Here is a 288,358-nt window from a genome sequence, read left to right on the forward strand (position 1 = left end):
TGATCCTTCATGGACACATACAAAGCCAGAACATTACAGAAGAAGCCACTCCCGAAGCAGCTCATGTTCCACTAACACCCTTATTTTCAGACGGATTGACTATTTGAAAAGTGAGTGATGGAAAAGAACATTGTTTTTGTCTTGGTTTTGTTTCTTTTATGTCAATAAATGTTCTTTAATACTGTATGTAGAAATACGTGTTTTGGCACAGGCAACCTTCTGCATTGCTGCAGTCTCCCCTGTGCCATGTCAGGTGGATCTGTTCCCATCCAAGAGTTTAACTGACATCTCAGCCTTTAGACTGTATCATTAAAGATCTCCTGGGATTTAGCTTGTCCTTCCTTGAGTGCACCATGTGTGCATGCTGGCTCCAAGGCAGAGTGAGAGGTTTTGATCTGCACTGTCTCTATTTATGATTGACTAGCAGAGATTGCATGGCCTCCCCAGGCAATCTGCTTTGTTGGATTAGACAAATAGGTATTTGGTCTAGGTTGAGTTAATCCCACCCTAAGGCAGGAAGGTGGACTACTTGACCACCTGACATCCTTTTTAGTCCTATTTTTTCCTACAGTTTTCTGATTCTTTCCTGAGAAGTAGGCTGCTGGGCTCTTCAGAAGGTTAGGCACTGGAAAAACATAAGGATGAAAGGCTGAATCCATAAATATATACGCAAGCTTAAACTTCACTTATTTCTGTGGAAACTGAGATCCTAAAGACTGCTCTAGATCAGAGACCAGGCCTAAAATTATCACTGCATCCTGAATAAAAAAATAATAACATAAAAAAAAGAGATGTCATAACTTGCAAATGGATGCAGAAAACTCAATTATCTTAGATAAGGCTGGGTCATAATCTTTCCTGAACAGCCCTTGCAGCCTTTGACCTCTGAATATTCCAGCTTCATTTTCAGGTGTACATGATAATCTACCCAGCAGAGTTATGTCTGGCAGTAAGCTACCCATATGATGATATTTCTGCAGAATATATCAAAGGAATGACAATGCACTGACTTTCCTTAGCTGTTGTTTCAGAAATAGGGAACGTTTCCTGATGGATTGATGTCAGATTGAGCTCCATCTTGACAATGAATTTAACCATACTTTGGACTGCTGCCAGACCTTGAATTGGGTGCTCCCAAGGTCAGCTCACACCCACAGTCACCTGGCATGGGAAGAGACCTACATCATAGGTTCTAAGCTTCAATGCTCTGTAAATAAGATCCTTACCAAAGAAGATATAACATCTAAAAAAAAAAAAAAAAAGGATTTTTTTTTTACTACCAAGATCTAATCTTTTAGAGAGATTTATGTAAACGTTCTATATAATATTTAAACTATTGAAGTTCTCTAAGTCAGAAATGGTAATTCAAGTGTTCAGAAAAGGTACAGTGCCATTTTACTGCATATTTACAAAAAAAGAGAAACCCTTAAAGTCTCCATGGCTGTCTACCTTTGAGCATTTTATCCTGTGAACTGTTCCTGCAAAATATAACAATTTATAAAATATAACTTAATTCAAAGTATATATACATATAATAGTCATATGTATACATGTCTTGGAAAAGTATTTATTACGAGATCTGTGTTGGTACAGTAGACTATTCCATTCCATATCAAATATAGTTTACAGGAGATTGTACTGTTGTGCTGAATAATGAGCAAAATTACAGATATGGTGTAGCAGCTAATCATGAGTGCTGCAAAAAAACCCAAGTTAGTGAAAAAAACATGAAATGCACTGTCTTTCAATGTGTTTCATCAGTAAATGTCAAAAGAATTTTTGCTTCTCTTCAGAAATATGCACTTCGACTATTGTAGTTTAAGGGCATTTCAGAACTTTTACTCTCCTCTTCAAAGATTATGTGCTAGTATTGCTACTTTGTAGCATATAGGAGAAAATATTAATAACCACAGACATGTTAACATTAGGCCTCTGATATTAGCGATGATTTCAGGTTCCCTGTTGTATATTGCTCAGCACTGATACAGGGCAATTCAGTCTCATGTCTCCAATGTTCCCATTTTCAGGATAGAAAGGATGCTCTTTTAGAAGTGTCTGTCTGTTTTCATCCCTGTGCTGCACCTGACCTACTCACTCAGGCTTTTCTTGTAGGAAATGGAGACGGAGATGCTTTCAGAGCTTTATTCATCTTCTAAAGTAGATATCCACGGTAGGTCAGATGAATTGCAAATTAAAGCAGCTTTTCTTTCCACTGATAACAAAAGGAGCGTGGACTGATGAGCACAGAAGAACCTTTGCTGCAGGCATCTGAAGTCAGGTATAATGAGCCATTTCCCTTCATCCAAATTCCCAGCTATCCTGGGGAGTGCACTCACTTGAAGGAGATTGATGGTTTTTGTGAAGTATACAGCAAGAAAAGCTCCAAAGAATATTTCTTCTTTCCTTCTTTCCTGGGTCTTGTCTGATTTTCAGGGCTGAGGTAAAGGAGTGGAGTCATTAGATGGGAGAGTAACCAGCCCTTCCTTTCTTTTCCCTGCAAGTCCAGCTTCACTTGGAAGGACAGATCTCAAAACTGTTCTGTAGCTGGGAGTTCAGGTAATTGAGAGGAACATTTTAAGTCCTCTTTGATAGTCAAAAAGTCTAAGATCCATCTCCAGTATTTCTGGAGAAAGTGCTCTAATCACTAATTTATTTGTATGTACCAGCTGATTTACCTCTTCCTTAAAACAAACAGACCATAAAGACTCAAAATCTTCATGGCAAGAAGATGTCACTGTCTTATTCAGACATTTTACATAAACCCAGTAACAACAATAAAATCACAGTGGATTGTCTGTGATCACTGATACTTTATTTTGGAGAGAGATCTGCAGGGATTCAGTTGTCTGTGTATATATTTTGTTGGTTTTTTTTTTTTCAGCAGATATCATACTCATCCTTTATTTTCTTTCAGACTGTTTGTTTTAGTTATTGCTTCTGCTGCTTTACAATATTCTGGACTGCCTGGTTTAAGATCTGAGAAAGAAACATTTGCTTCTCAGCTAAAAACTTCATCACTGAGAAGTCCTGTTGTAGTTATGGAAAAACAGATATATAAGAAAATTCTCAGTTACAGACTTGAGAAATTTAAGTAAAAGTGATGGAAGAAATTTAACTTCCACAAATCCAAAATATTTTATTAGACAAAACAATGTAAACTTTTTCAGGCATTTAAATGGGTTCTGAACTAGGAATAACTGCTCAGGGCAACATCATGTTGTATTCACTACTGACCTCTAACCAGTCTACAGTAAGAGGCAGAAAAGTAAATCTAAACCTAGACATATTATGAAAGGTATAACATTACAGTGATTAAGTTTTTTACATAAATGAATGGCCTGGAATACTGCACAGAGAAATGTCAACTTGCTTTGTGAGAATTTTGGTTAATTCAAATGCTTTCATAGATGAGAAACCCGGGGAGGGAGGATTCTCCTATGGATATATATTATGTGTTAAGTGCTGATTGGGACCTTCAGCGTGGGATTAAATCCATAATGGGCACAGAACAGATGGGGGAAAAAAAAAGAAAAGAAAAAAAAGAAGTAGTTTCTTAAAGCCGAAGTGCACAATACTAAATACCAAGGGCTTAAAAATTAATGGGGAAAACTGCCATGTCTGGCAATGATGCAAAGATACAAAGGTGCTTGTTTGGGTGCAGGGCAATCACAAGGCTATAGGTCAAGCACACATCTCCCATAAAGTCCCAACACCCTTTATAGAGATTCAGTGAGCATAAAAGGCCTGATGGTGATGCAGTTCAAAAATACTCTGTGAACAGTGGATCTATCATGTGTACCAACCACATACACCTCACCTTCCGGCTGAGAGTTTTTCAAATAAAGCTGCCAATTTTACTTCCCCAAATATGGTTGGAAATAGCCTAAACACTGCAAATACTAAGGTTATCTGACTGCAAATACTTATTTAGCTGTCTAAGGCAATTGGCAGTGCTGTTGCGTAGCCCCTGCTGGAGTTCTTGGTTTAGCTGCTCAGCTGCAGGTTTACATGTTGCAGCAAGAGTAAAGTTTATGGTGGGTAAGATACTGGTGGCCTCTGACCCTCATTATTTGGTGAGTGTATGTTTGCTAATTGGCCTTTTTTAAAAAAGAAAATAAGTTTTATAGATAATTGCTTTTAAAACTGGCAAAGGAAGCTGTTGTGTGTTCAGTCATTCAGCATGCAGGAAGCTCTTACTGCAAAAGCCTACCTGCTCTCTCTATTTTGTGCCATTTGGCTAAATATGTTCCCATTGCACTTATCGGAGATTAAACTTGGTAAACTTGGTTTACCAAGTTGTGTTATACAAGTGCATCCAAAAAAATTTTTTTTTTAATAATTTAAAAATAGGAGTCCTGGAGGCAACAGGCTTAGAGCTTCTGAATCTCTCATAATGTGGAGTGGCCTTTTTCACATTTAATTTCCCAAATTTAGGATTTAAGCACCTAGTCTAAGCCAGGAACATAAACTTTCAATAGAAGGGATGGAAAGAAATGAGCACTTTTCAAGCACCTTTCACAGCATGAGACACCTCTAACCCCCACCTCAGTTCACTTATTATAGGAGGAGTGGTGTCTGACAGCTGTCAAAATTTCTTAATTTCTAATATAAAGGCAGCAATAAGTGATTCAAATCTCTTCCTATCAGGAGGTTGATAAACCCTGGTTCAACAAATTATCAATAGAGGAAGTTAGGTGCAAGGTCTAAGTCAGACATCCAAAATGGCCTGAATGCAGTCTGTCTATGTCCAAAGGGGTGAGGAATGACACATCTCATACACGATTATTCAAGGCACATTTGCAAGACTGTCTCCTTACTACAATGCTATAAACTCATTTAACTACAAAATTCCAGTTTAAAAAGGGGCATGTACCAAAGGATGGTTCAGCTTAGACAGCCACATTCTGCCTCTCACACTCAACACATACATAATTGAGATGGGAAATCTGAAACTGCTATGCCCAAGTTTTTGGGTTGTTAGGGCTCTGGTTAAGGGCAGCCAGTTGCATATTCCCAGCTCTGTGGTGAGCACTTTCTCTGAGAGACCTGTACCTCTCAAATATCATTCTCCGAACACAGATCCCAGCTGTTCTTTGGCTTCCAGTTAATGTCTATGTTGCTTGAAATTAGGCACTTAGTACTTGTCCATGCCTTCAAAAATCTTCCCTCTAAAATGCAGTGTAATCTGCAACTGGGATTCTTAGTGGCTAGCCAATATTTTTTCTGTGATGAACACCTGCAAACCTAGCAAGGCAAAATCAGTTTAATCTACTGGTTCAATGGCTGTTGCTCCAGAATAGTTTCTATTTCATAGTAAATGTTAACATAAATTGATGGTTCATTTGAAAGACCTGGAGAACTGGTTTGAAACCCTTCTACAGAAAAGTCTGAAATTAACTTGCAACATCACAAAATGCCAATTTTTAATAGGTATCCAGGTGAACAGACACCTACATCCATTTGACTTGTATATTAATAAAATCCTCATCTATCATATTTTAAACTGAGTGAGATTCTTACCTTGGCAAAACTCACTGATGACAATATGAGGCTTATTTGAATAGAAGACACAGTATCAGACCCAAAAGTTTAAGATGTATTTATTCCAGTTGTGTGTAAAATGGGAGTAAAGTTAACATTGGCTAACTTAGGGAAATCTCTGTGGAGAAAGGAAACACAGTAAGTGGTTGATATCACTACCTGGATATGAAGAGGGAGGGGGATGCTGGTTCCTGTCCTCTTCACAATCTTAAGGCTTAGTTCTCATTTACTTTCCAGCCTGTGGCTGTCTAGCATAAGGAGCAGTAGTTTATAGTCACAGGAAAATGTATATATGGCAGTGATACTGTTTGAACTATAATACAGTGAAACTGCCTGTGTGGGGTGGTTTGTTATGACAGCCAAAGCTACAAAGATTAGGTAAAATTTTTTTAGAAAGCAGAACAGAAAAAATTACAGTGAAGGGAATCTTAAGTGGTTAAACTGCAATTTCTTCAGCCTTTGATATGCAATTTTAATAGTTATCCAAGGTCAACTCAGAGATGGCAGGATCATTCTTCAATAGAGTTTTGTTACATTTTATAACAAATAACATAGCATCCTGAATTATTAAAAGCATTGAATTTGGGGATACCTGACAGCTTGTTTGACTGAAGTTCTGGACCTAGTTTAACAGTTAGTCACGGAACATGACTGCATACAATATAGAATGTGCACTATGTCATGTTTATAGTATAGGTGTGTATAAAAAATATTTAGTTGATAGAAAAGAGTTCTATTAATAGGCAAAAATCAACATCTTGGCTCAGATAAATTAAAATAATTCTAAATATTTTTACTAAACACAATCCTCTGTCAGCTGCAGAATCACTGCACTACTTTCATCAATTAACTCACCCACAGACAAATTCACCTCCTTCCATAAAAACAGCAGACATCCAAAATATGTGTGAAAGATAGTAACATTCATCTAGGTATTGCTACAATTATTTTGATAGCATATCATGCTTGTTATAAAAGCCTCACAACCACTGAGACCACTACTCTAAAGAAAACCTTAACATGATGTGAGCACTTGGTACAACACAGTCTCCCCTCACCACTGATCTTTCAGCTCAACATGAAACATACAGAAAATAATTAATCATGGGAACCCATGATGGAGGAAGATTCTTTTCTGAACTAAATTTCGGCATGCACAGCTTCATTCTACAGGAACTGCTGGATTTCTCTCTCAAACTACTTCACAAATTTACCCTAAAAAAAATTAATTTGGGGCAAATATTCCTAATGCTCTGTTTCTAGGATGGGCCAGAAGAAAAGACAGGCTAATGTGGTCAAAATCTTTTCTATTTTTTGCATAGCAACCTCTGTTAAACCTATTAAAGAGTATTACTTTTATGTACAAATCTTCCCTTGCTTATTTTAAGGGCCTAAACCTAAAATCATAAACTTAACACTGAACTGAATATTGCCATTAGCAAAGATATTAAACTGTAGTCAGCTTGTACTCCAAAAAGTTTCACCTCAACTTCATTTAACATCTGTGCTAGAATGAAATGTTTTGCCAATAATTCCTTGTTGATAACACAATTTCAGTTATAATTATAATTTATACAAATATAACTAACACTATACATAACCACAAAAAAGTGCCTATTCTGGATTGTACATTGAGATTAAATTGTAATAATTGTAATCCTGTCACTGGTGACAGGACTTGGTCACTTCCTATCAACAACACTTCCAACCCCTCACCAATTCTATCCAAGAGCAATCTGAGAGAGATTCTAGGTCTTAAGGTCTTTAAATATTTTTTGGAAACACTATGTTGCTTATAGTGTCTTTGTACCTGCCTTCATTACACATCAAAGAGCATGCATGTGTGTGTCAGTGTACATTTAAAAATAATGCTACACATTCCATAATCACAGTAAAAAAACTTCAAAGTCCAAACAGAAGACATAAACTATAGGTAATGGAACAACTTATTTAGTCTAGTAAATTACTGTCTTTCCCCTTTGTTCACAGATCATGAAGTTGTATTTTGGCTTTGAAACAAAAAGTGTAAGAGTGATCAAAAGGCATAGGAAAAAAACATTAAGGAAAATACATTGCTTCTGATGAGATCTAAAGTGGGTAGGAGCTTGAAGAAGGCTGACTTGAAAAGTATGTTTTCAAAGAGCCAAGGCTGAAGTAAAAAGAGAAACATGGAGGTTGCCCAGGACAGGTGGGCAGAGCACCAGTGCCAGACAGGTGAAAACAATTCCTGGGACAGCAGCAGAAGAAACATCATGAGCTAATACAACAAAAATCTAATAAGAACTTTAGAAAGCTGGAGGGTGATTTTGGATTGGGTTTTGGAGTCAGTGTTGGTTAGGCCATGTGGTCACATTTACTGAAGTACATGAAATGTACAAACCAACACAATACTCATCCCAGCATCAAACCAAAACAATTTTGAGAACAGCCTGTGTAAGTTTCACTAGTCAAGGAATGCAACCTTATTCTGACAGAAACCAGTTACACTTCTTCATACCAGAAGGCAATGGGATGCCACATTAACTATGGATGCCACTTTAAGTGGTGCTGGACTTTGCACGACCATCTCTGCTGCATGGCAACAGATATTTGGACTGAAACATAAGTCATGAAAGAAATGGAGAACAGGTTCAAGACAATGCCTCATTTATAGAATGTGAAGGTAAAGAAGACATTTTGGGGAGGACTCTACAGGCAGCTCTCTGCCTCTAGAGATACCTGACAGGAAAAGGATGACTGAAAGTTACAGCTTAGCAAGACTCTTCAATAAACCCAGGAAAAAACCCATGCATGAAAATTCATGAATAGCCCCTTGTGTAATAATTCATTAATGAAATAAGAGAACAAAAAGAGTATGGAAGCAACAGAAAAGTTGTTGGTTAAATACAGCAACACACAGGCAACTAAAGCACTCTCTCAATTAGCTGTTTCAAAATTTCCCAATTCTTACTATGTTTCAGCAGACTATTTTGATCATTGGTCTTTGAACACCAAATTACTTGACATACTGGAAATTATTGACATTTGCTCTGAGACACAGTAGATACTGCACACCTTGCTTCTACATGGCCTTCAGAGTTGAATTGTAAGAGCAAAATTACTTACCCAACCAATTAAGTATCCAAATACTCCCATGAATCCCACTTGCTGTTCCCATTCTCTTCCCCTGCTCTCCTAATTTTCTTAGCCAGATAGAAAATACACTTTGACAAGAGATGGCAAATCTTTTTGCACTTGAAAGTTATTAAATACTCACATTGCTGGAAAATATTAAAAAATGCTGACATTTGTATGTCATCTTTTGCCTCCTTTACCAGTATTTAGGAACTAAAATTAATTCATTTTTATTAACTTATTTGAAGAGCGTGTCTGGAAATTTTACATTGTTTAGTGCAAAATAGCTACAAAAAGCAATATAATATTAAAAATCAGGCATTGCTACTGTTTAGAAATTAAGATTATGCCTTATCAACAGAGGGCAGTCTTTGATAACTATACATTTGAATGAAGACTTGGACAGCAGTAAACTTCTGTTTGTTTTACATAGGATTGTGAGTTGTGTTGGTTTCAAGTAACGAATATACACTGTGAAATAAACAAATGCCTTAAAATATTTATTTATTAATGCTGTGTTAAATGAGGAGGTCTTCTGTGCTCTAAATTTTTGTTTCTATTTAGACTTGGAAAAAAAGTTTAGTAATATAGCAAAACTGCAAGCTTTCATGCAAAGATATGTATTTTTTTTCCCCATGTCAAATACCAGTTCCTTTATTCACTAAAAAATTATTTTAAAAGATCAATGGACTTGTTATTAGGCCCAATTCTGATTTGCTAGGCTAACTTCAGGGACAATTTGTAGGAAAACAGTTTGGATTTACACCTATGTTATTAGATCAAAACTTAACCAAGATGAATTTTCTTAAGGTACAATTTGAACGTAAGTGTTGGCACAAGCCAAGGAAAATACTTTCAAAATGCTCATCTATTCTATAATCTGGAATTTTTATGTTGTCCTATGAAAAGAAAAAGAAATAAAGCAAGTCTTGCACTTTGTACTTGGACTGTGGCACATGAGCTCACTGGCTTGTTTGACAAGACAGCAACTTTTAAAAATAAAGGACTTTTGCTGTTTGTACATGGAGATTTACTACTTGGTGATGGAGATAACAGAGGTCAAAGAAGCAGAGCCTATATCTATGGAAAATAAGAGATTTCTGTGTAAGACATGGTGCAACTCCATCCCTTTACTATTTGTTTTTCTTTTCAGAAGCAGCAGAATACCTCAAAAAAATTAATATTTGGAATGCCTTGGTCATTGATGCCTGGGACTCAATTGAAATATCTTCCTTTGAATCTTACAAATAAGAAATTAATTGCTGAAATCCATGGTGAATGTCTCATAAGGATAGACAAACAGTGTTGCTTAACTTAGAGGATATCTAACTACCAGAACTACCACCCCCTGCAGCAGCATCCAAAGCCATGAGTCTATTGCATAGGTTTATTTAATAAAATAGCTTTCAGCAGTCTTCCACAGGTATGCCAGTAGTAGAATATAAAAACATACCACAAATTACAATAATCCAGTGTTGTTGAACTGAATGTGGATGTCTACTGATGTCCCCCCCCACCCCAAACCAAGCTGAATGATTTATTAGAAAGAATACTTAAATGTGAATGTAGCTGTGCCCACACTGCAAAATTCAAATTCCAAACTCGAGTTTTGCCATATAGAAAGCAAGATCACGTGCCATAATATTGCTCCACCACTGAAGGATACTGTAAGAGATCATTTTAAAAGAAGGAATAAAAATATTACACAAATGTCGAAACAGCCTGGTGCTGTCTTTGAATCTGTCTCTTTAGTGGTGTTTTTCACTTTCTTAGAAACCTTTCCTAAACCAGCGTGCGGATCACATTTCATAAACAATGAGGAATCTTAGCAACTGAGACACGCTGAATCGAAACTCAGAGCCTCGGGCGTTTTAAAAGACAAGGAACTCCAAGTTTGGGCTCTCATTAATGTGCTTTTAACTGCAGGCACAAGGCGGCAGAGGTACCGTGAGGCTTTCATTCCCGCCGCCTCCGAGGAGTGACACTGGGCACTAACTGGTGCCAGCTGATGCGCTTGGCGCCCGAGACCTATCCAATACTCTTTGTGGCGCAGAGAACCTTGGTGCCGGCAGGCAGCTCCGCCGCAGCCCTGGGCCGCTTGCCCTCGTGTGACCCGTCCCGTTCTCCTTCAGGCACTTCTGTGTTCCCCCCGTTCCCCGTCACGCGGACCCGGCTCTCGGGCAACCCCGCTCCTGCCGCCGCTGGAAGCCGGGCGGCACCGCCGCCACCCCGCGGGGAACGGAAAGCCCGAGCACTGCCCGGCGGCGAGCCGGGAAGAGCCCGGCTTTAGTTCTGCCTCCGGGGGCCAGGCGGGAGCGGGGAAGCTCAGCGCAGGAGGCGGCGGTGCGCTCCCGGCGGAGGTGAGCTCCCACGGCTCCGGGAAAGCCGCGCCGTCCTCCCCCCAACTGGAGGGCTCCCTTCCCGCGGCGGATCGCGCCAGCAGAGCAATCTGCTCCACCACCTCCCCGCTCCCACCGCTCTCCCAACTCCGTCCCCTCCGCAACCTGCTGGGCGGCCGCGGGAACGAGGGAGGGGGAGCCCCGACCCTCTCGTAACTTGCATGATTGGCACTCAGCTCTGCCCAATTGCGCATGGCGGCTTCTCCCCCCCGCGGGTGCCCATTGGCTGCTCTGAGGCGCGGGGCAGGGCTTGCCGGGCCGCGGGGCTCCCCTCCGGAGCGGAGCGCGGGGCGCCCAGAGCGCAGAGTGTGCGCGCAGTGAGTGGCGCCGCGCCGGCGGCGGAACTGGGGCCGCGATTCAGCCACTGCCGGAGGTTCCCGACACTTCTCTCCGCCGGCAAGGACGATGCAGCCTCTCCCCGCCGGGCCGCGGCGGCTGCTGGCCGGCTTGCTGCTGCTGCTAGCCGGCTGCGCCTGGGCTGGGGCGGCGGAGCCGCCGCCAGGCAGCAGCGCCGCGGTCTCCTCGTCGTGGTCGCCGGAGGCGGACCCCGTAGTGGTGGCCAACCGCGGGCTGCGGGTGCCCCTGGGCCGCTCCGCCTGGCTGGACCCCACGCGGGACCTGGTGCTGCAGGTGCAGCCGGGGGACCGCTGCCACCTCACCGTGCTAGACGAGGACCCGCTGTGGCAGCGCCCGGGCCGCCTGAGCCCCCGGCGCTTCCCCTGCGACTTCGGAGCCCGCGAGGTGCAGTACTCGCACCTGGGCGGCCGCAGCCCCGCCCGGGACCGCGTCCGCCTGCAGCTGCGCTACGACTCGCCGAGCCGCGCCCTGGTGCTGCCCCTGGTGCTGGAGGTGGAGGTGCTCTTCACCCAGCTGGAGATCGTCACCCGCAACCTGCCCCTCACCGTGGAGCGCCTGCGAGGCACCAGCAACCCGCTGGACGCCCGCAGCCTGGAGTTCGCCTTCGAGCCGGGCCGGCAGCGCTGCCGGGTGGGGCTGCTGCCGCTGCTGGCCGGGCTGCCCCGCTACGGAGAGATCCTCAACTACCCGCCGGCGGCGGGGGGCGGGGGCGGGGAGGCGGTAGAGGGCGGCCCGATGCCGTCCTCGATGTGGGACTGCGAGGAGTTCCTGCGCCTGGGGCTGCGCTACCGGCACACGGCTGCCGGCGGCTCCCCGAACCGCGACCTGGTGCCGCTGGTGGCCGAGCTGCGGGAGGCGGCGGGCGGCGGGGCACTGCTGAAGCGAGAGTACTTCCAGGTGCTGGTGCGGATCCGCGCTGGGAGTGAGAACGTGGCCCCCAAACCCAGCTTCTTGGCCATGCTTATGATGGAGGTGGACCAGTTTGTGCTCACCGCCCTCACGCCTGACATGCTGTCAGCTGAGGATGCAGAGTCGCCACCCGATCTACTGCTCTTCAACATCACCTCTCCCTTTGGTCCTGGCCAAGGCCACATGGTCAGCACGGACGACCGGAGCTTGCCTGTCACCTCTTTCAGCCAGCGGGATGTGCGGGAGCTGCGCATTGCCTATCAGCCACCCATGGAGGACTCTGATCGGGAGAGGCTCTTTGAGCTTGAACTGGAAGTATTGGACCCAGAGGGTGCTGCCTCAGAGCCCTTTGCCTTCGTGATTGTGGTGAAGCCCATGAACACCCTGGCACCCGTGGTTACCCGCAACACTGGTCTCGTGCTCTATGAGGGGCAGTCAAGGCCTCTCTCGGGCCCAGGTCCCAGCCCCAACCTGGTGGTCAGTGATGAGGATGACCTTGAGCAGGTGCGGGTGAGTGTGGTGGCAGGGTTGAGGCACGGCCACCTCACTCTCCTGGAGGACACCCCAGGACCTGCTACCCCTCGTAAACACTTTACAGTGGCTGAGCTGGCAGCAGGCCGAGTCATTTACCAGCATGACGGCAGCGAGTCCCCACTCAGTGACAACCTTGTGCTGCGGCTGGAAGATGGTGGCTCTCGCCACCGTGTTGAGTTCCTTTTCCCCATTACCCTGGTGCCCACTGATGACCAGCCACCCCTGCTTAATGCTAACACAGGGCTTGCCATGGCTGAGGGTGAAACAGTGCCCATCACCACCCGTGCTCTTAGTGCCACTGACATTGACTCGCAGGACGCCATCCTGCTCTTCACAGTGGAGTCTGGCCCCACAGCTGGGCAGCTCCTGCTCCGTCAGGCGCAGCCACCTCCTGGCTGGGAAGAGGAGGAAGAAGAGGAGGGCTTTTCTTGGAGGAAGGTGCCAGGTGTAGCAGGGAGTTCCCTCATCTATGAAAAGCCAGTGAGAGAGTGGCTGCAACAGGACATTGTGGAAGGGCGTCTCTTTTACCACCACTTTGGGGCTCACAGCCCTGGCCCTCGGGTTGTGTTGGACCAGTTCATCTTTAGAGTCCAGGATGACAATGACCCACCCAACCGTTCTGGACCACAGACTTTTGTGATCAGGGTGCATCCAGTAGACAGGTTAGCCCCAGAGCTCCATAGTAGCAGCAGCCTGCATTTAATCGTTGCAGAGCAGCAGGTGACCCCCCTGCGCAGGAAGCACTTGTGTTACACAGACCAGGACTCAGGGGACCGTGAGCTTCGCTACACAGTAATCCAGCCCCCCACTGACACTGACTCCAACCACCCTCCCAAGGCTTACGGAGCACGCCTTGGATCCCTCGTGCTGACCGAGGATCACTCTGTGGAAGTTACGCATTTCACCCAAGCCCAGATCAACCATCACAAGATCTCGTACCGTCCCCCACAGGAGGAGCTAGGGGTGGCCCCTCATTTGATTCAGTTTCAGTATCAAGTGCAAGATGCAGCTGGGAATGCAGCCAAAGGGACATTCACTATCTACCTGCAGCCTGTGGATAACCAACCTCCCGAAATCACTAATACTGGCTTCACTTTGCCTGAGGGAGGCAGCCATGTCCTTAGTCCAACTGAGCTGGATGCCAGTGATACGGACACTGAACTTGCCCGTCTCAGATTTATCCTGATCCAGGCTCCTCGGTATGGTCAGTTGCAGCTCTCTGGGTACAGTCTGGTTCCAGGAGGCATCTTTGGCCTGGAGGATATCAGACAAGGGAGGGTGGTGTATGTGCACAGTGGAGCTGAGACCAACAGTGATACCTGCAGACTTGATGTGAGTGATGGGGTTCATTTTGTGCCCATCACACTGAAAATGAGTGTGCACCCAGTTGATGATGAAGTTCCTACACTGCGATTGCCCCCAGGCACTCTAGGTTCCTACCTCGATGTGCTGGAGAATGGTGCTGCTGAAATCACTGCTAATGTCATCCAGGGCACGGATGAGGATACAGATGACTTTATGTTGACCTTCATTGTAGAGGATCCTCCTCAGCAAGGGAGCATCCTGGTTCAAGGGGTGCCTGCAGAGAGATTTTCCCAGAGAGATCTGCTGGATGGTGCTGTGGTATATGCTCACACCGGTGGCGAAATAGGCCTTCTGCCCAAAGAGGATGCTTTCAATCTTACCTTGTCTGACCTCTCTGAGAAGTGGCGTGTCAGGGGCAATGTTGTTCAAGGAGTTTCAGTCTTGGTGACCATTCTTCCTGTTGACAGTCAAGCTCCAGAAATTTTTGTGGGGGAGGAGCAGTTCATGGTCACGGAAGGTGACAAACAGGTCATTACTCTTGCTCACCTCAGGGCTGAAGATGTCGATTCTCCTAGTGATGATATACTATGCACAATTGTTGCTCAGCCCACATCTGGGTATGTAGAGAACATCTCTCCTGCCCCTGGATCTGAAAAATCCAGGGCAGGTGTAGCTATAAGTGCTTTTACCTTGAAGGACCTCCGTCAGGGGCACATTTTTTATGTCCAGAGTATACATAAGGGTGTAGAGCCTGTTGAAGACCGATTTGCTTTGCGCTGTTCTGATGGCATTAACTTTTCCCAGAGGCGCTTCTTCCCCATTTTTGTTTTGCCGATCAATGACGAAGAGCCTGAAATCTTCCTGCGAGAGTTTGTTGTGATGGAAGGCATGAGCCTGGTGATTGATACCCCCATCCTCAATGCAGTTGACGCGGATGTCCCTGCTGATGAGTTAACGTTCACAATCACCAGGCTTCCCAGGCACGGCCACATCGTGAACCAGCTGGTCAATGGAACTGTCCTAGTGGAGAGCTTCACCTTGGATCAGATAACAGAGAGCTCCAGCATTCTCTACGAACATGATGACTCTGAGACCAGGGCGGACAGTTTTGAGGTGCAACTCTCAGATGGTAAACACGCCGTTAGGAAAATGGTACCCATCATGGTTATACCTGTAGATGATGAGACGCCCAGAATGGCCATCAATGATGGTTTGGAGATTGAAATAGGGGAAACTAGAACTATTAATAACAGAATATTGAAGGCTACTGATCTTGATTCTGAAGACAAAACCTTGACATATGTTATAACTTACGGCCCAGGACAAGGCCTCTTACAGAGAATAAAGCCTTCAGGTGGAGTTGAAAATATCACCCGGGGAATGAACTTCACCCAAGATGAAGTGGATAGAAATTTGATTCGATATGTGCATTTTGGCCAACAAGGAGTTCGTGATCTTATCAAGTTTGATGTGACAGATGGAATAAATCCTCTCATTGACCGCTACTTTTATGTGACAATAGGCAGCATTGATATTGTCTTCCCAGATGTCATCAGCAAAGGAGTTTCTCTAAAGGAAGGAGGGAAGGTGACCCTTACTACTGATTTGCTTAGTACCAGTGACCTGAACAGTCCAGATGAGAACTTAGTTTTCACCATTACTAGACCACCTGTTCGTGGTCATCTTGAATGCACAGATCAGCCTGGGGTACCCATCTCCACTTTCACTCAGCTCCTGTTAGCAGGCAATAAAATCTATTACATTCATACTTCAGAAGATGAGGTGAAAATGGACAGCTTTGAGTTTGAGGTGACTGATGGCTATAACCCTGTGTTTCGTACTTTCAGAATTTCTATTAGTGATGTGGACAATAAGAAACCCGTTGTCACAATCCATAACCTGGTGGTGAGTGAAAATGAATACAAGCTGATAACCCCATTTGAACTGACTGCAGAAGACAGAGATACACCTGATGCACTGCTAAAATTTATCATCACTCAAATACCAGTTCATGGCCAGATCATGTTCAATAACTCCAAACCAGTCACCACCTTCACTAAACAAGATCTGAATGAAAATCTAATCAGCTACAAACATGATGGCTCGGAATCAGTTGAGGACAGTTTCTCTTTCACTGTTACAGATGGCACTCATACTGATTTCTATGTTTTCCCCAACACTGTGTTTGAAACAAGGAAACCTCAGACTATGAAGATTCGAATAATGGCTGTGGACAACAGTGTACCTCAAGTTGTAATAAATAAGGGTGCTCAGACTCTCCGTGTTCTGGCCGCAGGTCACATCGGGTTTCTGATTACCAACAAAGTGCTCAAAGTGGAAGACAGGGACAGTTCACATGTTACTCTTAAGATCAGAATCACAGAGGGTCCACGCCATGGCTTCCTGATTCACCTGGGGAAAGGCAACCATAGCATCAGCCAGTTCACCCAAGGTACAACAATACTTCATGTGCTTTCTTTAAATCACTGAAAACATTATTGTTCATGCTAAACTCTATAGTAATTGATGGAAGAACGTTCCAACAAAGAGCTTATTTAAAATGGCTTCATAATTTTTTACATCTGTTTATTTTTTATTACATCTGTGACAGCTTTAAACAGGAAATGTGGTCCGCTGGGTAAACACTGATTAAAGGAGCTTCATTTCTTTGGAGAGCTTAGTCCAAATAAAAGGGATTTGCACTTTCTGTCAGTCACAGTGATAAAAGTTTGGATAACAGAATTGTGCTGTACATCTTAAGAGACACTGCTGCTTTAACCAGTTTTATTTAGAAAATGCTATGAGAGTGGCCAAGCTGTTATTAACTAATGGCTAGGGTATTATTGGTTGCTGTACAGTCTGAGCACACTTAACTGTAAAAGCAAAATCCTTTCCCCACCAGTGGGAAATAATATATTATGAGTGCATTTGTTGCCTTAATTACACAAATCTTTACCACAAGATGTTTGTGGTAAATTAAAAGGTAATGTAAACATTTTAAAATTATGTTAGCGGTACTTACTTTTTACGTGGAACTAAAACATTTGGTGATATAAATAGGGCAAAAGCCACATGTGTCATATATTCTGAAATAAGGCCTCAACCCAAGGCTGTGAAGTAACTTTAATTAAAATGGGAGCATTAGCTATTTTCTGGAGTATTTTCCATGTTACTTTACAATGACTTAATGGCTAATTAATTAAAAATGAAATAGCTTTTTTTGCAGCCTTCTGCAGCTGTGGAATGAGCAAACAGCACCAACAGCATGGACACTCAGAGTTTAATGGGCCCAGCCAGGCTGGGCTGTGTAGGTGGAAGGGCTTGAGGTGAACACTTGCTGAGTGTCGTTTCACAGAACCCGTACTGGTACATATCTATATTACAGTCTTGGCTGTAGCAATGTTCTTGTCAGATATACCAAATCTTTCAAATAGGCCTGATGAACTTTGCAATGGCTGAAGTATCTTAAGTTTTGCGGTGCTAGTGCAAAAAAGAGGATGAGAAGAGATCAAACTGTCCAAGCTTTGGGGACCACCACAGTTCCTTAAATGGCTTCAGCAGTGAACTGTGAGTAATATTGAGAGTGTTGTCAGAATAAGTGAGAAACAAGAGACAAAGGGAGTGAGCAAATAAAGAGATTATCACTTATTTTAGTGGGTTTTATCTTACATTGAAGAATGTGTAATTATTGAACAGGTGTTCTTTGAAAGCAGAGGAACAGTGATATCCCTTTTTTTTTTTTTTTTTTTTTGGGGATGTGCAGCACTTGGGAGAAGTACATATTCCATTTCCTCCTGTGCCATGTGGCCAGGCGTACATTTGTCTGATGACCAAAATGAAGTTGCTGCTTGGCTTTGAACCGAATTGGCTGTCCAACCATATGGCCTGAAGGCTGTCTTAATATCCTGGGGCTGCCCAAGCTGAGTAAGAAGCATGCAGCCCTTAGGAAAGGTTGGTTTTAAAGCTAGTGAGGATCCCCAAAAAATGGTGTAACTTCAGAGTTGCACACACAGCATAAGCACTCTTATTTTGTATTGGATTGAAGAGTGTTTTTAAGAAATACACATTTCTTCAATAATACTGGCCTTTGAGACAGTCATGCTTATGCTACATTGAAACAAATCATTGTCTAATGTTCAGGGCAGAAATAAACAAGACCCTCTTTTGTGATATTCATTATGATCCCAGTGTAAGCACAAATTTTGCAAAGGACTTTGGGAAGCCTCTGCCTTGACTATTGGACCTGTTTTATGCTTTCTTTTTATGTTTTGATCTTCTCCTCTCTTTAGGCCTCTTATCCTGTCATGTGCCACCTCTTTCAAAATGCTGAGTAGTTCCAATTTCATCAACGCATATGGGTTCTTATGGGGCTTATGTAAAACCTTATTAGAGTCTTCCAGTTTATGTTGGAAGGGACTTCTCAAGGTCATTTGATTCTATCTCTACTCAAAACTGGAACAACTTTGAAGACAAATGAAGCTCTTCAGGACATCACGCAAAAAAATTTTGAAAGCTGCTTGCTAGTTTGTGAAGTCCATACTCAAACTCCCATTTCTTGGATTTGTTCCTGTGGTTGTATGAACAGGCAGCCTGACCTCTTTGAGTAGTGTAACAAGATTCATTGTGTGTAAGCAGTGGGAGCAGTCTGGTTTTTCAGATTCCTGTAACTGAAAGAGAGGACAGAGCAATTGTTTAGAACGTGGCTTTCTGATATTGGGGATAATTATATTTTTTGAACTAAAAAATTATGCTTGATGCATTTCAAAATTATGTTGGAGAATTCCAGTATAAAATTAATTTTTCAGGCACTGTGGTTACACAATTATGAATTGTGCTTATAACTAGGCAAATTTTGATATAGCTAGCATAACCTAATCAGTTGTGGAAGGAAAGCATAGACTTGCTCAAGTGACTCCAAACATGTTGGTAAGGAACAGAAAACAGGTCATTCTTTGCAATTATTTTGACAAAATTAAGATCTTTGCACGGCAAGTGGCCTTTTTTCCCTGAGGTGGTCCCTGGTCCTTCAAGCACCAGTTCAAGTGCTTATCTTTATGTATGCTGGAACCATGGATTTTGATAAGGCTACCCACATGAGCAGAGCTGAGTACTTGTGTGTTTGCCGGATGAAAGATTTATGTGCTCCACTGGCACGAAGAAGTATTTGTTTGCATCCTCTTTACAGCCCCATGAATTTTTGATCTTTAACTTTCAAACATTTATGGAAGAGATTCTTCAGTTACATATATTTGCTGATAATGCTCTTAGCTTGTTTGCAGTCAAAGATGTCTGGTTACTTTTGGAACTGAAGATTTTGTGAAGCTCTAACAAAAGTGCTTTTTTTTTTTTTTTTTTCTCGTGCATCCACCCTAACATCAGAGAAGAACTTGGGTGGTACTTGAGCTCCACTTTAATGCAATTAATTTCTAACACTTTTTCTTGAAAAAAGTATCAGACTTGGGTTTTTACCATCAGCAGTCCTTCAAAGAAAGTGAAAAAAATTAGTTTTTATTTATATACATGTTTCTCATCACTACTCAAGGAAACCAGAAAAAAACAATATTAACAAGTATTTGTTTATCTTTCACATACTTTATGGTAACTACAGGTTCTACATCAGGTTTTTTCCTTACTGAAGGAATTTCTGATTACTTTAATTGTATCTATTTGGGTTCTTAAAACAGCCAATCACTGTAACTGTCCTCTACAGTACTTTGCAGGTTGAAGAATGACAGAATCAATATCCTTGTGGAGATACACCTCTGTTTAAGAAAAGGAACAACTAAAAATATGAAGTGGTTCTAACTGTCAAGCCCATGTTTTTAAATTTCATTTCAGTTATTTTTGTAAATACAGCTTAAAAGAAAGAGAGCCCTGGGGAGGAGGAAGTAAAGGGAGAGAGAATGAATGATATCTGTAAAACTTCAACATGTTAATACTGAAATTCCTCAGTTCTGCTGTGGGACCTTGACCTCCCTCTTGTTGAAGCTAAACTATTTAATGCATGTCAAATTTTTCTAAAAAAGTTTTCCTATCTTCATAATTTAAAATAAAGTCTTTTTTTCCTCTTTCCAGCTGATATTGATGATATGAAGATATGCTATGTTTTACGAGGGAGTGACAATGCCACCAATGACATTTTTCATTTTTTGGTTGAAGACAGTGGTGAGTACTCCTAAAATCTCAGTTTTTCTTGTTATTTAAAGACAAAGAATTCAAGTATGCTTTGGGAGTTCAAGAACATGGAATTTAATTGAGGGAAGTCTGTGTTATCTCCTGGAATGTGATTGATTTTATGGCTTTCCTATATTTTGAACTATTTTCTGATGATTACAAAAAGAGGTGTTGATAAAATGGTCATTGCACCTAATGAGAAAACCTCAAACTACTCTAGCAACAAAGTGAAATTCTGTAAGTCTACTCAGATACCTTCTATATTCAGATACTACTTTCTGTAGTTTTACCTTTTTATTCCCTATCCAGGTTCTTCACACATGAATTCTCCTATGTCTTTATCTTGAGAAACTTTTCATTTGCGGTTATTGGTGTCTATCTTTTTAAAGGTTCCAGTTCTAAGACTCTTCCTATCAAAACATGTACCTGTTGTGTAGAGTTCAAGTTTTTATCCTATGTACTTAAAAGAATCCTCAATGGCTTGTCAAAGGTCTTTGTCAGGCCACTGGTGTGAATTCTTCTGGCTAATACTATTTTCTGGGATTGTGGGGGATGCAAAAGAAAATTATTTGAAAAAAATTGAGAATACTGGCATGTACTCATTTGAGGGAGAACTGTGTTAGGTTTTTTTGTTTGTTTTAAGAACACAAAGAAAGAACAGTTTAAAGGGTAAGCAAAATACATCAACAGGCATTTTTTTCCCCCTCCAAAGTCTGACTTAGTGTGGATATTCCTAAATGTAGGTATTCCTCTGTGTGGTAACAGGTGGCTAGATTATGTTACTTTAATGCCTTTTTAAATACGTGATACATAGCTCTATGAGTGATTGGCGATGAATTTTATTTGTTGATTTAATAATATACTTCTTATAAAGAATGCTTCAAGTTGGCTGATTGTCAGCTCATGTACACAGCTTGTGTTACTGCTTCACAAGAAACATAGCCAATTAAGGGTATTAGGATCAGTGAACAGGGATTTGTCCTGTCTGTCACAGACTGGACAGTTTTGTCACCATCTACCATTGCTGGAGTGGGATATTAAAACATGTTTTACTGTTTATTGGGCTGGACAAGCACAGAGGCAACACCACCTTTCCGGACTTTTGGAAATGTCTTTGCAAATCTTTGTGACATTAGAGAGCAGGTAGTGACATAAGAGTTTGCACCACGCAACTTATTTTCCAGAAATGTTTTCTTTTCACTGAGATATAGGTTAGAGAAGCTCAAAGGTATGTAAAATGGAATGTGAGATGTTGTCTTTTCATAGTAATACTTTTCTATAACAGGTGTCACCAGAAGGTGACATTGTTCATGATTCTTGAGTTATTCTTTTAGTAGGTGAACAAATATTCAGTCTTGAGCTCGTTTCAAGGTTTTGTGTGATGGGAGTAATTAAAGCTGATGAAAGTTTGCTCTCAGTGAGCTGTTAAACATCAATTCTTAAAACTGAGTTGCCCCTCAAGAGGCCAGCATTTGTGGGACTTGTCTCTGTGCTATTTAACACTTCATAGTGGCAAATACGTAGTCAAAGTAAATTGCACCTAATATATAAATTTTTTTTTTCATTGGAAAGCTTACCTGTCACATCTGCTTCTATTTAGCAGAGTTGTAACAGCCTGTCAATTGTAACAGCATGCTATTTTACAGAATACAAAGAATCATGATAACAAGGTGCTTGCTGATTTTTTAGAGCCTTTGGAAGTTGTGACATTACTGTCACAGACACTACTTAGCTAGATGGCAAAATGGTTTTGCTATCCTGAGGCTATTTGTTGACAGAAAAATGAGCTGTGTTGCATTTCAGAGTATTTCTGATTTTCAAGATGGTAAAGACACATTTAAAGTTGAGGAAGTTGTGATCAAAACATTAGCAGCTGTCTGTCTGAAATATCTCAAATTTATTAGCAATGTCTTTAGAATCTGTAACAGATGAAAAATCCAGCAATTTAATCTACTTCTATTTCCACCCTTCTCAGAAAGACTTCAAAGCCAGTGTTTTGCAATTCAGATGTATTTTGGCAGACTTTCAGTTGTACCAAGGCTATTGTTAAGGATTTTTTTTGATTTTAAGCCAAATCATATTAAGAGACTCCACTCAAGAGCTGAGTGAAAGATGGAGCACAGGTGATCAACATCCATTGTAGAAAGCCGCACTTCAGACTTCCATCTCCCATATCAAGATTTTTGCAGTAGTAACAGGTTTGTGCTACCCTGCAGTACCTACTGCTATAAATCAAATAAGTGGGCCTTCACTTAAACTGAATTGTGTGATTGTCCCTGAGTGATCTGGTTCAAATCAAGAAGCATTTCAAAATATAATTCAGTGAATGGATATACATTTGTATAATTCAGATTATATAATTTCAAATAATTTAAAAACCCTAAAATAAGTGGTATATTGCAACCCAAGTCTTCTAGGCTTTCATGCCTCAGCAAGGGGATCATACAACAGCACTTCCTGCTCTTTTCATGTGACATGAATTAGAATGTTATTTTTGCCCCACACCTGTAGTGTTGCCTGTAGAATACTTTTCTACGCGTCCTGTGATATTTGTTCAAATAGGAGAAGAGCATGACTTCCTCTAGGTCTGTCTTTTGGTGGCTGATCTGCCATGCTCTTTATACCATGACTTTTAAAAAGAAATGCAGAAGCTCTTTTGTCAGCCTCTTAAATGATGAAAGTCTGACTGGGGCCTGAGGCTGTTATTTCATGCAATTGCCTGGAGACCAAGTACAAGGAGTCATCAAACTGCTCTGGTGTGAGCTTTGTTGTGGATTTGGAATTTTGTTTATCTTCTCACATGCAGTAGTATTTATGGTAAGCAAGTTAGGGCAACAGCAGACTGGGTGGGTAGGTGAGGGGGAAAGGGCCAAGTCAGCCCTCTGCCAGCTCTTGGCCCCTTGCCTGCTCCCCTTCTCCCAGTGGGAGTGAAGTGAGTGCCATGCTGCATACCAAAGCATGACCTGGGACCTGAAAGTATGAAATATGGCACTGGAACAAGGTTGTTTGCTTAGTGACCAGCAGAGAAAACTGAAGTACAGATGAATGAAGAGTAGCTTGGGGATTATGGCTAGCTCATAATAAACTTTGTGATGCTAACTAAAGAGAACAGACATGGGCTCAATTTGAAGAGAAAGGAAATCCATTTAAAAGGAGAGTATCTACTTAGGACTATAATTAACAAGCAAGAGCATAGGCCTGCTGTATTCAAACCAAAATTAGAGGTTTCACCAGGAAGAGCTGGTTCAGGTTTAAAGCTCTGAAGGAGCCTTATTGTCAGCATCAATTACCTATAAATGTATGGCTGTAGAGATTTTCTGGCTTTAAATGGCATTTTTAATAAGAGTAATTAAAAAGTAAAATAAACTGAACACAATTCCCCTATTTATCAACACTAATGTTTTTTAAAGGTAGAAAGCATTGTTGTGCTTCCTGTGTAGGGATTTAGCCTCAATATGATCTGCTATAAAGTGGGTGAGCCCATGCTGTTGCACTTAGAATAAGACTCTCTAGTGTATCAGATGCTGCTGAGTTAGCTGTGACATTTTAGTTAGTTAGTTACTGTGACATTTTCAAAGAAACTACTGTGGTTCATATTAGAATTTACTTTCCATTTTGTTTTGAATTCTAATCTTAAAATAATCATGTGGAGATCTTTTGATGCTGAAAAAGTGTTATGAGTCCATTTCTGTGAAACTTTGAAAGAAGTGTGGAATTTTCTTTTTCACAAAGGTTGCAAAACAGTCTCAGTTCAATCACATTCCTCAAGAGTGGCCTCTACATTCCAGTAAGAAGGTGGAGAAAAATCCCTTCTCAGCAAGTGCAAGCATGTGACAGTGGTGAATCCTGATGTTTACATTATAGAAATTCTTAATTCAATGATTAATAAAAGAATGAATGCTACCAGAACGCAGGGAAAGCAGGATTTTTATTTCTCATGGGGAGGTAAAATGCAAATCTAGACTGATAGCTGAACTCCTGCATGTATTTCTGGTATGTGAGTTTCAACACTATTGAGAGACTCACTAGACTGAAAAAAAAAAAGAACCAGTTGAAAATGCTTCAGTCTTTTAATAAATGAAAAACATACTCATAGGCTAACTTATATCTGGTAATTTTAAGGAGAAGCTGCATTTTCTGCAGCAAGTTCATATTACTGGTAGCTTGGGAAAATTATGTGTGTAGGGCACAGCATAGAGTTGGTGCTTCAGATGTGCAAAATGGCATTAATCTGTATAGAATGAAAGTTGACACAGAAATTAGCTCCAGTTGAGCTAATGTTGAGCTCTGATGCCTGTTTCAGAAAACTGCATGCTACAATTTCATGCTACATCCCTTATCAGTTGTCTGAGGCATTTTTACTCCTTATGTGAACTGGGCGTGGAAAATGCAGTTAAAACTGAAGTCTGTGGTTTACCTTCTCTTTATTTTTGCTCATCTGAGATTCATTTTTGTCACTGCAGTAAATTTTAATAATTGACTAAGAATATGGGTTTAATGCCCAACTTCTGTGGAAGATATTTTCTCATGAAAGGTGCTGTTTCAAATAATCTGAAACTGGCTGAACTGGTTTAAGGCAGTTTTTTCGCCAATTCTGCTGATTGTGTAGTGTAAAACAAACATACCCCAAAACTGACTGTAAACTCAAACCCCAGCAGAACCTCCATGCCTCCAGAGGCAGTATCAAGATGAAATACATTCCCCTGCCCAGCAGTGGGTGTCCAGGGTAGCAGCACTACTATGGCAGCATGTGGACTGCCTGTTAGAGAGCAGCTATTGTATTCTTCTTTTGATTCCCATAAGAAAAATTCTTTATTCTATTTAGGTTTTGTAGATAACTCTGAAATGTTCAAGATCAGGTCATGTAAAGTCAGTGAAGGAATGTTCATCTCTTTTAAATAGTGGTCTGTTCCCAGATATTTTTAAAAGAAGACCTTGTTCTTGGCCTGCTTGTTGCTTGACTAGTGCTCTCATCGCAGTAGTTTGCTGTGTTTGTTCTCCCTCCTCGCCTGTCTGTCTTCTGAAGCTTGGGAAACTGTCAACCAGGATTGCAGCAGCCATGGAAGAAATTTCTGTGTTCAGCCGCAGTATTTTTTGTTGCAAGAGGCCAGTGCCACACTAGTAATAATGCAATATTAATAGTAATATTACTAGTGTGGCATTAGTCAGTTCTGTTACATTTTCCTGTTTAAGGTAACAAAATGAGATAACCCTGATGTGGGCTTTTTGGTCTGGAGCATTCTAAAAAAAAACCCTGATTGTGTGAGGGGAAAACCCATTTCCTATTCAGCTTTTATTTGAACCATAATCTGCCTGTCCCTTACCTAACTTCATTCTCTGCTCAGTGCTTGAGTCCTCCAAACTGCTTCTTTAGGACTGCTATGATATCTTGCAACAACTTGCCTCAAGGGCAGAATGGTTTCAAAGGAGAAGTAATGACAGTTTCTCATAGCTGGTTTAGGAATGTCAGGATCACTAGGGAAACAAGAATTGTTTCATTTCAGGCTCTTTGGGCAGCTTTTCTGACTTAAAGCCAAGGCATTGCAAAGCCATGGCTCTCTAAAACTGGTGATTTGCATCATTAGCTAAATCTTACTTAAACTTTTTGCTACAGATCCCTAAATGCCTTAACACAGCGCTGCATTTTGCTATACTAACATTTGGCTAAATCCCTACTGAAGCAAGAATCTTTCAAAAAGAATTCCCTGAAATTAGACTTTAAGCCAAATTTATGGGAAAATTTAATAAACTTTTCCCAAATATGTTTATGCAAGAAATAAAGAATCACGTTCCACTGGCTAGAGAAAACTCTCCATTAAGTTAGTGAAATACAGTTATTGCATCTGTCATTCTTTGTTTTGCTAACAAATAATATTTTTTTTTAGGAATTTCACTATTCAGGTATGCTTTATTAATTTATGAGGGAGTAATATTTAACTTTAATAATTAAACTATAACAGTTGTCAGTGCTATTTTTCAGAGCTAAAATGCCAATGTTTTTTCCTGGGTGAGCTGTAATAATAGTAATAGTGTGATATCAGACCTTTTGGACTGAATATCTGACCGTTCCTAAAGTAGCAAATTGGTAAAATAGGATTGGGAATTATTTGCAGCATCCTTGCTTGACCTCACTTACGGCATTTGGGCATACCAGTCTTGGCAAGACACATCAACTACATTTATCTTTGGCTTAAAAATGAGGACATCACATGTTTGTGGTTTATTTGCCATCATTTGCCAAGTACTGTATCGGATTCTGGTCCATTGCCAGGCTTGTTGCTGAAGTTTTAATATACTCTAGGATGGTGCCCAAGCAATTTTCCACATGTCACACTTGTTACTGTAAGTATTATCAGGGGATTTAAATAGTTAGCTTGACACTACAGTTTATATATTAAAAAAAAAAATCAAAATAAACTTTACTGTAAATAAAAGATGAGTTCATGGGGATGTTATTTTGAATGTGGTTGCAAGGTGTCAGCAAAATTAGGTATCTGAAAATATACAGGATTAAGAGGTGCTTATATGGAGCATATAGAAAGTCTGGTACAAGCCTTACTAACCTCAGTGGAAAGATTTTCATTGTCTTCTGTACTAGTTATTATATTGGTCTCCTTGTCCTGGCATTTTGGACTGAGTCATGGGAATTACTGAATTTTCCATTTCTAACCTGAATATCACCTTATCCTCCAAATATGGACATAGAAAAGACCTGCTTTGTCTAGTTGAAACAAGATGTATGTTTGAGACAAATTAGGGTAACTGTGTGATTTAGCAAGAGAATTTTTGTTTGGTTTTGATCATTTGAGTTCAAATGGTGATTTTATCCAAAAAACAAAGCTTTCCCTCTGCTCCCCATCCTGTATTTTTAATAATTTTCTTTAAAAAGCAAAGCAGTGTATTTGAAGGGGTGGGTTTAGATATTGCCTTGGATTAGTAAAGGAGAGTCAATTATGGTTTTAATTGTCTTTTATACAGAACTTAGGGCACTTTGTCCAAACATAGAAGTCTCAGATGAAATTCCTTCTTTCATTTGAGAGGCTTTTTAACCCACACTTCCACTTATGTGCCTTCGCTTACATTCTGGCCTGTTTTGTATTGATTTTCTGTTTGCTTCCCAAGTATATGACTTCTTAATTACTCTTTTGAATATTGGCTGCACTTGAATGTTCCACTTTCAACTAAGTATTGTTACCATGAAGCCAACAAATTCTCTTTTTTTTTTTTTTTTTTTGGTGTGTTCTTTCCTCTTCTCCTTTTTCCTTATATTTCTCCTTTGCTGGTGATACTGCTATTTTCCACAGAATGAAATGGCTTAGGATCAGTGCCTTCCAGAGTAACCCTTAAGTTGGTGGTTTAGATCAGGGTTTAGAGCAGGCAGATACTGATTCTGTTCCAGTTCTCCTTGAGTCAGGGCCAGTGGTCTTTTCTTCCATAAAGAATGAGTGCCTGGACTGTTGGGCTGGTTGAATAGAAAGGAAATGTCTCCAACACCAATACCTGTTGGTAGTATTTTTAAAGTTTCCACCTGAGATCACTTGCTGAGTAATCACACTTTCAAAGAACAGATACAGTTGCAACAAAGTTTGCCAGTTCAGCCCTTGAAGCTCAATCCCTCCTGTTTTCCCGAGCTGAATAGTACCATTGATTTCATTTGACCTGGTCAGATGAGAGACAAGGAAGGTATAAGGTAGCCCTATAAGTACTTAACAGGCTTCTTACTTAAAAATAATCCACAATTTAGCTTTTATATTCTTGTGATAAAGAGGAAGGCCCAGACAGCAGCAAAAGAAGCATGACAATGAGCAGTAAAATTAGGTCAAAATGCAAGAATTAAAGGGATTAAGAAGACACACTAGGCTTAAGTAGAAGAATTGAGAACTCTCAGCAGTAACACTGATTGCCAGTGACATGAGAACCTGCAGAAAGACGCTAATTCCTAAAGTGAGCTATAATAAGCTTGTGAAATTATCTTGGTAGTCAGTTGGAAATATTTTTGATTTGGGTATTCTGAAGAGCTCTAGAGAAGGGACACTGGCTGCTGTCAAGAAATCCTGCTAACAGTTTGTTTATTTTCCCAATTCATTTTAATCAAGGGATTCTAAACAGCCCTCAAGATAAGTTTAGCTTATATCACTTCACTGGCCAGTTAACTGTGTAGAGTCATCTAGAGTTCCCATACAGGTCCATTTGATAGTAAAAAAATGTATGCAGGAAGTTTATAGATTTCTTTAAAAATCAGGTTGATATTTTGTCAAAGAGCGATAAGCATCTCTGAAACAAACAACAGATACATGAAAAACAGTATTCCAACAAAAAAGGTTAGTGAGTATTAATTAGTAAGTAGTAATCTATGGAAAGATGCTAAGAATCAAATTAAATTAAAAATGGAGAAAATATAATGATAGCATGTTTTATCATCAAAGTTTCACAATTTGTGCATCTTAATTTGCAACATTCTCACTGGTGCTAGGTTCTTTTTGCCTTGATAGATATTATAAGGACAATTCTTGCCTCGTCAGCCTCTGTGTTTTTTCTGGAAAAATGAAGACAATTATTTTTTGTTTCATAAGCCCAAATTTTGCTTGGATGCTGTTCAAATTTTTCCTGAAATTATATTACTTGTTCTTTATAATTTGCATCAAAGTAAGTTAGGGAGTGCTTTGGTTGGCTGGAGCTTAACGATGGGGGCAGTAGTGTGTTTAGGGGTAGGAATCAAGGAAAAACCAGCACGATAGATCGCTTGGTGAGAGTCTGTTATAGAGCACCCGGCCAGGATGAAATGGCAGATGAAATACTCTATAAGCAGCTGTGAGAAGGCTCACATTCACTAGGTCTTGCTCTCTCGGGGGACTTCAGCTTGTAGCATGCCTGCTGTAGGTCCAGGACAGCAAGGAGGAGGCAGTCTAAGGAGGTTCCTGGAATGTATGGGAGACAACTTCCTGACACAGCTGGTCAGTGAATCAACCAAGGTGCCAGCTGGACCTGCTGTTTGTGAGCAGGGAAGGACTTGTGGGAGGTGTGGTGATTGGAGGCTCTTTTGGGCACAGCTATCACAAAATTAATGAGTTTAAAGGAAGAGCACTGGTGAGGGCACACCCTGCATCCTGTGTTCAGTTTTGGGCCCCTCCCTACAAGAAGGACACTGAGGTGCTGGAATGTCCAGAGAAGGGCAATGGAGCTGGTGAAGTGTCTGGAGCACAAGTCCTGTGAGGGGCGAATGAGGCAGCTGGGAGTTTTTACCCTGGAGAAAAGGAGGCTCAGGTGAGACCCCACTGCTCACCACCTACTGCCTGAAAGGAAGGTGTAGTGAGATGGGGGTTTGGCCTCTTCTCCCAGGTGACAAGTGACAGGACAAGGGGAAATGGACTCAAGTTGCACCAGGGAAGGTTTAGATTGTATATTCGAAATATTTTTCATGGAAAATCTCATGAGGCATTGAAACAGGCTTCCTAGGAATGTGGTTGAATCCCCATCCCTGGAAGTATTTAAAAGACATATGGATGTCATGATTTAGTGGTGAACTCAGTAGTGTTGGGTTTGTGGTTGGACTCAATGATCTTAAAGGCCTTTTCCAACCCAGATGATTATATGATTCTATGAAATTTAAAGCCAGGAATGGTGCAAGCAGAGTGAAAATCCTATTAGAGTAAATTAATTCATTTGACTTGTCTTGATTATTCTTTGGGTTTAGTCTAGATGAAAATATCTTAGAGTGGTATAGTGTGCCTTGTTTTCTCTAGGGTTTCCTTCAGTGAATTTTTCTTTAACAGATTCAACTAATTAGGTTTTGGTTTTATTACTAGAAAAGATTTCATTTAGCAGTCGGCCCTTAGGAAGCTCTTTGAAAAGACAAAAAAATATTTTCACCTTCCTGAAGAAGGATTTTGACTTGTTGAAGTTCAAGTCATTAGTAAAACATTAATTCAGTCAGCTTGATACGCCGTTGCCCTGAATGTTTGCCAGGATTCCAATCTCAGTAACTCTTAAGTACCAGCATTGCACTTCTCTCACTGATGTATAATGCACATTTACGTCAAGACTGTAGGAATGCTGTTACCACACACTTTGCTACTGCCTGTCTAAAGCTTTGCACTTAGGGAATAACATAATAATTAGAGAGGGAATTGTAAGGATACGTTTTAAGAAACATTTGAAGCCTAATTCAAAGCCCAGTGCCCTCAGTGAGACTCTTTGTGCCTCAAGGTTTTTGGTTTGAGCCTCCATCACTGAAATTGGTGAGAAATTTTTTTTCATTCACTTCTGTGGTGTTCAAGAGCACATTGTGCAAGATAAGATTGTCAAAGCTAAAAGGTTATTCAGCTGTCCCTAAAACTCTTTTGCCCTAGAAGTTTTTACGGCCTTCGAAGTATTTCATTTCTTATTCTGTTGTCTGCTTTTTAGGCAGAACTCGTGAACTCAAGAGCCTGAGACACTGTAGCCAGTTAAAAAAGCCCACTGAGGTACTCTGTGCATTATTTCAAGACTTTCCTGGGCTTTGTGCTGAATTCAGTCAATGTCTATGCCATTAAACTGGCTCATCATGGCTGTAGAGCATTTGTAGTACTGTGTGCTCAGATACATCCCTCCTGAGAGAATTGCACTGAGAGCGTTTTGGGTAGAGATAAAAGATTCTAGTGAAGAGGAAACTATTCAATACCTTTTTCTTTTCCTGTCAGATACCCAGTGCATCACACTCAGCTTCTTCTTTAGGGATAGATGATGCAATGTTATACATTTAAGATCCAAATGACAGAGCTTCTCTAGTGGGTATTTTGGGTGGGATTTTGTCCTGGATTAATCCTAATCAAGTGGAGGTCCTTGAAGTGCTGTATTAATAGCCATAATAAATTTAGGTTTTGTTCATAACCTTGAGGATGAGTAGATTTAGATGTGGCATAGTAACAATTGCTCTGAATTCTAATTCAGTTTTGCCCATATTTTCCTTTTAATGTGTACTTAGAATTGCATAAATCATGTATTAAAAAGAGCGGTGTTCTGCACTGGCAAGGTGTACATTTTAGTTGGTGAAGTGGAAATTTTCAAGCTTGTTGGCTGATTTGGGTATTACACTAAACATAGGAAAGGACCTGAGATTGCCAGTGTCTTGCTTTTACTCATTAAATCCTTTCATATTGTACGGGTTGCAGATATTTGAGACTTGTGCTCAGTTTTCTGTGCTGCCTGAGGAATCTTAAATAGATATTTCCTATAAAACTGCTGTTACCTTTAGGCTGTAGGAAATGTGAGTTAGCCTGTGCTCCTGCAGAATCCTGTTTTTTGTACACCAGTGGCAAGTGGGAATGAGATAAAGCAAAGTATTGCTTTTGTTACTGTTTTGTTTTGTTTTGCCACCACTGAAAAAATACAGCCAAGAAGAGGAAAGAGTAGCTGGAATAGGCAGACTTTATGCATTAAATCAAAGTTTGATGACTGCAGTGGTTGAAGGGGCCTAAAAATGAAGGATTTCATTGTGATTCATCAGCCAGCCCATGAGCTCAAATACTTTCATCTAGCCCTCCTTTCCTCTCCCCTCCCCTCCCTCCCACTTAAAGATAGGCAGAAGGTAATTTAGTAGTATGTCCTGCAAGTACTGTAGCAATAGCATGGCAGAGTCCTGTGGGTCTGTTTAAGCTTACTGTAGGCTTTTTTCTTATTTTAAAATGTACTACTTCCCACCTGTTTAAGGATCTCAACTGGGCTAGATTCAAATAAGCAGAATAATTTTCACCAGTGTTGTTCTGCCCTGAATCATATAATGCATAATTCTTGAGTTTCAGATTATGAAGAATGGAGGAACAGATCACAATAGAAAAATGTTTTATTCAGTCACTTGTTTATTTAAGGGAAAATAACTATTTAAATGAAGAAGTACTAATGCACTTCTAGCATGTAAAGTATCTTATTTTTTGTGTTCCTATTCCCCATTCAACATACACAACCCAACCACCCATATCTCTACACCAAGGTAGTGAGCTTGCAGTGATTCCTGTATCATGTCTCTACCAACCCAAATTAGGCTGCTGTTTAAACTCCTTCACTGAATTGTTAGGTTCATAGCACAAGTAAATTCGAGATTATATGATTCATTTTGACCAGCTCATGAAAATATATTGGCACCATATTCCAGTTAATGCCTTGCAAATGTTTACTAAATCTTTAGGAAAGAGGATGAGACAGGGAAGAGAAATATTTTTTATGAGGTCGGTCTTTTTTTCTCTTTGAGTTTTCTCACTGTATCCCCCAAAACAGCCTTTAACTAATTCCCTTTTTCTGTCATTCAAGAGAACTGTTTCTGAGAAAATGCATTTTGCTACTCTTAGCGTGTTTGAAAATTGAAAGAAGCCTCAAAAGAAGCTAGACCTGAGAAATGCAAACCCATTGAATGCAATGTTAGTCTTAAAGTTGTAAAACTTTCAACATATTTATTGATTGCTCTGTGCTAGAGATGACTGCTGGGGATATTTCTCCTCAGAGACACCTTTAGCTCGCAGGCAGTTACAGCCAGGCACTCAGAATGAGCCCATGCAAAGTAGAAACTCAGTTTACCTCTAGTGGAAAAAGTTCAGGCGATGGTGAAGAGAAAGAGAGCGGGTTCTGCCAGAGAGTTAAATCCAGAGTTTATTCCAAGGTAACACAGTTCTGAATCTCAGTACAGCTCCAACAGACCCCAACCACATGGCCTCAACACCTTTTAAGCTCACCGGGAGGTGGGAGGGAGAGGATAGGTAAGCCACCAACCAGGTGGGAGGGGGAGGGTTTCAGGGGACAATGACACCTGGACAGGCCAATGACCCCAGGTCTGAAAAGCATCTTTTGAACTCCTGCCAATCACATGATGTCCTTGCTGGAATGTGGAACTGGACGGACAGCCATTAGGAAGAGGGCAGGGGGGAAACAAGGAGAAAGCAGAGCTTCACACCACAACACATATTGAGTAATAAGCAAATGTAGTTTTAGACTGTTAGTCTCTTTGTAGTTACTGCTGCTATTTCTAGTAGTTTGATAATTATCAGTCATAGGAACTCTGCTTGAAATCATATGATAAAATTATGTCCTTCCCTGAAATGTAACTGTAACCACCTATTAAGGCAAATAACTTAAGTATGCAACTTGTGATTTTTCATGGTTCTTTTAACTTCCCTTAATTACACATATGAACCAGGCCTTATTCATTGTTTTGAGGTCCCAGATTCATCTAAACCTCTGAGGAGGAGACATTCCTGGATCAATATCTGGTTATTGAGATACTGAGATCTCAGGTGACTGCTTTACTTTCTGATGCTCTCTGCTTCTAGGGAAACTTCATTTAACTGGGGCACCTAAGAGATTCCTCTTGTGTGTGGTGAATGTGTTTGTTATTGAACAGACTTCCCCTGGCTTCCACAGCTAAAAGAGAATAAATCTAAATCCTCTGTGGACTTGCCATCTATTTTTAGTAGGACTGTCTGCAAGGTCTTTGGGATGGAGCTGCTTTTCCTAGCTGGGACATACTTTGGCAAATGCAGACGGAACCTGATTTGACAATGCATGGCTTTGCTTGATTAGTCCCTCATCAACAGGAAATGTGCTATTTAGGTAAAGAAATAGCTTCTATACTGTTTTTTCCTGCTCTTCATCAATTTTGTGCTTGGAATAGAATATATGGACATTGGAGCAAAAATATGTTGTAAAACATCTATATATTCTTTGTTTAAATCTTGTGGTTTTCATATCTTTTGAGTACTTTTGAAACATAATAGTTTTTGTGTAGATTTTTTCTTTCAAGTATTAATTTTGACTTGTGAAGGGGTTTTTTTGTTTTTTTGTTTGTTTGTTTTCAGGTTGGGTTTTTTGTGGGATTTTTTTTGTTTGTTTGTTTGTTTGTTGAGGGGCTTTTTTGGGTTTTTTTTTTTTGATGGTTTTTTTTTTTTTTTTTTTTTTTTTTTGTTATGTTTGATGACTCCAAAAAGATTGAGTGGTAAGATTGAGTATTAGGTATGCAGATAACTATTAAGAGTTAATACAGACTTTTTTTCTACAGCATTTGACACAGCAATGAGTTAAAAAATCATCTTAAACATTTAGGAAATGCTGAGCTTCATAAAGTTGACAGTTTGGACAGTTTATAATGTTTTGTTTGAAGGATTGTGGAACTTGTCAAGTTTCCCAAAAGCTGGGAAGTATAATTTCCTGAGAAGCCTTGTTTCATGAAACATAACAGTAATGGTGATTTTGCTAAACAAAGAGGCTAAGCTGCTTCTGGTCTGCTGGGAATTTTTGAATGCTTGATTTCTATGTTTCACCCATGTTAGGAAGTGGCATCACAAGGATCAGTGTTTGGAATTAGAATGCAGAACAATTCAGCTTAGAGATAGGAATGTGGTTTTTAAGAGCAGGTGATCTTAACTGGTAACAGGTTTCCAAGGCAAGTGGTGAATTCTGATGTCTTCAAGAACAGATATCTATCTTACAGAAAAAACCCCACCTGTGAAACTACATCCAAGACAAAGTTATTGAGTGGACTACTAGGTTCTCTCAATGTAGAAGATCAAGCTAAATCATTACAAATGCCTCTTTTGGCCTTGAAATTAATAGAGCAGGAATTTGTAGAAACTCTCAACTATTACTGATTTTGCCTGTATCTAGAGACAGCAGAAAATCTCTCCTGGAAACTTAGAAAAAACTGAAAAGAGAATATATCATTTGAGAAAATTCTTACTAGTTCTTTTCTTCCAAATTGTATATATAAGAAACAGTCCTTACTCCTCCTTGACCCTCCTCCAAGATCCTTAAGGAAATTAAGAAGTGCTGTTCTGAAAGTCATAGAAGTACCTTTAAATCACATAGCTGAGAAGCCAAGAATTCAAGGAAGATAAAATAAAACCTGAATGGTACAGAACTCAAAACCTGTGGATTGTTATAACTTTTCATATAGTCAGTAGTTATTATTTGTTTAGTATTTCAACATACAGTCTTATCCCTCTCCCACCTACACACATTCTTGTAAAGTATATCTTTCTAATCTTAATGTTATCTTAACATTTTTCACCTCAGGGAAGTTTTCACAAAGAATTCTATAAGTAAGCAGCACTTGGAAAAAACCAACCAAAAGGAACACGGAATCCTAACAAATTTGACCAAATTGATTTTTAAAACCTTTTATATTTAACAGTTAAAAAACCCTTAAATTTGCCAATTTTTTTTTTATCTTAAAAAACCCATAATGTGCCAGATACTCTTAAAATACTATTCTATATAAATGTAGGGACAATATTTTTATAGAATTCCATTGTTTATCCTGTTATTAGCTAGATCAGGGTTATTCTGACATAATCAAGTGAAATAACTCCATCCTCATATAAATGAATGTGGAACCAGACTAGGCAGATTTCTACCCCCTTCTCAACAAAATTATTCCCACAGAGGTTATCCAACATGTGTCCTGCCTGGTTAGTGTCTTGCTTGGAGGACTTCAGCAGGTCAGAGGGAGATGTCATGTTCATCACGCTGCTGGCTTCCCTGTGGATGTGCTGTCACATGATCCCCAAATGGGGGGATATGGGTGGCTTTCTGCTCTGATTATGGGATGTCTGTCTTTCCTGCTTCACTCCTTTTTTTCCCCCTCATATAACACTGAGGTTGCTTTGGTGAGTAGCATGGCTCAGAGTTGAGTCTTAACTTTTGGATTCTTGACATGCCTCAACTGGCTTTCCACCTGAAGAAAAGCAGGTATTCCTCCTTCAGTGCTTAGCTTTGCATAAACAGTTCCTGACCCTGACCAGTGCACATGGACACATGTTATCCAGTCAGCCACACTGAGGGGAGACTGAGAGCATACTGTTTCAAGCAGCAGTCACTTTTAAAAATATTTAAAATATTTTTATTTTATAAAAATATATGAAAATATATTTTAAATTGAACATATTCTTTTTATTAATGCAAAAATAGGTTTTAATATATTAGGATATATTAAAATATATTTAAAATATATATTTTATATAATATAAAAATATTTTTTCTTCTGCATCAGAAAGACTACAATTTTTGATGAAAAATAGTTATTTGGAGGGGAAAGATGGTCAAGAGACATTTTTACACTTCTACAGAATGCTTTGTAGGTCAACTTTTAGTTCTCACTGATCACAGTACCTGAAACTACAACTTTCAGGCCCAACCCACCTTTCCAGTGTAGCGCTGATAAGAGATTGTCAAGAAGTTGATAAACACAAGGTTAAGGATTAAGGGTAAAATAAAGTGTATGTGGTGGACTTTCAGTGCAATGTGGTGTCCATGAGTAAATGCAGATTTTCTTCCTTTTTTTGTTTTAATATCTCTTTCTCTGGGCTTCTTTTAAAACCCTTCTCTTACTTACACAGTTTAGTAGTCCTTGCCTTACTTCTTGCTAAGATCAAAAAAAAGAAAAAAATTACTTTCCCCTCCACAAACACATTACCTCCGAGAATTCCCCTTTGGGCAGTGTTGTTCAGCTTCATTCCAAAATTCAAAGTTGTGTGCTAAATGACATAGAATAGGATACACAGGAGGAACAAAGGCATGATTAATTGCCTGTGCTAGAATATTTGTTTTACTTCAAGCTAGCTGCATATCTTAGAGCAGCAGAAGCCACAGCATGAATTCTAACATATGTTTGTCCAGGCACAAACTTTCTGAGCATTGAGGTTATACATGCTAAATAAATAACAAGCATTGTTAAAACCCACATTTCAATCCCTTAATTGCTAATGTTTGGGTGCTAGCTAGATCAAGCCAGCACAGGTACACTGTCCTGTACTCTCATTAGTTTCTTAATTTTTCTCAAGATTTAACTAGCTTTGGAGGCAGCTTGTAGCATACTTCCCTGGCAAATTTTAGTTTTTGAGGTTTTAAATGCAAGATCTGAAGAGTCATTTATTTTTGTAGTCTGCTCATTTATTACATTATAACAAAAAATATTCTTAATCTACAGACAAATGTTGCTCTTTTAAATTCAGAAGGAAAATAAAAAGGATGGGAGTCATATGTTTTAACAAAAATGTCCAAATGTATGGTTGCAAATCTAATGGTAATTTTGGGATCCCTTTGTAGTTAATGGAGGTTAAATAAGAGTGATTCATTTCAGTCTCAGAAACAAGCTAATAGATGAGTTGAATTGCTCTCCTGAGGTGCTCATTTCTCCATTTATGTCATGGTACATCTTGGCTATTAGTGGAACTCAGAAAAAAAGAAAATGTTGCATCTACGTACATAGTTCTGTAACTCCCACATAGGTGGGAAAATGTAGTTATGAATCATATTAAAAACAATTATGCAGTAATTTCAGTGCATTTGTTTAATGTTTACCTATGTATTGCTCAGAAAACGTAAATTCAAGTTCTGTTTTTTGCCTTTCTGGGAGCTTGGAGATGGTTCATGGTTTTACTTTATTTCTTTATATGCTTAATTACTGCAAAATATGCAGTAGATACTGAGAACAACTTTAATGAGTTAAGGAAATTAATAAAAGTAAGATTATGTTATCTTTTTCTTCAGTGTAAATTTGGCAAGCCCCTTTCATTTGCAGTGGCTATTCCTTTTATCTAAATAGTTGGGAAAGAATACAGAGATAATTTTTGATGAAATGAAATACCAAGAAGTTGTGATTCAGATAAAAAAATGCTTAGAAGTGCAAGGAAAAATTTTATCTTATATCTATAATCCTTTAATACATTAAATGATTAGAGCAAATAGGGAGTTGAGCACTGGACTACAAAATTGAAAGCAAAATACTGCAAACATTTCTTTATGAACCTTTATATGCATTTTTCTAAATACTTATGTGGGTATAGAGTGTCCTGATCACGCATGTTTATATGCATGTCCGTACACAAAATGCAATGAAAATGTTAGCTGTGAAGTTAAAGAAAGACATATTGAATATTCTGAATATTCTCAGCTTTTAGGAGTATAATAAATAATATGAATAGAAAAAAATCTGTTACTTTCCAGTTCTATTTGTGTCTCTAAGTGGAGAAAGGATGGCTTTGAAATGAAGTTACTGAAATAGATTTTATTCCTAATTTTTCACATTTGGTATGTGACTTCATGCAAGCCATAGATTCATGGATTAACAAAGTGCTGGGCCCATTTCTGGAGACCCTGGGGTCTGATACCCCTGTGCAGAGCAGCATCAATTAGAGCAGATTGTCCAGGAATGAATCCACTCAGGTTGGAAGTATCTCCAGGGCTGGAAACTTCCACTCCCTCTCTGAACAATCTGATTAAAAGCTTGGACACCTTTAGAATAAAGTGTTATTGTCATGTCTGAATGCACCTTGTAATTCAGTTTGTCCCGTGTTTCTTGTCCTGTCTCTGGGCACCTCCGAGAAGAGCCTGTCTCTCTCTCATTACACCTACCCATCAGGTACTTTCAAGTGCTGTTAAGTTTCCCACCTGAGCCTTCTCTTCCCCGGGCTGAATATCAACTCTCTCAATTTCTCCTCAAAAGTCTGGGGCTCCAGTCCCTTATCACCTTTGTGGCTTTTCTAGCTCCAGTATGTCCTTGTCCCTTGTGTGCTGGTCTCAGTACTGGGCCCAACACAGCACGTGTGTCTCTTCATGAGTAGAAAGGAAGGATCAAATACTTCATCCTGCTTGCTGGTCACCCTAATGCAGCCCAGAATGCTGATTATGTTCATGCTATCATGGATTAAACTAGGTAAGTCCAGGGCTCATATTGGGGCAGTAAGAAAAGTATCTATTCCCTGTGACTTCATACATGTGGAGAAGCAAAACTCTAGTATTCAAGCATGCAAACTACCACAAATGTGAGTGGCTTACAGATTTTATATGCAAGAAGCATTTCCAAATTAGTGTGAATCACTGATAGCTGAGACAGGGCTAGAGAGTGTTTTCCATGTTCCACATGGAAATGGAGCATGGTTAGAACTGTAAGTCTGTCTCATTGTAGGATTCTGGGGAAATCTCATAAAAGCCTTTGTCAGTTGCTCACAAAATCTAATTTATTACCTTGGCTCATGGCAAAACAGCTGCAAGCTGTTTCTTTCTCTCTTCCTGCTCTGTATGACAATTATAGGCTGGAACATAGAGATTCATATCCATAATGGCTGGTAAAATTAGAAGAATCAGAGTTGGAAGACAAATTCAAGATTTTAAAATTTTTGTTTTAATTTAACTATCTAAAATTAGGGGACTAAAATAATAATGTAAGAAAGAGGTATGAAAGGATATTCTTAAAGTGCCTGAACTATGATAAAAGTGTACCGCTTTATAGCTGGAAATAAATCCAACCCTAATTTTTAATTTAGATTCATGAATGAGATGCTGTTTGGGTGCGAGAAGTAGGAGGGGGAGAGGGAATCCAAAATCATTGCCACCTGGTTGTTAAAACTAACTGTGATGCTTCCAGAGTTTTACTGAGGAAATGTAGGTACCTGTAGAGGACATTGTAGCTCTTATGCAGGCCAAATAGCCATCTGGAGTTTGTTAATTCTCTCCATCTCTGTTTACAGAGTTCACAGTGGTTGGGTTCCCCCTTAAAATGTGGTTCAATGATACAATCAAATTTTACTTGATGACTTACTGCTGCCAAGGAAGCAAGATCCCTCTCTCCCTCCCTCATCCTTTCTTATCTCATCTCACACCAGTTTATAAAGTGTTAGTTTGATTCAACTAACTGTTCTGGCAGAAAGCCAGCGGGGTTTTAGGCTAAGTGAGTGGTACGGTGCAGAACTGGTTTACCAGACAGGCAGGGATGAGCAGCACGAAGACCAGGCATTTAGGAATGCAAGGACTAGAGGAGGTGGGAGAGAAATGGAGTCTCCCCAGTTGAGGGCCTGAGGTGCTGTATTGGTTCAGGTGAGTTGTCCAGCTGCGCTGCTTCCCACTCAGTTCAGATGGGCCTTCTCTGGCTGCTTGAGGCAACAGGAAGTTGTGCTGCCCACCACAGGGGAAGTCCCACCTCCTCATTTCATCTGGCTGTTACCTGTTCTCTCTGTGCAAGCACAAGTGATGGTGCAACCATGTGCAAAAGCATGGATTCCCCCTATATACAGCATCCTATAATTAATCACTCTGAAACCATCTTAAAACTGCATTCTTGGCTCCTCAGGCTAAGAAGATTTGATTGATGAATGAACAAACAGCTTTCCAGCTACTGTTTTAAAAATAATAATGACACAAATTTTGCTGACTGGTGGCTTAGCAACAGAGAAAAGGTAGTTCATAAAACGAGTCAGTTTAATTTGTACAATGGCATTCCAGTGTGACATCTCCATTAGCACTTAGGCAGATTTTTATTGGAGGTGTGAATATGCTGAAAGAGACTGTACATTTTGTGATAGTCCTCTAAACATTAAAAAGAAGAAAATAATAAAAAAATAATGTGAAAAGTTATATACATATCTCTGCTACTTAGGAGAAAAATATATAAATCTGTAAATGAGAAAAAACCATAGGTATAGGATTACACACATTATAAAATAAAGTTTTATTTCTTCTAATTAGCAATATTATAATAATTTTATTAAATGTTTAAATAATTTAAATTGTTTAATAAGGGAAGTTCTCCCATTTAATTTAGTATGTTGCACTAGTGTTAGTGATTGATTTAGTTTGGAATTGGGGTAACAAGTAATGAAAACATAGCTTAATTGCTCTTGTGGAAGGAACATTGTGCTGCAAGTTGATTATCACTATATCAAAAGTGGATTAAACATTTTAAGTACTTTACACAAGATGGTGGTTTGCATGTGGTAGGAGATGTGCAGTTAGATCATTGAAATCATGGTTTGAGCACCTATATTGGGATTACAATCCTGTAAAACTTGTGCAGTGGAGAGATCCAGCTGGCTACAGTTCATGTTCTGCCATAATAAATGGCATCCCTTACATCACATATTTGATTAACAAGTTAAATGTGGCATTCATGCAATGATTACACCATCAAAACAATCTTCCTTTGAGATGGCAAGGCGTGCAAGGAATGGTGAACCAAGTCATTAGGCAAATGCTTTAGTGCTTCATCAAACCACAGAACCATCAAGGTTGGAACAGAATTTTAATATCATTAAGTCCACCTGTCAACCCAGCAGTACCACTGAAACCCCTAAAGCACTAAACCCTATCACCCAGAATTGAGTAAAGGCTAATGGAGAACCACAGAATGACAGGATTTTTCAGAAGTAGGCTGTTTTTCTTTCTTTTTAAAAAAACAAAATCAATCAAACAAACAAAACCCCCACAATGTGCATCCTCTTAATTTTAAAGGAAAAAGCCAAATGGTTTCTGGAATTCATACATGTTCCCTGTTGCTTTGTGTGAGTAGTGGTTGGTGGTATACATGTCAAGGCAAGGTGATCTCCCATGTTGTACTGAGTCGGTGGGTGGCTTTGTGGTGCTGGGGATGAAGGCAGGATGCTCACAGACCTATACCCAGGAGAGAAAGGCTTCTTCAGACATCAGCTGAGAGTACTCAGCTTTTTCATTGAGTTTGCACTGAAGAGGCCTTTCTCTCCTTTCAAGGATTTCAGGGGGAGCTGGGGAGGCAGGTCCAGACAATGGCCAGAGATACTGCTCTAATAAAACGAGAAATTGCAGCATGTTTGTTCAGACTTGCAGTGTCTGTAGAGATGCCAGCTATCCCCTTTGCGTAACAAAGGCAAGGCTGCCTCCAGTGATTTCTTTCTGAAGGCATCTCTGTTTAGAGACAGTACATGCACATGCATGCCATATTTCCTTCTTGTGTTTGTGCCTGGTTGCATTTTTTTAAAACTAACATAATGTTATACTGTACATCAAATCACTGTACTTTATATTTTCATATGCAGCCATGATGAAGTGTTTCAAATTTTCCATACCGTGTAATAAGAAGCTATTTTACAGCTTAATAGACATGATTTGGTTGGAACAGAGTATCCAAAAATATTATATTAGTGTTGCAGGTAACCAGGTTGGTTTTGCATGAAAATAAAATGTAATCTTTTTGTACTTCTAGAGAAGGTGATCTGGTTACCTGACTTCTGAAGCTATTTTGAATATTGGTAATGATTTTGATTTGTCAAAGCACACCAAAATCCTCTATTCTTGATGGATGCTGAGTGTCAATCACAGCAGACTAATGCTAAGACAGAATAATGACTGTAGAGAGGAACCTGAGCAGAATATATCATCTCAATAAGGTACCAATGAGACTGCAGCTGCAACAGTTGGGAGTCAGATTGATCTGCTGGAACACTCTGCAGTTGTTCATCCTCAGTTTTGCATTGCCACTGCCAGATAAGTTTTTAAACCAGCCAGTTTAAAGCTAGGTGCCTTGTATCTGTATGTGCTGCAGTTGATTATTTGGATGCTCAGAGGCAATGTGTGGTAACAAAAACTGGGAGCTGTTGATGGTTAGAGCTCCCTTTCTCTGTGCTGAAGGTAGGGTATGATATAGAAATTGCTGTTCCTCCACAGCATGGGAGCATTCTCCTCCAGTGAACTCACTGGGATATTGGCAAAGCAAAGGAGCCCATGTGAGGACTAGGGTCTGAACATACCTTCTTTTCCAGTGGAAAACCATGACATTTTTTCCTTTAAATGAACGTATCTAAGCTTGCTGACTCCACTTGTCACAAGTTTTGTCCCTAAACTCTTCTTGAAGATGGTCATAGTAATGGCCACATTTGAAAAAACGAGTTCTGACGGTCGTTTACCGAGGAAACAGGTGTGTTGGTTTAATATGTTCCTAAATGCCCTTTTCCAGAGGTATCTGCCTCTTTACAGAGTCAGCAGAGTGGTATGCATATGTTAATAAGTCCAGAGTTAGTCCAGCTCTGTAGCAGTGCAAGATTAAGATGCTGAACTATGGGTGTTTTAGGGCAGGGATGCACACTGTGTTTCACTAATGCTGCTAGAGGTCTGCCAGTGATACAGGAGGGGTGAACAGCTGTGGAGGGTATGGTCTTAGAGATGCTTTAGCAAAATTTACCAGGGCTTTCCTGTCTGATATGGTCATGAGATCAAGATTTGCATCAGAAGGTACAGTATCATGCAACTCATTAAGAGCTTTTATTCACCATTCATTTGAATTATATGTTGGTTTGTCTGGCCTGTCCAAGTTAGTATAACTTTCTAGGCATATATATATGCCTAGAAACCTGTCCTGACTTCACACAGATTTAAAACACCACAGTCTAGTTATCATTGAATCCACCACCCTCTTAATTACACTGTTTCTGATTTTTTCATTGCAGTTTTGGACATTTGCATGTTGGTAAGATACAGGACATAAAAACGATATTATGAGGAGCAATCCTGTTTTTTAATGAGCATATAGAGGCAAATTCAGTCTTAAAATTTGATTTAAAAATATGTTGTTTTAGCAACGTAAAGTAAGTTCAGGTTCACCTGTGAAGGGGTTGTTTTCAAGTCAGCAATCTTTGGTCTCTGGGCATGACATGGATGCAATCAGACTTTCACACTTTAAAAAAATAGTTCTTATAAATAGTGCTTCATATTTAAAGAAATAGGACAATATCATGAGCATTACAGTGCCTGCAATTCTTCTTACCACAGAAATATTTGTACTGCCTGTACCTGTCATATCAAATGAAGGATATATTAGAATGTATTTATATCTCATATGCTAACATGTACTTAATGGTGGAATGCTCTGTTGAGGGGGGATTGAAGTTTGGACGTAGTGATTGCCAAGTAGAATTGTGGATATGAATATCAGATGCAATAGGGAGTAACATGCAGCATAACATCAGAAAAATAAGAATAAAAATTAGAAAATTATGATTTGGAGGAAATGGGCAGATGTGTTGGTGAAGATGCAACTACATGAGAAAAAGATTGACTTTCAGATTTGAACAGTTATTGGGAAAGAACAAAGAGAAGATTATTAGCAGAGAAATAAAGAGAGACTGAACACAAGTGCTGTATATCCAGCAACAAAATGGAAAAAAATGGGAGTTTATTTTGTTAGAAAATTAATTTAAGTAATAGAAGGAATTTTCCCTTGAGTAATATGAAATTAAGGTGCTTTCTGTGATACAGCAGGATAAAAAGGTAATGATTTATGGAGACTGCAGAATTACAGTAATCAAAATGTGATTTCCATGTAATTTTTCTTTCTGTGCTGCCCTTTCTTTGCCAGCTGGAGGTTTAAGGTATGCATACACATATCTCTTCATAATCTACAATGTAAACTAAACTGGGATTGTTTTTTAATTTATTTTTTAAATAGGTGCTTAGTTTGTAATATCTAGGTTAAATGTCAGTCTTTTCAATTTGCTTACTTTTTATATGTCTTTTGTTTATGTGTTTAATGAGAGACCTATCATCCTAGGCAGAAATGTGTTCTTGACAGTTTTGCTTTAAAAGGGAAAAGGTCTTTCTTTGGGATCTTTGAAGCAGATATTTTTAAATGTGTGACTGAGAATATTCTTTGCCTTCTACTTTCATCATCAGAAATATGTCACTCTTTGTAAGACATATTACTAGAATCTAGAATTATGTGTGTGTTTAATCGAGTCCTTTATTAGATGAAATGGTGGGGTTTCCATGAAGTAGATTGGAAGATTTACCAGAGTGCAGGCTGGCCATTGGAACTCTATGAAGATGTGTTTCTCTGCACTGTCACCTGGGTCCTGGAGGAGATTTTGGCCTGCAAGTGATCCAGGTCTGCTTGTGAGTGTTCATGTTGCAGGGCTGGTATCAATTCACATCATGTAGCCATCTATCCCTGCCAAGACTTCTAGTGCTGAGCTTGTTGAAGCACCAGAATGGGCTCTTATGGCCTCATTGAGCTGAGCTGCTCTGGGATGTTTGTTTTCCGAAGTTGTGAGAGTCTCTGGACACACTGGTGTTCAAGTGGTGTTCTTGGCTTTCACGGAAGTGTCCTGCTCTGTCTGTCCATTCCATCTGTTCCAGCATCCAGAGCAGTCCAGTGGCTGATTTAGCCAGGAAGATCTAGAAACTCAGTGGTACAGGAGCCTCAGAAGGTGGGATAAGTTTTAGCAAGATGATCGCATAGTTTGGGTGCAGATGTGGCAAGGTAGAGACAGACACTGGATGAAGCAGTGGCTGCAGGTTCTCCACATGAGGAGCTGAGCTTCTAGTGCAAATTGCAATATTAGTATTCTGACCAATCTCACAGTGCATCTGTTCATGACTATTCTTGTTCAGTCAAATGCCTCTTTTTGAAGAGATTTTAACTTTAGAAGTAATCAGATGGATGACTGCTTAACCAGAGTAGTTCCCTCAGACTTTGTGTTCTGCCAAGTGATTACAGTTTTAGGTATCCCTGAAACAAATGAAGCATGATATTTAGAAATTGTACATATGGATGTAGAGCTCACTGAAGCTTTTTGATAATCTGCCATGAATGCTGATGTGCATTAGGCTGACAAGAGCTGTGGCTGTGGCTGATCAGGTTGTTATCATCAAGTAAAACAGAGATGTTCTGTGTGCAGTTGGAGGCTTAGGAGGTGTTTTCTCTTTGGCTGCCATATTCTTTGGCATATGCTGCGGACACTGAGCATGAGGCCTAGAGCTTTTGTTAGTCAATTGCAAGGCAATTTCACACTGTTTTCTATGGCCACTACAGAGGGTGAGGAAAGTACTGTTGTCATCATGTAGGCTGCTTCCAAGGGAGCAGCCAACATGAGGAATACTTTTTGTGCTTTCACATCCCTGCATGGAGGAGGAAGGGGAACCATTTCAATGGAAATTTGTGATGCTGTTAAACCCTTGTCCACTTAGGTTCTTTTGGTTTTATGAGAAAAATAATGATCATTCATGAACATTTAGAAGGAAATCTTGTTTTCTTTCCCATGTTCTTATGGGGAGCAATTCAAGGGAAGAAATCACTCAGCGAGTTTTGTCAGCAAATAAAGTGTTAAAATTAGAAATTAGACCTAACCTCTGGGAATAGTGCAACCCCTTGCAAGACAGGTAGAGTTCTTCATTATCCTAGAAAGGTAAATTATTTTATTGTCTTCATGATGATTAAATTCTGCCACTGAAGCAGTCAAATCTGCTGGGCTTGTCACCTCAGAGCCTCGAGAAGTAGAACTGATACCTTGCTGTGTAGCTGGTGATCTTGGTGCTGTTTTACTAGTCCCTTTGCACTGGACATGAGTATGAAGTTTCACCAAAAGTTAGTGGCTTCTGAGTCACTTAGATGTTCTTGAAAATTTTATCTGGTAAAGAACTTCAGAGAGGAATTCAGGATTAATTATATAAGCAAACTCACAGTTTTTTGTGAGCTCAACATATTGCTTCCACTCTGGGCTGAACTTGACCTGATGCCCTACAGAGTTGATTGTCTATATGCACATCATCCTCCCCAGCATGTATCATAATTCCCTTGTTATTATTTTTTCCATTTTCTGAGTTTTCCCAGGCCCCTTAACCTGAACCTTGAATAATACAGATTGAAGTGTAATTCTGTATTACTGGAACAGCACTTCAAAATTTACAAGAAAGAATAGAATGTTGGTTATACCCACTCCTAAGTCTTAAAATTTTATGCCATCTGATTTTTCTTGTGGTGAGAGAAATGTCAGCAGACTGGTCTTTTGTCACAAGAGTGTATACAGTTACATGTGTCCTTTGTGTGATAGGATTTTTTCAGTGTCCTGATTAAGGAGGCTTTTAAAATGCATTTTTCATTTTAATAGAAAACTGATCCTACTTTAAATAATTGAAACAAAAATAACTCAAACTGAGTCCCTTCAGTGTGATCACAGAGACACATTTACAAATATTTTTTTCCTAAACCTATCTTCCCATCTCAGTCTGTCTTCACTTCAGAAGATCTTTATCTGTTGCGCTTAAGGAGAAAATAGGGGGTTGGAGAAAGGCACCAGACCAGGCTGAGATTAAAATCTCTGTTCAGTTTTTCAGTGATGTTTGACCTGGCTGGTAATCTTGGGTAGTACCCTTAGTTCCTCTGTTGCAGTTCCCATTGGTAGAAATTCTCCTTTTCATTGTCCTTGTTTAGCCTACAACGTCTTTAAACTGTCTTTAAAGGAAAGGATTTATTTCATCTAACTTAGATTTAGTTTAGATACATGTTTTGGGATGAGATGAATCCCATCTTTTCCGTCTGTTGACAAAAGACACACCTTAAAGGAGCTGAAGTGTGATGTTTATACTGACTCTACTGCATTTTCAGTGTCATGGAATTTTATTAAACATTTGTATACATAACAAATACGGAGTTGCAAATTTGGATATGGTCTACAGAAATAAAAACCAGAAGTGATCTGTTATGATGGGCTGCAGACTGCACAGCATCAGTTTGTTAGCCAGCAGGTGAAACAGCAGTGGCCACTACAAAGAGATGGGCTACACAGAGGGGTTTGGAGAGGATGGCCAAGATGGGGTGAGCAGTGTGCAGGGAATCTGCAGAACAGTGGTTTTACTGGAGCACAGGTGGTAGAGAGCCAGGGAAACCTCACCTTTGTACTCCTGCACAGGACTGCCCCAAGGAAATGTGTCGGAAATACGCGTTTGATGTGTTCAGTGGAACTCTTAACTGCACTGCCATGAACACGTTTGTGCTGTTTATTATTGGCAAGCCTTGCAAAGGAATTTTCATTTTATTTGGAATCCAGGAGTGGTTTGGGGAGCTGGCAGAGGGTTAATATCTGCAAAGCTCCGAGGTATGTGAAGTGCTCAAGGTGCCTGCTCACAGCCTAATACACTGTTTGCAAATGGCTGTGTCCTGTCACTTGGTGGGACATGCCAAGTCCTATGGTGTAAGCTGAGCTGTGACACTAAGCTGTTGATGGAGAAAATATATTTTAGCCTGACTCTGTTGATCATGGATCACTTGTACATCATTGTTGCATACATTATTGTATCCTTGTGGCTATGTAAGGTAGCAACCTCTCTCTTTCTCTGACAACATAAGCAAAATTCTGGGACATGGGTGTTGTGAAGCAGAAAAAGAGCAGGTGTAAGGTTCTGCAGGTGTTCAAGGTACAAGCTCAGCCATGGGCATTGTGGAATGGGATGTATCTGTATTGTATTTCCTGCTCACTTGGTGAGTTCTGTGCTCACAATTCACCAACCCCTCTGTAAATCCTGAAGTGAGGCTACATTATGAGACGTGTTGTTTTTGCCCCAGATCTGGCACTTTAACAATACACTTCTTTTATTGTCTCTCGCTCTCCCCATATTTTATTTTGTTTGGTGTGTTTATCTGTGGCCACTGGAAAAGGGAGCTTCAGCTTATGGCACTGTGCTTTCTTCAGAATCAAGTGTGGGATGTTTCCTATATTTGGGGCAGATTTTAGGCAACTTTGTAAAATGAAGAGATAATCACCTGATTAAAAAAAAAACCTGACCATTGCCACCATTTTTATCTGTCAGAGTGGGAAATGTGGAATAAATCATGTAAAGTATTGAAAGAGAAATTAGATTAAAGCTTTTGTCTTTTTAGTAAAAAGTATGCTTAAATCCTCTCAGGAGCTACATTAACACTAATACTCTTTTTTTCCTTGGTGGTGGCATTAGCATGCACATAAAAAAAATATTTGTTAGCAAACTGACAGATATTTTGTGATTACTGCCATTTCATTTCACACATATGGGTTAAACATACAACAGGCAAGGGGTTCAATTCACCTCTTTTTTTTTTTTTCCCTGCCCTTTCTAGCATAAAGTACATAAACCTTGGAAGATAATTTTTAACCTAGGAGTTACCCATTCATTAGCAGAGTTGAAAGCAGGATACATTAAGTAGTTGTTTCCTGACCTCAGAGAGAGCTGCCTGTGTGCTCTCAGATCTGTGTCCAATAATTGGTCCTACCTAGGGGGAAGAAAAGAAAAAAGAAACTATACAAACTGACTGAATGACCACTGAAGGGTGCTTCCAGAGTAATAGCTGGCTTCTGGCAATGCTCCTGTTCATGTGACATAGTTTGAAATACCTTTCTTGTTACCCAGGGGTATCTTCTACCTTAAGCTTTTAAAAGGTCATTGCTAAAAAGCAGGAATATTGATTAGTTGGTGGGCTGGATTTTTAATCTTAGTGTTTATGTTGTGATCAAAAAATGATAAAAGTCCTTTCAATAAGTGAAAATCTGTGTTTCTGTGAGAAATCATTTTCTGAACTTCATTATCTACCAGGTATACCAGACTGCTAATAGCAAACTTTGCTCTTTAGTTAAATTACTTAAATTTTTTTTCAGAAAGTCAGGATTTTAGAGTTATCTTTAGATTGTTTCGTGCTTATGTACAAAATCTGCTAAATCTGTCAGGTTAATGCTTTTGCCTTGAGCTGGCTGCCATGGCCAGGCAGCCCCTTCTAACTCTTCAGTGCAGCTCCTCAGCTACTTGCACAATTCCTTTCTCCTGGAAAAATCATTCTGGAGTGACTTCAGTTTTGTCCATTTTCATTTAGCCTAAAGTGATTTGAATGGAGTGAATGCAATTATAATGTGAATGGTATGCCAAAGGAGAAAATAATCTTACAACTGTAAGGAATGATGCTTTTTGAAAGGTTTACTTCCAAAAGGATGTGTACTTCCAAAAGGAAGTTTGATTCTTTGACATTTTTCTTCTTCTCCTCTGAAGTTAAAAAACTCCAGAATAAGTAGAAATGAGAGCATTTGAAAAATCTGGCTTTTTTCTTTTATGTAATTTTTTTGCATTTTACTCTTCACACACCTTGGCTGGTGGGTTGGTTTTTGCTGGGATAGAGTTAATTTTCTTCACAGTGGCTGGTATGGGACCATCTTTTGTATTGGTGCTGAACATTGGGTTGATAATATAGATTTGTTTTTATTTCTGCTGAGCAGGGCTTACACAAAGCCAAGGCCTTTTCTACTTTTTGGACTTCCATACTGGCGAGGAAATTGAGGGTTGGGAAGAGACACAGCCAAGACAGGTGACCCAAACTCACCAAAGGAATATTCCAGACCTTGTGACATCATACCCACTGTCTGAAGAGAGGGAAGAAGGGGGGTGTGTGCACATTTGGAATTGTAGTGTTTGTCTTCCCAAGTCACTGTTACATGTGATGGGGCCCTGCTCTCCTGGGGGTTACTGAACACCTGCCTGCCCATGGGAAGCAGTGAATTAATTCCTTGTTTTGCTTGTGTGCATGCCTTTTGCTTTCCCTAGTAAAGTTTCTTTATCTCAAGATCTCAAATCTGGAGTTCTCCAGATTTTTCCTTTCTGATTTTCTCCCTGATCCCACTGGTGGGGGAATGAGGGAGCAGCTGTGTGGGGCTTGGCTGCTACCTGGGGTTAAACCACAGCAGTCCTTTTTGCACCTAAAAAAGGGGCTGACCACACACACTACAGAAAGTTAATGTTTACAGAAGGGAAAAAGGTAGAACTTAAGAAGAGCAAAGCTGAAGAACTGCTACAGTAGGGGAAAATTTGTACCTACAAAACATTCCAAATCCATATTATCACATGACTATTTTACATTTCTCTTCTATGGGAGATGGTAAGATACACAGTCAGAATAGTCATAAACAGCAGAGAAAGAGTTTCTCAATGGGTCCTTATTTTCCTTTCAGTTTTAACCTGCCCTTTCTGAGGTTAGATTGTGTATCTACAATGTTCAAGAACAGCAAATGTTGGAATGAGCTTCCCTACAGGTGGGTTAGTGCCTTTGAAGTTAGCCAGTAGATGTCATCACAAGACTGAGCGTCTTTGTCCAGGAGCTGAGCAGCACCCTTCCCTAATCCTGCACACACGTGCCAGCTCATGGCTGGCAGAAGCCTCATTGCAGCGCTTGAGTCTGTGTTTTCTGTCTGGCAGCAGGTGTGGGCTAACAGAGTGGTTCAAAGTATAAGTTATCTATAGTCATCTACACCTTTCCAACAAACTGATTCTCCTTGAGCTCTGCTGGTAGTGTTTGAGATGTTTAAAAGACTTTTTTTCATTAGAGGAAGGTGACAGTGATGCCTGTGGGAATTAGGAAATAGCAATGACAGTAAACTCACTAACATAAGGGCTCACTAGTGTCTTATAGATAAGATCATCAATATATTTACACCTACTTAGCTGCAGAATCTTGCCTCTCTAGACTGTGTTCCAGAATGGAAGGGTATGATCTGGAAAAGTGTCCAGTGTTAATCTTATTCTGTCCTTGCTGAGTAATAATAGGAAATTTGCCATTGATTTTATGAGAGGAAAAGAAAGGTTTAAAAAAAAAGTTTTCTCCTGAATTTTTTTTTAAATTGCATTCCCAGTCCTCATGATCATGCTAATTGCTATAAGAATTGATTGCCTAAATATACATATCTTGCAATAATCCAGGTATAGTAGAACCAAGAGGTAGCCTTCTGGTCTCTAGCTGTCCCTTCACGACAATCCAGGTTTTCCATAGGCCCCAAAGCCAGCCTGCTGGTTTCCATAACCTTAAATTGCACTAGTTGTCAGCACTTTGGCATCTAAATCCCACCAATACAGTATTCTTTTTCTTCTGAAATCTGTAAGCATGCTGTTTTGTGGTAGCATACGTATGACCTGCCCTGTGTATGAATCTCTGTAAGTTAACACTGAGGCCCTCTCAGACAATCATCACAGAGGCAGCTGGGTTGGTTTAAGTTGTCCTTGTCCTTCAGCTGTTCAGTACTAAACTGCTGCTAGAGGCTGCATCCCAAACAGGATGAGGGCAGACAACAGAACTCTTCTCTCCTTCAGGATAATGCTTACCTCAGTTACCTTAACTTGTTGATGAAGAGGCTTTAAGTTAAGCTGGTTAATTTGTGCTGGAGTAGATGAGAGAGGCTCACAAGATCTGTTGATTTATATTGGTAGAGGAGGCCTTCAGCAAAGGAGCAGAAGCAAGTAGCCAAGGTATATCAGCTTCTAATACCGTCTCATTCATTTATTTAATGAATGTCTGGCTGCAGCCTAAAACTAAATATAACAATTTAAACAGCTGCAGTGGTATAGCTAATCTTCAAATGCTCGCTCACTACAGTGTTTTACAGTATTGCCCCTATCCAAGACTAACTGGACACCAAAATCTCTGGCTTGCCATTTGCTCATCTCTCAGGATTCTCAGCTGCCCCTGTCCAATAAGCACATGTATACTGGAGTGTGACTTCAGTGCCCTGAAACCAGAAATGAATACATAACATTAAATGCTCTGCATTTTGCATCATAGCCTTATAAAACAGGAATTGTATTGATTCTCATGAGAGAATCCTTTTAGACTTTGGACACGTAGCTGCATCTGCTATGGAATTTCCACCTGTCTGTAGTAATTCATAATCTGCCTATAGCATCTAAGTTTTTCTTGGAGTGTGCAGCATTTTGTTTACTGCAATTTGTCCATGACAAGTCCCATAGAAAGCAGCAGGGCCCATGGAGAGCTGCCAGGGAGATTCTGACTCAGAGAGAGGCCCCTCTGAGAGTTTTCTGGTATGAATGCTTGTCTGGCCAGCTTTGCCTGGACTAGGGAGAACAGGTGGGAAGCACCATCTCCCCATCTTCATTTTGTATTCCTCTATTCCATAGTGCCAGTCCTTCCCATCATGAGAGGACAGGGTCTTTAAGGGTACCCAGTCCACAGCAGTGAGAGGACTGCTTGCGTGCTACTTTTGTTATCTGAGGCAAGCTGAGAACAGGCTCAAACTGGTGTTGCACTAAGGACAATTTAGCAAAAGGAAGCAAAGTATGGTAAGAGGAAAGTATCAGCTCCAAAGGGAAACTCATTAGACTAATAGAGAGTACTGCTTGTGCAAATGCTGCAATAAAACACACTTAACTGCCTACTTGCCATAAATTGCTCTCATGGTGCTCTTTCTTCCAAATATTTTAGGCTGCCTGATAATAACCTACTCATGATAAGTCTTGTATAAAATGAAATGTCTTGTGTCATAGTCTCTCTGTTATTTTTTGTAGGAACCTCATTTTTATTACTAGAGACCAATTTTGACATTCTGAAGTTTTGCAATTTCACATTTATTTCAGTGCCTGAATTGACTGTTTGGTAAAGACTTCAGTCATAAATGTACAAGTAACACCAACAAATCTCTTTAAAATGCATGTTATTGCTATTGAAACTGTCAGTTTGAGAAATATGATAAGATTACAAGGTCAGTCATGACAGAAGCTTTCTTAAATGAAAACATATGTGACACAATAAAGCATCCAGCATACGGTTTAATGTCAGTTTCTTAAATTTGTAAAACTGCTTCATGACCATTTTGCAAGATATACGGTATTTTCATGCTGTCTTTAGTTTCACTTATTAATTGAATAAAGTAATCTGGTCTCTTTCCTTCCCCCTGTGTTATGCCTGCAGTTGGATAAGGGATACACAGTTGTTGCTTGTGGTAAAATGATGCAACTGTCAGCCCATGGCAAGTTGGAGTGGAGAATGGAGACTGCATTTTAGCAGCAGTTTTCTGGCAGAGGATTAATAATCTTCTATTAAATAGAAGTGGATATCTGAAACTTTTGCAAATTACATGGTTTTGAAAACCCATCAAAAGGGCATTAAAAGGATTTACATCCAAACAGATGTCCAATATGGTATTCATCTGTCTTGAAATAAGAATAGATAAACTAAAAAACTTCAGAAATATTTTGGGAACTGGGAAATAGAGCTTGAAAACCATATTTGCTTAATAGCATATTGCAGAAATTTGTGGACCTTCATATTACTGACTGAGTTTATTGATTGCTCCCTTACTGTCAGTATTACTTTACATTCCAATTTTTTGTTTGTCAACAATCATAGTTAACATTTACAGGATTCATTGTGATGTTTTGTAATGTTTTAGGAATCTGGCTTGATGGATAAACTGTCAGGTTCATTTAAGATGTGAACCTGTGGAGATGGCAAAGAGAATGTGTTCCTGATAAAGTGCAGAGCATTGCACTGGGAGAGGGAAGCAGCCTTACAGTACGTGTCAGGGCATGACTGATGGTGTGGCTGTTCTCTTCTGTGTTGGTTCTTGCTGCACTCCCCCCACCCCTTCCTATAGTATCCAAACACCTTTCAGTAGTACATGAACAAACATGATTAGCATCTGTCACAAAATGTTCTTTCTTTCATCCTTTCCTTGGGGCAGAATTGTGTGCGCAGTGTGCAGTGTAACCTAGAACTTTTTTTTTTTTAATGTATTTGTTACATTATTATTATATTTGTTAAAAAGAAATCAAAGGTGTATACTCTGACTCAAATTAGAAGATTCATGCTTTATTCCTGGGGGAGTTCTTTTCACAAACTCAGACCAGCCCCCAGGTAAGCTGTGTTTCCTGCACAGACTGGCTTTACCTTCAGGAGAAAAACAAAATCTATTATGCCTGAGGAGTATTGATTAGCCAGTTGAACTGGAGCTTTAAGCAGTGTTTTAAATATGCTCAGCCCAGAATAATGAGCCCCTTGAAAGACTGGCTTTTTTTTGGTTTAAATGTAAGTCAAAGTTCACTGTGAAGGCATCAAAAACCATTTAACAAAAAGACTGGACACACCTTTAAAGTCTCTGTTGTTCAGATGAATGGGAGTGTTTGGTTATCATTTAGCATTCTCTGTTGACTGAAGGACACATGTTAAAGATATATCACATCACTGACCATGAGAAGAGTGATAAAAATAAGTATAGCTTTTTTTTCCCCCTGTAATTAATGATGAAAGCAAAGCCTTGCCCTGTGGCATAATCTTTCTTTTTGCCATGAAACATAAAACAATCAAAGTTGTTTCTAAAGAAACTTATCCTTGATACATTATTACAACCAGAATTAAGCCTAAGTCTCCATCATCAAAATCAGAAATAGGCCAAATACACATTAATTTTTCAGTTAGTATCTTGAACATGATGAAATTTAGTTTCACTCCTTGCCTACCACAAAACCTTATTTATAGCTTACAAGCACAATACAGCTCCATGGTAAAAGCGCTTGCTGTCAAATGTTCAATCCAATGAGCTTCCTTACACTCTTTTTAGGGATGCCACCTCTCATGCAGTGATATCTACAAACAGTGCTTCCTGCCATCTGCTTGCTCAGGAGTTTGCCCTCTTCCCTTTCTTCAGCATGATAGACTATCACCCAATTGAGAGGAAGGTTTAAGACCAATATGTTGTATCACATACTAGATATATCTGTCTCCAAAGGGAAGTTGGTTAGTGTAGAGGTCTTTTACCTCTGAATCAAGTGAGGAGATTCCTATTTATGGTTTCACAGTTATAAGATCAACTTTCATTTATTACTGCAAAGGGCCAAATTTTGGGGCTTGGGTGATGCTGAAAAAGAAGACATGAGTTTTCATCCTACCCATTGATCATGACAGGATAGCTATTTTGTGCATGTAATCTGTTCTTAAAAAGCAGACACACAGGAACATAAACCAGATTTCACAGACTCACAGAATATTCTGAGTTGGAAGGCACCAGAAGGATCATCAAGTCCAGCTTTTAATCAAATGGCCCATACAGGGATTGAACTGACAATTCTGCTGTTATTAGCAACATGCTCTAACCAACTGAGTTCATCTCAGTTTTATTTGAAAGTATCCTCAAGGTCATTTCAGCTATTTTGCTTCTAATAGCTGATTACAGTTTTGAGAGAAATCTATTGTATTGTGCAGAGACAGTGTCTGCTTTAGTGGTTACAATCTCTGCAGAAAAAAGAAAAAATTAGAATTTTCTTTTTTTCTTTCTTGGTATCTGGTGTTTGTGGAGATGTTACTGGAGAGAAAATGTTGCATCTCCAAAGTGTGAAAGCACAAAAGTGTGGGTTAGCTGCCCATTTATCCCAGAATTGACATGTCGCCTACAACGCTTTTACATCTTTAGTCAGTTAATGCCTAAAAAAAAAAAAAATGTTAGAGCTGTTTTGTAATTCCTTACTTGACTGAATGATTAGAGCTACAGTTAACCTTTCTCCCCTCATTTTTCAAAAGATCGTGTGCTGCCAATATTTGGGAGTATTAAATTGTTGTTAATTCTTTGCTCCCCATAGGTTCAGAAAATGTTTTCTGTCCTCTAAGTATTTAGAACAGTAGTTGGAAAGACTGAAATAAAGATAGGACATGCATTTCCGTAATGAAAACCAAAACTGTTTATATGTGTTTCCAAACTCTACTATAGGAATAATCTGCAATCAACTTCTTTCTGATGAATTTATTCTTAGTACAAATACATAGATTAAAAAACATTGTAACTGATTTGCCTTATAGTTAAAATTCTACTTACAGAAAAAGGAAACTATTTTGTTTTGTTTTGTTTTTAATGGTATTTTGCTTCCATGGGAGAAAAAAAAAAAAAAAAAGAAGTTGGTGAAAAATTGTGAAGTTTGCATGTCTGGGTTTGTTTGATTTATATTCTGGTGAGTGGCATCCCTGGCCATGGCATCAGGGTTGAAATGAGATGATTTTTATGGTCCCTTCCAACCCAACCCAAACCATTCTGTGAAAAAGCTGTCAGAGCATCTTTGTGCCTGTGACACTCATGTTCTGATGTGTAATTTGAAAGCTGTATTTTGTATACAGTTTTATAATGAGATCCTACCCACTTGATAGATATGAGGTTAATTACATGGGACTACATCACTTGGGTTTCTGGAAGTAAGGTTTTTCCCATCTCCTCTCCATCTGTGTTCAGGGGACATCTGAGATCCCTACAGTTGTACTCTCACCACAAAGCTGTTGTATAAGACAAAGTCTTAGCATTCCAATGTTTGCAAAGCAAAGCTAGAAACTTCCCTTTTTAAGTAAAAAGGCAACAAGAAGAAGCCCTTTTTTTTGTGTGTGTTTGGACTTGTTAGCTAGTTGTATTTTGTTTTTAGTATTTCGATTTTTCAGTATAAGCCAGAAAATACTTCACAGGGTTTCTTGTATATAAAAATACAAAATACCTATGTATGAAAGAAAACAAAGCAAAAAATGGTACTCTGCAGGTTTGTAGCATTTTTCTATCATTAGCAGTTAGAGAAACTGATAAATACCCGATAAAGTTTTTGCATCTAAACAGCCAGTGAGATAATAATATAATAGAGCCACTTGATCTTGGTGTTTATCATTATGTTTCTTACAATAAGGTACAGAAAAGTCATGCTGATGCCCCTTGTCCTTCAGATTGTATTGCTGTTTTTTTTTCATTCTATGTCTCTGGAATGATTTCCACCACCTTTTGTGTGTGGATTGTACATGTTTTAAAGATGGATTCCTATTCTCCTAATGTTACTAAACAGGAGACAAGCCTTGCTTTGTTGTAGGCTCAGATTAACCTAAAAACAGTGCCATTAAATCAGATATGAGATTCTTTCCACACTCTCCATGATTTTTGTGCTAGAGAATATGGTGATTCTCTGGCATGAACAGTCAGATACTGTTAAAATATCTCTGCATTTAAAACTAATTAGAACAAACACGAAATTATGAGAGAGTTTAATTGTTAAGGAGGTTAATGTGAAATTTATTTTGCATGGGTCTTAGTTACATTTATTGTAACACAATCAAGAGGAACAAAGAAAACTAAAGAACACATTGTTCAAATTCATCCTGATCTCAGTGCATTTTCTTCCCTGTGTTTGCCCTGGTGTCTGTCACAGTCAGGCAGATCTGTTTATTCTCTAATATAAAAATAAATGAAGAAAAGTAATGGAAAAAAGGATTTTCCAGCAAATATCTGTTTCTGGATCCATCATTCACATATCTTATCTATATGAATACTTTCATATGTATAGGAGTACTATACTGGAAAAGGTCACTTGTGTTTTTGCGGGGCTAGTGTCATAGAATCACAGAATTGTAGAATTATTTGGCTAAGAAGGGACCCTAAAGGTCACCCAGTTCCAACCCCCCCTGACATGGCCTTGACCACTTCCAGGGATGGGGAATCCACAGCTTCTCTGAGCAACCTGTGCCAGTCTCACCACCCTCATGGTAAAGAATTTCTTCCTGATGTCAAATCTAAGCCCACTGTTTTACAATTTAAAGCCATTTCCCCTTGTCTATTACAAACTCCTGTATATGTACTATATGTACATAGTACATATACAGGAGTGTACATATAGTACATAGGGAGGGGGCACTCAATTGAAGGATTGCTGAAAGGGGAAATAATACACAGATCTTGATTTTCAGATGAGACCTGTATTCCTTGTCCTTTGTTCTGCTGTGAGCTCATGTTGAGTGGTTTAGTAAATAGGATACAGTTATGGATAGATTCAGAAGTGACTCCAGTAATATATTTCTCAAGATAATGAAGTCTGTGAAAACAAAGTATATTTTTAATTTTCTTATACTCACCTAGATTTTTATATTGAACACATGAGTACAAGTGAGTCAAAAAAACAGGCTTCTGACCTTTTAGTTTCTTTTTGAAATGATACATTCACTTTAGAATTCGTTCTGGTGGGTGCTTTATAAGCTGCATGTTTGTGTGTTTAGGTACATGTTTTAGGTAGGTATCTGTCAGTGTGTATATAAAGCCCAAAAGAATTAATTTTTGTAGAGGGTTATAATTTTTTTATGTGTGTTTTTTTCTGTTGGGACATCAAATCATCATTTTGTGGAGTGACTTCTTACCTTTAAAAGGTGTGGCTGGTGGGCAGTTAGATGCAAGGTAGTGCCTCAAAAATGCTCAAAGGGAGCAAGTTGCAGAATTTCAGAAAACTCTGTTCTTCAGTCACATTTGTATCCTTCCTGTGGGTCTGATGGAAGTGGGCCTTAACAGAAAGCCTGGTTATCTGTAGGAATAACCTTGGGAAGCATTGTAAGGCAGGAACCTTTATGGCCTCTTTAAATGGTTACCACAACAACTCCTGCCTTCTATCGGGAATCGTTTTTTTGTTGTTAAAAGTGATGTGATTTATGTCACCATCAAAACATATGTTGCTTGGTTTCACTCTCTATTAGGAATCATCGTCATAGGGATGAAGTGGTTTTGTAGTGGAAATAACATGGAAAACTGGCTTTTCAGGTTAAGGGCCAGATTTACACTCTAGCACACTGATTTATACCAGCAAGGAATGTCAGCATGAGGGCTTGCTTCCAGCATCAAGAGACAGCACTGCTGCCAAGCCCAGCAGTCCCACTTTCTCTCCACCCCTGGTATTTATCTCTGTGCTGATGCCTCCCTTCCACTGGCACGAGCCCTGTTACTCTTGTGCCATGAACTCTGGGTCAGGGGAAACACTCAGATTAAAATTAAACTGTTTCTTGCCGCATTTAGTTCTACTAGAGATCATTTCCCTGGAGCGGTTCCTTAAATGGCCGTGCAAACACTTGTGCCAGCTCTGGGGGAAACAGAGCAGGAGCTGGGACTGAGAGCCTGTGTTGGAACAGGGAGTCCTGGATTTCTTAGGCAGTGCTTAGTCTGCATTTGCTAAGTGCATCCAGGAAGCTTTGGCTCAGAGATGCATTTTCAGTCAGTTTAACCCAGTCGGAGACCAACACTTAAATGGATACTGCCTCCCTCAGAACTTGTCCTCCTCTGAGATGTGTTCCTGACCCACCCTGTTTGCCTGTTGTTTCAGGCTGCCTGTTTGATTCAGGCAAACATCCAGACACTAATCTGAAAGATATGGTGCCAAGAGGTAGGGGTTTCTTATTTATAACCAGATTAATGTTCAGTACAAATCAACTTGTACTGAAGTAGGGACTTACTCTGCAGGGCTTGCAAATTTCCCTTTTAGTAGTAGAGTCAGAGGCCATGTAACATGTTCATTTTTCAATCTACACACTCCCCTCTCTGAGGAAAGCTTTTAAGTGTAGTTTGTGCTAGATTGAAGATGAAGTTAGATGACTAAATTCAGGTTTCTGATTGTGTCTAGTTATCAAAGGTCCCGCTGTGGTCCATGAATAACTAGATTGTACAGTCTGGAATTACAAAACTATTCAGCCAATGCAAGTTTCTTCTTTGGGATGAGCTGAATATCTCTCCAGACACTGTTGGGCATGTTTCAGTTCCCTCAGCATAGCACTAAGTGTACTGTGAGGCCTGCAACCAACCTGCCTGACATCTGTCCAACCCTGCTGAAGGGCATGGGTTTCCTGTTAATCATGTGTTATATTTGCCAGCTGTCTGCAGATGTCTCAGATACCTTAAAGGGTCTCAAATGACCCTGTATACCTATCTTTAAACAGTAGGAAACAAATCCACTGACTAGTCTTCCCTGGATATAAAGGATGCTTAGATAACTATCTTAGGATATAGACATCTACCTCATCCAAAGCCTACACCCTGGAGCACTCCTAAAAGGGCAAGGATTTGTGTTGTGATTATAACTATGAGCTACATACAGTTTTCTGCTCATGAAGCCATCTTTTTTCTTTTTTTTTTTTTTTATTTATTTTTGCCAGACCATTGCTCTTTACAGTGTCTTTACCTACTGGGATATTTCTAGTGTGTCAGGCTCAGTGGAACCAGCAGTGTCCACAGCCAGTGTAGTGTCCAGGCCAAAGGCTCAATGTACTGCAGGTTAAAGTCTGACTAATGGGAGAAGAAAGGTCAGTGAGTTATACCAACTTAAGCTGCAGTGTTAAAGGTAGGAGAGAATGCCTGGCATTACTGGGCTGTTTTCACAGAATGAATTTTTCCCTTCAGAACACACTGCTAAGTCTTGGTTTACTGACAGAATGTGAAGTTTTAGTTATGTGTTGTGGGAAAATGTATGAACTGATTTCTCTTGTGTGTTCTATAGGAGCCTGCTGCAGTCCTGGGCTAGGTTCATGAAGAATTGTTCTTGGAATTGTTTTTTACAGGGAATGGAGTGTGAGTCAGGTAGAATGGAACCATTATCACATAAAAAATTACTCTGGAGATCTGCAGGGTATTTTATTTCACTTCATCCAGCAAAATACTATTACTATCCATAACTGTAATAATATTATCCATGTTACTGATTTATTTTAAACAGCAAAAAAGAATTAATCCTCACCCTGTTACACAGGTTCTTCAGCGATCAATGAAGACTCAAATTCTCTGTAAGATGAAAAATAACTCCCAATGCATGAATTCAGCTTTTAAAAAATGGTAAATTTTTATGGATAGGATGCTGTGAGCACGTTTATTCCCATTTATGTTCCCATACATGAAATGAATGTCAGTGGTAAGCAGCTACTACAGATTCTTTAATGGCAGAGAAGCACAAAAACTGTGGACCAGGTCTTTATCTTAATGAGCAATTGTGGCTTTGTTTGCTTCAACTGAGCTGCAGAATGAGACTGACTTTGAATACAGAGTGAAGGCACTGTATTCAATGAAGTTTAACAGAGTTCATTCTTACATAGGTCTGTGTTTATGTATCTATGGGAACTTATGTATACATATATAATTAAATTGATTAAGATACAGAGAGAGAAAGAAAGAGACTTGCAGTGTAGGAACATTTTAAAGAGTATTCCATGAAAGTAGTGCATCTCAATTTTTTTATTATTCTAACTTTGTACAAACAAATCTGGCTTAAGTTCTTCAGCTGAAATGCACATGGTCTCTTAAAATATAGGATACATAGCTGCTGGGAAGAAATTTACAATATTCCGAAAACTGATATGAAAAATGTAAATCTCCATGGTCAAAAAACATGTCAATCATTTGAGCATATCAGGTGTAAAATTCTTTAACATTAGTTATATTCTCCATATTCCACACAAATACATTGGTGTTAACTCATACTGTTAACTCATGTTAACTTATAAATTAATATTCATACTGCATTGTTTGGTGATGATTGCGCTTCACACTGGCTATTGGGCAGATTCAAGCCATAGAAATGAATGCTGGCCTTGAGTTCACTGTTGGTGTTTGCAGTACGGTGCTGAAATGCTAGGAATGAGGGAATTGTAGAAATAATATTCTCTAAAACATGCGTGTTTATAATTTTTCTTTCCCCATATTAATAATAATATTCTGGCATAGGTTAGAACACATAAATATTATACTTACTACAGTCAAGAGATTTATACCTTGTTGAAAGGTCTAAAGAACTCTAAGCATTCTAAGCTATTTGCTTGACACACTATTTAGTTTTCATAGGAAAGTAGTGAAAGTTTTTGCTGTCCTGTTATTGACCCAAATAAGGCCAATTTCTTGACTACTAAGTGTCAGTATGTTTATGTATTGACTCAAAGATATAACTGTAAAATCGCAGAATCATTAAGGTTGGAAAGGACCTCCAAGATTATAGAATCCAGCTTTTGACTGAACATCACCGTATCAGCTAGGTTCCGTGTCCAGTCATTTCTTGAAGACTTCTAGGGATGGTGACTCCCCCAACACTTCAGGCAAGCTATACCTGATCACTCTTTCATTGAAAAAAACAATCCCTATTGTCATACCTGAACTTTCCTTGGTACAGTTTGAGGCCATTTCCTCTTGTCCTGTCACTACTGCTTGAAAGAAGAGACTGACCCCCACCTTGCTATAACCTCCTTTCAAGCAGTTTTAGAGAGTGATAAGGTCACCCCTGAGCCTCCTCTTTTTATGGCTGAACACCCCCAGCTCCCTCAACCACTCCTTATATGATTTATTCTCTAGACCCTTCCCCAGCCCCATTGCCCTTCTCTGGAGACACCACAGCACCTCAATGTCTCTTCTCTAGTGAGGGGCCCAGAACTGGATGTGGGATTTGAGGTGCGCCCTCACCAGTACCAGTACCAAGTACACAATCCCTGCCCTGGTCCTGCTGGCCACACTATGGCTGATACAGGCCAGGATGCCATTGGCCTTCTTGGCCACCTGGGCACTCTGGCTCATGTTCAGCTGCTGTTGTCCAGCACCCTCAGGTCCTTTTCCCCTCGGTCACTTTCCAGCTACTCTGCCCCCAGCCTGTATGGGACTTTTGTGACCCAAGTGCAAGACCTGGAACTTGACGTTGTTGAATCTCACACCATTGGCCTCAGGGCATTGATTGAGCCTGGCCAAATCCTCCTGCAGAGCCTTCCTGCCTGAAGCAGATCTGCAGAGATCTGCTGCATCATATCAGACTTAGTTGTCTTTCCTTCATGCTACATTATGATTCTTTGGAACATTTACAAAATTCCACGCAATACTTGGTTACTGCTGGCTTTATGTATATTTATAGGAGTTCACTTGTGTGTAAACCACAGACAAAAAAAATGTACAAAATATTTAGTAGATTGTAGAGAGCATTCAGGAATTCACAGGAATGATTCACAGTAAGTTTTGCACTATTTGTAATAATGTGGATTTGTACGGTTTTTGGGTTGGGGTTTTTTTGGGGTTTTTTTTTTTTTGTTTGTTTGTTTGTTTTTTGTGGGTTTTTTAAATTATTTTTTATTTTTATTTTGCAACCAGTGGGTGTGCAGGAACACTAAGTGACAGGGTGTATTTAATCACCAAATTTGATTAGGTGTGAGCAGAAATTTAGATGTTATAAAGCCAGCTTCACTCAATACTGCATGATATAAGAAGAGAACTCATGTAGCTCTTTCAACTTTTTAAAGTTGAAATAGATGTATAGCCATACTGGGATATGCTCAAATTTCAACTGTTAATCTGGAATATTTTCATCATTATATACATACACACACACACACACACACATATATATATATATATATATATAAAAACATATATGTGAGTAAGTATACTTATGTGTAGTAAAAATCATAAATATGCTTTTTATTTTGAGCTTCCATGGACTTCTGCATAACATTTTTTTAATTCAGATTTTGTTACCTACTTGCTAAGGGAGCAAAGAGTTAACCTAAAAGGTTGTAGCTTTCCCATAGATTGCACTGTCCAAGTCTCATTCTCAAGATCTCTTAGGAAGAAAATGTTTAATCATAGTCTGAATGAAATTCCAGGCCTGCTTTCATGCCATGAGTTTTGCCAGCCTGTTCTCCAGTAGATTTAAAGTGTTCTGCTAATCAAAATGTGACTCAGAGAAAGCAGTGCCCTTTGAGTACAGTGGTGTGAAAACTGGCTCCGAAGTTTGTCTGACACATATGGCTGGCACGTCTGTAGCTGTTGAGTAATGTTAAAGGAAAGCATAAGAAAAAAGGTTGGAAGATTTGGCCTGGATTGTATGTCTATGTAAGCAGCTACTGTGTTTACCCTGAGAAGGGCATGTGATGGCAGATTGGGAAGCAAATGGTTTCTGTGGCCACACATGAGTAGGAAAGAGAGAGACAAGTGTGTCCAACAACCTGTAGAGTGCAGTGTCAAAAAGCATTGAGGGAACCCAGGATCAAATCTACCCTAATTTATTTCCTTCTAGCCAAAACTTAACCTTTTCTGTCTATGGAGCAGCATAGTCCCTTATTGAGCTACTCAAGACATAGCTTAATGAACTATCTCAGGAATCAGCAGGGTTGAGGAGGCTCAGCAGAGCATTCATCTGGTAAAGCTTTGCCTCTGGCAGGGCTGAGTCATGTGGCATTATCCTTTGTGCCATGAAGAGATACCTACTCAACTAGAGCTTGTTTGTGTCACTCTGACAGGATGCACATACTGTGTCTTGCCCCCATGTTCATGTGCAAAAGCATGTTAAGGTATCTTGGTGACTGTAGATTGAAATACCTGTTCAATAAAAGAACTACAACCTAGGGCTCTTAATGTAAGCACATACTAGAGCAAATGTGTCTGCACTGAACAAGTAGTTTTTGAAACAGTACACACACATTTCTTTTTGCTTTTCGCTCCAATGTTCCTTAACATAAGGACTTTTATCAAACTTATCCTGAAAGTTGCTCATTAACCAGAAAGTGAAAAGAAAGTGCTTTTCCATGGTTATGTTAGACGGTATTACCCTCATTGTCTCATTGTCTTCTCAAGAACTTGCTCAGGGAGTATATGAAGAGCTGAAGAACAGAGGTATTGCTTGTGTCTCAGCAGCTGAGAAATCTAAAAGATATATTGATTTTTAACATGAGGTAAGAATCATGTTCAAAGGATTAGAAATATGTTTGGACAAAGATGTTTCAAGATCTCAATATGTTCTCTTGAGATATTTGAGTTAAAGTGTGTGAAAACACACTTATTGTGAGACCACCTTTGGACTGCAGCACCCAATTTTAGAATCATAGAATGATTTTAAGTTGTAAAGGACCTGAAAGCTCATCTGGTTTCAAATATTTTTTTCCATTTAGTCAAAAAAACATCCAGTTTCATCTGTTCAACAATTTTGGAGTGTTCCACTGTAGGAAGTGGAGACAAAGGCAAGAAGCCCCTGCTTTTGTAGGTGTAGATTAGTGAGAATATCCTTTTGGTCAGTTTGGATTAGCTGTCCTATTTGTGTCCCCTGCCAAGATCTTGCCATTCCCAGCCAACTGAAGGATGGTGGAAAGTTGGAGAGACAGTTCTGATGCTGTGCCAGCACTGCTCAGCAGGAGTGTTGATAACACTGGTTATCAACACCAGTGCAAAGCAAACCACTGTGAAGGCTGCTGTGGGGAAAATGTACTCCATCTCAGCCACACCCATTGCAACCTTATAAATAAAAACTATTAGTAATATTTGTCCTCTTTGAAAAGGAATGAGAAAGCGGCCTAGGCAAGTGATTCTTTTAAATAGGCAGAAAAATAGCGGGTACTTCTTTGGAAAGCTTAAGGCTAGAGCTCACCCTTCCAAGTGACAAGATAGGACTGACCAGTAGAATTAAAGCAGAAAAATTTCTCTGACACAGAGAAACCAGTCAAGGATCTGATTTAGCAAGGGTGTGGGCATGAGTAAAGTTACATGTACGTATGTTAGAATGATTGAAACTTTATTATGGATCACATTACTTTTCAGATCTATCTCTAAGGACTCACTGCCATATTTTTCTTTAGAATGTGTGGCATAGATAGTTTTGCACAGGAGGATCATCAGTGTATTACTTTCAAGCTGACCAGCTGGTCACTCAGCTTTTGTGGATGGGCTGAAATGTGCATCTTTCTGGAGGTGTCAAACAGAGAACCAGCAGTTAGTGACATTTCATGTATTGCACAGTTTTCAGAAGATTAATACCTTTGACATCTCCTTTTCTGATGTTAATTCATATCCACACCTATTTGATCCTATAGAACAGAGAAAAAAATCCTGTGAGTGTAAGTTATGCACCTTTTATGTACCTCTCATGTACCTCTCATTAATCAATCCTGCTAATTAAGACATTAATTTTCTTCTAGAATTAGGGTAAGAAGAGAAAGAAGGAGAGAGGCTTTCACAGGTAGCTCTATGGCAGTCAGTGACTGGAAGGGTTTCTGTAACCATCTATACTTATGCAGCCGGAGAGCTGCCCAGGTTGATTCCGTCTGAGATGTCCTGTTAATCTCACTGAGCATCCAGTGAGCTTTGTCATTTTCTCACCTCTGCTCTATTCTCCAACCTCTGCTGTATCCTCTATTCTTCATGGCCCTGTGGTCCATGGGGCTTCTGTGGCATTCCTGGAATGGGCTTCCATGGGCCTCAGTCACTAGAACGTTGTTGCATCCTACAAGAATCGGGAATCCTAACAGGTAGCAAGGGCACTGTCACATTTAGTGGGGGAAAGAAAATCAGTATTTTGAGCAGCCATGAAATCAGTTTAAAATAACAAGTTTAACACCCCCAGCCAAAAGGAGGAGGTAGGTGATGACAACTTAGCACTGTGTCATCAGCTTTGTTCAGATTGCCACAGGCAAGAGTTTTCCCAGCCACTTCCCAAGTGCCTCCCATGGTGCTGCAGCCCAGGGAACTGTCCTGGTTTGTGTCTCAGCAACCTCAGCAGCTACAGCAGGTGACATGTGGGAGTCTGAGGTCATGTCCCAACAGGTGAGTGCTATGCAGCTCCCTTTCAAGAAAGGGTGGGAGATAGCTTTCTTTAAAAGCAATAAACATTTGTGCTGGCTGGCAAGTTCAAACTGCTGTGATTCCACCTTTGCATGTTTCTGTACAAACTCTTAGGCAAAAAATGTAAACTTGAGACCAGAGGTATCCAGACCTTCACCTGCCTGTATGCAATAGCCAGCAGATTTGGTGGGAGCCAGCCTTGGCTTGAGAAAAGACATTGCCTCCCTGACCCTTGGGGAAAAGCTGAAGGATTTTGATTTCTCAATACATGTGGGAGAACAGTGGTGGAAATCTTCATCAAGGATTTTTCAGAAGCTTGAGGAATGCCAAATCAATTTGAATAGCTTGAATAGTAGTCTCTTTTCAAGCCAAGTAAAATGTGAACTGTACATAAGTTGTTAAAGTCTGTTGTATAGTAAAACCAAATTTGATTGTAAAGATGCAATTTTTCTACTGCTGATTTTAATTTATTTGCTACTTGTCTCAAAGTGTAAGTGAAGATGTCATGCAGAGAAGAGGGAGAAAGAAATGATGTGTTGGAAGCAACATACTATCAAGATTGAGTTTTCATAATTTCACAGTCACTTCTGTTCCCTGTCCTTCTGCTTTATGTCTGTTGAGCTCCTCTCTTGGAAAACTCACAGTGCTCATATTATTCTGGGCTATCAACTCGACTCTTCATTTCTGAAGTACTTTTGTGCACTTATCTTTAATGTTTAAACAGATTTTTGACATCTTGGCTTGACTCTCTTAAGGAATCTTTTGCTTCTTCCAGGTTTGTGTTTTTTCCTTCTTGTAATATACGTTATGACTAAAACATAGGATTTTCAGATGAAATAATACAGGAATATATTATAATTACTGCCATAGGAATACACAATTTTGCCCCTTAGGATAGACTTCAAGCAACACTAAAAATTTTGTCATGATATTAAAAAATAACACATTATTGCAAAAATATTTATTTCCTCTGCAGAACTGATATCTTTGACTACTCTGCAAGGCTTGTCTCAAGTCAAAGTCTTACTGTCTTCAAAGGGAATCCTTTTCTGTTCTTGTTTATATCAACAATTTTATATGTTTTCTGTTTTTTAATCTACCCTTGCTGAGTCGGACTAAATCACCTGCAAAAGCTTATAGGTTTGACATAGCTTAAAAAGGATGAAAGGCACCACAAAGGAGTTTCTCTGGTCAAATAATATTAAAAGTCAAATATTTGAGATTACCTGGTACAATTACTCTGAAATGAATTAAAAAATAAATGAACTTGCCTGACATTTGTTCTCCTCCAGTCAGTCAAGCATTTTATTTGTTGTATTGTCAGAACAGAAGAGGAACCAAAATTCAAGTCTCTGGAAGTGAATTCTTAATAACAAAAAGCAGTTCAATCACTTTGACACAGAGTTAAAAGAATGCTTTTTGTGTCAATGCTCAGTGAGCTATAGGAAGTCCAGTTGATAAAATGGAAACACTATTCCAACTTGTTTAGAGTAGATTTTGCAAATAATAACAACCTCTTTAATTCCTCTTGAATACATTTTCCTCTTACGTCTGTAAAATTTGAGATTCATAAGTTTGGATTGTGATCTGAAATGGAGGGGAATTTTCTGCCAAGACAGTGTTCAACAGCTAGGGGAAAAAAAAAAAGGTTGAAAAGTTCAATTACTTCTTCAAGGGAAAGTTGCCAGTTTGACACACAAAAGCAATTTAAAATTCATTGTGAAAAATTAGAGGTCTCAGTTTCAGATGATACCCCTTCATGCACCCTGGTTTTAAGCATGAGAATTATTCTGCAGACATTGAAATATTAGGCACATATGTAGGAGTTTGCAGTAGTGTGTTCTAAAAGAAAATGTAGTCTAATGAAGGGGAAATTGGTCTATTATTTTCCCAGAATAGAGGAATTTCTTAAAATAGTACAATATGAAGTGAGATAATATTTTGTTTTTAATTATATTTCTCCTGACTCCTTTTCTATTATAGTGTCTTGCATTTGTGAGGTTGCAGTACACTTTTCTGTTATTACTCATAAATTGACTGGGGCTTAGGATGTGCCATGACCCTCAAATTCAACACTCTGCCTGAGTAGGCTTTAAATGAGAGTAGTTTTCCTGTGGGCTAAAATGTGTGTACTTTAAAGGTATAAACCAGAAGAGAAGTCCCCTGTGTGACAGTAGCTAAGATGGTTGAGCTGAACCCGTTATTCTGTGAGCCAAGGAAATAAGCCTTGCTTCAATTCAGCCAGAGCCTCTTGGGAGAAGTTGTCTGGCGCCACAAAACAAATTAGTGAGCAGAGACTGAAAACTATTAGGTTTATTTTAAGAATGTGTTGTCAGAGATCTAATAAATTTACTTGTTGCTGCAGGCCATGCATGTATGAAGCCTTAACTAATCCAGATGGTGGGGTTTTTTTTCCCTCAGAGGGAGGTGCAGGGTGTGGCTCTTTAGGAAAAGGTATTGTGCTTTAGGTAATGTGGGCATTGTTTAATGATAGTCATGACAGCTTGAGTGGTATGTTTGGGTTTTCTCTGTTAATACTCACAAGGCAATTTAAATTCATTTTCTCAAGCAAAGTTAGATGGTGACTACACAAAATGCTAATTAGTTTAATTGACAGCATGGAAATAACTTTAGAGTAGCAGAACAGTTTTTCTAAACCAAAACAATTTTTTTTGTTGCCATGTTTAAATATTCCAATGATTACTTTTAAAATGTTAAAATTTACAAGTTTACCATATTACAGTTAGGACCAGTTGTGTCTTTGAGTTTTCTCAGGAGCTGACATCCTTTGTCAAGAGGATGACTTAACTGGGTTTTAGTTAGCCATATAGACTGGTGGGTTGAACACACTCTCATTACATTCAATGGAGTGGGCGAGTCTTTCCAGAAGGTGATCCAGCTGTTTATATGAGATGTGCCTGAAGTTCCTGAAGATGTATTTCTTTCCATTCCTTGTGCCTAGACAGCTAGGTTTAATTAAGCATGCATCTTTTATAGGATAGCATTAGATGATATGAATCCTGTGTCTAGGAAATATCTCTTGTAAGGATCTCTGAGGCAGATCTCTTGTCTTCACCTTTTGTGGAACAGGAGCCAGTTGATTATGTCCCTGTGCTCTGGAACCTGAGCAAAAACATGTGTTTTGCCAGGAGTGGTTATTCACTGGAGGTACTGAATTTTTTTTGCTCTGAGCTCTTTTCTGCTCAGAAGCAGTGTTCATCCTGGAGAGCTAGACCCTTGCTTGCAGCACAGAATCCAAAACCAGCAAGTGGATCTTTTGGATTTTCTATAAATCGGTTACAAACTAAGTACTTAATATGAATAAAGGCTTTCAAACACACACAGTGCTCCAGCATTTTTTTTGGTGATTCAGATTGAATTGCTCTTGATCCATTTTGCTTTTTTCTTTGAAAACTCATAGTCTCTTGGTGCAGCCAATAGAGTGACAGTATCCTGGCTCTCAGTGAATTTCTACAGAGCTGATTTATAATGAAATTAATTTAAAGCTATGAGACTAATTGGCTGAAGACCCAGTGCATATTTGCTTGTACAGTTTTTTTGTCAATGAAAATCTAGTTAACATCTTAGTCAGAACCCAGTTAATCTCCTGCAGAAGAATGAGACATAGACTTGAATTGGGAATTCCTTGGATTAACCCAGCGTGAATCTCCAGGCTGCACTTGGAGACATCTTTAGTGACACTTAGTGGAATGTTACCAGGATCCAAATTTAATGCACACTAGGTAACTTTGACATTCATGTCTTGTCTCTCACTTCCCCATCCCTTTTTTAACAAAGCAGCTACATGGTATTTTTCAGATATTTCTTCTGCTGTGTGGCTTCAGGTATTTGCTTATTCTGAGCCCTGGCAAATGTGGCCCTTCCAACTTATTTCTTGGGGGTAGACATAAAACAGAAAAAAAGAGTTACAGAAAGTACTGAAAGATGGAAACTGTCTGCAGTTCATTGGATACCAGCAATTATACTTCAGGCAAGCTAAGTCCATAATGCTGGGAAGTGTGTGTTTTCTCATGAGAAGTTCAGAGAAAGCATTGTTTTAGTCCCTAATCACTTGGGGCTGGTTTAGGGGGTTCATTTTGAAATGTTCTGCAAATATTGAGTTACAGTGGCAGATAGAGTGCAGGAGAGTGCAGAGTTCAGCAAGTTGTTGTAGTGATTGGGGTCTATTTCAGTATACTTGAAAGACACTTATAAAGGTGAAGCATTTTAAAACTTTTCTAATCAGGCAATATCTTTAGGTTTTCTTATGCATTGTTAAAGTCAATTCAAAACTTTCTAGTGGCATGTGTTGTGTGCTGGATTAACTTAGGCATTTCACTTCTGCAATTTCCATATGAAATTAAGGCAGTTTTACAGGATATACCTTTTCTGATGGTCATAGAGGGAATAGCGTTTGATCATAAAATCAGATTAGTTTGGGTTGGAAGGAACATTTTCAGGACATCTAGTCCAATGATGTGCTGCCCCAATGCATTGAGAAAGGAGCATTTATTGTGTGCTTTATTGCTGGGAGCAGTGGTGGGGGTGAGAGGGGGGGTAACAGTTTGACAGAAAAAATATTTGCTTGAGACCTTAGCCTTTTTAACCTGAGGCTAAAATGTACTGGGACCATTACACAGTATGGCAAATCAGAGTTGTTGTGCGTTGAACTGGGCATATAGCGTCTATATATTTATTGTGACTAGCAGAATCACCTAGGATTTATATGTTTCTCCTGTAGTCCAGTAAAAATAGGTTTATACTTTCCACAAATGACTTGGAAAATAGTGTGGGGAAGTAGAGAGTGCTGAGGTTCACAGCACTCATGGTTAAATGGGGTATCATGATGCTGGGGACTAAAATTTCTGCATTTCACACCAGATTTTGCTTTTAATAAACCTATTGATGTAACTTTATCTGGGTGTATAGCAACTGACTTGACTTGACACAAAAGAGGCAATCAAAGATTAAAAAAATGGAATAGATATCTCAAAATGGACAATTTCCTTTCTTCCCTTTCTCTGTATCTTTGAATTCAAGTTCAGAAGTGGATTCCTGTTTTCAGATGCTTCATGTCCCCACTGCAAAGAAAAGGGTAATGCCAGCGTAAGTGTCTGAATGAGGCACCAGGTAGGGTCAAATATTTAGAACCAACAAAGCAGACATGTGGACATGTAAACAAGTCAACAAGTCTTGCACTGCTGTACAGTGCTTGCTGAACTGTTGGCAGACTGTTAATATGTCACAGTTGTTTTGATTCTCCTTACTAACATCCTTTTGCAGTCTGTTTAGAAAGCAAAATAAGAAGAGGCAGGAGAAAAGACCAGTAGAAAAAAATTTGAAGAAATTATTTTTTCTTAGTGCCTTATTTACTGGTTGTTTTTTACCACTCTTTCGTGTTTTTGATATATGTTCTTTGTCCGGGGGAATTTGTAGGTTAGGTTTTTTCTCCATTAAGCAATCTTAGCTAATGACTAAAGAGAGCAGATGCATTGTACCTTGAAGCTCTGCAGGTCCCAGGTAGCTGTGTTTGTACAGATGTATCTTGTACACACAATGAGAGTGTGTGGCTGTGGGTATACAGGGTAGGCAAACTTTTGCTGATACATCTCTGATTTATGCCACAGATACTCAGCAGGGAAGCCAATATCTGCATCAAGATGCAACAATTTCTGTAGTGTCAATAAGTGAATACTGAGGTGCAGTTATTTGCTTTTGTTTATGAATTAGGGTCTGGAGTAGCTCCTAGGGACAGTAAAACTGCAATCAGACTTTTCTTACAGAATGGCCATTTCTTTTGGCCCCTCAGGTCAACAGTGCTCAAGGTACACAATTTAATGTTAGAACTATTTTTTATACTGTCTTTACATAGCTCTATGATCTATGGAGAAAACTGGAACTGATTCTTTCCTTCTGTAAGCTCTTTGAACCATGATAGAAAATTCTGACAATCTAATCTGTATTTTTTCATGAAGGATTTATAACTTTAAGATATCTGAGCAGCATGGCTGGAAAGATTAATGCTTGAATGGAAATATTAATTTGAATATTTTTCCCTTCAAGCATCTGACTGACCAAGTCCTCTTCCCCCTCCTCTTGTATTCACGTTGTGTAACTGAATCTGTTTTTTCCAAATGACTTGATCTTTTTAGGAACTTCTTGTTTGATGACCTATGCAAAAATAATACTTCACTGTTTTCTGACAGGCAAACAATTTGCTGACAGGCTTTCTATGAAGACCAATTCCACGTTATATCTATCTTTGACTTGTCATATACAGGCAAACCTTTTCAGAGGGTTTTGTCCTTAAAGCCTCAGTCATGAAGTCACTGTGTGACTCAACTTACTCTAGATCCTTACCTTCAGTGCCTTACAAAGTTTCTAAATGCGTCTTACAACTCTTGACATCTCATTTCTCATTAATATCTCACTGCACCACCTCCCATCTAGCATCTTTTGATTTAGCACTGCTGCACTCTGATCTCTGGCAAAATTCAGGAAACAAGTTTTCATGCCTCGCTTTAGCAGCATCTTGCCTACCACGTCTCATTGATGCAAAGTTCCTTTGGATTTACCATGTTCAAACACTGCCCTCCTTCCTCTTGCGTAGTTTTAAAAGTAATGGCTTCCTTCTCTGGACTTCTGATGTATTTATACTGCCAGTACTTGCGTGGAAGAGAAATAAAAGCAAAGCTGGTTTAGTAGCTTAATGATTTGCCCAGCAGATAAATCTCTGACTGTGCTCAAGGACAGTGCTTCCAAGCAGTGCACAATCCATCTGCTGATAGAAATATTTTTGTAGAGCTGACACTTATTTAAATAGTGACCCAAATTAAAGTGGCATGTGCTGTTTTATTTCTGACATTTTATACCTTCTAAAAGCTATTCTCTTTATATTCTTCACAGGGTTGTGTTTGTGTGGTGCTTGGCTCTACTATGTTGTAGCAGTTTTATCCAGATTAGGCAGGGGGGAATTCATTTTATGCAGCATTAGATAGCTGTAATAAAAGTGTCTACAATCTGCAGGAGGAGTACAACCTACAACAGGAGTTTTTAAACACTGTTGAGGAAAAATGCACGTATTTTTGCATATTTTAAGGCAAAGCTAATCTTATTCAAAAATAGGTGTCTAATTTAAGTCATAGCTTTACAAAATGCCTCTTTCCTGGGTTTGACTATAAAAACAGTTTAGGATTTCTAGCCCCAAAATAAATACCTGAAATTAGGTAAGGTGTATCATATGTTTCCTACTCTGTTTCATTAGAGTCTGTAGTAATAATAATAATAATAGTAGTAGTAGCTAATAATAAGAAAAACAGTGATTTTATTCTGTGGGACAGTGGACTGTGAAATGGCTTGTATAAATCAGAAAACATGTCTTTTGAACAAAAAGCAAAAAGAAGGAAAAAAAGCAAAAAAGTGAAGACAAAAAGGTTTAAAACAAAAAGGTTTAAAATACCTAGATTCTTTTCTTAAAATTTTAAAGCTGATGGGTTTGGTATTGCACATTCTAAAAGATGAACATTATGTATTTCAGGGACAGAAGCAGGTCTGTAAAAATGGAGGCTTGCTGTAACCCCCATAAGTAATATACTTTTTTGTGTTTTTGTTTGTTCTCTAGGAAAAAAAAAAAGAGAGAAACAGCTGTAAGCAAGAAATAGGTGAAATGAAGACAATACTAAATATTTTTTATTGCCTGTCTTGTGCTTTTTTTCTTCCTAAATTTCATTCATAAGAGGCCTGTATGTAAGATGTAGATTGTGTGCCTTTGTCCACAGCACATTTAACCTTGAGTTCTTTTGATAAGAGAAAAATTTATACCAGATTTTCCTTTCTTCTATCCTCTGGTTAGAATATCTTTTGTTTAAAAGGATGCAAACTCAGCTGGAAAATTTTCCTTTACCTTGGCAGTTTCAAATATCTGACATCCTCATTTGTAGTAGGCTCATGCAGCAGTATTTCTTCTCACTAGTGGTACAAATAGGTTCTCTCTCCTCTAAAAGACAATAAATTTCCATCCTTTTTATATGTCAGAAACTTTTATCCTTCTGTTAAATTATGGTCAGATTGGGCAATGTGTTCAAGGGTGGCACACAAATGGCTTTTCTCACTGGATTAGAGAACAACAAGTATTCTGTTACATTTGTCCCCATAAAGCAATGGGAAGACATAACATACAGCTAACCTAATGTAAGTGCTCTTGTAGTTACTGCTGTAACACTATAGCTGCTGGTTCTCTCTGCTGCTCATTAGTTTCTGATATGTGTGTTTGTAGCCTTCCCCTTTGTCAGAAACAATAGAGATCAAAAGAGCAGAAAGGAGCAGGGTGAAGAGGGCAGGGAGATACTCCAGTAACCATTTCTCTCCTTTCATTTGCACAGTACCTTTGCCTCTGTGTGACATTGCACAACTTTAGTTCCTGGTTTTTCTAGTAGGCAGGTCGATAAAGAAACATAGGGGTTTATCTTTGAAGCAGGGTGAAAGCATGTGGAGTGGCTGCCTTGTTTTTCAAGAATGGAAAAAAATGGAAGGGGTAAACCAACCTTCATTTGTCTCTTCCTCAAGTAATTAAGCCATTAATTAATTTAAATGCTTAGATACATCTCTGCTGTTCACTTTTTTCACTGGCTTGGGTACAGAAGTGTTAATTTCTAAAGGAAATTTCTTGCACATTTAAGACAGTTGTTACCTGAGCAAACCTTGTTCTGTAGCAGCACCTTGTGGGAAGGAAAACAGACTACAGACTACAGACATTCCCAGAAGACAGTTGCTGAGTGAGCATCTGCCATCAGTGAGCTGAGCAGCTCATTTTATTACTGCTATAGAACTTAGGAGATTCTAGAGTAATAAAAAGCATATCCATTAGGATGATATACAGAAGGCACCCCAAATACATTTTGATTAATGTTTGCTGCTTTTTTCTTGAAAAATAAAAGGATTAGTGTACTATGTTTGTATGCATCTAAGAAAAAAATTACTCCTATGTGTAGCAAGTGTGTTCTGGTTGAGTTCCTTACTTGTAATTTCTTAGTTTTAAATATTTAAAACCTTTGGATTGTGATGTCCAGATAGATACATATCTTACCCAGGATACAAGGTTGCATTGACCTCTAATCTTTACCAAAAATGAAATGTTCTAATTATGTATTTTTAATTTTGTTTTGCAGGAGGCAATAAGCTGCAGAATCAACATTTTCGCCTAAACTGGGCATGGATCTCCTTAGAAAAAGAGTATTACTTAGTAAATGAAGACACCAAGTATCTTGATGTTATTCTTAAACGAAGAGGTTACCTGGGAGAAACCTCTTTTATAAGTAAGTTCAAGTCTAACCTTCTCAGTTGCTTCTATAAATCACTGCCCAGCTAATATAATGCCCAGTTGATATAATGTATCAATGCAGCTGTATCCTATTGCTGCTGTTGCAGGATAAGCAAACTGTATTCAAAGGAATATGTTTATTTATTAAAGAGTGTATCTTTTATATGCTATGCATATGATTTCTATAGTTAAATAATGAAATTTTTTCCTTTTGTGGTTTTTTTTTTTGTCTTCTGCAATTAATTTCTGAATAAACAACCCAAGACATGGTCCTTCTTTCTTTGATTTGATTGATACCACTGTTTATTTGTTTCACAGAATACAGTTCCTGTCCAGATCTTCTTTTCCCTATAATCAAAAAATACAGTTGTAGCAATTGAAAAGACAACAATAAACATATTTCATTTTCCAGGAGGGCTCTAGTGAGCTGATCTGATCAGCAGCCACGAGCATTAGGCTCATTTGCTTCACTGAATGTTGGCAGCCAACTGAGGCTGATACAGGAGGTGTTGAAAAATGTTTGCAGTGTCTGGAGAGTGCAAAGGTGAAAAAAAGGTTGTGTTATCACATTCTGCAACCTCACATCTGTTTCTAGCTTCTGGATCTGTTTCCTCCTCCAATGCATTTGCACCAGGGAACATTTTCCTTGTACAATTTCACACTGAAACCTATGGTGAGCTTACACTGCTTAGAGAAAACACTCGGTTTAAAGGTGTTTTTGCAGAGATATGTAAGCATTTACCTGGCAAGTTTCTATTTAGGGCTTTTTCTGATTAAAAATTTGAGTTTCAGGTAGAAAGATGCAGTAGGGACACCTATTTTGGCATGAGATTTAGGGGGTATAGACCTTAACCAACAGGATCTTACATAAAAAACTCTGTTTTGAACAGTGAACCAACTTTGATAACATATTTCTTTTAAAGAAAGGAAAAGAGTGGATGAGATAAATACATAGTTAAGGATGTTTGGTTTAAATAATTACTGGTACTGAATAATAGATACTGATGTGGCTTCTGACCCTTCAGATAGAGTGTTTACAAAATTTTCTGCCTATGGACTCAAGGTCAATTTCAGTATTGAGCTGACTAAAAAATCAGCAAAACCAGTTTGAGTAACTTGCCTCCAACTACCTTAATCCAGCAAATGGAATTACAGAATTGGAAAGAGCATAAAACATTCTGCTCAAGATGCTCACTGGCCTTTCTGGTCCGTATGCAGTGCCAGAGTTGCTGAAGGTTTATAGGTTATATAAAATTGGCTGTGACTTAGGATGAGGCACAGTCCTGAAGAAAGAAAGGCAAGGTTTGTAGGGAAAGGTCATGTGTTTCAATGCATTAAATAATGCAGCTGTGAGAAACAATCAGAGAAGGGAGAGGTTTTGAGGGTTTTTTTTCTGAAAACCTAGAAAAGCCTTTAAGATTTCAGTTGTACTGTGGGATTTAAACAAGGCCAAACACATGAACTGGAGACAGTTCTGAAATACTGTCTAATTTCCATGAGGGTCTTTCAGACAGCCTTAAAGTGGGAGTGAGATGCCTGTGAAAACCTGTTTCAGAGCAGTCTGAATCTGAGGCTGAAGGCCTGTACCATCTCTCTGGATTGAGTTGTTTGAATTTTTTCCCATGGACTTACACTTCAACTTCACTTTAACTTAATGATTGTCATTATGCAAACATGGAAATAAGAGGACCATAATTTTTAAAAATTCTTATTGCAATGGCAATGAGGGCAATGGTTCAGGTTTTGCATCTTCTTTCATTTTTATTCAGTATACTTTCCTTTGTGTCTTTGTGTTTTACTTAGCTTTCCCTTTAAAGTCTGAACTTTCCAGGGGTGTTTTTATTTTTCCACCTCTGTGGGTGACACCCAATATAACATTGATCAAGAGAAATGGATTTAGTTTGAATGTGCTTAGGTTGTGGAAAGTATATTTTTCTATATGTCTTTCAAGTGTGACACAACGGGAGAAAAATTACTAGTGATGTTTATAATGACCTGAATTTCTGGTTTTGGCAGGTATTAGCACCAAAGATGGTACTGCCAAGAAGGATAAAGACTTCAGAGGAAAAGCCCAGAAGCAAGTGCAGTTTAATCCTGGTCAAACCTTAGCTACATGGCGAGTGCGGATTTTAAGTGATGGTGAACATGAGCATTCTGAGTCCTTTCAAATTGTTCTTTCTGAGCCCGTCATGGCAATTCTGGAATTTCCTGCTGCATCCACAGTGGAAATTATTGACCCAGGAGATGGTGAGAACCTTTCCAGAACTGTACTGCTAATATGTGCATATACCAAAAGATAAACTGGAGGGCAAATGCTGTGAGTAACAGTGGATACTAAGGGTTTACTGTCCGCAAAATATTTCTGAAGACAGACTTGGGCATCAGGTAGCCATTTGTCCTCTATCACTTCAAGTGCTTGATGAAGATACTCAGGCAGCATGTTTTTATCAACTACCTACAATTTTTTTATGATATGTTATTTCTAGGGGCTTTGTTTGTTTGTTTTCATTTAAGGTGTAACAGGTTTTCCATTAAATCTGTTTGCTGAATGTATCTGAAGAGTGGGTTGGAGGCTGACTTGATTTACTCTGCCATGGTAATGTTGGAGAGGATGGTACAAGAAAGTCTAGGCTGGTTGATCACAAGTTTGGTCTTGGAGCAAACTATTTGCATCAGTTAGGCCTTGTATGAACCTGAGAAGCTCAGTAATTGTAAAGTTCATTAGACTAAGTGTAGCACACACTGTGTCAAGAACAAAGAAAATTATGGTTAAATATAAATCAAGAAATAAGCTGATTCTAAAAAATTCTAAAATAGAAGTAGAGCATGCTTTGGTTGCTTTGTATTTTTTCAGCTGCATCCAGACACTTGAACCCATGGGCTGTGCTCATACAGAACTGTCCTTAAGGAATCTTTTAACTACAGGATGACCATAACGACTTGAATTATATGGTCCTCCCTAATTAGCATTTAAAGAGTATTGGGCATGGAAATTACAAGAAGTGTCTTAGTTCCTAGATACAAATGCCAGTTAAACCAGAGCTTATCTCACATCCATTTTTAATCTCTGAGAAAAATAGTGCTTGACTTGGAGAGCAGCATGTATGAGACACAGAAATAACTTGAAAATGTGTTAAATCTCTTTATCTTTTCTATTATCAGTAAGATAGCACAGTTAAAAGTAATTGATTGAGTCTTCTTTATGCCACCAACAGTATTTTATATTTCTTACATTAAGATTAAATTTTTACAGTCCCTGAGAATTTGTATTAATTATACGTAAAGAGAAGTTTCAGAGGGCAATATCAAATGCACAGCTGTAAATCAAGGAATATCTAGGAAAAAACTAGAGAGAGAACTTTGAGGGAAAGACTGTGTTTCCTAACAGCATTTTGAAACTCAGCGTTTACCAAGCTCACTGAATAAGAGCCATCAAAGTTTTATTCTGCTTCCAGTTAAAAAAATCATTGCTTTGAATTGTGTAGCTTTAGGATCACGACTGTGAGTTTGTTTGGAAAGCTGTACCAGCCTCTTTGGGTATGGGACATTAGTTAATGTTTTATTAGAAGTATAGATTGCATAGGGATATGGTATTTTATACTAGCTGTGATGGTGTAGCTCATTCTCCTCCAAGCTTTTATGTTGTTCATAAGGTCTGTTAAACTTTTATAGTGCCATTTTACTCCTAGTTGAATAATTATGAGAGAGAGAGAGAGAGGAAACCAAATAAATCAGATTCCTGCATGTTTTGGAAGGTTAGAGTTTTTTATTTTGTCAACTAAATTCTAAAGGGAGAAATAAAAGGAATTAAATAGGTTGGGTTTTTTTAGTGCTGCCTTTTGCTTTACTTTAAAACAAAAAAAATTCAGGATTTTATATTTTTCGTGTTGAATTTTTGTCTTACCAGAATAGTGAGTAGTCTCAGTCTTATCAAACCAGAATTACAGCATTTTTAAGGCAGGCTTTTGACCTCAAGTCATGCTAGTAGTAGTTGGAGAAATAAAAACCTTGAACATCTTTTCAAAGAAGTCACCTGACAATTTTCAGAACACTGCCAAAGTACTCTGAAATGATGAAAATTTGCATTGTGCAGTCAGCTGATATCACTTAATTTGATATTATACAGAATTATATTCTGTTTGGGTTGTACTCACAGTAATGAAACTGTAAAGATGCTTTGTAATTAGGTGCATAGTCACCTTTTATTCTTGAGTTTTTGAGAGAACAAGAACAAAATTGATCCTGAATCCCAGTAATAGCATAAAGCCCAGCAATCTGATTACATGAGCATTAAATAATGAAGGAGTTCAGAATGCATCTTAGTGGGGTTTTCCCCTGAAAAAAGATCTGATATCCTTTTGTGTGGTACATTTTAGAGTGAGATTGCTTCTCAGACTTCACTTGCTGTATTTGCTGGGTCTCCTAGTAAAAAAGTAGTGTAGACATGTAACCAACTCAAATCAAATGTCCAAGTCAGAGTAAGATGTCAAGAGCTCAGCCTTGGTCCTCAATGCCAAATGATTTTCCTGGTTATCTTGGTGCAGTAAATTAAAGAGTGGCCTTGATGAACCACAGACTCTCTGTGAGATGTGCTATTGATACTTCTGTAGTTAATAGTTAATAATTAAACACCATGGAAATAATAAAAAGACAGACTTTGAGGGCAAATTCTCCAAACACTGTCTTGCACCATTAACCTTAGAAAAACAAATCAGTCACATTAGAGACCACTTAGTAAGGACTTGTGAATTCAGACCTAATGATCTGATTTTCTTTTCCATTTCTGAAACACTAAGGAACTCTACTTCTCTCACCCTCCAAGTTTTACTGACAATTTAATGGCATTGCCAATAAATGCAAGTTATTTGTTGCACTTTAGAATATTCAAAAATGCTCTTAGCTAATGTACAGGTGACTTTACCAGGTTCTTTTCTTTGCAGAATCAACAGTCTTTATTCCTCAGTCCACCTATACTATTGAAGAAGATGTTGGTGAGTTATTTATTCCAGTCAGAAGAAGTGGAGATGTGAGTCAGGAACTGATGGTCACCTGCTACACACAACAAGGTAGTAGAACCTACTATAGAATTTAAAAAAATGACAAGAGTGGAAAAGAGACAGAAATTTAAAAATATTTATTCCATGTATTTTATAATATAATTGTTTATAATTCTGTTAATTACTTTTTCACCTAAATATCTTCAGTCTCAACTGGAAATGCATTCATCTCTGCAATCTGTCAAAGAGTATTACTGAATGCTGTTTAAAAAGCATCATGGAGAGGTGAAGAGGATCTGTGTTCTTTATATTTCTGCAAGATTTTTATATTCAACCCCTTATCTCTGAAAGTGATGAGAACTGGAAGCACTGCAGTGATTGCCCTGGCTATCCTTCGTTTGTTTGTATCTTGAAAAGAAATTATACAAAATAATATTGTTTAATTGTCATACTTGTTGTTCCTCTGACTTTCAGTCTCTTACTAATAATACATGTGCAGGGCATAGGGTTTCTACGCCTGTGATTTTTTTTTTTTTTTTTTTTTTAATCTGGAGCAATATTTTGTGTAAAGTGATCTGGAATCCAGATAAATTGTTTTCATGAAATTTTGTCTGTTCAAGTCCACTAGTATCTTCAATATGGGTAAAATATACTAAGGTAGTTAACTGGTAATCCTACCAGGGGCTATTTTGTCAGTCTGTCTCTTGTGATAGGCAATATTTCTTCTGACTGGAAAGGTGCAAATGATTTGAAGAACCACACTCTTCCATTGTATCGTGTACAGAAGTAGTAGAGACCTCAGAAGTGGGTCCATGGACCTCTGACCTTGTCCACATCCTGTCTTATCACCAAAAAGTAAACAGAAATTCAAAGATAATGAAAATAAAATTCTACCTCTGTGAGGAGATCATTGTAACCATGGTATGTATAGTGACTCTTTTCCTTTTATGCCGCAGGAACAGCATCTGGCACTGCCCCAAGCTCTGTACTTTCCTACTCTGACTACATATCCAGGCCGGAGGATCACAACAGCGTTCTACGCTTTGACAAAGACGAACGAGAAAAAACGTGTCGGATTGTCATCATAGATGATTCCTTGTATGAAGAGGCTGAGACCTTTAATGTTTTGCTGAGCATGCCCATGGGTGGAAGAATTGGTGCAGAATTCCCAAGCACTCGCATTACCATTGTACCTGACAAGGATGATGGTAAGATACCATATCATTGAAATGATACCTCCAATGCAGGGACAGAAGCTACAAAGAACATCACATTCAAATCAGCACGTGGGTTTTGTTTTTCTTCCTGCTGGTTAAAACACATGCTGCTTCCATCTTGAGATTAGAAAATATTATTGGAAAGCCATGTGGGTTTTTGAAAGTATTTAGTATTGCTATTTTATTGTTTGACAAAATCACATGAGCAGTGATTCAGAGGAAGGATCTGCACCTTTCTATTTTGTCACATTAACAGACATAATCCAAGATGTTACCTTGCATGGGCAGCCTTGTTGGGGCAGAAGCCATCTCGCAGCTCCCAAGAGGAAAGCTATATTTCTTCTGATTTGAGGCTGCATTTGAATTTTACTACGTAAAAGTATCCATTTGTGTTCTCTTTCTCTTTTTAATAAAGCAAATATTCAGATAAGAGTAATGTTGCTTTAGAAACTGCCTCATAAGGAAACACTGATAGAATTATGTCATTTGTTCAACTGGTTAATAATTTTAAGATATTGCTTTGAAAGGGACACTTCTGGGGCTGATTAGAAAAATGACTGTGACTAAGAGAAGAATAAGCACACTGTATCACCAACTGCTTTCAAAAATACATACATTATTGCTGTCTCAAGCCTCTCCTTTAATGCTTCAGCATTGGTGTGGCAGTTCTTTTTCTAGGAGAAATAGCATGAAAGCTTCCTGATACAATTGCCCCATTTATGTGTGAAGTTTGGAGACTGACATCTCAACTGTAAATTCTGAGATAAGACTACTTGATAAGCTGTTTGAGTCCTCTCTGTGAGGCCATAAACCATCTATTGTGACACCATCATATTTCCTAAAGACTAAAGGGAGCAATTACATAGTACAGGACTCTTTGAAAGTCTGATGCCAAAGCAGACCATTATTATCAGCACAGTGATTTCTCTCTAGGTAAGGATACAAAAGGCAGCTCTTCAAGGCAGGAAGTCTGCACCCATCTAATTGCCTCATAAATACTCAGCCTGCCTGAAATTTCTCACCTGTAATCCTGTGACAGAGGTGACTTTGTTTTCTCCGTGAAGCATTTGGGGAATCATATAGCATTAATGACTACAACAGGTTGAAAAAGTAGGTCTTGTGAAGTGGGAGATCATATAGCAAATGCAAGCCAAAATAGAAATCTTTATCTGACTCTGCTATTATAGCAAACAAAAATTTATTCATTTAGGAGCTTCTACAACAGTTCGATTTGTGTGAATAATTTTGATGAATTTATGAACTTTAAAATTTGTGCATCGCAAAGTATAGAATATTTAGAGAATAGCTATTAAAAATGTGCATTCATAGAGAAGCTGATTACCCAAAAATTGAAGGTATTCTGACTGCTTAAGTATATATATGGAGAGAATGGGATGGAGAGAATGATTCTCCAAGACATTAGTTAATATCAGGGATGAGATTAGACCGTCTAACTTCAGTGGGAATCTCAGTGACTCCAAGTAACAACAGAGTATAAAACATTTTATGAAACTCACACAAAATATTAGGGAAGTTAATAAGAAACCTCTTTTAACAATGCCATTAGAAAGCAGGAGAAGTAATTTAGTTTGTGTACCACAGTTTAGTTTTAAGTTTCTGCATTTATAAGCACATGATGCCTCAGATCTACAAACTTTTCTGCCCAAGTTAACTTAGCAAAGAATAACCTTATGGAGTTTATTAAAAAAGAGGGGGAAGTGTTTGGGAAATTAGAATAGAATATTTTCATTATGTAGCAACTGAAATATCTATGTTGGTTGGTAGGAATAAAGAATATTTGGAATACTAAAAGATAAGGGGGCTTTGAATGATAGGTTTGGAACACTTTTTTGCAAACATTCACTTTTACACTCAAAGTGTTGCATATGTGGTATTTGAAATTATGTGGCAGAACTCCTTTCTTACAGTGAAAGAACTCCCACAAAGAATTCCAGCACATGCAAAAACAATTCACTTACCAGTAAAACTTCCTACCACATGCTTTTTAGTTTGCATAAAAATATAAAGCATGAAAAGTCTGTATTTGTTTCATCTGACATCTGTTGCACTGCCTTATCTATAAAAAGCAGAGAGCAGACTACAGGGTAGATAAATTATAGATTACACCTTGAATTTTTTTTATGTGTTCACACACACATACAAATATATGTTTACAAGCACATATTTTTCTAAGGTTTTAGCACCCTGGAAGTCATGATTGAAATTCTGCATAAATAAGCAGAGGATTTTAAGCAGCACTGGTTATTATTGTTTGCAGTGCACAAAATTAATTTTGCTAAGTTAAACCAGCATGGAATGTGAAAAAAAAATCTTTAGCTTTTAACAGAAAGGTTTAATTCAGAAGATGTCTAAGATAGAGTCTGGTAGAAGCTTTAGCACATTTGTAATAGCCAACAGCTGTAGTAATGCTGTAATGCTAAATTCTGTGGTCCACTTCAGTCTCAACTTCACATCTACTGATACATATTTCTCATTGTTTGTTTAAATTCATCTTCTACTTTCCAGAGTTTCTTTGGACAAATGTCGCAGTGTGTCATTAAGTGATGTCTCCAATAACTGTGACTGGATTAACATTATGCATTGACTTCTTCAGGCCAAACAACAGAAATAGCAAAGGTCAAAGTTTAATTATACTACAGGAGATCTTTCCTATGGAACTCAAGTCAGCCCTAGAAACATTGTCTTATGTCCTCTGGCATTCCATGTGAGTTAATTAGGAAACACTCACCTTCAGCACCTACCATCCAAGTCTTTTATTTTTAGAAAACGCCCTTAGGGTCTAACTAAAATGGCATAGTTGCTATATAATCCTAACAATAAAAAAAGTAAGAGGCATGCTCTGATGAAGTACAGTGTATTCACTAAATGCTAGGCAACTGAAAAGTTTAATTGGGGATTATACAGTTGTGCTGTGCTGCCAAAGCCAAATCTGGGGAAAAAAAATTGTAGTATGCAGAACATGCACTGGTATATTTATATATTGTGAATGATGATTTTCAGATTGGTTCAGCTATGGGGACATCTAATTTGGAAGGGACTTTTCCTCATAGGTAGTAAAGTTAGATAGAAAAAAAGAAAAGGATTAAGTTATTGAAGTAAATAGCAGAAAAATCTTCATATGGAAACCTTGGATTCAAAGTTACACAGGCCACTGCCGTTAAGGCACTTAAAAGCAAAAACAGTTTGTTGGAGTCAGATGTGATAGCTATTAACTGTGAACCATGGAAGAAAAGCATGTATAGGGAAAAGACCTATGTAAGTCATCCACTTCTGGGGTGGCACTAATCTCACTTGGTATTAGCCTCTATAACTTTAGACATCTGATTCGAATAGGCTATTACAGGCTTCTTCTGTAGTTATTGAAAAGAGAGATGTACACCCAGGAAACATCCCCTCCTAGGACAATTATCTAAACAATTGCGCTCAGTCACCAGGGATACCTGGTGCATCTGAATACATTGGTTTATGACCGTAGGTATAAACCCTACCTTAGAAATTTAATTTGCAGACACAAAGTTGTAAGCACTGCTGGGCATGAAGGACATACCTATACTGCATGGAGAGCACAGAGTTCAGCATAAAGCTCATTTGAAGGAAGCACTTTACATAATAGATAAATATTATGCATCTAGGAAGAGGAAGATGAGGTTAATGTGCCAGTGTCGTGGTTTGAGAGGAAATGAGTTTTTTTCCTTGGACAGAGGAATCCTGGAATTCAGTCTAAGACTCATGAAAACACTCAGCCCCTACTCTTCCATGGAAATGCCTTAATCCTGAGGCACTTAGCAACTAAGCTAGATCAGCCTGGAAGTGCTCTCTGTTTATCCAGCTGAAGCAGTGACTCTGAAATCATTTCATAGGGAGAGAGAGAAAAAATGAGATCTTAAGTCTTTTGTTAGTATTCATATAGGAATGAAGAGCCTGTAATTTGGTTCCAGCACTAACAATGTTACTGTGTTGTATGCCACAAGTCTGATACGAAATGCTTTAACAAGGTTTGAGTCAAAGCTCTGCTTTTTCATTGTCCCAGTATTTTGACTGCTGTGCTAATTCAGACTCTCTTTTACTTACTTGGTTTTTTATTGTGGGCAAATTTAAAACTTGAGTTTGTAATCACATTTGGAAACCTGAATAGAAGAGATGTGGTGAATGCAGAGGTGGAAGTTTGCACCTGAGGGGAAAATACTTACAGTTATTTTGTGTTCTGCACATTTTTTGTAGGTGGCTGTCTCCCCATGTAATTTAAATTCCATGCCACTGTGTTTAGTGTTGGCGTGAGAGCACACAGCCTTACAGCCAGGCTGACAAACAGTCCTTCTGCCTTAGTGGAATTGTTGAAGACTCATGCTGTTCACAGCAGGAAGTACATTAAATACATTTCTTCCACTTCATTTACATTAGATGGGCAAGAAGCTGCTCAAACTTCTTCTTGACATTTCTACACCAAGGCTGGGAAAGCAAAGGACTCAGGTTTATGTCAGAGATTTGCTGACCATTATCTTTACACCTGACCAACAGAAGCAATCACTCATGCCATCCACATGATAGAGGATAGCACTGTCTGGGAATATTTTACAGATGAGTAAACTGGATGATGGTATCCTGACGTAGAAATGGAATGTTAGAGGTTAAACAGAACAGATTAATTTTTTAGTCTTCTGGAGATTTTATTAAAACACTTGCTGTCACTTTCCTTACACTTAATTAAATTTTGAAAATCCTTAGACAATGTTCTGGAAATTGGTACCCACTAACCCTTGTCCAGCTTCCTTGGAGTAGTAGAGTATATTAATATTTACTATCAATAGCCTGAAAAGTCAGTACTGCAATGTTATGCTATAAATGTATGCTTTGCATTGGCTTCTAGCAAGCAGGCACTATGAACTAACTCTCAGTGTGTGTACTGAGCCAAATTTAAAGCTTATGATAAATAAGTGTTTTATTAGTAACATTGTTTATCGGAGGAACAGCCTTATCTCACAAGGCAAGTTGGAATCTCCTTATTTCCATTGGTCTTCAAGGCAGACAAGTCAAATGTGCCTTTTTCTCTATGCCAGTAGGTATGGCAGGTCTTAAACTGAACAGGTGGTTGATTAATCTTGGTAGTTAACATCTGCTAGTGCATTTGTCCAATTTTAATTACAATCTGAGCGCTACAGGCAGAGCATGCCCACTGTTATGTTACTGGCTAGAGTCATGATTTGGCCAGCTATCCATAACTGGTCTCTGGAGATGCCTAAAATAGTGAACTAGTTCTTTTTTCCTGTGCACATCCATCTTTGATTACTTTCTCCCTTTTATGTTTTTACAGTGCTTGTGAGTCTGATGCCTCTGGCACTTCTGTGCACCTTTAATTTCTTTTGTCCTCCCATTAAGTAAAATCTCTATATGACCCCCTCCCCTTTCCCCAGCCTGTGGCAGGTAGCCAGGTTGGCAACTAATCAAGGGAAAAAGTGGATGACAGCCAGCTTATGACAAGTTATACTCCCAGTTTTCTTTGCTAAAAGCTTCTTATTATCACCAGTTCAACAGAGTAAAAAATGTTCAATCCATGATGATAGCCTTGAAGATTTCAAAAACTGCCTGTTTGCTGCCTATTACAGAAATTAATTAATGTCATACCTTGCAGTAGGACATTCTATAGAGTAACCAGGCACATTTTATGATTGCTTTCTTAGAATTATTTGTTGCTTACAGCTTATAATGTATGTGTGTCCCATTTTATAAGTGTGTGTGTGTATATGTGTGTGTGTGAACTACAGATGTTGGATTAATTTTTGTTCATCTGCTTAATAACTAGAAATATAGTCCAACCTCGTGATCTGGGCTTTTTTGATAGGTGAGGAGGACAGAACATGATCTCCAGGCAGTACTTTGTCACATCTATTTCAGATGGCTCTTTTCCAGTAGAGGATGCAGCTCGTGGAGCACAAAGCTCTTCAACCTTCACTGCTGTATGTTTTTAAATGGGTTGCTTACACATCCAGTATTACATTTCTGTTTTTGCAGTAATTGCAGTAATATTTTGAGGAGAATGCTGAAATGCCGAAAACTTTTAGTTTTGTACTCAAAGCACACAAAATAGCCAATAAGCAGAAGGCACAAGATTACATGAACTGTAGAAAAAAATATGCCTTCTGTTAAATTTAGAACAAGTTTAATGAAGTGGTGTTTTTATGTGAACTGGTATTGCATCCCAGAGCCTAATGCATTATTGGTTTATGACAGTTCACTCAAGAGTACATTGAACTGCTTTCTCTCTTGTGTCTTGCTGTAGCATATATGTTTTAAGTGGCATTGGTCTTTGTACTGTAGATCTTGCATTTATTATACACTGTTTAGAAATGAATGAATGCCTAGCAAACCATTCTAAATTAGTCATCTGTTCATAGTTGGATATGGTGGTAGGGAGTGAATTTAGTGACAGAATGAGTGCTTTGCATGTTTGAGATTTGGATAATCAAGTTGAGTAGGATGTCTTGTTGCAATTCAGTTTTTCTAAGGCTTCTTCAATCATCTTCCTTACATTGAATCTTTTCATACTGAGACTTTGCTCATAGTCTTTAAAGACCCAAAAGATACTGAACTCTGTAACCATGGTAGCCCATTGGGCTTTAATGGCATCGATTCCCCTTTTGAACATGTAAATTTTTAAAAGATTAATTCAGTTACTGTCTCTTTTCACTCTCAGGGCACTCTTTTGTCTCTCACACAAATGGGATCAAAATTCCAAGAGACAGTATACAAGAAGTTTTAACATACAGCAGAGCATATTTTCTTGTGTGAGAGCTCTGCTTTTGTGGTCTGGTAAGTCTGGCTGTAGCTCTGGTCAAGGGATACCTTGCTTACTTTTTTCTACAGCCTTGGTGAGCTAAATATGTTCTGATTGCGTGTGGGCAGAAAAGCCTATAAGAAGTTGTTTCCACTGGTTAAGCAAACTGAACCTAACTGGCATTGTGAATGAATAGTAAGAGTGCAAAAATCTAAGGTTGCCTCAGCCAGAAATGGCTGCATACTATATCTTTACCTGATTTCTGAAATGCTGATGAACATTTCTGGGTTTAGCCCTCATTTTTTTACCTGATGTTTGAATCACTGACTGTAAGCACCTTCAAGCTTGGCCTCAGTGATAAACCTTGTGTGTGGTTTATTTAAGTGCCACTGCCAAGACTTTCCATTTATCTGTCTGCCTCTGTTTCATCGGTTTGTTGAGAATTTGTTACCAAACCCATTTCCCAGGCTTGTTATATAAATGTAATCTAATTAATTTTAGAAATAGAGCACGTAGAAGATTCTGAGTTGGTTTCATGCTCTGTGGGAGGTATAGCCAGTAGAAAAAAGATATGTGAAATTCAGATGGTTGCTGCAGGCAATATAATCATGGTTGGGTGTGTCCCCAGATTCCAGTGTCTGTTTCTTCATCTGTTAGTCTTTATATTTTTATTTCCATTGGTAAATGAGGCAATTATCTGCATTGTGGAATGGTTTAGGCAAGGGATTGGAGCTTGATGTACTTACAGCAGGAAAAATCTTCTGGCCCTGTCCTCAGACTGGATGTAGGAAAAACTCCTCCAACACATGTAGTAGTTCCAGTGATATCAAGGTCTGTAGGTTATACCCTGAGGAGTGTGGAAGAATCATAACAATACTACTCTACTAATAAATATTTTCAGGTATATGTTAGTTCACTAATATATAAATTTGGTGTTTCAGAAAGGTAGCAATATTTCTTAGGAAACCAACAAAGGTCAATTAATTGCTTCAAGGGAAGGTCACCTATTAGAGCGAACTGCGCACATTAGCCTTTCTACTAGCATGCCATTTGCAGCTGGGAAACAATTTAAGAGTGCTCATTACTATCTTGTACATAATAATTAGCTAATTGATGAAAAATTCATTTTTGCTTTAAAGACATCTTCAACGAGTTGAGCCACAGCTTGTCCTCATGCACTCAAATGTCTTTATTCTCTGTTGTTCTGGAATGCTCTTAGCTCATCGAGCTGTTACTGCACCGTTTATGATCGGCAGCCTGGCATTAAGCAAAATCAGAATTAGCTCTGATCTCCAGGCTACAAACTATTCCTGAAGGCTGTCAAGAAGGAAGGTACAGGTGACATTCCAAAGATGGAATGTCACTGTAGCCATCTCACTGCCATCCTCACTCTTGCAGCTAGAGCTGTAGTCTGCTTCCTTTAGCCTGCTACTTTGCTTGCATTTGAGTTTTGCTTATTGATGTAGCAGAGAGTTTAGATAAGGACTCCAATCCTGTCAGGCAGACGCTGCTTGTGATGATACTGTGTCTAGAGAAACTGAAGCATGGATGCACTTTAACATAAAGTGTTATGTTAAATTAGTGTGTATCATAAATTAATTAAGTGTGATTCATATACGTTGTTCATAGCAGTTGCTGCTTTACACCATGTTACTCTGCTGAAATTACTAGGTTAAGTTGCATAAAATGAGAGTAATTAAGTGATGAGCCAGTGGAATCAATGTATGGCACTGCCATTGTGGATTAAAAAAGAAATGGCGATTTCCTTGCAAAATCAAAGCGTGTTTGGTAAAGATGGTATTAATTTGAATCCATCCTATTGCCTGTTACAGGGTTTGCAGAATTGTTTTAAAAAACCTCTTTAAGTCAATAGACAGAAATGGTCTGTAGAGACAAATAGAAAAGAAGACATTATTTCCTTAAGATAATGTCTGTTGCAATTTGGCTGAATCTAGCAATTTTAAATCTGAAGGGAATTTACTTTTTGATTGCTAAAGTTATGACAAAACTACTAAGAAGATGAAAGCTGCTAAGATTGCAACATATGAATTTGAAAATAATCTGTTTTGACCACATCAAATAAAAAGCTATTGGCATTTGCACAATAGGTACCTGCTACATAATTTAGCTTTGACTGTAATCTTGACCCCTGCTTCTACAGCATTCAGTGAAAATAAATGACTTGGCAAATTAAATTCATTGTGCTAAATGCAAGCTCAGTTGCTTGCATAGTTTCAAGTATGTGTAAATAGCTGCAGAATGGTGCTACCTAGTTTCAGATTTTAAATTCCTCTTTGATATTGTCTTGATATAAAGTTTTTGTAATGGATGGTTTCTCTGGGCTATTCTTTTGCTGCTATAAACACGCATATATGAGAGAGATTTCAGAAGGTGCCCTTTACTGCTATGAAACAGTAAATGCTCATGCCTTCTTGCTTTTCATGAACTCACATTCTTAACTGGCCTATCTACAACTCACATACATCATGTTTGTAACATTGGAATCTGGTATGTTAGGGACTCATCACATGCCAGCTTTGATCCTGAAATGCAAGCAGTGATTGTGTAGGAATGGAAGTGTTGCCTGAGTATGAGCCAGATCAGGTCCAGCCAAATCTGGCCATGTTTGTCTGGTTTTGTGTCCAAGTTAATTAGCAGTGCCAGCCATCAGGACTCCTTACTTCGGATTCAGCATGGCCCTAGCATGTCCAGACTGTACCAGAACAGGCTTTGTAGGCTTGAAAAGCCTGGTTTGCACCTTCCACATTACCACAGACTCCTGCTAGCTCTGGCAACTCATAATGTTTGCACATAGCCTTATTCGTACTGTTCATGGAAAGAAGGAAGGCTTTTAGGAATAAGTAGTCTTAACCCTAGAAAAGATGAGCCATAAGTTCATCTGTAAATACTGCTTCTACTGGTTCCAAGTATCTGAATATGTTGGAGTGCCACGTCTGTTTTCTTCTATTATTTCTTTCCTCCTGAGAGCACATATATGTGTGTGTGTGTGTGTGTGTGTGTATGTGTGCATCACTGGCAGCAAGTATCACTGAAGTTCACTTTAGTTTTAAGCCTTATCAAGGTGTCAGTGTGAAAGGGTCTGTTCTTTTGTGTTTGTCCTAAATATCCTGCCAAAAGGATTTTTTTATAAACAACCTACCCTTTTGCAATGTCTCCCTAAAGCAGTCTGTAAGGATATAATTTTAAGAGGTAAAGCCTCTTCGGAAATAAACATTTTTGTGCTATCACACTGATTTGACGATGTGCCTTCAAAGTTAGATGTGCTCCTAACAACATGAGAAGTGTGTTTGTTTTCCTTCTTGATGACTGACAAGTGCTGTAGTTGAGATACGCCTCTGACTCTCTAAGTACAAGGACAAGGCAAAGTTTTCGTTTCTGTGCCAAGAAACCTGGGACTAAAGCTCCTAACCTTTCTCCTCTGATTATTGTAACTTCATGCCAGCGAAGTCTGTGGGTCTGAACAAAAAAACCCTTAGAAAACTTCCTCTTCTTTCTCTAAGAGGAACCATTAAATTTGCAGTAGTCTCTCTTCAGAGTGATTACTAGATTAAAGGTCTGCTGTAAGTGAGCCGGCAGTCATTGAGCAGAATGTTTTCCAGACATAACCTGAGATAGACAATGCTTTCCCTGTTAGGAGCTTGGCTTTGCTCCTTCCCCTGGGGAGCTACTAACACAGCTTACAGGAAATGAATTTAGAAAACATTTGTAAGGATTTGTTTCCTAGGATGGGTAACCATGCAGAATGTGTCTTTCATTGAACATATATACCTCAGAAAGTGTCAAAAACTCACTCTGAAATACAAGGCAAGCTAGCTGAAGGTTTATATAATTTTTTGTTTGGATGTGACTACAGGAATGAATAGTATGTGAGGATTCTTCTTCGGCAGCAGTAAAACAAGTGTTAGAATAATGCTGCAAGAAAAAAAACAATATTTAATTTTATGCCTTCCATCTAATTTAAGGCATATCATGTAAGTTCCCTATGTAGCCAGTAAGTAAAAGGGAATGCTTCCACACCTTCTCAGATTTTTCGGATCGCAGTGAGCGAGCCATTCCACCTGTCCTCCTGTATGCTCATTGTGCTGGGAAACCTGCAGTGGCCTATCTTTGTCCTTGCAAACTGAGAGCAAGTAGGCTCCATGTGAGTACCTCTCAGTAAAGTGCTTATAATGAGGGGCAGCCAAGTCCAGATCAAGTTCCGGAACTATTGGGACATAACAAGATTAGACTTGGGAAAGTGTGCTGAACCCTAAGCATACCTGTTTGAGAAATGACGTGTATTAGAATTGATAATTTTTTCAACTGCCTTTATCTAACTATTGGTATGTTTATAACCATTTGGTCTTACTAGGTATTCTGTATTTTTATTGTCTGGAGGCTGAGGAAGTCTTTGTCCAAGAATTTAGAAGAACATTTTATGTCTGAAATGACACATTGCTTTGCAGATCTAATGTCCAGTGCTTCAGTATCCCTGTAAGGAGAACTCTCATCAAAGTTAATAGTTGTTACACAAAAGGTAAAGAGAGTGTATCCTGTTCACCCATATAAAGTGTTTCAGATAAGGGCTTCACAGTTCCAATTATAAAAACAGCTACCTACAAGCAGGCCTCCATGGGCAAATAGAGTAAAATTGATGTGTGTCTGCCTGTGCACACAAATACACACATCTTTAAATACACATACTCTTGAATTAAAGAAAAAAAGAAAATTGGAACCAACACCGTTTTCATTTTCTAAAGTTAGGCTTCTTTCAAGTTTGTCTTTCATCCTGCAAAGGTTGATAACTTTGATAATGCTCAAACAGGTCTATGAATCTGCACTATTTTTCAGTAAATACATTCACTTCCATTAATTTGTTACATGATTTCAGTTTTAGTAGATAAGTAGGGAGGCAGCTGCAGTTTTTCATTGATGAGGAATATTCAAGGATTTCTTTTTTTGCTGCTCCTGGAGCACTGAGCAATTGTTGTGATCTTTGCTGACTGAATTCCAGTTGGCTGTATGCTGCATGGTATTTCAAACACGTTGGTGATACTGTAGCCTCATGATGCTGATAAATTCTCACAAGACAGCATAAGAAACATGTAATGAAGTGCAAGGAGAACTTGGGTAGGTCTTTCTCTGCTTGGGGAGGTTGCTGTGATTTCTGCTGTGCAGTGGGAAAGCTGAGGCACTCTCTGTGCATGATTAATCTTGCATGTTTGAAAGAGGAATGGAAAGGATAGAAAAGAGGAGATGATAAACATCCAGGATGAAGCTGAGATATGATTTTAAGGCTCTTTACTTTGTGAAATTACTGTGGGTAGGAAAACTGGAAAAGGGAGGAAAAAATGAAGCTAAACAATGTGTCTGTTAAGTGGAATAGCTCTTAATCTCCTTTGCTTTTTGCTCTTCTTTCTTATGAACTGTGGAGCTTTAGTACTAAGATAAAGACTGTTCACATTTCAGTTTACATGAAATAAGATTGATTTTGTTTTAAATGCTAGATGTGGGAGAACTAAAATTAAGTATTTGAGCCTTTAGTTAGCTGGAAAACGTTACCAAGAGTAGCTCCAGTTACGTGTGATGTTCTAGTCTGGTTTTAGCAACAGGAATCTGTGAGAACATTCAAGTTAAAGTTTCGTTATCTGTACTCACCTTCGTATGTTTGCATCAAAGTGAAAAATGCAAGGAATTTTCTGGCTTTTGCACAGGACTCAAGTAAAACATGTTTAATGAGATACCACATTTGGTTTTGTACACAGATTCATAAAAGCTGACACAAAATGTTGAAAATTTAGGAGGCAAGAAAAAGAGCACAGTGCTGATATAACAATTGCTATCTAAAGCCATACAAACCAATACTTGAAAAGAAGCCAAAATAGCTAGAATTCTAAACCTTGAAAAGAGAAGCTTTATTTCACTTCCTGAGAAGAGCAAAGTGCTCTCCGCTGTTTAATGTGGATTTTATATTTTAAGTTCTTTTGATAACTTCAGTTTAAGGTAAAGAACCATTTATGGACATTATTCCTCTTTCACCAGAACCAGCATTCTACTTTGGAAATGATGAATACTATGTTGATGAGAGTGCTGGCTACATTGAGGTCCGTGTCTGGAGGACTGGAACCGACCTGTCCAAAGCCGCCTCTGTCACGGTGAGATCGCGCAAGTCTGAGCCCGTAACTGCAGAGGGTGAGTTACTGCTTCACTCCCATTTCACACTGCTGCTACTGTGCTCTTGCTGCTACACACTGCTGGCACGTGCTGCTGCATCTCACAAGTGCTGGTTCAGTGGGTCTTGGTACAGTTTTATTGTAAATCAAAGGCGACTCCAAAGAAGGCGAGCGAGAATAATGATGAGGACTCAATGGATATCAGAAGGCTAGTTAATTATTATACTGTACTATGTACATTTCATCTAAACTGAATCTGCCAAGCACTCACTCTGCACACACCTGCTCACACTGCCCGGAATCTCGTGACTGTCCCGTGACAGTCCCAACACACACACACACTTGGCCCCAATAGGCCAAGGAAACAAAGCATCTTCACTTTGGGTAAACAATCTCCATATTGCATTCTGCTTTGGCACAACACAGGCACAGTGAGTGATAAGAATTGTGTTTTCCCTTTTCTCTGATGTTCAGAGAATGTGAATCTCAGAAATCCTTGGGAAGAATTGTGCCTTGCTTTTCTCTGTGAAGAGAAATGTGTCAACACAGTTTCAACCACATAAAATGAAAATTGTATGTGTCTTGCTCTTAGCAGATCTCTTCTTAGAGCAAATTATGAGTTACAGAATTTCAGAGAAACAGGAGTAAGTGCTGCTATGAAGTATAGCACAAAGAGCAATGTCTTTAAATCCTCATATAAAGACTGCTGCAAAGGCAGTTGATTGCTGCCTCAAGAGCATACTCTGGGCACGGTTATGTTCACTGGCAGCGTGCTGAGTTTGCTTCTTTCAATTTTACTGTAGGCAGTGAGAAATTATTACCTAGTATCCTATCAGGATTGCTTCAGCTGTGTGGTTCTTGGATGCTTTGACAGAACCCTTGTCGGCAGAATCAAGTGTTAGCACACTCTATTTTTTTTCACAAAACATACCATAATGTTTAAACTAGGATATTCATATAGAGGCAGCCTAAAAGTTATCTTCCTTAGATGCTTATCCTGAGTCTAACTTGACTTATTTCAGGAATATCTAAACATAATATACATGTATGTTGTATGCATAACACAATATACATAACATAGATGTATTTTTCTTATGAATAAGAAAATTATGAAGTCTGAAAAAATACATGATTGCTTCAGTTCTGAACTTGCTTTTATGATCTGATGTCTTTATCAAATCTTAAATATTTAAGTTATTTTATTTCTGGTAAAAAAATATCTTTCGTTCCAGTAAGGATCTTCATTCATTGTGCCAGGACCTCTAGGCTTAAAAGCTGGAAATGTCTCAGCTCTTGAGCTCTCTAGTCTGTTGGTCACAGCATGAAAGCTCTGACATGACTGGTTGCCTGTAAAACCATGAACCTCGTTCTTTCCCTTACACGTTGCAGCAGATCTGCTGCTCTGAGTTATCAGTCCTGGAGTCCTGCCTTAGAGGCTTAGCTCTGGGGGAGTACAACAGTAGAGCTTTTAGCCAAGTGCCCATCTGATGATGGCCTTTAATCTGGCCAAATTTTGTCAAATTCACAGAATTCCAAACCTGATTTCCATTTCAATTTAAGTGTTTCCCCCAAATCTTTGTTACAAGAGCTCTGCTGTTTATTCTCCCCAAAACCTAATGTTAAAACTGAGTCCTTCCTAAAGCTCGGGATACCTTTAAAGCCTTGGTTCCATGACAGTGTCATGTTTTAGTCAGTATTTTGTTTTATTTGCCCTCTTCTCATTGACATGTTATGGATTGGTTTGATTTGCTTAAAAGAAAACAAACCCAGATCAATCTTCCTTTAAGAGTAAGGTGGCAAGACCTCACCTGATCTGTTCTGATAAGAATTTGATTTGTTTTCCATTAATGATGTTTTACACAACTCCTCTGAACAACAGTTCTTCCCCCAGTCAGCTCACTAGCCTCGTCTCCTTTCCTTTTTACATTAATCTTAAAACTTATGCCTTTGTTACAAAATAATATGAAATTTTTTTCCAAAAGACTTTGCTTCATCTCCAGAGTCTTTCTCAAAGCTTTTTGCTTACTTTCAGTTTTTGCTTCAAGCCAATTTCATTAGTTTTTCTGGAGTACCTGTTGGTTTACAACAGAACAGAATCAGCCTTATTTTGTGACTCAAATTGTCATTAAACAAAAAATTAATTAATATTGAATTATTTTATTGTGTAGTCCAACTTAAATACCAAACGATAGTTTTGCGTTACCTGAATGCCAGAATTTGGCAAATACTAAAGTTATAAAGGAAAAATATTTACCTACAATTAACTGCCTAGTGATAGATATTTTTATTTTAAATTGTATGTAATGCTATTTTTATCTCTTTTCCTTTGGTAGCTGGAGTAGATTATGTAGGCATCAGTCGTAATTTGGATTTTTCCCCTGGAGTCAATATGCAGACATTTCGTGTGATAATTCTGGATGATCTTGGACAGCCAGTGTTAGAAGGAGCAGAGAAGTTTGAGCTTGTGCTAAGGATGCCCATGAATGCTGCCCTTGGAGAACCCAGCAAGACCACCATCTTCATTAATGACTCAGTGTCTGATTGTGAGTAAATTTTTTTTTTTTTTACTTTTTCATATTTTGGAGATGATGTGTTAAGTCATTTGCTGTCTGGCCTCTTGTGTTCTATATCTGGTGCAGTGTGGCATAAGTAAATGTGAAATGATGGAGGGAAGATATAACTCCTGCAGTTATACTTTACATGTGCTCTCTATGTTTTTCTGCCCAGTGCCAAAGATGCAGTTTAAAGAATCTGTGTATGTAGCCAATGAAAATGATGGGCAGGTTTCTGCCATGATATACAGGAGTGGGGATATCCGATACACATCCACTGTCAGATGCTATACAAGGCAAGGTTCAGCTCAGGTTATGATGGACTTCGAAGAACGACCTAATACTGACAGTTCCATCATCACATTCCTTCCTGGTAAGTTCTTGATAATATTTTAGAAGCCTTTAGTCTACCATGTTTTCTTTTGCTTTGCTTTGTTTCATTTTGTTGTGTTTTAATTGTGTCTTCTCATAAAGTAGTGCCAAAAAGATCACTTTACAAAACAAAGGTTTGGGTTTATTTCATGCACAATGGGATGATGTTGCCTTTATTTTCTTCACTTCTGACTTAGGGCAATAATCACTAAAAACCAGAACAGTATATCTTACTTAGTTTCAGCCTGAGTGCCAGCATCTTTTTGCTAGCAAAAGCAGGTTTGGCATAGCACAGTAGAAGCACAGATCTGCTGTCAGAAAGGAAACTTCAGAATTTCTGCTCTTTGTTAAGCAGATTTCTGGCAAATACATTTGACGTGCACTGAAATGAGTAATAGATCTTTCAACAGGTACATAGCTTCCTAATTCCTGTTTGAATTTTATTCTCCCACCAAGGCTTTCCTAAGACCGCCCACGAATATCAGGTACTTAATATCCCACATTTCATCAGAGATGAAATGCAAATAAATCAAATGTTGCTATGCTGAAAGAATATTGCCTATTTCTTTCTTCATGTGCAGAAGGCAGTTTGGTCTTCTAGCCTTTGAAGTTTACACACATGTGATATTTTTCACAAGTCTTAAACAAGTTCTGTCCTCAGCATTAAATCCTTGGTATATCCTTATCACAGAAATTGCAACCTTTGTATTTCTGTAGACATGTATCGCTTGAAAAAGTGAGTTGTTCACTCTGTCTTTATTTAGGACTGGCCTCAACTTTTAGTGCTATCCTGTACTCTAGACCTTTGCTATTGCTTCTGTGCAACCAGGAGAGAGTCCAGCTAGTAAGAATTAATGAATCTGGGCCACTTAGAAGTGACTTTTCTCTATTCTTGAGTGTTGCCCTACCGCTTCTCTGCAAAGACATGTAACAAAGAGGTCTACTAGAATTATATTTTGACTCCATAAGCTTCTTAGGCATTTTTAATATGCAGCAGTTTCATTCCAGTTTTCACATTTTCCATGCAACAGTAAACAGCATGAGTATTTTGCATTTTTTCCCCTCCTAAGGCATAATTTATAATTTTCCTACAGTGGGGAGAAGAGGCAGCCTCAGGAAATGAACACAGTCAGCATCCTGGTCTGGTTCTTCGTCTTGAAGAGCCTTGATCTTATTTGCATGTGTAATGATGAAAAAATACAGTAAATTGACCTCATCTCTCTCCTGCTGTGCTGTTCCTTTTGTCTGGGGTGTAGGAGTCAGTCCCCTGATGAAGAGCCCATCAAGTCATGCTGGGTGCCAGACACTGAACACCATTCAGAGGTCTTGCTGCTTGTGTAAAAGACATAAGAAAAGATGTTCAAGTTTCTGAACATCTAGTGAGTCAGGGCACATTAATTTATCAGTGAAAAACTGAGAGGTTTGATACTCCAAAGCATTTTTAAGGCAATATTCACTGTCACTTGGAGTAAGTGGGAGCTCAAAAGACTTTAAAGTCAAACGGAATAATATAAGTGAAGGTCCACACAGTTGGAGAGTGTCCAATCAAAAGAGACTTGAAATATAAAACTTCAGGACAAAATTGCCATTAGTATTAGTAATGGTAATTAGTAATTAGTATTACCATTAGAAAGGTTTTATTTTTCTGTTTCCTTGTGCAAGTACTTACTTTTTTAAGTGGACTCTGTAGAAGAAGTCACTGAGAAGGAGCATTTTCTTCTTAGGTAAAACTAAAGGGCTAATACATGTAAAGTGGACATACCAAATAGAAACTTGTCTTACAGAATCTCAAAATGGGGGATTCCATTTTAATGAGTTTCCATAGAAAGGTAATGATTGCTAATTCTGTTCTCACTGCTGTCATTGCTCGTTAAATTGTATGGTGTCAGGGTGAATGCCTTGACCAGCAGGATTCAGGGGCCTTGGGCTTGGAGAGAAGTGCTGAATAGGAGCAAAGAACACCTAAGTTCTGCCTGATACTAGCTCCAGAATGATTGCAGGTGAAACTGAGAAGCCTTGCACGCTGCTGCTTACGGATGATACTTTCCATGAGGAGGAGGAGGAACTACGCCTGGTTCTTGGCACTCCAAGAAGTGATTCTTCCTTTGGTGCCTCTATTGGCGAGCAAAACGAGACGCTGATAAAGATTCGGGATGACGCAGACAGTAAGAGAATAGCTTCTTCTTACTGGCTTTTGGAAGCCCATTTGCATGCTCTCAAATAATTGTTTTTTTCCTCTAATGACAGAGGCTATCATTAAGTTTGGTGAGACCAAATTTAGTGTGAGTGAACCGAAGGACACAAGGCAAGTAGCAATTGTGAAAATCCCAGTGCTTCGTCTGGGAGACACTTCCAAAGTTTCTGTTGTGAGAGTTCATACAAAGGATGGATCTGCTACTTCTGGAGAAGACTATCACCCTATATCAGAAGGTAGGATCATACTTGTCACATCCGACTATTTGTGTTCATTCATGACTCTAACATAATTTTTGAAAAATGAAATAACTTTATGTTTAGAATACTTTGCAACCACATCCCAAAATGCGTTTTCCTATTCAGTGCGGACAAACTAAATTTGAACAGGAATACCACATCCCCTGTGGTATACAACAGCCAATTGCTGTTGTATACTAATTATCAGTGAAGATCTTTACAAATAGCGTCTTTGAAAACATCTGTACTCCTTTGAAAACATCTGTAGCTCAAGAAATTGTGGAAGATGTGTGACTTAAACCTTAATTATATTTGCAGAGTGTAATAATATTACTCTGAAGAAACATCTACTTATAGGATATGATTGTGTCGTTGTTTCTTGAGCAATTCATTAAGATAATGGGATTTGCTGTATGTAGGAATTAATGTATATTTCTTTTTATTTTTCTATGTTCATATAATTAGGCTTTCCTTCTGTATTTCTGAGTTCATTGCTTTCTGCTCCTCACTACTAACGAATGAGGAGAGAAGTTACACAACAGAATGAGAAATTTCTTAGCTGATAAACTTCTTTCCATTAATAGCCCACCTACCTGCTTTAGGCAATGACTAATGGAGTTTGTAGCATTATGATTTTTTTTTCTTTTAAAGTTTATGATAATACATGATAGTACTCTGTGTTTTAAGATTAATCATTCATTGCTGGAGTGTTTTCAAAGTTTTGGATAAACTATTTTGGCATCCAGTCCAGCTAGAATATATGACTTACCTTTGAACATCCAGCAACAACCTTGCATTAGATCTTCAAATTCCATAGCAGTGGCATTTCCCACTAGTGATATCTGAAGGGGCAATTTGTTAGCCACAAGAAAATCATCAACCCAGAGCTTGCTAATTCCAGTCACGTTGCTCCTGCATTTTAGAGTTTTGCTCTTTCCCCCTGAAAGCCACAGGAACTTTTAGTGTCAGCTGAAACTAATCCTATATGCACATTACCTGTAGGCATTGTCATGCTTACATTCTCCCTGCTGTGCACCGGCAGCACATGGGAACAAGGTTTTCAGGGGAAATCCATTACTGCAGAACAAGAGGAGGGGCTCTTAGCCTCTGCCCCCAGGCCTTTGAGAAAGGTCTGTGATGTGCAGAATTTCCCCACAGGTTTCAGAATACCTGTGGATTTAGGGAACTTGCATATTCAGCCATAGGTACAAAACCCACATCATTAATTGGGTTTTCTGAAGGAATTGTGGCAAACTGAAAATCAGTAAAATTCTTAGCTGTCACACAGCTGAAAGTTCATGTATTTATTACCACAAAGAATATTTCCCTGGCTTAATAACACTTGGGATTGGAAGTATCATTATATCACTTAATCAGACTCACTGTGGATTGCAAAATTCTCCCAGTTTTCCCAAATTATTTCTGTATTGATCCAAATAACTTTGGTTGGAGAAAATATATCCTTTAGAAAGGGCATCTGGTCCAGGCTTGAAAGCTTTGGAGGGGAGGAGGGCTTCTTAGCATTTTGCTTCACTGATCAGTCTCTATCACCTAACTGTGCCTTATTTCTCATATAGATTTCAGCTTTAATGCACTACTGCTTTTTGTGCCTGTCCCTTTAGAGTACAGAGGTCTTTATCACTTGGTATGTTTTGATTATGGTGGTGTTTCTATATACCAGTGAGGACATCACTGCCTGCAAGTTCTTCTGGTCCTAAGTTTCTCCTAGTTATTTCTGTACATCTTCAAAGTGAATTTGTCATCCTTTAAAAATAAAAATATTAGAAATGCACTTATTATTTTGTCTATTATCAGTCTCACCCTTTCCAGGCAGAAATGTTAAATAGTTTCTGTACTTTTTATTTCTTTAGTAGGTAAAACAGTCAAGGATCATAGTACTCCCTAACTCAGTGTGGTGGGTTGATCTTGCTGGACAGTAAGTGCCCACCAAAGCTGTTCTATGACTCCCCCTCCTCAGCTACAGGGGAGAAAATATGACAGAAGGCTCATGGGTTGAGATAAGAAGAGGGAGACATCACTCACCAATTATCAGCAACGGGGGGAAAAAGACTCAACTTGGGAAAATTAGTTTCATTTTTTTTTTACTAATCAAGCCAGAGCACCGTGATGAGAAATAAGACATTCCTCCCACCCCTCCCTTCTTCTTGGAGTAGCTTCACTCCCACATTCCTTAGCTCTGACTGGCTTGAGGGAATGGGGGTTGCAATCTGGTTATCACATGTTATTTCTGATGCTTCTTCCTCCTCACACTCTTCCCTATTCCAGCATGAGGTCACACCCACTGGAAACAGTTTTTCAAAAACTACACTATGGGTCCTTCCTGTGGTCTGCAGTTGTTCATGAGCTGCTCCAGTGTGGAGCTCCTCAGGAGGTCACAAGGGCTGCCAGCAGACCTGCTCCACTGTGGGCTCTTCTTTCCTGGGGCCACAGGTCCTGCCAGGAGCTTGCTCCACTGGAGGCTACCCCCAGGGTCCCAGCCTCCTTTGGGCATCCACCTGCTTGATCATGGGTCCTCCACGGGCTGCAGGTGGATCTCTGCTCCACCATGGGCCTCCCTGGGCTACAGGAGGACATCCTGCATCACCAGGCTCTGCACCAGGGGCTGCAGGGGAATCTTTGCTCTGACTTCTGGAGCATCTCCTGCCCCTCCTTCTCCACTGAGCTTGGTGCCTGCAGAGTGACTTCTCACATATTCCCACTCCTCTTTCCCAGCTGCTGCGGTTCATTTTCCCTTCTTAAATCTGTCATCCCAGAGGCACTACCACTGACACTGCTGGGCCCACCTTGATCAGCAGTGGGTCCATCCTGGAGCCAGCTGGCATTGCCAGATGTGGAGGATGCTTCTGGCAGCTGCTTGCAGAATCCCCTATAGCTCCCCACTACCAAGGCCTTGCCATGCAAACCAAATACAATCAGCTAAGGTTGTGCTTTTTATCACCATGACTTACAAAGTTTTTTCAGAGACAATGATTTTCAAAATACAATACTCTTGTGGAGCTGCAGCTTTATTCCTCATTTTTGTTATATACCATTGTATTTACTACATTTTGTTGAATACCATTTATTTAGAATTCTTCAGTCTTTTTGTCATTCACATAGGTTGCCAACATTTATGTAATTAGTCACAGATAACTTTCAAAACATTAAGATCCATTAGACTGAATCTTGAGCTTTGCAAATCTCTTGATTTATGTCTTCTTTTCAGTGATTTCTACATATGTCCACTGCTATTCATTATTATTATTTGTAGCATCAAATAGGTTATACTAAATCTGCAAACATCTGTAATTTGAAAAGTGAGTATTAACTGCATCTCTCATGGCTGGGCCTAGAATCACAGGTTGTTATGATCAACAGATTTATTTTTAAGTGTCTCATGTTTTCAGAAATTGAATTCAAGGAGGGTGAAACACAGCACTTTGTGGAGATTGAAGTTCTCTTTGATGGAGTAAGAGAGATGAGAGAAGCCTTCACTGTCCACCTGAAGCCTGATGAGAACATGGTTGCAGAAATACAGGTAACAAGTTCATGCAAAGTCCTGAACAACAAAATCTGGTAAACAGACCTCTTACTTGCTTTCTAGCTCATCATTTTACTCTTCTTTTAAGACTTATTCACGCCATCTTGGCTTGTATATTAAAAGACAAAAAGGCCATCCCAGCTGTCACAGTACCATCTAAACAAAACTGTTTGTTGTCAAGGCATGATGTGGATGGGGCCACAGAGTCAATGAAAGACTGAAGTCTTCAGGGTATCATACCAGACACTGCTCATATAATCAGTATTAGAAACTGATGTCCCCTCGGAATCCCACTCTCTGGGAATACAACTTCTGTGTTGTGAGATGAGCAATTTCAGGTGAAATGTGACTTCTATCAAAATCATATTAATATTATTCTTATTGTGTAAGATGAAATAGCCACACATTCTTTTTATTTAACGTTGTATCTTGCATTTTTTTAATGCAAACTTTTAATTCAAACAGTATACTCCTTTGCTTTGGCATAAAATGTGCTTGGAACTCCCTGTGTGCTTCAGCAGTGTCACACCATATATAGTGTGACTCCAGACAGCCAGACAGAAGAGACATAGCCTTTGCTGATGACAAACACCCCATTTCCACCAGGCATTAAAGCATACACTGCACATAGGGGCTTCTACCAGAATACTGAAGTGATAACAAAAAAGCAGGGAGACAAGGTTAAAGGTCTGGGATCTTCAGTGTTCTGAAAAGAAAAATTTCATTTTAGCTCTTCCTTTTGCAGTCGGCAGTGTACTTTTGGTGCCTTGACCCTTTCTCAATAGCTCAACCCTCAAGCTGAGGTTTTTGAACTTTTGGAAAACTGTTCTGAAGGCTAAACATATTCTGATGGAGATCCAGCTTGTTTATTTAAGTTTTCACAGACAACTGTTTCTGTATTTTTCATTGTCAGACAGCCAAGGCCATTGTTTACATTGAAGAAATTAACAGCATGGCAGATGTCACCTTTCCCTCTGTTCCTCAAGTTGCATCTCTGTTGATATATGATGATACTTCTAAAGCCAAAGACAGAACCAGTCCCATTGCTGGCTATCCTGTCATCTGTATCACAGTGAGTATCCCTGTGGAAAAACGGAACAAAATCAGTCTATGGCTTTTGTTCAGTGGATTTTATATACCCAGTATCAATCCATATGGTGATGAGTCACACATATTAGTCACACATATTAGTTTGAGCTAGAATTATCCTTAGAGCTAATCTAATTTGTCTGGGTAATGAATCCATTTTCAGGAGGAGAAAAAGCAAAGAAAGATGTTTCACTTGTTCCTCACTAAGAACAGTGCAATGTTGATACCCACACTGTGTCTGTGATTGCATGACCTTAGTATTTCCTGCATTATCCTGCCCTTATTTGTAGAGTTAATATCACTGGAGATAACAGATGAGCCAGTGTTTTCAGTGAGTGCCGCAGACTCTAAAATGGGTGCTGAAGGGAATACAAGCTTCTTTGATTTTTTCACTAGTAGTTTTGCAACTGAAATGTTTACGTAAATATTCATATACCTTGAAGAATGTTTTATCCATCTTCAATTTGTTTTTCACACATTCCTTTTGCACAGGAATGTCACAAGTTGAATGGTTCTTCTAAATAAGAAAAGAATCAAAGAAAATAAGTCTTTAAATGCAAAGTGTATTTGCAGGATTAGATCAAAGGGACAAATTAAAATTAAAGTAGTACATGGGAGTGTAGTTTGTGCCTTCATAACTATGCCACGTTTTCACCTATAAATCAATTTAAAATATTATTTTTTATTTCAATAAGCATAATTAGATACCCCTTTTAATCTACCATAACAGTGCTAAATACATCACTATAAAAATAAGGTGATTTCTTATGAGATTTAGTGGGATTGTCAGTTCCATGTTGTTGAGTTTTGTGACTCTGGATGACTTGAAATTCCTTTGCTGTGAAACAAATAAATTCTTAACACGTCTGCCTTGATCTGCAGGCCTGTAATCCTAAGTACGAAGACTTCGACAAGACTGGCTCTATATGTGCCAGTGAGAGCATCAACAACACCCTGACACAGTACCGGTGGCTTGTGAGTGCCCCCACGGGCCCCGATGGTGTGACCAGCCCCATGAAGGAGGTTGACTTTGACACCTTCTTCACTTCCTCTAAGATGATTACACTTGACTCCATTTACTTTCAAGCCGGGTCTCGTGTCCAGTGTGCAGCTCGGGCTGTGAATTCAGATGGGAATGAGGGTCTTGAGCTTATGAGCCCTATTGTCACTATAAGCACATCAGAAGGTAAGGCATCATCACCTACTGTAAGATTCACAGGTCTCTTTTGGATCCCAAATTCAGTCCTAACAAAAGCTGCTTATGTGATCAGATGTTTTAACATTACCACGTCAGCTTTTCTTCTGCTGTTCATTGAGGTGGTGCAAAAACTCTCTTGACACAGCAAAGCATTATATGAAGAAAAATTTTTTCTTCTCTCCTAATTCTCCGTGTCTTTGAATAATAATTCACACAGCAAACTTGTATGTTCATGAGAACAATATAGAACAGGCAATGGAATTAGTGAAACCTGGTTTCTGTTGACTTTTGAATTCAACTGCAGTAATGATGCAGTACAATCTCAGCTCCTATTAAGCATTGAAGAATCCACATGGGAATAGCATATGAAAGCCTAGCCAGAAGAAAAACCTCATTTGGCATTCCGGCCTCACAGGACACCTGAGAATTGATTTCTTCCTTGTCTAAAGACAAAACAACTAGGCGCAATAACAGGGCATGGACAAAATTTTTCCCTGGTCAAAACATTCATAATTATTCACCCATCTTTTTATATGAAACAGACTGGCTTTTTTATTGTAATAATGCACTATATGGATTACACCTGACAAATTAGCAGAGCTAATTAGCTCTGTCTCAGGACTGAGTTGTCATGCATAGATTACTTCCAGTACCTGAGCTCACTTGTGATGTGGAAGGAAAGAAGTGCAATGATCAAAGCAACCTACAAAAATCCTGAATATTTTCCATTTTGAAGATGCCTGACCTCCAGTGCATAGACCAAGCTCTCAAAAGGAATTCAGGTTGTGCAAAAAAAAAAAAATTATTTAGTCTCTTTAGCAATGTTATTTACATTTACGGGAAAAAACACCAAAACTAAAACCACCAACCAAACCAACCAACCAAAAAGCTGTCATGTGCAAAAAAGAAATTTGTTTCATCCTGGCAGAAATTTCCTACTTGGAGATGTTGAGCAACATTGGGTCCTCCAGAGCCAATAAGCTCTCCAAAAGGAGGGCCCTGCCTCCTCTTTTCTTGAAATCCCTCAGAAATGGGCAAAAGAGGACTGTTTTGATTTTCCACATCTGCTTGTTTTTTACTTAAGAGTACCTTGTAATCTTTGGGCCATCACATGACAAAGTGACCAGAATGCAGACACTACTGTATTGAACTATGCAATTAGAAGTTGCATACATCTCAGATCACATGATTACAAACCTAATTTTCTGGTCCTACAAACTTGGACTAATACTGGAACACATGGAACTAACACTGGAAAAGATTTCCAAAATAAGTTACATGTGCCCCTTTCTTGGAGAAATTCAAAATTCAAATTAACAAGACCTTAAGCAACTTGATCCAGCTTTGGAGCTGTCTCTATTCTAAGCAGAATATTTCTATATATCCTCTGACACAATCTTTCTAACTACACTTTTGTTACTGGTGGATCAGGAGACTCGTGAATTTCTCTGAGGACTTATCACTGTATACTCCAATCCAGTGCCAACAGTGAACAGTGGTCAGGTATCTTCCATAAAACTTAGGATGGTGGGAGGAATTAAAACATATGCCTCTGAAGACCTCTGTAAGAAAGTTTGGCACTTGGCACTGGCTTTGCAAGTGAGGTTGCAACTGAAAAGACACCAATGCAATATCATAACCTTGTTCTGAAAATGTGATCCTGTTATCAAGTAATCATTTCTGTTTGAATCCTCTTTTGAGTAAATTCCTGTTGAAACCTCTGGAAAATACTTCTCACAGTATTTATCTGTCATTGAAGAAAATTCTCGTTGTTTTGGATACCTGTACCATGGGAAAAAAAGTACATCTTAAATAGTGGAAAGAAAAGTATAGATTGTTTCCTATGGCCATAAAGTAAGGCTGCTTTCTCTTTTTCCCACTAGGTCTTTGTCAGCCTCGTATATCAGGAGTAGTTGGAGCAGAGCCATTCTCTGCCAAACTGCGCTACACTGGCCCAGAAGATCCTGACTATGCCAACCTCATCAAACTGACAGTCACAATGCCACATATTGATGGTATGAGAAAATCAGCTGTGCAGTTAGGAGAATTTATACAATATGCTGATATTTGAGCTATTATACTGGTCAGGTTATTTTAAACAGACAAGTTAATAATGTAATCTTTTAACAGTAGGACCAAAGAAAAATGTTATGAATGAATAAGTGCAGTTTGCAACAAGATGCATAAAATACTGTATTGGTACATAGTCTCTGATGTGAAGAACAGCATTTTCAGATTAACTGCAAAATTTACATAAATTGGGCTAGACGTAAGCTTTATAAAGCTCCTTCGAAGTGCATGGAAATATACAGTTTAATTACTATTCACACTATTTTAATTTAATAATATGTTGTGTATTAATATATCTAAATATCAATATGTTTAGAAATATTTTATTTTTCTTTTCACAGTATACAGACAGTTATTGTGGGTAAAATTCTCATTCATACTTAGCATATCAACTTTCTTTGAATTCTAAAGTACAGTAATTGGTGTAAGTGCAAAATACAAGAGCACTGCATAACATGCTTAGTGTTTGACAAAGTCTGGTTAAATTAAGGAGGTCTGACAACTGACAGGTAGTAATAGTGCTATAAATTAATGTTTTAGGCATGCTGCCTGTTATTTCTACAAGAGAGCTCTCCAACTTTGAGCTGACCCTTAGCCCTGATGGAACTAGAGTTGGAAACCATAAGTGCTCCAACCTGTTGGATTACACAGAAGTAAAGACCCACCATGGTTTTTTAACTGATGCTACCAAGAATCCAGATGTGATTGGAGAGACCATTCCCTATCAGTACAGCCCAACAATTAGAGGCTCCAATACCTTACGCTTCTACCGCAACCTGAACCTGGAAGCCTGCTTGTGGGAGTTCATCAGCTACTATGACATGTCCGAGCTCCTCACAGATTGTGGAGGCACCATTGGCACAGATGGACAGGTATGGAACTTGATTTTCTACTGTATTTTTGTAATAAACTATTTCCATCATAATACATCTGTGCTAGTAGAAATAACATAATCATTTGTTCTGAATGAAATTTGTTATGATTTTCTCCCAGTACCTGGGGTATTGTGAGGCAAACCAATCCCTCTTTTACTGTATAGTGAGCCAATTTAGTCTTTTCTTAAAAGGAAAGCCTTCTGAAGACTTGCTTTTAGCACATAGATAGCACTGAGCTATTTAATATTCATTGTGGTATATCTTAAAAAGCAGTTTCAAAACGGTGGAGAGAGTTCTTGCTAATAACAATGGACTGCAGTGTCCTACCAGCCCTTCGCTTTACTGATCTCTTGTTCACTGGGTAAGACAACTTGTCAGTGCAGACGGCACAGTGCTCTCACCTTACCCAGCAGAAAATTACTTCTACAGGAAGCAAAAAAAGCTGCCAGTATGGAATGGTTGAAGAACGGAGCTGTGAAACTGGTTGGGAAGTTAAAAGCAAGAGATTGGAGTGACCTTGAGGTGTACTTTGGAAAATTATTTCTAGAAATCCATAGTAATGTGGAAAGAAAAGGGTGCAGGATTTCTTCTGGAGCAGTGACAGTGTAATAAATCCCTAGGTCTTCCCTGTATAATTACTATATAAGCCTGTCTGATCCCACTCAGGCTCTGGAGTACAGTGGCTGGAAATGTGAAGTTTATGTACAGAAAAATATATTCAGGGAATAATCCTACAGGCTGGAAGAAGGACTCATATCAGAGTCTACCCTCAGCTAACTCACTTTTCTGGTACCCTAGAACTCCTTGTTGAGTCACTATGAAAAGAATGAGCCTGCTTTGTGAAATGGTCATAATTTTTCTTCTCTTTAGACATTTTGCCAGGGAGCCATCTGCTATGAGACCTCAGTAGACTTATTTGCACAAATTCTTATTTTTTTAATGCCATTTTCCCAATGGCATAAAGCAGATGTGGAAAACGTGTCATTGCCCACAGAAATATACAAGCATGTGCACCAACAGAGCTAATTTACTACTAAAAGCATAGTCATCAATGGACATACAGATATCTAATTAGATAAACTGGGGTTTTTTTGTTTTGATTTTGTTATAATTGCATGCCTAAAGTCCACCTTACTCCATGGGTGTTCACAGTAATCATAGTCAGTTTGCTGGACAAGAAATTGCACCAGGATCTCTTTAGCACTTGGTTAACTTCCTAACATTCTGCCCCTCTTAGCTAGAGATTATATACTCTAAATCAGAAGATGAGACTAAAATAGAGCTTCTGCCTGTCTCAGATACAAAGGCCTTGATGGATATGTCATCTCACTGCTTTGTCATCAGTTCTGGTTCCTTGTCTGTTACAGAGACCATTTCAAGGTCTCTGCCTTCATGTTGGAAGCTCACTGTCCATGCTCTGCTTGGGCTTGGCCTCTGCTGAAAGCAGATCCTCCTACAGGTGCATTCCATGAGATCTGTGAAGCTGTCAGAGGGAAAGGGAAGGCATCCAAGTGTGGGATGTAAGCCTTACGCATTCCCACAAGATAAAAATTACGCTAGTCTTCACTGTTCTTAGAATGATTTCATTTCTTCATTCCTTTGACTATCTCCTTATGCCCAGGCAATATGCAACTGCAAATTCTTATTTCCTGTACAAAATAACCATAAGCACACACAACTTGAAGCATCTGTATGAAGCTTGCGTATGAAGCTATGCAAGCCACTTCTCCCTCAGTGAAAAGGAAGGAAGACCTAGTATGAATCCATTTTAAATACTTCTGTGTCCTTTAGACAAAAGGCTGAATAGCTGCTTTAGACAAATATATATCTAAATAAAACCTATTTATCTCTATGTTCATATAAAAAGAGGAGGAAATAAGTACCATTCCAACATTTTAGTAAATTGGAAGAACCTGTGTATTCAGTTTTGGAGGACATGCATAAGTGGCAATGTGGCCAGAGAAATGAGCTGTACTTTCCTGAGGCTTCAGAAGTATTATGTACTTAATGTAAGATCTCTCATTTACCAGCAGAGAGGGATCAACATGAGCTGTGAGAGCCATGAAACTGCAGCTGAAGTTATCCTTTAGTGCCTTCTAGGTTATGGAAGAAAGGTTTACAGTATGTTAAGTGAAATATCAAGCTGAATTACTTCTAGCAGTGAAGCATTTCCCTGCAACCAGTACGCGCTTCACTGCCCTCCCTGTTTTCCCCACCTCCATTTAATTCTTCTCCAGGTTTGGTCTTCATCTTCACATGACCCCTCCAGCTGAGAGGGGAGGCAGTCAGTGCCCTATCTCTGTGGTTGTCACCATTGTTGTTTTTTTCTCCTTCAGTGAACAATTAATAATCCTCTTCTGTGAGGGGCAAGCTGGCAGCTATGGTTTTCACCCTTTTTTTTTGGCAGACAAAGGAAGCCTAAATTTTATTATACAGATAAATAACAAAACAGATAAATAACAAAAACACTCTTACCATATCCTGCTACCACTGCAAATTTAGTATCTTGAATTTACGAGATACTTTGGCTAGAACTTTAGGCTCAAAATTTTGTTTCTTGATTCTACTTCTCCAGTACCTGTGTGGTCAAACAAAGACAGCAGCCATGTTGATTCAGACAGAGAGATTTCACACTAAGAACTGGCAATATCTTAAATGATGTGGACCTTCACTTCATGGGAGCTCCTGGTATGGTAGGGGAAGAAGAAGAACTTTAGTAAGCAAGAAGTGAGGTAGGAGACCTGCAGCTGGTGCAGTTCTTCTGGCACAGCTCCTAGTGTTTGCTGAATGCTGCAGCTGTCTTGGCCAGTTCCCATGAACTCATGAACTGTCATAATACATACAGAGAAGGTCTCAGTTTTCTCTTTTTTTTTTTTTTTTTTCCTTTGAGGCCTTTTGATTGTGACCCACTCTCTTTCTCAATTATTCTGTGCATGAGCAAACCCTGTGTGAGCTAGATGCAGCACTCCTTTCAGTGTGCAGTGTGACAGTTTGTCCCTGGGGTCTGCCCAAAACTGAAAAACCAGGCACTTATGTATCGAAACATGGACTTAGATGTGTAGTTTAAAGAACTTCTACCTAAAATTAAAGATTTGCTCCTCATTAAATTGAGCTAATTAATTTGGATTAGAGTTCTGTACTTGTTAAGGTCAGCTTTGATGATTAACAGTTTTCTTTAGGACAACCTGCAGTCACAGTCTAAAATTCAGTGCCTGCATTTGGATATGAATAGGCCTCAAAAAAGGAGAGCTCACCTATTTGAGGGCAATGTTCCAGTATTTTCAAGTAGCTAACAAAGGTTGGGTTTTACTTCATGGGGACATTGTGAGAGTCAAGTACTACAGACATCTCACATTCTCCCAACACAGGTTCTAAAACAATGACAGATATTCATGAAAGAAAGTGAAAAAATGAGACAGTGAAAACCAAGCAAGTGACCGTACTTTAATGAAGTGTGCACTGAAGTCCTGGCCTACACTTATTTCATGGAGTGTGAAGTATCATTTGATCCTATTTCCTGCTGTTATACCTGCTTGCTATAGCCAGGCAGTCTGGCATCTGAAGGCTTCTGTGTGGTTCTGGCCAAGTATTTATATATGGATATTGCTTTCTGTAGTTTCAGTCCGTTGTCAGACTTGGAATAGGGAAGCAAGGAAATTACCATTCAAACTAATTTTATTAACAACAGCTCGTTAATCAGGTCTTTACAGGAGCAAGAAGGTGAAGAACATGTAGTAAAATACTTGAATGTATAGCTTTATACCTTGAAACTATGGTAATTAAGTATGGCTGAACAGTTCACTTTTTTCTCTTCAAAAACCAGTTATTTTTGGCCCAAACTGAAAATGTCTTTCTTCCGATATGTTCAGGTCACATTTATGCTACACATGTTATGGCACTGAGCATTTCAAAATCCCATTCTGCAAACAGGTTTTAAAATCACTAATGTACTGCTGCACCTTAAACAAGGCAGCCTGCAGAGGGTTTTTATTACACAGAAACAGTATATTTCCAGCTTTATTGGAACTAGTTTTACCAAAATCACACTTTAAGGTGAAAACTCACCTACTCTGGAAATCTCACTAGATGTTGTAAAATTCAAACAGACAAAAATGCCTGTTTTCAGATTTTTATATTCACTTTTTTTTCTCTAGCTGCAAACGTGCATTTAGTAAGCTGTAAAGGGAAAAAAACCTATAAAGTGAATGCGCCAGCTGTGTAACAAAGTCGGAGGTTACATTTTTTCAAGGGACTGGCATTTCAAGGCTATATTGCATTCTCTTCTCCATTCAGACTTCTTTAAACAAACCTGCTTTGCATTTCACCTGTGACCTACCTGTCTGAGTGTCTTCTTAGGGCCAAATCTTAGTTTTGCCATACTGACATTGTGTAAACAGTTAATTGATAACATTGTTAAACTTGCATGACTAAAACTCACAGACATCACAAGTAAATGCAATAGAAAATGAGACCTGGAGTAATTTGGAGAATAAAAATACAATTTTCATGTAAAGCCTGTTTCATTGAGATACACAAAATAAAACACAAACTTGTGTTGTTTGTAACGTCTAATTTAATCAGTACTATCAGTGTACACACACAGATACACTGACAAGCTCTGCACTCTGGAAATGTAAGCCAGCTAAACAAAGCATGCTATAAATATAGAACAGAGTCCATGCCACAAACGCTTTATTGAAAATATGTATTTTTTAAACAATATTCCAAATGGTTATGTGACAGATTCTCAAAATAATTATGTATTTTACTTAATGAAGTTTGACAGATTGCATCTGAAAGGGGAAGAAAAGAAAAACATGTATAGAAACTCCCATTAATACTTTCTAAGTCTTAAATGGGAATTGTCAGTATTCTAAACCAGAACTTATGATCTGTGATAATTTATCTCACACAAAAAAAATATGCAGCTCTGCTTCTTAGATCAATGTATAAATCATGTTCTTGTCTCACACACGTGAATTTTGAGGTTTGATGATTTTTTGTCTAAATTTTTCTAGATATTGTCTGTAAGAGTCTGTTCCCTCCTTGGAACAATTTTTGTCTTCTGTCTTCTCAGGCTCTCCAGACCTGGCATTGTCATGGAGTATGAGACACAATTTCCCCATTTCATCTATTGTGTAGCTGTAGTGTCTATTTCTCTCCTGGTATCAGAAGACTAAAATTGACACCCACTTATTGCTGTTCAAAATCAATGTTACTAAATGTAATTTTTTCAGTGTGACTGGTAAAATCTCCTGTGCATAGGATGCATGGATATATAATGCACCTGTCCTGTCTCTCCACAGCAGTTAAGCTGATCCTACACTTACACAGCTCTAAGCCACCCTTTTGGTTTCATCAGTGTCACACTGAGATATAAAATGAACAGCTGGCTACTCCCAATAGGCTTTGCATGAAGTGCTGGAAAAGAAAGATAGCTCAATGGAAAGAATGTTTTCTCATGTTGGTCTAAACAGCATTATTAAGAGGGCTGGAGAAGTCAAACTCCTCCATCTGTGTAACACATTCCATTGATTCAGTTGTGGGGTGGGGCAGAGTCTGCTCACTTTGACATGGCTTTCCTTTGCAGTTGACTTCCTCTTTATTTTATTTTCACTACATCAAAAAGATCCTTTCATATATCGTGTCTTGAGATTTTTCTGTTCTGCCTGCAGAAGGGTAGATTCCCCCTTGTAGGAATGAGAGGCTCCTAAAGTTTTTCATTTATTGTTAGAGAGAATCAGTAATTCTCTGACTATCAGTGTTGTAGGTTTGCCTCCAAACCTGCAAATCCATGAGTGCCTGTAGAAGGGTTTGTGTGCATAAAAACTCAAGGAGCTTTTAGCAACAAATTCTTCCTCCCCCATCTATGCCATGAATCACACATAAGGGCAGCAGTACTGATGGAAGCACATGAGTACACAAATAAATTCCTAGGCTGAGGCAAGCAGCTCTACTGCCCAGACACCTCTTGCAGGTTTTGCTAAAAGGGAAGAACCTTTTAAATTCTCAGCCCTAGAAATGGAGAGATTTCAGATTTCTCCCCAGAGCAGGGGTAATATGTCAAAGGAGCAGTGTTCCTGACAGACGTGCCCCAGAAGGGATCCTGCTACTAGATTTTGACCAGTGCAAATAAGCTGAGGTCTCCAACACTATGGTCCCAATAAATGGAGGCAAGAAAACCCCAAAATGTGGCTTACAAACCTTATTAGTGGATTGCTTTATGTAAAATACACATGAAGAGTCAACGATACATTGAAAGCCAAGAAAAGCTTTGTAATGAGGAGTGGTGTTTTTTAGTTTGGTGTGTCATAAGGTACTGAGCTAGAAGGAGTTTTGTGGATCACCCTATCCAGGCCTCTGCCTTAAGTCTATATAATGTCCTTCCAACACTAGTAAACTTAATCTAAAACTTAACAAGATTTCATGGGCTCACTATTCTTGCAGAGTGCCACCACACTGAGGGCTGGAAACTCTTCTGGTTTCTAGGCTGTGTTTGTCATGGCCATCTTACAGCCATTTGCTCCCGTGTCAGCACTGTCTTTCATCATCAGTGGCCCTTCTCTGCACTTAGTGTCCTGATGTATATAGACTGCATTCTTGCTCCCTCTCAGCCTTTGTTGTGCTGGGCTCAACAACACTGCTATTTTAGACTCTTCTCATCAGATAGTTTTGCCATTCCTCTGATTATGTTGATTTCTTTTTCTGCAGTCTACAATGCAAATTAGACATTTTCAAGCATGGATGATCAAAGCTGTTCCAGATAAGCTCTCTGTAGTGCTCTGTATAATGGCATGCATGCTTCTAATTTCCACCCCATTCCTCAGTTTATCTTAGGATCATAGCACATGGAGAGGGTAGGAAGGTCATAGTTATGATGTGATCAGCTCGCATAACAAAATTTCTTTCCCCTCTATTGTGTCTAATGAATGTCTTTCATTTCTACAGAAATCTCTGTGACTGGTTTCTATTACCTTATACTTTAAGCTATAAGATTTCATCTCCCTGCTATTATTCTAATCCTCAAGGTCATTAAATTCTCACTTTGATATTCCAGTCCTCTACTTTATCATTAAGCATTATGTATGCTTCTATTTAAGTAAATAATGGGTATCTAATAAATCCTGTTCCACATACTTTTGTCTCTTCCTTATAAGCAAACCTAATTTCAGATCTCTGACTTCAGTGTCTAATTCTTACTGTACAACATCCAGATATAGAACAAAAAGGCAGAGAGAAAAGCTGACACAGCTTGTCTGGGATGACCTTACAATAGTAATGCATTTTTTATACAATTGAATGTATCCATTCAGTTCTTGATACTGGTCCAGGAAATTACAAATTTTTGAGGTTTCCCCTGAATCAAAAGCAAACTATAAGACACTTGAGAGCTGCATCATTGCTGTATTTTTTTTAATGGAAGTGAGAATATCTTGTTGTTATTTGGAACAATTTAGTGAATGTATCCAAAATAATTGCTCAGATACTCATACTCCCACAGAAATATTTGCAGCTTAAATGGTACTAAATGATAATATTTTTGTCTAACTTTATTGGTCATCTAATATATAGAGAAAACTTTTTTCTTCTGTTTCAAATAGAAGTTCTTGATTTTGTTTATGTAAAACCAACAAAGCATTAATGTAATCTACAACTGTAGCATCTCATCTACCAACCTGTGTTAGTGTTTTATTTTTCAGTGGTGCCAGACTCTTTTCAGTGGTGCCCAGTGACAGCACAAGGAGCAATGGCCATAAACTAAAACTAAAAAAGTTCCACCACAACATGGGAAAGAACATAAGAGGGTGGCAGAGCACTGGAACAGGCTGCCCAGTGAGGGCATGGAGTCTCCCTTTCTGGAGACATTCAAAACCCACCAGGACATGCTCCTGTGTAAACTGCTCTAAGTGTAAACTGCTCTAGGTGACCCTGAGTGGCATGTGGGCTGGACTGGGTGATCTCCTGAGATTCCTTCCACCCCTAAAATTCTTTGATTTTGTGACACTGTGTGTTTCCAAATGACTGCTATCTAAATGCTAGCACGTATTATGGAATGAGTCAAACAATGTAAGTCAAAAACATGTTGTTAGCCCAGAGTGCAGATCAAGGAGAGTTGCACATGAAAGTGAGCTGTGGCAGCTATGAACATTTGCCTTAATTAAGTCCTTAATTAGGTCAAAGTATTTAGTGAGTGCAAGCAGTAAATTTGTGGTCACATTATATTAGTAAAGGTTCTGTCAGGCATTTCAAAGTGTAAAGCCAGCTGTAAGGTGATGGTTATTCAGCCCCTTGACTTGCTGCTGGTTCCACCCAGCTTCCTTGTAAACTTCCTTGAATGCTGGGGAATTTTGATTGTGCAAAACATTCTTAGAACGATGTAAGGTAATCAGGGAAATGTTCAGATATGCAAATTACTATAAATGGAATTTCTGTTGAAACAAAATCAGAATTCAACAGCTTTTATGACTTTGAAAAGTTTCCCACTGGGAGATGATCTCAATTTTTTTCCTCCTTTCTAAGAAAATCCAGAATGGTCTAAAAGGATCTGGATTGCACATTTCATTCAGAGATATGTGAGTGACAAAGTATTTGTAACCAAACATAAACACAAAGTCTCTTCAGACAGGCTTAGATCTGTGTATCATGTAAGAGCTATCTTAAGAGGAGACAGTTAATTGATACTATTATTCTTGTCTTTTTTCATAATATATATATATATAAAGAATATGTAATTCTTCCATAATTACAGCACAATTGTTTGGTCCAATGTATAAAGAAAGGCTCTATTTTTAAATCCATATCAGCTTGCTTGTTATTTTTAGCTCTTCCAGACAGTGAAGAACAGTATCATTTCTGTGTTTGCATGCAGCATGTTAGCTATTACCCATGCACAGAGGAAGAAAGAGTTCCAGAGGTGGCTAAGTAGAGTCCAAGGACTCAGTCTTGCAATGATATTCCAGCAATTTCAGCATCTTCCAGAAGAGTTTCTTAGTTGATAGTAACAAGAACGTAAGCAAAAGAGTTGGTTAAGGCATACCCACAGAGCAAATGCAAAAGCATATTTGAAAAATTCCTAAAGCCTTCATTTGTAGTTGTGTTGTTTATGTACTAAAAAAACTGAACAAAAATGATGAGTCAAAATTGATGGGGCTATGTTTTATCAGTTTGAAGTAAAAAGATGAAACTTGAAGGGATGTAAGCTCAGCTGCAAACCACTGAAACATGGTTTTGTACTTCATCTGTAATTTACAAAAAGAGAGAATTTGATTGGGTCACAGTATTTATTTCAAGTTCTGTCTTCCCTTTCTCTAGCATTTTGCAATGCTGCCATTCATGATCACTAACCCTAATATACAATTCTGGTTTTTTTAGGTTCTCAACCTAGTGCAATCCTATGTCACGCTGAGAGTCCCTTTGTACGTCTCTTATGTTTTCCACTCTCCAGTGGGCGTCGGGGGCTGGCAGCATTTCGACCTGCAGTCCGAGCTCCGGCTGACTTTTGTGTATGACACTGCCATCCTGTGGAAGGATGGGATCGGCAGCCCGCCTGAAGCAGAGCTCCAAGGTGGGTGTTCCATTTCTTGGCATAGAGGTCATGCTCTGTTACTGGGGGCGTAGTTTGCGCACAGTGGGATGGTTTTTCAATCATTTCAGTACTAAAAACAAATTTAAAATTTTCATTTATTATCAATTGCAATCTGTCGTTTCCTTACACTCACAAGTATCTGCTGGAATGTTTTTGAAAATCATGTGAAGTTGACATCAGCTCTTTTACTGCAAAGAAAGACAATTGTATTGTTATATTTGAAGTACGTGTGCAGAATTTAAAACATTTATATCTAGTCAGAACTTCAGGGTACATTATGTAACCAAATTCTGTTAGCACACAAGATATTTGCACTTTAATGAAAATAATGTGATACCATTTTTTTCTCGCTATGAATGGCCAATTACAGAAACTTTTGATATTTTGAAAATGTTATGAAGCATTCAAAAGAAACAGAACTATAAAATGGAGGCCTGTCCTCCGTGTGAGTGGTAAACTCTGAGACATTCTACAGTATGTTAGATACTGTCAGTAAATGCTTGTGAGTATAACTAGTCAACAAGTAAAAATCTATCATTGCAAAATTTATCTTTTAAAAAGTTAATTACTTTTTACAAATAGTGACGTACAGATGTATGTGCAAGATTAAAATATATAGTTACACCTGTGTGCTGCATTATTCTTTTTATGCAAATTTACTTAAAATTTCCCAGCATTATGCTTCAGATGTTTCCCATCTTTCTCAGCCTAAGGTAGAATATAGGTACCAGCTGTAATTATGTACATATGCAATTTCAGGACTCCTGGGAACCTAAAGTCACTTTTTTGCTTCTGCTCACTCTGTATATGAACTACAGAAATCATTGCTATGCCATTTCTGTCCTTATGTTAAGAGCAGGAAATGAGGAGCAGCGAGGGGAATCTGCAGTGCATGAAGAATGAAGCACATGTCGTGCCATGCCCAAAGAATAAACCACATGCCACAGATCATGTGATGTGCTAGTCACCAAATAACAACCAGATCTAATCCTCTGTCCCAGCAGTTACGTGGTGCATCTATGCCACCATTTCCCATCTTTAATTTTTTTATTTCTCTGTTTAAGAAGCTGAGGGCCACATCTTTGGAGGTGCTGAACATTTTCAGTTCCCTTTCAAAACTACCAGTACAAAACAACCCTCAACATATCCCAGGGTTACCTGGGTAGTATTTTTTCAGCAGTTGTTTTTCTGGGCAAGGAGAGGTTAACTAGTTTCCAGTTTCTTTCCATACCTCTCAATGCATATAATTGTGCTACATAAACTGTAAAGCAGTCAAGGTCTTCTAAAGCTCAAATTAATACATGAACATATAGTTATTTCTATTGTACCAAGAAATATGGTTGGTACAGATGCTTTTGTACAGGTGGTATACATTCACACTGGTGTGTTCAATTTCCAGCACATTTATGGGGGAACATTCCTGTTTCCTTCTTTTTCCTGGCAAGCAGAATGGTGATACATCACTGGCTGTTTGTAAGGGAGCATTGGAGGAAATGCCTGAACTCTAAAGCTTTGCAGAACTCCAGAAGAAAAGGGTCTTGGCTGCAAGCTACAGAAGTAAACCAGTTATGGGTACAAGATCTTGTAATCTGAAATTACAATATTTAGCCTGTATTGTGCTAAATTCATGCCAAAAATTGCCAGCAATGCAAAGCCTGTCTGAAGGAGTTTCACAGATTAAATACTTGGTGAAAATAAAAGTCTTCATTCTGCAGATGACCATGCTGCCTGAACCCAAGCACAAACTGCTGTGTGGATTTTCCTGAGCATACTAGACCAGCTGTTTGGGTCCATGGTAACATGTAAAAGCATGGCTTTGCAGGAAAGTTCCCTATAAGCTTTGGAAGTTGCATCGCATCCCAAAATCTCAAAGCCTCGCTGTCTAAGTTCTTGTTTGGGAAGAATCTGGAGTCAACCCAAAAAGTAGCATCAGGCCCCCCCAAACACGTGACATGGCAAGGGTAGATGAAAGAGCGGGTCTGGTGTTTCGCAGGAGTGGGATTTCTTTGTCCCCTGCCAGTGGAGCACAGTTGTTAATTGTTTTCTGCTGGCAGGTTCCCTGTTCCCGACCAGCATGCGCATCAGTGAAGAGGGACGCTTGGTTGTCAACTTCAAGACTGAGGCCCGGTTTCATGGTCTGTTTGTTATGTCCCATCCTGGTAAGTGTAACCCACCCTTTAGCAGCACTACAGAAATAAAGACATCCTCCCCACATTTGATACTATTTTTTTTCCTATTTCTGCTCCTGATAGCTGATTGATTTTGGTTTTTTTTTTTTTTTTATTTTGGAAACTATACTCTTCAGATACAGATTTTTCCTCTGAGATTTCTTGCTTTTCATTGATGACTGTATTCAGGTTGTCAAACTTGTTGAAATATTCATTAATCTGATGGAAGGCAAATAGTTCTACTTGATCAAGAGCCTGATTTATGAAGGATGAAGATCTAGGCCATTGCGTCCATTGGGGATCTATAGATACATGGTTTTAACCATAGTCATAATTACTATTTACTTACATTGCCCTAGGAACTAGGCATTAAAATTTCTTTTCTAACTTGAAGCTTTTCTAGGATATTTAGACCTTTCTCAGAGAGCAAGAAAAAGTCTTCTGTGGGCAGTGTATGGTTCTGTAATATAACATTCTCACTGACATCCAATTAGTCATTGCTGAGGACCTGTTCCTGCAGTTTGATCTGTTTAAACCCCACTGCCTTTATTTAGAATAATTACAGGTGTAAGACTCGGTCTACAGACATAAATCTGAGCATGAATGCCAGCCATGGAAAAGAATATCTAACTAAATTAAATCTGCTGAAAACAATGAGAAGAGAAAAAAACAGGAAATCTCTTCTAGTTTAACTCAGGTGTTTTTAACCCATATAACTCCTTCATGGTGCTTCTACTTTGTCTCAGCTGTCCTCTAGTATGTTTGGTTTTGCCTATAGACAGAGACAAGTTTAAAATAGAAGGGATTATAGATCTCTGCCATTCCACTCGCACTGTTTTGACTGTCTCTTAAATTATTCTTCATACAGTTCTCTCATTGTGTGCAAAAGCAATGGCTGAATAGACACTTGAATAGGAATCAAGGAGGCCCAGCTGAGCTGACTGTAATTTATTTTAGTTTCAGTTAATAAAACCCAGTGCCCTGTGAAGGTATTACCATCAGCTATGGCATTATGGTTTATGAATCATAGAGAATGTTTTTCAGGCTCTGAGAGTTTGCAATGAAGCACTACAGGTGACAAATCTGTCTCTTTGGCATGTCTCTAGCTTCATCTCTAACTTCCATGGTTATGTCAGCTGACCACCCGGGCCTCACTTTCAGCCTCAGCCTCGTCCGAAGCGAGCCAACCTACAACCTGCCGGTCCAGCAGTGGAGCTTCCTTTCCGACTTCGCGGTAAAACCTCGGCCCTCACCTTGTCCTCTACTGCCCCAGCCTCTCAGTTGGGATGCTGGTGGCACAGCTCCCTCTCGCTCTGTGTCCAGGTTCGAGACTATTCTGGAACGTACACAGTGAAGCTGATAGCCTGCACCACTGCCCCACATCAGGAGTACAGCCTGCCCGTGATCTGCAATCCCAGAGAGCCCATCACTTTTGATCTGGACATCCGATTCCAGCAGGTACTGTTCCAATGATACCTTCATCATGTTTCCTTTCTAGTTTGATTCCCCTTTGTTGGTCTTGTAGTAATAGTGCTAGAAACTGAATTTCTTGCTAATAAAGAAAGCATTCCTAAATAGGTGGGAGAGCACATACTCCTCTCCTGGTAAATAACCATTGGTTCAGGGGAAAGTTACTGTGATGCAATAGTAACATTTAGCAATTCTTTTTTTGTCTTTTAACTTTGGTAGTAAGTAGTTTTATCAGGTAATTCGGAAAATATAGAACTATTATCAGAAGGTTTTCATCTGACCCAAAATCAGAGTTAGGTCTCAAGTATTAAAAGTGGAACCTCCAGAGGAAGATTCATTGAGTCCTAAGGTAGAACTTCTCTCACTGACTGTAGAGGGAAGTGTAGATAAGCAACACTGCTTAGCTTTAAAACTCACAAAAGTGACCAAAACAAATCTGAGCCATAGCAATATGGATCGTATGGAAACATATGGTAACAGACAAACAGCATACCTTTCACAAAGTCCAGCTGTGAAGCTCTGTAGCTGGGAAAAAATTATGGAGAAGTGGATTCTTCTGTAGAAAAAGTTGGTTTAAAAAAAAAAACAAAACTGGGGGTCATGTTGGATAATTAAGAGAACATAAACTGCCAGCTTTCCAGGCTATCAAAAGGGCTAGTGTGACCTTGGGATGTGTAAGGAGGAAGTTATATAATTTCTGTTATTTGAAGCCAGTACAGCCAATACTGGAACAGTGTGTCTGTGGTATCATGCTCATTAATAGTATAGATTATGCTATTAAATCATCTTACAGAATAAATCCATATCAGTCAGGGGTACACAATCACTTTTCTGTTGACTTAGCCAGAGTACACAAGGGAATGTATGCAGTCTTTATGCTTTCATTTGGCATTATGCCACCTGTGGGAGAACAGATGATTCCTGAGAGGGCATTAAGTCCTGGCAAGGAAGAGAGATGATACATGATCTGATGTGAAACCTGTCTTCTCAGAGTTAACCACATTTCAACATTTTGGAGAAGTTTGAATGGAATGGGTGAGGGGAATTTATACTAGTTCAGCACTTCAGCCTTTGTCTGGCACTTCTAATCTACTTCTGGGGACTCTAAAGCAATTCATAGCAAGAGTTTTAACCAAGGGCTGCAGTGACAGGGTAAGGGGCAAATGAAAGAGCGTGTCTTTAGATTGGATGAAGACGTTTTTTTTTACAATGAGGGCGGTGAGACACTGTCACAGGTTACCCAGAGAAGCTGTGAATGCCTCATCCCTGACAGTGTTCAAGGCCAGGTGGGATGGAGCCCTGAGCAACCTGGTCTAGTGAAAGGTGTCCATGCCCATGGCAGAGAGCTTGGGTGACGTGATCTTTAAATGTGCCCTCCAACCCAAACCACTCTGTGACTCCCTGAAATGAGCGAGTGTATGTGTCACAAAGGGACCAAAATTGCTTTTGACTGCAAAGTCTAATGACAAAATGATGAGGCAGGACAAGAGTTGTGTCGCCCAATTCTTAGTCTAATGCTCCATCTCCCATACTGAATTACCTTCTTGGGCTTTTAAATGTGAGGCTATTAATTTCCTTGGGAACTTTTTCTTCTAATTTCCTTCATAATTGTTTTCACTGGTCACAAGTGAGGAACCATTTTAAGACTCAAGCAGAAAATTTATTTGGTGTTTCCCCACTGGTTCCACATTTCCTTTTTGGACATGTATCACCTGCATATCTCCTTTTTCCTCTCTCCATGGCCCCTGAGAAGTCAAGCAGGTAGCCTGGAACTCTGGTGAGGATTGTATTAACACCATCTCACTCTGAAATTCCCTGAAAAAGAACAATATTCAACCTCCAAGCTTTGCTTTATCTCAATTCTTTCCGCATCTCCTTTCTTTCAATGTGTATCACTATTTCCTGACAGAGGCCCTTCCATACTCGGGATACTTGTTGCCCTGGGATGGACCAATATCAAGGGTGCTCTGTTCCTTGAGGTACTGAGTATTACATGGGCTTTGATCTCATGGGTGATCTGCAGTGTCCCCACATCATCCATGTTCAGAGTTGATGGACATAGCAAATAGGCAGAACAAACTGACAGTTACTCTTCTCACCCAGGAGATCCTCTCAGATTGTTTTCTAAGAACTCTCATATAAAATGTCTCAAATGCCCATAAAAGTAATTACATCTAAACTACTGTCCTAAATAACACAGCTGGAAAACAGTTGTACTAAACAAGTATTTGTGGAACTACAACCCAATGGCCTGTTTTTCAGGCATTTGGAAAGAAGCATTCCAAGGGAATGGAATTGTTTATCTTTTTTTTTTTTTTCTCTTTGTAAAGGCTGGGATGCTAGGGCTCCTTTTTCTAAAGAGTAGCACTCCATTTATAAAAAGGTTTGAGCTGTACATTCTTCTTGCCAGATCCTGTTGCTTTGATAGTTTTGGGATTCTATTGTGAAATGGACCCTTATCCATGAGCCAGAAAGAATGTTTTCTTCATTTTCTTTCCTTCCTGTCCACACACTTATACATATATATACATAAATATACATATGTATGTTAGCTTTTTTATTATTTGCTTAGTGTCCTGTTGTTATTTTTTCTTTTTTTCTTTCTTTTTTTTTTTTGGCTATATGTGTCTTCCACATTATTTCCTCAGGTACTTGCATGCTTTTGAACTTTAGGCTCCCCCAGTTCTTCTATTCACAGTATAATTTCCATTTTATTATGCCATGTCACTTTCTAGTTTGCCTTTGTCATGCCTCAAAACCAATACAGCCTTCTTTGTTGTTTTATGGTCCCATGAAAAACTGCTGCTGATAGTATTGATTAATTTTATCCTTTTCATGTAACCAAGGAAGAACCATGGCTTTGTGTGTCAAATATATAAAGATAAATACTGTCATAAAATGATGCTCATATGGTTTGGTGCATTTTCACATGCATGATCTGATATATCCTGCAGCACATTAGAAGAACTGATACTTGCAAATAAATCTCCAGCAATGTGTGCTTTCAAATATTGACAGAGGATCAGAAGCAGAGGCAAGACTTGTGTGAAAGAATGAAAGTGGGATAGAGAAAACAGGCTGTGATGAGTCAGAGACAAGATTTTGGGGAAAAGTTTTCCTCATGTTACCCCCACACATAGGTTGCCCTAGACACCTCCTTAGCTGGGATTTGTAAAAATGTGGTGGGAAGAGACTAACCTAGAATATTATCAAATATCACAGAGGCAGATAATCAAAAGGTTGTTTGCATATAAAATATGCCTAGTACCAGGAGATCTTTTTATTAAACTGTATTTTTGCATGTAGATGTGCAGAACTGGTATGTAATGTACTTTGGGAGAAGATCATGCTTTGTTTTAAGAGTTTAAGATCATGCTACATTTTTTGCATTAAAAAGTCTTGTTGAAGAGCCTTTTGTGGTTTTAGGTCAGTGACCCAGTGGCTGCTGAGTTCAGCTTGAACACCCAGATGTTCCTCCTCTCCAAGAAGACGCTGTGGCTGTCTGATGGCTCGATGGGCTTTGGGCAAGAAAGTGATGTTGCTTTCTCAGAAGGTACAATAGTGCATAGATCATGCACATTTAATTTGTGTTCCACACTATCAGGGTCCTGTTTGTTGTTGTCTAGGAGTAAGGGTGTGTGCTTCTTGACAAGGCTTTATTATCTCAGCTTCTTGACAAAGCTTTATTAGCTCAGCCTCAGAGCTGTGCTAAATGCTCAGTCTAAGCAGATGTGAACTGTGTGCGCTGTTTACAGGTGATATCATATATGGTCGGGTGATGGTGGATCCAGTGCAGAATTTGGGTGACTCCTTCTACTGTAGCATCGAGAAGGTTTTCCTGTGCACAGGAGCTGATGGATATGTACCCAAATACAATCCATCCAACACTGAATACGGGTGCCTTGCTGATTCTCCATCCCTTCTGTACAGGTTTAAGATTGTGGTAAGTGCTCTAATTCTGTGAGAATGCAGAGATATGTTTTTGGGTTTTTTTTCTAACTTGTCTTTTATCCAAAACCCAACTGTTTTTTAAAATGTTCTCAACAGCAACAAATTTTTGACTCGAGCTCCAGGCTAACATGATCTTATGGAGGCAGTATCTTGCCTTTTCCCTCCTGGTTCTATTCTTTATCTTTCTGGGAACTACCTTCAGTAAGAGTTTGACGTAAGTTAGAATCCCAAAATAGGCTTTTTCTCTGCATTGTCTGTATCCATGGACCATAGAGGGAATTTCAGGAGACATGCAAGTGAGGGATTGTAATTTGTTTCATGTTTAGCCACCCAAAATCTAGTGTATACTGCAAAGTTAGTCATCCAGGTTGCCTCTGAAGTCCACAGGGAAAGAGAAATACCTTTAAAGTTGGCTTGGATTATCTAATTTCCTTCCTGAACATAACTGTAGAGTAACCCCCAGGACCTACAGACCTGATGCCTAACTTTTAGAGTTCTTTAAGATTATTATATAATAATCTAAACAAATTTATGTGACTGTCTGTTAATGAAATGAAATGTAGCTTCTTTGGACTGGGAAATAGACTCCTTACTTTTGTTTCAGACCACATTTATGTATCTTTTTTATTTAAGAAGTGTAGCTATGATTGTTCTCTAGTGTTTTCCCCTTTTATTCCAGAAAGGCAAGAGATTAAATAGAAGTTAGTGGAAGTCAGATGGGACCACAACTCATGTATTTTCTCTTGTAGTAGTATTTCCCTAGACTGCATAAAATAGCATGTTTTAACTACGCAATTTATACATTGCAAGTAAATACTAAAACTGTTTTTCCTGTAAGAAATAAATCTGTGTCTTACAAACTTTTTTCCCCTCCATGCAGGACAAAGCTCAGCCAGAGACACAAGCCACAAGTTTTGGAAATGTACTTTTTAATGCAAAACTTGCAATAGACGATCCTGAAGCAATTCCATTAGTCAAACAGCCAGGCTCTGATGGATTTAAAGTAGATTCAACTCCTCTGTTTCAGGTATGATTTCTGTAGCTTAGTAGCAAGAGTACTGAACCAAAGAAGAAACACTTGTGCAAGTATTGTTGTTAACTGTAAGTCAAATTGAAACCAACAGAAAGATTGATTTTGATTCCAGTGACAATCAAACACAATTATAGATGCTTAGAAACTTATAGATAGAAAATCTGGGACACTTAATAACGTGTTTCTGTTGGGATACCCTTGCTTTTGTCTTGTATAATTCCACAGGCTAACCAGAAGTTATGCAAATTGTTTTTGTACATTTCTTTTAAGAAGATTCTTGTTGCCCAACATTGTTTATTGCTTCCCATCTCATTTCTCAAGGACAAAAATTAAAAATCATAAACATTTTTAGTAAGCTTCATCAAAATCAAGTTGATATTCGGCATTTTCTGTACAATTCTTTCCTTGCAAACTTGCAAGTGGGAAGCACTGGAAAGCCTAAAAAACTGACAACTAAAGGATGCAACTACTTCTTAATTAGATATAATCCTTCAGCTGTGTGTATTCAGCTTTTTCATCTATATAGCCCAATCAAAAAGTTCTCTCTTCACTATTTGTCTCTAGTATTTGCAAAACTGCATGCACAACTCAAGTGTATAAATTAGTAGGAAAAATATGAAGAAGAATTTGATTCTACTTCTGGCTACTTCAGTGTTAAAGGTCCCGTAGTAAGCAATAGAGTCTTTAACAAAGGCCTACTTAAAAGCATAAGAAATGTTTCAAATCTGCCTCCAGGAAAATGGAATCTCATTTTTAATGTGAAGAATCCATTTCCATGTATTCCAGTGCCATGACTTTTGGTCCTCTTCCTGTCCAAAAAGTGAGAATATGAAGAAACAAAAGTATATCCTGAAAAATACTTGGAAAAACAGGAGTGAAATAGAAAATGTGGTTTTTTTCAAAATAACAAAACTGGGCTATAACCATTCAAATTAACAGGCAGTATCTTTAAGACAATATTCAGACAAGCTTACTGGACCTTGTGGAAGCCAAATCTGGTACATATCCAGGAAAGATGAGAGAAATTGAAGGACAGTAGTATCGTCTCACACAGATTGCAGGGACCCATGCCACCCAGCATGGATTAAGTTTTCAGGGACCTGTGGAAATTGACTGTTCCAACACCCTGCTCAAAGCAAGGTCACCTAGAGCAGGTTGGCCCAGACCATGACCAGTTGTCTTTTGAACATCTCTCTGGAAGGAGACTCCACAGGCTCCCTATTGAAGGAGACTCCACAGTCTCCCTGTTCCAATATTCAAGCATCCTTGCAGTAAAGAATTGCTTTCTTATGTTTAGATGGAATTACAGCCGGGGCCTAATCACTTGGTAGGCTGGGCTTGGAAGGTCCTTTTCTGTGACCCATCCACAGCTAAACATACTTTGTATGGCTTTTAGTACTAATAGCACCAAATCCATGCCAAGGCCGTAGCTTTTGTCATCTGCACTTGGTAGCCACAGAGTCTGACTGTGGAGAGGAATGGAGACTAAACCCTCTGAAAATACAACTCTTCCGGTGCACATTGGCACATAGTCAGGAGTTATCTGTGCATGATTTTGAAAGTGCTTGTCCAGGCATTCAGTCAGAACAGAGGCTGATTTCCTCTGCGTTTAGTGCTGTCCAGATATAGTGTGTGTGTGTTTAAACACAAAAAAATGTTTCTTTCCAGGTGTCTTTGGGTAGGGAGTGGTATGTCCATACAATCTACACCGTGCGTTCCAAGGAGAACGCTAACCGCGGAATCGGCAAAAGAAGCGTGGAGCACCAGTACCACTCACTTCTCAGTGCTGGGAGCCCGGGAGCATCCACATGGAGAAGGCAGAAGAGGGGAGTTGAGCAGGCCCCAGAACTTGCAAGAGACATTGGAGTGGAGAGCAACCGAGGAACGAACATACAGCACATAGCCCTGGATCGCACCAGCAAGAAACAGGTGCCTCAAAGGGAGGTTGCACTCAATGGTGTTCTCCCCAGGGAACTGAATAATCAAAGTGCAGGAATCAGCTTAGTCACAATCATTGGTGGAGCTGCTGCCATTTTCCTTGCCATCTGCTTAATTGCAATTATAATTTTGCTGCTAAAATGGAGACAAAATTCTGACAAGAAGGAAAGCACAAATGAGTCAGGCAGCAACGAACCCATGATGCTACCACATAATTACAGCAATGACAGCTCAGAGGTTTGATTCCAAGACCACAGTATTCAAGCCAGAGTGTCCAGAGTGCCTCATAAAAACTCTTGAACTGCACATTTTTAGCAGCAGATAATGGTGACTCATGAGAAGTGTGTTTCTAGTTGTACTTGAAATTTGTTATCCTGAGCTCTTACTGCCATTATCAACAACAGAAAAAGCTGAATGAATCCTCCCACTTTGCATGAAAGGAAATGTCCCTGATGTCCCTATACCATGCACTAATTTTAAGCAGCAATTCAAGGGACTCCATTGTAAGGGAGAGATTATTGTTGTGGTTTTGTATTTTCTGACATTTCAAAAGAATAAAAGAAGCTGAACAAAGGTGCTATATATCCTGTCTGCAATAAGAGAGGAGATCTCTTTCTTCAGAAACATACAATACTTGAGAGGAGGGATCCTCACACTCTACTGTAGAATTTTGTACTGTTTCTCACAAAGAACTCAATGTCTACAAATAGTTTGAATGGTGATGGAATGCCTTAGGCATGGATCCTCCGTCCTGTAAGTTTTTGACTTCACTTAATCTGTACCAGTATTTTTTATTTTTTTTTACTTATATGTAACTGAACTTTTTCAAAAGACAGCTAGATTATACAGCATAGCATTATAAACAGTTGCATGTCACAGGATCCAATACATACTCTTTCCTGCAAATTCCTATTCATCTATTTAATCTGAATATTTTTTTATTTATGTTTATATAAAGCTGAAGAATGCAACAAATCCAGAAAAAAATTTTGGTTTTCACTGAAACTGGACACTTATGTCCTCTTAAGTTTATAATGGATCATGGAAGTGTTGTAAGGTAAATTTTATTTCTTAGCGCATGTCCACTGCTGAGAAATGCAAGCATTAGTGTTTCAGTACTTGGAGAAGATGATAGTTAGATTCAAAATGCAGAGGACAAGGTTCTGCTGAACTGAGCCTAGGAATCATGATATTGAATCCATCATAGTTAGTTGTCATACTAAATAATAAAAAAAGAAGAAAAAATTAACCTTTGATTGAATCAAGTAGTATTTATTGCTGTATAATCATAGCACATTTTGACAAACATGCTGGGTCATTGTTGGGCATTTTTTTACATGTGACTACTTCTGCAGGAGTAATTCTAGTTTTCTCTCAGCATTCTTGATTTAGGTAACATGACAAGTTTGGATCCGCATTGTCCTGTGTCAGTTTTTATCCAGACACAGCCCATTCTGTCCCTGTCAAATCCTTGGCTATGAAAGCTATGTAACCTTCAGGAAACTTCCCTTTTGTCACACTAGCATTTTATGTAAGTTCTTTAAGTCATACAGTTGTAGAATGGCCTGGGTCAGAAGGGACCTTCAGGATCATCTAGGCCCAGCCCCATAGCCATGGGCAGGGAGACCTTCCACCACACCAGGTAGCCCCATCCAACCTGACCTTGAGCACTTCCAGGAATGAGGCATCCAGAACTTCCCTGTGCAACCTGTGCCAGTGTCTCACCACCCTCATAGTAAATTTCCTCCTAATATGTAAATCCACTGTCTTTCAGAGGGAAGTCATTACTCCTTGTCCTATTACTACATCTCCTTGGGAAAAGTCCCTCCACAGCTCTCTTGTAAGCCCCTTTCAGGGACTGGAAGGTGCTCTAAAGTCTCTCCAGAGCCTTCTGTTGGCCAGACTAAACAACCCCAACTCTCTTAGTCTGTCTGCATAGGGGAGGTGCCACAAACCTCTGATCATCTTTGTGGCACTCCTCTGGACTTGCTCCATCATATCCATGTCTTTCGTATGTTGGAGGCCCCAGAGCTGGATGCAGCACTCCAGGTGGGCTCTCACAAGAGCAGAGCAGAGGGGCAGAACCATCTCCCTCACCCTGCTGGCCCCACTGCTTTGGCTGCAGCCCAGGATATGTTGGCTTTTGGGCCTGGGAATGCACATTGCCTGTCATGTCCAGCCTCTCATCCACCAGCACTCCCAAGTCTTTCTCAGCAGGGCTGCTTCTAATCCAGTCTCTGCCCTGCCTGTATTTGTGCTTGGGATCACCCTGACCCAGGTGCAGGACCTTGCCCGTGGCCTTGTTGAACTTCATGAGCTTTGCTTACCTCTCAAGCCTGCCCAGGTTCCTCTGGATGCAATTCCTTCCCTCCAGCATGTCAGCCACACCACAGCACAGCTGGGTGTCATCTTGCTGAAGGTGCCCTTGATCCCACCATCCATGAGATTGTCAACAGCATTGGAGTCAATGGAGTTCTCAACAGAGTTGAACCACATAAAATCTGTATTAGGATGTTGAGACCTTACTAAAATATCTCTTCCGAATATCTCTTCCCTTCCACCACCAACACATTGTGGTGGTGGGTAGAGGCAGTCCCCAGTACACTTGTTGTTTGGTGTTCCAGCGATCAGGCTGCAGAGATCAGTTAGCAGAGCAGGATGCAGTCTGAAAGCAGCCTGTAAGCGCACAACGCTGCCTCTGAACTTAAAAAAAAAAAAAAACCAAAAAAAAAAAAACAAATCCATTCAGAAGTCTTCCTGGCCTGGTTTGGGGGTCAGTCAACACAGATAGACCTGACCTAGTAATTCTGCACAGTTGTCCTGTAAGCCATAAAGACTCAGGTACCTGAAGCTCTACTAGCCTATGGATGGATATCTGTGTGGTGATTCATGGCGCTGTGTGAATGTGCCCACAGAGAGACTCGTGCTGGTATCTCTTGCACTGGATTTGAGTTGTTATGCTTCACTAATTTACTAGGATTTCATCAGCTTTTCACAAAATGAGTCAGGTCAGGATCTGTCCTACCTTTTCTAGATTTTCTGAAGATGGTGATTAGACAGCTTAATTGAAGCATGCTTGCAGCACCCGAAGGGTCAAACTCCATTACTAAACTCTTGCAGTCTTCTTTTATTTTAATTAATCCAAGTTCTAGCCTGAAACAATTATCTGTAAGCCATGCCCAATGCTTTAGACCTTTCCCCCAGTCACCTGACATCAATTTGCCATTGTAATGAAGTTTCTGGTTTTGAGGTCCATGTATTACGTGCGCAAGATTGATCAAAGGCTTCACCACAGATATCTTTTATATTTAGTAAGTTCACCTCTAAGTTGAAAATGTACACTAATATCAAATTTGCCTTTGTGCCTATGTGTGACATCACTATGAGAAAAGCAGAATTTCTCTCCTAGAACCTGCATGTTTGGATAATAGCAGCCAATGATTCGACAGTAGAATGGGGCACATGTAAATAATAGAACATTCTAATATTTATGAAATGCCTGTTTTTATAAGCAGAGATGATCTTTTTAAAAAATATATATATATAAAATACAGAAATTAGGTGTTTATCAGTAGAGCTATTTTTCTGCTTTTGAATGTTACCAGACCAAAATATCATTAAAGGTGCTTGCAGGCAAAATATTTTTTTAATTCTTACTTGTTTTTATAAAATCATATCAAAACCCATGTGTTCTACAAGCCAAATATTTAGCCCAGTAAACAACTTGATCACTGCTTTGACCAGTGTCTGATTAAAACTTTGTGAAATATTTAGGTTGATGGGAATAATCAGACTAATGTTTTTGTAACAATATATAAAATTATAGTGCAAAATTATGACAACAAAGAAAAGGACAAAGCAAACACTGAAAAGTTGGGCAAGCATGAGTAAGATTCGTGAGTCAGATACCAAAGTCCTCTTCCTGGGAAAAAAATTGCTATGTTTTCAATAAGGCATGCTGGATTTGTCCCATTCTTAAGAAACTGGGTTTTTTACAGTTCAGTAAACTGTAAATAAGTCTGTAACAGCATGCTTTTTCTTTTTATTATTATGGCTTCAAGGTTTCTGATTTCAGTAAGTTGTTTTTGGAAGCTTATTAGCATTTTTCCTTTTACTTAACAAGTGGCCTTGTTTGTACTAACCTGAATAAGTGCCTCGTTCCCAGTGATGTGCACAAATATTTTAATATTTATCTATCCAAGCAATAAACTGAGTATATTTTATATATATCTATTTAATCTATTTCCAGATTATGTATTCAATCCTCTTTTCCCTGGCGATGCTTATTCTGCTAGCAATAATACCATTTGTTTAATCATTTATACAATAATTACTCTGTTTAAATTTGTTATCAAGATGTCATATTTATTTGAACAACTTTTTGCTGGTGTCTATGGCTGTGATATTTGGCATTTGTATCAGGAAAAAATAAAACTACTTGTTTGGTTACTGATCTAAAGTTTGTGTATAATTATCATGCTCTGGAGAGAGGTCAGTAATGAAGTGTCACAAAAAACTTAATTTGTCACATCAGTGGAACACAAAGTTCCTGTGTTTGCAGCAAATCTCACTGCTTTGTTCCTCAGTTGATTGTTTTCTGGTCATGAAGAGTTCAGCACAGGGGTTGTTCTTTCATCTTTGTGGTTGCACTCATGGCTCAGAGAGGGATTTTTCTTTCAATTCCAAAACATCAGAAATCTCTAGATACCTGCAGGTCCTTGGTAGGCAGGATTTCCGTGTTCCTGTGTGCTGCTTGCAGGCTTTATTTTTCTCGTCTCACTGACAAGAGAAAGTGACTCTGCAGGGAGCAGTTCCCTTGTTCCTGTAGGGCCGGTGTTCCTTCTTGTGCCGCGTCATCAGATTTTTTTTTTTTCTATTGGCAAATGTATCACTGATAGATGTAGACCCACATGAAGGACAATGATGCAGAAAGAAAAAACCACTCTGAACTTTTCCCTTCTCACCCACCCTTTGTAAGCACTGACCTCTGACTTCTGTGGAATTTAGGCAATCACTTACCTCCTTCACTGTCAGAAAGGCCATATTTCATGGCTACTTACATGAGTGACAAAATAAACTTATCAATTTACCTTGCAATAAGGAAGGACAAGCCTGCAGGCAGTGATTCCTGATTTGCTACATGTATTCCCTTCTGCTACCTGAACTTGCTGATGTGGATCATGCTCAGCAGTTGCTTAGTCTGAGCCAAGAAGCCCTGTGTCATATCTGTGAGCTCTGGGCTGTGCTTTCTGCCAGGGATAATCAGACTGAAAGAGTTTCTGTCCTGCTCCCAATATAAGTAGCTGTATATGATATAAATGAATAAAGAGTCTGGTCCCAGAAGTATGGCATAATCAGTAAATCAAAAGGCGTTAATTTCCCACTCCAAGATCACCTGCTGCAATAAGTCATGTCCACACACATCCATGATCACACTCATTTTGGTACTTAGTGGAAGAATTTTGGTACTCCTGAGGTGTTCAAGCATGTCCTGGATGACTCTCATTTCCAAGCCCAAGCATAGTCCCATTTCAGCATCTCTGTCGAGGTTTTTTAGTGTATTCTCACTGTCTTGAAAGAATTACTTAGCTCTTGCCCTGAAGGAATTCAGCTCTTCCCATGCAGTGCTTTAGCTTTGAAAGCCGTTCAGTAAATTACTCTTGAGGTTGCCTGTTTGAGTTTGGTGGATTTATTATTTACCTCAAGAGGTAATTCATTCAGAATTTATCTTGCACCACTTTGCTTTGGTAAGTAACCAACGACTTCCACTGAAACTGAAGCAGACAACTGGCAGATTCTTAAATGATACACCTTGTTTCATTTCCTGGCCAATATTCCAGCATGTGCTGGATTCCTCTTACTCCGTTACCTGCAGTTTTGTGATGCAAGTTTTCCTGAGTGTAAGTTTATATGCAGAGCATAAATCTCTAGCTGTCCAAGTAAAAGTGTTCTGGTTAAACCAGTGCAACCATAAGATCTTGTATAACAATTGCCATCTCGAGCATGTTTTTGACCACTTTTGCAGCAAGACTTCTTACTCAGCATGGAAGGCAAGAGGAGGCGGTCTGGGTAAGTGTGTGTTGTACCTCCTCTTTGATAATGCATTACTTTCTACTTTTCTCCTACTCTCATTCCCTCCCGCCCCCAACAAAAAAAAAAAGCATACAATGGAACTAAATGACACAGCAAATGACAAACAGAATGATAAAAGGTAAGGAATCTCCTTCACCATGAGGAGATATTAAATAGATAAAACTCTCTTCTACTCTTCAGCCTTGGAGAGAATTATGCAAGGGGGTATGTATGATGGGGGTGCATTAAATCCTGAATGTCAGAGAGACTGTAAGTAGAGAGCAGTGATTCACTGTTTCTTGTAATATTTTAGAGAGGTTTCACACAATAAAATTTGCTGGCTACAAGAATGAAAGTAGTCAATAACCATACAACCTAAAATTAAACTTGCAAGACTCATTACTGAAGGATGACATGCATACCATACCAAAACAAAAAAAAAGAAGGGAAATTCAAGGAAGAAAAGTCAATTGCAATCAGCTGTTTTGTATCAACAGCTGGTTCAGAAATGGACTAGGAAAAGCCAGTAGGATTTAGGAGAAGGATCAAGTTATTAATCTTCTCTTTCCTTTCTTTCCCTACAACTCCAGGGCGCTGCCAGAGGCAGACAAACTGACCCAGAAGAGCCACTCTAATCCCTAACAGTATTGCAAAGAGCCACCAGCCCCAGGCTTGGAATTGGTACTTATAAAGTACAAATACCATAATGTGCCTTACTGATTTTGTTTTTCTTGGACTAAAAGAGGAATGAAAGTTTTCATTTTTCAGCACCCTAGGCCTCCAACAGCTGATTCACCTGCACCTGACATCTGCCTAAACCTCCTGCTGAGGACTGCTTGGAATGGTAGCAGGATCCAATAGCCTTTTCCTGGTGCATATCCTGTGAAGGCATGTGATCTGGGCAGAATGAGGTAAAGCATCTGGAGTGAGGAACTTGGGGGCCCAGGTAAAAGATACTGTTGATGATTTTATTTACCTTATAAACATGCTGCATTTATTCTCTGCTGTTTGTACCAAAAGGTTAAAATAATATTTCTTGGGCTCTCAAGTGTCTCTTTCACTGATGTATTTTTTTTTCTTATGTTTCTAATGGCACCAGAATGATCATGACAAGAAAGAAACATGAATACCTAATTCTTTAAAAGTAATAGCTCATGGGAACTTGGCTAAGGCTCTGCTTCCGTTTCTTGGCGAGACACCTGGATTTCAGTGCAGCAAGCTGCACTGTGCCTCACAGGGACTGGTCCCCAGTATTGTCAAGGCTGTGCAACCAAGGCAGGAGTATGATCTGGCAAATTGTTCAGAATAAAAAAAGCCTCTGTCTTTGGGGACAAAATTATGTTGCTATATCAGGAGGTTGGCTTCTAGGTGTCATCCAATGCCCACATCTCATGACACAGCTGTGCCACAGACCATCTCATCTGTAGTGTGCCTTCCACACTCTTCTGGAGATGGGATTCCTGGTCTCCTGTTGTCAGGATTTTGAAACACTCTCTCCCAGTAAGAGGAAAGGAAAGATTTGGATCCACCCTCAAAGAGCTGGAGAGACTTGTAATGGCTTTATGGACATCAGGACCTGCCCACACTCAGCATCTTTCTTCTGCCCAGGATTTAGCAGACATGCCACATGATGCCTTAATATTCCAGGCAACCCTAATGCATCAGAGTGTGCAGTGCAGCACAGGGACTCTGAGAGCTCCTTTGCATCTTTGCAAGGAGACTTCTTCCATCACAGATTGTAATGTCAAGCACAACATTGCCATGCTGCCCAGGAGATGTGCTTGTGTATCTCATATCTTCCAGGATAGCAGAGCATGTTCACTTCACCTGAACTCCTCTCATATCCCAGCTCGGGTGAACTTTAGTAATAAGATCCAAAAAAAGACCCTTTACAAACAGTATCATGTTGGTCACAATCACCTAAGATTTTCTGAACACAAGTGGGACAGAGAAGTGCAGTTCTTACTGCTGATTGAGGGTCTTGGTTATGGGAAAAGCTTGGTTTGTCAGCAGTGATTGTCAACAGCACACAGTGTGCTGCGTCCTAACCCAGCTGCAGGAAGCAACCCAGAGGGGTGCATGCCTGAAGCTGTTTTGTTACCAAATTGTTATTAACCTGGCTGGCACCTTAAAAAAGATGAATATCAGAGGCAGAACCCACTTCTTGTTTGTATGTGGCCAGGCTACATGTAAGCAGTTCAATACCTGCTTTCTCTAGCTGAGGGTTTTTTCTTAAACTAGTTGGGTATTTAGACACATTTTCTGAGAAGTTCACATGCTGTTATCAGAATGTTTGTGTGCACACCTCCTGCAACAGTTGGGGCGCTCATTTATTACTCTTTCCCCAGCTGTGGTGATTTCTCTACCCTGCAACCCTACTCTCAGAGCAGGACCACCCATAAGAGCTTCTGTCCAAGCTATTTGACTTGGTGCACTGCTGCTTGGATTTTCCTTTCCAGTTTGGCTCTCAAAGGTGCCAGGGAAATATTTCTCCCCCAGGAAACTTCAGTTTCCTCAGGAACTGCATTTGTCATCTGTAACATCACTCTGAATGGTAAATGTGAGGCCAACAATTCAAAAAAATCCTTGCAGCATTTTGGCATTGCCTGTAGTTCACATCTGGGACTGTCAGCTGTGGTAATATGCATTTCCCCAGTCTTCTCAAGAAGTGCTGGGGAGTTCTATTCTCTAGCAAAATTTTGTTTTCAAAGCATGATTGCAACATCTGTACATGAGCGCACAAACACACACAGACACACAATATGTTTTTATTAATATCTAAATTTTGAATAGATTTTATCATATATTTTAAACATACATGTACAACACAGAGTAGTATCTGCACATTTTATGTAGTATGTAATAGATACTGATATATGTAAATTGTAGATATTTTATGAGTATGTCTATGTTTTTGTATTATATAATACAAAAAAATTGTATGCATGTGTAGTTCCTCAGATAAGATCACAAGGATGAAGTGTTGCAAGGGGGAAAGCAGAATTCAGGGTATATTTGCCTGGAAGGAATCACAGCAGCCAGACCCACAGTCAAAACCTGAGAATGCATTCTTCTGTATCTCCCTGACCCCAAGGCACCTCCCAGAGCCTTGGGGTCAGAGAGACTGATTTGATACACTCTCCTGGAGTCCAGAATAGGCAAACAGGTGGCATTCTGGACTGTATCCCTGATGGGGACCAGCAGTTGTAGCTGGGACCAGCAGCTGCAGTCTATTCCCCCAGCTTTTGAGCTTCTCAGTCCTGGTCTGCTGCAGGATGCCAAGGAGAAGCAGAACCATCCCTTCACAATACCTCATGTTTGGAGATCAGCAAGTAAATGGAGTGAGAAAAACAGAAGTTAAACTACAGAAGTTTTCCAAAGTCCATTCTTCTTCTAGTTACTTCATGTCAAGATGCTGCAGCACCAGAATTTCTGTATCCCAAGAACCTAGAGTGTGGGGCAGGAAATCTATAAGGTGTGGCAGCAGCTTCTCTTTGTGCTCCTCTCCTGAGCTGTGGGCTCTGGGCTCCCCTTCTGCGACTGCTGTGAGCTGTTTTTGGTCCCTCATTGGCAGAGTGGCCTGGAAGGGCTCCCAAAGAGGGGGAATGCAGCTGCCTCCCTCATGAGCATGTGTCTCCAGCAGCCCATGGCAGGGGATGCTGCCAGCCCCTGGGCCACCTGAGACCTGTCTCCCTGCTCCCCAGACATTCTAAGGGAGTCTTTTTCATCTGGTGAAGGTATGAAGTGAAAAGCAAATCAAGTGCCCGGAGAAGGAGGGCACTTGGCTGCTAAACAAAGAACTGCTGTCAGACGCTGTCCAAGATTTCTCAAAGGGGCAACAAAAGTGTGGCTTTATTCCCACGGGATGTGAACCTCAGCTCCTTGGTGGCTCCTGGCAGGAGGGGTCACTTTGGTCCTGCTCAGCCCTCCCCATCCCTCTGGAACAGTGTGATTCTCGTTAAGGGAGCTGTGCAATTAGTCGTGGGAGAAAGTGCAAGGAGAGCTCAAGAAGAGGAGCTGCCTGCCTGGTGAGTCCCCAACCCCGGCTGGACACGGGGCTTTTCCTGCTGCTGCCACCCAGGGCCTGGGGAACCTGTTGCTTCTCACAGAGTGGTGGGTCAGAAAAGAGAGTGAAATCTGTGCTTTAAAGGAAAGCAGGCAGACCAAGAGGGTGCCTCTGCAGACTAAAAGGAACCTGCTTGTGGTAAGATTTGCGCAAAGCCTGATTAAATATTTAGAAAGGTCTTAGTTTAATGACCTGCGAACACACAGTTCTGTAATTTATAATTCGTTTCTTTGGGGTTTTTGCTTCATAACTTTTTGGCAAATGTAAATTAATTCTCGTTTTTTCTTGGTACTATCTCCCACGTGTCTGCACTTTCAAGGGAAACTGTCAGGGCTACTTTTATCTTCCTTATATGGTTCTTGATTAACTGGTCATACTGTGTGAATCTTATCACTAAAAAAAAAGAAAAAGCCAAACCCCAAACAAATAAAAGAAAAACCCAGAAAAAATGAATACTTTCATTTTGCAATTTTTATAAAAATATTATGGTAGTAAACTGACCAGATATTTTCCAAATTCTAGTAAAATCAGCCCTTATGGCACCAATGATTCACACTGCTAAAATGAGGATCATAAATAGCCTTCAGTATCAATAGAATCATTAACAGCAGAGAATTATCAAATTGGGTGTGGTCTGGGTTTAACTTTCCCTTTTCTTCTTTCTCCTATATCCTTTTTCCCTTAGCTCCTCCTTTCATTTCCTTTACCGCACTTACTTGCTGCACAAAAATGTTGAAAACATGCCACCTTCTGTTCTTTTCAGCTATTGCACAGCCCAAAGAAAATGTATAACCCCTGCAAACATGTGTAAAATGTGTGCACATCCGTGTGTGGCAGGCACACCCACACTCATGCAAACCTACATATGCATACATCTCTGAAATCCCTCTGGGCTATCTAAATCTCTTTGCTCACAGCCTTTTCTTTAGTTACAAGATTTGCACTCCAGCTGTTAGAATACATGTGCTCACTAAAGGGTTTTCAAGGAAACCAGAAATTAGGCCAATTCCCACCACTGTCACTGAAAAGTAAAGGGAGATGAGGAAAGTAAGACTTCATCCAGTTTCTTTAATGACTGCAAAAAATGAAGATCTTTATCCGCTTTTTTAAATTCCTTATTTTATCTCCTTTACCTCCAGGTATACACCCACATGTGCATATTTCCCTTCAGAGCTGCTCTGGGAAAATCTCCCTCCTCTCATTTCTCTGATGCAGGAATGCTGAACAGCTTTGGCTAGAGCACCCTGGGCATCCTCACTTTCACTTCACGACAAAAAAACAGTGGTGTGGGGGGATGGAAACACAGCTCCAGCCCCACAGTTCTTCTTTTGTTCTTCTTGACTTTCAACACTAATTTTTGTATGGCTGATTATTCCTTTTCCCCCCCAAAAAAAAAACTCAAAAAACCCCAAGAAAAAGCACCACAAGGGAATTTCTTAAGTCACAACTCTTCCACAAGTTTATCCCATTCCCTTAGTCTTCTGTTATTTCAAATGCAGCTCGGTATTATGAGTATCAGCAGATTACTCCTCTGTGTAGATTTTTCTGTCCATGTTTCTTCTATTGCCATTTAAGGAGTCTCCATTACTAAAGATAAACTTGGGCTTTGGCAAGGCCAGGCTGACTCTCCAGATTCCAAGGTATGCTTTATTTTCTTTTCTCTAATCACTAAGGAGTATGCTTCTTTCTAAGCAGCTAGGGCTGTGTTCTGAGGTCCTGGATTGTTTTCACTCTGGGCTCTGCAGTGGAAAAGCAGGAGATAATTCTGTGTTAGGTGACAGAGGTGAAGAGCAGCCCCTGTGGGTGAGGGCGGGGGGGATGCCCACAGCCACAATAAATGGCATTTGTGGGCCACCTTTGCAGGCAGATGGGGAGGTGGTCAGAGTGCCTCTCTCAAGGCTGCAGAAAAGGGAGGAATGTCTATTGCTTTATCTAAATTTGTATGAGGACTGCTTTCCTAAGTGCATAGCTTCATTCTTCTGTATCTACCTAATACCTATTATCTTGCTTTTATATGGTGTTGCACTGCTCCCTGTAATGGATTCTGCCTGTCTGACTCCTTAGAGAGGGCACTTTCAGATATCTCAGTTACAGATAGGGTTATTTGTTCTTTAAGAGCATGGTAAATATAATTAACACAGGCTTCACTTTTACTGTAACTCCCAGAAGGGCTATCTGCAGACTGTAAAGAGGAATAAGCAGTAAAATAAATATCCTCAGAAAGTATTTTTTTTTCTGTTTTCTTAACCTCAGAGATATATGCTGTGACAGAGAAGCCAAAGACCCTCTCTGCCTATTCCTTTTTGCCAGAAAGGTGTTAGCATTCCTAAACAGGTGGTCTTTTATCACAATACCTTAAGGCACTTTAGTTCCTATTAGAAGTGAAGTTAGTCCTCTGCCTGCTGTGAAATGGAGGCCTCTTAAAGATGGTTTAAAGTAATCTTTTACCCTCCTTTCTAGTTGTAAGTGGAATTTAGCTGGAACAGAGAATAGGGGCCCCATGTTTTCAAGGCATCTGTTTTCCCAGATAAGTTCTTGACTCTCAAGGAGTGGGAAGAGTGTGCTGCAGTAAATCAGAAACTCCATAAGGTGTGCAGTGGGGTCAAGCTTCTGAGTGCACCGGTCACCCCAGAAAGGACTCAAATGAGATAAGCCTTGTGCTTGGCAGCAAACTGTGGTGGTCAGCACAAACCTTTTCATCTTGCCTTGCACGATCTAATGCCATGAGGCTGATGCACCTGGGCAGAGCAAGGTGTTCAGGACTGGCTCTGAACTGTGCTGCCAACTGAGAGCACTGACCTTGTAAAAACCCTGAAAATTTGATTTGAACAGCACTGCTTCTGCTGGTTCATTTCTTTGTAAAATGATAGATCAAGCAAGCTCGATAAAAACCTGGACTTCTATCTAGACCAGGTGGTTTGGGAGACAGATGAGTAATGATTGTGATGCCAAGAGGTGGGCAACTCTCAGTATTCCAAAGTGAATCCCACCAGAAGTGTCTCAAAAGATAACATTTGATTCTGAACTGCCGGTGGGTTCCCTGGGACTTGGTTGGGGAGAATTATTTTATTTCTCTTCTTTTTTTTTTTTTTTACATACAAGTGTTTAGGCACTGCTTGGAATGAACAAGGGTGGAAACCCTCCTTTCAGTAACTCAAATTGCTTTTTAAAGCCCACTTAGCTGTGTTGACTGTCACAGGGCTCAGATCCACAACCCTTGTAGGAGCATCCTGCGCTGTGGAGAAGAACCAGGAGGACATGGTAATCCGGAGCTGACTCCCCATTTCTCCACGTACCAGTCTGGGAGGTGGACACCTGGGGTGTCAGAAAGCAGGGCTGGCAATTGCCCAGTCCTTCACGGAAGCTGCTGCGCGGTGCAGAGCACAGCTGCCGCTGGATGGCACCAGGGCTCCGCACGTGTGTGCACGCTCCCCTCCAGCCTCCCTGAGCCACGCCATCGCTGGGATAAGGGATGCTTTGCAAACAGGCACAGCAAGGGGAGCGAGGTGATGGGGGAAACTACAGACGGGAAAGCTGTGATTGATGCTGTCACGGCTAACATTTTTAAAGGGGCAAATGATCTTTTATGATGTGTAACCGAGATGGGAATGTTCTGCAGAGTACTTTATGTTCCTACCCAAACAAGCTGCTATTTCCAGCTAGTCACATAGAGAATAATCACAGGTGTGGAATACACTTCTCTAACCATAGGATAGAGGGAAAAGCTTTTTTTTTTTTTTTTTTTTAACTGTTGTTACAAATCTTCCTTCTTGCTGCTTCAGGCTACAGTAACAGTGGTATATAAATGCTGCAGGCTGTGCAGATTGTGGCTGCAAGATTCCATGTCCTGAAGTATATCGACATCCCAAATGGGAGCCAGGTCAGAGGCATTAATGCTGCCACTGTGAGTCAACACTTTTTGATCCCTCAGTGGAGAATGCATGCAGCAAACGTACAGCAGATATTTATAGAATAATGTAGAAGCTAATACTCTTCTCCAGAGCCACTGGAGCTGGGCTTGCTGCCTAAATGTGCATCTGCAATGTACTTACTGAAGCCAAAAAGCTTTACAGAAGTCATCAAAGAAAAGGGAGCTGTTTGGAAATTTAGGGAACCATTACATTATGTTGTAATTCTTAATGATCTCTGATGACTGCATCTTTATTTACTTATCTATCACTGCTCAGGCAGAAGTGTAAAAGCCCATGAAATAGGAGGCAGCCCCAGATATAAAGAAACTGCTGCTGGTGAGGCCATGCTGATTTTTGCCTTTTTCTTTTGTGTATTCTCTGTAGTTTCACACACATATTTGTAGCTTATTATTATTAGTGGCTAGTTTTCCCAGTGGTTTTCCATGCCCTTTCCCTCGGCAGAAAGACAAAACACATTCCAAGGGCACCCATCCTATCTTGGTTCTCCCAAGAACCAAGGCCAAAAAAGAGCTCTTCGAGACACGTTTTCATCAACAAAGTGTACCAAGGGGGGCTCCAGAAAAGAAGGGGGAAATGATGAAAAAGGCATCACTGGTGGCAGCAAGGAATGAGAAAAGCCTGCAAGGCAGAACACTGCTGCCCAAAGCTGAGCTGCTTGTAAGGGCCAGCCTTGGCAGCCCCGAGCTGGGTGTAATCTTGAGGAAGATCCTGCTTCCCCATTTAGGTGAGAGAGGCCAGTGGGCTCCAGGTGCAGGGCTAGATGGTGTCCAAGCCCAGGAACAGATAAACAGCCATGGAACTGGATCACAGATCTGGGCTTCTGCCTGAGTCTTAGAGTTCCACAGGCACTGTTTTTTCCAAAGCTGCCCTTTTTTTCTTCACTGATCCAGACAGACCCCACAGTCCCACCCAGCGCAGGGAGAAGAAGGAAGCTAAGAGGGATGCCCAGATGTGGATGGCACCAGCTCCCAAACCTCTCTGTCCTCCCACCCTGAGGAAGGGAGAGCAGAGGTACATCTCCAGCCTTGCTTTCACAGCAGGGCTGCAGGCTGCACAGCAGCTGAATCCTGCTGGGACTACAAGCTGAAACAGAGAGGTGCAGATGTGTTTTTAGACCACATCCTGGTGTGACTGAAAATTCATCTTCCTCATTCAGAGGTCGGGTAAAAATCAAGGATGAACATTCTGGAAATGTATCCCAGGTCATAAATCTGTGTGTTTTAACCCCAGGCAACAACTAAGCACCAGACAAATGCTCACTCATTGCCCTTGCATCAGGATGGGGAGAGAATTGTAAGAGTAAAAGTGGGGCAGTGGGAGCACAAAGACCATCATTCCAAATGTCCTTGGCTTCCTCCCTTCTCGTCTCAGCTGTCATGGTATGGTCTGGAATATCCCTCTGGTCAGCTGGAGTGGGCTGTCCTGGCCGTGTCCCCTGGCAGCTCCTGGTGCACCCACAGCCTGCTGTGGGTGAGAACCAGAAAAGCTCTTGGCTCTTGGCTCTGTGTCAGCAGTGCTCAGCAGTAACAAAAACATCCACGTTATCACCACTGCTTGCAGGTCAAGTCCAAAACACAGCCCCACACCAGCTACTCTGAAAAAATTTACTCCAGCCCAGCCAAAACCAGCACAAAGTAGCAAGACATGCAGTCCCATATTCGCAAGATCCATGTGCCTTCTAAGATGTGTTGACTAAATGCATGAAAACATCCTTTTTGTTCACATTTTTTATAGCTTCACTTTTTTTTTTTTTCTGTGGGCACGATGTAAAGTCAACTGTACAATCTGGGCAGGATGTGTCTGACCCAAGTACCATTAGCAGGGCTTTGGGCACATCCAGCCACCCCCCTTTTGAAGGCATTAATATTCCCTTCTGCACCTGAGCCACTGAGAGGGCAGCAGAGCTGACATCTTTTGCATTATTTTGCTGGAGGTGGTTTTCTGTAAAACTGGGTTTGTGAGGGAAGATTCCTCCTATGATTGCTGTGTCCAGGCTGGGGACAGTAGCTGTGTCTCCCAGGACAAAAAGGCACACTGTTCATCCAAAGAGCTGCCTGAAAAGCTGAGTGTCACAAAGAGCCAGAACTCTTTGTGACGCTCTGGCTAAATTTCTGAGAAAGAAGAGATCAGCAGACATTCCCTGAACCACTGTCCCACTGAGCTGCTACAAAGTCATCCAGACTTTTCCCCTCTCCATCAGGACAGCAGATGCCAGGCCTGCCACATGGGGAGGTGCTGCAGCTCCTGAGCAGCTTCTCCTTTACAATGAAAACAAAATTCTCCAGACCCTTATATCCTGTCCCCTTTCCTCCTTTCTCTTTGGGTTTCATACTTGAACATTCAAACCAAGGGGCCAAAAAAAGTAGGGCAGCTTCCCATCTGCCAGTGGAGCTGACCTAAACTTGTCTGAGTGTGATGGAGGTGGGAGCTGAGCCTTCTCCAAGCTTGGGGGAGGAGATGCTTTCTCCTTTCTGGTATCCCATTTTCCTCTGAGTTACTGGGTGAAGTGGATGTTTTAATTTAATTTTCAGATCAGGACAGGGCAGGCTGCCAGTGGCAGGTAGGCATTAGGGTAGCTGTGGTTGTACATGGTATGGGATTTATTTTCTCCTTTGCTGTGCCTGTAAAACATTTCCTGGTAAAATTCTGCAATTGTTTGAAACCTTAGAGTGCCTCCATGCATCAAGTCAGGAAATCCTAGGAATGAGGGTCAGTTATAATTTACTTCTCTAAAATTTTCCTGCAAGAGATTGGCTTTACTTGATTTAACAATATGCCTCCAAATCCACAGAACTGGATATGCAACCTCTGTTTTCACTCTTCTCAGCTACTTAAAATTTTAGCTTTTTCCACTGATATGCTCAAGATACCTTTTGCTTCTTTAGACTTATTCTTACCTTCTGCTCCCTTGAAAAGGAGAAGAAAAGAATTCCCTAGAGAGACAGTTGTGCTCATTACAGTCCAGAGGAATGGAGAAGTTGGGAAAGATCAAATTATTTGAAATACATTAATTTTTCTATGTAATTTATACTTGGTAACAAGGAAGAATTTGGGTTACTTTGGGGTTTATCATGAAATTGAATGAAAAAAAAAGAAAACCAAAAAGAACAAGCCTCTAGGCAGAGTATCAGGATGTTTGAGTACAAGGGCAGAACTCCAAATATTCTGTATTATTTAGGCCAAGTTATTTTATTCCTCATTTCCAGCAGCTCTGTGCTTTCACCTGGGGTGAGTCACTTGCATGCTCAGGTATCTCCTCTCCTCCTGGCCCGTTCAGTGGTTTCTTAAAGGTGCCAAAAGCACTGAGATCCTTGAAAACATGGTTTACCAAGAAAACAGGATGCATTGTTACAATGTGGTGAAATGTTATGTCAGTGGTGTTACGCATTTATTGCTTGAACTAAAATAATCCCTCATAGATCACTTTTGCAAGATAAGAATTTTACAGAAGCAGTGCTGATTTTGTGTGTTTGTTCAAAAATCCTTATTTTTTATTTTTTCAACACAAAATTCAGAAAATCACAGAATTTAGAGAATGAGAGAGAAGGGAGGAAGAAACCCATGCGAAAGAACTAAGGCTTAATCCCCCTGAAATGCAGACTCATCAGTGAGAGCAGAAAATGACAGGGAAATTCTGGTTTTCCTCCTCTAAATATATGATTTTTTTTTCAGTAGATACACATAGAAACACTAAATGCAGAACTTTTAAGAATTTTTTAATGGCAAAAGCAGCTACAGCCTTTTCATTTCATTACCTCGATTATGGTAAGAAAAAAAAGTATGGTTTTAATTTACAATTCCAATTTGTATGGACACTAAAGAGAAGATATCCTGCTGCTAAGAGGAACTTTTCCAATTAGACCCACACTTCATGGTCTGCTGTTGAAAAAAGGATTTCAAAATCTAATTCTCTGAAATGTCAGAAGTGAAATATTGCCTTTTGTGTTTGTCACAAGTCCCTGTAACTCGGCAGAGAGGATGTCACTGCAGGGCTCATTCGTGAAATGGGTTTTGTGAGGCTGCCCTTTGTACCCTCTGCCAGGCAGAGGTGAAAGAGCGCAGGACAAAAGTGAAAGGAGAGTTTGGTCTCGTTAGTATTTAGGCTGATTAAGGGAAAAAAGGCTTTGGGAAGCTCTTCATGCCAAAGAACAAAAACTGCTGCTGGTGCTCAAAACACTGTGAAATCCCACCAAGTTCAAATGAAGGTACTGAAAGCAGAGGCAGCATATACTCAAAATAAAGCAATTCTGTCTCCCCAGGTTTGGGGCTCATGCACACATCAATCCCAGGCTGTGCTTTCCACAGTCCACACAGGCCAGCTGAAGGATCAATAGGTGAAAAGTGGCTGATGAGTAAACAGGAAAGGACTTTGCCTTTAGAAAAAGAAAAGACATTTAAGTTATTTTAGAGGAAATTTTCTGTGTTCTCTCTCTCATGTGTGTGCTGGAGACCTTCAACCAAGATTGTTTTATTTTATTTAGTTTCATTTGGTTACATTTTAGTGTGGCTTTGGACTGGAATGTTTTGTATTATACTACAAATCACTGTGTGAAGAATCTGAGATACTAGAAAACCAATGATTATTTTATACTAACCCAGAGACAGACCAATTAAGCATAAGGAATTTTAATTCTCTTTACACAGGTGGTTATGCATAAGCTTGTTATTTTGTGTTTGCACGGTACAGTGAAAAAAATTATATTTAATTGAAGTCACTGGTTTATATTTTGGTGACAAAAATAGCTTTATTAAGGGTGAGAACACCTCCTTAAATTCAAGTATAAAGTAGTTTTGCTGCATATTGCTTTGGACAGCTGTTGTGTATTCACATATATTTATTCATACTTAAGGAAGCGAAAGTGTACAAATCCAATTAAAGACAAGTGAAAGCAAAATAATAGCTTTTCTGAGGTTCTCTTTAGAAAGTGATCTGTGAAAATGTCTAGCTGTGAGTTCATACATGGCTGTTTGTATTGCTGTGCAAACAGACCTCAGTCCCTGACAAACAAGCCAGGCTGGACAATGGAAATCCCATCTCCTCCCCTCTGATATAGATGGGCACAGAGCAAGATTTTGGTGTGACCTCACACTGCAGAGTGCCTTTCCTGTGACTTCAGGAGTAGGTAATCCCTGCTGGTTGTGTTGCTGTCTTCTGGAAATTTTTGGCTTTTCAGCTGGGAGAACTCCCTTATGTCTTTCTCAAGGAATGGGCACTGACCTTGCAGATGGTATTTCTTTTCTTATTCTGTATTTGTCTGGAGAAAAGCAAAGAACCCACTCACAGTTGTCTCTTGTCCCGTTTTAGTGACCAGGATTGCTCAGTGTTTGCATCATTTCCAACCCTGGATGGCAGCAGTGCAAGATGGAGCAGCAGAACAGTCTCTGAAGAGGGCAGGAGCCTTAGCATGCTCCACAGCCCCTGCTGCTCTTAATTAACTCTCCCCATTATCTCTGCAAGAGGGAGAATCCTTATTTTACCAGCTGCAGGTTTGACAAGACTCCTCTGCTCCCTCAGGAGAGCACGAGCTCAGTTCCCAAAAGGAGTTTTTCTTCCACATGTCTTTGCCTTGAACACAGACCAGCTTTATGGTGGAAATCTCTACTCTTCCTCATCATCTCCCTTGGGTTTTGGAGGCCAGAAGCCCTGAGGAAAATTATTCTGGCATGGAAATAAATCAGTTTTGTGTGTGCATAACTGCAGAGGGAATTAGTGGGTGGGGAAGGAGGGCAGAGAGAAAATGACTTTGTTTTTAATGTTCCCAAGTCTGAACTCTTATAAACATCTCCTAAAGAGCATGGGTTTGACCCCGAGGATCCACATGTATCTTTCCTCAAGCTTTTCCTCCCTCGTGACAGCTGAAGTGAGAGTGAAAACCGGAAGAGGTGAAGGAAACTGACTGTCTCTTGGGGAACAAAATAAGCCAAAACACTATGCCTAGAGTAGGCAAAATGTAGCTTTTCCTGACATGAGTTTGAAGCCAGCTACTGCTGCCCACCCTTTCTGTGACAGAGAGAACTTTCTGTCTCATTTTGTCTCAGAGGGAGTTACCAACTTGTAGCATACTAACTGTAAAATAGTGAACTGGTTTGTAGTCAGCTTCTTCTCTTTCCCTACCTCCTTGTCTTGAAAAGCAAGGCAGGAGATGTCATTTAGGCAAGGAGTGAGGTGAGGGAGGGTCCCATGACTGTGGGCAAAGAGCTTTTGCTGTGAGCATGAATTCACCTTTGCAAATAAGGGAGTGCTGATTTAAGGTGTCCATTGCTAATGATTAAAGACACAGACTTAGCTGTGGTGTGTTAAAGGGCAGTTCATCACCAGAGCCTGGGAGAAGCCATGTGATTTCTGGGATTTGACCTGCCTGTAAATCAGATGGGCATGTTTCCATTTTCATGGGTCAACAAAATTATGCAATTTTTGTTGACCCATGAAAATGGAAGACAATGATCCAGTAAAAGTTTGCAAAAATGAGACCTGATGATGGTGTCAGTTCTTTCATTTACCTTTGATCAAAACTGGATCTTGTACAAACAGTTATTCTTCAGGTGGTGTTGTTTTCCCCTTGTTTATCAATATCCCACTTTTTAAGATGTGCTTCGTGCAGTCTGGAATGCCTTCAGCTGATGATTCATCTTACATGTTTATGGTGAGACTAATTGCCCTCTGGAAAAGCCCAGTGTCTTGGGCATGAAGGAAAGTTGGGCTGAGTGGCTCAGACAGAGGCATCAATTTCATTTCCAATGAAGTTAAAGCAGATAAAAGCCTCCACAGACTGAGACTGAGTTGTACATGTGGATTTCCAGCACAGATCCTTTGATGCTGTCTAAAGAGAAGGAACTTTCTCTCACCTTTGCTGGACCACAGAGATGCCTGGAGTTAAATAAAGGCTTAGAGAAGGAACCTGTCACCTGCATTTGTCCCCATTTAGAAATACTCTACAGCCACTCTTCAAGCCACAGTGTCTTGCTTGATTTTGGGATGCCTTTGCAGTATTTGTGAAAACTTCTCTCTGCCCTTGACTTTAAGTGACTATCATGTGAAAACATTGAAGCTGGGAAGAGAATGGATGAACAATAAAATAAAAAATTGTGACAGTCCAGAATGTTTCTCCCTAGGGTATTAGTGTGTGCACCAGCAGCATGTCCATCACTATTGCTTGCACAGTTTTGCAAGTTATTAATAAATAACCAGGACAGGCAACATCATTTGCTGCAATGTGCTGTCAGCCCATTTCCTACAGCCAGCACCTGGATTGATGGTGGCTCTTTGGTGCTTCTGTTTTGCAGATGTTGTAGAGTTTTCCAATGGAAAGGCTGGTATTGTTGGTGAGCTTTTGTTTGCTGCTGTCCAATACACAACAAGCACCATCGTAAGTATATTTTATTGCAAATTCTTCAATCCTAACAAACCCCTTGAAAGTGAAGGTCGGAAAAAGTCTCTCTCCCCTGATAAAGAATCAAAAAAGCCAGGTTCTTGGACCACTGAAAATTTGTGTAAACTTAAAAAGGTAAGAAGTAAAAAGCCTAAAACTACCCTTTTAAGGAAGAATTATTCTCTCAGGAACCAATAATTAAAAATGTTCACTCTCTAGTTGCTGTTTGCTCATTTATTGTTCATGACATTTATGGGATTGAAAAATCTTGGGGGAAAAAAAAACCTCTGTAATTGATTTATGCATTGCAGAAAGCAATGGTTTAACTTCTGGGAGACCTTCAGTATTCTATATTTATCCTCAGTTTCAGTGGAGATTTACATATAAGCCAGGCCTTGTGTCACCTTTTGCTAGAGCCAACAGATTTTGAGTGAATGGAATTAAATACCAGCTTTATTCCCTTATTTCTATACCTCACCTTTCACGCTATGCATTTAAGAAAGAAGAGGGTGGTTTTTTTGAAAAATAAAAAAGGTAGTTCAGCCAACCCATTCTGATAATAGAAAATCATTCACCTTTCATTTTAGAAAGGTTCTGCAGAATGATCATTTTCCAAAAGCACCTCTCTTGAGCAAAGAACTGTTCTTTGTCTATTGGCATCATAGGTGAAGGGACAGGACTTGGCTCTTCACACAGTTCTCTGATTTTTGTGAAATTGTTTTGTGTAAAATAGACTTAAAAAAAATGAGAACAAGGATAATGATCTACATTTTAAAGGTCATGAAATCAATTACTAAGAAGGACCAGAGTAGGTCAAGAATGAAGGAAAATAATACAGAGGAAAAAAAATCCCAACCAATTTTGCCTCCAGATCAGCCCTTCCCAGGGATGCGGTCTTACCTTCTGTGATCTCTCATTTCCAACATTTCACAGTGATATTGCAAGGAAGATCAGCTACTTCTAACCCCACACCTATGGTTATATAGGGAATCTATACCTCCTGACACATTAAAGCTGGCATAAGGTGGGTGCTAGTACATGAAGATACATTACTTTGTAGCATTAATTGTGTATTTTTTATATGTATTCATTGTCTTTCAATGCATGGCCTCTTTCTGCTTCAGAAATTTGAGTTTATTGAGCTTTCTCTGAGTTGCACCAGGTTATAAAATGCATTGGTAGTCCCTGGGACGTATTGCAGGCTTTTTCTCATCTATGTATAGTGATTGATGTTTTACAGGACTTAAATAGGAAAGTTCAGAATTTGGAAATCAGTCAGAGAAAATTATTTTCTTTTAACCTCTACTCTGACTAACAAGGACAATGGATTAGGTGATCTCCACAAGTGCCCCGCTCAGCTATTTAGTGAGAGCCTGTTTTATCTTCAAAATTCATATTGTTTGGACATTCACTGAACATGCTGGACAATCTGTTTATCTGTTGTTTTAGATTTCTTATTACTGCCCCAAATGTGGTGCGTTTGGGCACGTATGAGACGATAACAGTTCAAGTCCACGGGGCACAGAGCCCTGTGCAAGTTACTGCATTCTTCAAAGATGAGACAAAAAATCAGCTCATATCAGAGAGGATCTACTTTAACCTTAATCAAAATAATGGCTACCAAGAGATGAAAAAAATAATGGTGAGTCTGCCATCAAATTGATTTAATTTTTTTTATTTGGTGATAAAAAGCACATCATCTCTACTTGGAATAGGCTGGAACCGAGACAGCACTGATCCCAAGAAACACTGACAAAGCCAATTCCAGTGACAGCAGCACCCTATTCACCCAGCCAGCTAATAAAACAATGCTAATGTAATTTCAGTGGTGATTGTATATATTCTTTTGTGCCCATATAACAAGCTCAAGATTTTGTCACATGGTGATAAATGAAATTTAATTTAAAAACATTTAATTACTTCATTACTGATGGGTTTCTTGCCTCACTTAAACTATGCATTCAGGCCTTTGGGTTACTACTGGCCATTTTACAATACAGGAGAAACCTTTAAATATGTGTAGTGTCTCACACCAAAGTCTGTGTTCTTCCTGCAGATTTTTAAGATGATTAATTCTTTACATCCTATGTTGTATCGTTTGCTCCTGACACAATTCTTTGAAGTCGGCAGGATTTATTTCAGTAGCACTAGTTTGGGCTTTTTGGTTGGGAAAAAAGCACGCAGCAATATTCAGTTTAGCTCTGGTTGGTTAGTCCCAAAGCTAACAGCAGAGCTTTCAAATCAAGTTCCTCTAAAGGGTGATGTTTAGCAGCAACACATTAAACTGAATGAAGCAAAGCAGCAATCTCATAACCAAGATTTTAGCATAAATAGCAATTACAGGATATGTGGTAACTGGAAATTAGTAGGCATGTAGACTGAATTCTCCTGCCTGGAGTTATTGACACTGGGCAGAAGAAAGTGTATTTCTGTGGTGGAAAATGGATGGTTAGAGAGTATTTCTACTGAAAAAGAAATATTCACCCAGTAAGAAAGATATAATTGTTGAATGGTATGTTGAATGGTGCTAACAAGATTATTTAATCACTTCAGCTGTTGTGGGGCCTCAGCCATGTGGTCCCAAAGTTACCAGGCTCATCTCTGACTCTGTGGGGTTTTCCCTTTTATTCTCTTCAGGTCAAGCCAGGGAGTCTGCAGCAGAGTCTGTTCAAGAAGAGTCATTTGCCATATGTTCTACTGGTCACTGAGAGCAAGGAGCTCCCTATGACTACCAAGAGCGCTCGCATCCTCCTGTCCTCCAAGAAAGGCTACATTTTTATCCAGACGGATAAGCCCATATACACACCAAGTTCCCAAGGTTAAAGTACAAATGTCTCTCTTCAGGTGTTGAATATGGATGTTACAAGGGCAGGATTAGAAAAAGTAATAATGAGCCGGTTGTTCCGGCAGCCAGAGCTTCTGCAGGGTCTGCTCTGCACATTGCAGCAACCCCTGGGGAAATGCCTCCAGAGACAGTCATTTTTAAGGGAGACAGACAAAATCTGCTCCTTTTTGTTCAAAAAGGTTAATGATGACTTTCCTTTGGAAAAAAAAAACATGATAAACTGCCAAAAACTGAACTCCTACTGCTTCTGCTAGTTACACCAGCAATTAGTTACCTTTGCTCTTTATGACCCCTACTGCTTTGTTACTTACCAATTTAATTAACAAAAGAGGGAAGTAAAAAAAGGGTTTGAGTTTGGCTTCAGACCTCAACTGCAGAAGGAATACAAAAGCAAGTGAAGTTCCCTGAGTAATTTTCAGAATTTTCTTCAAAAATTTATCCAGTCATCTAACATGCAAAACTACAGAAGGATGCAATTTTTTTTCTTAAATTTCTCAGATTTCTTTTCAGTAAAAGAAAGTGTTTTATCTTAAAATTCGGTAACTCAGTTTACAGATTGCAAGGATATGTATCTAGGAAGGCCAGAAAGAAATTTGTGAACATATTTATTCTTCTGTTAAACAGTCAGATACAGGATCTTCATCCTGGACAATGCTATGAGGCCAACAGATGACACGGTTACAGTTGCTGTGCTAGTAAGTATGCAAAACCACTGTTGATGAGTGCTTCTTCAGCACAGGAGCTGTGGAAAACTCTTACAAAACATCCAAGAGCACAATAATAACTGGGACTCCTCTTCAGAAATCTGTATTTGCACATAGTGAGATATCTGTAGTTATTTTTGGCCCATATCAGAAACATGGAGATACGTGACATGTGAATAATACAGTAGGAAAGTAAGCAAAGCATTTTCTCTTCCACAGCACTAGGATATGACCTTGAGCTTTTGGATGCAAATGTTTGACACCAGGTGCATAATTTAATGTTTGCTTCTTCTGTCTCAACAGAATTCCAAGGGAATGGTGGTTAAAAAGTCAGACCAGAAAATAAACGCAGTGTTTGGTGAAAACTTTGCTATACCTGACATTGCTGAGTATGTTACTGCTCTGCTTTCTGCATCTAAACCTGGAGATTAAGATTTTTAACTGCTGAATTTCTTGAATTACCTTTCAAAATTGTCTTTGTTTCACCATGGGACACATATGGAGCCTATGATCAGTATCTTTTCACCTTTAAGCAGCTCATCTTGGAGAGATGAGTCCAGAATTTACTGTTAATATGCTGAAATTAGCAACATGTATCCTGGTCATGAACCATTAAACTGCTCAAATATCTGCTCAAACATACGGCTGCATTCAAGGGAGCACTTCTAAAAGGGCTAGTCTGCAAAGTGTCATTTATTGTATCTGATTTCAAACACTCAAGCCTTTACTTAATATTCAAGGTCTTCTGACATGCTAGGTTGATTTTGATATCGCGGTGAAGATAAGCTAGAGGAAATATTTGATGAGTTCTCTGTTTGTGCAGACTTTTCAAACGTAGTGGTTTGCAAATATGTTATCTTGCACTTCCTCATGCTTGTTTTGAGTGCTACCTAAGACATTTGGAAATATGTTGCTGGCTCCTCCCAGTAAAAAGAAAACCATTAAATAATTAATTAATTAGGAATGAGATCAAAGCAAGGCAATGCAGTGATAATTTATATGATGGCATCAGAAAATATCTGAGGAATTGTAATTAACTATTTTCTGCTGAATCTGTGCTTCAGGCCTGGAACTTGGAAAATCAAAGCCTGGTTTCATCAGCATGAAATGTCTAATGTTTCCACTGAATTTGAAGTTAAAAGATACGGTGAGATATTATAAAATTTTCATTATAAATATAAGGAGTTATCACAATGTGTTAAAATACACTGCAGTGATTGAATCTGGCTGTAGTTAGACACTAAGGACAACTTTCAGTGTGTTTCAGTGCATCATTGCTGTCTCTGATTCACAGAAGGAAAGCTCTGGGTTTGTGTGGCTTTCACTTATATTTAAAGAAAGAAACACCTCTTTTTATACAGATTTAGTAACTTTTTAAGCACTTTTTAAACATTTTATCACAAAACATTGAATTGGCTTTCCTACTACAGGAAAAAAAAATTGAGATGAGCTCCATTTTGAAGTCATTTCAATTCTGGCTAAGTTTTGCAGTGAAGGCTGTGATGGAAAAAAGAGAAAAAAAAAATAAACCTGTCCATTTTGTCTCAGTCAAATTCAATCTGGAAGTTTATTAGAGTTATTCCTATCCTCAAACAACGTTTTTTATGGAAGATAAGGGCCCTTTGGATAAAGTAAAAATGTAACAATTTGGGATAAGAAGTGGTTTGATTTATTTACACTGAAATTATACCTCCTTGTAAAATGAATGTGGGTTTGTTGTTTCATTGTTTTGGGGTTTTTTTTTCTTTTAAAGACAAAAGAAAACCTTGAGATTGTATGAAAATCTCATTTTAACAAAACCTATTTTGCCTTAGCTAGTGGAGGTAGCAGAATAGTGGAGATTACTGCCCCCTCTCCAAACAGCTGCAAGCAGGAGCAAATCACCCTGATATACCTGCTGGAGCAAATAGGTTGGCTTTGAAAGAGCAAATTCAGAGGGACACAGCTGATACTGAGGAGCTCATATCCAGTCTCTACCCAGTTCAGGGTGGGTTTAGCTCAGCCTGCTCCTAGTCCAGGGCACTTCCTGCCCATGAGCAGGCAGACTTTATCTTATTTTCCTTTAAGATAAATAAATTTTGTGTGCTTAAAGACTGCTCCATTATGTGAAGCAAAGCAGAATAAGTGAAAATGACCAGTAGGTTTGTTTCAGAATAGCACTGCTAGCTCAAACTAAAACATCCCCTCAGTGCAGCTGCATTGTCTCAGTGTGTTTTGCCAGGACAGGAGTTTAAGGTATGCTTGAAACTCACATGTCATGACTTTTTATCTTTTCTTTTTCATGCAGAACTTCCAAGTTTTGAAGTCAAACTCATCCCACTTCATCCATACTACCACATCTCGAATGAAAGCTTTGTGTTTGATATCGAGGCAAAGTAGGTGTGCTCAGAGCAGAGCTGGTTGAAAGACAGATAAGCAGATATGAGTTTTGTGACTTTTACCTCTTTCTTGTCATTAAGAGCTAACGAGCTTCTGGCTTTCCTTGGATCTGATCAATCTTATGTACTCTCTGTTTCCACCACTGACTTGAGACATCAGTGCCAAGTGCTGCCTGGGTCCAGGTCATGATGATCAAGCTGGAACAAGATTTTCTGAATATTTCAGTTTGCTAGCAAAGGTGGCTATTTAGGATTCTCCTCTGTGTTCCTCTGCAAGGGTCCAGGCAAACTAATCATCTGGTTTTCTGTGTATTTTTATTTTAAATATTTATAAAAGCTCTAAAGCCTCCACTTGCTATGTAACATAATTCAAGTAGAATTGGATTCAAGTTTGAGTATGGAAATTTATCAAAGCACAGTGAAGTCTGTAAGTAATAAGCTAGTGCTTGTTTGAGAGTAATTATTTATGCAGAAAGGCTTCCTGGTAGATAAATATAAATAATTAGAGTTTCCATGACCATCAGTACAGCATCACATGTCCATTGCTTAACAGCACTGCACTGGCCTGGAGGTTCCATGGCTACAGAGCTCTCAGACTGGCCAGACCATGGGGCAGGGCTCAAAGGAAAATGAATTACACCTGGTCCCATACCAAATAAGAATGACATCAAACACAGAGCAACTTAAGAAGGCAGACAGTGAAAATTTAATAAATCAAAGCATTTTTTAATAAAAACAATTTTTTGGCTGTTGAATTTTCAGGTTTCATAAGAGTAGAAATGCTAAGAAATGGCTTGTTAGGAGAATGACTAAATTAGAACTTGATACCTTTGGGTTTTTTTTCCTTTTCTAGAGAGGAATAAATGTTATGAAATGAGAACAGGCAGGTGGAAGCAGCTGGCCTTCTGTCATAGTCGGGAGAAATCTATTCAGTTTCAGAGGAGTGAGGACTGTTAGACTACTGCTTGCTGTCCTTGACTGTGCTGGTCCTTCTGTTCCCCAGCACACCTTGAGAGAGCAGACAGAGCCTGTATCCACCTCCTTGTGCTTGCCTGAACAGACTCAACTCTTCCTATCTCCTTAAATTTTTATTTGGTTCTATTGAATAATTACTAGCTTTAATCATGATCACTTGATACTGTGATATGAAGTGATTTCAAATCACTGGCTTCAGTATTTTAATTCTTTCTAAATTTTTCTCTGTGCTATTGCAGCGATCTATTTTGAGTTTATGAACTTCACATATATTTTGACTCCTCATTAACATCATAATTATTTAAGAAGAAAAATTGATGTTCAGCAACTGGATACCATTCCTTTCCTTATTGGAAAAGGTCCTAGTGGTGCCACACAGGCCTGCATGACTTTCATCAAAATCAGCATGTGGAATTCCTGATAATTGAACTTACTTCTCTAAACTGGCCATGCATGTAATGAAGTTACTTGGTGTAATTGACTGTTGTTTCCCATTTATTAGCTCTGGCATTTAATGCAGTTTCCATAAGCGCTGTCTCTCCATTGGCTTTATTGGTATAGATCAGTGCAGCTGATCAGGTCAGTTTGAAAGAGGCTTGTTAAAATAAAAATAAGCCTGAGGTGAAGCAGGATTTCCACAAGAAAAAGACAACACCATGGCCATGACAGGTCTCGTGTAGCACATTGCACACTGTGCTGCTTGAAGATGCCATGTGCCAGGGCTTCCTTGAGTACAGAGCCACGTGCAACAACATGCCACATCCTCTCTCCCCATGACCTTTATTAAATGTTCAGGGGTGTTCTGGCCAGATGCTGATCTGGCAAGTATTTCAATCACAAGAGGACTCTTTTGCCATACTCCCTAAATCTGTAGGAGTGACATAGGGCAGAGGATGTCCACTCTACCCAGTACATGTGTTAGAATATCAGCAGGGAGAGTCTTCCTGCTGTGTGTCTTCAGAGGTACCAAGTATTTCATATCAGTCCCTGAAATGATTCTCTGATCCCTTATTTTTTATGCTCTGCTCATGAGTGTCTCATACAAAGGAATTAGCTGTTCATCCAGGCTGAATGCGATGAGTGGTGTTAGACCTCTCTGTGCAACTTAAGTTCTCAAAAATTTGATTAAAAAAAAGGAAAAATTGACTCTAGTGCAAGTTTTACTAGATGATGTCTCCTCATGTGATTCTGCCAATATGACTTATGCTATAAATGTCTTTGCATTTGAAATCACCAGTTAGCACAAAGATTAGTAAAATTTTTCATGTTTGAGTTACAAGAGAGTGGGGCTAAATTTTGTTTTCGAGTTACTAGTTATAAATGGGGCACCTAAAAATATTCCAATATTTTTTCAGCATAAAATGATTAGTCTGCCTTAAGCTTGCTTTTTATTAAAATAATGATCCCTCTCCTCACTTTTCTTCCTTCCAAAGACATTCTTATGGGAAAGAGATTCAAGGTGCTGCATATGTGCGATTTGGTATAATTGATGAAAATGAGAAGAAAATATTTATTCCAGGCCTGGAGCAACAGCTATCAGTAAGTATTCAGTGGAACTACTGACTTACCCTACCTAAGCTGAATATTGTCAGAAATTCTGGAAACTTACAAGTCCATAATACTGTAGCTGTGATATAAACCACACTTTATTTCTAATGGCCACAAACCAGTAAGGCTGTCTCTCTTTCATTTTTTGTTTCTTTTTTTTTTCCCTCCCACTTTTTTTTTAGATCCAAAATGGAAAAGGAAGAGTTACTTTAAATACACCACTTTTGGAAGAGAAATTGAGAAAGAGCATTTCCACCCTGGAAGGATTTCATTTATATGTGGCTGTTACCACTGTGGAAACTGCAAGTGAGTACAGTATGGCTTGGCTGATACAGTCTGGAAGATTCACATTGATCTCTCTCTGGTGTAATCTGTTATGTGGGGAATCTGGTCTCACTGGATCCATCTTTGCTGCAAAGCTTGCTCATGCTGTAGAGAATTAATTAGAAGAATCTTGGATGGAAAGTGGCTGCTCAAGCTCCAAGTTGCAGATGACATTAGATAACTTTAACTCTCTCCAGTAGCTGAAAATTAAAACAAAATCTTTCAGAAGATTAGATATTCAAGGTATGCAAGTCCATAGTTAGTGGACCCATAGCAACACATACTGCTTGATATTTACAGGTGGTGAGATGAGGGAAGAGGAGCTCAGCAGTGTGAAGTTTGTGAGCTCTCCTTATGCTCTTGATCTGTCTAACACCAAGAAGTATTTTGTGCCTGGAGCCCCCTTCTCTGTTATGGTATGTAGTGCTCTGACTGTATCTGTCTGACTCCACAGCAATGCACTTACATCTGCCCTCTTTCTTTGGCTGATCCCCTGTGAGCTCTGTAGGACAGAGACCCTCAAGAATAGGTGCAACACAGAGCTACTGTTTGTGTGTCTGGTTTGTCCCATTTCTGTACACTCAGCACCTGATCAGCCAGAAAATGCTGGTTTTCTGCTCTAGAAGTCGATGTGCACTGTTGCCCTACAAAGTTTTATAAAACATAGCAATCTCTTCCTCTCTTCCATATCAAAAGATTGAAAGAAGAATATTGTAATAAAATAATCCCACATCAAATTAAAATTCTGAACAGTAAAATGGGGTATTGCCTTTTAAAATAAATGCATTTGAGTTTATGTGGCTTGAAACTTCATACCTTCAAGTTTTTTGAGAGTTTTCTATGAAGAGTTGAAGTCAGAATATTACCTTATAATACTTAATGACACATATCTCTGGAACCTGCTTAGATTAAATAGATGCTAAGTGAAAATCTGAGGCATTTTGTAATCTGTACTCATAGATTTTTACCTAAACTGAAGTCCAGACCAATTTCTATCCCCTTTTCTCAAAGTTCAAATTTTTGAATGCTGCTAGGTACAGTTTTATATTTTATTTCTCAGTCCATAAAAATTATAAATTAAAATTGCTTCTTGTTTGTGTGCATTTTTTAAACATAGGATTTCCTTTAAATAACAGAACTTTTTTTCAATAGGTAACTGCCACTTTTGTTGATGGTACTCCTGCTGCCTTCCTATTTATCACTGCCACTCTTGCCTTGCCTGGAAAACCCCCAGTGAAGAAGACTGCCTTCTGTAATAGAGAGGGTCTGGTCTCCATTACTTTTAACATCCCCAAAGATGCTCAAACGCTTGAAATAAAGGTAAAGAAAATGCAAACATCCACGTTTAAAAGTATCCCACTGAGAATTGCTCATGAGACAATTATAAACAACTGTGAAGATGATCACTTTTCATTGAATTAGCACAGAGGTGATTTCTTATATGACATGCAGATCTTTGTCCAGATTGTGTAAGATTTGTTAGACAGAGCAGGGGCCTGAGGGATGTCTCAAGTGAAGGACACTCCTGTAGTGTCCTCAGAGCCTTGGGAGTACATCCATTGGTTAGAGTGATGCATTTTTGTGTTTTGGATGTGCATTTGCCTGGAAGAAAGGACAGAAATGGGACTGCAAGGAACATCACCATACAAAGTGATAGAAAACTCTGAGAAGAAAGTGAAGGAAAAGGTCCTGAGCAATGCAGAGAGTCAACTACACCTGCCTACTCAGAGGGTTCAATTATGTGCATGATATAAAATGGGGGAAAAAAATTGTCTGAGGACAAAATCACTTTATGATTTTTGACCCATTGATTCTCATTTACAAAGAGCCAAGGGTGAAAATACCAAATGCAAGTACAGCAAGAGGCAGAATGGGGTAAGAGAATAAAGTAATTAAAATCCTGAGGTTTGTTGCCATGTTCTGCTAATGAGGGCTCAGCAATTATTCCTCTCACTTCACAGCATTTTCCAAAGCACCTGGCGCAATATGAATTATTGGTGACACTATACACTGTCTCCTGTGGGACACTTTACTCACTCTGTCCTTTTCTTCCCTGACAGGTAAAGGCTGAAGAGGGTAAAGTAAGGTTAGAAACACCTGAAGCCAGCATCAGAGCTGAAAGATACCAGTCTGCTTCTCCAAACTACCTCAGCATCAGCATCCCACACACTGTTGTGGCACCTGGAGATACCTTACCCATCACCTTGAACAATATTCATCAGCCTGGCAGTGGAAACATTGGCTATTTCTATTATATGGTAAACAGAATAGCATCATATCAGTAATTTCTTTCAGAAATTCTGCAACCTGGAACATTTACCTAGTTATTGATAGAAGGGACAACCGAGGGGGTCCAGGAAAGGGCAAGTGGGATGATTGGTGTTCTGGCACTCCTGACCCACCAAGACAGGCTGAGGGACCTGGGCTTGTTCAGCTGGGTGAAGAGCCTAAGAGAGAGTTAATAGCAGCCTTAAACTACTTGAAGAGGAGTTAAGGCATAGTGGAGACAAGATGTCCTAGGTGGTGCCACACAATCTAACAAGGGACCAAGGTTACAAATTATGGCCTGGAAGATTCATTTTGGAAAAATCTATTCGCTCGTGATGAGTGCAATATTGGAAGAGGTTCCCCAGAGAGTTGAGAGATTTTCCAGCCTGAGAAAAATTCAACACTCAATAAAAGAAACCTTCACCAGTCTCACCTAGTCTTGCCCTGGTGATGTCTCATCTTAGAGCAAGCAGCTGGACTAGAGATCTCCATAGGTCCTTCTCAGAAATTATTTAGATGATTCTGGTGGTTTTTATACATTTGCAGTTATTTTCAGGGCATGTAAAATGCAAAGTATTTATTTTGCTGAATGAGAAAAATGTGTTTGTGGGTACATGCCAGGAGTGAATCTGTTGAATGTAAAATGTGTTTAATCCCCTTCTCACTCTCTTTGTCCTAATTTCCCTTGGCAGCCTAAATCTCACAGGATGATAAGTGCCAAGATATCAGCTCCCATTAACTTTTAAAGGGACTCTGATATATTGGAATAATTGTGTCCCTAGGAGTTAGGTTTAGGTTTGGGTGTTTGTTTTCAATGGATGATGTAGCACAAGGCTGGAATTGGTGCTGCCAGTCTTTGGGAAGGAGCAGGGCGGGCAGGACGTGTGGTAGGGATGGTGGCAGACACTGCTGGAGCTCAGCAGTGAGGGTCTCTCCCAAACTTTGGTCATCTTAACAAAGGCAGTGAGGATTTCAGGCCAGGCTGTAGCATGTCCTCGTTTCTTCCTGAAACCCTGTATGTTTAGGAAAGCTTCACGTATTTTGTTTGTGGAAGAGCACTCTCACTCCTGCCACTGTGCCTGTTTTTCATTCCTCTGACCACCCATGAATATAGCTAACATGATGTAGGAAGGAAGGAGTTAAATAGTGAAGGATGGACTGAAATCAGTTCAAGATCAGTCTATGGGACTTTATCCTTAAACCTCCTGCTCCAACTCTTTCACACCATCTGAAAGATTCAGTACTGATTGCAGATTCAATAATGCTGATGTCTTCCTAGGTATGATGACCAGTCATTGTAGGAGACAAAATTTAGTCTACTGTCTGGGTACCCCTTCTACAGTTGTAGGAGTGAGTGGAGGGTGACAGATTTGTGTTCAAACCTGGGCCACAAGAACAGTGTAGCAGAGATCCATCACCACAGCATACAGGTCTCCTCCAGGCTACTGGTATACAGCTTGGCAATTAAAACTATTAATGCCATTAGAAGTGAACATATTTTAAACAGAAATTGCCTCAGGAAAAGAAAAAGCAAACAGTAAAATTATGCAAAATAATGCCCTTTTTGGAGCATGGTCACAGTATTTGATTTCTCTTCGTTTTTGCCTTGCAGGTTGTGGCGAAGGGACAAGCTGAGCTTCTGGGAAGGGTCCCATCCTCAAACAAAGTGATAAACCTTAAAATCACCGAGAAGATGGTGCCTGCCTTTCGGTTTTTAGCCTACTACTTCATTGAGAACGAGGGCCAGCAAGAGATCATCGCTGATTCTGTGTGGGTGGACGTCGTGGATGTCTGCGAAGGAAAGGTGCTTTCAAAGCCCACAGCTTCTGTTGTTGCATTCCAAAATGTTTTTTAAAATGAGGTAGTGGCAGAGCAAGTGCAGACCTAGGATTATAAAGTGAGATGTCATTTTTATTGAAAAGGAGTCATCAGGAGTCGTGGCAAAAGGTATAGCTTGGAAAGGCTCTCAGGCTGTGCCTCAAAGAGATGAAAAATAGTTTCTTACAGAAAAAAACACCCCCTGTGAATGTCTGTATTTTAGAAATCCACAAGAAAACACCGATAGAGTTATCGAGGGGGAAGAATCTCTTTGTAACTTTCTCTTTTTGTACTGATGTGTGTTGCACAAAAGAAAGTGAAGCCATTTATTGGGAAAAAGCTATAAATTTGAAGTAATTTTTCAAGCTTTTTAATTTCTGATAAAAGTAATTTTCTGAGTTTTGGTAGCACTTTAAAAGCTTTTAAAAAGAGCAGTTTGCGTTAGAAAATGAAGTATAGGGAGGCCCACTATGCCTTCCTTTCATCTTCCTTCTCCTCTTCCTCCTCCTCCTTTTGGGACCATCAGGTAAAATGAAAAATAGCAAGACACAGGAATTTCTCCCAATAGCATGAAACCAAATTGCTGAAAATTGTCAGCTGTCTAAAATTATTTTTTCCACTAAAAATATTTGTTTTGGAAAAGGAATATGATAGTCCATTGGGGGGAAAACTTTTCAAGAAAAAATCATCCATCTCCAACAGGCAAACCAATCCTTTGATTATACAAGGACAAAATTCAGTAACATTCACAGGCATTTCCAGTAATAATTCCCTATTATTTCATAATCACCATGGCTACTTCCTCTTTAAATCACAGAAGTGCGTACATCAGAACCAGATCTCTGTTTGCTCAGTTATGCTAAAAATTTCAAGGATGTGATAGAAAGCAGGAAAGAGTATTACAGACTGGTTTAATTTGGTCAATTTTGTACATTACCATGTAATGACAAAGACATTGTGCTTGTATCTTTCATGTTAATTTTTTCTCCACTGGAAAATAACAAAACTATATTTAAGACCCCAGTCCCACAAACCCCTAACACAAACTTTTAATTTCCCTTGGTGCTTAAATGTCATTGAAAGCCAACATCCAAAAGTCTGCAGGACACAACTTTCAGCTCCCCATGATTTCCTTCACTGTGAAATATCTGCACCTCCATGTTCCAAAATGCAGGATCACAGGCAGAAACTCCTAAAAACAGGAACATCTCCCAGCCTCTGACTGCTGACAGTCACAGCTGACAATATTCCTGGCCCAAAGGAATTAATACTTTTTATTAATAAATATGCTAATTTGTTTCAATCTCTTTTATTTAGATTAAAGTGAGAACAGAACAAGACACATATGAACCAACAGACCAGGTCAATTTGCAGATTGAAACAGACCATGCAGGAAAAGTTGCCTTAGCTGTGGTTGATAAGGCAGTTTTTATTCTGAATAAGAAAAATAAGCTTACAGCCAAAAAGGTAAGATATTTGTAAAAAAATACCACAGCAAGCAAAGCCAAGCAAATTTTTCCATTACTAATGAGAGGATCAAAATATAATTAATGGCTATTAATTGCCTAGACAACAGTTTGTTAAATTTGAAAATGTCTCTTTTTTTGCAATTCAGGATCTATTTCAGATAAATTGCATGCTTAAGATGACTGGTATATTTAAGATGGGGTTTTTCACCCTATGGCAGACAAGTTTGTAAATTCAAAAAAGCATGGCTTGAAAGCACTCCCTAACTAAAACATCCCTCAGCTTTAATCGGTTTCCAAATGCAGTTTGCACCATCAGTTCCTCTTGTTTCTGCGAATCAAAGGCCACAAGAATTGTTCTGATGTATGTATAAACCCTTTACAAGCATGTACAGTCCATCTGTGCTGCTTTATTTGGCAGGTATTTAATGCTATGAATTCGTATGATCTTGGCTGTTCTGTGGGTGGTGGCGCAAATAGCGTTCAAGTTTTTACTGATGTTGGTCTGGCTTTTATATCAGACACAATTCAATCCAGCCTTCGCCAAGGTAAGTGCAACCTGCCCTTCAGAAATTTGTGTGAGACCTCTAGAGATCTGGGCAGACTGATTGCTTAAAAAGTCAGAAAATATTTCTACTCTTATGCCGTAAAATCTCCTTTGCCTTTGGGTTTTTCTTCTTCTGTACTTCCACCAGATGCTGGCAGCTCAGATTTCTGGGATGGTGGGTGCTGGTCCTTTGGTGACCACCTCAGCTGGGGCAGGCAGCAGTTGGCTAGGCTGGAAGATTTGTGGAACTCTCCCTCAATTTGTGGGTCTTCTGTCAATGAGATGGGTCCTAAGACAGGTCTTCATGAGTGATGTGAAGGATCAGGCTGTTCCTGTCATATCATTGTGACCAAGCACTTCTGATCTGCTTTCCCAGGATATAAATGCCTCCAGGGCACCAGAAGGCAGAAGAGATCTTTGGATTTTCAGAAAAAAATGTCAGGAATTGGTATGTCTGCTCCTCTGGGTGGCCTGAAAATCTTAGCAGGGGGAGGCGAAGGGATGTGTCTGGGATCTAGGGGGCAAGAAGTGATGGCATAGTGAAGGATGCCAAGATATTCTTAGTTCCAGCTCTTGCATTAGGTGACATAACTTAGCACAAATGATGCATGATGCATCATTCATCAGCACAGCTCATAAATCAAAACCAAATAATGTCTATAAATGGAAACTAGTTCGCCTCTTTATAATCCCAAATGCAAAGCAGTTCTATTAGATAACGCGTCATATCCTCAGTCATGACTTGAGGTTTTCAAAATCATTTGTATGGTCAGAAGATGTTTTATAAATCCTTTTTTTTTCTTGACATTCTGCTTTGAAGCTGTGCCAAATTTGGCACTCTGTGCTTCAATTAAGAGAAGAGTTAGTATACCATTTGGTATAAAATGTCAAGTTGTGCAAATTTTTTTTCTCATTTTCTTGCCAGAAGACATGAAGGGTTGGAGTTGGATTCTTCCTTTCTTTTGAATTCAGACTCTATTCAAGAAAGAGAAAACTGATATTGCTATTCTATTAAGAATTCCAGCCTGCAAAGAGGATTTAACTTTTAATTCAGTCTGACTGGGAAGAGAGGGGTTAGAACAGAATGTCTAGGATGCCACAGAGCCTATGCTTTCTTCCTAAAAACAGTTTGTGGACTGTTTTTAGGAAGGACTGTTTTCAGGGTCCCAGGCTGAAGATTGGCTGTTGCAATAGAAATTGATATTAATGGCAAAGAATTACAGGATTGAGCATAATGAACACCTTTACACTGATTTCTTCTTACACAGCACTAATTCTGGGCTTTAATTCTATTGCAGCCAGCAAATACCAAAACACTGCTCTACTAAAATGCTGCCAAGATGGAATGAAATTAAATCCCATGAGGTTTTCTTGTGCAAAAAGGCTGGCAAAGGTGTCTGGCTCCCAGGAGTGCAGGGACGCGTTCCAGGACTGCTGTGAGAAAGCCACAGCCCTCAGGAAGCAGGCGAAGCAGAGGAACAGAGTGGGCTTGGCACGACGTAAGGAGCAGCAGCACGCAGCTCTGCCACTTTCACCCTTCTTGTGGTGGCTGGGGAGGGTCAAGGGGCATTTTAGTGCTGTGGGGCTGGGCAGGAAGTTTTCCCATCAGCATTTCAGAGAGCCCCGGTACAGTGCAACAGCCTCGCAGCATTGCATCTTCATGCTTGTACGCTGGGGAGGTGGGAGCGGCACAGGAAAACTTCTGGGGTGAGAAAAGGCAGGAGTCACTTCAGCCACTGCTGGCCCCTCCAGTCTTACAGAGGAGCTGATGGCCTCTGCCCACACCCCAGAGAGGCCACAGACAGCAGAGAGGGAAGGGGGTGGTTGTCTGCACTTAGGGCTCTCAGTGGTCTTAGATTTATGACTCTTTAATTAGTGGTGCTGCTATTATATAACCAAAAAAAAAAAATTTACTTGGCATCTAAAATGATCCCATTCTGAGTGTAATTTCTGCTACTGTTTCTCACAGATTTCCCCTGTCTGTCACAAGTATGGGACACTGGGAACATCTTTGCTAGCCTTACTACAGGAATCTGATTTCTCATTTGGTAGCATTTAGTTATTGATGCTGGGAAGAGGAACTCTCTCTTTGTTCAGTGACAAGTTATGGTCATTGCTTCTCTTTTTTCAAGATTTTTGTTCAATTCACAAGATGAAACCCAGATGAAATCTTTTCATTCAGAGCATTTTTTTGTGCTATTATAAGTTGCAAGACAGTGTAAGGTCAGCAGCTGAAGACTTCCAAAAAGAAACCTGGCTCCTGTTTTACAGAATACAGTGAACATGAAGAACTGTTCGATGAAACCTCTGTCAGCTTGCGCAGTTATTTTCCTGAGAGCTGGTGGTGGAGTTTTGAAGAAGTGGAAAGCCCTGGAAAGCACAGGTACTGTGTTGCCTGACTAGCTGAAGATGTTTAAATTTGTACTCTCAAATGTATACAACTATCAGCTTTATGTAGTATCTGATGCAGAGGACTTTGGAATATTTGCATGTACTTTGTCTCCACAGCTGAGGGAATGTGTTTTTCTCTTTAAATACTCAAACTTCATCAAATGACAATGTTTACATTTTATACATGCCTTCCAATACATTTTGTTTTGTGTTTTTAGTGTAAAAAACTTCGCTCCTGACTCTATAACTACCTGGGAAGTTCAGGCAATAAGTATATCTCCTGAAAAAGGTATAAGTATTGGGTATTTTTTGTTTGTTTATTTCTTTATATAGATGAACAGAGAATGTGTACTTTTTAAAAGGGAGATACAATGTTATGTTGATAGAATAAAGCAGTCTTTACTGAAAAACCACAGTGTTTTAGTCAAAACATTTACTTCTTTCTTTTACGCTATGTTAAAGCACAGCTAGAAGTTAAGATATAGATATTTATTTATAAAATCAACATGAATTAGGGTCTCAAGGATGATAGATCATGCAATCAAAACCGTCTCTTATTCTGTCTAGTCTATAAACCACCTCAGTTTAGCTTTCACTTGGCCAGGAAGCCACAAGAAGGGTAGCAGCAGTAACACCGCTTTTCTTTGAATAATTCTGGGACGAGGTTCTGGCCATCTCAAAGCATGAACATCTGTGGTCTCTAAGGCAGAAAAGAACACCAGAAAACCAGCAAAGGACCAGCCAGAGAGCCCAAGTTCCCAGGTGCTACCCTCTGGGAGCTCCTAGGAGCTGGTGAGGACTACACAGGATGGACAGAGGGTCTATATTGTACTGCCTGCTCCCCTTTGAAAGGGGAGGAAAACTGGGCCACATTTCATTCACAAAACATACAAGCGCTTCTGCCAAGTTTCAGCTATCAAAACCCAGTGACTCTAGGGGGCAAACTTGAGATAGGTCAGTAGTGCAGATGAGTTTAAATGAGTTCTGAGTATGCCTGTTTTCCTCAGCCTGCTCATGACCTCAGGAGAGCCCAGGCACTGACTTTTGATTAGACATTTAACTTCCGATCAGCTGATGTTAAGTGTGTAATTCTCAATTCTAGCTGTTTTTCTTTCTCTCACCCCAGGGTTCTGTGTGGCTGACCCCCACACCTTTGCAGTTTTCAAAGACTTTTTTGTGTCCCTGAGATTACCGTACTCAGTGAGACGACACGAGCAGCTGGAAATAAAAGCAGTGGTTTACAACTACCTGCCCAACGATCTCCAGGTAGTGTTTTAGTGTTTTCAACAACTGCTGCACCTTGCAAGCCAAGCTAGCTAGATCTGTAGTTTTGTAATAATTTAACGGGAATGTCCTGGCCACCCTTCAGTGTCCCCCTACAGCCCAGATATAATGCTTCTATCTTGAGCTCTTTCCCAAGCACAGGATCCAGTTCTACTTGCTAATCAAACTTCCTGTGTAGAGCAGATTTTATTCACCATGTTACATGGCCATATCCTTTGTTTTTGGTTACTTCTTCCCCTTCATTGAAGTAATCTGTTCCCTTTTTGCTGCCTGCTGATCTGGACAACACCCAGCTGCTGACACTGACACTTGCTGACACTTCACAAGGTACACAAGATAGAGAGGTAAATGAGTATGAGTGCACCATCCAATGTTAGCCACAAAACCCATTGAGCATAGAACACAGAGCCACTTTTTCTCTTCATGTGACTCCTATGCACTCCTGCATATGGCCACAGTTGTCACTGGGCTAGGGGCCTCCATTGTCCTAAGGCTGATACTTTTTTTTCACTTCTTCCCATCTCCCATCCAGCTGTTCAACCAGCATCCTCTGAGCTGCATTGAATTGTGCAGAGCTGGGATGTATAAAAATGCACTATCCTTCTTACTTCACTGCGGTTCAGGGACAGGCCAAACCTCTGTTTCAAGTTGAGTGTAATGAAGAAATGTCAGCTGTTTAACTTCAGAGCCCTAATCAATATAGCTGAATATTAACAGACCATGGGGTCACAGAACAATTTACATTGGAAGGGGCATCCAGAGGCATTTTCCCTGTGCACCAGGACTGCTCTTGGGCATTGCCTTGTCCCCACAGGTGACAGTGAAGATGGAGGCAGTGAAGGGGCTGTGCACCGCGGAGACGACGGCGAAGGCAGTGCAGCTGCAGCTGCTGGCCAAGGGGAACTCAGCAACACCAGCCTTCTTCTCAGTCGTCCCCCTGACTGTGGGAGAAATCCCAATCACCATCATTGCCTTCGACCGGGATTCTGGGCACAGTGACAGCATCAGGAAGAATCTCAAAGTGGTGGTATGCATGTTGTGCTAGGTATGCCCTAACTGAGGGCAGGCACTTCACAAATTGCCCTCAAATGCTCAAATGCGACATTCACTGTGTGGAGTTGTGGAGGGAGTGAAATGGTGCAAACACAAGGCTGGAAGCAATTCAGAAAATCCATTGTTCAGCAAGGACAGAGAGGAAAAAATTAAGCCTCTTTGTCTATTGTATGTGGAAAGGTTTGCTCTCTATGGCAAAAAACATCCTTTACCCATGACACAGCAACAAATTCTTCAGCAGGCGCCTGTCTTAGAATCTTTAACTCCTCCCTGCTTCATCATCCTGTATGAGAATTCTTTTTTCCTTGTAAAGACAAGATTCAAGATGTCCATCTAGCAAACTTTTAAGAAGGAAATGCTCTCTGCTAGCAATAAAATTAAACCCTATTTTATTCCTTCTGGTCAATGGATCAATCGTCACTTTTAACCAATGCATAGGTAAAAAGATGCAAAACATGCTAACAGAGATGCTGTATTGATTATTTAATACCTTATCTCTCTTTCAAAGTTATAAAAAGGAGGAGCCTTTTAGAAAAAAAATTACTTTTCAAGCGCCGACACAGACTCATGACAATACCTAAGTCATCCATGGAGGACTTTTTTCCACCCACATAAAAAGTGCAAAATATGAATCCTTGCACCCCTGGTGTCAGGGATTACCATGTAGGTAAGCAACCTGCTGTTGTTATAAGCTATAACTTTTGTAGATACAGACACAGTCTCAGAGTTCAGTGTTACACCAAAACACTAGAAGTAGCTATAAAAATAGCTTTATTAAAACTGAAACTGTAGGAAGAGGGATGTGAGGAATCAGAAGGGAAAGCATGTTTAAGTCTAACACCTAAGATGTACTCAGAATTTCATGGATTTCATACATGAGAGGTTTACTTAAATTAGTCCCTCTGTGAACTTGTCTTGATGGGTCACAAAGCTGAGAATAAAGTTTGAAAATTAATTTTTGAGAGAGGGTTTGGTTACAGGAATTTCATCCAGGAAAATATTTCAATACTAACATTAAAAAATCAGCAAAGTTTATTAGTATTTCAGTTGAGAAACCAAAATTCTTATTTAAAGGTTGAGTTTTACCTAGAGAGAAATGTCCCTTCAAAATCACTTGTTTGTGCCACCGGCTGGCCTAGTGCTTGGGTGGAGCTCACAAGTTTCTTGCAGCTTAATTTCAGGTGCGAGTGCTTGCAAACTTTTTGACTTTTCTTTCTTTAACTGTGCAGGCCGAAGGTGTTTTACAGAGAGAAGAAGAGACCATTTGCATTAACAGTGACTGTAAGTTATCCAAAAAGATTACATACAGATGAGGTTTGGAGTAAGAATGAGCAGTGGATTATGGGTGCAGTGAAATACTCCTTAATGCACAGATGCTCCTTTGGTTAACCAGAACTTGTCTGAAGTCTCTCCATCCAATACATAGAAAAAGACTCGTGAAAAAAAAAAAAAATCTGAATTTTTGGAATTTATTTATTTTATTTTTGTTTTTCAAGGTATCATTCTTTATATATTAGCTGGGCATCTATTTAATTATTTAATTCACTTATGGGTCTTAAAAGGTATTAAAAACAAGGTTCTTTCAAGTGCAAAATATTGCTAAAGATTGAAAATTAAATCGCTATAAGAAAGATAAGTATATTTTTTCTAAAATTACAGTATGTTGTTTATTTTTTTGAAGTCTGGATGTAGATATCTATTTGTTATTTTATTTACAGTGAAGTCTCATACAGTGGACCTGAACAAGCCATCTAATATGGTACCGGGTTCTGATAGCCACGTGTTAGTTAGCCTGAAAGGTAAATGTAATTTTTTTGTCAACAACTTCTCCATAGGTTACAAGGGGCAGGCCCCTCTGTGCTGCTCATTCCTGCATGGCAAGTCTCCATTCTCTCCTGGTTTTTCTGTTATGGCTCAAATGGTCTGTGCTACATGACCAGGTCATAAAACAGAACATCCCCCGGGTTGAGCCAGTACCTCCTTCCTCTTTCTAATTGCTCCTTCTTACTTGTAGTGAGTGTAAGAGCATTATGAGATCCATCCTTCCTCACTGAGCTCAGACTAACATTATGGGAAAGCCAGACATCTTCTCCAATAACTTCATGCAGGGCTGTAAGAAATCTGCTTTGGATTCCAGAAATAAGGATGCCGGACTCTGAAGTTCTGGAGAGTTCTGTATTTCCGAAGAGGAGATATGTTCATATATTCATTATATCAAATATAGTTGTATGCATATATATATATACACACTCATGCATACATATTTTAAAACATCTATAAGCAAGTCCTTTTAGTAGTGAAAAATACTTCCCCCCCCACCCCAAAATGCGAAATAGTGTCTTTGTGACACAAAGGATACTGGCTTCCATTTCAAATACCTGTTCTAAAATAAAGGGATCATTGAATTTGTAAAGTTATAAAATTACAGAGAGAAAAACAAAAAACCCACATAAAATGTTTGGCATGATTAATGCACAATCTTTTTATCCCTCTGCGGGAGGATCAGAGCTGGTTTGACAAGGCTTTTCCAGCCCAAACCTGATAGACAAGTCTTTCCCCCTTCTGTTTCTTCCCTGCCTCCAGTAGCCTGAGGACTCTCTCTCCTTCATGTTCCTTCAATGTGCCAGCCTTCTTTCTCCAGCATTCCTGGAGCCTCCCACCTCATCCTTGCCCTTCTCCAAAGAGCTTTATGAAGTGTCAGGTAGCTAAGAACAGTGTTGAGCAGTGAGGATTACTGGGCCATGCTGGAATGTCAGCCTATAGTTAGGATAACCTTTCTTCATACTACAGCAATCCATTTAAAATAAGATACATACTACATCTTGTATTTTTTACAACAGGGAACATTATGGATCAGTCTGTTGAGAACTGTCTGAGTCTCAACGGAGTTGAGAGGCTGATTCAGGTGCCCACAGGCTGTGCAGAGCAAACGATGGTGAAAATGGCCCCTGCAGTCTATGCCATGGAGTACCTGGATGCCAGCGAGCAGTGGGTGAACTTCAACCCCGAACGGAAGCAGGAAGCCATCGGTATGATTGAAAAAGGTAGGCAGGAAAAAACAAAACAAGGCAAACCAACCAGAGGCCAAAGGATGGGATCCTTGCTATCCGTTTGCACTGCACACTGGCTGCAGCTGCCTCCCGAAGGAGTGCCCTCTGTCTTACCACAGCCTCACAGAAATGCCCCTGGCAGTCTGCAGACAGACATGAGACATGAGGGACAGACATGTGAGGAGGGCTTAGGACACTAATTATCAACATCTGGCACTGGATGGTATTGACACTGACAGTCCATTCTCTCTCTTGCCTAATTTAGAAGTAGAAAGTAAAATCTGCATCAATCAATGAAAATTCTTTTCAGACTAAATGGACAGCAAAGGCCAGTTGTTCATTGCCTTCAAATGTTCAAAATCAACCAAGATAAATCAACCAAGATAAAATAATATTCTCCCCATGGTTCACAGACACTGCTTGGGGTAGCCAGCTGGGATGTAGACATCTCTGTCTGTGGCTGTCAAGAGGAGTATAACAAAGGAAATTCCCAGTACTAATCATGATATTGGCACCTTCCCTTGCCCACTCCTCTATTCATAATTACATAAGCTAGAAGGACTTCAGCAGCCTTGGGCCAAGCCAGGGATGGAGTTTCCTTAGGGAGAGGACACCTGCAAGTCTGCTTCTGGAAGACTCCAGTCCAAGATATGATCCAAAGCTGGTATTAAACATACAGCAAGTCAGGACCACAGTATGTGGAAATGTTCCAGCTCACAGGAATTAACACAGAGAATTGTTAGCATTGGAGCAAGTACAGCTGATCTTTCTAAATATAGTGGTGTGCTTATGGCATAAAGCAGTACACTTCAGTTGTCACTGTGATCTTCAGATATGATAAACCCATTTTATCAGTGAAAAACAAGTGTATAAATAGATATTAAAAGCATGCTAGCAGTTGCTGCATGAAGATCTTTGCCTATTTATCAAGCCTGCCAAAAGTGACATGAGATCCTGCTAATAAGTATTTAGTATTATCAGCATCATTTAGTGCCTACATTATGCTTTTCTTATTGAAGTTCCTCAGTGTAAAAAAGTTCATCAGTTCTGTGGCTATGATACAAAATTGGTCAAAATATTAGCAGTCAAGATCTGAAGCCATAAGTCATGATTTTTCTAAGACCGTGTCTGACCCAATAGAAGACGTTTTGTATACTTTTTGATTCAGTGCACCATAAAATCAACAGCTTGAAAAGTTGTCAATAATGGGAAATAATTTCCCAGTATTCGCTAGACATACAGTGTTTTGTAACCATAGGTATCTGCAGTTTTCAGGTTATTTGCTTGGCTCAATTAAGTCAAACAAGACAGAGGACCTTCTAAGCCTAGTGATTTTTCTGTGTCAAATTCTGCTGACCCAATCATTTCCTCCTTAATGCCCCAGTGAACACCTCCATGAACTTTTCCACCAGCCAATACAAAACATGTCCATTATAATCCCAGTGATTTCGGAAAATGCCCAATAAATATGGGTGTTCTCTGAACAGTTACGTGCTCTCCTGTTCATGCAGGTTACACTAGACTGCTTGAGTTTCAGAAGGAGGATGGGTCTTATGGAGCATTTAAAACAACCCCCAGTAGTGTATGGTAAGTGATTTTCTTTTCCTGGGGTTTTATTTTTGGGGTTTTATTTTTAGGGGTTTATTTGGTTGGGATTTTTTTTTCAAATTACCTCTTATCATTTGCTGCATCAGAAGTTTTTCTTTGGTGATGAATTTTGAAAATCTGGTTGTTTCCTATGTACTTTTGCCATGAATAATCAGCCACCTAATTCCCTTAGCATATTAAGTCCTTGGTGAAAGAGATTTATACTGATCCTCTGATTATTTTGCACTTGTCACAAAGTAGAAATATTCAAGCTGATGTTGAACAATAACTCACTAGGTTGCAGTGAGTGCACTGCATTGAGTATGAGTCTGTGCATAAAATTAGTATGTTTTTCTTCCTGTCAATGTAGTCTTCTATAAATATTTGTCAGCATAAGCTTGGAAATTTTTCTTTTGTGCAGGTTAACTGCATTCATTGTTAAAGTGCTCACGAGGAGCAGAGAATACTTTGGTATACAAGACAGTCACATAAGCAACTCCATTTCCTACTTGGTTAATCAACAGCAGGCAGATGGTTCATTCCATGACCACCACCCTGTAATGGACAGGAAAATGCAGGTAGGTCAGCCATAGTTAGAATAATTTTTTGTGTATTTAGGGTTATTAGGGATTGAAAGGAGCGCTGTGAGTTGTTGAATAACAAGAAATGTATCTAAAGAGAATAAATCTGTAATGTAAGTACAAAATATGCAATGTAAAATTGTCAAGATGTCTATTATGTCAGATGCATAGCTAGCACTTCACCACCTCCTCTATCTTTTTATACAGTCTTAGACACGTTTTTCAGCTATGCCTATGGGGCACTTAAAAAATTATTTTGGGGTCACATATTTGGTAAAAATGTAAGCCTTTTATTGCTTGAGGCAACAGAGTGTAGAATTGTAACTTTGTTTTGAAGGGGCATCCAGAGCTCATCTAGTCCAAATTCTGCTCAGAACAGTTCTAGTTAGATCAGACTGTGCAGGACCAGTTCCAGCTGTGTCTCGAGTACATCCCAGTCTGTCTGGGTAACCTGTTTCAGTATTGCACCATGCCCATGATGAAAAAAGAAAATGTCAACACTTAATCAGAATTTCAAATTGGATATCTTGGTCTACCCATCGTCTATAACTGTCCAGAAACACAAAATTGTTATACTGTCCAATAATTTAGCCTAGGAAAGTAATGTGCATCTTCCAAAACTCATTGAAAATGCAATATAATGACCATATACATGTATAAAAAAACACTCATTAATATTTTTAATGATCTGTGTCAAATAACTAGTGAGACTTTCACACTCTGGCCTCAAAGCTAGTTTCACAGTTGATGTTACAATACTGGGGGAAAAGAAACAAGTAGCTCAAGGACTGGTCAAAGGGTTTTGGGTTTTTTTGACCTGTGTCCAAGCTGAGATAATCTTCCATCTTATATATACTTCAAGAACTTTCAGGGGAAAAAAGTTAATGAGACCACAGAGCTTATTTTATCAAGAGGGATAAGAAATGACCCGGTACTGGTGTATAAATACCTTTACAGGAGTGTTCTGTCTGCAAGGTAGAGGGCTCTTTATCATGTTGAGAGTAGCACAGATATGAAAACAACCCTGCCCTTCTAGTGACTGAAAATTGAAACCATGAATGTTTCAATGAGAAATTATAGATGTTTAGCTGCAAGATAAATAACTATTTGATTATCAGCTGGTTCCACGTGGTGGGTTCCTGATCTCTTACATGTTCAATGCAACATTTAATGCAGCCACTATAGGAGATATACTTTAGATGGACACATATTATTGAAAAAAATTTAAGGCAACAGCAACATGTTACACAGTCAGAGGGTTTGCAGAGAAGATCTTTGACTTTATGGAAAGTAATTTTCTAGATTTAATCATAAAGCTATGCATGCACATTTAACTTTTCCATTTCATCTTTCAGGGTGGCATTAAGTCAGCAGAAGATGATTTGGCTATGACAGCCTTTGTAACCATAGCACTGCAACAGACCCTACGTGTCTTCCCGTCACCTGATGTGGTAGGAAGCCTGGCTCTTTAAGTCTGCAGTCTATTGCACTGTGGCATATCCACCCTACCATCTCCTGGAGAGCTGCAAATGGGGTTTAAAATCTGCTTGCATCTGTGGTGGGTAGGAAAAGATGTCGTGGCCTAGTATAGAACAAGGGGTTTCGAGCTACACGCTCCATCATCAATGGCTGTAATTGCTAAGCAAATATTATTATAATTGTCTTTACAATTACTAGAGGGAAGTATTCTAATTTCCAAGTACCAATTTCCTAGTGCCAGAAGTAACAGCCAGTCTCAGTGATCTTTACAAATGGATCTATTCTGTTTCCACAGGCACAAGTGATTAAAAGAGCAGTGGCTTACATGAGGAATCAATTTTCAAGAAATACTGACTGCTATTCCACAGTCATCACTGCTTATGCTCTGACACTTGTACAGTCTGATAGTGAAGAAGCTCAGTTTGTGAAAGACAAGTTAAGGGGCTGCTCTTCTTTAGATGAAGGTACTGGTAATCACTCTTAAAAATCCCTTTAAAAAGCACTTTTCCTAATGGAAATACATTTATATGAACAAAACAAATTGAAGCAAATGAAGAAACGTTAATTTTATACAACTGTGTATGTATATATATAAGATATTTAATAATTTGAATTGCATAATTAAATATGTTAATATTTTACATTTTAATATGTAATATTAAAATATGTCGCTAGTGAAGCCTGGATCATAACCTTCTCTGATTTTGAAACTGGAACAAAACTACAGTAAATATTCATTTATATTTTCTGCTTCCCTTGGGAAGAAAAAGAAGTTGAGGCCAAATGAGAAAGAAGAAAGTTCATAAGTAAAAAATAGCCACATACAGGAGTAGTCCAGACCAGATTTGCGGTTGAGAGGGAAGGTGTCTCTTCCAGCCCACCTGCTTTCACAGCCCCCCACCCCTTCTGAGTGCTTTGTCCCAGCTCCCATGGATGTCCCCACTGACCCCCACAGGGTGTGGCAGTGGTGACTGCTGAGTCAGTCAGCCGTGTGGCTGCACCACCATCCTGGTTATTCCTCCCAATGCATTTGGTAAATACAGTACTGTTCAACAGCCCCAGTTTAAGCGTAGGGAATAGGCTTCTCCTTCATCAAGGCTGGATTTGTGACCATAATTAAAACTGTTTTGTCTGAGGGACCACCAGACACAATGCTACCACTCCATCAGATGGGCATCCCCGTCAATGGGATCATTAGATCCATGGGTTGGAGAAAGAAAACTGTGGGTTTTCTTTTCCATTATCTTTGTTTCCCGGCTGATTTGTTGCGCTCACAACAGCATCTGTGTCTTGTGGTTCCACAGTGCCATGACAAGAAGTACCCACTGTGTAGAACAATAGTGATTTTTGACAAAAATCTCTGCCAAGGTGATTCAGGACTGAGTTGTTCTTGCAGCAAAGCAGCAGCGCCACTGGGGAAATGGCAACAACGCAGTCTCAGTGGAAACCACTGCCTATGCCCTGCTTCACACCTTGCTCCTGGGTGACATGGAATATGCAAGGCCTATTGCCACATGGCTGACAGAGAGAAGGAACTACGGCGGAGGATACTGCTCTACTCAGGTGCCTGACCACCAGTTCAGGGGCAGTCTTAAGGGGAGGGAAGGAAGTAGAAGCCTCCTAAGATCTTTTTCATTTAGATTTGAACAGTGAATTTTCAACTTCTTTGGTTGAAAAGAAGCAGTGACGATTTTAATTTAAATTAATTAGCAATGGGCCAAAATAAAATAGTTAAAAGCCAGCAAAGAAAATTCTTTGTCCTCATGAAGAAGTAGGATAATCTAAGGTCAGGACTCCAGTGTGTTTACAATTTAGTGCTATAAGAAGAAGCTGGGAAATTAAATGAATAGTCTGTGGAAGTAGGAACCAACAAATGCAGGAGAACTTCAAAGAAGCAAAAAATCACAAAACTGAATTCAAGGTGACGGATAATGTCATCTCGCAGTTGAAATAGCCTGGCATAACTGCCAGTATTTTTGTTTTTCTTTCTCACCTAGGACACAGTGATGGCCTTAGAAGCTCTGTCAGCATACAGCATACGGACACTGAACAGTGTTTCCACTGACCTGACTGTCAGACTGGAAACACCCGGAAGGCGAAACTCCTACAGGATTGTTCTGACTGATGCCCAGGAAGAATTTCAGAAGCAGCTAGAGGTATACAACCACTGGTTGCTACAAAGGTTTTTTTCCCCTCAAGAAGGAGAAATCAAATCCTCTGGCCTAGGTTTTCTCATGTTAAGCAAACATGATGCAGCTGATTTATTAAACCTTTAAATAATTTGATCTGTAAAACAACAGAATCTTTTAAAAGTTAAAAAACCCCAAACCCATCAGGTGCTTAGCAGCACACTTTAGAGGTACTCTCCTGCCTCTGAGGTCTTTGGTGGCATGAATCTCTCCCAAAAGTGAAGAGCAGCCAGGAACCAAAGTCCTTCTAGGGAATGAGGAGGAAGGGGAATATTCTGATTTTCAGTGTGCCTGAAACTGTGAAAATGTGAAATCCAGGACACAAAGGAGGGGCTAAATTTGGTAAAATACATCTACTGGGCCTTAAAACATCAGAGTGAGATTTATTAGCTCAGTTCATTTAAAATCTTGAGACAAGAGGTCTCATAATTCCTTCCATAGCTGGAAGTTTTCCCTACCCAGGCTTGGTGGGTAAAGGCATAGAAGACTGTCAAATGTCAGGAAAACAATAGACCAAATTCTGAGCACAAACTAAATATCTTCTCCTTTGGTTTGCAGTTTGAACTTGGGAGGAAACTTGAAGTATCTGTGAATGGCAAAGGAAACGGGACAATGAGTGTAAGCTATAAATTCAAAATCCAGAGTCCAGCTGGACTTCTTTAATCTCTTTATTAAACTGAAGTGAAAACTTACTTGAAATGACTGCAACCTTTGTGTTCCTACCTCCAAAACTCTAAAATGTGTGGCGTAAAGCCTGCCCTTATGGACTGTCAATTTTTCCTGTCTTTAAATTCATTAAATCCATAAAATGTCAAGGGTGATAGAGGTGGCTGGAGTTTGAAAGACCTCTTTGTGTTTGGGAATGGAGAGTTATCTCAAAGAAGTCCCACCCCATTTGTGACTTGCACATGGGACCTGCTTCTATCTGTGACAGTCCTCTGTGACCAGCCTGTGCCACCAGGGGACTGGCCATTGTCTCCATGCTCCCATGTCCCATCACCATGTGTTGGAGTCCTGGATGGGTAAATGCCTTGTCATTTAAATGATATTTTTAGTGGCTTGCTGTTTGTGTGTTCATCTCAGATATTAAAAATGTACTGGTCACCCGAGCTGAAGAACAACACCTGCAATGATTTGATTTTGACAGTAGAAGTGGAAGGGAGCCTTAAGTACTCTGGTAAGTGAAAGGGCAGGGGCTGGGTCCCAAAGGTAACACATTTGGCCAGCTGCTAATGATACTTCATAGCTTTCCAGCCTTGGAAAGTAGGAACAAATGAATGAAACAAGGAAAAAGAGAAATCCCTGAACTCTACCCAGTCATTGTTTCATTTAGCTTATTATTCTTATTCTTAAATAGCATAACTATGAGTGAGTGCAGGTGCAGCAGGTACTTAGCAGTTACACAGATACCATTAGAAACTCTTTTTGAGAAAGGGGAGGTGAACTCCCTTCACAGAGGGGAAAGCCCTGCTCAGGTCCCTGGCTAATGAGGGACCTAGCATGTGGGCTTAAAATTCTTTGAGGCAGATCTGTCATAGGTCTTTCATATAAGCAAGAATGTGTTTTGCATCTCCTGAAGTGTGTAGTCATCATCACCTCTGACTATTTTTTTCTGTTCGAATTGTTAACTTTTGGAGGGAGTGATTGTCCTTTAAATATTTATGCATAGTCTAAACCCCATTTTTAGCTCGGTTTGTTAGTTATTCTTCCTATACTTATTCCTAGAATTCTAACTCTGAATGACTTGGAAACACTGAGACAGTGTAGAGTGAACTGTTATAAAACTCACAGTGATGGCATGACTGCCCACTGGAATTTGTCATTAAGCCAAAAAGGAGCCAAACTGCAGGCAAACTTGTTAATGGCTGACCCTGTCTCTCCCCTCCAGAAGCTGAATACTCTGATGAAGACTATGATTATGAGGACGTGACTAGAGGAGGAAACAGCACATTTGAGACACTGTCTAAAATGGATTGGTTTGATATCCGCAGCAGAAGAAAAAGGGATCTGACCACTAGCAGCAAAACAGAATCCTTGCAATACAAAGTCTGTGTCAGGTAGGTCTGCAAGATCAGCTCTTCATATGCTTGTAAGTCTCCTTTGTCACCTTCTTCATGTCCACAAACTCGCCATCCAGCCTAGTCATCCCAGAGTCTGCATACACTCTAAGTGTGTGTCCTCTCTCCATGGCAGGAGAAAAGGTTTCCAAACAATGGATGAGATTTATTTACATGGTTTACATAGACTTCAAATGTCCATTGCAGATTCTTCCCCATCAAATTCTGGGGAGACTCTAAAGCACTTGGCAGGCTAAAAATTTGAAATAAATATTTTATTAAAAAAGGTAAATACAGCTGGAATGCAGTAGTAGCATATTTACAGAGTTTCATCACTTTCTGGAGAGATTCCTTTTTGGTCACACTCTGGCCTCATAAAAAAAAGGATGGCTAATACTATCTAGGAGAGAAGACAGATGGGATATTCTGTTGGGACAAGAAGTTGGCAAGGGCAGAGGTAAGAATAAAGAATCTCTCCTATGCAGCATAACACTGAAACACATGTCTTTTTTCCCATTTACAGTCTGGCATTGGTCTCAGAAGCACTAATTTGTGTCTCTCCTGTGTTCACCTTCTAGAGAGGAGCAGGATGCAGGAAGCAGGTTTTCATCCCCAGTAGAATTTTGGTTTTCCACTGACTTTTGTCAAAGCCTTGAAGACAGTGGTTTTATCTCCTCTTTTAAACAGTGGCATGCACAATAGCAGGGGAGGACTGAAGTCACCCTAATTCCCAATTTTCCCTCTGCCTCATTAAACATATATTCAGTGAATTGTTTACTGGCCAAAGCATCATCTCCCTAATTAATTGCTATGTAACATTTATCAGCTACCAGATCCACTGTTCTGCATCACTGTTCTGCGGAGTGTTAGGCTGAGGCTTAGACAATAATGTGAAATTCCTTGTGGCTAAGACATTGGATAAAAACTGACGGCATGATTTATATCACCATTCTTCTTCCCTACATTGTGGTGGATCCTTTACGGGAAAAGGAGAGTGCCAAAATAAAAAGTTCTGAAATTCCACCAAAATATCTCATGTCAAGGCACCCCATGTGAGTGCAGAAGCACTTCATTCTCCAGCAATGACACCACTTCCTGATTTTTGAGATGGTGAAAGCTGAAAGACTGGAAATCCAATACAGATATTTAGTGGATAATTACAACAATGAGGATTTTTGCCTCGGACAGCAAAGGTGATGTAAATTTGACTTCGTCTGTGAAAAATTTTGATAAATTCATTTCCTATCTCCACTTTGTAAGTAACAGAGCAGCAGATACTTTGTCAGTGCTGCTTACCTCCCTGGCTTCAACAATGCTTTTAAGGTGGTATGAACTGTCATTTACAAGTGAATTTTTTCTGCCTATCAGCTCCAAAGAAAGCCTATATGAAAATCTCAGGGAAGGCACCTGGGTTTTGGATGACCATTTGACTAGTCTACATGACTCATTTTACCTCCTGACTCTTAATGAATTAGGCAGCTAATTTTCAAATTAAAATCCACTTAGGAAAGTTAAATGGAGCAGAAAGTTTTGCTTCACCTTTAGCAAGCCTGGAAAGCCAGACACTTCAAAGCAAACTGGCTGTTCAGTGCAGCTGCTCACTGCTGACCACGTCCCTTATAAAGGTCCACAGGTCCCAAAGCACCAAAGATGTCCCTGGTTGATCTCACTCTGCTGAGTGGGTTGGAGCCTGACACAAAGGAGCTCGAACAGGTTAGAAACACGTTTTTCTATGCAACATTTTATAGAGCCTTTAGAAAATTTTTCTTTAAAAATTTTTCAAAAATCTACAGAAGAGACATGGGAAGACAGACAGATAGATAGACAGATAGACAGACAGATAAATAGATAGATAGATAGATAGATAGATAGATAGATAGATAGATAGATAGACAGACAGATAGATAGATAGATTTTCACTCTTCACATTCTAATAAAAATATTTGCTGAATATATACAAGAAATGCAAAGCTTGTGGTGAACAGCGTTCAGATTTCTTAGTCCCTTGCAAAAGAAATTAGGGTGAGGCTTAGCAGAGCAGTAATGTGTCCTTATCATGTACTGCTGTCCTGTGTCATGCCAGGACAGGGCATCCTGGGCTTGCAGAGCAGAAGGCAAGTAGTCTTTCAGTGGTGCTTGGTGGCAGGGTACAGTGACAAGGAGATGGGGCACAGTGCTCTGACAATGTGGCTTCGGAGTTGGGGGTTCTGGAGCCAGCTTGGTTGAGGGAAGTTTGCTCAGTTTTGTGCTTTTAGGGACAGTCTCCTTTAGGAGGGAAGAAAGAGGGCTGAACAAACTAGAATATGGAAGGTGGCAGCAAAAATATTCCTGTTCTGCCAGGGGTTTGTTCTGATTTGTTTCTTTTTTTTCCTGCAGTTGGTGACAGCTTCAGACAGGTACATTCAGCACTTTGAGTACAAGGAAGGGAAGGTTTTGCTCTACTTTGGTGAGGTAAGCAAATCCAATGATTTTCTAATCCCTGCCACTTCAGATAGCATATAGATTTTTAAAAAATCGAATCATTGCATTTTTCACTTTCTATTACCTTTCTGTAATTTTTGTCATTTATTATTATTGAACAGCTCAGTGGAAAGAACAGAGAAAGGGAAGAAGGGAAACACACACCTTCATCTTCCACCATTCTGTGTCCAAGGAGATGTAGTTCATATTCAAGATTTGGCCTTTGGCTGAAGAAAAAAGAGAAATTCTCTCTCCCTCTCTAGCCAGAAGAGAGGCTTTTCATACGTGATAACAAAAGTGTAAACTGGTGGTCCTGTAAATTCCACATGGACATCTTGCATGTCAAGACCAAATTCCAGATAGTGATTAACAAATGTAAACATCAGGACCCCTAGTCTCTGTGAATATTTTCTATTATTTTGGATAATGACTCCACCCTACCTTCACTTGAATTGCTTCACCTCTGCAGCCAAAGCAGCTATCAGTATTAGCTCATCTATGCCATCAGAACAAATGTTCAACAACTAGCACAGGCACAAACATTGAGGAATTGACTGAGGAAAGAGGGTTTTCTCATCAAAGCTGTTCTTCCTTTTTCCTCCAGCTCCCAAGTGGACCAGACCCAGATTGTGTATCGTTTGGGGCAAAGCAAATCAATCCCATGGGCTTGGTTCAGCCAGCAAATGCCATCCTTTATGACTTTTACAACCCTGGTAAGGGCACAGAAATATGATACATAACTGCTTGACAGACTCTCAAAAAAACCCTCCAGTCTATAGAAAGTTGATTTTGATGCAGTGTGTGAAACCACGTAATTTTGCTTAGTGATCAAAAAAATAGCTTTGCATAATTGTTTTCCAGTACTTCAGGTAATCTAAACAAAGATCTCCTCAGGAATGGCCTAGTATTGCAAAGGGACTGAAAATGTGAAATTTTACATTCATGAATTTTTAAATCAGATTTACTGAGTTCCTGTTTCTCATGGTGCTTTTAAGCATATTTCACTCACATTTTGTTTTGACAAGCTGTGTCTTTATACATCTAAGACAGACCATGTTGGAGGTTTGACTTTGGCAGTGTGCTTGCCAGGGAAAGCAGTCTTGTTCCTCATTCAAAGAAAGGTTAAATGCAAATCATCCCCATTTGCCAAAGTTACGCAAACAATATTTGAAAATTAGATCAAATCTCTACTTTGCCTTAAACCCAGTGTAAACTGCCAAGACAGTTTACACTGGGTTTAAACCACTAACTAACTATTGGTTGATCCTATCTTCTTCTGAAACAGTGCAGTGTTCACTGTTGTTCTCTGGTATAAAGAGGCTTTTAAGATGGATGGTTTCCAGAGGGAACAAGAAAAAAGGGGGACACAGGGAGCGAAGAGTACAACTTAAAGAAAAAAATACAAACAAACAAAAAAATCCCAAAATAATAAAATTCCCAAAGAAAAATTATCCAAACAGAACAAAAATAACCTCTGGCTTTTGCCCAGCTGAAAGGCAGCACTTTACTCCAGGTGCCTAAGCTGTAGGTCTTTGGGAAGTGCTGGTGTGCATCTGACCCCTCAGTGCCCTGCTTTCTCTGGACCAGGGAAAAGCTGGGCTGCAAACACGGTTTGTGCTGTACTGTACAAGCTTTTCCACCTGAGCTCTCCCCTACAAGCTGCTTTGTTCCTTGCCCACAGACAGGAGCTGCAGTGTGTTCTACAGTGCTCCCAAGCACAGTGCCATGCTTGCCAAGCTGTGCCACGCTGACGTCTGCCAGTGCGCAGAAGGTAAGGAATGACTGCATGGGCTGGACTAAAAGAAGCTGGTTACTTCTAGGAACAGTTTACATGGGAACTGTTGAGCCCAGAAAGGACCATTAGAATTATCCTAATGTGTAATACAGGACACATTCATCCTCTAGGATGATCAGCATCAAACTGATTTTTTTCTCAGATATCCTGGATCTTTTGATAGCTAAATGCAATATATATATACATATACATGTGTTTGTAAAAACCCTCTATCACACCACTAAGGAATTTGTTCTGCCATTTTATTCTCTGTTGTATTGTTGTGTGAATATGGATGTGCAAAACTACATCTGTACACATATCCATGCCTATTGTGGTGTACCACTTATTTTCTTCCCTCCAGGTCCCTGCCCAAGGCAAAAATCAACTTTCAGTAAATCATTAACACAAGCCACACGTGTTAATTTTGTCTGCTACCAACCTACTGCAGATTATGGTAAGGCACAAAAGACAAGTTTTGATTTCAGTGTCATTCATTTTAATAAGTATAAACTTGTAGTTTTATGTGCCCAGAGCTCTCCTGAATTGAGCAGGGTTTCTGTATGTGGCCAAGAGGCTGAGGAGAAATAAATGAAGACCTGTGCAGTTGTAGTCATCAGGGCAGTGAAATGGGAAGTAAAAGCCTTGGAAAGATGCAGTAGGATGCTGGGGGCAGAAGGGGTGGACATTATGTTACACTATGGTTTTATGGTTAGAAAAAACCCATGGTGCAGTACCACAGTCCACTACATCCCTCATGTTACAGGATGTAGAGAAATAATAGGGTTTCCATGGCATGCCATAGTTCTGCAGAGCTAGATGAATGTTTTTCCCTTTGTTAAATCACTTTTCTGGCCTCTTCTTTGGATACAAAGTTAGAAAAACTACTGAAGGAAAACTGGTTGTGCACCATTGGTAAGTTAGATGCTAACAGAAGGACAGGAAAGAATGAACCTAACCACAGAGGAGCTTCCTTGGAAACATACAAAGAAAGGAATACAAATCTAGGGTCTCTTGATTAATAATTCCATGGTTTGTGAGTAGATGGTACACCGGCCTCTGTTCAGACACTTGGCAGATGCACACCTATTATTCAGTCTTTGGATGCAATTTCATGTTGCCATCTGGCATCACAGAGTTGTTGTCTGTTGCAGCATACGAGGTGGAGATCCTCAGCAGTACAAACAAGAATGTTTTTGATTACTATGAGGCCAAAATCCACAAGATCCTTAAAGCATGTAAGTATCAAAATCTTTTACTCCTTTCATTCATCTGTAGAAAAACTAGGTTGACTAAATGTTAGCCAGCATGAGCCATGCAGATGCCTTCTTCTGCCATGGAAAAGTGGGGTCAGATATATTTCTACAGTAGGCTTTCCAGAAGGCTTATTTATTGCAAGGCTTGTTTGGTGCAGCTGCCTCACTGTGCAGCTAAGCCCCGGGGTAGATTTTTTAGTTCACATTGTGCAGCCCCAGAGCACACAAACTTCAAACATTTCAGATGAAAATAAACCAGAAGACACATTCCAGGCTCATTGAGTCCATGGTTACAAACTGGAGCTAGTCTAAGATAAACCCCTCCAAACACATGCATAGTGAGTGGGGGTATTATGTCTTCTGCATCAATTGTTTTATTTTATAGACTGTTGACAGATCCTTATTTTTTCTTGTGTGGACATAGCCACTGACCTCTCTTCTGATACTAAATGAAGATTTGAAGTGCTTATTACTCAACTAATTATTAAGCAATTTCAGCCCTTGTGGAACAGGGTAAGAGTTATCCACAGTGACTTGCCTGAGGTCAATAAAGACAGGAAAACTTCTGGAACTTCAATCTAATAACTGTGCTAAAGAAATTGAAAGGTCTCTTTGTTGTTAGGTGCAGTGTAAAGGTTTGCACAGCTCTCAGACAATGTCCTTTTGCAAGCCTGCCATCCCAGCTGCCCCCATGTGAACTGTATCAGCAGCATCAGAGAGCACTGATACTCTTCAGAGTAATTTCTGGGGAAGCTGTCAGGTGACACACCAAACTTCAGCTTCTGTGGTATCATGTGGTCACCAGTTTTGAGTTTGGCAGACAGAGATTGCCTTTAAAAAGGAACTTCAAAGGTTTTGAAATCTTCCCTCTCTGGAACAGAATAATTAACTCACTCCATCAATGTTTGCCCAGGGGCCTGGCAATGTCACACAGTACTTTATGGCACACAACTTTTGATCTGTGCCCAATGTTCAGTAAAATGAAGTCCATGCTTCCTGAGTCCAGAGAGAGCATCTGACATACCCAGGGCTTTCCATATGGAGGGAAATGATAATGTACCTGGTGGTCAAAATACTGACTATAGGAGATTATGGTATCCCAATGGAAAGTTTTTTTAATCTCTTGAGAATACCTACAGCATTTAAAGGCTTTAGGGCTCTGGGTCCAAAGGCATTTTTACTCACAACTTGCAGGAAAGCAGTAGAAAGATTTTGGGTTTTGGTGGCTGACAGAAATATCCTTTGAATGTGAAGTTGAAGGGAAAGGATGTCTTCTATTCCCACATACTCGATTATTCTTTTTGGTTTGTGCTGTCAGATGCAGCTTCTGAGCATCAAGAAGCTTTCAGCAGCTTTGGGAAAGGCTGGCAGGAGGCACAAAGACATATGAGGATGAAGAAAAAGCTAGGTGTTGCACCCAAACCAGCCTGTGACTGAACTAGTGTTATTATCTCTCGCATTCTCTGCAGCTCTTCTGAGTGAGGTTGACCTCTGTTGCCATCACAAATTTAGATGAGAATTAGTAAGGTAAAATCTCATTCTCTGGACCCTGTCATTATTTCCTTGACAACTTTTGTTGTAAATGGTTGGTTCAGAGGACTGATGGAAACACTTATTTGTGTTTGGGAGTCAGCAGAAGAGAATATTGCAGGCATGTGCTTCTCAGATTACTTTGATTATTGATAGAATTAGCATATATATTTTGGATGGCTAATATTTGTGCTGTCCTAGGAGCCCTCCGGGAGTCCTTTATGGGAACAGTATAGCCCATACAAAATAGCGCAGAATCTTTCTTTTTCCTCTTCTTTCCCCCCTGTTCCCCTTTTTAAACATTATTTCCCATTACAGATTCTAAAACTATAAGTAATCGTTTACCTTAAATTCCACTTGGATGCTTTGAAACATTAAATGTCAACTTTTTTTTAAATTGGAGATTTAAAATTGAAAATTACATAATAACCACTCTAGGTAATGACTCAAATGCTTATGATCCCACTGTCTGAATTGTATTAGGCTACCTGTGAAGCATATGAACCAAGAAACACCTTGGTAATTTAAGCCAAATGAGGCATAACATCATCATTTTCTCAAGTAGTTCTGACCCATCTCTGCATTCCGTGAACAAAATGAAAATTCAGGACACCATGTAGCATAGGGAACAGCAAAAAGGTCTTGGGTTATATTTAAAAACCTCCAGGACTTATATTGTCTCTAAAAATGCAGATGTATAAGTAACACATATTAAACTGATGCATGTTTTACCTAGGTGGTAGATAAGGTTCTTAAAGCTAGGTTTCACAGATTAGCAGTCTCTGCCAAATTCTCTGAAATCTAATTAATGTTAGAATAGTCTACCTCAGTTTTGTTCTACTTTTAGGATTTTGATGACTAATCTTTCCATACTTTTAAAAATACTCTATATTAGAGCAGATGATGCGCAAGATTTTGTTAACTGCTAAAAAGACCATAGTGTAATTTACATGTAATTTAAACTGGTTAAATATTGAATTTTTACAGGAAATTTCAAAATATAGTTAGAAAGAAAGTAAGAAATTAGAATATTGCTCTTATTTGCTTTTTTTTTTTTCCAAATGGACTGTGAAAACTGTTGTTCTAGTTAAACAACATAGTGTCCTCATGATCTGAGATTGGTCAGATGAATAAGCATCTTTCCAGTTCTTCTGTCATTGCAGTATCTGAGCAGCCACCTCATCTGCCTTGGATGCCCACTTCTGTAGTGGGCAGAGCAATTCTGAATGAATAAACTTCTGGGGCAGAATCCAGACCAGAATCTTCTAAGTTACTTTAATATGGAGATCACCAGGAGACTGTCCTGTGTATCAGATTCAGAGGGAAGAGCATAAAGGCTGCATTAGCAAAGTTCATGTCAGGTGTTCTAAGGAGAGTGAGATTTTAATACTGTCTGCTGCATTGTTGAGCCTCAAAATGTTTGAATTTAGTTTGCTAGCTTTTAAAACCACCCTGAATGTTTCAGAGCATTCTGTAATGGAAGACAGCAGGTTTTCTATTTTCCTTGGCTTCTCCTTCAGTCTCTGAGACTTAAGCAAACTTCATAATGTCTGAAAGGTGCTAAGGTCTATAGGAAAACATCTCCTTCAGTAATTACTGCAAACACCAAGACAACCAGCTAAGGCAAAAGTGGCTTACTTTCTGTCAGGTCATACTAGGAGAAATGTATCCCACCGTGGCAGGACCATTTATTCACTTGTCAAGCCCAATTCCCAAGTGAAATATCACCTTGGCTTAGCAGTGGGACAAATGATTACAGGGGGTTGTGTCCTGTGGGCTACAGTTCTTCTGTGAGAAAAGTTCGTGAGGTTTTCTCTCCTTGTCCCACAGCTGCAGATGAAAGCATCCAAGTGGGTGAGCACCGGCAGTTCCTGTCACGCTCCATGTGCCAGTTAAACATTGTCCCTGGCAAGCGCTACCTCCTCATGGGCAGAGATGGGCAAACTGTGGATTGCAACAACAAGTAAGTGCAGAGTGGTCTCTGAGCAGCAGCAGCTGCTATCGTGGACCATAAACCCAGGGGATACTCAATCTGTTAGAATACCTCCAGAAAGTCAAGGCCACACCAAGTTTCTCAGGGATGATTCTGCTGGATTTACTAAAGTGCAAAGTGTTCCACTCCATAGGCAAAAGCAGAGCTCTGGGGAAGAGCTGAGCTACCTAAATCTATTGGCTCATGCATCTGTGGTTCCCAGACTTCCCAGGATCAAACCTGGCCATTGTTCCCCTGGGTTAAAAACTCACAGCTAGAAAAGGACAATAGGAAAAGCTACTCAGTCCATCTACTGCAGATGCCTTAAACAGCTCCTGTGTTTGCAGAAGAGATGTGTGGGAGCATGACTAAGAGCAGCTCCCAAATTTGCTCTTACACCATGCATGCAATTGGCATATTCTTCTCATTTCTCACTGTCACACTTCAATGAATAAAAGGGAATTTATCTCAGTGGGAATTCAGTGTGACACTATCAAATATTCAGGGAGGAAGACATCAAAAATATTTCCTTTCCCTGCACAGAACTGGACAAAGGTAAGGCCTCTGAAAGCTTCTAGGGTGGAGATCTCCATCAAGGTGTGAGCACCACTACCTAAAACCTTAAAAAGTCCCATTCCCATCTCTATTACACCACCTAGATCTTCAAAATAAGCCTGATAGAGACTGGGGTGTCCCAGCAGAGGTTTAAACTCCAACGTCTTCTCCAGTTCAGGCATGAAATACTGGAAGCTACACAGCTTCTCATGGGTTTACTCTGTTGGAACTAAACTTCCCCTCACTGTCCCACTGTTGTGCACTTGGGCCTTTTGTGTCATTCTGGAAAGTCTAACAGAAAGTTAGCCCAAGCTTACCTGATGTAATCTAAACACAGGTCTGTCCCAGTTTGGCACTGACACATCCCAGACTTTGTTCAAAGCTCAGTTAACCTGCTGGTGAAGGCAAGTTTCTTAGCTATTATAACTCTCAATTTCAGAGATGCCTCTCTGGAGGGATTCTCAGGGATTATGCTTTCCCATTGCTCCATGTCAGGAATAATGACTTACCTTCTTTACCTGTCCCATTTTCACTCAGGATGCAATACCTACTTGATGCACAAGCCTGGGTGGAGAAAATTCCAGCGGACAACGAGTGCCGCAGCACTCTGCGCCGGCAGAGCTGCGCTCACCTGCAGGACTTCCTGAGCACCTCCGACAGCCTGTGCCATCTCTGAACAATGGCTCTGACCCCCACATCTCTCTGGGACTGCAGCTCACCTTCTGCCAGAATTCTTCCTGCAAAGCCTGTGCATCCCAGTGGCACCTGAAACATGGCAGGGCTGCTTCCATTGCTGTTTCACTGATTGGGGTGTGAAACATCCTCTTGTGGGTGTGTGCGTGGGTAACACAATAAAAATGCAATTCCTCTACTAGTTACTGTCTGTATTGTGCCTGACCCTGGGGAAGAGAGAGCAGGAGTTTGTGTCTCCTTGAGCTATTCTACAACGGTACAATTATCCTGTGGTGAGTCAAAAGAAAAACACATTGTGCATTGCCTGAATAATTCCTGCAGTTCTGGACAGGAAAAAAAAAAAATTTAAAAAAAGACCAAGACATTTTCATGGGTCAAAAAGAAAACTGGGTGTTCATGGGCTTACCTGTGTTACACTGCTGCTGAAAGAGAAGAGATGCTTCAACACAGCAGCTGGTTTCTGGCTGTAATTGTGAGTCCTGCTGACCCCATGGCTGGATTCCATACATTTCTATAGCTGGAACTAGAAGTGGTACACTGAGCATACCCTGTGCTGGATTCAGGAGTCTCACTGAGGGCACAGAGTGCTTTTATTTGCACTCTCAAGTCTTTCAAGCTTGTCTTTTTCTTGCGTTTAACTTAAAACTGCTCTTTTCTTGGGATAAGAAAAAGTCTATGGAAAATGTTTTGGTAACGCTGATAAGTAGATGACTTTCAACCACAGGTTTTTCTTCTTTAGCTTGCCAGCAAAATGCCATTTGTCAGTCATGTCTGAAGCAGAGAACTGTGTAGGTCACCATCCTCAGATGCTCATAACACTATCTGTGCCAGCAGCTAGTGAGCACAAACATTTGCCACCTGGACTGCTTGTGCGACACTGCAGTAAAAATAAGAAGGGCCTGTGTCAATGATATGATAATTAGTAGGTCCATGCTGAGCTGGTTAATTGGGAGTCAAATGACCGTACTGATAGAAAGGGCAACAGTGATGCTCATGTGGCCAAGACATTACACTGGAGCAGCGCCTACCAAAACAGCTCCATCACCAGAAATATCAGATTCACAAAAGACAGTTCATTGCTTTGTGCCTGAACTGAGTACTGAACAGCTATCTTTGAAGGCTGCAAACTCAAACTTAGCATCAGCTGGACCTGGATATCAACAACATCTTCCTCTCAGCTGCCAAGCATTGCATGGATGGAGGGTAGGGAAGGCTTATTTCAGGAAAACCTCAATGACTGCTTCATGACATATGTAAAGGAAGATAAGAAACCTACTGAAGGTGTAAGACAGACACTTAAATTGACAGAGGACCTTGAGGTTTGCCCCAGCTTTCACATTTATGAAATGTGATTGTAATGCCTGGTCATACATTCTCTTTATTACACAGCTTATAGAAATGTCAGTGATATGGCAAAATACAGCTGAGGTCAGTAAATGGAGTACTAATTTCTATTAATATGAGATAAAGAATAGGCCATTCCACTAACATACGCATTATCCAGTAATTCTGCCAATATTTATGAAAGAATACCTCTAAGGTTAAGAGCCAAATTCTTCCTTTCCACTCCACAAGGCTTGAGTTAAATACCAATGTCTGACCCTTCTGCTGTCTGGAGTATATCAACAGCTCAGAGGTTCTTACCTGGCAAACAAATCACCAAATAATTGCAACATTCAAGACTCTGTAAAGTGTGGTGAAAGCATCATTAAAATTTTATATTAGAGCTAACATACATTCTACATATTTTCTTCCATTTTACTTGCAGGTGAGTCTAAGCTGGAACTGCTTATTGTCTGAACTTTGCAAAAGCAGTCTCAACGTGGGAGCTGTGTGTGACTATTAAAGTTATTTTGGGGGCAGAGGACCCAAACATGCTTCTACTTTAACTCTGCCAATTTGCTTCCTAGGAAAACCTTTAAGTATCTGTGGCCTAGGAGCTAGCATAGAACAGTCTCTATCCCCCTGTCCGTTTCTGCCCCAAACTCCCAAACATTTGCATAGGCAGAGGGAAGACAATGGTGGAGTTATTCTGTGCTGCCACAGTTGTTAGCGTTTGCAGGTAACGCAGTGGCAGACCTGCTGGAGACTCAGCCAGCACCATGGAGGCCTTCTGGAGAGCTTTGGAAGCATTCTTTTCTCCTTCAGCTGCCACAACCTGCAAAGGAACAGAAGTGGAAATGGCATGGAAATGTTGCCCATAGTGGTGCAAATCCAGCTTTATAACGATGAGAAAACCAGCTACCTTGGATTCCTGGAACCACAGGACAAGAGGAAATGGCCTTTAAGTTGCTAAGGGGAAGTTCTCATTGGATATTAGGAAAAAAAAAATAGGTTGTCAAGCATTGGAAGAGGATGCCCAGGGAAGTGGTGAAGTCACTAACCCTGGGGTCATTTAAAGGGTATGTAGATGTGGTGCTTAGGGACGTGGTTTAGTGGTGGACTAAACAATGCTGGGTTTAAGGGTTGGGTTTGGTGATCCGAGAGGTCTTGCCCTAAACAATTCTGTGGTTCTATGACAAGGAAATGAAAGCCTGTCATGGGTCTCACCTTAGCTTTTTTCTCTTGAGCAGCCTCTGCTTCAGCTGCCATTGCCCTCTGCATGGCCACTGGGATCCTGATGTCTTTGATCTCCACACGAGCCACTTTGACTCCCCACTGCTCCGTGGCGCTGCCGAGGGTAGCCTTGGGGACAAACAGCACACCAGGAAAAGCACAGTGCTGGCAGAGGGAAAGCCACGTGGTGTACCCTGCTCGGACAGAAGGACAGGGCAAACCACACAGCAGAAAGAGGGGTGCTCCAGGGGCACCAGCACCAGCATTGTGGGTGCACAGTGGGTACCACAGCCTCAGGAAACACTTGCTGGTCAACACCAGTGTCTCCTGTGGGGCTTCTCTCCTGCCTCCTAAATTATGGTATCCCATCCTCTCTCCTTAGGTGGGCAGTTACTAAACTTCTCCCTTTTACAAAGAAACACTACAGCAAGTTTCTTAAACAGCACAACACAGTAAAAGTACACTGTGGGTGAGACACAAGACAGCCCTGCAGCACTGGCAAATTCATCTGTGCTCCGACTCCTGGGCACTCCTGCAATCCACACCACCACCATGACCCTGTCTCTGCCTGGCCACTCTCCTGGCTGCAGAGGGTACAGTCTCTCTTTGGTCTGACTATGCCTTGTCTCTGACTGAAACTAGTAAATTGGGTATTGGATTTTTCCTCTGCTCTCTCCCTGGCTGCCAAATCAAAAAGAGAAACCAGATGGCATTTTAAAGCATACAGCAACTCAGTTTTGTGCTGTTAGTTGTAATGACAGGAGATACAAGTCTTGCCTCAATGAAGGGTCTGCTCAAGACAGACCTTCCCCTGAGCAGGGGATCTCTTTCTCCATATTTGCAGCTGCCTCTGTGCAAGGGCTAAGCTAATTATTTTAAATCACTGGATAATTTCAGAATTGTAATTGCTTTTTGATAGAGATAACTCTGCTGCAAGAGGTGGGTGAAATACCTTTAGAATAACTCTTTGTGACTCTAAGCAATGAGATGCATAATTGAAAAAAACCCAAAAAAACCATAAAGGGAGATTTTGTTATCCTTATTGAAGAAAAAAAGAGACATTATTTCTAATTTGCTACTCCCCAGAAGACATCTCCATGCTTATGAATTTTGAGTGCCAGATTTACCTGGATCCTGTGTGCAATCTCCTCACGACCTGCCAGCAGCTGAGCCAAGCTCTGTGTACCCAGAACGTTTCTCAGGGCTGTCTGTGCCAGAAGCAAGGTGGCAGAGTGGACATCAGTGACGTTGGCAACAGCACTGACAGCGCTGTGGATCCTGTAGTGCACCACCCCATCCACCTGGGCAGTAACAGCATCCCTCGTGAGAATCTGCATTTGAGAAATGCACACAGTCACGGAAAGATCCAACAACACCTCCTTTCCCTAGAAAGGTTTTTTTTTTTTTTAACCCTTAGTGAGTAAAAGGAATTGATAATTCAAAGAAACTAAGAATTTCTCTTGATTTCTTTATCATTCCCCCAAGAAATTCAAGAAATTACTTCAAGAGAGCTGTCCGGCATCAACAAAGTTTAAACTGGGGGAAAATGCTTTACATACTCTCTAAATAACTGCTTCAAGTTTAAGTGAATCTCATAATTTGAATTAATTTTTCTTGCAATAATAAATGATGGCTATCCTCTTCCATTCCTGCAGAAAGGTCCATTAATGGGCTTATACATTTCATGCAGCTTGGAAGATCTGTGCTACTTCCCCTAAGCAAAGTATTTGTAAGAAACACATTAAAACAAAAAGTGCAAGAAATTGTGAGAAGAAACTGAAAGAAATATTTAAGCATTCATAGGAGAGTTGTCATTTTTTGCCAGACAAGCTTCTTGTGCCTCAGAAGGCAGCTGGCCTCAGTGGAGAACTGATGATGCTCCACTATCCCTTCCCTCCTCAGCATCTTTTGCCTGCAAGGGGGTGCTTCACAAAATCCCTGCCAAATGCTGCAGAAGCCTGGCCAAAAGCTGCTAAGCCTTATACAAGTTGCAACCATCTTCCTTCCAGCCTCACATTTTGGGGGAGCCATTTTTCATGGCTCACACCACACACCCCTGTACCCTGTACTCTGAGAAAAGGCTCTTTCTGTTTACAAAAAGATATTAGCCCAAAAAAACATCTCCTGGGGAGCACAGTAGGAAACTCTGGGTGCCCAAAGGGTCTTGGAGCTGCCTTTTCTCCCTCTGCTCTTTGTTTAATGAAGGGAACAGCAGTGTCAGCTCCATAAGCAGAAGGATTTTTCTTCCATGGGGCTGAGGGCACACAGACCAAAACTTGATCAGAACAGGACTGCTCAACAACTTATCCTTCTGATTAAATTTTTCAGTCAAAATTTGCCAACAAAGTGAATGAAGATATATCCTACTTGCATGTATCTTGCTTCCTCCATCCATTCCTGCTTGGACCTGAGTTTTGTGGAAGGTTGTCTGCTAATTCCTGTTAATTTAACAGGATTCGTTACCCATGGGTAATTTGCCTTTCCAGACACATGTAGAAGGCTCTTTTGAATGGTGAGCTACACATCAGATCCAATTTTATTAGGACATTAATTTACAACTGGGAATTTTGTAGCCCGCTCCTCTCTTGTCCTCCCTGTCTCACATTCACACTTGTAACTCCCTTCCCTTATTTTTGAAATCACAGTTCTGAACACCAGCTTGACCTGCAATGAGGCATCTGCAGATTTTCATTAGGAAAATCACAGAATGGTTTGAGTTGGAAGGGATCCTAAAGATTACTTACCTCCAACCTGCCTCCCATTGGCAGGGACACCTTTCCCTAGACCTGGTTATTCAGAGCCCCCTCCAACCTGGCCTTGAACACTCCCAGGGATGGGGCACCCATAACTTCTTTGGGCAAGAAGCTGTGTTGTAAGCAGCTTGAAATGCAGAAGATACAGCAAAAAAAGCTGAATTTCATATGGTAGCTAAATTCCACATGGTAGCTCAGTGTGGCAAAATAACAAAATGTGCATTACTTTTGAATGTGCCATGAATCAGCTGCATCTTTTGTTCCTGTCTTAGATGGCATCTTTTGTTCCTGTCTTAGATGGCCTCTAGAGAAGTTACCTCTTGTGGAGGAATCTTACAGGTAACCATCCTCAGATCAACCTTGATAAATGTATCTGTACATGGAAGTACAAGGATCATTCCTGAAAAATAAAAATTATTAGATGAAACACCTCTGAAACTAAAATCCAGATCCAGGTACCCTAGAGAAAATTAACAGATGGAAATACTCACAGGATTTGGAATAACACCCTGCTTATCACTGTAGCTGTCCTTTCTGCTTGCAAGACATGACAATAGTGATGTTTTGCATTTTCAAATAACAGAGGGAAGTGCAAATATCTGCAGATAATGTGAACTCATTAGAGCTTAACTACCTAGGACTCTTGTCCGGAAGTGGGCACCTTGAAGCCCTTGTCTGAAGTCTGCCATGAAACTTTTGGCAAAAATTCCTTTCACACTTTTAATTTTCCCTTTTTAAATCACAAGCCATGTATGGTTCAGTATGTGTCCTCAAGAAAGACATCACCCAGGTGATTCCTGCAGCACATGAGGAACATTGTCCCAAGATGTGACAAATCCTGTAAAGGAGTCTCCACTCTCCTTCACTGGAGAGGGAGACTGGACAAAACTCCCAATCCTCTATTGTAGCCTCAGCACCTTGCTTTGGTGCCCAGAGCCACACAGAAGAGCCCTGTACCAGGCCTAGCTGCTCTTTGGACCACATGACTGCTATTCCAGAGGAAGGGCAGTACCTGAAAAGGACTTTTTCCTGTTATTTCAACTTCCAGTTGGCCCTTTTCTTTGCGCAGAGGTGGTAACTGCACCAGTGCAAGCGCCTCATGTAGCTGGGTTTGGTTTGTGATTTGCAGGCTGGTTCTAGGGAGCAGCCTTGGTGTAGCTGCTGGGTGTCCCTGCCCTGACACATTTACCATTTTCAGGGCAGAGGACAGCTAAGGAGCTGGCAGCAACAAGCTCTGTTGGAAGTGAGGTGCAGGGAAAGAGTCCACAGTCACCCAAAAAAGACCGTGGCAAACCTGAACACTGCATTTAAACCTCCCTGCAGTCCCCTGACAGTGTGTGCAGCATGAACTCATCCTTCTGTTGTCCAGATTGCTCAGCAGCAAAGTCACACCTGGTATCAAGGTACTCAAACTTCTGTGCTATGACAGGAGGGGGGGCTGTATCTTCTCTCGAGAAAAGTAAACAGTCTGCAGGTAAAGGAACTGCAGCAGAGGGGACCTTCTCATTCCCCTCTATGCCATGAAGAAGGTTTCATGGAACCTTGCAATTCTCTATGTGGTCTGAGTGCACTGTAATAACATAAACAAACCCAGAGGACTTTAACAGAGAAAAACTGCATGCATTCACCTGGTCCCTTTGCTTTCTTGGACAGAATACGTCCCAGACGAAACACAACAGCACGTTCATATTCTCTGACAACCTAGGAAAATATTTTAAATTTAGAACTTTACAGCTAATTCTATTTTAATTCCCTGGTCCTTAAATCTTTGGCACCCATATTAAATGTGAAGAAAGTACAAACAATATAGGAAGGAGCAAAGCTGCAAATCACTTTCTACAACTCTTCTACTTGACTCATGATTTGCTGGAAAAACTCAGCCCCTGCCCATGGAAACAGGTTACAAAACAGATCACATATGAAAGAATTAACAGTGATCTAAAAAGGACACCCCAGAGCTCTCTCAACATCAGCAGCACACTCAGAGGAGTTGTAGGCAAGGGGGCTCTCACCTCAGGTAATCTAAACCACTTCACTTAGTGCATCATGGCTTCTGAAGGCCTGGCATCCAACTGATGTTTAACTGGAAGTTTAACCAATGATCAATGTTGAGACTAGAAGAAATTAAGTGAGGAAGTTGTGGCAACACAGAACATTTGTGAAAGAACCTGTGTGGATGTCATTTCCAGAGCACGTCTTTGCTACAAACCCTTATGATTCCCAAAATGTGAATGTGAGGTGCCTTAACTAAATCACTAAAAAAGTAACAACAATGATAATAGAGCATTCCCCATGTGCCTCAAATCCTGATAGCCTACCTTGATACATGCCCAGATGGAAATAGGAAAGGTAATAAGCACCAGGAGGAATGAAAGTGAAACCAGGATCCAGCCACAGACACCAATTCCTTCCTGCCTGTCAGCTGTAAAAAATATAAGGAAGAAGAGCAATGAATGCAAAATTTGAGAAGTCATCCCAGGGATGTACATCTAGCCCAGGGCAATCATATGGGACCACAAAGTCCACAGAAACTCACTCCCTCTTCCTGCCTCCCTTTGCCCAAAGAAAGCCCCAAAACACCTAACCAAACCTTCAACTTTATGGCCTGTCAGTGCAGAAAATTAAAAAAGGCTCAGAAAACACATTTTTGCAACAGGAAAAAAGAGGAAAATAAAAGATATTACCAAAGCTGGGGGTTGTGAAGGAGAAATAAATGAATGGGTGAAACCATGAATATGAAACTACTGGGTGGGGCAAAGGGTTTAGTTTGTGTGAAACAGGTAACACGGTAAATGAGGGGAAGTCTTGCTTTCTTTAGATGGACATTTTTAGGAATATTAATGGACCAGTACATCCACTGGACTGTTCAGCAGAACTTCAAAATTAGTAAAGTTCTGCTGAACTTCAAAATTCAGCTCATCTCATCCCAAAATTTCGTTCTAATGAAATAAAACAAATATAAAAGTAATTTCATTATTTTAGTGCCTGAAGGGCAGGCAGCAGTAAAGTAAGTTATTTCAAAGGTGTAGGGCAGGACTGGAAATTTCTGACACCAAATAAAACTCACATGCAGACAGAAATGAGAAACAGGAAACAATTCAATTTGTACTTTGTTAGAAAAAAACCAGCTTGTCAGGACTCTGAAACAGCACCAGGCTCCCTGATCCGTAAGGCAGGCGCTGGCAGACCAGCAGAGCAGGACTGACGGGTTTGTCAGAACATTCCCAGCAGCTCCAGGGAAGGAGGACGCACAGCACAGCCTCCCGAAGCCCTGCCCCTCCTGGGTCCCTGTGCATGGCCGGGCTGTGCCTGCTGCACTGGTGGCGACACACCTGGGTGCAACATGTGACATGTGACATGCGACATGTGACATGTGACATCCAGCCCTTGGCTGCTGGCAGCTCTGCCCATCCTGCTTGTGAGGCTCCCGATGCAGACTGAACTACCCACATGTGAACATGTTTGCATTCAGAAGGGCTCAGGTCCAGGTGTCCCCGAGAGCTGGGCACAGAACTGGTTCACCAGGAGCTCAGCTCTCCTCCTCACCCTTCCCAAAAAAACAGCAATTTTGAATCCCTGGTTGTTTTATGAGGTATCATCTGGCACTTGGCAATCAGTGGCAAAATTGATTTGAGGAGCTTCCCTAAGCAAATTACTGTGCAAAGTTCAAGGCCATGTGTATAAAAACAGGATTATTAGGATTTAGTGAGGAAATCTTTAACCTTTCACTGCTATCTGTTCTCCACACAGTGGACTTCACATTACACTACTAGTGTGGCAGGCTACAACAGGTACATAAAGTACCAGCAGTGAGGTGTCTTTTAATCTGTAGAAAGAGATCAAGGAAAGTCACAGAATAGGCGTCATTCAAAATTCTTAATCTGAAATCTGAGCAAATTAATCATGAAGGGATGTTTTGTTCAACTGAACTCAACATTTTTACTCTCTCTCAATTTTACATAAATGACCAGCTTACAGAAAATATCTGAAGATCTTTTTCTCCAGTGACAAATTTGGTTATGAATGACCTCCTCAAAAGCAATTTTGGGTTGTAGCATCATCAACCATCATCCACCTGAGCCCACTGTGAAGATGCCTGGTGAGAATGACACAGTCCACAGACAGGGGAATGGATGGGAAAAAATGCCAGCACTCAGCAGACTGGTACTCAAGCAGCTGAGAAGAGTTAAGGGTCAAGATATCACCCCTAACCACCACAGGCAAAAAGCATGCATCCAAAACTTGACAAAGTACAATTGAATCCTTCTCCACAAGAACTGTCCTAGAGATCCTGATGGCAGCTAATGATGTAGGTTATAGTTAGAAAAGGAGAACAGGAAAATATGTCTTTGAATGAAACTCCTAGCTCCCCAAAACCAACACAGATCTTCTCTGAATACCCCAAAGTTTCAAACCATTTAACCACACAACAAATTAAAGACTCCAGAAAAAAACAATAGTTAAGAACCACTCACAATCCTATATACCAATGACCTGGGTTTGCCATTCCTGTATATGGATTATAATAGTCATAACCACCAAAAACCTCACTTGACTCTTTAGACCAAAGCAAATCTGGAGGTGCAATGCACCACAAAATGTGAGAGCTCATCACTCAGCAGTTGTGGAAAAACTCCAGGGTGATGGAATAAGATTCACTTCATTTTTTCTTAATGCACTCATTAGGGTACATCAAAAATAGACTTGGTAAACAAACTCATTATGTGGGTTTCATACTTGGAAAGCAAATAAAAAATAGTGTGGGTAAAAATCTCCCAAGCCTCCTACAGCAACAAAAAGATGGAGTAGATTCAGCCTCTTTAACCACCACACTTTCTACTTTAACATTTCTGCTTTCTCCTAAGGGGTGAAAAATTCTTCTGTCTGCCCTAACCAGATCCTATTTTCTTCTCTCCAGTCCATCCCTCCATACAGAAGTGTATCAATAGCTGAATCAGTCCTTTTCATGCATGGGGTCATGTTGGCAGAAGGCAGATGCTGATGCATCCTAGCAGGGCAGCATGAGGCAACTTGCTCTGTCACTTACAGTGGCAGAGTCTGAGTTTTCATCTACAGTCTATGTCAGACATCAAATGTAAAACAAATGGACTTTTTTGGTTTGGTTAGTTCTGCTCCTTTTTAATATTATTGAGAAAAAACCCACTCACACACAGAAAACAAGGCTTACCAATAAGATGTTCTGGGTTCATTTTCTTGGGTCTCTCTGTCTGGGGATCCATCCCCTTGGAGGGAAGCTCTGACCCCCTCACAGATGAGACAGCAGCAAACATTGAAACTGCAGGACAGGTGCAAGATGCTGAAGAGGGAGGCAGAATGAGAGAAGAAATCCCCTGTATTGGAGTCTTTTGGGAGTTGGTTACCCTGGTGAGAGGATGTTCCCAAACACCAAGTCTCATGTCTCTGATGGAGCTGGTGATATTCTGTGGCTGTCCTCTGTCTGGGGTGCACTTGGCCCAGCTGGTCTTAGGCCCCACAAAATACAATTCCTATGAATCTGTCACCAGAGATTAAAACACCCACAAAAAAGCCAGGAAGATTAAGTGAGTCCTGTGAGCAGCAGCTGAGGTATAGCATTGAGAAAATGAGGCCCAAGGGAGATCTCAACCCTCTCTACATCTGCCTCAAAGGATGCTGTAGCAAAGTGAGGGTTGGTCTCTTCTACCCAGAAACAAGCAATAGTATGAGAATAAAAGGTCTCAAGGTGTAACAGAAGAGGCTTAGATTAAGTATGAGAAAAAGATTAAATACGAGGCTTAAATATGAGAAAAACTTATTTCACCAAAAGAATTGCCAAACACTGGAACAGGCTACCCAGAAAAGTGGTAGGGTCCCCTTCCCTGGTGGCATTTAAAGAACATGTATATGTGGCACTTAAGGATGTGTTTTAGCAGTGGACTTGGCAGTGCTGGGTTAATGGTTGGACTCCATCCTAAGTGGTCTTTTCCAACCTATGATGCTATGAAGCCAGAAGGCAGAGATTGCATGCTGCTCCTCTGCTGTTTTGGGGCTCAGCTGCTGTTCAGATCTCAAACACCAGCATAATAAATAAGCAAAACTCCATGTGAGGTCTCCAAACTGTGTAGAGTAGCTCACCACACCCTTCTTCACACTGTCCATTGGTACAGTTGATCTGGATAACATCAAAACCATGGCAGAGGCATTTCTGTTCCCAAGTCTTAAAATTGTCCCCCAAGTAAGAGTATTTTTCACAAAATATTTTGATAATGAAACTAAGCATGGCATTTCAGACTAAGCCATTTCTGAAGGCTGCAGCAGCAGAGGGCAACCCTCTCAAAGGACAAGGCAGTTGCTTGTTATTTTAATAAAATATGAGAGGGGTTTTTTAGCATGCAATCTGAGTTTGATATATAGCTGCATTAATTACAGGGCTGGTTTTTGTGGGCATCTGTTATCTAGAATATCTGTGAAGATCTGGCTCCAGCTTCATTTCACCCAAGTCCTCCTTCCCACCAGTAATCACCTTGGCCCCAGATGTGTCATTCAAAGCTGATTGTTCCCCAGAGAATCCGTTTTCAGTCTCACAGAGAGGAAACTACACCCCTGAACTGACATTTTAAAACCCACTGAAAGCCAAAAGCACAGCCTGAAAAATCAGGATTGACATGCTTATTGCAATATGCTCCCAAAAATGCTCACTATTCATTTTAGGCCATTTGTAGCATTTCCACCATTATTTGACTTCTAAACACTGAGCTGTATGATCACACCTCTTCAGGACAGACTCTTACTAGCAGGGTATCATGTGCAAACAGTGACAAGAGAAATGTGGTTTAATTATTTAGAAGCAAAAACATAATATGCAAAACTATCCCAACAATTTTTTTTTTAATTTTAGAGCAAAACTAAAGTTATTGAAAATAACTTAATTCTGAAGCATTTGAATGCCACAATTCAAACAGCTGTTTATACTGTCAGATAAATGTTAAAAGTTAACAGACATAATTGCTCCCTGCTTATTGACAACTCCCTGAGGTGACTGTAAATATAGGTGAGCAAAGCAGATGGTGTTTTGTGTTTGTGTTCAGGAACATCACAATATTAGGGTTTTTTTCATTTTAATATAAGCTGCACTTTTTTTCTCTTTTCAACATTTTGAAATCAAAGTCAGGGCAATCTCAACACTTTCTCCTTGGGTTTGTACTGGGGCATGTGGATAACTTATGTCCCAAATTACTACAGACCACTGAGAGATTAAAACACATGAGAGCTCTGGGGCAAAGCAGTTTATAAACTGCAAGTTCACAGGTGCTGAACAGCTTGGTGCACTCCTGTGATACAGGGCACAGCCACAAAGACTGAGCTCAAAGCTGCTACAGCAGAACCTACTGATTTAGAAGCCACATCAGATGACTGGTTTGGGCTGCTCACAGTTCAGCTATTTCTGCAGAGTTTTGAGGGCTCAGGTCAGGCATGATCAGGCGCTTACCTGTAAGCACATCATTCTCCAACATTCCTCTGCACCAATGGCTACATTTACAAATGGCACCTGTCCTTTACAATGTCAACTTTCTCCCACTTACCTCATCTTCCAGTTGTTGATACTTAATCCACAGCCATTTGTAGACAGTGCCAGTCCCAAAAATGCAAAAAAGAATTGTCAGGCGTCCCCACATGAGATTTGCAAACAAAGTTGTAGGTTTGTCTTTTTCTGACCTTCTCAGGCCCATACTACTTTCTTTTCCATGCACTGGGCTTTGGTCAGTCCCTATAGATTTCACAGCTTAGTCTTTTCCTGGCCCTGAGTTCTGCTTGCTTGCTTCAGGCTCAGCATTCCCCTTCCCCAAGTCAAAATTAAGGAGACAGGACAGAGATTAACAGTAGTGTCCTTTTTCTTGTAGGAACACCCCCTATTGCTGCTCCTCATGAAAATGGCACCAGCTTTCAACAGCTGAAGGTCTGGAGATGACAGAAGGCCCCCCTTTGGCCACTAGAGTAAATATGAGAGAGAGAGACAAAGGTATTGCTCCTCTATCAATAAAGGAAGGCAAGTCACAAGAAAGCCAGAACATTCATACCATGGCAAGTTTCCCTTCAGGACCAGGCAAACTCCCAACACTCATTTGCAAACCAGAGGAAAAGGACAGAAAATTATTCTGTTTCTCTTCTGTTCACTGCAGCTGCAGTTAAAGCACTTGAAAGAAACATTGAAACTTGTTTGCAAACACAATCCCGGTATGTTCTTAGTTGTTGCAAAAAAGGTTTTATTTCAAGGAACACTTCACCACACCGTATCTATGCAGGCTGTCAGTACACAGAAAATAGAGCACTAATAGGCAACTTGAACAGTGAAAAAAAAATCCGTTAGTCCAGAATTAAAGTCATACTGCAAGAGCCCTTTCCTGGCACAGGCTCAGTTTAAGGTGGTTTGCCTCAGGAGCAGACATTTCCTTGGCTGTCTAAAAACGGTGCTCAAGTAAGCATGAAGGAACTCAGGACAAATCACTCCCTTCAGAAATTCCAAGGCTGGGTCACAGCAGTTTGCTGCAAGGCAGAACACAGACTCTATTCCTGAAGAGGAAAGAAATTAATAAAAAACAATTTTACATCAGGAGAAATATTTTAAAAATTGAATTTTAATTTTAACCAGTGGAGAGTTCCTTTACAAAATCCAGCTCAGATTCAGTAAGAACCAGACAGCCCATTCCAGACATAAGAACTTTACAACTAAACACTTCTGAACCTATTCACTTGTCTAACACTGATGGGAGCATCAAACACTCATCTCTGGTAAAGTGGCTGGACAACACCCAGTAACTACATTGCTTCAGAAGAGCATTTAGCACAGTGGATTTCACTACTTCTCACCTGTTTTCATTTGGAGAAACAAGGCTTGAGTCTCTTGAGCATCTCTGAGTTGTCCAGTGCTCAGACAGGAACCCCACATCCCATGACCATTCAACAGATTATTTTAGAAACAGAGACACAAAGTGCTTTCTGACAAAACAGTATTACTTGCTTTTGACTACAGGGTGACATGAATTAGTTTGAACTTTGATTGCTTGATGGGGAAACTAGGATTAAAAGAGTATGTCAGACTCAGCACCTCAGTAAGGTTACAAAACACTGACTTGGAACTGGTTTACATTCACATCCTGGGGAGAAAAGCCAATTTGCTCATGATAAGATACCTGCATCTTTATTTTCTCCAACTCATCTGCAAATCTACAAAAACAAGTAATGGAAAGAATGACAAGCAGAATAAAATGAAAGATGGTAGAGACCTCTTCTACAGATTTCTTAAGTCAAGATATTAGTATCTGAGATATCAATTTTAAGAGCAGTTCAGAGTGGAGAATCATGAGAATTTAACAGGTTTCACAAAATAAAAAAATGTAAGAACACAATATTTTTTTAGATTTAACATAATATGTAAGTTTGTTTATTAAAATGTCAAAGAATTTAAGTTTTTCATCTACAAATTAAATAGGATATTTCTAACGTCACTCCTTAGGAAGTAAATGTTATAATTTTGGAGAGAATTCTGCATCAAAAAGAAATGGCATAAAGCAAGATCAAGATCAGCAGAAGTATCTTAGTAAAAACAAGTTTATTCATTCATATTTTAGGTAAATATGCAAATAGTCAGCAAAGCCTTTTTGCCATGACTGTAAACTTTTTATTTTAAAAAATTAGGTTAAAAACCAATACAGTAATTTCCATTAATGTTCTAAAAAAGTTTGTTCACATCTTGAAAGAAAATACATTAGCAACATCTCCCAGCATCATCAATCTTTAAAAAAGTAAAACTCTAGGCGCAGAACATTTCTACAGTGTAGTATCTCTACATTTTAATTTAGTCACATGATTGAATATCATTCATCTCTACTGTCTCTAGACCATGATCAAGAGCATACCTTAAATAGAAGATATTCAATGATGTGTTACACATTGCCACAGATACTAACATTATTAGAAGAGTGCACAACTCAATTTCACTAACAAAGCAAGACCTTTCTATATGCTGCATTGTAACAGTTAATTTAGCTATATGCCTTTAAAATCATGTATGTTTTCCAAGGAAAAATACTAAAAAAATCCATGGTCCAAATTCTGCTCCCACTTATATTCACAGGATAAGATAAGCACCATCAAGTTGCAGTTTATAGCTGAAAAGCATATAGAGAACCAGTTTGTGAGTATAAGGGAGAGAAGAACTTGCCCCATGTCTGTAAACATTCACATAAGTCTGCAGTCAAAAGTGCCAGATAGGCAGCCTATCCGCAGTACAATTATTTCATTCATTCAGAGGGGTGCTGGAGGCAAGGAGAATATTATGGAACCTTATTTTAGAAGCAAGTTAAAATGTTTTTATGTACTTTGGAAAGACATATTCTCAGCTAGCTAAACCATACTCCAGTAAAACATAATCCACTTCTACCAAATACAGTACAGCATCATTTCCTATCTTTCTTGTTCAGACAAAGGAGTACTCAATTCAGCAGCAAGCCCATGACAGTATTTTGAAGCATAAGGAAAACCCCCACACACCTCTGACCTACCCTCCCCTTAACATACTGCTGATGCTAACAGGAGATCCTCATACATAGGGAGAAAACATCTGAAAAAACCATAAACCGACCTTGAGTCATACACTCACAAGAAGTGTGCTTCTAGACAAAAGGTCGTCTACAGCTTTAATTGTCTAGCTTCAGTCTAGAGCTCAGTCTATATTAACCACATATACCATACAAAACATAACAGGATAGGTGCTTATTCACACTATCAAGTATACTTGGTCTCCCTACTCAGCATGACAGTCAATTGCCCTATTTACACAAACATCTGTTTGAATGTTCCTGATCCTGTAAGACACCAAACATTGAACTCTAAAATTAAAGGAGAGTCAAGGATGCTCAGCAATTCACAGGATCAGACCCTGAATCAAATTGAATGCAATTCACAAATTAAGTTTGACATCTGACACAGCCTCCTGGAAACATTTTACCCTCATGTTTTCCCTTTCTTTCCCCAGCTCAGACCATGCTCCCACTATTGAAGAGACAGCCTTCAAAGTGAATAGGATCAGGCTCTGTCAAGCAAACACTGCAGTCTTTAGAAATGCCTGGTATTTACTGCCATCCACTCTGGGGCAGACTTGTCTGCAATGAAAATGGTGTTCCTGGTGCTGATGGATAGTTAGCAAAACCTTCAGGCTGAGCTGTATAGTTCTCCAGAGCAGAAGCAGAATGCGCCTTTAAGGAAGATAAGAAGTTAGGAAACAGTACTGATAAAATCAAGGAAACAAAAATCTAAATTAAGCAAAATTTCAGCCACAGTACCAGTCCTGCTCAAGCTAAAACAAATTAATTATATTCAGAAGTGTGCAAAGAATAGAGATGAGCAAGGCATCTATCTACAAAGATGTTATTTGTAGTGCAACTATTGCTCTGAAATACCAGAGAATGAAAAAAGCAGTTGGATTAAGGGGGAAAATAGAGAAGTGTTAATGGCACCAGCTGATTTGGAAGGCACAGCTTAATCAGGAGCTGTAATATTTTAGTGACTCAACTTTCCTTCTCTTCATTGCTCAGGTAAAAAACTGTTAATTTTAGTGACTGGATCTTATAAATAAGAATAATTACATTCCCTCAATGCAATCTGCACACATTTCTACAGAACAAATAGACTCTGAGCTGCAGAAGCATGGTCTAGATGAAGTAACTTGCTTCTTCCAATCCCCTGATATTCAGAAGATATCTGACAATGTGCTGCACTCTGAACAGTACTTAGACACATGCTCCATTTCAACAACTGATGTGTCACAGAAGAGAGAAAACATTAAGTCAAGACACTCAGCTCTCTCTTTTAATATTATGTAGAGAAGGTCAAATTTCTTACAAGAGTCTGTACAGAGGCTGTTTTTTAACAAAAGACAAACTAAACAAATAAACAAAGTCTGATGATAGTTTCAGTTAACTTATGTAGGTTGGTGGGTGAAACAAGCTGTTTCATGGACAAGATATAATGAAACTACACATTACCCAAAGCCACTTCAAGCTTATATTACAATTCTATTTGTGGGAACTATCAAGAGAAAGGCACAACCACAACTGACACAATTTCAAGACAATCTGATTACATGTGCAGAGGCACATAACTCACAACAAATGGTCCATAGAAATCTGTAAGTTACTCAAATGTCAGACTGGAACTGAGCACAAATTTTGCAACGGTATGGTCAACTCATCAGATTTAACACAAACCCAGCAAAAAAAATTAATTTGCATTATCTTTTCTTTCTCCCCATTTTACAAAGAGTTTTAGATAATGTTTTAATCTCATTTGTGAAGCATTGTACATTGGCCTTGAGTAATAAGTTAGTACAAGTTGTTTTTTATCATCATCCTTTAAATCAGTTCTAACACAATTTAGGGGTTTTAATTATTTACTGACTGAAACTAATCCCAAGGAGATAACAGGCAAGTAGGTGCTCAAGAGATCACTGGAAGCAGAACAGTACTAACAAATAGGTACATTACCTGTAGTAGTGCTGACTGTGCAGCTGCACTGTGCTGCAATTCCTGTAAGGAAGATTGTGCGGCACTTTGGGGAAAGCCAGGGATACCAGGGAGAGATAAAAGACCAGGAAAAACTGCATTTCCTGCAGTCTGTAGTCCAGAAGTCAAGCTGAAAGAATGTGAAAATGAGGCTATTATTAGGAATATCTGCACCATGTTTTATTGTGTTTCCCCCTCTACAACCTTATGTCTATATAAATTACAAAAGCAGTTCTTTTTCTAAATCTCATAAAGGCCAGAATTTCCAGTCTTTACCCACCTAAAAATCATTCATACACACACAAACCAAGATTGTCTGGAACATACCTAAGGGGACTCAAAAACGTTTTGTACCTCAACTGAGCTGACAGTTTGGACACAAAAAACCCCCTTAAAGACAAGAATTTATGCTGACGACTTCCTTAAAATATCTGAGATATTGTCTGCCATTACCTGTGTGTGTTAATGGATAACCACGTGGAATCCATTCTTGTAAAAGCCTAGGAGGTGCCAAGTATCCTCATCTGGGAAATAAAATCACTGAGCACCTCACTGGATTAGACTGTCATAACAGGGACTATTGAGGCCAACGTATTTAGTCACTACCCTATCAGCTTCTGAAGCCAAGTGGAAATCTAGTTGTGAACTGATAATTTAAAAATTATCTGCAATTAGTAACTATGAGTGAAAATATTGTCTACGCACCTAAAATAAAATCAGCGTTTTGCCGAAGAGAAAAAGAAATAGTTCTGCCCTCCTCCAAAAACAGTAACATACCCAGCCTGTGCCACAAGTGCAGAGTTGAAGTTTGAGCTAAAGGCCGAGGCAAACCCTGGCAGGACCGGAGCTGGAGATGGGGCTGTGGCAGCTGCCGGCAACGGTGCAACTGCTGCTACTGCAGAAGATGCCTGGAGGCCAGGGAAAGAAGGGAGAGCAGGAGTGACAGAGGGTGTGTTAGAGACAGGAAAACCAGGGAAGGATGGGTTTGATGATCCCAGAGGTCCCTGGGCAACAGAAAAAAGGGAAGGGACAGCACTGGACAAGTTAAGCGAGAAGGGTGGAGCGGAGACTGTTGCGGAGGCGGCGAGTCCCGAGAGCACGGCGGCGGTGGAACTCACATGGGGGGCGGGCACGGCTGAAGCGCTCGTAGCCGGAGTGGCCAGCAGAGACCCCGGGAGAGTGACGGGCGGGGTCAGTGCTGGGTTACCAGTAAAAGCAAAGTTACTGGTTAGAGACGTGAAAGGAGGAAGTCCATTGAACACGGGGGCAATGGGAGCAGAGGAGCCGTGTGGGGCGAGGGAAATGGAAGCCAGAGAACTGGAGTTGTTCAGAGGAGCACTCAAAGAGGAGAGCCCTGACAGCGCTGGGTTCAGGGAACTGGGCAAGCTGACGGGCACTGAAGCTGCTGAGGTGTACGCACGCCCGAGCCCTGACAGTCCCAGAGCGCCATGAGAAGAAGGGCTGGCCGAATGAGAAGGACCTTTGAAGGCTGACAGGGTAGGACTCATGGGTTCTGTTTTGACCAGAACTGGGATACTTGTGGCAGCTGGGGCTGATGAGAGCTGCTGATCGGGATTAGTAGGACTTGTGCCATGCAAGAGGGAGGCTGATGAGCCACAGTTGACTGGCATAATCGATGGCGAAGTGGTTAAAGGTGACTGTGCAGGCAATGTGGGAGGAGTGGAACTAGAATTGGCTACAGATGGGGATGGAAGACCTGGAAAAATAGCCAGCCCAGGTGTGGAGGAGCGCTGTGTGTTGGGGGTGGCTGATGGAGTGTAACATTTGTTGACAGAGGAAGTGGGAGGATCAGAGCTTTGATTAGCAAGAGCAGATAAAGAAGCAAGCTCACTTGTCACAGCAGAAGGTAAAGCAGATGAATTGATTAATGAAGTGTCATTTGATGTCAGAAATCCCTTTAAGACAGACAGAATTGGGTTAGGCAAGCTAAGCGAGCCAGGAATGGTGGTGGCAGGAGAATTAGCAATTGTAGATGGAACAGGACTAGAAATCCCTTGGGCATTGGGCGGCAAGGACAAAGGGAGGCCAGCAAAGACTGATGACAATGGAGCAGGATTATTAGCAGAAGCAACTGAAGAGGTTGCAGAGAAAGGGAGGCCAGCAAATGGTGTAGCAGCAGATGCGAAAGCTTCACTGGATGCAGGTGTGGCACATGGAGTGGAAGAACCTTGCGGAGCGGGCATAGCAGCAGGGATAGAAGCCAGCCCAGAAAAAACTGAGGGGATAGGGGTAGAGGTTGCACTGTGAACAGATGTGACAGGAACACCAGGCAATGAAAGGGATTTGATGACGGTAGGGGTTGGGGTAGATGGCTGAGATGTATGGATGGAAGAGGAGACCTGTCCTGGGAAAACAGGAAGGACAGGGGTAGACATGTTCATCCCAGAGATGAGTGGAGTTGCAGGTGCTAATGGATGGCTTATTGCCTTGACGGGTGATGGGGTAGGGACTGGAGTAGCAGCAGGTGTTGAAGGATTAGAACCATGAGGAGTAAAGAGCTGATTCGCTTGTGCAGAAAAAGCTGCAAAGAAACAAAACCATTAAGAATACTTGAAACTGTCAGAAATGTTTGAAATCAACACAAAAACATTTTATACAGCATTTCAAAATATGATACACAGGCAATAGCTAACACACAATGTCTACATATAAACAATGAACAGCGGGGCCTATGAAAACAAACCCAAAAGGTACACACAAACACATCACGCACATCATACACTATGTGGGCTAACACTCCTTTTTAAAACACTCTGTGACATCTGCTACCTTTTCATGATCTCATGCAAAACAGTTAGAAACTCAAATACACTCTGTAAGAACATCTAAGTGATACAGGTAAACACCCTCCCTCTGGTCCCTAACATTTGGCGGTACCCAAACCAGATCTAATATTCCATCAGCATCAGATCACCTGGGCTCCTCTGCATCCACTCTCACTGAAGGTCAGAATTTCCTTCAGAACCAGTTAATTCAATGAATCATGATTTCAGAGAAGTTTAGTCAACAACTGAAGAAAGCTGATTTCAGGTGCTGGTAGTTTTCTTTCCTTCAAAATCAGGTCATTCTCTTCACTGTGCTTCCTTCAGATTTTGATTCTAAGAAGGTACACCTTGAAATTCATGTATCACACTACAGTATTAAACTGACATTGGCGCTTGACTTTAGCAACAAGTATTTCTAGGAGTCTTTAGTCAGGTGTCTGTAATAAAGGCAAGCACCTGCCACTAAAAGTACCAGCTTGTGTTAATCCTACAAAGTAAGTTAGAGATATCAGTCAAGCTGCAAGAAAACAGGCAGGCACACTGTGAATGTGGAGGTTAATGGAAAGGAGCTGCATTTATGAACACTGGCATGTCATGACTCTCGATATGCCTGCCTCTAGTTTCCTGTGGAACATGAATATGTTAATAAATCAATCCTCTCAAACAACCCTTGTGCTTTATTTTACTTTTGGAATAATCTGTTCAAATGCAAGCAAGACACTCATCCAACCAGTCAAACTCACCACCCAAAACTCTCTAGCAGCCTACACGTCTCTCTTGCCTGATTTCCACATATAATTCTACACACAAATCCAGAAAATTATTCTTTAAAATCTTGGACCTAAGTTGATATGACAAACTCCAATTTTGTGTATGTTGAAACTCTAAAATGAGTAAATTAAAAAAAAAAACTATTTCCTTTGGCACACTCTTTTCAAATAAAACCCCAGACTACCCAGCTCTGGATTCTGCTCTTTTCTCATTCTATTTCCAAGGTGAAGACTCCCCTAAAGATCACAGTTATTTAATCCTGACAGCCAAGGTAATCATGAATGAAATACAGCTGTACTAAACCCAGAACTGAACTTTTCTTCCTAAGAGAATATTTAATTCCTTACACTGTATTCATTTAGCTGCATGAACTAACTTTGAAAAAATACATGCACACTTAAAGAGGGGTATACAAGAATGAAGTGATTCTTCCAAACATTTCTGTAGAACCATCCCTGGACTCAGAGAAGACAAAACACAACTTTTTTTTTTGTTGTTGTTCCCTAGGAAAATTTACAGTAGCTAAACTTTTCACAGTCATTTTATCTATTTGCCATATTTGTTAATATGCCTGACTCAATGGTCAGTAAATTCTCAGTTTATCAAATCTAATAACGTTATCAAATCCTTTTTATAAGTAGTTCCTAATAGGATTTATTATTATGCTTTATACTAAGTGTACAAAGAACCACACAAATAACAACAATTTAAAAATGCACAACTGTCTTGGTAAAAAGAACAGGATCTTACAGGGTAAGATGAAAGTACAGGCAGACATAGTTGGATCTAACACTCTGGGATAAGACATTCAAAAATCTCTAAATCTCTCTTGCATTCCTACCTTCTTATTGCAACTGATCTTTGAAATTAAAATGTCAATGAGTTCTCCAACAGATGTACAGAATTTTTAAAACTGCAAAGATTTACTGAAGTATTTAAGTGCATTAACATTGCAAAGGGTATTTTGATTTAGTTTTCAGCATTATTTCTCACATACTTATATAAGGAAGAGTATAAAAAACTTTGATAAGCTAACACAAAAGAATGAATTTTAATGTTTCAATGCTTCTAAGTACAAATGTCTGATGAGTTTTTTTTTTCTCCACTCTCAAGAGATTCTATTCCACAAACTTAGTGGCTGCATACTTAGAAGCTTATGAAGATCCCACTAAACAAGTTGTTAACATTTTCTGGACAAGTAACAAAAATACAATAAACACAGAAATCCCCCTGTGGATTTGCAATTTACCTTGATTTTGGGAAGGTTTTGCCTGACTGGAAAGGTCCTCATTTTCTAAACAGAGAACAGCAGCTTGTTATTGAAAGGTAAATGAAACTCCAGCAGTGAATGATCCACTCCCGGCAATGAACCAGGAAAAACAGCATGAATATTTTTAAAGGTATGCATGCTTTACCTGATGGCACTTGATTAGCAGTGTATGGTGGAGGAGCTGGTAAGCCTGGAGCTATGACATTGGCCATTGGAACTAAGCCAGCATTGTTGTAAGCACCTAAAATAACAAAGGCAATACACATCCCTGTTGTGAGAACAACCTGTATCTAGATGAACCAGTAAGCATCTTCACTTTTAAAAAATATTTTCAAGACTGTAAGACATTCCTTCACCAAAAAGCTAGACCAGTTAACTATCCAGGCTGGATGCAGGCTTTCGCCAATGTCTGCCTGAAGGGCATGCATTGTGATCCTAAGGGCAATTCTCTTAAGAGCCTGAAAAAGTCAGGTTTCAATTCCCTTCAATTCCATTTTGCCTGGAAAAACTAAAAGGGGAGGAGTGATACAGTGTCAGCAGCATTGCTGGCTCCTTTCCTGTTCTTAATTTAAAGGCTGTTGCAACTCCTTCTTCAGCATTAAAGCCAGACAAACAAAGGAGCCAAACACAGATCAGTAACCATAACCTTTTAACATTAGCCAGAAAATTCTGAGAAAGAACAATCCTTCTCAAATACTTAATCTAGGATTCTTCAATATTTCTTGAAATGTTAAGAAATTCAAGCAGGTTAGCAAAGTATTTTATTATAAAATTCTTACAGCAATTAACATATTAAATATATCTTTTTTCCTCTGTTATTTTTTGGAGCAATTGAAACTGCTGTATTGTTGTGGCATACAGTTCTGATAAAACACATCTGAATTTAAATTGCAGGAACACACACATTTCACAGTGGCCCTGAATTAATAGTTTAAGAGCATAAGAACTTGGGATTCATTGGAAATAGTAGCACTTGAACAATACTGAAAGTGCCCCAATTTATCATATAGAAGTCCCTTCTGATTTCATACTTTCATAGTAATTCCACCTGATGTTAAGATTTCTTGCACAAGAAAATCAGAAAAGCAATGAACAGTCACTGCATCACTCAGGAAAGAAATGGTCAAGAAACAGAAAACAATTCATCACTCTAACCACACTGAAAACAATCACATTCAATAGTTTCAGGTCAGCATCTGCTATCTTATTAAACACAAACATACACATATGTATAATTTCACCAGTTATGAGTTCTGTTGTCACAGAGCTTTCTTAAAACATATGTTGCAGCCTAGTAAGGCCCTGAAACCTCAAAAGCTCCTTCGAATACTAAAACTGTACTAATATTTCTGTCCTGCCACAGGCCAAATTTTGTGCTTTAAGGTACTTTGGATAGGATTCATTCAATATAAATTTGAGTTAGTCTGCAAGTTTCCTACACAGTTTCTTCAGAACAAGTAATTTCCTGGGCATAAATAATCAATCAGTCTTATTTTAGCCACTAGTAGTGCCCATTTTTCTAAAATGGCTATAAAAAGATTTGCAGACATCAAGTTGATTAGATGACTCAGCCTTCAGCATGCTTGCTAGGAGCTCTGCTTCACTTTCTTATCAACTCCCTGAAATCCCCAACATCAGTGAAAAGCAAGCGCCCTAACCAGAGCACTCCTTGTTTTGCAGTATTCAAGATCAGAAAAGGCTTTCAGCTGCCTGCCAGACCTTCATCTGACTACTTTAAGTATTCTAATCTTTCTTCCAAAGAAAGGGCAATTGCCTTGCCCCCTTCCAAAAATGTCTTGAGTCTAACAATTGATGCAGCAGAGCAAAGAGAGGAGCTTATGAATAAAGGCTCAGTCTTACTTAAGGTGCTAAGAAATAGTGCCGTTGCTAGAAATAGAGCAATGGCAGGAAAAAGCAATCACTATTTCCCTTCTGACACTGAAATCTACTTTTCTTTTAGGAAACTGTTTACTCTCCATGATGATGGACAGAAGGCAAAGCTGAAGGCAGGTGAGAAACAGATTACAGTCCTTCAGCAAGTTCCTACATAGCTCCACCCAATTCAGGGCCGTGGCTGACCATATTCCAAGCTGGGTTCTACAGCAGCAAGTCAGACTTGTCAAGCCAAAGCCCAAGCCTTGGCCAATGTTACAACAAAGCCAAAGCCCTTGTCTTGTCTAACATGCACAATGACTCCCATAAATTAAATATTTTGTCATCAGAACAGGATTGTGAATTTTTCTTATGGATGTTGGAAAAAGAAGTCAATATATTCCTCTTTTTATCAATTCTGCTGTCATGAAAGAAAAGGTAGAAACCAGTACCTAGCATGCTCAGGGAGCAGAAGCCAATTTCAGATATGACCATGGTCAGAGAAACCAACACTTGACACATTGCTTAAAAGGCAAATGCATGAACAATAGCATCAAGCTAGAACACATAGAAACCTTACTTGGTGCAATAGTTGCATGTGGCCGACACGGTGGGATGGGGTATGGAACTGGTTTGTGTGGATTGTACGTTGATGGAGCCTACATAAACAAAAAACAAATTGAAAAAGCAACAGTGAAAGCATTAGATAATGTTTCTCAGACAAAAATCTAACATTCTCCTACTACAGGCAGGCATTATTTTCTACCAATATAGGTGATATGAAATTTTTTCATAATATCCATATTCAGTCTTTCTGAAAAGAGTGAAACAAACATCACTAGTATACCTTTAGATTTTAACAGAAAACTGAGCACTAGTGGGAAAGGGAGCTCCTTTCTGCCTTGCAGTTCTCATACTCTGCAGTCTTGGACTGACTTCTCATTTTAGAGGTTTAGCACATTTAAAACTAGCAAATATTTCTGAAGGTACCTACGTTTTAAAAATAATACAGCTTTGTGGGAAACATTTCATAATAGAAGTGATAATAAAACATTTGGACAATACTTCAAAGTAGTAACAGGTCCACTGAAAGTTTGTCCCACATGCTCAAAAATTCTGAAATACAGATCAGCTGTGTTAAGAAACAAGAACCTCTTTCTAAGGCACTGCTGTAATTCAAGTTTCAAAGATGGAGGCATTTTCTGTGCTCATGTGAGAAATCCTCAGAGAGCAGCTCATGATGGATTACCAAAAATGCTTTTTTTTTCTCTACTGCTACTGTAATTTAAATTTTGTCTTCAAATGCACATACATTGTATCCAATAGAGACTCTTCCCCCTCTACAGATAAAAACTAGAGCTCATATAAAGTTAAATAAAAACATACTAGGTCATATTCATTACAGAAGTTTAGCTTCAATTAAATTGCTGCTCTACAGTCTTCTTGCAACATAACAGCATTTTATAACAAAGCCTTGTTGAATTGGCTGGTAGCTGTTTGGGGGATTTTTAAAGTGTCATTTATTTATTATTTTTTAGACATACTGGTTTGGATGGTCCAAGTATACGGGCTGCTATTCCTTTTCCTTCATTAGTACATTCTTCTGTGTCCTTTTTGATAGGGGTTCCCTGAAACAAAAGAAAATTAAATCAAGCATTAATTTAGAAGCAAACCTTGCTGTACAATTTCACCTTTTTTTTTTTTTTGAACTATGGTTGAGTTTTTGAACATTCTGAAAGTAACCACATTTGTCAGGTAAAAAAACCAACTCAACTAACTGTTTTAGGCTTGTAAAGAAATGAGTAAGAGCGTTCCAATAGCTTATTTTGTAACACTGAGCTTTTGTAAAGAGAGACATTTTAAACAATGCATGTTGATGATAGAATTCTACGTTTTGACTTGTGGACGTGATAACATTAATTTAATTTTGCTGTCCCTTAAGAGTTCACAGGAAATGCTTAACATACTTAAGAGCCACACTAAGATTAGCAGTAGTACTGTAGTGACCATATTAAGTCACTTTATCAACCTACCAGCAAGTCTCTTGACACCTCTCCTGATTCTGCCAAATACTGCTGGAGTTTACAATGTTTTCCTGATATGAACAATGTCTTATTTACGACATTGTTCAGGTAACCTTTACCTGAAGCAGCAGAGAAAGAATGGGCAAATAAAAATAACTCAAGTTCCCGGTAAATGTGGAATGGGGTAAAACAAGCAAACAAACAAACCAACCCAACAAACACACTTTGGTTTTGATTCCACTCCTCCTTCCATGTATATGAAGTCTGGGTTTGGTTATACTACAATAAATCTTAAATCAAGGTTCATCTGTGAAAAGCAAAAGCACATGATCATGCTTACTGGAAAAATTCCATTTATGCGGCTTGGTTTGCCCTTGGGATAAGGATTGCCAGGAATCATGCCACAGGATGATATCATAGCATGAGGAGCCTTACAACCTGTTTTTGAAGCCTGCAAAATAATCAAGAAAGAACATTATTTGCTGTCAAATTCAATGCTCTAAAGAGACTAATTACTACTTTGTGATATTTAGACTGCATGAATCAACCTACACAGAACAACTGAAGTCTGTGTCTCAAGCCTTATTCCAAATAATCCACATAGTGTAAACTTCTGTCAAAGTCCCCCTCTGCTTACACTGAACTTGGGCTTAGGCACTTGCTGTTCTCTAAAACAAACACAGACTGTTTCCTCCAGCACTGAGTCCATTTCTGTGTCTCTTTTTCCTAATGCCTGACAAAAACTTCTCCTTTTGTTGCACATGCTCTTACCTTTTTGCAGTTGCTTGTTTCAGCTTGTCTTACACCAGCAGCTCCCAGAAGTCCTGATGCTAAGCCCTGACCCCACAAGGACACAATCCTAACAGAACCCAGGATTTTAGTTTATGTTGATTACCTGTTCGAGAATTCGTCTGCATCTTTTCTTCTCTGACATATTAATTCGGAAGAGATCTTCAATCAGGCGATAATTCTGAGCATCAACAATGTTGCTGTAAAGACAATGACAGACAATTACTGACATTCCATTTTCATAAGCTGAAAATGCTGAAAAGTGACCCACAGTTAGCCACTACCCAAAAGCACATTAAAAAAAACAAGACTAGTTCAGATCATAATATTACTAATATTAAAGTAAAAATCCTAGGCTTAAATATGGCCTTCATACCTCTAAGTAAAACATGATATTAGAACTAAATATCAATACAGAATAATGGATAATGAAGGCTAAACTTTTATTTCAAGACTAAGTATGTAGAATAATTTTGCATCACGACAGTGATGCCTTGAGACTTAAGGCATCAACAGTTCACTAGAAAGCTTTAATTACTACTAACACACAATTCCTAGCACAGCAGAAAAACAGCAGCCACTCAATTTGCCACTGTTTCTTGACAGTCTGGTGGAAAAACAAGTTTTCATCTAATTTAATTTAGAATGAAGAAGATAAATCCTGGTAAATCTAAGTTCTGCAGAGCTAGTGAAAGCCTTCATATAGTTCCAAAAGGTACCCCTCCTCTCTCTTCCTCCCCACCAAAGAACAAAATATGTGATTACAAGGAGACCAATGCTTGCTTCTACCCACCTTATTCAAAATTCTGATCAATTTTTTACCAGCACTTCTCTGTCAAAAATTACCCATGCCATCCAAACTACTAGAAATACAACACAGCACCAAAAAGGAGGAGTCCTCAAAGGAGGATATTAGACAGGAATGAAATCAGCAGAACATTGAATGAAACCATAAAAAACACCTCAAAGAACAGTATTAAAATGCGAAAGAGCTTTCAGCTTTGTTCACTATTCCTGATTAATGAAGTAAGCAGTACACAGATTTGGGTTAGGATTTGTAATCATGACTCCCTTACTTTGCTCTAGTACTGTAGAAATTCAACAGCTAAGGAAGTTATTGTGCTTTCCCCCCACAGAAGCTGAAGTGTAGCAATTGAACAGCCCAACAGCTCCAGTCTCACTATGAGAAGGTAACAGGTTAGTCTTGTGTGACATTAACTAACTTTCCTTTGGCTACTCTGTTTTGGTTTGGTCTGAAATAGACTAGGAGCACTGACATGGCTTCCTTAAGCTCAACTCCTAAAGCAAAGCCATGTCTGTATCCTCACTCTTATGTTTTAAAGCAGTAGTACAGCATTCACAGGGAAGACAGATATGCTTAAAACAAAAAAAAACCCTAAACAACCGAAAAAAGAACAATACTTTATAAAATAAATCCCCTGAACCAAGCAGAAGAGTTTCAGTTAAAATATGTGTAATAGATCCTTTGAAGCAGCTCTGTTCACTAAGAAAATCCCAACATTCTCCGTAAATAAAAATTTAGAATATATATTTTTTTATAGACAGTAGATCTGTCAGTTTAAGAGATACATTTACTTAACTGATCTCTACATATGTAATATTTAGAGGACTTCTCAAAAAAGGGTAAATTCCCAGAATTTCTTGGTCTCAAGTCTTCCAGATTTCAGTGAGCAGAGAAACAAGTTTAAGGCCCTCTTTATTCTCTACATTTGAAGAGCACAGTAAAAACACCACTACAAGTGCCAGTCTTCCAGCAGGCAGAAGCTCACACAGCAGCAAGAACTATGGAATCTTCCACAATCATAGCATCATTGGTTGGAAGGACCTTAAATATCATCTAGCTCCAGCACCCCCTCAGGTGAGCAGAGGCACCATTTACCAGACCAGGTTGCTCAGAGCCCCATCTGGCCTAGCCTTGAATATTTCCAGGGATGGAAACTTCTCCAGGCAACCTGTGCCAATGCCTCACCATCCTCACAGCAAAGAATTTTTTCCTAATATCCACTTTAAATCTACTCCTTTTCAGTGCAGAGCCATTCCCCTTGTCCTGTCACTACATTCCAGCTCTCTTGCAGGCTCCCTTCAGGTACCAGAAGGCTGCAATTAGAGCACCCCAACTCATTCCAGGCTGAACAAACCCAATTCTCTCAGTCTTATGTCCACTTCTATAATGTCTGCTTCTAATTATTCTTTTAAACAGCTCCATCAGTAATGAATTTCTGCTTTACCTTAACCAGGCACAGTGCTTCCTTCTAGGAGAAAAGTTTTCCTTCTAAAGTTTTATATCCTCAAACATGAGCTGAACCAATACAAGTTAAGGAACACAGCAGAAGAGATACTTACGAAGCTAAGATTTCAAGGGCAATAAGTTTATCTTTACTGAAGGTGAAACAGTTGAGAATATTAACCATTTTTGATGCTGGAACTGCCACTATTTTCTGATAAGAAAGAAAGAAAAAAGTGTGTATAAAATAAAACAGCACAAGTATTTTAAACTCAGAATACAATTCAGTAACAGTTTCATATGGTATATTTCAGTAAACTTTTAATAGCCTCTCCCTCCCATTGGGAAGGAGACTCTATATGCTAAATTATGAACTAACACCTCCAAAAAGCACTCACCAAAAGCAAAGAAATCAGGAGAGTTCACAAGAGTTAGAGAGGGTTACATCTCCTTCTGTGATACACAGGAAAGTAAAAGTCACTTTAGTCAAAGAAGATACCCCAATTAGAAGTAAGAAATTTCATCGCTTGATACCACTGAAGGAGATGAGGAAGAAACTTTGAAGATTTTGAAGAGCATATTGACTCATCAGTTGAAAAGCAGGTGTCATAAAATTAAAACAACATTAAGAGAGCAAATTTATTCCACAACATATGTCTCAAGTACTTACATGTTGTAAAGCCTTTATTGCCTTAAGCTGTGGTTCTGCCCAGGAGAAGTATCTCAGTAATTCAACAACCTGCAACAGTAAGGCCTCCTATTAATCTCTCAGATATATTTAAAATGCATGCTAACAGCATCAATATGACTTTCCCACTTTTATAGCACATTGGTATACTGCTACAAAACATCTGTCCGGGATGGCTGATTGTCAGTGTCTACCAGCATCTAACCTTCTATTTATTTCTAAGTAAGCACCTAAAAATTCTATTTTATGAGATGAAGATTTTCCATGGAAAAACCTTTTGACATATATTTGCATATATTAATAACAACACCACTGTATTAGAATTAGTTAAAAAAAAAAAAAAAGGCAAGTATCTCTGAAAAAGCTTAACAACTATCAGGATCCCAAACAGCATATTTCCAAATATATACCAAAAAAAGCCAGCAGGAAAAGAAAGAGGAAGAAGAAAATCTACATATTATCATGTTATACATTATCTCTATTTAGACAATACACACAAAACAATTCTAAATTCCATTGCAATAAATTTATACAACTTTCCAGACACAAAAAGAATGAAAATGTAGTGATTTTGATGACAAAGAAACTTGGAACACTTTTTAATAGTGTCATGCTGATATAATAACAAGCAATTAAATCTCCTCAATAATTATGAAAAGCTAATATGATCAGCCTCAGTATGACTGAAGACAATAATTGTGTATTAATGAATAAACAAAAACAATAGGTCCCATTAAACCCATAACAGTGCTGACTTTACCTGTTCACTGGAAAAGTATCCATGAACATACTCAATAGCTTTTAATTTGTACTCAGTCAATACAGCCTAAAAGATATAGAAAAAAAAGGATGCATAATTAGTGACTCAAAAATTATAATTATAGCCCAGCCATCTGCTAATCTATTAATCTAAAATCTGCCCCTACAAAGTGACATTTGTATCAATTACATTGCAGCATTTTGAAGTAACAGTGTACTTCTTAGGTAACTGAAAAGGGTGAAAAGCAGGAGATGTAATTCAATTCTTCTGTTAAAAAAATACTCATTTTTTATTTACTTGATTTTGCTTTTTCATTGTTGCTTATAACAGTGCTGAGAGAACATCATCACTCTTCTTTTTGCTCCAATGATTTACATCAATTTAATGCTAAACAACATAATACAGTTGATTATTCAGGCAATCACTTTGTATGGCCCCTGTAAACTGACTGACTGTAATACTGTAAAGTATTTTACTTCAGTGAATTTATGAAGAAATTGTATCATGAGTCTATACAGACAGAATTAAATACACAACAAAGCTTGGTCCAGAGATGGATACTGTCTTATCATTATCCTTATGCATTCCAAATTTTACCAGGCAGTCATACCAAACAAACAAAGCAGAGTACTTTAATGCAGCACTGGCCTTTTGACTTTGTGGCAACACAGTTGTGTGGATAACCACCTGAGCTGTCTAATAGCCAGGACTTCCTCCCTCCCCTGTATCCAGCCTCTGCGACAGGGACAAGATGTAAGGAAGACAGCTAGCAGCTGAATTCCTGCCCCAAGCCAGTGAAAACACCTTTCTTCCACAGTTTCCAAGTCCCCCCTCTAATGCTAGATCTCATGTATTCTCAAACCACCTTTAGCTTTACCCACACACCCACTTCTATTTTCCTCCCAACAACTCTCTTCCATTCTGTACCTCATTAAGAGATGAACTACCAGACACACTGAAGTCACAGGGGGCAGAAAGAATTTCTGCCTTTATGCTCATTTTTTCTTCTATTCCTTCCTCCTCTTCATGTATTTTGGAAAAAAGCAGAGTATGTCTTTTTTTTTTTTTTTTACCGAAATAAATGTTATTTTCCCTTCTTAAATCAACAACTGAATGACTTCATAACAAGAGTACAAACAGAAAGCACTACTATGCATATTTATGGAAGGAACAAACAAACAAACCCCCCAAAGTTTATTTTGTTAGTACTTGTAAATACATACAGGGAAAAAGAGAAGTAAGCTACACATGAAGACATTTAAATAATTGTTCCTGCTAACCGTAGGACTGAAAATGGAACATGCCAACACAACAAACTTGTAAATCACATAATAAAGAAGGTTCTACCACAGAGCTAGAAATGAAGCTTAAACCAAAACATAGCAGCAAAGACACAAAACCAGCATTTGGATAATGAATATTACACCACAACAGCACAACTATTATTAACACAGCACAGCACTGATCCTTAGATCAGCAGCAAGTTGGAATACAGGAATACAAGCAGACAGCACAGAGGAAACGTAAGTGCCTAAAATCACATGCCTAAACCCTTTTGTCTGAACTCTTTAGCAATCAGACAGCACATTCTGAAGGACTGCACTGCAGTAATATAATTGAAACATTACTCCCTCCCACAATCAATCATCAGAGAAAGCATTCATGTGCTAGTTGTTCCTTGACTTTTTTTTGGTGGTTCCCAGATTTTTCACACAAATTCATAAGTTGGGAAGAAAATCCACACCCTGAAATATCTTAGGCTGTCATTTTTTTAGCTGTTTTATGAAAGAGACCTTAGGACCATGACCTTATGCAAAAATGTAGTTGTGGTAAGGACACCCCTGGGGCTTCTGATGAACAGTTTTATACCTCAGCGTGGTTTTATACCTCGATATGTTGCAAAATAATAACACTGCATTTGCAGCCATTACTGCCTCATACCAAAGAAACTGAACTGAAACTCAACTCCAGAACCTGAGTCCAAATAAAGGAAATTTATCTCTCCTAGACAAACCAACACAAAAAAAATTCTACTTAATACAAAAATGTTATGGATCACTGTTGCGCCAGGAGGAAATCTCATCTGAAACAAGCCCTTCACTGTCACACCAAAACACCTTTGGCAGCTAAACTGTTCTGTTGTGACGCTTAACCTCTGCTTAACTGCAGCAAAATACATCACCACAGGTTTCTGCTTCCCAGGCAAAACAAGTAACATTAATCTCAAAGGTTCTGATTTTTCCTCTCCTTTTCTCCTTCTAGCATTCAGGGAAGTGTGCCAAAAACTAACCTCAAGCTTTCCTCTTAAAATCAGTCCCCCGTGCAGAGAGAAACCAGAGCCCTGCCAGACATGAGGAAGCCCAGGTTTGTATCTCTGCTCCCCACAACCTGCAGTGTTCTGTTCAGAGAGTTTTTAAACTGGAGATGAAGCAGCACAGCTCAAAGCAATCACCAAAACGCAGGGTTGACATCCCAGAGGAAGGTGTGCACACTGTCACTCCTGAGCTGTGGGAGACCTGATTTTCAAAAAGGACAACACTGATTTCTGAGCTGCATTCTGTTCTCACGTCCTACTTGCGCATTGTACCTCCTAAACCAGCGTATAAAAGGTGGGTACTTCTCACTGTCTCCAGACAGGCCAAGCAACCGCAGCCCGTCCCCCCAGACGAGACATGCTTGGCTACTTTGGTTTCCTCCCTCATCTTCCTTGAAAGTAAAAATGCTGCGGTAACTTTATCCAAGTGCTTAATTCCAATGAGGGCTCAAGATCATCCAGACCCAACCACCCTGCTATGAGCAGGGACACCTCCCACTAGACCAGGTTGCCCAAGGCCTTATCTAACCCGGTCTTGAACACCGCCAGGATTGGGGCATCCCTGGGCAACCTGTTCCACTGCCTCGCCTCCTCCACAGTAAAGAATTTCTTGTTAATATCTAAGCTAAATGTCCCCCTCTTTTAAATTTGTAGCCATTACTCCTTAGCCCATAGTCCATCATCAAATGATTAAAGTAACACACAAAACGAGAATTTACCTTCCTAATTTCATCCAGCACGGTTTCAAATGATTTCTTATCCATCTTGATTACTGCCGACACTTAAACGTGGAGGAAATAATACTAGTGATTAAAAAATCCTATATGTCTTTGAGCATACAGGAAAAAAAGGATTTAAAAAAAATAAATAAATAAAAAATGCCGGGCACGGAAGGCGGCCGGGGCTGTCCTCGGCCCCGGGGATGGAGCGCTGCCGCCTCGGCAGCGGCGGACACGGAGACAAAGGCGCTCTCCGGGAGCCGCCCGGTGCGCCCGCTCCCCGCGCGTCCCGCGGGCGCTCCGGCGGGCGCAGGGGTGGCGGCGGCGGCAGGAAGGGAAGGAAGGCAAGAGAAGGGAAGGGCGGCCGCCCCGCTCAGCACGCGGCACCGCGGCCCGGCCGGCCCGGGGCGCCCCCGCAGAGCATCGTTCGCGGCGCCGCCGCCCTGCGATCCCGGCGGGCAGAGCCGGAGCGGATGCGGGCGGCCCCCGGGGCAGGCGGGCCAGGTGAGGAAGGCGGCCCGGGAGCGGCGTAAACCCACAGACAGCGCACCCCCTCCGCCGGTCCCGCCTCCCTGCCGTCGCGCCCTTATGGCATCACGGCATGGAGCGAAGGCCCTTTTCTACGCTGGGCGACGACAGCGATGCCTGCGCAGGAGCTGCGGGAATTCGGGGCAGACTCGCCCATCGCCCAGCTCCCAGCGCCGCTCCGGAGCGCTGAGTGCTGCCCCGGGGACACCACCGCGCCCACCCCGCGCCGCCCCCGCGCCGCCACCCCCGGTCCCGGGCCCGGCACGGCGCGGGGAGCAGCGGGCACCGGGGCGATGTGGGAGGGGCGGTGGCCACGTGGCTGCCATGGCAACCGGCCCGGCCCCCGGGAGGCGGGAGCGGTGGCGGAGCCGGGGCTGCCATGGCTGGGACGCTGCTAGCGCTGCTGGCCCTGCTTGGCGGCTCCCAGGTGCGCGGCGGCCGCCCGGGGCTTCGTGCCAGGGTCTCCGGTTAGGGTGGGCAGCGGGGAGGGCCCGGCGGGGCCGCTGCGAGGGGCGCGCTCGGGGCGGGGCGGGGGTACCGGCGGGGCGCAGGGCGCGGGTGGCGTGCTGCGCTCCAGAGAGGAGAAGGGAGTTTATGGGTGACTAACGTCCCGCTGGATACTGGCAGGTGTTCTCCTTGCGTGATTGCTCGCGGTTTTCCTTCGTGATATCCGCAGCTCTGTGTCATCAGTGTGTCCCCTGGTCCCTGCAGGGCGAGGAACACAAGTGCCAGGTGCCCGTGGGCCTTCAGGGTCTCCCGCGTTACTTCTTAGCTCTGTGCTGAGTGCTCTGTTTCGGTGCTTAACTTCCCCTCTTCTGCTGGAAAAATAGAACAAGAAGGTGGAGGATTTTTTTTTTTTCCGTTATTGTTTAAAATGTAGACGTTGACCGGAATCTGACTGTTCCTGGCATTTTACACTTCTCCATTTCCATGGTGTCGTTTTCATTCTTGACCTGTATTTTTTTCTTTTTCTTATCCTGAAATGGCTACTGAATCTGGTGTATTTGGAACCTTCTGTACTATCGTCCTCATTTTGGAGAGTGATTTACAGATATTAACAGCAGCTGTGGTGTAAGAAATTTCAGGGTGTGTGTTTTGCCTTCTAATTCCAGAGTTCCCCAGTCCGAAGGACTTGATTATCTAGTTTTCAGATTGTTGAAGCTTTCCAAACTCCTGGCTGCAAGCCTGCTTCTATTTATCTGTCTTGTTAATTTAAATTGAGTAAATGGATTTATGATGCTTTTACTTTCAGCTGCTGTTTCCTTTGATCCCACCCTCATGGAATTTAACTCCTATATTTTTATTTTGTATTCTCAGGTTTTAAAAGCAAAGAACTTCTCTCATTGGAAGGGAGAGCAACAGATGTACAAGCTGGACATAGGCTGGCCTAAAGCTCCAGAACACTTCACTGGCCAAACATTTTGTGTTGCTGTTGACTCTCTCCATGGTTTGGTCTATGTAGGACAAGTGAGTGGAAATACCATATTTCTCTCTGTGTTGTTTTTGTGGGTTTTTTGCCTTTAAAGCATCTGGTTAAGATTAGGATATCTATGTGTATGTTTATTTACATATTTATATATGTATGAATAATTATTTTATCAAACTCAGAGAAAATATAAACAGGGATGTCTCTGCTGTATCTATTTTTGAAAGCAGTTCTGGCACAACATTACATTTCTGTGGTATGAATGCATGATCCAACTTAACTGAGTTACAGCAGCTTGTTCCCTCAGCTGTAAGATCAAATGTGATTCTGGAGCAACTGAATCTTCCATTCAGAAATCAAAACCACACAGCTCTTTCAACCAGCTAGAGTAACCAAAGTTAAATTATTTCCTCTACCCAGGTCCATGTGTGAGTATCTCTAGGCCATGGATAAGACATTCTCTCCATGGGATGTGGTGGGAATGTCGTGTAAAGCACAGTATGAGTACTTGAGTGCCATGCAGCTAATAAAAATTCCTGCAGTTTCTCACGCCCGTTACAATGGGCACACTTTTCAGCAGGAACACAAAATCACAGTTCAAGCTGAAAACATGATAGCTGCAGGCACTTGGCTGCTCTGAAATCTGGACTCTGTGTGATGTAAGGTGACAGTCTAGACTGACTGGAAGGTTTTTCATACTAAATTTAGACCCATATCTCTTTTTCCTTTTCTAGCTGGAAAAAGAGTTCCAGCAGACAATCATGTCAAGAGATTCTTTCAATTCATGAAACATTGCAAAAACTTCACAAAGAGGAATTTTAAACTATAAGATTACTTATTAATATGTTTTCTTCAGAACTTTTTTTACCTTTTCAGCGGGGAGACAATGTGCCAAAGGTACTTGTATTCTCAGAAGAAGGCTATTTTCTTCACTCCTGGAATGATACAGTTGAAATGCCTCATGGTATCTTTGTATGGAACACTGAAACAGGAAGTTCAGTGTGGATCACAGATGTTGGAACAGGTATGCATGGTGGTGGTATGAGAAATATTCTGTGGAGAAGAAGATGTAATATTGCTTTAAACAGCTCACTTATTTAAGTCTCTCAAGCAATACTGAGATAGATTTGTGCTTTAGTTCTCATGTGCTGCACAAAATAGTCTGAAGTTTCATGAGTTGTGCTGTGTGTCTGCTTACAGCTGCTGAGCTTGGTCAGCACTCCGTCCTACCACCAGAAGTATCAGGGAAAAAAGCCTGATAGACTTAAGTTTAGCCTGGCTAAACCTAGGTTTGGTGATCCTAATACAGTGGATGAATAATGTCACAGCCTGTGGATTTACTAACCTACTGTCATATAGAATTTTAGAATTTCTTATAGAATTTTGTCTGTTAGATGTATTAATATCACTTACTTTTGAGTATCAGATCTTCAATCTTCGCAGTCAGTTTTAATACTTACATTTTGTTTTGTTAAGATGTTTTTGCATTTTCTTTTTTCCTTGATTCAGGGAAATATGGACACACAGTGAAACAGTATAGCCCTTTGGGTAAACTTATGCAGGTCTTGGGCACACCTGGTAATGCTGGTTCAAGTTTGATTCCCCTGCAATTTGATCAACCAGCAGATATCTTTGTGGAGGAAACTGGAGAAATCTATGTTGTTGATGGAGACGGAGGAATGAACAACAGATTGCTCAAACTATCAGATGGTATGGAAAAAGGAACTCTGGCAGTAGTTGACCACTGAAAACTGGATTTTAAATAACACAACTTGGGAGTATTTTTAGGCAAGTGCTAGGCAGAACTGTCATTTAACTTTAGTTTGAAGGCCTTATTGAATAAGAACCTGTTTTACTGCTTGCTCCTTCAAGAGAAATCTTCTAGTCATGCATGAGAAGAGGCTGAGTGACTTTGTTCAGTGTCCTGGTTACCCCAAGACATTCAGTCTCTAGGAAAGCAAGCTAAGGGGGATTCTTATTGCTGTCTTAAGTCAGTAAAAGGAGGCTAGAGAGAAGACAGAGGCACTTTTTTTTGAGATATACAATGAAGAATGAGGAACACAGAGCAAAAGATTCAAGAGGGGTGAATTTCAGTTTGATTTTTGTTAGAAAACATTCAGAGTAAGGGTGGTCAGACAGTGAACGACAGGGTGGTCCAAAGATGGTTTGCACTCTCCATACCTGTAGATGCTCAAAAGCTGATGAGTTAAGGGCAACTTGATCTAAGTTGAGAGTTGGATTTTTTTATCAAGGCTAGTCCTGCTTTGAGGAGCAGATTTGACCAGGCAATGTCTGGAGGACTTTTATACCTAAATTATTCTGTGATTCTAATTAGCTGGCTCGTACTCCTCAGTTAGGGCAGTGACTAAAGAGTCTGCACATGTCCACAGGTGGAATAAGTGGAGGAGCTGCTGTTTCTCCATTTTCCTATCAAAAAGCAGATACTTTCCTAATACCTAATTTGCAAAATGGTAAATTGTTAAAAGTGAAAACTTTCAGGTAACAAGAGTTAAATATCAATTTAGGAAATAAATGAATAGCATAATCAGCTAACTTCTTTTTTTTCCTTTTTGTATATTTTTTTAATTCAGTGTTTAACAGACCCTTGGATTATGGCTCTTGTGTATTACTGCCTCCATTTTTGTAACCATAATCATGAAACCACTAATAACAATCCAGTCGTCACTGTAGTAGTCATATTTTCTCTCAGATGTATGTATTGGGAGTATTGTGTTTAAACAGTTTAGAAATCTCACCTTTTGCAAATTACCCAAAGTAACTTTGCAAGAGGATGACTTGAAAACTGGTTTATTTGTTGTTTTCTCACTATGATTTTTTTACTTTTATTTTTCATGGTGCTCACTATTCAGACTACAAAGAGATATGGCTGACTGGAACAAATGGGAGTGGCATTGGTCAGTTCAAGATTCCTCACAGCGTAACAGTGGATGCTTTTGGACGGGTAAAGAATTGAGGAAATTTTTTATTTCATCTTTCAACAGACTTGTTTATATGTATTTGAACAAAACAAAACATATTTCTTTTTTGTTTAAACTGTTGTGATCTGTGTCACTTTATGGGGTTACGGTTTTAAAACTGAAGTTTCATAGTGCAGGTTCTATGGAAGCAGCTGACTCCAACATTAACACCAGGATCCTGACCACTTACACGGTCAATGTCCATGCAACAACAGAGTGTTCCTCCTGCAGTTTGTAACAGTTTGCCATTGTGAGACTACATGAGAAGCATGTTCTGTAATAAATAAAAGCACTTCTGTTTCTTCATGTAGAAGCAGCGGCCTGCTCGGGCCCTGCTGACCTTGATTAACAGCTCTTCTCTCATGGGAAAGTGCATACAGTAGGATCAAGTCCAGCCATAAATATCTGTGCTTTGATGTAAAACCCAGAAAACTGGGCTGTGAATGTGTGGGATGAATGATAAGAGCTAGAAACATTGGCTCTGCTCTTTTTGGTTTTTTCTGGTTACGTTCTCTCTCCTGCTGGCTGGCTGTGTAGTTGATCCTAAAACTAGTTCACAGAAGAAACCTATAAATACTCAGGTGTGTTTATTTAAGACAATCCTGCTAGATGACAAAGTGGTGGTCCGTTACCCTCAGTCACTATATTTCAAGGGGCTTTAATTTCATATTTTGAAATTCCAAATAAGCTTTAGGTGATAGTGAGGCTCTAGCTAGGTTGTAGACATTACTCTCTTTTACATGCAGCTCAAGGCATTCCAAGAGTCTGCTTCTGCCAGGCATTAATTGTAGTCTGGCTTTTGGTCTTCTGGTCCTAGACAGGAATTATGCAGTTGCTTCTTAATCTATTTCAGGGAAAATAAGATTGCTTCACTAAAACACCACTGGTTGAAGCTAATTCTGCTGATGCTGTCTGAATCAGAAGTGTATATAAAAATCAGTTCTCTGCCTAAACTGGCAGAGTGGGAGAAAAAACAGGAGGAGCATGGTCACTTTATGCTGCAGGATAAGCGTGAGTTTATTCATTCAAAGACAGTGACTGGGATAAGCTGTGATTTCACTGCCAACATAGTGTGGATCATCAGTTTAGGTTGAGAATTAATTGTTAATTCGTAAGAAATCTAAGAGAATGCTTTAATAGTGCTTAATTTAAAAACAGTGATGAAAGATCTAAGTTTATGATTATTGCTCCCTTTTTTGGTGATACCCCAGAAAAGTCTTGAAGTTTACTTACCAGACTGATGACTTGTCAACAGCTAAAGCTTCAATGATTGTTGCACAAAAAATGCCTTCATTGGAACTGTCTAGTGGTATTGCTAGCTTGCAATGTTTGTGAACCCATTTAACACAGGGTGGGACAGAGACAAAACCAACTAAACATGCTTTAGGTGTTTAAATGGCTAAATATTTGTAGTAGTATTAGGTGTGTCAGGAGTGTTTGCAGATCATAATCATGAAATGAGACTACAATTGGAAAAAAAATGCAGGTGACAGACCTTTAGACAGATCTTCAGCATTCAATAGGTGGAAATATGTCCTCATTGTAGGGATAAAAATTCTACCAAATTAGAATATATAGCCACAAAAAAAGAAGAAAAGGTACTGATTTTTCTGTTAAAGTAGTATAAAATAATTTGTGTATGTTAACTACAGGTCAGTTTTGGTTTATATCTGGCAGTCAGATCTATTGATTTAGTTTTGAATGGGAAGGTATACATTCTTCCAGGGTACAGTCTTCTGTTTTTACTGCATGGAACTTTGCTCTCGTAAGAAACAAATGCATTCAATTTGTTCTCTTTGTTGACAGCCGTGGTTTTTCTTTTTGATAGGTATGGGTTGCAGACAGAGGCAACAAGAGAATCCAAGTTTTTGATAAAGTCACAGGAGAATGGCTTGGGTCTTGGAATGGCTGTTTTTCAGAAGATGGACCCTATTCTGTCAGGTATTGTTGAACAGTTCTAGGAGCACACAATTGCATAAAAAAATCACCATTCTTACTGGTGAATTGAAATGTTGATATTTAATGCCTGCTGACAAGGAGTTAACCAGTGAAATAAGGTGCTGGGTGTCCTAACACATGCAAAGATCTGCACAGTTGCATCTTGACAGGAAAATCCTGGCTTTATAGCAAGCCCTGTGAATTTGAATGCAGGATTGGGAGCTTCACTTTAGAGTTGTTATGTTATTACTATTACTCTGTTGCAGCTTTTACAGGAAGGATTTTCTTGAGCAAGATTTCTGTAGCATAATGTGTCTCAATGAGCAGCCATATAAAGAGCAAGGCTTACAACTTAATTCCCAATGTTATATTGCATTTTGTTTTGGTCATAACCTTCAAAACTGTGATTGTTAAAGAGGTTTTGTTTGTGTTAAAATGAGGTGCCATATGGAGTTCATGGTTCAAATATATGTTTATCTTTCACAGGTTTACTGCCGATTACAAATATCTGATTGTAGCTCAGCTGAATATCAACCGGTTGGCAATCTTGGCAGCACCTCCAGTCGGCTCCATTGGGGACTGTGCCATAGTCCACAGTGTCCAGCTGGCTGATGAAACCAAACCACACCTCGTGGATGTAGACATGAGGAGTGGAGCAGTCTATGTTGCAGAGATTGGAGCCCAGCAAGTACAAAAATATGTACCCTTAAGCTGATGGTTTCCCACAACTGCTGTGGCACAAGCTGTGTGACATTTAACACCTATGACCACATTTCCTTGAATTCTTTATGGATTGTGTTTCCTTAGACAAGCACAGAACTGCACAATTGCTCCCAGAACTGTAGAACTATGACTCTCTCCTAGCTGTTCTGGAGTTTTGGAGAAATACTTGGTCTTGAGCTGTTACTTGTTTAAGTAATGATATGGTGGCTTTTACTTTTGTTCCAATTGTAAAATGATAAGCATTTTAATTTTATTATATAAAACTTCACAAACACAACTGTTCATCTTAAATGTATAGAGTCAACTTGGGGCTCTGCTTAGCCTGTGTGTGTTGTTAAATGGTCAGAAAAGTCTGAAAGAAGTTCTATAAATTATTTTCTGAGAGAAGAGCACTTCATTTCAATGTTTTTTCACTTTGTTTTCTGAATGGTTGTACTGATACTGTCCAACAGAGAATATAAGATGTGTCACAATGCTAAATTAGATGCTGCTGGATATTGGTGTCAGTACTGGCATCTGCCTTAGGTGGTTAATGACATAAGTATTGAAATCTGTTTTCAGCTCTAGCTAAAGCCATAAAGTCTGTAATAAGCTTGAGCTAAATTGATATTAGACACTTCAAACTAAATTAAAAGTATCTGCACAGCAGCCAACTACTGATTCTTAACTAAATTAGTTCTTAACCTTACTTGATTTATATCAGTGTGAGTTTTCAGTTCCATAAGATTTCATAGTGGAACATATTGAGATTCAAGTTGTGTTAAGTTCAAGAAAAACAAATTGCAATTTGCTATGAAAGTCTTAATCAGCAGTAGGGACTGGGAGACATATGATTTTCTTCTGATTTAATTGAAGCTCTGTCAGTTAACAGCAAAGCATCTGTTTTAATTTATTTCCAGAACTCAGACTTCATCAACTTCATTAATGTGTAGAGTTAAGTTTCTTACACTATATTATAGCAGATGTCTCTAAGCTCTGTCCTAAAAAGTCCTGCCTCTCCATTCCCAGAACAAAGTGGTTCTGCTTTCTTTGCATGTTGCTACAAGATTTTAAGTTCACTTTATAGCATAGAGGGAACCAGATACTGGAAAAATGGGATGGGGAAGATGACATGGCAGAAATGAGACTGTGGATAACTGATTACTACGGTAAAATTGTGGATCCAAATTCTGTATTTTCTAGCTCTTTAAAACATTTGAGAGGATTTTTGCACACACTTATTCTACTGTGTATGTTATTTTAATGCTAATTACCAGCTAAGAGAGGTCATTTTTTTCAACTGTCTTAGAAAGGGAATATGAAAACAGAATTGTACTGATGGGAAATACCTACTTCAGTGAATATTGTCAAAAGCAAATGCTACTTAATTTGGTAGGTTTCAACCTGTGATCACAAAGTTGTGAGTCAACAGATGGAAAAACTGTTCAGAAAAGTCAGATCCATACTTTCTCTGAAAAGTAACTCAGCTATGGAGCCTGACTGCCTGATTTCAGCACTATTTGAGATTAATGCACTATATGTGAAAGCTTTGTTGTTTGCTACATCCACAACAATAAGACCAGATCCCACCTGGGGCTCCCCTCACTCTAACCTTTGCAGGAGAACTTCAAGTTTATACACTAGCAAATATGGTCCATCACTCATGTGGTCTTGAATGGGAGCTAGTAAGCAATATTTATTTGCTGAAAAAAGTAGCAGTACTTCTTCTAGACCAATGTGAATATGTCCACACAGTGTGCTGTGTGGCTTTTCTAACTAGCTTTTGACTAGCTCAGGGATCTCTGCTCTGTGTGCAATTTAGCTATTTCTTGTCTACACAAGGTGGGTTTATTTTTAAAAATTTTACCATAAAATCATTATTTGAGCATATCTTGGTGTGTAGGGGGTCCAGGCATACCCATCTTTCTTCACTACATCCTCTCCTTATTTATTTTTCCTTTGTCACATCCATTTGAAAATAGAACTCCAAGCTCTCTGGGAACATGTTTTTGTGTTCAGTAAAGCAATGTAGTGCACTTTTGGATGTTGACAAATAACTTACTTGTACGAGTTTCTGCTTGCTGCATTTATCTGCTCTCAGCTCTTTTTCATGAACTTTTGGCTCCAAGAAATGGGGAGCACTCATCCAGTTTTGTGTGGCTTTACTGAAATAGACCAAGGTGCCAAAATGTGCCTTGCCACTAGGCATTTGGGTATCTGTGATAACAAGGGCCAAGGGATGTTTATTAGTAGTAATTATGAGATGCTTAGACTCTATTTTATCTCTGTATCTATGACTAGACTGAGAAAATAATTTTGTGCACTAATTTGCTAATTCTCTGAATGTTTTCTTATGTATCACCTTGAAACCAATTTCTGAAGAAATGCATAGCAGGAGAATTTGATAAAATAAATTGAGAGATTCGCATTATTAAACTCTTGGGTGTTTTATTTCTGTACTGATATAAATACATTCCATTGTAATGGATTACTGTACTAAATACAGGGCCCTCAGCACTTAAATAAGGTATTTAATAATTTCTGATAGCAACATTTAAATGTAATCTAAAATTCCTTGATATCTTTATACATCACTGTTTCTGTGGCCAATCTCTTTTGCATTCTAATTTATGCATCAACACAGAGACGTAAATATCTCTCATATGTTTCCCTCTGAGTAATTAGTTAAATGAAATTATGAGTTACATAATTGCCAAGTTAAATAAAAAGCATTTAAACTGTATACCTTTTTGATGCTAATCAGGAAATTAAAAAGAAACTAACAAAACACTCCTTATACCAAATCAGGTTTTATTTTCAGAAAAGATTTACTGAGCAGTCTTCTAGTTTTTAGAAGACCCAAGAAGGATTCTCTATGTATTAGAAATACTTGCACAAGAAAAAAAGTAACATACTGCAGTGTTAACTAGATAAGAGAGGAACCTAAGGTGATTGCTAAAATTGTCCAGAAATCTAATTTTTAGGTAATCAGTGCCAGCTTTTAGGTGTGAAGTATTGGAGTATTCAACTAATGGGAATAAAAATACCCTCTATTTTAATGTCTCCAATTTTGCAAGTTTTTTGTTGGTTTTTTTTTTTTTTTTTTTGGGGGGGGGGGTAAGTACCCAGGTTGTTAACTGGATGTTTCCAGGAGGAAAAGACCAGATCACATAGTCCTCTCCCTGCACAGAATCAGAATGGTTTGGGCTGGAAAAGACCTTCAAGATCGTCTGGTTCCAACCCCTCTGCCATGGACAGGGAACTTTGCACTAGATCAGGTGTCTCAGATCATCCAACTACACCTTGAGCACTTCAGAGATAGGGCATCCACAACTTGACTGGGGAACCTGTGACAGTGCCCCATAATTCATGATTTTTTTGTGATGCTCAACAGCCTTTTTTTTTGTGTGTCAGAAATTTATTACCAGTATTTGGCCAAACAGGAAAAGCCTGAGTCAGGTTTGTGCTGTGCAAGATCAGTTCAGTGAGGCTGAGCACCTCAATGAAAGCTGAAGGGAAGGGTACAAAAGTATGTTTGTGGGTCTGTTCTTTGCTGAGAGTTCACTGCTTCTGTGGGTAAGTTCTCTGCCTTACAGAGGTTATTAACCTTTTAGAAGCATTCAGTAGTCACTTATCTCAGTTAGCACTTACTTTCCCAACCATTTGTATCCCGAGAAGAGTCCTCAAGGGATCCGTCAGCCAGAAGTGTGTTTGCAGTCACTCAAATTGCCTGTACCCAACGTAAGAGGGCACCAAACCCCTGCTGATGCTTGGGGCACTCCGTGTGAGGACAGACCTGACAGCTGGTGCTTCCTCAACGTTTTCAGTAAGTCAACAAAGATAATGAATTGCTCCAGACTTCCTTTCTCTTTTCAAAATAGACTGCTTTAAGCATAAGCTGATCATAGAATCGTAGTCATTTTGTCCTATTATTACTGGATTTATGTCCATCTTTTATTTCCATGGTTTTCCTAGGGAAAAAAAATCAGTAATTCAGTGTCCAGAGACAACTGGATATTGTGAATTGATTCTTGTAGTCCTTCCATCCTTGGTTTCAATTGAATTAATAGCGATAGGTTGATTTGGAAATATGGTTATTTATAACAGTATAACTGTAGCAGAATAATTATACAAAGAGAGCGATGCCAGTGTGTTTCCCTACAGAGGTGACCCTAAGTAAGATTAGAGCTAAATTTACTTAATCTCATTCACCAATTTTATTCTACCCCTCCTTTCTCAGCCTTTGTTTAAAAAAAATCTTGCTCTGGTTTTGTACTACTATTTTATTCTACTCCTTTGGGAGATTGCATCTGCAAAAATTGTATTTTCCAGCAGTTGCCATAAAAAAGGTTAGAACACAGGCTTTTCTTCAAGTAAGTGATTCAATATAGTTGAATCATTCAGCCTTTCAGTGTTCATAAAGCATTAAATCCATGTTGCTTATATGAAATTTTAAAGTAGGAGCATATGAATTGTGCACACAGGATGATTTATTACTGCATTAAAGTCAAAGTAACACTGATACAAATGAGATGTTGAATAGACATTCTTTATCATAGTACCACATGTTTCAGTCTTAGGAAACCCCATGTAATTGTATAACTGGATCTGCAAAACAGAGGTGAAAAATCCTGCCCAGTTACAACAGGAATAAGCCTGGTAATTCAGTCTCAGCTGTGGAGGAATCTCTTACAAACAAATTAGGACTTGAGAAATCTCTTTAATCTCTTGAAGAGTCTGTATACTTAAATTTTTCCTAGCAGTCAATAAATATTAGGAAGGGGACACTTTATATTTAATCTGGATTAATTTGTTTTCAACACCCTGGGTTCTGTTTCCAGATAGCTTAGAGATTGAATATGGCTTTTTTTTTTTTTTTTTTTTTTTTCTTATCACTCCTGAAATCATTTACAGATGATGACTGAGTCATCTCTTCCTCTGCTCCTTGTCTAAACCGTATAGTTTGGAAAACTTGACTTGCAGTGGAAAACTGATAAGACTTAAATTTCAAAATGTTTTTGTAGCACTTTTTAATAAAAACAAGCAAATGCAGAATAATGTTTACTGTGCTACAGGAAGTCTGACTATTAGATTGCCAGCACTAAACCTATCTGTGTGCTGTACAGGAGTAATGCTATCCCCCACATGATTTGATGAGGCTGAATTTATTCCTGCTACTAACTCTCAGTACAATTCTGTCTCTGACAGTTGTTAGAGAATTTGGGCAACTACATGGTCAAGGTGTAAAGATGTAAGAATAGACCAGAATGAATACAGAGTTTTTTAATCACTCTTTGCTGCTGAATTTCAAATTTTCATGCTGTTAACATTTTTTGACAGAGTCTTAATCGAAAGATCTTGCTGAATTTGTCAGTAAATGTGTAATTGAAACAATCTGATAGGTTACTAGCAGGTGGTCAGTTCATTAAGGTCATTAAGTATTTTCAGGAGACTTCTGAGATACTAACTTGTGCTTAGAACTGCATTAGTATCACAGGAGAGGAAAAAATAGCAAATATGGTTCAAAGAAAGAAAAAATCCACCACACACAAACAAACAAAAAAAAAAAAACCCACCACACCTGTGTGTGAGATTTCTGTAGAGGTTCAAAAGAATTGATGACTGTACCTTGCCAATTGACATAAACTATAATGAAAGAGTGCTGTATTGGATATACAACCATAAAATCTAATACAAGTCTTTGGAAGAATTTCTAAGCATGTATGTCAGGATGATCTGGCTAATAAAGTTTGCTTAAATCTTAAAAGGGCTTTTAGCAACATCTCATGCCAAGTGTCCAATTGTGTGAAATGAAAAAGAAGGGCTAATGGTGGAAGACTAATTAAAATATTATAAATGAAGTTAAAAACTGGTTCTGTGCTGGTCAATCTATTGATAAATGTTCTGGAAATTAATTTAGAGAGTCAGGGACAGAATTTACTCACAATACTAAGCAACTCAGGCTTGAGAGTAAAGACAAAAGCTGCAAAGAGTTGCACAATATAATGAGATTGAGAGGGGAATAAAATAGCAAAAGAAATATAACAATGATAAATGTAAAATCAGGTACAATTAGTAAGAAGAAGTCCAATTTTATACACTGTGATAGCTTTAATATATACCGCCATTCAGGAAATTATTCCAGCTCATAAAAGATGATTCTATGAAAATATCAGCTACCAAACTCAGCAGCAGTCAGGAAACAAAGAAAATATGAACAGTACTAGGAAAGTACCAGCTGATCAAACAGGAAGCTTTGCAATGCAGTTATGTGAATTCCTAGTGCATGCTCATTTGGAACAGTACCGGCAATTCTGCCTCTTCTTCCCCCTTCCAATCTCAGGAAAGCTAAAGCAGAAATAGAACTAGTAGAGCAGGGGAAGAAAAGTCTGTTAAAAATCCTTGGCTGTATGCAGCTGCTGTGTGGGGTATTGTGAGCATTTCATCACGAAAGGCCTCTGCATGAACATACCTTTCCCCTATAGCTGCTAGAAAGGAATCATACTAGAGGCTTGTGCTTCTCTATAAACACACAAATTTGTGCTTGTGTATAAATCTTAAAGTGGAAAAAAAGTCTTTAATCAATTTAAGGAGGAGACCTGGATGTCAGGGGGAAGGAGAGGGGAGGGATTCTGACCAGCAGAGTCCACACTAGCTGTGTAATAAGGCTTGCCCCATCTTACTTAATGCCCAGTCTGATTTCAGAGCTTTTAGTTTATAAGAGCAGGAGATTTAATTATAACTAGGGATTGCCATGATTGCATCCAAGCTGCTACCTTAACAAGGCTTTGTGATGGATGATACTACCAGATGAAAACAGAAAGAAAGTTTGAATCATATTTAAGACAATAAGCTGAACATATTTAAGACAATAAGCTGAAGGAGTTAAAAATATTTGGGATTACTTTAGAGGTGGTACCTTGCACTTGATTTGAAAATGCTTGCCAGTGTTCTAACAGGAATGCATGGTGCAGCAGACAGTTCCTGATTTTCATTTTGCCCAATCTCCTTATCATAGATGTCCTTCTTTCTCTTAGACAGTTGAGTCAGGAGGAAATACAGGCCACAAAAAATATTTACCAAACATACTTTATTAATTAAACTATTATTATTAATAGATTCAATTCACTATTTTCTTTACAGTTAAGTCTGATGGTCTGACCCATGAAGATCTACCTCCAGAGCTCACCCAGCTGCAAAGGGCTGCCACAGACAGCTCCCACCATGTACTTACCCTCTCTCTGGCCTGCTGCTTTCCAGTCACAATTTCTCCATCCTCACACAGATGTTGGCAGTGCACAAGTCTTCTTTGCTGCACACAACTCCCCAGCAGTAAACAGGAGAGGAGGACGGACTGCACAGCAGGAAGCCCTGACAGCACTGGAGGGGCTTATGTTTAAAAAGTCTCCTTTTTTTTAAACCAAGCATTGCAAAGAAAGACACAGCTTACCTAAAAAGGCAGATTTGCTGACACTCTAGGAGAGTCCACCTCTAAAGTAGAGCTGGCCACCAGGAGACCACCAGAAGGTTGCCAGGTGCTGTGAAACCCATGCAGCTCTGCAGAGCAACCATGTAAGATCTGGTGTGTCCCAGCTGCTTCTCCCCATGCCCTTTTTGTCCTGCATGGAACCAGAGGGCCCTTCAGTCACTATGGCTGCTCTCTGAGCAGCACCTTCCTTCTCCAACACAGGAAGCAATCACACCCCCAATGTAAACCTATAATGATCTGCAGACACAACTTTTGCAAGGAGAAATATTATCTCTTGTTAGTGCATTTGTGGCAGTTTAAAAGCCTTTGGGTATGCAAGGCCTTATATAACTTCCCTTTTTTTATCAACTTTCTCACTAGGTATAATGAAGGATATCACCATCCCCAGCAAATTTCAACTTGCTCAAGATGCTGTAACAAATTTCAGATTGCACAGATTGCATACTGTATGTATCCTTAACACAAACACACACACACTCAGGTATACAGATAATATATCAGGAGAGGTGTGCAGCAGATGCAGTATATATAATCTAACATTCATACATATGTATGCTATTTTAATTTAATTTTTATTGATCTAGTCCAGGTCCAAGGCATGCTGGGAGAGGAGAGTGGTAGCAAATGCTTCTATAAGGAAACTGCCTAAGCCACCCAGCATCAGCAGTAGCTCCCTGCTGTGCTTGCTCTGAACAGAGACAGTCCTTGCCCTTGAGGTCTTCCCCAAGGAAATGGGCTGGTGTTAAAGAAAAGCAATATATAATTCAGTAAGACAATATGAAACTTCCATCCTTTCAAAAGGAGGTCTGGTTTGGTGTGAGGGATCCATTAGACCAGCTCAGGTGTCCCAAGGAATGCTATTTTGCCACTCTAACTCACTGCAATAATTACGGTGGATGAGTTTGAATGGATTTTATTACATCCTTAGTTCTCACTCCTTTGCTTGGGAGAAATTTTAGCTAGGATAAGAAAGGAATAATAGCTGCTTGACCCAAAATCTTTATCAGAGAAGAAACATTTGCAGTTAGATCTAAAAATCTCAAACCCTGTGTAATTTCAGAAGAAAAAGAAACAGCGCTTGGCACTACACAATACATGAGATAAAAGCCTGCACGTTGCCAAGAGGGCATGACATAAGAACACTGCAGAAAATGAAGCAGTGGGAAAATTAATAGAGAGGAAATTATGAGCACCTTCTAAAAAGTTTTATTATAAACATACCTCTTAGCCCATGGAAGAATTCCTTTTTTACTGCAATGTGGTTAGAGGTGAATCCAAGTAAACAAAACATTCAAAACTTAAGTGGAACACAGTGGCATTTCATGGAAGTACAAGTCAATGACACAGGCTGGGAATGTATCCTTTTTGTTAGGCAAAGAATGTATCCTTTTGTTAGGCACCTTCTAAAAAGTTTTATTATAAACACACCTCTTAGCCCATGGAAGAATTCCTTTTTTACTGCAATGTGGTTAGAGGTGAATCCAAGTAAACAAAACATTCAAAACTTAAGTGGAACACAGCGGCATTTCATGGAAGTACAAGTCAATGACACAGGCTGGAAATGTATCCTTTTTGTTAGGCAAAGATTTATGCAAGCCTAGACAAATTGAATGTGGTTCCGGGTACTAGCAGGAGCCACATTTAAAGAGCTAGCACCAGGATAGAGCTATCCCTAGGATAGCATTCTTGAATCTGAAGTGTAAATTAGACTCCAAATCAGGAGTGCCAATTGGTAACATTTAAATTAACACCAGCAGGCTGAGTGACTGACAATCCCACTGCCCATCCCTCGCTAGCCTGTGCTCCTCACTGAGGGTGAGTGACAAAACCGGCAACATCCTCTGAAGCGAAATAATTAAATGGGCTGAATCCTGCACGTCTGGGTGTTCAAAATGCAAATACTGCTGCTTTTTGAAATTCAGCAGAGAATTTATTAGCCTTTTATACAGATAATCAGATACAGTGGGGGAGGGATGAATGGTAAAATTGAAGCAATACTGGCAACCCAGAAACTGTGGGACAAATGGGATTGGGTTGCTTCATTCCTGTTCTGGGTTAAGACTATTTTAGCTGCTGCAGTTGGTTTAATTGGCTGGCCTTAGTTTTTTAAGTGGGTGAAAGCAAACCTGAAGCCTTGTGTTTGTCCCGTATTTTTTCCTTTCTTGCTTGCTCTGCAGAGAAAGGGAATGAAACAAAGGGGAAGCTGACCACTCCTCCTCCAGCCTGGAATGGTCCCCAGGTGCCCATCAAGGGGTGATTTGCAGCAATGCCCTCACCCACAGACCACCCTGAGGGGATACAAGGGAAGAGAGAACAGAACCGGCCCTGGACACTTCTCCATTTTTCTGCAGATGTTTTACTTGGAACCCAGTCTCAGACCCCAACCTCTGGTGTCCTGTTCCTCTTCTGCAACAAGGCTCTTGAGGAAACTCCCAGGACTGCAGTGGGCTTATCAAAATACGAGCTGAATGATCAATAAAGCAAGTCATGTCACCCAGCCAAAATCTTCCAACATTCGCCTTTATTAGACATTGGTTTTGTTTACTTTTGACCTCTGAAGTTAAACTATTCAGGCTGAAGTCACCCATGCACTGGATTTCTTTATCTTCAGCTTAAGTCAGTGACTCCTAAGAAAGTATACTGTTTTCCACTTAGAAGAATTTTAAAGTAGGCAAAGCTCTAATACCTTCCTACTAAATATGGCTTTAAATTAAGCAAATGTCATGTCCTCTGCATGAGATATTTCCACTTGTTATTCCTGTGGAAAATATGTGGATGTATGGCTGTGCAGTGGGCCTGGAGATGCCCAAGGAATGGGAAGCTGGAGGAGGACCACCCAGGAGAGAACAGAGAATAAGACAGGAGCCCCTGGGAAGAAAATAAATTGGTGATCATGTCAGTAAAGATTGTAGCCATGATGCATGTGGGGAAAGGGCAGATTTAAAGTTGCACAGATGGCATTAACTCTGACACCTCCTAGGTTTTTGCCTGCTTGAGTAAGTAGATTTAACAAAGTATTAAATGTGCACATGTACACATACATTATTGTTTTCTGACAATGTGCCTTTGACCGGGTAAACCTGTTTGCAATTGACAATACCTTGACACACAATGCCAGTGATCCCTAAGACATAGCTGAGGAGAATGTAAAATTACAGAGTGAAGTGGACTTTCAGTGTTGCTGAGAAAGAAAATAATTCGTGTCACCAGAGGTGGGCTGCTGTTTTGGATCTTACTTTCTCTTTACAGTTTTCCTTTCAGCTGTGTCTGATGGTGTGTACAGTGTATGTGTCTAAGTGGAGGGGAGAAAACTGTTTGCCAGAAGCCTCAAGAATGCACAACAAAACATTCTTCTTGGTTTGTCAGTTACTTGTTTTTCTTACTTCTGTAATCAGCTCTTTTACTCCTTCTTAGCTTTAAATTTTATTTAGCTGACCTTGCCTGTACACAGATCCACAAACAGAACAAGCCAGTCTCCCCTCTCAAAGTGTAAGATTCAAAAATTAGTTTTTAATGGAAGATGCTTTCAATGTTTTTAAAAGAAATAGTAATTTGAGTTACAACAAGGACTATTAAACAATTTCCTGTACTGAGCTACAATAGATGTTTTCATCTCTACACTTCTTCTCATTGCTCACTATTATTCTTACTGCTTATATATTTTGATGGGTTTTAATATGCTTAAGATGCTTCTCCAGAGTATTTTCCTAGATTATGGTGAGCAGAGTTGTTATATGGTTGGTCCTTTCATGCTCCAAGCATCTTATTACTTTATCAATTAAGATTTTCTGAGTAGTCCTATCTTGCTAAAATTTGCAAATCAAATAACTTTTAATTTAAAGGAGAATGATTTGATGGTAGTGTCTGCTGGGTTTTAGCTAAAGTAAATCAAAACACACGCAGCTGAAATTGTCTTGAAAGCAGAAAGGCAGTTCCACTGTGAATCTGTGGGGGTGGAGGTGATGAATTACACTGTGAAAGAAAATAAAAACCAGATGGCACTTGCCAAACACCAACACAGGGCAGTTATGCATAGTGGAGGCGCAGCCACATAGCACTTAGACAAACCTGTTACCTAGATCCTCACCAGGCTGCTGAGCAGAGAGAAGTTTGAGGTGTCTGGTGACATCGGGGTTTTGTGAGATGAAGACAAAGCAGCAGCTCAGGCTGAATGAGCCCAGGCTGCAGATAAGACGAGAGACAGGAAGTTTGCCAGGACCTCTCCAGCACTGGTGACTTTGCCCAGAACTTCTGCACCGTTTGGAACCCCCAGCAGTGCCCGCAGGGCAGGGAGCTGCTGGCTGCTCTGATAACGGGGAGTGAGGGGGGGTTTGAAGGCTGAGCTTGAACAGTGTTTTTTCCCTCATACAACAGCTCAGGCATCACTTTGGTGGCCACAAATAGTTTTAAACTCACAACTTCAGCTGCATATATGAATCTTAGCTTGGTGTAGGTGGAACTCAGATTTTATATAGGAGGAGATAAAACATGTAGGAAAGGTTAAAACACTGACTGCACTGCAACCAGGAATAAAATTGTCACTGACAGCTAGAGCAAAAACAGGATTTTCCCCTATGCAAAGAGATCACATATTTTGTTGTTGCTAATATGACCCCATTCACTAGGACCAGAGCAAACAGAAGAAGATACAAGATGGTGATGAGGGATTGACATCAGAATTGGGATGGTTCTGCTCCTCCAAAGCATCCACAGTTTACTAGCTGAGGAGTGCAGCTGTAAGTGAACAGAAGCTTTTTGCTCAGCGAATTATTGCTTATTAAAAGTTGTTGTTTGAATTTCTTTGCAACTTTAAAGTAGATTTTCCAATCAGCAGATGAGTCATTCCCCTAATCCTCTTTATTTTGCCAACAGAAAAGTAAGAAGACTCAGCTGATACATACCTTGGAATATTGCCATTTTATGATTTGGTCTACCATCCTAATTGTTTGTTGTTCTGCTTTGTTTCAGTGAAAATGATGGATGATAATAATTATTTGCATATTGTGTTTCTTTTTTAGTCCTTAGATCTAGAAAGGGGTTTGGACCCATTTTCCTGAAGGTCAACCACAGTAGAGGCATGCCTTTTTTATTTAGAGATACCTGGGTTAATTTCTATTATCAACATCTCTTATTAGCAACATTAAAGAGGAAAACCAATTCCCAAGAAAATCCTTCTGGTCACTTTCCCATCAGTAAAAGGTTATGGCACTGCAGAGTTAAAGCCTCATCATCTCTACATGAGATACTTTGTTCCAGTTAAAATATCTTGTAAAATGGTCACATGAGTGCTTTATGATTGAATTCAGCAATTTATAGACGGTTCCCTTTGGCTAGAATTTTCCAGCCAGCAGCTAAGATGCAGTAACTGACAGCATGCCTGGAGCAAAGAAAGGAACAAATTTTAACTGGAGATCCGAACAGCTTGTGTAGGTACACATTTTTAGGGGTTCTGCCATGCTGTGGCATCATGCATGGAGCTCAAGGTGAAAACATTTTGATCCATTAACATTGCAAAACTGACCCTTCCTTCAGCTCGGGTGAATGTTACATGTCACAATATAGAAACCTTCTCTGTGGGAGTTTCCAGATAAAATTTCTCATTCACCACATTGTGAAGGCAAGGATCCAATAGATCTATTAGCTGTTTCTCTTGCAATTCTACCTGCAAGCTGACCTGAGATGTGCAGCTTCTGGCCATAGCCCTGATTTACACATGCCTAATGCTCTCCCATGGGGGAAAAAAATTTTGCTCTTTTCCCTGGACAGCTGGAGGAGGGTCTGAACTCCAGTGTCTCAGGCTGAAAGGCTGGATGGCAAAGACTATGTACACTCTATTAAAAATAACAAAAAAGAGGGCTTGGTCCCTACCCCTGAATGACGTGGACTGTCTCGCATCCACACAGCCCAGGACCTCTACTTCTAGTAGCAATTCCACCCCATCCTCTCTCTGGATGTCCTCTGGCACCCTGTTGCTGCCCCTTCAACAACAGAATTATGATTTAGAGGGCTGGGGAACTTCACCTTGTTTTCTTTTTATGAAATAATCTAGGGTTTGCTCTGCAATTTTGAACTTCAAGAACCTGTAAGTGGATGTTTTATTCACATCAGTGTGGCACGAGGAGATACCTCAATGATGGAGGGTCAGGTTCACTCACGGTGCCTTCTGGCAAGAGTTGCTGAGAAGAGATTCTCCCCAGAAGGACTTCTGGGCTCTCTCTTGGAAAACATTCATTAGAGTGGTCTGGTCAGCCCTTGAGCAAACTAAAAATTCAACAGAGAAGAGTTGGGGGCCAGTGCTCAGCCCCACCCCCTGCCCCACATTTGTGTAGCTGTACTAACATACCAGGAGTCAGCACCTTATTCCACCAAAAGGGTATTACCAAATCAGCAGAAAAGGAATTACATGAGTCAAATTCAACATTGCACACACCCTCTCCCTGCCAGGGAGCAAACATTCCCATCAAATAGTTCAATCCAGGTTTGAAATATATATATAAATCTGGCAGAGAAGGAATCTTAAGTGTTTCAAGTCAAACTGCCTCCTGGGACTTCTCCCAGGAAAGTCAGCTTGTGCCCCACTCCCACTCAAGGTCCCATCCAGAATTATGGTTTCATCTTATGCAAAACACCTAAAGTTTTTGGCAGAATATTTGAAAATTAATACTGCAGAACAATCATAAAAATTCCTCTCTTTTTAATGGGATTTTCTGCCTGGTTAATAAACAAATTGTCTTTTAAATGAAAGCTGCCTCTGAATTTGTTCTCCTGCTGGATTCCAGCCCAGCTGACTAAGAAGGAAACTCCAGAGAAGTTCTGTTCTCTCTGACAATGATCATGCAGTGAAGTGATGTGTAATGGTTATTTATTTATTTATTTGCTTGCTTACTGACTTGCCATAGTTAATCTCTATTGCATTGCTGCCTGCTGTATCTCCCCATTGGTTTAAAAGGAATGTTGCACCTTGGGTTGTTTTTTGCTCACAGTACTTTAACCACCCAGATCTCTTGGTGGTGGTATGTCCTGTCTTCTAGCCCTAGGGATGCTTTTCTGTCATAATCATCATTTATCTGTCTTAGGGTTAACTCTTGCAGTTCTTTTTCTCTAGAGGTGAGAGAATGGATGGACAAATAGAGCCAACAATGAATGAAAGCAGCAGGGCTGCACACCCCAGCAGGGTAAAATGCTTGACTTAACCAGCACTGATTTAGACAATCATAGTTTCTTCCCAGTTACCTTACTGGTCACCATCTCTACAGGTCATTGCTATGCTCTGTAGTCACAGGCTTCTCAGACAAAGAGTTATACATTTCAATTTATCTGTGAGGCAACCAGCACAGCAGCAGTGCCTCTGAACGTAGATGATAATTCATTCTGGCACTGTGCTGTGCTGTGTTAATATGAAAATGCAGTGCTGATTTTGTTTATTTGTTTTGTGTAAGGAGATTGATGCTAAATTTACGCCTGCAAATCCAACAGGATCATTGTGGTTTAAGATAATTGCATGGCTTAGCATAGTTGTAAAACTGCAGTTGATTCTGGCACTGGGAGCCTGCCTTTGATGTGTCTCAGGTTCATCTCCTGGAACGGAGTGCCAGTTTGTCCCACAATCCATCATTTATTTATTTAAATCTAAAATAATCAAGATCGGTTCCCAAGGCCCTATGGAACTGCCATAATAAATTATGCAGAAACACTGTCAAGTTAAGCCTCAGCAGTTCAGCCAACTATCTACCTCCACTGTCAGCTGGAATGCATGTCTCTGCCTCCTCTGCAAACCCTCTTACATAAATGCCCTTTGCAGTGTGCCTGGAAAGTCAGTAAATTTGGTATCTTTAAAAGAAACCAGAAAATAAAAAATTCCACAGCCATCAAATGTAACACTTTGCAAGTACTGTGCTTTTCCCATTATTGGGAACATCTGAGGAAAGGCCATTTCTTGGTGTTGCAGACCCAGTCCACAGACGACTTCATTGTGCACACAAAACTGAGTGTGTCAGAGGACAAGACACTCTTAATCCAAACACAGAGAGTAAGGAAAACTGCAAGGGATGACCACATGTACATTCTTTCTGCTTTCCCAGGAAAACACTGCAAACTCCAAGAGTACTCTGAAGCACTGATCACAGCTCCTGAGATACCAGTACCTTATCTCTGCATTGGATCTGCGTGGCAAGGTTTGGTTGGGGGGTGCTACTCAGGTGGTGGCTGTGAGAAGCCGCCAGGTGCTTCCCCATGTCCCACAGAGCCGATGCCAGCCGGCTCCAAGATGGACCCACTGCTGGCCAAGGCCGAGGCCAGCAGATAGTGCCTCTGGAATAACAGAGTTAAGAAAGAAAAAAAACCCACAGCAACTTCAGCTGGAGAGAGGAGTGAGAATATGTGAGAGAAACAGCCCTGTAGACACCAAGGTCAGGGGAGAAGGAGGGGGAGGAGGTGCTCCAGATGCCAGAGCTGAGATTCCCCCGAGACCCGTGATGAAGACCATAGTGAGGTAGCTGTGGCCCTGCAGCCCACAGAGGTCCACAGTGGAGCAGCTATCCCCCTGCAGCCCATAGAGATGGGTGATGAACTGTCTGCAACCCCACTTCTGTGTCTTCCTGCACTGCTGGGGAAAAGAAGGCAGAGAGTTCAGGCGGGAAATTAAACCCAAGAAGAAGGGAGGGGTGGGGGGAAGTTGTTGTAAGATTTGGTTCTATTTCTCATTAACCTACACCAATTTAATTGTCAATAAACTGAACTAATTTCCCCAAGTCAAGTCTTTTTTGCCTGCGATGGTTCTTGGTATTGGTAACATATTCGTCTTTATCTCAACCTTTTTTTAATACTTTCTCTCCCCTGCCCAGCTCAGTAGGAGAGTGACTGAGCAGTTTTGGTGGGCACCTGGCACACAGCCACGGTTAAGCCACCATAGACTCCCAAGTATTCTGTCTGGATTTCAGTTGTTGAGCTGCATGAGACATGTTTACCAGCATCTAACCTTGAGAGAGCCATCACACGGATCACGTTTTCAGTGTTTGTGCCCAAGAGGGAAGGCTGTGTGTGTCTCATGAGACACATATTATGAAAACTGCCTAAGAGGAATGCTAGCAAAAGAAGAAAATGATAAATAAAGTAGGCTTAAAATAGTGAAAATATTTCAACTATTATTTTTACTGTAGAAGCTCTAAACTCTCACTTTTTTTCCTTAAAGCCTATGTCCCTGGTATCTCCTGAATAACTTCCCAGTATATCCTATTTCTTCCTACTCTTGTCAGTACTGTGGCAAAAAGGTCAACTGTCACAAAATACCATTAAATTCCTTTAGCCTCCAAAATGCTTGGCTGCATCTAGTCTGCCTGTTGGCACTGTTCTTTGTTATGTAGTAACTCCTGTGCTCATGAATTGTCTGGAAAAATGCTTGTGGGCCCATTCCAAAGCCACAGCAAGAACTTTTTGCAAAAATGCAACACAATTTTGGCAATTTCAGTTGCATGAAGCACCTTCTGCAATCAACAGAGATCAACAGACCGTGTCCAGTGAAGGATGCTGCCCATTCAAAAAAGCTCTTGACTCAGGGGACTTGAGATAAGCAGCTGCATCTCAGCCTGCTGTCCGTGGGCATCTTTGGTCTCCACAATGTCTGTGCCTTGGGATGGATTCTATGAAAAGTCCAGGTTGACTACAGGCCCACTACTAAGTGGAAATAAAGCATCTTTCTGAAATCTGGTTCCTAAACACAAACAAGGGAAACGTAATGGAAACTTGAGTGAATGGAGGCTAGAATTTAGCTAGATCACAAAGTCCCATTTTTCCAGATCTTACTTCTTAGACCTAACAATACCAAATAGAACCAAATACAAACACTTTCAATTACAGAGCTAAGTAAAAACACTTTCAATTATAAGGGATTACACTCTCTTTGAAAATCATCCTTAGCCAAGGTCACATTCCAAATGTGTTCTGTTTTTCAATGTTTCAGTAAAGAAGCAGCCTCATGGGAATGCTAAACACCCTGGGACCAATATTAAATATTGTGTGATATTGGAAGGTCACTTACCCTCCTTAGTGTTTTCTGAATGAAAGACTGCTTAGAATGGGGAAAAGTAAAAGACTGTAGGATCACTTGTAGACATCCTATTAACTGAGGCTGTATATCGAGTTTTCTAACATGGCATTGCCGAAGTCTTTAAAACAACTCAGCTTTCAAAACTTGCAAGACCACTAAAAGATCAGGGAGCACAATCCAGGAACTGAAGTGGAAAAGTCTGTAATTAGTTTTGAAGCAATTACCAGGATGCATATTTAAATCACACATGTACATGCTGTGTGCTGCACTGAAGTCGTGTTTAAGCTCCTTTTCTTATTGAAAGGCAATGACTGGCCTGCCTTTTGCACAGGTGAACGCAATTTAGATATGTTCATAGGTAAAGCAGACACGGCAGCTGGAGCATTAATTAAACGTTTTCCTAACTACATAAACAGACAGTGATACATCTTCATAGCATCTGGCAGTTTAACCATTCAATAGTCATCCTATAATTAGCATGCTGATGAATTTAATAGAATACTGTTCTAATGTAGTGCCAGATGGTCCTTCTGACTTACAAGGGGAATGACAATCTCTGTCATGTTTACTTCAAGGGTAGCAGAACAGCCAAAAAGATCCTTCTTAGACTAAACACTGGTGATATAAGAGGTTACATTTGCTGCCCTCAGAAAGCTTTAAGTATTGCTATGTGAAGTAAGCATACAAGTTGAGGAACTTCACGTGAAAAGTATGCTTGACTTCCCTTGTTTTTTCCGCTGTTAGGTAAAGACATTAGCTTGCTTGCTGTGTTTGCAGATGAACTTCGTGTAAGACAAATAAGCACCAATCCCAAGGTGCTGTGGAACAGGAGGAGGTGGAGAAGACTGAGTAGTGCTCGGAGAGGTCTGCTCTGCACCAAGGCCTGTGAGATGACCCCTGGCCACCTCAGTGGAGCTTTAAGTTAGTCCAAACATTACACAAGTGAGTCTTCACTGTAGCTCCATTCATTAGAGAAATTACATTTACAAAGCAGCTAGTGAAATGGCAAGGACAATAAAATGAGGAATATCCAAAGAAGAGAAACTAAAAGACAGAGATGGTGACATACTTGCTGTCAATAAGTAAAGACAATTATTATGTAGGCAGCAGAGAATTTCAATAACCTTCAGTATCATTCTGGACTTTATAACAGACTTCAGTGAAATTAGTAGTCAGACTACAGCAATCTTATTATCAAAGAATGTCTTGTAACTAAGAACCTCTGAGAGAAGATACAGTGCGTGACAGATAAATCTCAGTGGTTCTTTCATTCAGAAGCTGGATGCAGCCTGCTAGGCCAAAGTCTCCTTCATGACAACTATTGATCATGTTCCAGCTGAGCTCCAGCTAACATTCTGAACATTAAAATTTGCTGACTGGTTTTTACTCAGCCTATCCGTACAATCCTCTTCTCTTAAATAACAAATTATACTGCCAAAATGTCAGTGAAGGGACTCTGTATAGACTGCTACCTCATCAGCATAAACAACATGCTCCACACTAATATCCTAAATTCCCTGCTACAGAGAACAATTGCTTTTAACTTCAGGATCTTCCATATTGTTTCTAGACTGATGGAGATCTCAAACTACTTTTATGGGCTCCTGCAGTGATTCTGACCTAAAGACCATTGCACAGTGAGGACTGGTGATCCATGTAACAGTGAATCTGCGAAGGCACAAGGCCACGCTGTGCTGTGCACCAACAGCATCACCTTCAGGCCTGTGCCACGCTGCACTTCTGCCTCGGTGCAGGGCAGATTTGGTCGGGTGATGATAACAGTGGAGTAGCTCCCACTCCATACCAGTGATTACACACCTCCCGGCCTTGCCTTTATCTCACAGCATACCAAAATGTTTTCATGTGAACATCCTCTCTGTTTGACAGTAGAAATGATGAATGGAGTTGTTTTCTTGTAAGAAAGTCCTATAAAAGCTTGAATGACCAGAACAGACTAATCCTTCCATCTGATGGGATCTGTAGGGTGTGCTGCTACTCTCCAGTGCCGCGCAACACAGAGTTCCCAGCATCTAAAGGGAGACGTAAGTTTAACTCCTCAGTTTTCCTTCTTTATGCTGTTAGCTTTTTAAAGTTATTTTAGATGATGCTTTACAGAATCCAGGTGCCTTTCTTACTGGGATTGTAACCCCGTTGTGCAAACCCCTTCTTGCAGCCGGCAGATTCCAGTCAGGAACGCCTCTCTGGAGAAAGGATCCTGAGGGAGGGGGAGCCAGGGAGGGTGCGTGGGTGACTGCCCAGGCTGCAGCAGCAGACGGGCTGCAAGGCGAATCGCCCCGGTGGCTCCCGCGGCGGCCAGGGAGAGCAAGAAGGGTTTGTTCGGACGCGTCCCCCGGCCGAAGTACTGGGGTGTCCCAGCAGGAATGAGGCAGGGGAAGGGAAAGCCATGGGGCGCTTGCCCTGCGTTTGCTCGTGTGTGAAGCGGGGCCGTCCTGCGCAGCCGGCGGGCAGCAAGCGAGGCGGGCCGGCCCGGCCCGGCCCAGCCCGGGCACCGAGGCGGCTCCGGGGGCGAAGGGGTGGAGGGGTCCGGCCGCTGGTGACGGCCGGGGCGGGGGCTGCTCCCGCCCTCCGCTCCGGGAAGACGGTCCCGGCCCGCCACCGCCTCTGCCCCCGGCCGGGTCGGGCCGGAGCGACCCCCGCCCGCTCGGCACACGAGAGAGAGGGGCGGCGAAGGGACGGGCGCTCACAGGCTCCGCTCCTGATACCCTGGGGATGGGGCTGGATACGCGACGGGTTATTGCTGTGCCAGGCGGCGGGGCAGGGGCAGCCCCCGCGCATGGAACCCCACCCGCTACGCCAAGAATGAGCCGACAAACACGAACGTGTTGGGTGGGGCCGGCACGGCCGTAGGCAAGGATGTCATGCTGGACAGTGTCAAACGCTTCGCCTAAATCCAGGCGGACGATGCCTGTTGCTCTGCCCCACGCACCAACGCTGTGGTCCCGGCACAGAAGGTCAGCAAATTTGTCAGGGTATGATTTGCCCTAGCAAAGCCATGGCGGCTATTACCAATCACCTCTTTGTTTTCCATATGCCTTAGGATAATTTCGAGGAGCATCTGCTCCATGATCTTCCCTGGCAGAGAGGTGAAACTGACTGGTCTGTAGTTCCTGGGTTTTTGGCTTTCCCGTTTTTAAAAATGGGGGTTATATTTCCTTTTTCCCAGTCACTAGTGTCTTGGTTTCAGACAATTTAAAGGAGAACACTTTGGAATTATTTGTCTCCCTTTATATGAGAATATATGAACATATCTGAATTGCATTCACCTTTGGAAAGCTGGGCCAGTTGTTGTCACCTTCAAACTAGTTTGTGATAACTTCCAAGATCCCAGGGCAATTTACATTTCCTATTTGATCTCGTTGTGTAATGAGGGCAATCCACATACTCCAGGTAGCATTGGTGGTGTGATATATTGCAGGGACCTTCCCTTTGAACATCCAGCCCAGCACTGATAGTCAGGGTGCCAGAAGGAGCTGTGCTTCAGTGCCAATCACTTCTAAGGCAGCTCAAACTCCTTCATAGGCTGCAAGAATCTCTTCTGCAGCTGGAGTACAGCTGGCTCAGATCCTCTGTCTTACTGACTCCACAACCCAAGAGGTCATCCTCAAGTCTCTCAAAGTACCTTCTGCCAGCAGCTCCAGGCTGTGGTGTACAGCATTTAATTCACATCCTGTCCTGCCTGGCCCAGGGGCTGTGTGAGTAATTTCTTGTTTGATCTGTTTAATGGCTTGCTGTTGTTCAGGGCCACACTTTAAAAAGTTTTTCCTTCTGTGTCTCAAGGTAGAGAGGGCTTACAATCTGGTTGTATTCTGAGATGTGCATCCTCCAAAAACCCACAGCACCTAGGAAAGCCTGTGTTTTTTTCTTTCTGGTCAGTGAGGACATGGCAGCTATCTTATTAATCACCTCTGCTGGAATCTGTTGACAGCCATCTTGCCACTTCACTCCTAGGGACTGAATTGCCTGGGCAGGTCCCTTGACCTTATTTTGTTTAATGACAAAAACAGCTTTCAGGAGAATCTGAATTATTTTCTCCCCTTTCTCAGAAACATCTTCTGCTGTGTTGCCCTATATAATGAGGTCGTTGATAGTGCTCTGGAACATCACCCTTTTCAGTGCAGACTGGATCAGTCCATAGAAAATTGTGGGACTGTGCTTCCACCTCTGATGCAGTCAATTCCAAGTGTACTGCATGTTCCTCCAGGTGACAGCAAACTGTGGCCTGCACTCTGCTGCTAGAAGAAGAGAGGAAAATAGATTTGTACTGTCAAGAGTGAGGTCTCATTTTGCTGCCTTGCACTCCAGTTCATACTGAAGTTCCAGTGTGGCTGTCACGGCAGCACTCCAGCACATACCCCGCAGCATGGCCAGCCCGAACTGCCCACGGGCACGGTCTTGTAGTCCTGGGGGATTGGCAGTGGCCCTGTGGCAATGTCTTTGTTGGGCAGCTGGAGGGGGATAGCAACCCCTCGGGCTGCTCCTGGCTCTGCCATGCCTCCTGCAGCAGCTCCTGCACCACCTCAGCCTCCACCCAGAGGAGGTCCGGGGCAGCCCCGGCCAAGTGGGGTCTGTGCTGGGGGTGTCACAGCGGCAGAGGTGGGACGTGTGTGGGTGCAGGGTGCTCCAGGTTCCACAGACGGTGAGGGGAGATCAGGGGGATCACCAGCTCCTTTGGGGGCAGCGGGGCCAGCCGGGCACTGAGCAGCTCCTGGTCCTCTGCTGCTGTCAAGAAGTTGCTGTCGGTCTCGGTGTCAGCATTGTGAGGGGCACTACGCAGGGTCACGTGGGCAGCGGCCACCCGCTCCGCCCCGCGGCTGGACACAAACAACACCGGCCCCGAGGTTCTCCTGAACGCACTAGTCCCCTTGGCTGCCCCCTTACGCTGCCTGCCATCATCTTCCTCTGCGGAGCCCTGTGCAAAAAATACGCTGATACACAGAAATCTGTTTTTAACACACCAAGGCAGTGTATAACCTGGCTGGCCAAACTAGAACCAGATTGGTCACAGTGATGGTTGCAGTCTTGTTGAAAGCAGTGGTCGCAGTCCCACTGAAGTTCTGGATCCTCGAGGGGTACCAGAGGGCCCTAAGCCAAAAATTTATATATGCTCAGGTTCAGGTGGGAATTCTCAGTACTTCCCCGAGGGCAGGAAGTTTCACAATGGATGATGTAATACTGTGAGTCATATGTGAGAACTCCATATGAGGATATTTTGGGAGTCTTTTACACTCTTAAGTTATTACAGTGGCTTTTTCTGCTGGAGCTATTGAGTTGGTTTAGCCCACTAGCAGAGATGACCTCTCAGGCTTGGTGTGAACATGCTGGTGCTCCCCCCAGAGGGAAATTATCACAGCTGAGTCATTGGTGTAAAAAATGAAACACTACTTGCATCACGGGGTTTGCCCCTTTTTCCCTATCTTAATTTGTTGTCCTCGTTGAAATAAACAGGGCAGGAGAGATCTCTCCTTTTTGATGCCTTTATTAAAAGTGAACAGCTCAAGGTTGGGAGGCCCGACAGTTCCGCGGGTTTGCCGTCGCAGCTCCCAGGAGTGACTTGGAGGAGGAGGCAAATGCAGCTTTGTCCACCAGGGGGCAGAGCTGGGGGTCCGGCCTCAGGAAAGCAGGCAGGGGTATACACCCCGGCATCCCAAATTTGAGTTCGCAGTCTCGGGTCTTGGCTCTAACCAACATCTTCTTAAGTTGTGGTGAGGGGCCATGAAGGTTTTTCAGAGTCTCTGCTGGCTTCTCACCTCACCCCTGACGTCTAGAGACCACTTTGATCTCTGAATTCCATATTGGCTTGCTGGTTTAGGGGTTTATTAATTGCGTTTGGAATGGGGGCTTGCCCCATTGCATTTTGGCTCTAAACTTATCTGCATATCAACTCCTGGTCCCCTCCCCTCCACCGTCTGAGGGGATGCCATCCTCCCACCTGGCCACAAGTAGGGTGATGCTGATACAATAGAGTGAATTCTCAACCATAGATGGCTACAACCCAATACTTAACAGGTGATTACAACAAGCAACTAACAAAAGCACTCCTTTGCCAGAACTGGTTAAACTTGTAACTTTTGGAAAAAAAATGAGTAACCCTTTTTTTTTGTTCATAACACTCGTATTGCAAAAGACCCATATCTTCTTGGTGATTTCTCATGGATAGCTTCTCACAGCACTGACTCCATCTTCTTAACAGCATAGCCAACAGACTATAGCTCTCTTCTCAACCAGCTAACCCACTCTTTTGTAGCACTGGTCTTCTTATTGGACACAGCTGTGGCCTATGAAGGGCAGGCCTGTTCCTAAACTTTGGTGATTAGTACAGCTGCAACTCCTCAGGTGTGAGACTACCCTCTGCACTATCTTTACTTTCTTACACTCTATCCCTCCACATTAATTAAGAACCAGTTTGTTAACCTGAGGTGTCAGGTGTGCACTGGGCAGCTACTGCACATGACCCAGTGCAGTAGAAATGACAGAGGAGTAAAATACAGTATGATTACATCCACATAGTGCTAAACTGGTGTCCTACTCCTGTAACTAGAACAGCTAATCATGTCTTTATAAAAACACTTTTAACTATCCTTTATGAAAGGGGCCAGATTACATTCTGTTTGAACTTTCATCTCTCTAGTTTTCTTTCTGCATGACCTAATGACATCCTTAAACACTTCCTGAGTTGCCTGCCCCTTTTTGCAAAGGTGATGTAATATGTAATGTAAAGTAATTAATGCTTAGGCGGAAAATGTATAAAATAAAAATTGTAAAATAAACTAAACATCCAACGAGCCTCTGACCACGGACAACCCAGAGACAGATTATCACACTGAAGTTGCAAAACTCCTGGGGACAACAGGAAAGAATGCCTCATTAACAAGTAAAAAGACATGGCTCCTGCAGAGATGGGCTTCCCCCTGGAACCACCTGGGAACACCCAAGGATGATCAGCACTTGATAAGTATCATCAATCAAGATAACTGAAGTTGTCAAAAACATACATCTGAATACGTGATGTCTCCTGACATGATCAGCGCCCACCACCACCCAAGAAGCAGCAATTGTTCAGCCCTGTACAGTAGAAAGAAACGTCATGAACACACGGAGTGACGAAAGAAATCGAGGCACCTCTGCCTCAGGCATAAAAACCTGTATAAAACAGCCCTGCCAGAGATGGCATTTGTGAACAGAGGGAGGTCTGATGCGATAGAGGTTTGATCTAGATTCACCCAGTGCCAATCCCAGGCTCGACGTTGTCTCTTTGACTGTGGCTTTCAAGGACCGTGTTTTCAGTTGCGAAAATAAATCTTTCGCATTTACTAATTTGGCTTTCTCATTGATCATTTATAACAGGTGATTTACCCTCTTTTTTTCCTGAGTTCCTTCAGAAGCTCCCTGTCCAGTCATGCTGGGTGTTTTTCCCATTAGCTCATCTTTCAGCACACAGGGACAGTATGCTCTTGCACCTTAAGACTTCTTTCTTGAAGTACGTCCATCCTTCCTGGAGGCCTTTGTTTTTATGGGTTGTTTCTCAAGGTAATCTTTAAATGAGCAGCCAGAATAGGCCAAAGTCTGCCCCCGCTAAATCCAGTTTTCTGGATGCCACTCTGTCGGAACCCAGGACATCCCTCTGGCTGTCTAGAACAGCCAAGACGCCTGCCAGGGGCTCAGAAACCCTGGCACGGAGCCCAAGATGGGGAAGAATAGACCACAAAGTAGTCAAAGATCTAGCCAAGGCCATCAGAGACAATGGACCAGGTTCTCCATATTTCAAGCAGCTTTTGAGGGGCGCTTTCAACATACATGACTTAACACCTTATGTTCTTAGATGTCTTGTGTCAATGATTCTTACAGACATGCAGAATCTCCTGTGGGACATGAGATGGAGAAGAGCTCTCAGTGAGCTGAGAGTCAGATACCAGGGCAGACGAAACATGAACCTTACTGTGGCACAGTTGGCAGGTGATCCTCCAGACAATCCAGTGCAACAAGCAGCGAGGCTTCCATGAGAGGTGCTGAATGACATCAAGGAAGCAGTACGGAGAGCAATTCTGCAGATCGCACCAGCAGGAGTCCAAGATACCATCTACATGGACATCAAGCAAGGTCCCACTGAACCTTTTTCTTCATTCACAGATTGACTCACACAAGCAGTGGATTGACAGGTGACTGATGAGGGAGCGAAACCACACCTCATCAAGAGCCTTGCCTTTGCCAATGCCAATCTGGATTGCAGGCGAGTCATCAGTGTGATGCCCAACACAGCCCTCTTTGGCAGAGGTGGTGGAAGCGTGCAGCAAGGTGGGAACACCTCAGCATGTTGCATCCGTCGTGAAACAAGAACTGCAAGGACAATTAGAAGAACAACTGGAAAGATGATTGGAAGAACAGACGGAGAGAATGTTCCAAACACAAAATGAAAAGATTGAAAAAGTTTTAGTGAACTTTAAAAAGAAAAACAATCCTCCTGGAGGACAATATGGGGCATTTGGACACTTTAAGAGAAACTGCCCACAAATGCCAGGGACTGAAAAGCCATTGGACCTTTGTCCAAGATGCAGGACGGGAAGATACCCTGCAAATGAATGCTGCTCTCAGACGGATGTGGATGGAAAACCTCTACCGCATCCAGGAAACTCAAAAAAAAAGCGTGCAGCACCACCAGTGCATGTCAACAGAAGTGATGGCGATGACACAAGAAAAAACAGGACAGACATCGGGGAATGTCGAGCAGACCTCCTTAGCAAAGCCATCAGCAGAATCCCCAGAGACCCAGAGCTGCTCCCACCAGGAGCGCAGTGTACCCTGGCAGCTTCCAAACTGACGTGCTTCATGGATGAGAGCCACGCAGTGACACCCACTGATGTCACTGGGACTTCACACAAGAGACAAGACTTTTTAATAATCGGTAAGGACAGAAGCAGCATCCTTGGACTTGTCATTTTACCCCTCGATTGTTTTGGCAAATCACAGTGAAGAGCTGAAAGTTCAAGCCAAAGCTCTTCGACCTCCACTGACTGTTCCAGAAAACACCCTGGTAGCCAAAGCTATCGCTTTGCCACCACATGCAGCAGAACAAGTCATGCTGGTGTTTCATGGGGGGGATTTCCTTCTGGAGAACATGAGGAAGTACACTCTTCCTGGATAAAACACATAGGTCAGGATCGACCCACCGTCACCTGTCAGTTGACCTGTGGCAAAAGGTCAATCACCATCAGAGGGATACTCGACACAGAGGCCGACATCAGTCATATCATACATCTTTTGGCCCCGGGAATAGAAGTTGGTTGCTCCCTTGGGTCTCTCACTGGCAAAGGGGGGAGTTCCCTATGTCTGCAGAGTGAGAACACAATTTTTGTCATTGGACCAGGAGACAAAAAAGCGATCATTTGTCCTTTTGTTGTGCAAAAGCTTATCACGGTATGGGGAAGGGACCTTTTAGCACAATGGGGCACGAAATTGGAAGTGGATTTTTAGTGGGGGTCACTGTGACACTCACCACTCTGAAACTGATTGGAAAACTGACAGTATTGTTCGGATGGAGCAGTGGCTCCTTGAACGAAAGAAATTGAGTGCTCTGAAGAGCCTGGTCCAAGAACAGCTGAAAAAGGGACACATCAAACCAATGAACAGCCCATGGAATTCTCTAGTGTTCATCATCTGGAAGAAAGCTTCAGGCTCATGGAGGCTGTTGCATGACCCCTGGAAGATCAACAAAGTCCTCGAGAACATGGACCGCTTCAAGTGGGACTTCCTTCTCTCTTAATGATTCCAAGAGATTGGCCACTTGTGATCGTTGATCACAAGGACTATTTCTTCAGCATTCTGCTTCATCCAGATGATGCTCCTCAACTTGCTGTCTCCATCCCAAGCATCAACAGGGAGGAGCCCCTGCAAAGGTACCATTGAGTGGTTCTTCCACAGGGCCTCAAAAACTCGCTGACTATCTGCCAATGGTATATGGCACGAGCTTTGTCTCTAGCATGGAAGAAACATCCAAAGGCAAAAATCATTCATTATATGAATTATTTGCTCATTGCAGCACCAACAAAACAGGAGCTGCAAGAAGTGGCTGTGTGATTGCAGAAGTGCAAAAAGCAGGACTGGAAATCAGCACTTCAAAATTAGAAGAGATTGCACCATAGAAGTATCTAGAATGGAAGATTTCGGAGCAAACAATAAGACCACAGAAGATGGGTGTCAGCTCAAAAGTCACAATTTGCATGATCTACAACAGCTTCTAGGAGAAATCAACTGGATGAGACCAATCTTGGGGATCACAAATGATGATATCCCATCTTTTCTCGACCTTTTGAGAGGGGACAGTGACATCAGATCTCCCAGAACTCTCACACCTAAAGCGCAAAAAGAACTCGAGAAAGTTAAAGAGGGCATTCAGCAGAAACAAGAGTCACTGCCCTTTCAATTGGCAGTGCTGGGGGAAAAAGTACAGTTTCATGGCCTGATTTTTCAGTGGAATTCATTTCAAAGCGACCCTCTCTAAATCATAGAGTGGATTTTTTTGTCTTACAAAAAGACGATCCTCACAGATCTGGAGATGGCGTCTCCAAAGACGATCCTCACAGATCTGGAGATGGCATCTCAAATTATTTTAAAAGCAAGGACATGGTTGCTGACAATGTCAGGCAAAGATTTTTCTACAATTTACTTACCACTGAAAAATGATTCTTTTGATTGGGTGATGCAAAAATCAAAATATTTGTTAATTGTGTTGTTAGGGTATCCAGGCACTTGCACAATTCATTTTCCAGGTCACAGATTGTTGAAATCAAAAATATGTTACAGGGAAAAACCAAGAATAACTGAGGAACCACTGGACGGGATAATAGTATTCACTGATGGTTCAGGAAAGACACACAAATCAGTAATCACGTGGCAGAATTCAGTCACAGGGGAGTGGAACTCAGATGTAAAAATAGTCCAAGGTTCACCACAAATTGTGGAATTGGCAGCAGTGGTCAGAGCTTTTCAATTGTTCCAGCAACCTCTCAATTTGATCACAGATTCAGCATATGTTGCAAATGTGGTCAAAAGGTTGTAAGGTTCACTTTTGAAAGAAACAAGCAATGACATCTTATATTCATACTTATCATGCATGAAAACACTGCTGAAAAACAGAGAACACAAATATTTCATCACTCACATTAGAGCACACTCGTCTCTTCCAGGATTTTTAGCGGAATGGAATGCCCAGGCAGACTAGTTGCCTATGCCTATTTCACAGACTTTACCAGACATTTTTGAGCATGCAAGGTTGAGTCATGCATTTTTTCATCAAAATGCACAGGCACTGATGGAATCCTTTCGCATTTCAAAAAGCCAGGCGAGGGAAATCATTAGTGCTTGCCCAGACTGTCAGCTTTTGCAGCCACCTGCGTCCACAGGAGCAGTCAATCCAAGAGGATTGCAGAGTCTCCAGCTGTCACAAGCTGATGTGACAAAATATCCACGTTTTGGAAAGCTCAAAAATATCCATGTTTCAGTTGATACATTTTCAGGAGCAATTTTCGCATCGTTACATGCAGAAGAAACTGCACAACATGCCTGTCGACATTTTTACAAGCATTTGCATCATTAAGGGTGCCTCAGGAAATAAAAAGAGACAATGGTCCAACAAATACAGGGAAGCTGCTTGACAAATTTCTGAAAGGGTGGGGTGTCAGAAACACATTTGGTATTCCCTACTCTCCCACAGGTCAAGCAATCATTGAAGGAACACACCATACCCTGAAATCCCTTTTGGATACAAAAAAAAAGGGGGAGCCTGAGGCAGTGCCTCACATGAGACTGAACAAGGCATTGTATGTTTTGAATTTTTTCAACAGCTCCTCTTCAGAGCACAATCCACCAATTCTCAGGCATTTTTCTAACATCACTCAGGCAAAACTAAGGGAGAATCCTTTCGTTTTGATCAGAAATCCAGAGACAGGACAGATTGAAGGCCCATTCAAACTAATCAAGTGGGGCAAGGCTTTCACTTGTATTTCCACAGGGCGAGGTCTGAAGTGGGTGTCAGCAAGACTCATGAAGCCCTATCAGACTTGGAAGTAAGAAGACACGGATCCCCGAAACAGAGGTAAGCACACAGACGGAAGGAGAGGACCAGACTGTGGACATCTCCTTGAACAGCATATAAAGAGTCCAAGGACTTGGGGTTTTTTTGGGGGCTTGAGTGTCACGGCATGTCAAAGCTTCTCACAAGGAGTGAAGCCATGAGTTTGAGATTCAATCAGGTATTGCTCATGTGCCTCACTCTCCCACCTATTGCCTTCGGCAATGGGGCAGATTTGCCCATGGTCCAGCCAAAACAAAATGTTTGGGAAACTTTGGCCCATGCGGCGGGTTTAGACAGCATCTGCTTCCCACATTCAAGGCCAGGGAAACCATTTTCAACATGTTTGATGGGCTTGCCGGTGGATGAGTGGCCAATTCCAAAAAACATTCCTTTAAAGATTTCGCAGGTCATTTCGAATCCTGTGAATGAGTGGCATCTTTGGACACAGCTCCTCCCTGTGGCTCCTTTCAAACCTCAGGAACTGGACATTCTTGGGTCAACAAAAATGAAATTTTGCATAAAATTTGAGCTTCCGGAAGTGACACAAATGAAAAATAAGACAATCGATGTCACTCCAAATCATATAATTTATAGAAATGCATCTGCTTGGTGCGAATACATCAAGGTGACAGCCAAAGCATCACTCCAGGTTCCAGCACAATTGCCACAGGGGTTCTTTTTCATTTGTGGGACAGAATTTGGCGTGGCATCCCTGCAAATGTCAAAGGTGGTCCATGCAGCATTGGGAGAATTTCATTGCTAACACCCGATTTGAAAATTTTAAAAGAGCAAAAACATAAGAGGAAAAGATCAGTGGAACAATACTGTCCAGATTGTGATGATGATGTGCACACATGGGACAAGGCTCGGAGAATTGCAGTTGCAATTTCCTCACCACAGGCAGCATCAGGGGTGGCCTTGACTCAATTGGATTATATGGGTTGCTGGCTGAGCAAGCATGCTCAAGCTGTTTCTCTTGTACTGAGTGACATGCTAACAGACATTGACAGTGTAAGACAAGAAACTCTCCAAAACAGAGCAGCAATTGACTATCTGCTGCTGGCACATGGACATGAGTGTGAAGAATTTGAAGGGATGTGCTGCATGAACATGTCAGATCATTCAAAATCGATTCATGAGAAAATCAAACAGTTACAAGAAAGCATTAATAAGCTTGGGGAGGTCACTGGATCCTGGATGGATGATGTGGTTGGATTTTTTAACCTTTCACCATTGTGGAAGGAACCTTTAAAGACAGGTTTTATATTTTAATAGGGCTTGTCATTCTTCTGCTCATTTTACCATGCATCTTTCTGTGCGTGCAGTGGTCAACGAAGTTGCGAAAGAGGTGTTTTTGATGCAAACAGAAGAGGGAGATGTCGGAACGCAGGGCATCCCTCTGGCTGTCCAGAATGGCCAAGACCCGTGCCAGGGGGCTCAGAAACCCTGGCACAGAGCCCAGAACACCTGTAGTTTTGATTATGAACCGTGGAGCAAATTACCAAGCTTATATGAAGACCAGCAAGCCACAACAGTTTAAGTAGCATAATAGTGAAGTTATCACAGGGTGAAAAAATAGATTTTTGGGGTTTCTAGAAGAGGGGGTTTGGGGGCAAGATGAAAGGACTTGGGCATGTCCAGCCTTTCTTCTTCTTCTTCTTGGCCTCCATCTTCTGCTGTGATCTTGGGACTTTTAGATTGGTTTAGAGTACAAGCTCACTGTCTAACATAGGTGATAGGTATTGGAAAGTAATTGTAAACATTGTATACATATTTTTAGTATAGAGACACAACACTGCCCAAGGGGCAGTATGCCTGGAACTGTCCTGCTGGATGGACCTCAGCAGGGCAGGAGAAAAATTTTTATAGATAAGACGCAATAAACAACCTTGAGACCAAGAACTGAAGAGCTCCAACTTACTCTTCAAGCGCACGGGCTGGAAAAGAGACTTTTAATGTATATCAGGGTCGTGGTGACCAGCTAAAGACCCTGAGATCCCCCCTTGTTTCACTGAATATTGAGAACTCCATGGTCACTGTACCCCAGATGGCCTCAGCCATCTTCTCCCAACCCTTCTCTGTAAACAGCAGGTCAAGCAGAGCCCCGCCCCCGATAGGCTCACTTACCAGCTGTGAGAAGAAACTCTCGTCCATACACTCCAAGAATCTCCAAGACTGCCTCTGCTGTGTTGAATTCCTACCATATATCTGGCAGCTGAATCTATTGCCTTTATCAGCCAAAAAAATTTGAAGCATTAAAAGTGGTTGCCATTTATTGAAGATGTTTCTGGTGCATTTATGATGAAATGTAAAGCAGAATGCACACCGCTGATGCACTTGATATAGGGCTCCGACACTTTTATAAGTTTAGCAAATTAGCATAATTGACAAGAATCCCCAGTGAGAAGTACAGTTAAAGATGTAATTTTCCCCTTGGTCTGGCCCCATACTGAAGCTTTCCCCCTTTATTCCAGCCCCACATTGTCTACATCTTCATACATGGAAAAGGAACATAGCCTTGGTTCAATGAAGAAGCAAGATTAGAATAGGATTTCAGAAATGTGTTTGTGTAAAATGTGTTTATTCCTCCACTTCTTCCTGGTCAAACTTGCCTCAGCTTCCAACAGAGTAAACTGCTGTGATCCCCCATAAGCCCAGCAATGGAAACAGAATCTGCCCCTACATGTCCCAATGGCGTTAGAGTACACTGCGCACCAGTACCAACCAACACGTCTTATTTCTGTAGCTTGGATGTACCAGGCCATTGGATTCACTCCATTCAAAAGACCTGATCCCCCCATGCCTCTTTCTGGCTGGAGGCAGGGCCTCTCTAGCTCTGGCTATTGTTTCTTCTCTAGGAATACATTCTGGAGGTCCCTTCAAGGGAAAGACATGTCATCCTCCCTTCTGTTGTACCTGGCAGCTCGACCATGGGAAACTGGAGCTACATTCATTCTGGTGGAACTCCCTCTGTTAGTGGTTTCCTCTTCTAGCTTATGTACCCATGCCAGGACAGAAGTGGGTTTTCCATCCCCTTTTCTTGTGTCTTGTCCATGCTCACACAGGAGGAACAGCAGGTTGGCTTGTGCGGTGTACCCCCTCTCCCTATATGTACAACACCCGCTGCTGATAACAGAGGCTTTGGTCTACACTGATGATATTTGGAGAAGGCCCTCCTTAAGCTCCTTGCTGAGTTTCTGAAGGATCTCTTAAATCCTGTCTTCCAATCTCTGCATATGCTCAGTCAAGTCAATTTCCACAACTGAGACTTGGGCTCATGTTGGGGCATGGACAGTGTCTTCATTTGTCATCTCAAAAGGAGACAGAGTCTCCTTTTCATAGCACTTATCACCAAATCTCTGAAAACTGGAATAAAACTCCTAAACACCTTTTTTTTATTGTGTGTGTTCAAGAGGGCCCCATTTATTCAGGCCCCTGGAAAGGCATGAGGGATAACTCCTCCTAACATGCCTCCCAATTTCTACAAGCACATTGCTAATATACAGTCACAAAATGCATATTATAATTTCACCATTACCCTAAAACCCTCCTCATGTTCCCCAGGTTCTGAAAAACTCAGTCACTGTTTTGGCTGTAGCTGTATTCCTGAGCCAGATGTCTCCTCTTTATTTTCTAACGTCCTTGTTTGGGTAGCAATTTCTGCATGCCTTACTCCTCTGCTAAAGGTCTGCAGACACAGAGTCTTCTCTGTTAAATTTCAGTCACAGTGTCTTTCTACTAGAAACTCAAAGTCAGTAGAAATTAAATTAACCCTTTTAGTATTATAGTGCCCTCCTCAATCCACCACAGTGTGGCTAGGGCATGGCTGTACACTTGTGTCCTGGGTCATGCAAGTTTGAGCCACATCAGTGTCATACCTGTTACTATGTCTGGACTCTTAGTGGTTTGGTCATTTGAAAAAAGGAGCTCTTTCACAGCCAGTTCTCTCAAGCATGGGATTCCTTGCTCCATGGTCTTCCAAGAGCCTTCCTGTGGCTGTAGATCTTCTGGTCAGAAGTATCTCTCCTTCACACTTGTTAAGAGCCGAGTCCAGAGGCTGAGAGGTTTGAACCTTTTTGCAATCCCACATCATGTGACAGGGATGTCAAGTGTCTTGTTTCACTACCATTCAAAATTGTACCGTCACTTGTGGTGTCAGAGACTGGGATCAACAACATAGACTTGTCAGGCTGTCAGGTGAGGTCTTTTCTCAGATTGTGGAGACCTTCTAAGGACAAAAACTCAGTGGTTATTTATGATTCCAATTCCTACTCTGGCTGTGAGGGTCCTGACTCCTCATCATCATCCACTGGACAAAAGGATTTGGTCTTGTATTTCCTCTCTGGACACAGGTGACTGCTATTAGCTTAGGCTCCCTTTCTGGTTTTACTGCAGCCTGAGTGACTGAGGTGTCTGCTGATTTGTCCTCCTTCCCCTCTGGCTGTACCTGCTGCTCTAGAGTATGGAGCAGTGTGCAATAAGCCTTAGCCAGGGCCCAGCACAGCTCAATGAGCTGCTTCTTTTTGCAGTTGTCATTGCCACTTTCTTTCAGATATTTCTCTTTCTCAGCTGGGTTCTAAATTTATTCAAGGGGAAATTCCAAACTATTGGGGCAGAATATTTCTTCAGGGCGTGGACTACATCCTTCCACATGTCACACCACTCAGGATTTTCCACCACAGGGGCAGGCATCCCTGGAAATCCCAGCTGTGATTCTAAACATGCTATAGGCCATATAGAGGAGAGTTAACAGAATTAACAACAAAAATATGGCATCTTTAACATCCAGAGGAAAGTGAACTTTCTCTAAAGGTGACTGTCAGACCTGAAGGGGGAAAGGGAGGTAAAAGGCTGGGAAAAATAATTCCTACTGGTTTCCCCACAGGCTAGGTGTGATTAATAATAAACCCTCAAAAGTAGCAGCTGAGACCAGGACAGGCAAACAGCAATAATACACAACAAACAGCAATAATCCCAAATAATTCTAATTGCCTCTGATATTATCTTTATATAAGCTGTTACTATAGATTATATCAACACAACAATTGTGGTTTGTGTCCTTGATCCAAAAAAGATCCACATCTTGGGCAAAATGACCCATGTATATGGAGAAGTATACATGCCTAGGTGCCACAGGCAGGATGGTGACCAGTGAGTTCTGAACTCAATACAAAAAGTTCAGGACAGAATTGTTATTTTTTCAATTTGTCTCTCATGTCCCTGAAGTTGGGAGAAAAATTTTCTTGGTTTGAGACAATTTAAGGAGAAAAACTCTGGAATGGGTTGCTTCCACTGATGCCTTAGAATTTTAGCTTGTATATTTTCATGTATTTATAATCCTCTAATTCTTTAGTGTATAGCTCTAAACTCCATATACAGTGCTAGCTAATGTCTTCACGTTTTGGTCAGACAAAACAATTCCTCTCTAGGCCTAGGAATCAAGGACACCTTGCTGTCTCAGGCCCCGAGAAGTATAAACAAAAGTGAGTTGGGGTGGAGCAACTGGGCGGTGAAATGTCTTCATTACCTGAAGCTGTAATTGTAAGATTAAACCCCAATATGCAAATGGATCAAACTTATAAAAACGTGAAAATTCATGAACCATCATCCATTTTGGGTGTAGCCTCTGGGGGTGCTAATCTGCCTGAAATATACCAACTTTTATTCTCTTAGTTTTGTCTGGCCTCTGTTTTAGGTAGCTCTGAAATTGTTGACACCAGCCCAAGAGCGGGCAGTGTGCCTTGGACTGACCTGCTGAATGGACCTCAGAAGGCCAGAGAAAGAATGTATTAGATAAGAGAAAATAAAGCACCTTGAAAATCACAGCTGAAGAATCCTGACTCCTTCTTTGACTGCCAGGCTGGGAAAAGAGACTTTCTAACACATCTCAGGGTCATCGTGACCAGCAGAGATTCTGAGAGCTGACGTCCCTGGGTGGGCACATAGCGAGCAGCCACACTGCCAGACATCAGATGCTGAATCCCAGCCTGAGAAGAGGCACACCACCAGAGAAAAATTCCAGAACCAACAACTTGACCTCTGCCCAGACAAGTCACTTCAAGCTCCACCGAAAAAGAGGACGACCAAGGGAATCCTCACCTGTGAGCTGTTGGCTAGTGACCAGGACAACCTCTGGACCGACCTTGCAGAAGATTTAGCTTTTGGTAAGAATGGTCAAAATTGAGAATATGGGGGTAACATACTCCCAGGAGCAGCTCAAAATCTGGTCAGCCCTACAGGGCATGGCAGCCACACATCCTGTGGAAATTGCTGAGAAGGAACTTAAGGATCTTTTGCTATGAGTGTGGTGTAATTATCCACACTCAGAGTGCTGTCTGTTGTTTGAGCCAAGCTTTTGGAAAGAGATCAACAGACACTTTAATCGTTTGACCACAAAAAGAGATAAAAAGGCAGTGAAGATTTTACCTTCAGCAAGGGTAATGCTGGAAGCAATGTCGCGAAACAGGAGGAAGGCTGCCAGTCAGCAGCAGGCAACACAGACTCCTACAGGAGTTGAGGGAGGAAAGTCACCCCGACATCAGCAGGTGGCAGTTGTCCCTACCAACCCAGGGGAAGCAGAAATTACTCCCACCGAAGGGGAGCAGGAGGAACTGCCATCACCTCCAGGGTCCCAGGGGTCCCATGGGTCCCCAGAATGCCCAGAATCTTCAGGGTCCTCCGACACAGACACACCTCTACCAGTCCCAGGAAAGCTGAAATTAGCCATTTTCCCCAGTGAGGAGGAAGTCTGGGGTTTAAACAATTTTGAGGCTTGTTATCCCAAATTGAGAAAGCCAAAGCGGAGTCTCACTGCAGAAGTGGCGGCAGGATGGGTGGGGAGGGGTGTGGACGAGATTGCGGGGCCCGAAGGGGAGGGGGAACTGCCTCGGCGACTGCAGTGGAACCAGACAGCCAGCGGCAGCCTGGGGTGGCACCAAGGGCAGCTGGGGGGGCCACAGGGGCGGTGGGAAGCACAGGAGCAGCGTTTGCATGCAGGGTGGTGCCAAAGATGGGCACAAAGGGAACGACTCGTGCGACTGCAATAGCGAGCAGTCAGCAGCCATCCAGGGAATGCTCACGGGTCATGGGAGCTGTGTCGAGCAGGACTAGGCCAGCCAGGACAGGGCGCAGCGTTGTGGGAGCCAAATGTGCGGCAGTGACATGCGCAGTGTCGGCGACGGTGTCGGCAGCAGGACGCTGCAGACCCATGCTGATGGTGCAAAACAGAGAAGTAGGAGTGGGGAAGGTTTTTTCCTGTTTCACAGACATGTCACAGGCACCAGCAGGGCAGGAACCACACGTGCTGGTTGTGGGTGTTGGCACAGAGCCAGGGGAGGTCAATCTGGATGGGGATCAGAGCAGGGAGGAGACACCGGAGCCAGAATGGGATCAGGGCAGTGAGGATGTCAGTCTTGGGGAAGAAGGGGGCATTTCTGAGAAGGCGCCTGCGCCAAAGCGAGTTCGGAGGAGGCGTGGTCAGGGTGGGGGCGTCCACATTCCCGTGCCGACACAGGCAGAAACAAGGCGTGGCCAGGGTGCAGATGTTTCCCAAGGTACCACCCCATCCCTGTTCCCACGGCAACAGCCATGCAGCCAGCCCCAACAACCAACCCACGGCCAAACTCAGTAGTCTGCACAGTCCCAGCTTCAGTCAAATTCTCAAATTGGAGATTTTTTGCAAATACAGCACATACTACGGGAGGCACTCAAAAATGTACCAGAGTCACAAACAAAAGATTGTAGTGAGAATGTGCAAACATCACAGTCAGGCCTGGCCACAGCACTACCTAGTGGCGGGACTGCAACATTGCAACATTTCTTTCCAATTTGGTATAAAAGAAAATCTAGGTCAAAGAAGACGGTTCCTGAGCAGCGAGTGGAACATCCATCGATTCCTGAATGCCATGGAGCTCATGACACTCCTACTAAAGCACAGTAACAGGATAATACAGTATGTATTACTGCTTCAGAAGGTGTTCCAGCATGGATGCTTTCAACATCAGGGACTGCTGGCTCATCCAACCAGGAACACTCAGTTTCAATATCAAAGAGTGCTGCCAGATTTCTTTTACAGTATCTAGATATGGCTCTGGAATCTTGTCCGGAGTTGTTGGCTCATCCACAGGTTTTTCAGTCAATACAAGGCAGTCGTGTTTTTTCTTCAACAGCAAATACTCCTCTTTCATTTATGAATGTTGGGTCTTCATCTTCACAGAATTTGCAAGCAGCACAGGAATTTCAAATCCCTTTTCCCCATCCAGGATCAGGGGTAACGGCCACAGCACAGCAGGGGGTGCAGATGCCACTGATGCCGGTGAGTCCCAAGATGGGAGAGGCTGCAGCATGGCAGCAGCCACAACAGATGACTTCACTTTACAAGTAAGTGCCCATGGACACACAGGTACCCACAGCACAAACAATTCCAATGATAGATTGGGCAGATATTAGGATGAAATTAGCAAAAGAAAGAAATTTATTACGTGGCACCGGAGACTTCATTATGATGCACAGGGCCAAAACCCAAGATGGGAATGAATAAATCATGAAGTAGTCAAAGATCTAGCAAGGGCCATCAGAGATAATGGACTGGTATCTTCATATTTTAAACAGCTTTTAAAATACACTTTCAATATATATGACTTAACACCATATGATCTCAGATGTCTTGTGTCAATGATCCTTACAGACATGCAAGTCCTTGTGTGGGACATGAGATGGAGAAGAGCTCTTGGCTAAGAGCTAGATATCAGGGCAGAAAAAATGCAAACCTCACCATGGCACAGTTGGCAGGTGATCCTCCTGAGGACAACCTAGTGCAGCAAGCGGCGAAACTTCCACAAGAGGTGTTGAATGACATCAAAAAAGCAGCACGAAAGGCAATTCTACAAATTGCACCAGCAGGAGTTAAAGACACCATTTTTGCATGGACATCAAGCAAGGTCCTTCAGAGTCTTTCTCTTCATTCACAGATCGTCTCAAGCAAGCAGTGGATTGACAAGTGACTGATGAGGCAGCAAAACCACATCTACTCAAGAGTCTTGCGTTTGAAAATGCCAACCAGGAGTGCAAAAGACTCATCAGTGCAATGACAAATCAACCCTCTCTGGCAGAGATGGTGGAAGTGTGCAGCAAGGTGGGAACTCTTCAACACATTGGGTCCATCGTGGAGGAAGAGTTGGAGAGAGAATTGGAGCGATGGTTGGAGGAACGGACAGAGAAAATGTTCCAAGCGCAAAATGAAAGACTAGAAAAGATTTTTGCGAAGCTTGAAAAGATCAGCAATTCTCCTAGGGGACAATGTTACAAATGTGGGGCATGTGGACACTTTAAGAGAAAATGCCCACAAATGCCAGGGACTGAAAAGCCATTGGACCTTTGTCCAAGATGCAGGAGAGGAAAACACCTTGCAAGTGAGTGCTGCTCTCAGACGGATGTGGATGGAAAACCTCTACCGCATCCAGGAAACTCAAAAAAGAGCACACATCACATGCGCATGACGACACGTCATGGCGATGACACAAGACCAGGCAGAAAAATCGTGGGGGAACATCAAGTAGACCGCCTCAGCAAAGCAATCTGTGGAATCCCCAGTGACCCAGAGTTGCTGCCACCAGGCGCACAGTGTACCCTGGCAGCTTCCAAACTGATGTGCTTCATGGATAAGAGCCACGCAGTGATACCCACTGGTGTCACTGGGACTTCACACAAGAGACAAGACTTTTTAACAATTGGTAAGGACAGAAGCAGCATCCTTGGACTTGTCATTTACCCCTTGATTGTTTCGGCAAATCACAGTGAAGAGCTGACAGTTCTAGCCAAATCTCTTCAACCACCACTGACTGTTCCAGAAAACACCCTGGTAGCCAAAGCTATTGCTTTGCCACCACATGCAGCAGAGCAAGTCATGCCAGTGTTTGATCAGCAGGAGTTTTTGTCTGGAGACCATGTGGAAGTACACACTTCCTGGATAAAACACGTAGGTCGGAATCAACCCACCGTCACCTGTCAATTGACCTGTGGCGAAAAGTCCATCACCATCAGAGGGATACTCGACACAGGGGCCAATGTCACAGACATATTGTACAACTTTTGGCCCCGGGAATGGAAGTTGGTTGCTCCCTTGAGCTCTCTCACTGGCACAGGGGGGAGTTCCCTATGTCTGCAGAGTGAGAACACAGTTGTTGTCACAGGACCAGGAGAAAAAACAGCAATCATTCATCCTTTCATTGTGCAAAAGTCCATCACAGTATGGGGAAAGGACCTTTTAGCAAAATGGGGCATGAAATTGGAAGTGGATTTTTAGTGGGGGTCACTCATCACTCTGAAACTTACTTGGAAAACTGACAATCCTGTCTGGATCAGAGGCCCCTTGAATGAAAGAAACAGTGCTCTGAAGAGCCTGGTCAAAGAACAGCTGCAAAAGGGACATATCAAACCAACAAACAGTCCATAGAATTCTCCAGTGTTCATCATCCGGAAGAAAATCTCAGGGTCATGGAGGCTGCTGCATTGTCCTGGTTTAGGGCAAATTTGGGAGAGAATCCCCAAAAAGGGCTTCTCCAAAAAACAAACCCACATGGCTCCTCCGCCCAACTGGTTCGGGAAGAATTCCTCGGAGAGAAGTGGAAAGAACCTGTTTATTTGACCAGCACAGCACCCCCCAGCACACAAAATGAACAATACCGGGTGGCACCACTCTTTCACCGCTCTGAAAAAGATGACAAATTCAGAAAGTCTCTCCTGGAGTGGTCACTGTTATCAGTCCCTCTGGCGCTGAGGCAGCTGCTGCAGCCACAAGATGTAAACTCTCTCTCGGTGTTCCAAATCCCAGTCTGGAGCAGGTTTGGCAGGTCCAAACGGGGGCGGGGGGGGCGGGGAACAGTCCAGGAAGGAATTTGGACTGTTTAGCTAAATTAACTAATGAGAAGAGGGAAAAAAAAAAAAAAAAGCAAGAGCAAGCAAAGCAGAAGCGAAGCAGAAGCAAGAGCAAAGGCAAAAAGCTAAAAAAGCAGCACTAAGCCCTGGTGCTATCTGTATATCCCGCCGAGTGGCTGATAAGAGGCCCAAAACAAAACTTTCACTCTGCCAGTCTTAAAGGCACAGGTCTATATGGTTTAGTGTACAGACAATGGCAATAACATAGCAAATGATATTTGCACATCATTCTCACCCCACAATCAGATCTCCCTGAGGTACACATCGTGTTGTTCCATCTCTTTGCATTATCCACCATGTGCAACCTGGTCCCTGAGCAAAGACAACCCTACGTATGGGTTTGTCTGCACTCAAGGCAGAATTGATCCACACCGTCCTCCCTAACAGACCTCTGACATGTACCACTGGGACTTTATCTCCATCTATTATATTCAGGGACTCAGACTGGGCAGGACCTGCTCGGTTAGTGGAACCTCGGGTGTTAACTAACCAGGTAGCCTTTGCTAAATGCTGCTCCCAATTTTTGAAAGATCCCCCACCCAAGGCTTTCAGCTGGGTTTTTAGTAGCCCATTGTACCTCTCTACTTTCCCTGCAGCTGGTGCATGGTAGGGGATATGGTACACCCACTCAATGCCATGTTCCCTAGCCCAGGTGTTGATAAGGCTGTTCTTGAAATGAGTCCCATTGTCTGACTCAATCTGCTCAGGGGTTCCATGTCTCCACAGGACTTGCTTTTCAAGGCCTAGGATAGTGTTTTGGGCAGTGGCATGAGACACAGGGTAGGTTTCCAACCATCCAGTGGTGGCTTCTACCATGGTCAGCACGTAGTGCTTGCCTTGGCGTGTCTGGGGCAGTGTGATGTAGTCGATCTGCCAGGCCTCCCCATACTTGTACTTGGACCACCGCCCACCATACCACAGGGGCTTCACTCGCTTGGCTTGCTTGATGGCAGCACACATCTCACAGTCATGGATAACCTGAGAAATACTGTCCATGGTTAGATTCACCCCTCGGTCTCGTGCCCACTTATAAGTGGCATCCCTGCCCTGATGGCCTGAGGCATCATGGGCCCACTGAGCTAGGAATAACTTTCCCTTGTGTTCCCAATCTAGGTCTATCTTTGACACCTCTATCTTTGCAGCCTGGTCTACCTGCTCATTGTGTTGGTGCTCCTCATTAGCTCTGCTTTTGGGGACATGGGCATCTACACGGTGGACCTTCACAGGTAGCTTCCCTACCCTGGTAGTGATGTCTTTCCTCTCATCAGCAGCCCAAATTGGTTTTTCCCTACGCTGCCAATTGGCCTCTTTCCACCTCTCCAGCCATCCCTACAGAGCATTGGCTACCATCCATGAATCAGCGTAAAGGTAGAGCCCTAGCCATTTCTCTCTCTCAGCAATGTCCAGGGCCAGCTGAACAGCATTGAGTTCAGCGAGTTGGCTGGATCCACATTCTCCTTCAGTAGCTTGAGTGACCTGTCGTGTGGGGCTCCATACGGCTGCTTTCCACTTCCGGTTCATCCCTATGATGCGACAGGAACCGTCCATGAAAAGAGCGTAGCGTGTTTCCTCTGGTGGCAGTTGGTTATATGGAGGAGCCTCTTCAGCCCGTGTCACTGGTTCTGGTTCTTCACCTGTGACACTGAAATTCTCACCTTTGGGCCAGCTTGTAATTACCTCCAAAATCCCAGGGCGATTCTGTTTACCTATACGGGCGCGCTGAGTGATAAGGGCAATCCCCTTGCTCCATGTAGCATCAGTGGAATGGTGAGTGGAAGGAACCTTGCCTTTGAACATCCACCCCAGCACCAGCAGTCGGGGTGCCAGGAGGAGTTCTGCTTCCGTGCCAATCACCTCTGAGGCAGCTTGGACTCCTTCACAGGCAGCCAAGATTTCTTTCTCGGTTGGAGTATAGTTGGCTTTGGACCCTCTGTAGCTTCGACTCCAAAATCCTAGTGGTCGACCCTGAGTCTCCCCAGGCACCTTCTGCCAAAGGCTCCAGGACAAGCCATGGTTCCCGGCTGCAGAGTAGAGCATGTTCTTCACATATGGTCCTGTCCTGACTGGGCCAAGGGCAACTGCATGGGCAATTTCCTGCTTGATCTGGGCAAAAGCTTGCTGTTGCTCAGGGCTCCAGTGGAAATTGTTCTTCTTGCGGGTGACCAGGTAAAGAGGGCTCACGATCTGACTGTACTCGGGAATGTGCATTCTCCAAAAGCCTATGGCACCTAGGAAAGCTTGTGTCTCCTTCTTATTGGTCGGTGGAGACATAGCTGTGATCTTGTTAATGATATCTGTAGGAATCTGATGCTGTCCATCTTGCCACTTCACTCCTAGGAACTGAATGTCACGAGCTGGTCCCTTTACTTTGCTCTTTTTAATGGCAAATCCAGCTCCCAGGAGGATTTGGATGATTTTCTGTCCTTTCTCAAACACTTCTGTGGCTGTGTTCCCCCACACAATGATGTCATCAATATACTGTAGATGTTCTGGAACCTCACCCTTTTCCAGTGCAGTCTGGATCAGTCCATGGCAGATGGTGGGACTGTGCTTCCACCCCTGGGGCAGTCGGTTTCAGGTATACTGCACTCCCCTCCAGGTGAAAGCAAACTGAGGCCTGCATTCTGCTGCCAAAGGAATGGAGAAAAATGCATTGGCAATGTCAATAGTAGCGTACCACTTCGCTGCCTTGGACTCTAGCTCGTACTGGAGCTCTAATATGTCTGGCACAGCAGCGCTCAGTGGTGGAGTCACTTCATTCAATGCACGGCAGTCCACCGTCAATCTCCATTCCCCTTCAGATTTACGCACAGGCCAAATGGGGCTGTTGAAAAATGAGTGGGTCTTGCTGACCACCCCTTGGCTCTCCAGCTCTCGGATCATCTTATGGATGGGATCACAGCATCTCAAGTGGTTCTATACTGCCGTCGATGCACTGTGGAAGTGGCAATTGGCACCTGTTGCTCTTCTCCCTTCAGAAGTCCTACTGCAGATGGATTCTAGGACAGTCCAGGCAAAGTATTCAATTGCTGGATGCCCTCTCACTACAGCTGCTATCGCAAATGCCCACCTGAGTCCTTTTGGGTCCTTGAAATACCTACTTCGAAGGTAATCTATGCCCAAAATACATGGGGCCTCCGGGCCAGTCACAATAGGGTGTTTCTTCCACTCATTTCCCGTCAGGCTCACATTTGCTTCCACCAAAGTGAAATCCTGGGATCCCCCTGTCACACCAGCAATAGAACCAGACTCTGTCCCCACATGTCTCAATGGGATTAATGTACATTGCGCACCAGTGTCAACCAAAGCTTTATACTCCTGTGGTTCCGATGTGCCAGGCCAACGAATCCACACAGACCAGAAAACACGATTTACCCTAGCCTCTACCTGGCTAGAGGCAGGGCCCCTCTAAGCCTGGTCATCCTTCTTTCCCTGGGCATACGTCTTGGATGTTCCTTCAAGGGGATCGGACATGTCATCATCATTATCGTATCTGGCAGTTCGGCTATGGGCAACTGGAGCTGCTTCCCTTTTGGTAGAACTCTCTCTCTGAGTCCTGCCTTCCTTCAATTCATGCACCTGTTGTGCCAGAGCAGCAGTAGATTTCCCATCCCATCTCCTCATGTTCTCTCCACTATCACGCAGGAAGAACCACAGCTCAGCTCGTGGGGTGTACCTTCTCTCTCCATCTGGGGAACATCTGTATTGGGCACTAGGACCTCTGATCTGTACTGCTGAGATTTGGAGAAGGTCTTCATTAATCTCCTCTCTGAGCTTCTTGTGATTCTCCTCTATCTTATCCTCTAACTTCTGCAGACGTGTTTCCACTGCTGCGATTCTGGCATGTGTTGGGCCATGCACAGCGTCTGCATATGCTCTGAGCTTCTTCGCCATATCCAGCACAGTCTCATCCCTCTCATCCCGCTTCATTATGGCTAAGGCAGAAGCATATTCATGTGGCCCAAGTCGTACAAGTTTCCGCCACATCACAGATGTGCATGGTACCAAGTCTGGGTTCCTAGTTGTTATGTCATCTGAGAAGATAATCTCTGCCACTGCCATTTCTCTCAAGCGTTGGATCCCTTGCTCTATGGTCTTCCACTGTGTTTGCTGCATATAAAGATCATCTGCACACAGGTATCTTTGTGCAACACTGTCCAAGACCCGTGCCCAGAGGCTGTGAGGATTAACCCCCCTCATCATTCCTTGGTCGATGACAGGATCATGTGACAGGGATCCCAAATGCAGTGCCATCCAGAATTGTGACCTCACCTGCAGCATCCCAGAGACAGACTAATCAACTAATTATGGATTCATCAGGTCGCCGGGTGTAATCCTTCCTAAGGCCACAGAGGTCCTTCAGGGAAAAGGACTCCATATTGGCTTCTGATCTTGCACCTGCTGCTTTGACTTCTGATTTTATATCAGGAGGTGCTAAGGGTCCTTCTCCTGCATCATCATCATCCCTAGTGCTAGTAGCAACAGCCATTGGTTTAGCTGCTGGCTTAGACTCACTATCTAGCTTGGCTGCTGTCTTTGAGCCTGGGGTGTTGGCTGCAGCCTGAGTGAGTGGGATAGCGACTGTTTTGTCTCTCTGCCCCCCTGCCTCTGTCTGCTGCCCAACCGTATCTAGCAACGCCCGATAAGCATATGCCAAGGCCCAGCTCACTGCAATGATCTTTTTCTCCTTAGGGTCATCCTGGTACTTCTCTTTCAGATATTTCCCCACCTCAGCTGGGTTCTGAATTTGTTCATGGGGAAAGTCCCAGACTATAGGGTCAGAGAATTCCTTCAGGATTTGGCCCATATTCTCCCATTTCCCACACCACTTAGGATTTTCCACACCTGGGCCTATTCCTGAGTCAGGGATCTCATCAGCCCGTCTAGAAATCTCAGCCCTCATTCTAGAGATGCAGCAGACTATATAGAGGAAGCTTACAAGATTGAATACCAAAAAGATGGTCTCTTTAACATTCAGGGGAAACTGAACATTCTCCAATAGTGATGTAACAGATTCAGAGGAGAAGAAGGAAAACAAAGGCTGAAAAGCCTCACCCCCTGCTCCTCCTCTAACAAGCTGGATGCATAACCATAACCATGAACCATTCACGCCTGGAGCAGACCCCAACATGTTTATAAACTTCTTACAAGCTATTACCACCAAGCCCAGCAGGATAGCTATTCTGGTCACTGCCCCTCTGCTGTAAAAACTACATATTAGGGACAATACAAGAGCTATTTCTGGATAAGAAAATAAACCAAGGGACCATAGAGGTATTAAGATCTCAAAAAACCCTAGGGACTAGAAATGCAGGCAAGCCTTCACCCCAATAGACATTATGAATTCAAAAACCATGTCTATTAACAGCTTTATACTGACACAGAATAATGGTAACCAAAATGCACTCAAAACAGGGTTTTTCCACTCTTTCTCGAGCCTCACATTGGGCGCCAAAATTTGTCCTGGTTTAAGGCAAATTTGGGAGAGAATCCCCAAAAAGGGCTTCTCCAAAAAACAAACCCACACAGCTCCTCCGCCCAACCGCTTCGGGAAGAATTCCTTGGAGAAAAGTGGAAAGAACCTGTTTATTTGACCAGCACAGTACCCCCCAGCACACAAAATGAACAATACCAGATGACACCACTCTTTCACTGCTCTGAAAAAGATGACAAATTCAGAAAGTCTCTCCTGGGGTGGTCGCTGTTATCAGTCCCTCCGGCGCTGAGGCAGCTGCTGCAGCCACAAGACGTAAACTCTCTCTCTCCGTGTTCCAAATCCTAGTCCGGAGCAGGTTTGGCAGGTCCAAACGGGGGCGGGGGGGGGGGGGTGGGGAACAGTCCAGGAAGGAATTTGGACTGTTTAGCTAAATTAACTAATGAGAAGAGGGGGGAAAAATAAAGCAAGAGCAAGCAAAGCAGAAGCGAAGCAGAAGCAAGAGCAAAGGCAAAAAGCAGGGCAAAAAGCAAAAAAGCAGCACTAAGTCCTGGTGCTATCTGTATGTCCCACCGAGTGGCTGATAAGAGGCCCAAAACAAAACTTTCACTCTGCCAGTCTTAAAGGCACAGAACATAATATCCAGCATAAATTACACATGCACAAATGGGGATAACAGTCACCCTAGGACATGCATGATCTCAGAAAAATCAGCAAGGTCATCGAGAACATGGGACTGCTTCAGCTGGAACTTCCTTCACTCTCAATGATTCCAAGAGATTGGCCGCTTGTGATCATTGATCTCAAGGACTGTTTCTTTAGTACTCCACTTCATCCAGATAATGCTCCTCGACTTGCTTTTTCTGTCCCAAATATCAACAGGGAGGAGCCCCTGCAAAGGTACCATTGGGTGGTTCTTCCACAAGGCTGAAGAGCTCACTGACTATCTGCCAGTGGTACGTGGTGCAAGCTTTGTCTGCAGGGCGGAAAAAACAGCCGGGGGCAAAAATCATTCATTACATGAATGATTTGCTCATTGCAGCACCAACAAAACAGGAGCTGCAAGAAGCTTGTGACTGTGTAATTGCAGACGTGCAAAAAGCAGGACTGGAAATCAGCATTTTAAAAATAGAAGAGATTGTACCATTGAAATACCTGGGGTGGAAAATCTCGGAGCGAACAATAAGACCCCAGAAAATGGAAGTCTGCTCAAAAGTCAGCAATTTGTATGACCTGCAACAGCTTCTAGGAGAAATCAGCTGGATGAGACCAATCTTGGGGATCACAAATGATGATATCCTATCATTGCTCGACCTTTTGAGACGGGACAATAACATTAAATCTCCCAGATCTTTCACACCTGAAGCATGAAAAGAACTTGAGAAAGTTACAGAGATCATTCAGCAGAAACAGGCACACCATTTTGTGGAATCACTGCCCTTCCAGTTGGAAATGTTGGGGAAAAAAGTACAGTTTCATGGCCTGATTTTTCAATGGATTAGTCTCAAAGAGTCTCTTTCTTAATCATAGAGTGGAATATTTTATCTTACAGGTCTCCAAAGATGATCCTCACAGACCTGGAGATGGCATCTCAAATTATTAAAAAGGCAAGGACAAGGTTGCTGTCAATATCAGGCAAAGATTTTTCAACAATTTACTTACTACTGAAAAAACAATATTTTCATTGGCCGATGCAGAAATCAAATAATTCTTAATTGTGTTGTTAGGGTATCCCGGTGCTTACACAATTCATTTTCCAAGCCACAGGTTGCTGAAAGTAAAAATAAGTTTTAGTGAAAAGCCAAAAATTAGTGAGGAACCATTGGATGGGATGGCGGTATTTACTGATCATTCAGGGAAGACTCATAAATTAGTAATCACATGGCAAAATTCGCTTACAGGAGAGTGGGACTCAGACATAAAGATAGTGCAAGGTTCACCACAAATTGTGGAGTTGGCAGCAGTGGTCAGGGTTTTTCAATTGTTCCAGCAATCCCTCAATTTGATCACAGATTCAGCATACATTGCGAATGTAGTAAAACGATTGGAAGGATCACTTTTAAAAGAGACAAACAATGACATTTTATAGTCATACTTAGCATGTATGAGAACATTTCTGGAAAACAGGAAACACAAATATTTTGTTGCCCGCATCAGAGCACATTCTTCTCTTCCAGGATTTCTAGCGGAAGGGAATGCCTACGCAGACAAATTAACCATGTCCATTTCACAAACTTTACCAGACATTTTTGAACAGGCAAGATTGAGTCATGCATTTTTTCATCCAAATGCACCGGCATTGATGGAATCCTTTCACATCTCGAAAAGCCAAGGAAGGGAAATCATTAGTGCTTGCCCAGACAGTCAGCTTGTGCAGCCACCTGCATCCACAGGAGCAGTCAATCTGAGAGGATTGCGGAGTATCCAGTTGTGGCAAGCTGGTGCCACAAAATATCCAATATGGACTTTTCTAACCAATTACATAATACCACCCAAACCCATGAAGAAGAAGGACCAGCCACTGCCCTAAAACTCCCATCTTATCTTTATACATATTACTATATTCCAAAATCCTAAACTCTAAGTTTTCTGTCACATGATATTACACACTTTGACTAAAACTACACACCCATAATCCCAGTTCAATTCAATCCCCATCATTCAATTTTGGAAGCCTTCTCCATGGCCTCAGGTCAAATGTAGTGCTCTCTTGAGGATCTGTGCCTTTCAAAACAGAAAGCCCAAAACTCTCACTATCCAGGGTTCCAACAATCAGCTACAATATCGATGCAGTTCACATCTGCATGCTCACTTCTCTGCTCCCAAGGTGGTCTCCGTGTGTCTGCGGTCTGTTGGGCTTCGCGGTTTTTGAAGGAATCCACTTTGCACCAGAACCCATGGACACACAAGCATATCCTTTGCCCCAGGTTATTAGCGGAAATGGATCTTCAATATTTCCCATCTCTGGAATTCTGATCAAAACTAAAGGATTTTCCTTTAATTTTTCCTGTGTGATGTTGGAAAAATGTCAGATGATCAGTGGCTTCAGTACTGCAAAAGAGCTGTTTAAAAAAATTTAAAACATACATGTCGCTATCGAACACAAAAGAACCAGACGCACACTGCTGCTCCAAGGTGAAGAGCAAAAAGAGGAAGTTTATTTTCTGACTCCAACATTTATAGTTTTCTAAAGGTGACAGTGGATTGGAGGGTGACCGTGCCACCTCTCCAATGCCACTGGTCAAACCAACAGTCCATCAAGTCTCTCCTCCTCCGTAAAGGAATGCAAAACAATGTGTTATCTCCAGACAGTGTGTGATAAAGTTCTCCACAAGGAGGTAAACATCAGAAGGCTTAGAAAATCCTAGAAAATCAGGGCGACATCTCACCCTTTTCCGTTTTAAAAAAAGAAAAGAAAAAAGGAAGGTGAACAATGTACAAAGGGAAGCATGAACAATGTTCAGTGTCCATTTGTGGAGGGATCATCTGAGTGATCACTCGCGTCGTCTGCATCCGAGTCATCACCAGATGATTCACCCACTTGATGCCTTTCAGTTTGGTCACGGTTTCCATGTTGCCCGTCGGCCGGATTCTGTCTCTGCAGTCGCAGGTCAGGGCGAACACACTTCGATGGTACCCAGCGTACCCCAGTGTCTGTGGATACACAAGCATACCCGCGCCCTGAAGCGATAAGGTCATAGGGACCTTCCCACTGTTTGGTGACTAAATTCTGCACCCAAACCTTCGCTCGAGGCTGATGTGCCTCGTCCGCAGCCTGCAACGAGAGATGGTGATTCGAAATGACAGGGTTATTTGAGTTCTGCAGCACAGTGATATGATTGATTGTGCACAAAGCTTTCGCCAACCGACTGTGTGGGGTTTCACCCTGCATTCTCCGTTTTTGTTTTTGAAGAACCTGCTTCAGAGTACCATGAGCACGTTCTACAATCGCTTGACCAGTTGGAGAATGTGGGATACCGAACTTGTGTGAGACACCCCGCAACTGCAGGAACTGCCGCACCTTTTGAGATGCATAAGCGGGACCGTTGTCGGTTTTCACAGCAGAAGGTATGCCCAGAACGGCAAAGGCCTGCCTCCAGTGGGCAAGGACATCACGGGCTTTCTCCCCAGTGTGAGCCGAAACCCACATTGCAGAGGAGAACGTGTCCACTGTGACATGCACACACTTGAGCCGGCCAAACTTGGCAATCTGGGTGACATCGGTCTGCCAAAGCTCTAAGGCCCGAAGGCCTCTGGGGTTTACCCCTGCCGGCAAAGGCGGAGCAAGTGCGTGGCAGTCATCACATGACTCAACAATGTCACGATCCTCAGTTGGCGTCAGCTGAAACTGTTTTTGCAGGGTATGTGCGTTTTGGTGGAAAAACCCATGTGATGCCTTGGCCTGCGCGAGTGTAGCAGGCTGAGGCGCTACCCACACTAGGTTAGCTAACATGTCAGCCCTCACGTTACCTTCCACTATAAATCCTGGCAAATTGGTGTGACTCCTCACATGCAGAACATAGAATGGATGAACTCGGGCCTGAATGGCACACCACAAGGTCTTCAGTAACTGAAACAAGGCAGGATTACTGACCTCCTTCAACACCGAATGACCCAACCACTGTGCAATGTCGGTCACATAGGCGGAATCCGTGACCAAGTTGAAAGGTTCCTGAGAAAATTTCTCAAATGCCATGACAGCAGCCCTCAACTCAACCAATTGGGCTGACCCATCCTCATGGCCTTCCAGAACCTGCCACTCAGATCCATCCCTCCAAGTAACAATGGCTTTTCCTGTTTTCCCTGAACCGTCGGTAAAGACGGTGGGTCCTTGCACGGGTTCCTGACTGGTTTTGGGCCGCAAAGAGATTTGTGTGGATTTTACCACATGTAATAACCTATGGCTGGGCAGATGATAAGTGATCTGCCCTGAAAAGTTTTTCAGAGCACTCTGCAGGGACACACTGTTTGCAAAGCTCCAGTCAAAATCCTCCCGGGGTACCGGGAGTATGATCTTTGCGGGGTCCACACCCATCAATTGCAAACACCGTTGTCGGCATTTGATTATCAAGTGAGCGATTAGCTCAAACAATGCAGTTGTTGTCTTCTGCGGCTGATGGGGCAGGAAAACCCATTCCAAAATGTGCAAGGAATCGGACCATTTGTCACTCCATTGGCCAATGATGCCTGTGGGATGCGAATCTGGAGTGGTGATGAACACAGTGACATCAACGGAGGGATCAATGCGATGAACTTGGCAAGCCGAAACAGCTCACTGAACCACCTGCAGCGCCTCATGCGCCTCAGGGGTCAATGTGCGAGGTGACCTTAGGTCAGAGTCTCCTTTCAACAAATCATACAATGGAGACAGCTGTGCGTCGGTTAGTCCCAAGTACGGATGTAACCAAGTGATGACACCTACCAATTTCTGAGCATCATTCAGTGTCTTCACAGAATGCACAAACTGCACTTCCTGGTGACAGATTGTTCGTTCCAGGATTTTTACCCCCAAATACTTCCAAGGCAGCTGTTGTTGAACCTTTTCTGGAGCCACCTGCAGCCCATGAGCATGCAGAGCGTCGAGCAGCCGAGGCTGAATCCTCAGCAGCTCATCTTGGATGGACGCAGCCACCAAAATGTCGTCCATATAATGATACAGACGTGCATCAGGAAACTGCTTGCGAACTCTAGACAAGGCACGGGCCACGTACCATTGGCATATGGCCGGAGAATTTCGCATGACCTGGGGCAAAGTCCTCCATTGATATCTCTGTGCGGGCTCAGCGTTGTTGATCGCTGGCACTGAGAAGGCAAACTTTGGCCTGTCACTGGGATGCAAAGGAATTGTAAAGAAACAATCCTTCAGATCCACAATGAGGACCGGCCAGTCTGCGGGAAGCATGGTAGGCGATGGCATGCCCACCTGCAATGTTCCCATACTTTCCATCACAGCATTGACCTTTTGGAGGTCTTGCAACAACCTCCATTTCCCAGATTTCTTTTTGATGCAGAAGACAGGAGTGTTCCAGGGACTGGTAGAAGGTTCCAGATGACCCTGGTCCAACTGCTCCTGCACCAAATTTCGAAGGGCGACTAATTTTTTGTCAGGGAGGGGCCACTGGTTCTCCCAAACAGGCTTGTCCACCAGCCACCGTATAGGGGGCGTAGGACATCCCGCGCCCTTCATCGCAGTGGCCCCCATCAAAAATCCGTCCCGATACGCACCCCCCATGTAGACAGAACATCCCTCCCCCACAGATTGGCAGGAGTAGAGGTAACATGAGGCCTAATGCAGGCCTGTTGTCCCTCCGGGTTCACTACGAGCATGGACCGCTGGCTCACGTAGCACTGCGCCGTCCCTCCCAGGCCTGCGACCGACGTTTCCACCGGATTCAGGGGCCACTCCGGGGGCCAGGCATCGAGAGAGAGAACGGTGACATCAGCACCACTGTCAAGAAGCCCTCGGAGGCGAATCTCCGACAGTGTCATACCAGGGATAGACATGGTGCACAGCATCTCAGGACGGTCCCTGGTCAGGACAGCAGTCCAGTGAACTTGAGGAGGCCCAGTGGATCCAAAGCCGCCAGCTCCACGCGACCGGTCAGCCGTCCTGCAAACAGAGGACTTAAAAGGCACAAGTTGAGCAAGTCGTGTCCCTTTCGGGATCGTGACAGGGGGGTTGGGTGTGGAGACCATGGCGCAAATCTGCCCCGTGAAATCTGCATCAATGAGCCCCAGGTGCACAATGATTCCCTGAAGAGTGGCACTAGACCTCCCCATCAGGAGAGCACTCATGCCCCCACCCAGGGGACCAAAAGCATCCAGGGGAACCTTGTGTATCTTACCAGAGTCTAAAACAACTGTTGCTGCAGTGCAGACATCCACCCCTGCTGATCCGTGGGTGCTGGCTGCAAGCCGGCAAAGCAGACCTGCATCGGCTCCGGGGTCTGGGGAGAGGCTTGTGTCTGGGCGCGTCCCCCCTTCGTGCTCGGCTTCACGTTTCCCGAGCTCGTCAAAGCCTGGCCATTAACATGAACAGTCGCCTTGCAAACATTGGACACGTGATTTGGCCTACCACACCGACCACATAAGAACATGGGAAATTTGACCTTCTGTGTCTTCTTCCCCCGCTTCTTGCCAGCCTGCGCGTTCCCCTGCTGTGGCCATCTGCCGTGTGGTGCTGCCCAAACTGGCTGCACCGTGGTAGCCACAGCAGACAACTTCCGACCCACGGGGACGAGGTCTGCACAGGCCTCCGCCATCTCGGAGATGGTAGGAAAACCAGGCAGAGCCGTTATGACCCTCCAACAGTCATCATTGCAATTACACCTCACGAGGTTTGCAATCACAGTCCTCCTTGCCAAAGGATCTGGCACCTGCCTCTCCACAGATGCAGTCAGCTTTGCTGCAAATGTCATGAAAGGCTCATCGGGCCCCTGGACAATAGTCGCAAATGCTTGCTTTGGAGCAATCATCTCCAGAGTCTGAACAATCGCTGCCATGCCCAGTGTGTTGCATTGGTCAAGCACAAGGTGATCAAATCCAGCCTGCCCCTCAGGGCTCTCACAAGGTCCCGTGCCCAACAGCATTTCAGCCACAGCCACACGCCTGGGATCCTGCTGTCTCAGCCTGGCATTCTGTGCCACTGTAGTGGCCACCAAACGAGCCCATTTGGTCTCAAAAACACCATACTGCACAGGGTCAAAAAGGGAATGTGCCACAACACGGAGATCGTGAGGCGTCAGCACATCCTTAGCAACCCTCCGGAGAATCTGCATAACTTCGGCAGATCCCACACCATGCTGAGTAACTGCATCACGAAGTTCCTTCTCCAGCTTATAAGAAGCAGGTTGATGGGTGCTATGAGTGACACCCCTGATCACAGGGAAAGCCTGGAGACCCCCTGACGAAGACGCAGCTCCTGCCGTACTCCGTTCCGTGGGCCCCACAGGGACAAGAGCAGATGCCTGACTGGGAGCTGGCCGAAAACCACTCATCCCTGTGCCCCCCGTGACACCAGCAGAGCCGGAGGGGCCCCCTCCGTGGTCCCGCGGATGCTGCAAGGAGGCAGGCTCACACATCACATCGGTCTTAGACTTGGCCTCCCACCAGAAACGGCAGGGGTCCTTCGGACGCACGGTCACCTGGCACGGGGGGAGCGTCCACAAGTTTGACGGGGAGGAGCAACGGCCCTGGGAACTCACCGGCCTCCCGCCGGTCGTACCAGCAGTCGGGCTAAGGGTGAATACTTCAGCGCCCTGTCGTGCCGCAGCTCCGGCGGGGGGCGCCGTGGCAGACACAGGTGCCGGCACGGCCCGCAAAGCCGGCGCGGACCGGGACGAGATCGGCTCGGGGTCCCGGTCCCGGGGCAAGGGTTTTGGGCGGGGCGCCGAGAGATGCACGGCCGGCGGAACCCCATCACCGCGGGGCGGCACCATGAAGCCCGGCACACCCCCAATGAGGGCCCGATCCGAGACGCAAGACTCCACAACGGGCACTGCCCCCGCCGAGAGAAAAGAGGCGGCTTGTCCGTCCCCCGGGGTGGGGTCCGACGGAGCACTGACTGACTCCCCGCCCCCGGCTGCTTCCGCCAACTGCGCAGGCCCAGAAACGGGCAACAGCGCCCCCCTCACCGGTGAGTCCGGCTCGGAGGCGGGCGAACCCGCCCCCACCGCACCTAGGGGGAACTTCGTGGAAACGCCGC

At 40.9% G+C, this 288,358-nt stretch overlaps 5 protein-coding genes across 8 annotated transcripts; 3 read left to right on the forward strand and 2 right to left on the reverse strand.

Moving 5' to 3' along the window:
* Positions 1 to 11,459: 11,459 nt before the first annotated feature.
* On the forward strand, positions 11,460 to 134,240 carry FREM2 (FRAS1 related extracellular matrix 2). The gene is made up of 24 exons (XM_059838924.1): positions 11,460 to 16,611; positions 20,235 to 20,324; positions 76,174 to 76,320; positions 78,342 to 78,572; positions 81,266 to 81,391; positions 82,279 to 82,530; positions 95,375 to 95,524; positions 97,839 to 98,048; positions 98,233 to 98,430; positions 100,430 to 100,594; positions 100,677 to 100,859; positions 104,270 to 104,400; positions 105,317 to 105,475; positions 106,375 to 106,678; positions 108,574 to 108,705; positions 109,301 to 109,632; positions 119,008 to 119,200; positions 121,276 to 121,380; positions 122,496 to 122,623; positions 122,713 to 122,847; positions 126,286 to 126,412; positions 126,615 to 126,802; positions 127,691 to 127,837; positions 129,512 to 134,240. The coding sequence occupies exons 1-24, from the start codon at positions 11,460 to 11,462 to the stop codon at positions 130,022 to 130,024; spliced, it is 9,498 nt and encodes a 3,165-aa protein (XP_059694907.1). The 3' UTR covers positions 130,025 to 134,240.
* Positions 134,241 to 151,094: 16,854 nt separating this feature from the next.
* LOC132323560 (complement C4-like) lies at positions 151,095 to 192,186 on the forward strand. The gene is made up of 41 exons (XM_059838925.1): positions 151,095 to 151,218; positions 152,671 to 152,863; positions 153,859 to 154,039; positions 154,691 to 154,761; positions 155,074 to 155,159; positions 155,835 to 155,917; positions 157,058 to 157,145; positions 159,557 to 159,662; positions 159,854 to 159,977; positions 160,296 to 160,411; positions 161,148 to 161,315; positions 162,056 to 162,253; positions 163,876 to 164,067; positions 165,399 to 165,548; positions 165,969 to 166,095; positions 166,471 to 166,542; positions 167,393 to 167,593; positions 168,366 to 168,477; positions 168,704 to 168,774; positions 169,612 to 169,751; positions 170,584 to 170,796; positions 172,052 to 172,103; positions 172,541 to 172,621; positions 173,663 to 173,866; positions 175,384 to 175,459; positions 175,881 to 176,037; positions 177,396 to 177,491; positions 177,815 to 177,983; positions 178,916 to 179,082; positions 179,517 to 179,675; positions 180,267 to 180,326; positions 180,792 to 180,885; positions 181,597 to 181,765; positions 183,391 to 183,478; positions 184,142 to 184,216; positions 184,830 to 184,938; positions 185,907 to 185,996; positions 186,364 to 186,456; positions 187,154 to 187,237; positions 190,616 to 190,748; positions 191,850 to 192,186. Exons 1-41 carry the CDS (start codon positions 151,154 to 151,156, stop codon positions 191,986 to 191,988), a joined length of 5,052 nt encoding a protein of 1,683 aa, XP_059694908.1. The 5' UTR covers positions 151,095 to 151,153; the 3' UTR covers positions 191,989 to 192,186.
* Positions 192,187 to 193,365: 1,179 nt separating this feature from the next.
* Positions 193,366 to 202,554, reverse strand: STOML3 (stomatin like 3). Its single transcript, XM_059840302.1, has 7 exons — positions 202,503 to 202,554; positions 199,633 to 199,736; positions 198,943 to 199,015; positions 197,632 to 197,714; positions 195,689 to 195,892; positions 194,556 to 194,690; positions 193,366 to 194,163 (listed from the first exon to the last, which is right to left on the reverse strand). Exons 1-7 carry the CDS (start codon positions 202,552 to 202,554, stop codon positions 193,963 to 193,965), a joined length of 852 nt encoding a protein of 283 aa, XP_059696285.1. The 3' UTR covers positions 193,366 to 193,962.
* A 2,979-nt stretch (positions 202,555 to 205,533) lies between these two features.
* PROSER1 (proline and serine rich 1) lies at positions 205,534 to 226,622 on the reverse strand. Of its 2 annotated transcripts, none has more exons than XM_059838927.1 (13): positions 226,092 to 226,622; positions 223,059 to 223,124; positions 222,281 to 222,349; positions 221,730 to 221,824; positions 219,472 to 219,565; positions 218,917 to 219,027; positions 218,097 to 218,180; positions 217,133 to 217,211; positions 214,826 to 214,921; positions 214,660 to 214,704; positions 210,631 to 212,395; positions 209,836 to 209,983; positions 205,534 to 205,864 (listed from the first exon to the last, which is right to left on the reverse strand). In XM_059838927.1, exons 1-13 carry the CDS (start codon positions 226,134 to 226,136, stop codon positions 205,859 to 205,861), a joined length of 2,703 nt encoding a protein of 900 aa, XP_059694910.1. In that variant the 5' UTR covers positions 226,137 to 226,622; the 3' UTR covers positions 205,534 to 205,858. The 2 variants fall into 2 exon arrangements, with proteins under 2 accessions (XP_059694910.1, XP_059694909.1); XM_059838926.1 differs by lacking the exon at positions 205,534 to 205,864 and adding an exon at positions 206,887 to 208,548.
* Positions 226,623 to 226,892: 270 nt separating this feature from the next.
* On the forward strand, positions 226,893 to 236,099 carry NHLRC3 (NHL repeat containing 3). Of its 3 annotated transcripts, XM_059838928.1 has the most exons (8): positions 226,911 to 227,046; positions 227,247 to 227,351; positions 227,937 to 228,086; positions 228,922 to 229,069; positions 229,555 to 229,755; positions 230,916 to 231,007; positions 232,852 to 232,964; positions 233,448 to 236,099. In XM_059838928.1, exons 1-8 carry the CDS (start codon positions 226,999 to 227,001, stop codon positions 233,674 to 233,676), a joined length of 1,086 nt encoding a protein of 361 aa, XP_059694911.1. In that variant the 5' UTR covers positions 226,911 to 226,998; the 3' UTR covers positions 233,677 to 236,099. The 3 variants fall into 3 exon arrangements, with proteins under 3 accessions (XP_059694912.1, XP_059694911.1, XP_059694913.1); XM_059838929.1 differs by lacking the exon at positions 227,247 to 227,351 and having other exon boundaries at positions 226,893 to 227,046; XM_059838930.1 differs by lacking the exons at positions 226,911 to 227,046; positions 227,247 to 227,351 and adding an exon at positions 227,436 to 227,458.
* Positions 236,100 to 288,358: the final 52,259 nt, after the last annotated feature.

This window comes from Haemorhous mexicanus, chromosome 2, assembly GCF_027477595.1.
Source record: "Haemorhous mexicanus isolate bHaeMex1 chromosome 2, bHaeMex1.pri, whole genome shotgun sequence".
Classification (NCBI taxonomy): domain Eukaryota; kingdom Metazoa; phylum Chordata; class Aves; order Passeriformes; family Fringillidae; genus Haemorhous; species Haemorhous mexicanus.

Coding starts and splice junctions, on each gene's coding strand:
- STOML3 (XM_059840302.1), bottom strand. CDS start 202,554: ATGGATCCCCAGACAGAGAGACCCAAGAAAATGAACCCAGAACATCTT. Junction 195,893..197,631: donor GTAAGATTCCTCCACAAGAG/GTAACTTCTCTA, acceptor TCTCAAATGCAG/ATTCTCACGAGGGATGCTGT. Junction 194,164..194,555: donor CTCAAGAGAAAAAAGCTAAG/GTGAGACCCATG, acceptor GTTCCTTTGCAG/GTTGTGGCAGCTGAAGGAGA.
- PROSER1 (XM_059838926.1), bottom strand. CDS start 226,136: ATGGATAAGAAATCATTTGAAACCGTGCTGGATGAAATTAGGAAG. Junction 223,125..226,091: donor TGCTGGATGAAATTAGGAAG/GTAAATTCTCGT, acceptor TATATCTTTTAG/GCTGTATTGACTGAGTACAA. Junction 219,028..219,471: donor GCAGACGAATTCTCGAACAG/GTAATCAACATA, acceptor ATTATTTTGCAG/GCTTCAAAAACAGGTTGTAA.
- FREM2 (XM_059838924.1), top strand. CDS start 11,460: ATGCAGCCTCTCCCCGCCGGGCCGCGGCGGCTGCTGGCCGGCTTGCTG. Junction 81,392..82,278: donor CACCTGCTACACACAACAAG/GTAGTAGAACCT, acceptor TTTATGCCGCAG/GAACAGCATCTGGCACTGCC. Junction 108,706..109,300: donor CACAATGCCACATATTGATG/GTATGAGAAAAT, acceptor TTAATGTTTTAG/GCATGCTGCCTGTTATTTCT.
- LOC132323560 (XM_059838925.1), top strand. CDS start 151,154: ATGGAAAGGCTGGTATTGTTGGTGAGCTTTTGTTTGCTGCTGTCCAAT. Junction 165,549..165,968: donor ATAAGCTTACAGCCAAAAAG/GTAAGATATTTG, acceptor TTTATTTGGCAG/GTATTTAATGCTATGAATTC. Junction 175,460..175,880: donor ACAACCCCCAGTAGTGTATG/GTAAGTGATTTT, acceptor TCTTTTGTGCAG/GTTAACTGCATTCATTGTTA.
- NHLRC3 (XM_059838928.1), top strand. CDS start 226,999: ATGGCTGGGACGCTGCTAGCGCTGCTGGCCCTGCTTGGCGGCTCCCAG. Junction 228,087..228,921: donor GTTTGGTCTATGTAGGACAA/GTGAGTGGAAAT, acceptor TTACCTTTTCAG/CGGGGAGACAATGTGCCAAA. Junction 231,008..232,851: donor CAGTGGATGCTTTTGGACGG/GTAAAGAATTGA, acceptor TCTTTTTGATAG/GTATGGGTTGCAGACAGAGG.